This window comes from Hippopotamus amphibius, chromosome 2 (genome assembly GCF_030028045.1).
Source record: "Hippopotamus amphibius kiboko isolate mHipAmp2 chromosome 2, mHipAmp2.hap2, whole genome shotgun sequence".
In the NCBI taxonomy this organism is placed as follows: domain Eukaryota; kingdom Metazoa; phylum Chordata; class Mammalia; order Artiodactyla; family Hippopotamidae; genus Hippopotamus; species Hippopotamus amphibius.
This window is the reverse complement of record NC_080187.1, coordinates 73474001-73762358: the sequence shown is the minus strand read 5'-3', so window position 1 is coordinate 73762358 and position 288358 is coordinate 73474001. Positions and strand designations below refer to the sequence as shown.

General features: G+C 35.3%; 1 protein-coding gene across 1 annotated transcript; it reads right to left on the bottom strand.

Moving 5' to 3' along the window:
• Window positions 1-54510: 54510 nt before the first annotated feature.
• Window positions 54511-56092, bottom strand: LOC130845320 (RNA-binding protein FUS-like). Its single transcript, XM_057722353.1, is given in 2 exon segments — window positions 54511-55492; window positions 55495-56092. Coding segments are annotated over 2 exon segments (1512 nt in total). The 5' UTR covers window positions 56036-56092; the 3' UTR covers window positions 54511-54521.
• Between the last annotated feature and the right edge of the window lie 232266 nt (window positions 56093-288358).

Genomic DNA, 288358 nt, shown 5'->3' with positions numbered 1-288358 from the left:
GATGGAAAGTCCAGAATCTCTAGAACAGAGAGAATTATATGAAACCAAATGTCTATTGCATTTAGTTCCTGAAAAATGTTAGCATTACCACTCTACAGTGGACACAAAGATATGTGATCCATAAAAGTGGTCCAGATTAAGTGAAGCTTATTCACATGTAAGTGTGGGAACTGATACACCCATAGAAATATTACCTGAATATGTATATGCCTTTCATTTGTTTTCATCGTATTCCCTTCTTATAAAGGTCATATTTTATTATTTTTTGAAATGAAAAGTAGGCCAAAAAATCGACCCAAATATACTGTAAATATGATACTGTGTGATAGTGTGACTATTAGAATCTTACTTTTAACCTAATGCTCATAAAAATGATTCAAAAAATATCCTTAATAATGATACAATCACCACAAGGAATTGGGTCATAGTTACTTTTGTTATCTCACAGAAAAAAAAAAAAAAAGCCTTTAGAAGGCAGTGTTCTACACTCCATTAAGAACACTGTCTATGAAATTAGATATACCCTATCAACAAATGGGCAGAAGACCTAAATAGGCATTTCCCCAAAGAAGACATACAGATGACCAACAAACACATGAAAAGATGCTCAACATCACTAATTACTGGAGAAATGAAAATCAAAACCACAATGAGGTATCACCTCACACCAGTTAGATTCAGCATCATCAGAAAATATACAAACAATAAATGCTGGATAGGGTGTGGAGAAAAGGGAACCCTCTTGCACTGTTGGTGGGAATGTAAATTGGTACAGCTACTATGGAGAACAGTATGGAGGTTCCTTAAAAAACTAAAAATAGAATTATCATATGATCCAGCAATCCCACTGGGAAAATACCCAGAGAAAACCATAATTCAGAAAGACACATGCACCCCAATGTTCACTGCAGCACTGTTTACAATAGTGAGGACATGGAAGCAACCTAAATGTCCATCAACAGAAAAATGGATAAAGAAGATATGGTACATATATATAATGGAATATTACTTGGCCATAAAAAGGAACAAAATTGGGTCACGTGTAGAGATGTGGATGGACCTAGAGGTTGTCATATAGAGTGAAGTAACTCAGAAAGAGAAAAACAAATATCTTATGTTAACACATATATGTGGAATCTAGAAAAATGGTACAGATGAACCAGTTTGCAAGGCAGAAATAGAGACACAGATGTAGAGAACAAACGTATGGATACCAAGGTGGGAAAGCAAAGGGGTGGTGGTGGGATGAATTGGGAGATTGGGATTGACATACATACATTGATATGTAAAAAATAGATAATTAAAAAAATTATTTTTGAAAAAAAAGAAATTAGATATATCCTAGTTTAAACAACAGATTCGCCATTTGTTGTATGACTTTGGGGAAGGAAGCCCAAAAGGGAGGGGATATATGTATATGTATGGCTGATTCATTTTTCTGTACAGTAGAAATTAACACACCATTGTAAACCAATTATACTCCAATAAAAATTAATTTAAAAAATATATATATTTTGATCTTCAGTTTCTTATCTAATAAATGAAGACATAAATACCATAATGTACGTAAAAAACTTTGAAAATTCCCTATAACACAGTAAATAAGAATTTCTGTTATTATTATGATCAGCAGCATTATCATAATAATTACCATTATAATTTTAATAGCTTGACAGTATTTAGGCTTTTCTTTCAAAGCACTATGAAAAGTATAACGATGTAAATCAAATGCTCTGCTAGTTTATCATTATGACAAATGCATGAGAAGATTAATTTATACTGAAAATAGCTACAAATCAATATATTAAAAACATCACTACTCATTAGACAAACAATGCCCTAAAATGAAGGTGCTTATTTTTTTCCATACAGGTTAATGTTCTATGAGATACCTGTTCTGAATTTTCAAAAATAAAACATATTCTGTAGCTTAAACAGAAATAGTTTCTTTCAATAACAATAAATAGATTTTATGTTACAAAAAAAAAGATATAACTTGGATTATCAAGTACACTAGCTCACAACAAAGAGGTTATCAGACTAGAAAATGCTGAGAACTATGAATATTATTATAACTCATCACTTTTAAGCCATTTTTCATGCATTGATAGCAACCAGATAATCATACAAGTATATAATTTCATATCAAGGGACATTATTGCACATTAGGCAAAGCAAAAAAAAATAATAGAGAAATACCTTCCTTATTTTGAATGCATCCAGAAAGCATTTAAAACTGATTTTTAACAGTGAAATTATAAATTACTAAGTCTATACACTAAAATGTATGTAATTTAATTATATGAACATTCATTGGCCTCCATTCAGAGACTACTTATTCCTATCATAAATAAAATTACATTTGGTTAGGGTATTATAACTTGTATGAATTGTCATAATTTACTCCAATATTATATGCTGCATTCAAAATGACTTCAAATGGCTAAATATCTACAAAAATAAGCAACTCAACTCAAAATGCACAGGCTTAGTTATGAAAAAGGTATTATAGCACATCACAGGAACTGGTATTTATAATAATGACCTTAACTTATTTAAACGGTCAAGTTACATTTAGTATGCTAGGTTGAAAAATGCCAAGAAATGTATGGCATATTATCAAAGAACTTCCATCTAAAATAGTCAAAACCCAGAAGGTTATTACTTAAATATATCATACACTCCATGATTTGGAAATACTATCAAGAATGATTTGTTAACTAAGAATTTTGGAAGACTAAAATGTAGCCCTATCTGAATACTTAAATACTTAAACTTAAGTAGTACATACAGTAATAAATAATCTAAAGACAAGATGAAATAGAAGGTAAATATGTGTGGTAGATGGAATTATTTATATCAATACTTGCTTCCCTTTAGTTGTATAATATATGCACAACCGTGCCACAGACTTACAAAGCATAGAAAGTTCTTTCCCACCACTTGCCTATGGGCCTTGCTTTGGTCAATGGGATATTGACAGACATGAGGCAAACAGAGACCTGAAATATACTTGTGTAGTTGGGCTTCCTAGCTTTCGGCTCTGCTACCAGCATAAAAATATGCTGTGTGAAAAGGCTGCTCCATCAGCCTGGGTCTCAGATTTGTAACACATAGTAAAGTGGCTGCCAACCCACAGCTCTGGAGCCTAAGCAGAGCTGTTCCAGCTGACCCACGGACATGCAACATTAAACAAAGCCCTCTCGGCTGACTTACAGATCAGTGAGTACAAGAAAAAATGCTTGGGGCTTCCCTGGTGGTGCAGTGGTTAAGAATTTGCCTGCCAATGCAGGGGACACGGGTTTGATCCCTGGGCTGGGAAGATCCCACATGCCGCAGAGCAACGGAGCCCGTGTGCCACAACTACTGAGCCTGTGCTCTAGAGTCCGCGAGCCACAACTATTGAGCCTATGCGACGCAACCACTAAAGCCCACGCGCCTAGAGACGGTGCTCTGCAACAAGAGAAGCCACCACACTGAGAAACCGGCACAATGCAACAAAGAGTAGCCCCTGCTCTCTACAACTAGAGAGAAAGTCTGTGCATAGCAACAAAGACTCAAAGCAGCCAAAAATAAAACAAAGAATAAAATAAATCTTTAAAAACAAGAAAGAATAAATGCTTGATACAAACTACCTTGGTATTGTTATGCAAAAGATAACAGAAAAGAATGGCAAAAATCAATGATTCACCTTGAATGAATTATTTCCCTTTCTCATGGGAGTTTTTCTGCTTCTTGGGAATCAGGAAAAGCAGCAATAGTTCATGTCTCTCTGTTTTCTAGTTGACTATCATGGATTCTTTAAACATCAACAAAATGAGGAAGACATTATACCTGGAGTAAACTAGGTATACAAAACTATTAAGACTACTGGTTTATCTTCAAGGATTCCAACAATTGCTTGCAAATGAATTAATTCTTTTTTTATGGCCTCAGTGAAGACTCCCCCCCAAAAAAGATCATTCTTTTCAAGTAAGACACATTTATATAATCTGTTTCACTACCTGCAGCTGGACATGATACCCAGTTAACCCAGTTAATTTTTTAAATGAAGACAAGGAAGTACTTATAATACTAGGAACTCACTAGAATTCAGAGCCTTGTGCTTTGTAACTTTAAATAACTTTTCTTCACAGATCACTGTGGAACAGGAATAGACTTAATGGAAAGAAGTGTCAGAGAGAAGAATGATGAGGTAACTTGTTTTAGGTCACAGAGAGCACACAGTTTTAGCAAGTTGTTCAGATATATACAGTCATACTAACTTTGAATTTTAAGCCTATACAGTGACATGAAAATTGTCAATATCCCTAAATTCCTAATAGATTAAGAGTGATACAAATGCTGAGAAAAACAGTATACATATAATAATTTTACAAATGAGGAAACAGAAGCTTAGAGAAGTTAAAAATTTGGACCTGGTGATGAGCCCAGAATTCCAGCTCAGATCATTTGATTCTAATGCCCAATCTTTTAACCAAAGCACTGAATAGTTTCTAATTTTTCCTCCAATGAGATATTGTTGAATAGGAAACACAGACAAAAAAATACACAACAGATGACCAACTACATACTCTGATTCAGTCTCAAGGATACCTGATAGGATTAATAAGGAAAACTGTATTATCCTCATTTTGTAAATATAATAACTAAAATAGAAAAAAAAAGTTAAGAAATGAGTAGAACTACACATCTTCGAAACAGCATATTTTTCAAAAATAGTCATATACTTTTCTTTTTCAGTATTGGAATTCAGTCATTAGGTTTCACCTAACCTAGTAATTTAAAATAGAGGTGGATCTAGACACAGTTAGAGAAAAGACCTATAAGATGTACTTGACCTACCACGAGAGCATGAGACCTAGTAAACCAATCCTCCCTGACAAGGAAAAGGTGGAAAGTGAAACAACTGATGTGTCTCTAGAACTACCTTGCCCTCTAATCCTCTCTTCTCCAGTTGTCCTTTAATATATGATGGCATCATGAGTAAAACCAATTTTGATAAAATATTTCTTCTGCTTAGAAAATAAGTTGGGTTTTTGTAATCAATGTATACCCTTTAATCTTATAATTGATAAAGTTAAAATAAAATGAACATGTGCTCTTTTCAGGACTCATGGTCTAGCAAAAGTTAATAGGTGCTTAGAATTAATTTGGACCTTTCTGGAACAAAATCACTATTACAGGTCACCTCATCATTTCACCTGTATATAAATTCAAGTGTGATTCTAATTATGTTTATAGAGTTTAAGTTTACTCTTATAAAATACAGAGATCCCTTGTCAGTGTCAGGATCTTTATTTTGAGGAATAATAGTCAATAACATATATACTATATATCCCTGCTTAATTCTTAATTTTTTCTGCTAAAAGCATACATATATGTGACAATAACACAAATGTTTTCTCTAGAATTTCGTATTCTGAAAACAGAAATGTTAACTGATATTAGAAATAAACCTTCAAGAGCAAACAAAAAGGGGGGGGGGATGACCAAAATATTAGATTTTAACAAATTAGTTTTCCTCTCCAAAATCCTCCTCCTCCTTCTTCCCCCATCTCCATTTCTGTCCATCAATACAACATATATGCTCTATCAATATAAGGTTTAATTCTGTCATGCTGTCAATATTATATTTACTAAGATATTACCAAATGCCAGTAAATTGCTTAAAGTGTTCTAAGGACTTTAAAACAAAACAAACAAAAAAAACCTTAAAATATTTGTCTTCAAGATGCATGCAATAAACAGTTAGCTAGAAGCTGTACACATTGAGCCAGTCATATCATTATGAAATATTCAAACATGAATATTCAAACATAAATATGAAAGAGAATTTTAGCCAGGGCTTCTGAAATATTTTTGTGTTAAACTCTTCCATAATAGTTACAGTGAAACAATGTAAAGTATTAATATGTAAGTCAGTTGATAAATCCAAAATAATTTGGAAGATTTCAAAAAAGAAATGACATCAACAATCAAATGCTTCAGGTGAACTAATAGTGAGAGAAATTGCATTGTAATTGTTTCAAGAATTTGGTGTTATGAATAAAGACAGAGTCCTCTGGGACAATTTTTGCAGCAGGTGCATAATTCTGAATAAAATATTTCCAAGTACTGTCAGAGGCCACCTATAGCTTTAAAAAGGAGTTGCTAACACCTTAGCCCTAAATAAATCTACAACTAACAATAAAGTGAGAAAAGAAATCAGGTAACCTAAGCACTCTGAATTTCAAATAACTATTTACTTGAAATCATTTTTCTGGAGGAGAATAAAATGATTATATGAGAGCATATTAGGGTTGCTTATTTTTACAAAGCACTTTCCACTCACACAGCCAAAGGTGTGAAGAGTAATCAAAGAATGGAATAGTCTTCGGGTCATGTTGTTTTTTAGAGAGTGAGGTGGTATTATTTTACTTACTCAAGGGAAATATTCAAAGTCTTAAGGTCGTCTTCACACATATATTTTAAGTGATATTTGGAATTAAGTAGAAAAAAATCTCAGTCCTATAGAATGGGCACTATATTGGAGAAATGTGGATTCTCATTTCAAATCTGTCTTCAACTAGTTGTGTGTGTTTATGCAAACATCTTAACTAGCCTTAAAGTATCTCTTTTCTCATATTAAAAAAAAAAGCTTTTTATTGGCAGAGTACTCTCTAAGGTGAATTTTTACACTTAAGATTCTTTTGTTCTCTTGCCTCTATGGGATTTGCCTTTCCTGGTTATCATCTGAAGATATCAATTTTACTTTAAGACAATCATGTTCATTTTAACAGACACAGAGAAGTGGGGCATGGATCTAATGTAGCCCTAAAACATTAAAATAAAAAAGCCAGTTTCCAGAGAATTGAGCACCCTCTAGAGAAAGATGCCAGAGAGGCAATATTGCACATTTTCATTATGAGCCAAACACATGAATAAACATTTCATTATACCTTAGCTGCTTCATTTACTCCACAATAGTTTAATAGATGCTATTGAGAAAAAAATATTGCTTGAGTAAGCATGACATTTTCTGTTCCAGAATATATAGTTGGACAATCTGGAAGACATATGAATAAAAGTAACATTTGCCATAAATCAAATGTGTCTTCTATAACTGCCAGAGGAAAAAAAAAACTCCAGAAAAAAATGCTACCGTTCACCCATTGCTAAATCAAAAAAAAAAAAAAAAAAAATCCAAACTAATCAGAAGAATCACACTTTAATTATGAAAACATAGTATTTAAGGCAATTAAGTTTCAAGTTTTTATTCTAAATTGTATACAAAGGATGAAATACAAATATAGATTTAAGATAGTAATTGTAATCATCCCCATGTGAATCCTCGAGTGTTTAAAAGTATTATAAAAATAAGCATGCAAATAGGCTAAGCAGAGACATAGCTAGAAATTTAACATATCTACATTAGGTCTGTAAAAATACTACCTAATATTCATTAATGCACCAAGGAGTTTCTATGTACTTTTCTTGTATCATCTCATTTAAAAATTGTTAAAATAAGAATTGTCTGTAACTTGCAGTCCTGTAATATATGTCCACTCTTAAGAAATTATGTTACAGTATGTAATGATACAAGTTTAAGAATGTTTAATAAAGCTGAGTTTACAACAGCAAACATAAAACAAAAGAAAACAAAATGTGTATATTGACTGTAGAGAAAGTATTTGGTAAGCTATGTAATAGAATAAAACACTTTAGATGGTGAAAGATCTCAAAAGTACTGAAAAAGCAAATACTACGTGTGTATATACATATATGTATGTATATACATATAACTATGAAATATACATACACTTTAAAATATGACAAAGATGTACATTACATCTTTAATAGTAGTTATATCAAGGAGGTAATACTGTAGGAACTAGAGAAAACTATTTTTTCTTTAGAAACTCTCAATTAGACTATGATAGAACTTGGAAATTATTTACCTTTATTTATGAAATGTCATTTTCTAATACAATTAAATATCAATACCACTTTGTGAGCACCTGCTACATAGAATTATTGTAATTTCTATGTGAATTGGATATGTTAAAGTAAAAGAAAACACAGCTACTTTCATTCAGATTCTAGAAAAAAATACTATTCTCTTCAAAGATTACACAAATTCTTTAAAAGTCCAGGACATCCACATATACTAACAATGAAAAATGAGATGCATTTGAAGTGGTAATAAAATCAGGGCTATGTCTACCTTGGAGACTTCTTCAATATGAATAACCTTCTCAAGGATACTTGGAAGGTGTACATTGCCTCGGGAAATATTTTCTGTGGTGTCCTTCTGTGAATGAATTATTATTTGATTAAAAAATACTACAAAATTTATATGTTCATGTGAGGCATAGTGAGGTATCAATGAAGACTTAGAATAATATGTTGAAGGGATAATTATTCGTTTTATTTTCCAGTCAGTGCATGTGAAGGTTCTTAGTCCTATGTTCACATAAATGACAGTCACTTAAAATCAGCGTGTCAGCACCGGTCCAGAGGGCCACTGTCATATAATATTGTACAACCTTGTAAAAGAAATAAAATTCTGCCGAAAAGGCCATGAATTCACCATGCTGCACTCCTAAATCCAGGGCCCGGCCATTGAAATACAAAGAGAAAAAATATAAATGATTGAGAGCATAAGAAGCATGGAGAATAAATTGTGAAGTTATACTATAGCTGTGTTTAGCTTTGCAAATGGAGAGAACAGAAAAGGGAGAGAAAATATTAAAAAGAAAATGCCTGAGCATATTATGGAATTGACCGAAAACATGAAACCTCAGATTCAGAAGAAACAATCACCAAATAAAATAAATTAGAAAAGAGGAAATATCAACAGAGATTTATCACAGTGAAATTGTTAAAAAAAAAACCTACTAACCAAAATCTAAACTAATATTGATTTAGTCTAAAGCATCAATGATAATGGGTAACTTGGGTGGTAAGTAAAAATACAGAATGGAAATACTAAGAAAATATTATAAAACAATAGAGAGGCATACTAAAATTCAAATATCCTAAGTTCTAATATATTTTGAATAAATTATAAATTTTGAAGCTTGTTAAAATATTAAAAGAAACCATTAAAAATGTTCAAATACACTGAATACCTATCAATGCCACAGAGGAAAAAAACAATATATATATTTTTTTAATCCCAAAGAATTAGAAGAGGAAGAAAAGGAACTTTGCTGGTGGAAAACTATTTAAAATGTTTTAAACTGTCTCTTCGATAAAAAACAAAAATTATCATAAAACTGTTATTCAAAGGGTAGCATCCCTCCTTAGGGCATTGTTCTTTTCTTAATGTTGCTATATATTTAAGAAACAGATTGTAAAACAGGTTGATGTTTGTTTGCCTAACATCCCACCTACTTTATTCACATTGTGCCCAGCTAAAAGCCTGTATTTTCCTAGCAATTTTAATTCGAAAAAAAAAAAAAAAGGCAGCCAAGGAAAAAGCCATTGAGCAGTGGATATTCCAGGAAAGCTTTATCAAGCATGTTTACGAAGTTCAGCCTTTTGAAATACACACTTTCCTTCTTTGGAACCTAGACATTATGGCAGCTAAACCATCTTGTGAATGGAATCCTCATGCTTAGGATGACAGAACTGAATGACAGGAGGAATCAGGTACAAGGGTGTTTCCATGGAGTCCCATGACAACCAGCCTTACATTGGCTTCCTGCAGACTCAATATTTTGTAAAAGGAAAACAAACCTCTGCCTTGTTTAAGGCATGTTCATTGTGTGTCCCCACTGATACTGGCAAATGTAGTCTTAACAAATACACATATATACCAGGATTTTTTTTTAATTTTAAGTTTTTATAAACTTTTACACTTAAGTTTTTGTTTTAAATCATATAATTCTTTGTGTCAGATGGATTTTAATAGCATGTTCTGTAATTATTCTAATACATTTTAATATCAACTTTATGTCAACCAAATATGAACATTTAATTTAAAAAATAGTCCAAGGTTTTTATGCAGAGAACTTTTAACAGTATACATATGGGCCCACTTCTGACATGTAATCTTCGTATAGTAACAACATCAGTAAATCTATGGTCATTGCTGTGGTGTTTTTTCTGAGTATGCTTTTATTTCATTTTCACTAGGTGCTATATTTTACTTCCTTCCATGAACAGTTAATGCTTCCTATATTCTTGTAATATGAGCAATGATTATCACAATCTTAATTACCACAGTAAGCCTGCTTGTTTGCTATAAATCACAAATACCAGTGCATTATTTGAAGTATTTTCTCCTTGCTATCTTCCTTCTTTTCCTTCCTTCCGTCCCTTTTAAATATGTAAAGAGTGTTTAAGTTTACTGATATGTGTAAGGGACTTATAATCACTACTTCTTATACTGAACTAGTAAAACTATTCATATAAATGATGCATTTTATACTATCTTTAAGTGCAATACAGCCCTGTTTGTGTGTTACTAGCAACATTTTTTTGTGTGATATACTGATGCAGTATTTTCCTTTGAAATTTTTAAACGACACGTATTAAAACCAGTACTGCCGCTTTAAAAAAGAAATGTCTACTTCTAGTTTAAACTGAGCCAGAATATCAATCACTCATAAACATTTTGTCAGTACAACCACAGAAATCTAAAAAGACAGCTAAAAGAAGAATCCTGTAACAGTCTTGTATACTAAAAATTACAAACATCCTGACAGTGTACCAAAATAATTTCCATTATTATTCCATTAACCATATATTTGATGAGAAAAAAATAATTCTTAACCTATCTACGCTGAGCCTCATGAAATAGCCCAATATCCCAAGAGAGTAATATTCCCAGGACTGCGCCTTTAAAAAGACTCCTTCAAATCCCTCCTACACCATCCGCCACCCACCATCAATTGGTCACTTCTTCCTTTGGAAAATACAATCAACAACATATAATGCACTTGAATATGTAAAAACATATCATCATCTTTAATTACTAGGTCCTATTCATTGTCTTGTCTGAACTTTGTGATCTACCATTGCTTCTACCTACACTACCTCTTTCTCATTTCTTTTCTGCCATTATTGTGGGGTAAAAAGGTATCTTCCTAAGGCTTTTCTTAGCATATAAAAATAACCTACCACATGGTCATTCTTAGATCTTAGAATATACTGTGAATCCATAAATTTTAGGGTTTATTTGGAAATTTAATACATATGCACATACACAGAGGCATATAACAAGTGGTTACTAGGTATTCAGTTTTCTTTCTCTTTACAAACAAAATGTGCACATATAATAAAACCATGCTTTAATGAAAAAATTATATAATCTGTTAGAGTGGCTTAATGCACAGCAGACGTTAAATAAATATTTATTAAATGAAATGAATGAGTCACTATTTGGGCAGAGAGCCATTCTAAACTAATAAAGATACAGAATCATGAAATTTTTACAAATTCATGTTTTTTCAGTTTTACTTAGTATTTATCGAACACAAAATAAACTGGTGCTTAGTAGCTGTCCATAGGGCAATGCTACAATTGCTAGATGAGAAGTTTAATTTAACACATCAATTATTTGCAAATAAATTGTTTTATTTTATTTGGTTGTTTGAAAACACTTTATCCTCTGAAGAAGTTTTAAATATTCTCCTTATAATCTTATTTGCATTATTAATCTCCAGAAGTAAATCTAAGTAAACATCAGTTTGCCCATATTCCAATTAAGGCAAGTTTAATTCGTTTTTACTGTATTCCACCATTTTTCCTTTTGTCAAATTAGGAAACAGGGAATATGACTTTGTTGCTTGTATAACAACCTGTAATACCCCAGGGCCTTGTCACTGTTAAGAGGAGCAGACAACTGCTGTTTTGTGAATAGTCTGTATAGAATGTATTTATTGCTTGAGAAACTACTTACAAAGTATGGGTTTGTGTGCTGAAGATTGCCAACAACCAATCTCTTTTTCTTTTTCATTTGTCACATCCCTGCCTCTAATGTTTTAGTAGCATATGTTCCAAGTCATGATATAGGAAAGTTTAGGAAAGAATTCTTCTCGCCTTGGCATAAGTCTAAAAAGTTGCCTTAAAAATCTACCCAGTTTTAAGGGGTTATTGACTTAACAGAAGGGGTGCAATATGCAAAGACGGCTAGTCAATCTAAGAAAGGCAATGAGGAGAGATAAGTACTCTAAAAGTACTTAAAAATCAAGACTCAATCATTAAGTTTCTAAAGAATATTTTTTTAAACAGTGGAGCAGTAACTCATCAACTTCAAGGTGCTCAAATCATTTCTCCCACTGATATAAGTAAGGAAGCCAACGTGATTCCTTTAAAAAGGTAAAGGAAGATCTTTACATACAGTCTGTATAAAAGGTAGTGGCCAATCCCAGACTCCCAAAGGAGAATGAAAAAGGTCACGACCAACTGATTAAAGCATCATTCCTCTCATTTTTAAAAAAGCACTGAAAAAATAAAAAATCCTTAAATCATGAAATCAACTATGCTCTTGTTTACTGACTTCCTGAATATGCCTTCCTTGATTTTTCCACATTTAATATAAAACAACATCAATGATGGTGCAGTCTACAAAGTTCAGGGGAAAGTAAATGTGACTCAAAAAGAAAATACTCAATTAAGGACTAGTTAAACTTTTATTAAAGGCAATAGACATTCCTAAGCAGGAAATAACATCCCTGAGTCCTTTGGAAACAAAAGAGAGAGAGAGAGAGAAACAAACCCCCCCTCCCCCCAAAAAATCCTTTATATCGAAATCCAGACAATCCAGTGATCAATTAGAACACATATAATCTATGTAAAGAAGAGAGAAGCTATGGCTACGAGATATGACGAGTCCACATCTAGAATGAATGTTAACAACTCAGAGGAAAAATGTTAACAACCCAAATCATGGAAATATGTAAACAGTACTGAAATTAAAAAGTTATCGACATTCAAACATGAGGAGAGGGTAGGTGGAAATCAATGTGAGAGGAGTAATTATCTTTCACAGCAGGGGATAAAACAGTACTTTCTAAATTTGAAACATAATGTTTAAAAATAACTACAACACATAAATATGTCATATAATCTTTTCAATTTGCCTTGTAGAAATATTCAAGTAAATACCATCTATTAAGATGAAGAAATATTTATTTGAGGCTTAGCAATTAATTTGGTTTCACTTGTAATGCTTTTTTCTTATAAATTTAAGCAAAACTAAATTCAATGTTTTTGTATTAAACATGGTCTTTATAGTGTAAAATTTTCATTTGAATGTCTGCATATCTGTTTAGTTTTCTCAAGTATCTGAAAGCATATTCACCTGAGTTAATGATGGTTATTTCTCAATGGAGGAATTTCAAGTAATAGTTTACTATTACTTTACATATTCTGCATTGTTTGAATTCCTGAAATTGAACAAAAGTAATATTTACAGAATCATGGAATCATTATTCTTCAAATAAAATGTATACTCTAATAGAAGGTCTATGTATAAGAAAAGTCAATATAAATAATATAAAAAAGATTTTACTGCATCTTTGAAATATATCTTGGCCTGAAATATTCTACTTTTCTCATCTTTTTTTTTTAATGTGTTTTTGGGAAATTTTTCATACCTTTACAAACATGAGCTGTTTCTGTCAGTGTGGAATAAACAGCTTACACTGAAAGTTATGTGATTTCACATGTCACTAATTTTCCATTTGTCAACTAATCTTCTAAAATATACAGTGATACATTTTTCCTCTCACTTTCCCTTTACCACAAAAATGAGGGAAGCGTGGTTGGGGGGGGAGGGGAGGAAAGGAAAGAGAGTAGAAGAGAGGAGAGGAGAGGAGAAAGGGGAAGGAGGAAGGGAGGGAAGAAGAGAAGAAAAAGGAAAAGGAAAGAAACCTCTATTAGTACAAAAACTAGCTTGATAGTAATTTTAAATAGTAATTCATTTTTCTATACCTTACTTAATATTTTACAAAAGATTTTCCTTTGAATGGGCTTTTATGCTTCCTACACACACACTCTGAATGCAATAAGATGAATTAACTCATTATAATTAAATGTGAATTTGTATGTAATTGGTTTTATTTAACTTAAGCAGAAAAACAGCAATAAACTAAAAATGATACAGTACTCTGATATGAACTTCTAATACTTCTCTCTAAGGAATAAGTGAACATACTTTATCAGCTGTAACACAAGCACATTCTGCAACTGTTTCCTTTGCACTTTTTACCTACTTTCCTTTTATTTTTAAAATAACATTTTTTGCTGGATAATCCCTTGAAGACAATCTAAGAAACATAAAAACATTTTAGCCAGTAATGTTTTGTCATATTCATCTATTCCATCCATTTTTTTCATGTGTTACAATCTCTGAATTTGAGATGCAATTTACAGTTGATGGTTTCATAGCATTTTGCCATAACAGAGTACGACTGGCAATTTATTTTCTTTAGTGTTTACATAATATAACATAATGGTACATCTTAGAAATAATGGCCTCCTTGTTTTGATGAAATACAGTATTTGATAGCTCAAATATGTATTACATTTTAATTGGCAATTAGTTGTTGGGATATATTTATAATACACATTTTGGCTTTAGGGTTAGTTTCTTTGCTCAGTTTTTAAAAACTGGAGTTGCCATTTCATTATTAATTTGCAAGATGCATTTATATAATAAAGTAAAATCCATTATGCTGCAGGTTTTCTTAATTTATTTTTTCCACATACCTTTTGAATGGTTGTTGTATTTTGACATAAAGTATGCTTTGTTCAATTGCTATGCGTCATGCTCCAACTCTATATTACAGAATGTATGCTCTGTTTGGTGTTTTTTCCCCTCAGATTTCTACTGTTCTTTTGGATATGTTTTTATTTATCTTGACTGCTAGTGAGGACTCAGATCTAGGGTACAGGTCAAAGCATTTCCTCCCACTTTGATCTGTTGTTGAGGAAGCAGGCTTACTGAGGGTCCTAAAGTGAGGGGCTAGACTGGTTCCTTAATCTATTCTGCGGTTTGGGGCCTCAGGGGAAAAAAGTATTGGTTTCCTAACTCAATCATTCAGATGTTTCATGGCTACTGAGAACAGAGACAACTCAAAGGAGCTGCTGTTAGTCATCTTTCAGAGAGGTCACAGAGATCTGGATCAAGCATTGCCTGAAACCAACATTCAATCTTAATTCTGAACATATCAATGTCGATTTCCAGATGCTAGCCCAGCCCACAAGACGAACATTGGGCCCCCTGCTGGAACTTCAGTAGCAGCTAAGATTTCACTTGCATTCCAATCCTGGTTGCCCAGCAACTATTTACCCTGGAGAAACAGATAATCCAGACTTGACAGTGCAAGCAGTAAGAGTAGAATGGTTACGTTTTCTGAGAATTTCCTGCATCGTGTGTCTGCAATTGTTTTAATGATTCATTTATCTTTGAACAAAGAGAGCTTACTGAACTCAAGGATATCATAAACATTCGCCTCATATTCATCTGTGTTTCTTCCAATATTTAAATGTTTTCATTTTGCTTATTTGTCTCTTCAGTCCATCTGCTATTTTTTAAAGATGTTGGATGCAGAACTTTTTCATATAAATATATTTTATGTTATTCCTATTTTCCTAAACAATTTGTTAATTGTTCAATACCATATTTTTAAAAACAATCATTACCCCCACTGATTCATAATTCTTTAATGTGTTAAGCTGCTTTTGGAAAATATTATATTAAGAGATCTGCAATGAAGCTCCTTCCTCATTTTATTTTCAGTATGTTCTTGACTGTCTTTGTTCCATTATTTCTGTGATTGTCTGTGGAATTACTTTCTAAACCAAAAATTTCTCAAATTAATTTAGTAAGTGCATGAACGTTATAAAATAATTTGGGAGAAATTTCAAAATCTTTCATTTTCCATCCAGTAACTAATATATTATGTTTTCTTTCAATGCGTTTTCATGATTTCCTTTATGAAGCTATTGCTAATATTATTTTTCTTTTTTTCATTTTATTTGTGATGACTAGGACTAAATTGTGAATGTACATATATATATATCTATGAATACATATAAAACTTAGCTCAACTTAGCTAACAGAATGCTTCCCATCCCTCCTCAAAAAATTCTCCTTATACATCTAATGAAGGGAATATGTAGAAAGACTAATGATATGTTCATTTTTATTTTTTAATTCAGTTTATAGAATAATTTACTAATTCAGATCATTTAGGGATGGTTTTCTTGTCTCTTAGGTTAAAATATATTCTTACATGCAAATAAAGTTAACATGAGTCATCCTTTCTTAAACTCAAATTTTTATAGCTTTTCTACAATTCAGAAAAATCAAGAAGGTGAAGAAAAAGGTGTTGATTTATAGTATGTGTGATTATGCATTGAATGTGCATGTTTACTGTACATTATACTGTGCAATTTTTAATAGGCATATATATTTTATATTCATGGGTAATCATAAATCAAGAGGTGGTCATAATATGGGTATTCCATAAGGAAATAAATATAGACCTCTAATATCATTTTAATGGTGTTTATAAATAAAATTCATATTAACATAAAGTTAGTACAATTTAATATCACTTTAATGTATCACACAAATGCATGATTATTTCTTTAACCAAATCTAGATTCTTTTTATCTTTCTGCAAGACAAAAAACTTTGAGTAAAACAAAATTTTCTATTATGGCATAATTAAAGTTGAATAAAACTGACACAGTGCCAATAATGAGAACTTGGCTAATCTAAATTATATGTGGATGATGTCTTCTACTGCACCCGGAAAATTGCATGAAGATCATGGCATGCTGAGACCATGCTGGGTCCTCTCTTTCACCCACTATCTCCTCTCCTGATTATTAGGCTCCTTTGATTACCCTTTGCTTTTGACCTGTCTTGCTGTACAGATTTGTTTGTTTTCATGATTCATTGACCTCAATCTCATCTCCCCTTCCCCCCCCCCTTTTGTTGCTTTGGGTTAGAGTACATCTCTGAGTTCACAGCAAAATTAACTTTTTATCCTGAAAGGGCAGAGCTATAGGTTGTGTCTACGTGCCTGTTTGTGTTATCGGGATATTTAAAGAAGCATAAAAAGGATGCATAATAAAAATGATAGAAGAACAAAAAGATTTTAAATATTTACCCAAAGAGGAACAGCATCATCTTAACAAATGCTATCCTGCACCCTCCATCTATTGTATAACTTCTGTTCCCAGAATATCACTCCTGGGGTGGGGGGGGCGGGGAGGGGAGTCCAAAATGGTGGCTTAGGAAGTCACCTTCTCCCACGGGCACACCAAAAACACAGCTACACATGGATCATTTCCCTCTGAAAAAGATCTGAAAACTAGATGGGCTGCTCTCCACAATGAAGAATAAGAGGACCACATCAAGATGGGTAGGAGAGGCAGACACAAGGTCTAGCCAAAAAACCCACCCCTGGTGCAGCGACACACAATGGGGAGAGAATCTCATCAGATAGGTACTTCTCCCAGAGGAGCGAGGGGTTGATTCTCCATATCAAGCACTCCAGTTCCTGGGATGTGCACCAAACAGAAGAGTCCACAAAATATCTGGTTTAGAAAACCAGCAGGGCTGACATCCAGGGGTCCAAAAGTGCTATGGGAAACTGAGATTCCTCTCTTAAAGGGCTCACATATGGTCTCACTCACCCAAGACTGAGCAAAAAAAAAAAAAAAAAAACACACACCAGTTTGAAAAGTGCCTAGACTATGTTCAAGGGTGATTCATTTGCTAATGTAAAGGCTTCAGTTGGATGGGCAGGGACAGTTGAAATGCTCCCTGGAGATGGAGACAAGGAGACAATGGCCTGGCAGCAGCAGACCATATTTTTGCACTCTGCACCTAGCCTGCTACCACAAGGGGGACAAGTTCTGAGGCTGCACCCTCCTGCCTCCTAGCTAAGGCAGCTGTGGGCAAGGGGTTGCAGCACTAGCCTGCTGTCTTGCTGAAGCTGGAGAGCATGGTGGTTGCAACACTCTGCCACCTCATCTGAGGCTGGAGAGCACAAGCAGCAGGGCCTTCTGCTCCTGGCCGAAAGCTGGAGCACAGGCATGGACAGGGCACTCTCCTAATGCAATGCTGAAGCCAGAGCATGCCGCTACCCACACTCTTCAGCTGCCCTGCTAAAGTCAACAGGCATGAAAAATCCACACAGGGAACAACTCCTGACCAGCCCCGGTGGCCAGGGGCGCTGGCATTTCTGACTGTCACGGGACTCTAATAATCAGACAGACAGCTCTGCTGGCCCACAACCTGAGCACCACCACTGCACATGGCTTTCTTATTTTTATGGTTTGTTAATTTTCATTTATTTATTTATTTTTAAACTGAAGTGCAGTTGATTTACAATGTTGTGCTAATTTAATCTAGCAATCCCACTCCTGGGCATGTATCAGGAAAAACCTATAATTCAAAAAGATACATGCACCCCTATGTTCATAGCAACACTATTCACAATAGCCATGACATGGAAACAACCTAAATATCCATCAACAGAAAAATGGATAAAGAAAACATGGTATGTATATACAATGAAATACTACTTAGCCATAAAAAAGAATGAAATACCACCATTTGAAGAACATGGATGCAACTGGAGATTAGCATCCAAAGTGAAGTAAGTCAGAAAGAGAATGGCAAACATCATATGACATTACTTATATGCACAATCTGAAATACAGCACATATCACTTTCTTTCTGTGAAAAAGGCCTATGTACTCAGTCTGGGGCTTCAACCAGAAGGACAGGCTTCAGGTTTCCCACACATCTATAGGCTGAGGAGGCATTCCCAGTGAACATAAACAGGGAGACAACATCCTTGTGCACATCACTGGCCTTACTACTGTTCAGTGAGACTTCCAAGAAAGGAACTTATACATTCATCTAGAGCTCCAGTTTTCACAACCGTCACCCACTGGACACCTTCAGCTCCCCTTGACTCAAGGCCAGCAGGGATTACAAATCTGGGCCCACACTACTGTATATATTTGTATACTTTAAAAACTGCTGCCTGAAGATTTGCCATCCAATCAGCCTGAAAATAGATGCTAAATGAGACTCCTCCCTTTGGAACACTGACAGGTCTGGCACACCCTCAACAATAGGGGTATATCAAGAACAAATCAGGCAATTTAGACAATGACAAAAGTTTCAGAGACAACCAAGAGTTAGGGCAAGAAGGAACAAGAGTTGAACAAGAAGGAACATCATCTACACAAGGCCACAAACTGAGGGAGGTGGCTGCTTTGCCTAATACACAGAAACAAATGAAGAGTCAAACAAAATGAGGAAACAGAGAAATACATTCCAAATAAAAGAACAAGATAAAACCTCAAAGACCTTACTGATATGAAAATAAGTAATCTCCCTGATAAAGAATTCAAAGTAACAGTAATAAAGTTTCTCATCAAAGTCAGAAGAAGAATGGATGAACACTGAGAAGCTCAACATAGAGACAGAAAATCACAAAGCTAAAGAATACCATAACTGAAAAATACACTAAAGGGGTTCAGCATCAGGCTGGACCCAGTAGAAGGACAGATCAGCAAGCTAGAAGACAAAACAATGCAATTCACCCAGACAGAGCAGCAATAAATAAATAAATACATTTTTTAAGTGAAGATAATTTAAGGAATCTCTGTGACATCAATTGGATTAACATTCACATTATAGGGTTCCCAGAAGGAGAAGAAAGAAAAGAGCAAAAATCTTATTTGAAGAAATAATGGCAGAAAATTTCCCTAACCTAGAGAATGAAACAGACATCCAGGTCCTGGAAGCCCAGAATTCTAAATAAGATTAACCCAAAGAGATCCACACCAAGATACATTATAATTAAAATGTTAAAGAGAGAATCTTAAAAGCAGCAAGAGAACAACATTATTATATACACAGCAATATGTCAACAAATTGAACAACCTACAAGAAATGCATAAATTCCTAGAAATTTACAATCTTTAAGACTGAATCATGAAGAAATAGAAAATCTGAATAGATCAATCACCAGCAAGGAGATCAAATCAGTAATCAAAAAACTCACAACAAATAAAAATCCAAGACCACATGGCTTCACTGGTAAATTCTACCAAACTTTCAAAGAAGATTTAATATCTACCCTTATCAAACTTTTCCCAAAAAAAGTGAATGGAAGAAAAAACTCTAAACTCACTTTATGAGGTCAGCATTACTCAGATAGCAAAACCAGACAAGGATACCACCAAAAAAAAAAAAAAAAAAAGTTAAGAAAATTACAGGCCAATATCCCTGATGAACATGGATGTAAAAGCCCTCAACAAAATATTAGCAAACCAAATTCAACAATACATTAAAGGATTATATACCATGATCCAGTAGAATTTATTCCAGGGATGCAAAAATGGTTCAATATCCACAAATCAATCAATATTGATATACCATGTTAATAAAATTTAAGATAAAAATCATTTCAATAGATGTAGAAAAAGTTTTTGACAATATTCAGCACCCATTTATGATAAAAATTCTCAGTAAAGTGAATATGGAAGGAATGGAATGTACCTCAACACAATAAAGGCCATATACGACAAACCCACAGCTAGCCAGCATCAAACTGAATAGTGAAAGTGGAAAGCTTTTCTTCTAAGATCAGGAACAAGACAAGGATGCACACTCTCCCCACTTTTACTCAACTGTCCTGGACACAGCAATTAAACAATAAAAAATAAGGACATCTATATTGGAAAAGGAGAAGTAAAACTGTCACTATTTGCAGATGTCATGAGACTATATATACAAAACCCTAAAGATTTCCCCCCAAAACGCTTAGAATGAATAAATGATTTCAGTAAAATCACAGGACACAAAACTAATATACAAAAATCTGCTACATTTCTATATACTGATAATGAATTATCAGAGAAACAAGAAAAAAACCCCACTTACAAGCCACACCAAAATAATAAAATACCTAGGAATAAATTTAACCAAGGAAGTGAAAGACCAATACACTGCAATCTCAAAAACACTGATAAAAAATTGAAGAAGACACAAACAGATGGTAAGATACTCCATAACCATGGATTGGAAGAATTAATATGTTTAAAATTTCTGTACTTCTCAAAACAGTGTACAGATTCAATGCAATCTCTATCAAATTACCAATGGCATTTTTCAGAGAACCAGAATAATTCTAAATTTGTATGGAACCACAAAAAAATAAAACACAATATCCAAAAAAAAAAAAACCTTGAGAAAAAACAAAGCTGAAGATATCATGCTCCCTGATTTCAAACTATACTATAAAGCAATAGTAATCAAAATAGTATAGCATTGGCATAAAAACACACACAGAGATCAATGGAACAGGACAGCCCAGAAATTACCCCACACATATGTGGACAATTTATGACAAAGGAGGTAAGAATAGACAACGGGGAAAGGACAGTCACTTTAATAAACTGTGTTGGGAAAACTGGACAGCAACATGCACATGAATGAAACTGCACCATTATCTTATACCATATAAAATAATTAACTCAAAATGGAGTAAAGACTAAAATGTAAGGCCTGAAACATAAGTGGTAAGCTCCTTCACATCACGCTTAGTGAAGTTTTTTTGGATCTAATTTCAAAGGAAACCAAAGCAAAAATAAACAAATGGGACTATATCAAACTAAAAAGTTTCTGCATAGTGAAGGAGACAATCGCCAAAATGAAAAGACAACCTATGAAATGGGAGGAGATATTTGCAAATTATATATGTGATAAGTAGGTAATATGCAAAGTACATAAAGAACTCATACAACTCACTAACAGCAACAACAACAACAAAAATCAACCCGGTGAAAAATGGGCAGAGGATCTAAATACACATTTCTCAAAGAAGACATACAGATGGCCAACAAGCACATGAAAAGATATTCAACATCATTAATTATCAGAGAAATGTGAACTCAAAAACATGAGATATCATCTTGAACCTGTCAGAATGGCTATTATCAAAAAGACAAGAAATAACCAGTGTTGGCAAATGTGGAGAAAAGGAAACCTACGTGCACTGTTGCTAGTAATGTAAACTGATGCAGCCACCCTGGAAAACAGTATGGAGGGTCCTCAAAAAATTAAAGATGGAGCTAGCATGTGATTTAGAAATTGTACTACTGGGTACTTAGCCAAAGAAAATGAAAAGACTAATTTGAAAAGAGAGTCACCTCTACATTTATTACAGTATTACTTACAATAGGCAAGATGTGAAAACAACCCAAGCGGCCATCAATAGATGAAGTGATAAAGAAGATATGGAACACACACACACACACACACACAGAGAGAGAGAGAGAGAGAGAGAGAGAGAGAGAGAGAGAGGAATATTACACAGCCATAAAGAAGAATGAAACCTTGCCATTTGTAACAACATTGATGGATCTTGAGGGGATTAAGCTGAGTGAACTAACATCAGATAAAGACAAATACTTCATGTCAATTATATATGGAATCTAAAAAACAAAATAAACAAAACAAAGCAAAGCCAGCTCCTAGATACAGAGAGTAGACTGGTGGTTACAAGAGGAAAGGGGAGTTGGTGGGGAGTACATGGGTTAGAGGGATTAAGAAGTACAAACTTCCAGTTATAAAATAAATAAGTCATGGGGAGGTAATACACAGTATGGAAAATACAGTCAATAATACTATAATAACGTTTTAAGGTGAGAGATGGTAACTAGATTTATTGTGGTGACCATTTTGTGATGTACACAAATGGTGAATCACTGCTATACACATAAAACTAATATTACACTAATATAACTAAGCGTATCTCAATTATACCTCAGTCAAAAAGAAAAAAGAATATCACTCCTCTCCTAATTTTCCCTACTTTCCTTATGGTCTATAAACCCTTCCAATATCCCATTTCAAACAAATCTGAATGAAAGGAGGTTCCCTGTCACCACCGCTTCTGCACATCTAGCCTCTAAAGAGGAATGTTCAACTGCTCAATCTGTTGGGAAGGCAACCATACACCCTTTATCCTAAACACAAAGTATGAAGCCCTCAGCAAATCAAAAGCTCATGAAGACAAGAGTACAGGAAGTGCTAGAAATCCCACAGGACATTTTAGACTCAAGACTCCCTAACTGTTCTTGTACTTGCCCATACCACTGAAAAGTAAAGGCCAGGAAATCTTTGGTGCTACTCACCAGTCTGTTTTTTTTTCCCTTTTTCTTTCAGGCATCACTTGGCTTTTATATTGTCTTAATTTGTTCACATGTCCCCCTTACCATTTCTCTGTTTCACTTTTCCATTACACTGATCTCTCGTTCCTATCTCTTTTACACACTTATTTTTCATAAGCCAGCTTTCACTCTGCTAATAGAGAATATTTTTTCATCTAGGAAAGAGCTACCCTCAGTCAAAACAGCAGCCCCCTTCCTGGCAGCGCTCACAGCCCTTGGTAGAGCAGAGTGGTTCAGAGTATGCAGGGTGGTGAGCCAGACATTATGGGATGAATCCTCCAGCCTGCTACAAACTGTGTTTTATTCGGCAAATTATATAAATTCTATGTGTCTCATCTTCTTCATATTTAAAAAGGAGGTGATGATAGTATCCACTTCACAGTAGTGTTGTGAGCATTAAATAAATTATATATGCACACATTTGGAACAGTCCCTGGCATATGACAGTGTCAACTGTTATCATTATTACCACTGAGAAGGAACACACACCTGGAAACAAACCATCTCTCTCTAGGATCTCCTGTGCCTATAAAACAAAACAAAACAACAAACCACAGAGAAATTCTCAGTTTTACCACAACCCTCAACACAGCTCAATGTCCAGAACCAAACAGAAAAGCAAACTGGTCACAATTTGAAAGCACCTACTGAAGGATGTCATAGGAATCAACTGAAAACTTAAAATTCCAGGGCATGCCACCCATTACACACAAGTAACTGTCCTCAAACACCAGTTTTGCTATTCAAAGACTTTTTCCTAAATGTCCAGGTGTTTGATTCATAGGTTTTGAACTGTGATATAATTTGTACTGTCCCCAAATCACTTCTGCAAATACTATTTTCCTAATTCCTTAGTGAAAGAAATGTTTTGAAAACTACTTGCTTCACCTATGGTGTAATTATACCTTTTATCTACATAAAAAGTTAATTTCATTCTGCTATTTTGTTAGTAGCCATTTTTTATTCTCAGAAGTTTAGATTCCATCATGGTAATGTGATGTGGGTAAATTTTTAAAAAATGAAGGTTTTGTGCAATCTAAAACTGAAAAATAACATTTTTTTTTTCCTGAATCTGGCTGTGTTTATTGGCGAAGGAGAATTACAACAAAACGCTTTGGCAAGATTTTTATCAATCCATGCTGTTAGAATATGTCACACTGGAGAACAAAAGCAGCATGCAGGAAAAACCCCATGAATTAAACACTTTCTTTTCTTTTTTTTTTTTCTAAATAGGCTTGAATGTAAGACATTTTGCCAAATATTTTAATTGTGCCTTGAAATGAAAACACAAATCCAAATTCGAATTCCCATAAGCATCTCTCCACATCAGTATGACCTATGCCGCACTGCTACTGGAATTTCTTATTATTGGGGGTATTTAACCTCATACTCTCTGCCACGACTGGGCAGCTGGGCCCGAAGCAGAGCAGCATCAAACTGCTGACATTTTGCAACACAGCAAATGTTTTTTAATTAATTGGAGCTACAGTGGATGGGGCAGATGCTGAGACCCTTTTGCTCTACAGACATATTTCCGTAGCTATGCATCATTAGTCATGCATGCGTGTTTGGACACTCATCCACAACACACGAGCACATTTTGTGCACCTGCATCCTCCAATCTGTCTCACATGTGCTAACTGACTGGTTCAATGAAAAAATTATTCCGAAATTCAAGGTTAATGAAAGAAGCTTAAGGATTGACATTCATCTTATCAAAGCAAAAATTCCAGTGATACACACAGTTTGTAGTATACAGTATAGATACAGTTTGTATGTAATTATAGATTTCATATGTGAAAATATTATGTAGAAATAATTTTTATGAATCTTCTAAATCAAGGATATAGGTATATAGGGATATGCAATATATGAATATGTAGATAGGAAGATCTGACATAGAAGACCTTTATTGAAATACTGGATAAAAATCACAGTAAAGTTTGATATTATACTCATTAGTGCATATGTTTCAACAGAGGTAATACACTACCCAGTCAGTTTTTAAGCGATCAATAATTTTAGAAAACTAAGGTGACTTAAGAACTAGCTAGGCCCGGGGGGAGTCAAGGAATGGAGGGAATACAGGGATATGTGTATAAAAACAGATGATTGAACTTGGTGTACCCCCCCAAAAAATAATAAATAAATAAATAAAATTAAAAAAATAATAATAATCACTAGGAAATACTCAACAACTGCTTCATTACTCATTTTAATCTACATTAGCACAATAGCAGAGTGAAGATTCAAACTGCCAAATCTCTTCTGAGAAGAAACAATCACAAGAAAATTAAAGTGTTCCAATATATGTGTACAATGAAAAAGAGAAAACAAGGTTCAAAAAAAAAAAAAAAGAACTAGCTAGGCCCATGTAACTATCCTTGTTAAACTATTCAATATATTCTATTTAGAGACATTTTTGTGCGGAAAAAAGCTCACTTATAAAATTCCTTTAAGTGAATAATTGATATTAATTGGAAATCATTTCCAGGAAGTTTCCTTTAAATATGAATCAATAATATTCAAAAGCACAGGGCTCCCAGTTAAATTAGAGTAGCTAGAAAAACATGTATTTTTGACTGTAAAAAGTATCAAGTTTTGCCTTGCACAGTCACTCAGGAAACAATTACATTCAATAACGATGATGATAAAATAACATTCATTTAGTGCTTAGCGATCATTAGTCGCTACGCTTAGCGCTTTTAACTGTATTAACACTTGTAATTCTCCCAACAATCCTGTAAAATAATTACATCTTCCATTTTACAGTTGAAGAAACTGAGGAACAGACAGTTTAGGTAATCTGGCCAAGACCCAATAGCTACTAGTTAGTAGAATGGGGTTTACACTCAATCAGTTTGGCTACCAGTTCTCCATCACTTTGCCTTGCTGTTCCTTGTGTTGTAGAAGAACAATCAAGGGATTTTATCCAATGACTGCTGACTTTCAGCAGACAGTGTATTTTAGAAATACTTATCTAAATTGTAGTTTCCATAATTTATAGAATGCGTATATTATTATTAACATCAGAAAAATAAGAGTTTGAAAAGCTATCTGTAAAACCTTGTTTCTTTTGTTATAAGTAGTGTTAGTAATAAGAAAAGACAGAAAGGGCATGTCAGAGTCTCTTTTAAGACAGAGCACAGGCATGCTCGCATGCGCACACACACTATAGGAAACAAGCTAAAAAATTTATCCATTTTCTTACCTGAATTTTCTTTTAGCCTTCCCCCACGACACTCAGTAATATTTTTCCAAAAAAAATCATTGGCAACATAATCTCTACATAACCACTATTTATTTAACCATCATCATCTTGTAGAAAATATAAGCCTTTTAAAAATATGTGGTTACTAATCATTAGAGAAATGCAAGTCAAAGCCACAATGAGGTATCACCTCACACCAGTCAGAATGGCCATCATCACAAAATCTGGAAACAACAAATGTTGGAGAGGGTGTGCAGAAAAGGGAACTCTCTTGCACTGTTGGTGGGAATGTAAGTTGGTACAGCCACTATGGAAAACAATTTGGAGGTTCCTTAAAAAACTAAAAATGGAACTACCATATGACCCAGTACTCCCACTACTGGGCACATACCCAGAGAAAACCATAATCCAAAAAGAAACTTGTACCATAATGCTCATTGCAGCACTATTTACAGTAGTCAGGACATGAAAGCAACCTAAATGCCCATCAACAGATAAATGGATAAAGAAGATGTGGCCTATATATATAATGGAATATTACTCAGCCATAGAAAGGAATGAAATGGAGCTATATGTAATGAGGTGGATAGACCTAGAGTCTGTCATACAGACTGAAGTAAGCCAGAAAGAGAAAAACAAATACCGTATGCTAACTCATATATATGGAATCTGAAAAAAAAAAAAAAAAAAAAACAGTACTGATGAAGCCAGTGACAGGGCAAGAATAAAGATGCAGATGCAGAGAATGGACTGGAGGACATGGGGTTGAGGGGGCGGGGGCAAAGGGGAAACTGGGACAAAGTGAGAGAGTAGCATAGACATATATATATACTACCAACTGTAAAATAGATAGCTAGTGGGAAGTTGCTGTATAACAAAGTGAGATCAACTTGATGATGGGTGATGCCTCAGAGGGCCAGGACAGGGAGGGTGGGAGGAAATCGCGGGAGGGCAGGGATATGGAGATAAATGTATAAATAGAGCTGATTCACTTTAGTGTACCTCAAAAGCTGGTACAAAAGTGTAAAGCAATTATGTTCTAATAAAGAGTTAATAAAAAAATATGTGATTAACAACACTGTAAATAAATCTTAGTTTGCATTTTTATGGAGTCTTCAAAATACATCTCTAGATGAGTAATTACTACAGCAAATGACTTAAAATTGCTTGTGACTCTGGATATCGCCTCCAAAAAAAGAATGTGTAAATTTATAACAGTGTGTGAAAGTTTTTTCACCACTAACAATATATTTAAAATATTTTTTTGCTAATTTAGAAGACAAAAGAATATCTGATCAGCATTTTAATTCACATTTCTTTCATTCGTACTGAGGGTATATTTATTTTCCCAGGTTCTCAGCTATTCACATTTCAATTTCCATGAGCATCTATTTATGCCCTTTTTATTTGTGATGCCAAATTGATTTGAAAGTGTATTTTTATGCTAAAGATAGCAACCATTTGTTGCATGTGTTATATTTTTTTCTTCGTGGTTGTCTTTTCATTTGTTTATGATTTAAAACACTTTATGTTTAATCATAAAAGTAATACATCTACCTTGTAGAATTGTCAAACATCACTACATCATATAAAGGGAAAAATGAAAGGACCTCTTTCAAATCCACTGATAGTATTTCCGTCCATCCATATACAGATTCTCTTTGTTGGTTTCTCTATTCCTTTCAATTGCACCCACCTCACCTTACTCTACTCTCTGTCCTCCTCACTTCACATCTCTCCTCCTGTCTCTTCCCTTCTAACTGAGCGCTCTCCTTCCTCACTCTGTCTCCCTCCTCTGCCTGCCCTCCTTCCAGCCCTCCCCACCTTTCCTCTCTGAAAACATCTACATGTTTACAAGCATATTTTTATAACAAAATGGGATCAGTGGTGATCACACTAGTTAACTCTTCCACAGTTCACTTTTTCCTTCCCTCACTTAGCCATGGGCATTGTTTTGTGTCCATATATACAGTATCACCTCATTAATTCTAGATGTTGAGTAGAATATCATTGAATAGACATATCATAAATTTCTTATCCAGTCTCGTAATTATGGACATTTTGATTATTTTTAATGTTTAAACTTTTATAATCAATGCTAGTAATGAACATTATCAAACATACATCCTTGTGTTTCTGTTATTATTTTGTTGTGATTCTTATGTGTAGAAAATTAAAGGTTTATGTCACAAAGTTTGATAATCTGAAAATATATATATGAAAGATTTTGTTGTACACCTGAAACTAACACAACATTGTAAATCAACTATACTTCAATTAAAAAAGAAAGAAACTGGACTTCCTAGGTGGCGCAGTGGTTAAGAATCCGCCTGCCAATGCAGGCGACATGGGTTCGAGCCCTGCTCTGGGAAGATTCCACATGCCGTGGAACAACTAAGCCCATGAGCCACAACTATTGAGCCTGTGCTCTAGAGCCCGTGAGCCACAACTATTGAGCCCATGTGCCACAACTACTGAAGCCCACACACCTAGAGCCTGTGCTCCGCAACAAGAGAAGCCACCCACTACAATGAGGAACCCACACGCCACAATGAGGAGTAGCCCCTGCTCGCACCAACTAGAGAAAGCCCATGTGCAGCAATGAAGACCCAACACAGCCAATAAATTAAATAAATTTATAAAAAGAAAAAAAGAAACTATCTCAGATGAAAAAGAAGTTTGACTTCACAAATTTTCCTATTAACAAACAATACTTAATGGCAAACCTTATATGTACTTTTTTGTACATTTGCTAAATGAACATTTTATAAATTTTGAGATGCAAGTCTTAAAATTTATATAGTCAAATTCATTTTTCATTTGTGTAAAAACAAAACCTGCTTTACTCTATAACTTGATTTTAGAGCATTTAACAAAAATGGAACCACAAAACTTAGATAAAAATAAAGCCTGAATAAGAGGAAAAGGTCAATGCCTATTTTCCTCCATGATATTCTGGGAAAACATAAAATTGATCCAAAATCACAATTCAAATTCAGCATTTAAAATAGAAAAACAGCTACCTACATGTTTTTATTCTTTTATTTTTAAAAGCTGATTACTTTTAAATCATTTTTTTTTCATGTGGAACTATTACATGTTCCTTTTTGGAAATTTAGAAAAATACTGAAACATTAAAAAAATTAATTTCACCCATAATCATGACAGTCGAAAGTAATCCTGCTCACATCTGAGCATCTCCTTCCAGTTTTTTTATTTGTGCATACATATATATGCAAAAAAACTACTCACACACACCAGGTACACACACACAGACACACATACACACACACATTATACTACACAGTTGACCCTTGAACGACATGGAGGGGTTAGGAGTGTCTAGCCCATTGCTGTCAAAAAGCCACACTGTCCCTCTCAATACTCTAGTTCCTCCCTATCCTTGACTCCATATCCTTGGACTCAACCAACCATGGATTGTGCATTACCGTAGTATTTACTATTGGAAAAAATCCATGTATAAGTGGACCCAGGCAGTTCAAACCCACGTTATTCAAGGTCAGCTGTACCATATTTATTATATTGTATCTTGAGGGTTTTATCCTTATTAATGCCCAATTTTATTCTTTAAAATATACTTATAGGTTATTAAAATATTTAGGGGAAAAGTCATGATTTTCTTTTGGGTCACCAACTGAAAAAAGGTGTCTAATTAATTAGTCCAAACAGCATGTTCAAGACATCCCTGTGGCTATGTGTGTGTTCACTAACTGCATTCACATCCTTGAAAATGAGAACACTCGTGTAAGTTCTCAAGCCTAAACATCAGGCCTATCGCAGTGACAGGACCTAAGCTACTTGAAGCCTTCAGAATATTGAAAAATGATGTTAAGTTTTATTAGACAACTTATCATTACATTGCAAATACTATCAAGCAAACAAAAAAACTATTTTAAGTCTGAAGGAGAAAATACTTTAAAGCAGTAAAGGGATGTGTTTAAGAAAAATAAAAATAACCAAGAGAACTAATCCGTAGATTGTTAGGATATATTTTATTTATATGAACAAAGAAATACTTGTGAATTTACGTGAATAAAGAATCTCTTCTGTTTCTTTGAAGACTACAGCTAGCAAAGGATTGACAAGTATTAATACTTGTCATAATATAAAAATTCCAGTGTATAAAAACAGATGATTGAACTTGGTATACCCCCCAAAAAATAATAAAAAATAAAAACAAAACAAAACAAAATAAAAACTTCCGATACAACATAATATAAAAATTCCAAATAATTCTGAAAAATGGAAAACTGAAAGGCCTCATCCCAAAATAAAACTGACCATTGGAGTTAGAGTCACAGGGGACATGAAAACTGGAGGAGAACCAAGAATAATTGAAGCAGCAAGAACTTTAGGACCAATAAAGGAAGAGGGAAATTCAGGAAAGCCATGAGGATCATGCTGTAGTTGAAGTAACATTAACTGCAAACATTGGACTAAATCTATTAACTAGGCACTCTCTAGAAAAGCAACATTTCTCAGTATTCAAACAAAGAAACAGAGTCAAATATTCAGGAAAATAACCATATATTGCTTACAGATTGTTCAATTTAAGCAAATAGTTGAGAGAGTATGTCATTCAATCCTGAGTGATATACTGTAGTGTCTTACAGCAGGGTGAAAGCAACCTGATGCTAAATATTTATCCTTTATAATCTTAGAGGCAGAATCCAAAATATCTAGGAAAATCGGGGGCTAGCAATTAATCGAAAAGATGAATATGCCATAAAAGAGAGTACTGAAGTAAACATTACAGCATCAGTTGATACTGACATTAATGAATCTAATTCAATTTGATCCTAAATCCCAGGGAAATTTAACTACCAGTCTTTAGTATGAAACCTATGGTGAAGGTCCAAACAGCAACTAAGGAGGGTAATAGACAAACACTGCTATATTTTGAACTCTGGATCAAAATGAGACCTGGGGGTACCATTCAGGCTTACTTTATCCACATGATTTTTAAGAAAGAAGAGACAGAAGTGCATGGGATTCTATACAGGGAGCTGCACAAAATCCTTTCACACTAATCTATTTTGCTCTGTGTATGGTCTGGAAAAAGAATGGAAGTAATGCTGCCTTTAACTGAAAATATCCTGAAGCCTCAGAAACAATATGCGATGTGGCAACCCAGTACCAAGGAGGGCAATTACGTGAGGCACCTACTTACAAATTAAAGCTAAAGTAAGTTGTGATGATACATTACTCTGGTATCACATATCTTACCATGATAGTTTATTTAGTTCTACCATTTTAGAGTGTTTTTGAGGGCGGTTTACTTTGATTTCAACCAAATGAACAATGAGGCACTATTTTCTAACCTCCTTATGAGATATTAAACTGTATTAAAAATCACATGATTTACAAACCTTACTGTTTAAATTAAATGAACATTTCAGTAAACCTTCATTTACGTTTAAATTTATTGAATGTTCCATTTTATATATTTGCTGAAAATGGAGTCAATAGTCAAGAAAAAGCAAGGAATCACCCTTTAATTTCTGTTTCTTTTTGCAGGTTGTAAATATAAGAGGAAAACCATTCTAGCATAAAAAATACAATATATGAAGACTCTGAGTCATTATAGAGGTAGGCTTTAGAAACCATGGCTGATGTACCATACTTCCCTTTCCATTTTATTCTAAATGTATTGGGTTCTATAGGCAATCCATCCTTCCTGGATTATTTTCACTTCCATTCATGTGAGTATTTACAGCATTTCACCATCCCTTCTCTCTGCTAAATAAACTAATGCTGCTGTGAGTACTGTTTCTGATTCAGAACGTTTTTCTTTTCACCTTAGTCATCAAGGTTTGCTTGGAAGCATTTTCTGAATTTGGACTCACGATTCTCCCAATATGGCTTTCCCTTCTTTTAGGTTAATGAGCTATTTAATTGATGAGTAAATTCAGAGAACTACTGAACTACAGACTGGTTCTATATACCCTTCCTTTAAGATACAGTATAGGGATGTCATGGTCATAGGGGTTTTCTTTTTAAAATTGCCACCATGTGAATGTAAATCCTATGGAAAATGAAATAGTAATGCGTGTGTGTGTGTGTGTGTGTGTGTGTGAAATCATAAATCTTGATAAATTTTGACCCCGCAATCATAATTCTTAGAATTTATGCTAAGAAAAGCTTTCAAAACATATGTATTAAGTATTTATTATAGCATTATTTATAACAGTGGAAATGGAAAGTAGCACACACTGTAATATAAATACACCAGGAATTTAGCCCAATACTGGAACTTGATTAAATATTTAGTGGTTATTTACTTAAGATAGTATTATGAAGTTTCCTGTTTCAGTCAAGATGATGACTTGACAAGGACACCTGGATCCCTACAGCAACTAAACATGGAAAATTTATAGAGGCAAACATAGGATAACAGAAGTAATAACAAGAATAAGCTCATTCTAATACACCACACCAGCTCAAGTGTTTTGTTAACCATTCTACTGGTTTCTTCTTAACCCAGCAGAGTCCCTTTACTTTTGACAGGCTTGATACTGTACCCACCTGTGTCCTAAGACTGAGTATATGCCCAAAAGAATTGAGAACCATTGCTGTCTGGTTTTCTGGAAAATTCTGGAAGCTCTCTGAAATTTAATCTTTGTGTTTTTAATCCCCAGCTTTCTGTTGGCTTTAAAAAAATATGACTTTAACTGTTCGAGTTGTTTTCTAATTATTACAGCGGAAACAATTCTATATTGGGAATTCAGTATTCTAAATGGAAGCAAAATATCTGGAGACTGAAGGGAAGCCAGACTTGCTGCCCTCAAATGCACCTTGGCAGGCAAATTATATTCAGCTGAAAACAATGAAGGCCCAAAAGACTCAGGAAGAAACTTGGGACTTCCCTCTAATTGCCTCAAAAAAATTTAGCGAGAGGGCCTGAAACTTGGGACTTCCCTCTAATTGCCTCAAAAAAATTTAGCGAGAGGGCCTGTTCCCAGATAGCTCCTAGATGGAGCTATCATCAGAGACATCCGCAAAGAATATGGGTGAGGTGTTGGGGGGAAATTCTAGGGAGGGCCTAGAGATCAGAGTCCACTCTGTGCCTCACTGTCGCTCATGGTCCAGCAAATATTTATTTACCAAACCTTTGCTTTTCCATCTTCGTGTAAATTGCCTTCCTTCTGTTTGAAGTCCCAAACCTCTACCCCCAAATCCTCTTTTGTCTTTAGCTGGTATTCAGGGGGAGTGTTTTGGCCATTTTAGCAAGTCACTCAATTTTCCTGGGTCTCTCCCAGGTATACATGTCACTAAACTTTGTTTGGCTTTCTCCTGTTAATCTGTCTCATGTCAATTTAATTCTTAGACCAGCCAGAAGAACCTAGAAGGGTAGGGGAAAATGTCTTCCTCCCCAACAAAGAGATTTAATTCATTATAATAGTAATAACTGCTAGTCAATTTTGACTACTGCTGTCTGGCACGTTCTAGTCTAATCACTTTAAATACATCTCAATTAATGTTTAAAAACAGGTAGTTATCCCATTTTAAACCAAGGAAGAAGAGAATAATAGGTGTTAATAACTTTATAAATATCACATATCTAGAAAGGTATGTCACAACTTGAGCTTCAAACCCAGACAGAATTTGCTCCAAAGAAAAATATGGTACTGGCTTTACTTTATGTAGACAACATGTAATATAGTGTTATCAGCCTGGAACCCATCAAAAACTTTTATGCGTAGATTCAACAGGGGCTTGAGCAGGTAGAGCTGCTGCTTAGTGTTTATGTAGACACACATGGACTGCTTCCTGGCACATCTGAGATGGACGAACCTTTTGTCTTAAGCTATTGGTGATGCTGAAAGTATCCTCAGTATACTGACCTACGTCACGTTCATTGAACCAGAAAATGGGAGGAATCAACCTTACACGTTACGTGCTTTTATCTCCTGTAGCTAGACAGGACAGGGGTAGGCAGGAATGGACAAAAGCTGCTGAAAATTAACAACTGATTCTGGCATTCTATAGATGATTACTAATTTGGGAGCATTAGTGAGGTATAGTGATTTACATTTTAGACATAGGTATCAGAACAGTAGAAAAAAATTGCACTGGACCTGAAGAGAATTGTAGCAACTGAGGAACAGTATGAATTTTGATAAAATTATAGGTGACTTAAGCATCTCTTTGTGTAAAATGGATCCAACCCAAACAACTGTGTTTTTAGTACTAGCATGAAATAATGTAATAATCTGAAAGAGAGGGCTCTGTTTTTTTTTAAAGTATCCCAAGAGGAATAAAACTCTAAGAAGGAGAAGAGAAATTAAAATATTTTTCTCTGAATCAATATTTTACAGTGGGAGAATGATACTTCCTCAAAACGATATTCAGATCTTCAAACCGAAATGTAGATCTTTATCTTTCTGGCATTCATTTTTTCTTCTCTGAGCTAACACTCATAAAGATAAATGCAACGTATGTTAGAAATGGAAATGTCATTTTGGCAATGTCTACAATATCCTGAAGCTTTAGCAAACTTATATCAGTTTTAGTTGTTTCTCTCACATTGGTGTAAATTCTCCATGGAGAGAGCACATTCCTTCAAATTTTAAAGAAATTTGCTTTCAATCTAAGAAAATGTCCACCCACTTGTCTTTCTGCGTGTTTGATTTAAATGCCATTACATTTTAACATTCTCATTTTTTATTATAAAACAACTCCAAATAAAGCCTTCCTTAATTTTCTGTTAATATTTAATTACTTGGTGTGAAAGACCAACATATAAACATTATACACTAAAAATCATACACGGTGACTTGACAACTATCTCATTAAATTCTCCGCTATCCAGCCTTCTACTCCACTCTCTCTGGTTCAATAATCCCAAAGATCTCTCCAGATATGTTCCTTCATTCCTACCAGAACATATGAGTTATATATATTTAATCAATTCTTTTGGTGAGTAAACTATTTCCTAAAATAACGAGGACTGTATACCCCACTTTCAAAATATGTTGTAAAGTGATTCAACTGTTGGTCAGCAGGCAGAGATTAGAGATGATGCTGTATCTCATGCAAGGCAAGCACTGATTTGTGAGCTAGTATCTCAGCGAGGTTCTTGTAATCTCTAGGCCAGGGATGCTCATCCCATCTAAATAGAGAAGGAAACTGCAACTTATGACTGTGAAGTCCAGGAGAAACTGGGGTTTGAAGTTCTTTAAGCATTTCTACCAAAATATCTACATTCCAAGTTACAAAGCCACATTCTTTCTTTATCTAGGACACTAAATTTGGCCCAGAAGACCTATAGAGACCAAGCCTTCAGTCTCATCTGTGTGCTCTAGTTGTATGCTACGCTTACATCTGCTAACTGGGCCAGATTTTCATCAAAGACTTCCTTGCAGCTGCAGAAATAAGGTGTTATTTATACACTACCTTGGAGGTTTTCTGATTTTCACCAGGTTAACAGCCTTGAGTTAACAGCTGACCAGTACGATACACTGGCTATTTTCTTTTTTTTCAAGGGTACTAAGACTACTGACAAAAGCCACCCAATTCCTCAGTCCTTAAAAATATCACTGCCCAATAATGTTTAAGTGGCCACCACCATTACAGGAGCCAAAGTTTCAAAGTTTGCATACACAGGATTCCAGTCTACTACAAATGATTCTTAGTAATATGTTTTACAACTTTACCGAGACTTCTGATACTGCTGTAAATCAGGGATTGTCCCCTTCCCACTTTTCAGCCATAGAGTCCTTATCACTGACATTGGAAGATCCAGATCTAGAATCACATTCTGAGAGACTGCTTTCTGTAACCATTCTCCTCGTTCTCTTAGCCTGGGCTCTGCCTGAAAGATAAGGCTTAGACAAATGCTCGCATGCAGATTATTTATTCTGTGACTGATCTCCATGAGCAAAAATCAGTGGGGACTAAATAGTGAACTGAAGGAAGGAAAGCAAAATCAACGTGTGTTACGCAGTGGGTTCTCATTGTGGGAAAATGGGACATGGCCCCCCTTAGGACACTCTTAAAAGCATGTAGACCACACCCTGGAATTTTAATCCTGACTCAAGAAAAAGGAAGCTATTTTATCCACTAGTTTTCATATCTCACTGATCAAGTCATACTCTGGAAAATTCCAAGCTTGTGAATATGTCCAAATTATTTGCTGAATTTCCACAACAGTTATCATGGCGGGAAAACCCAGAAAATCTCCAGTGCAGAAGAGAGACAAAGTCCAACTGAAGTGAGATGGATGGCAGGTCACATCTATGTTAAGCTGTTTGCTGTATCAATCATTGAAGCAAAAATAAACAACAACAAAAATGGTCTAAGGAGACTTGCGGCAGTGTATAAGAGGTATATGGTTTCCACCCCACATGAAGAGATTCAGGGCCTAAGTTACAGTGATCTCACCTGCTTTGTCATCTATAACCTTAGTACCTTGTAATTTTCAATCATCTGTTATGAAACATCATCTTCCCCTCTCTGGGTCAGTAACCAGATTCCTCAAATTTGCTAATACCAGTAAACTGTCCTATCATCCTATGGGACCAAGAAAACTGCAACTTTATCAGATAATCCAGAGTCAATGTAGGAAGAAAATAATATCTCTTTCAGATTTCAGTGCTGTAGAACTTTTCTTTATGAAGCAATTCCTTTACTTATAAAGTGTCAACATTGAACGTGGCCTTGAATTCATCTTCTGCCCTCTTTGAATGCTACTTTCATCTTGTCTGGGATTGCTTCATCTATTCACACACCAGCACCACAGAGGATTTTCTCAAGACTTCAGGTATGCATAAGCTAACTGTGATATCAACCTGGTTACTGAACACATAATTAATTGCTCTCAAAAGCAAAAGTATTAAACTTCACTTCTAATTTTCATTTAACTGTCAATTCTCCTCATTGACAGTATTTCCTAGAGTTTCTTAGCTTTCTCTTAGTTATTTCCTGGGAATTTAGTCTTTATGTCATTTCCTAGGAATTCATGTTTGTGGATGTGTCCACTTTAAAACAGTAGCTTTTAAAAAATTAAACAGTAGCTTCAAGCTGCATTGCCTACTCATCTCCACTTTTCTATTAATAATGGTTAGCCTGTTATTCCTGCTTCTTAAACTCAGCTAAAAAAATAAACACCTTCTATTTTCCAGGCACTATGTCAAATGCTAGGAATAATAAATAATACTACACCCAGCCTGTTCCTTGGAGGATACTATCATTGAATTAGGAGAAGTATATGTACTTGAAAATGAAACTGTAATGTGAAAAAGGATACGGAATATGATGTAATTGTGCTTAAAAACATCAAATTCTGTATTTATATTGGTACATAGTGATTTAAAAAAATCTATATGAGCATTTTCTAATGAAGAATACTTTTTCATGAAAATGAAATCACTCGTACAATATTTTAAGGAAACGGAAGAAAAACTGTTTCCTTACACCAAAGGTCCGGTATTGTTTTGGATGCTTGTCACACACTATAATATTTAATTCTTAAGTGAGAATACCAAACTATCAAGTATAAAATTATCCATCTTGTCCTATAGATAAGGAAACAAAGATATATATCAGATTATTCAAGGCCACACAACTATTATGTGGCATCTCAGATTTTTTTTTTTTAACAGTATCATATTTCCAACTAAACAACCGCTAAGCAAACTACTACTTTTCTAGTTTTGACTTGCTACTGTCAACTACTAGAAACCTTCATTGTATTTACATTCTGCCATGATTACTCCTACAATCACTTCTTTGTTGGCTTCTATTGTTTTTCTACCACTGCCATTAATTCTATTATTACTGCTATTACTACCTCTATGAACACTACCACTATCACAAAACAAGCAACCACAGCTACTCATTGAGCACTTAATGAATTTCAGGCAGATCCTAAGTGTTTATACTCATCTTTTCCTATCCATAGGATACTATTGTGCAAAGTACATATTAATAAATATGAGTCAGAGAGACCTAGGTTTGAATCCCAGTTGTGCTGTTTTTTGCCTTTGTAAGTTATTATTTGAAAATGACTTACAAAGTTATATAAGAAAATTTGCTTATAAAAATGTATACCATTTCATCATTCAGAAATATTAATGTTAACATTCTCATGCATTTATTCACTTCTTCCTAGGGAGTTTGTTTTTAAAAATGGAACCATGCTATAAATATGTAAGAAAATTCTTGTGTTTATATATATTTCTGATTGTTTTCTTAGGATAAATTCTTAGAAGTGTAAATATTGGATCAATGTTTATAGAAATGTAAGAGATTCCTTTTAATATTTCCAAATTGCCTTCTAGAAAGATTTTACCTAAATTTATTTCTTAGTAATGCTTTTTCTTTATATCCTTGCCTACACTATCATTTGTTTCATGTTTTTAATTAATAAAACTGTATTTTGTGTTTGTTTGATTTAGCATTTCTTCACGTTGAATGTTTTAGTAACTGTTGTAAGCTTGAATTTCTTTGAAAAATTTGTTTTCATATTTTTTTCACTGCTATTGGTGTATTATTTTCTAATTTTCAAATCTTATTCTTGATTTGTGAAATTATTAGTACTTTTATGACATTATCCCTTATGTATCTTATACCTTGAAGACATTTATCCTAATTTGTCATTTGAAAATTCACTACTTTCTGTTATGAAATTATTTTTCATGTCAGTTTTGTTTTATGATTCATACATAATTTTTATGTGCTTATAACCCCTTGCCTTTTTAGCTTTATGTTCATTTCTACATTCTTTCATTTCTCATCAGACTTCATTATTTTAAAAAAATTATTGGAGCCCTTGGGTTTAACTTTAACCTGGCACATATTGTGAGAATGGAATATATCATTGTTCTTTTTTAATTATTATAAAATCATAAGGATATCCTTTCTTTACTATATGAAAAAAATCATCTTTATATATAGTAAATACCCATATGGATCTGTGTCTACTTCTAACATTTCTATTTTTCTGTTTACTTTTGCGTTACAACTAATGTATTAATAAATATTTATTATATTTTAATTAGTTTAAATATATGGTTGTTATCACCACTCATTGCTCCTTTTAATTTTTTTTTCAAAATGTTCCTAGATATCAATATTTAAAATTACATGAAAACTACTCATGGATGTGGCCATCACCAATTTTTAACCTTCCTCCTCCAATTTAATGAGATCTGAGTTCCTCTGAGGACAGATCACTAATTAACCCTGTAACCATGGGCAATTTATAAAATCTTTCTTATTCTTTTTCAACTGCAAAGTGAAGTATGCTGGGTATGTCTTTCATGGAGTTGATGAGAATACTAAATGAGATAAAACATGGAAGTACTTCAATTATTGCTTAGGATAAACTTGGAGTTCAGTAACTATCACCTCTTTTACAAGCACAGTGATGATGCGTCTGCAGCCTGCACATGTTAGCAAAGCAACTTTCTATTTCATCTCCTTTGTTAACAAACGTGCAATGACCATTTCAAGGTTTCTTGCTTTTCAAAGCCTTAAAACTGGCACCACCCAATAAACTGATTTTACACTTATTCATTATTTTCTCTTAGCTAATCAAAAGTTCTGTCCCTATGCCAAGATTGTGTCCACTTCTTTTCCTTCCTAGTGGGAAAAGACAAGCCTTTTCTTCAGCCTTCATCAAACCCTACCCAGATTCTAACTGATTCCCACAACCAGAACTCCCATGCATACATTAGCCCTTTATTCTGATTTTCTGCATTTCCTTTTTTATAGTTTTTCTAGGCAGATTTAATGCTTATGTACCTATTGTTTCCTATTAGTCACTGAATTATGTCCATTATTTCTATAAACTTACTACATCTTTGAGAGGAAATAAAAAAATCTCATGATTGCTTATCATAGAAAATACACATTACTCAATGATAATAATAAGTTGACAAAAACAAATTTCAATCCATGAAAGATGGAGGGACTGTGCTAGCTCTGAGAGATGATTGGTACAAAACCAAGATGAGATAATTTGCCCTTTTTTAAATCATGCTTCCTTGCTATCTCATAATTTCCAAAGATTGTTATAGGCCACTAAATGTTTTAATTTAAAAAATAAACTTTAACTCATGGATTGCAATTTCCATGGGGAAGCAAAACACAAGAATCAAGTAGTAAAAGGATTTAATTATAGCTGACTTACTTAAATTTAAATAACTCTCAAAATTGATTTGTATTGGATATCTCACACTCTACACGATGTACCTAAACATTATCTGTTATTTAAAAAAGGTTTCTGGCACATAAAAGTAGTCCACTGAGGCAGTGAAGAAATTAAAGTAATTCAAAGAAAAATCCAAGAGAATATATGTTATAATAAGAGTATCTCATTAATATCTCTTTTCACATTATTGGTTTTATACTAGTAATTGAAATAAAATAAAAATAACTATTCAACCCACAGCAAGAACATTTACATTCCTTATTTATGCTCTGCATTAGTAGTGTCAAGTTTCATCATTATTGCCCTTGACCATGGATGTGAAATTAGATGAATCTTATTGTGTTTACAAGTGATAAAGAGAGTTATATCTGCAAATATTATTTTATTAGGAAAAGAATAAAGAAAGAAAATGAAGTGTCCTGTGAAGGTCACTATTTACACAGATGTATTCCTTTGCAAGAACACATAAATCTGTTCCTTTATGTATTAACAAAGTAATTTCATGGTTTAATAAATTTATGCAATTAGCTATCATGTTTTAGCATAATAGTGCCTTTACCCATAGTTGGTGAGTGATATTTAAACTGGGAACCCTTCTATGTAGTCTGTGAATAACATAGTAGCAAATGTTTCTTAAAAATGGTAAAATGTGTGTTTATCATACTGTGCTTTACAAGGCACCTGCATGTGCATTATTGAATTTGATCTTCAGAATAATCAAGATGGCTGGTTACTTTGGGTGGGAGTATAATTTCTAGTGAACAGGTATAGAAAATGAAGCACAGGAACATTAAGACATCTTTTCCCAAGGTCACTTGTTACAAAGCTAAAACTAAAACATACCTCTCTTGGTTCCTAATTGCACCATATTTCCCTTACAATTACAATCCTTAATTTTCCTTTGCATTTTGTGCCCTAGGCCTTATTAACTAAAATATGCCTATGATCAGGAAATAGGGCTCTGATTTATTTTCTGCTTCAGAATTGGAATGATTACCCCTCCTCCAGCTTTCTAGACCCTTATTCTGACTTACAAACTGTCCACTGTTTTAAATTCTATCTAACATTATTGGCTCACATTGACCCAATTCACTAACAGTTCCTGATTAAGACAAATGTTGATATCCCTGAATATTTACAGTATATTGGAATTTAAATCTAACACACCTTTTGATTTAATGCTCTGCCTTTAAATAATTACTTGACTAGGAGGAATATCTCGTGCCATATTTTTTGTCAATGTATTATCTATTCCTGTATATCGTGTTTATAAAAACCTTCCCTCATATATTGATAGAGATACACTTTACAGTAAGATTTTTTTTCTAATTATAACATGAACCTGTAATTATTGGATAAAATTCTGTCTTGAACTGAAAGTATTAATTCATGAAAAAGATTTTATTTTAAAAACAGCAAAATCACTGCTATTTTTGACATCTCGTTTCTTGTAAACAAAAATAATGTTTAGGCATAAAAGTTAAATTATTTCCACTACTACCATAATAATATTACAATTCTCATCGTGATAAAAACTTTAGCATTTTTTATCTGTTATCAGGAAATGGTAAGTAGATAAGACTAATACTTTTTAATGAAATATAAATAATTATAAGTGGCTAAAATTATAAGACATAAGGCATGTCAAAGAACAAACAAATTCTCCAAAAGAGAGTGATGTTCAGAGAGACTGGCTATTTTTGTTGTTTTCATTTTACTTTATTCGGTTATTGATTTTTATGCCCAGTAATCTGTTGATTAATTTTAAGCAATTAATCATAAAATACATAGTAACAGCCCTGAATATAAACAGTATGGCCATTTTCAAAGTTTAAGAATATTATTTATTTATGTTTGCTCACATTAAGAACATGCCAACCACTTTTACATAGTGTATGGAATGACAGTATACTTATCCTTCAAAACAAATTAGAATCCATCTTGGAAAACATTAGACCAGCCTTGAATATATCATGGCCTTGAATGACATGAGGTATGAATAACTCTTTTGCTGCTAAATGCAGTAGATTCACAATTAGTCGGTGTTTTAATAAATGGTCTTTGAAAATGGTTCAGATAAGCAAAAATTAGCTTTATTTGCTTTACATTTTCATATACTGCCCTCTAAAAGCACCATTAATGAATGAAAGGGCATAGGTAAATAGAGGCTAAAACACCCCCACACCATGCAATGGAAGTAACTGGAAAACCACATGCAAAAGAAAGAAACGGGACCCCTATCTTACACCACATACAAAAATTAACTTAAAATGAGTTAATGACTTGACATTGGCCCTCAAACCATAACATTCCTGGAAAAAAATATAGGGGGTAAGCTCCTTGACTTTGGTCTTGGCAATGATTTTTTGAATTTGACACCAAAAGTAAAAAAATAAATAAATAAACATGTGGGACTACATCAAAAAGCTTCTGCCCAGCAAAGGAACAATCAACAAAATGAAAATACAATGGGAGAAAATACTTGCAAACCACATATCCAATAAGTGGTTAATAACCAAAATATACATGGAACTCATATAACTCAATATCAAAATAATAATGATAATAATAAAGAACTTAAAATGGCCAAAGAACCCAAGTAGACACTTTTTCAAAGAAAACATACAAGTAAACAACGGGTACATAAAAAGGTGCTCATCATAATTAATCATCAGGGAAATGCAAATCAAAACCATAATGAAATATCACCGCACACATGTTAGGATGGCTATTATCAAAAAGGCAAGCAATAATAAATGTTGGCAAGGATGTGAAGAAAAGGAAACTTTTGTACATAGTTGGTGGGAATGTAAAGTGGTACACTTACAATGGAAAACAATAGGGAGGTTCCTCAAGAAATTAAAAATAGAATTACAGTGTAATGTGGTATTCTCACTTCTGGATATATAGTTGACCCTTGAACAATGTGGAGGTTAGGGGTAAAAACCTCCATGCAGTTGAAAATCTGCAACTTTACAGTCAGCCCTCTGTACTTGTGGTTCCCCATCTGAGACTCAGCCAAACACAGATCATGTGGTACTACAGTATATATCTATTGAAAAAAAAAATCCACATATAAGTGGACCTACACAGTTCCAACCTGTGTTGTTCAACGGTCAACTGTGCATTCAAAGGAAATGAAACCATTATTTCAAAGATATACCTGTACTCCCATGTCAGCATTATTCACAACAGCCAAGGTGTGGAAACTACATAGATGTCCATCAAGAAAATGTATTGTATATATACAACAGAATATTATTCAGCCTTAAAAAAGGAAGGACATCCTATCATTTGCGGCAGCATGGATACAATTGGAATGCTTTATGCTAAGTGAAATAAGCTGGCTGGAAAAAAAAAAAGACAAATACTGCATAGCATCACTTACATGTGAAATCTAAAAAAAAAAGGAAAAGAAAAAAAATAGTCACAGAAACAGAGAGTAGGAAAGTGGTTGGCAGGGTGGGGGAAATAAAGAGAGTTTGGCAAAAGACTACAAACTTTCAGTTATAAGATATGTAAGAGCTGAGGATTTAATGTACAACTCAGTGACTCCAGTTGATAACACTGTATTGTGTAGTTGAAATTTGCTATGAGAGTGGAACTTAAATATTCTCATCAAAAGAAAAGTAAATACATGAGGCAATGAACACATTATGTATTTAAAAATAGCAAAAAAAGAAAAAAGAAAAGACAAATTATTTTAAACCTTCCCCAGTAAACTTCTGATTCTCTACTTATTCCTTGGATTGGGAGCTCAAAGCCTGAACTTAACTATTTCTCTTTGTGCATCTCTGGTAAGTCACAAATTGTCATCTCAGACGACATTATAATCACTATTGTTGAGAGAGCTACTGATTATCACAGCCACGTTATCCTCCAATGCCTTAACCTTCACAGTCAGTACATCTCATGATGTATCTCATGATACAACTGAGAACTGGGGGAGTGGGGAGAGTATTGTCACTGCATCTGCAAATTACAGAGGTTCCCTTTGTATCCAACAAGGCTACTGATACACTCTTCAAATAATTAAGCAGCCCACTGTGAAGGTCTACCTCCTCAGCTAGTCCTGACACCAATGACTATTTAGGATCCAGAAGAAAGCAGATGGTATGCTAAAATGCTTAACTAAGGAGAGTTTGAAAAAGAGATTATTTACAGGTGTGTGCTTGTTAAGCACAGGGACGTTAAAGGCTCACGACTAAAAGCAAGATGTCATAACCAACCTGGCCTGATAGAGCAAGGGCAAAGGACAGTGCTGTCAGAGCAGGAAAACCCCTTGAAGCCTAGAGTAGAAGCCATTTAACAGCTGCTATAACCACAGAACACTAACGCCAATAGGGAAAAGAGCCATCCTAATTTCTTGTTCCACAATCACTTCTAATTTCTACTTAAGTCTATTATTAGCAAAATCCAACCAGATACTTAAATACAAGAAATATAGAGTTGCAGTCCACAGAAGTCAAACTCCTAGTAGTCTAGACAGAACAGAAAAATACAGAGAATGGATTAAATGAGACAATACAAAGAGATAATACTAGATACCAATTAGAAGTTTGACTGTGAAAAGAGAGAGACCAGGAGTCATTGCACTCAAGTATACACATATATTTTCTTATCATGCAGAGAAATTTAAATTTATTTCTTCTTTTATCTAGTGCTAGATCTTTTCCATCATCAATAATTGTAAAAAGTAAATAAATGAAACCTGTTCATATTTACATCTTTATATATCAAATGTGAATATGTAATTTAATGAAGCTTAAGATTTTCTGAATTTCGTCCTATGTTTTAATTTTATTTAACAACAGTGATTTGTTAGACAATTAGAGTGAGCAAAGCCATTGAAGAACTACAGTAATTAAAGCTTGGCTTTTAATTAACCACAATAAATTGATAGAAAGATAGTTAGATAATGCTTTTTACTGTGTTAATCACTGTTTTCCTTAGTACAAACTGATATATCATTTTTAATCTATTTGCATTGTTATTTCTTTTAAAAAATCTCACAGAACATTTTAACTATATCATTTCTTACCAAGTATAATGATAACTCTAATCATTGTATATTTACATAGTAAATTTTGTAGTGGAAACAGATATGATATATAGTGGAAAGCATTTCTGAAAACAGAAGGAGAGCTGGCTGGCCTCAAAAACACTTCATCTTGGAAAGCTTCATTACCTTGCTCATCTAGAAGCTCTATTTTGTCACAACAAACACCAACGGACAATAACAACTTTCTGGCTAAATTCAACATAATTAAATTAACTAATAGCAATCAATTGTTTTTCATCAATAAGAAGAGTCATGGGAGAATTCCCTGGTGGCGCAGTGGTTAAGAATTTGCCTGCCAGTGCAGGGGACCTGGGTTCCAACCCTGGTCAGGGAAGATCCCACATGCTGCAGAGCAACTAAGCTGATGGACCACAACTACTGAACACATGTGCCACAACTACTGAAGTCTGTGTGCACTCCTAGAGCCTGTGCACCACAAGAGAAGCCACCACACTGCAAAGCCCGCACACCACAACGAAGAGTAGCCCCTGATTGCCACAACTAGAGAAAGCCCGTGTGCAGCAACGAAGACCCAAACAGTCAATAAATAAATAAATAAATTTATAGAAAGAAAGAAAGAGAGGAAGGAAGGAAGGAAGGAAGGAAGGAAGGAAGGAAGGAAGGAAGGAAGGAAGGAAGGAAGGAAGGAAGGAAAGCATCATGGGCTTTTTCAGACATGGGAATGCTTATGCTCCCACGAAGTTCCCTTTTTTCTTGGTCTGGGAAAATCATTAAGGATGAAGGCATTGCTTAATGTGTTAATAGTAGATAGTTACCTAGTGATACTTCATTTAGAACACAAGGAAGTTGACACCTAGGGTTCATTATAAAGGACTTGTCAAGATCATTGTTTTCTTTCATCCAACAGTTTGCTACCTTAATTAATTATGCATTTATTTTTCAGTCAATTACTACTTATTATAACAACAAGGTATCCCTAGACAATTAATAATTGCTGATAGGTTTATATTTGATCAATTTCACTTACAGAAGGCAAGCTTTATTCATCTACTTCTAACTTACCAGGGAATATCTTAGCATTATTTCTAACCTGTGCATATACTCCAAGTGGGTTTGAATGTTGGTCCAATACTGGATGTACCATCATAGACTTTGTTTTCTCATCACCACAATGGCTTTGATAGTGCATACTGTCATTCTTGTGTTAAAATTAAGTTAAATGAAGCAGCAGATATTAAAGTAAACTCAATACATTTCAGTTTTATTTCTAATTTAGAATATGCATTTTAAAAAATTCTACACAGGAGAAATGATGACTCATGGTTAATATTTCCTAAAGCAAAGCTTGGGTCTGAAGTTAGAACCATGCTATTATCTACTTTGTTTATATCACAATTTTACTCTCCAAACCAATTTTGCTGTTTTCCATATGGAAAAAAAAAGAATTGGACTTGTTTTTGTACCTGATATATATGCCATTCTTTACTATTTTTCTAAAAATAACAATTTGCATTTTCAGAAAAAGCCATAGATTATGACTTGCCATAATGCAGGACTGCAGAAAAATCTGCTTCTTTTGTGGAAGACTGATTAAAAGTCATTTTCACTTTGATAGTTGATTTCCTTCCTACACAACTTTCAGTTGTAAGATCTTAGGAACTGGTAGAATTCTAGTAATATAATTTAATAACCACAACCTTGGGCCAGTTATTACTATGTTTCTCCATTTCCATCTTTGCACAATAATACAGTAAAAATTTTTTACATCATTGCCTGGTAAGTAACAATAGTTGTGCCCAGTGGAGGTAGCTATGATGACCATCACTATACAAAATAAATTCCCTTCCACACACACACACACACACACACATGTCAGCATGAACACTCACACATCTCATACCAAGTACTGCTCCCTGAGATCTTAATATACTGTGTCTCCTTTAAAGGTACATTATGAATTCATGAAGGAATTTTATACATCCTTTTATTATAATATGCCTCCATTCAGAAAGACAGCACAAGACCAAAATGCAATTATTATGTGAGGAAGAGAATAAAGTGGGTCTAATTATTTAGTCTTATTTTAACTAGAAGTATTTATGACCCATCAAATCCACCTTGAGTACTTTTACAAGACAAAAATGAAAGGTACACAAAGATATGTGCTCATAATCGATTTCATAGGAGCTTGTTAAATAGGTTATGGCACATCCAACCATTTACTGTTGTAGTCATTAAAAATGCTTCAGAAAATAGTCGTTATTGATTTAAAATAACCACATATACAACCAAGTACCCACATGTGATCTATTCTCTCTCTCTCTGTCTTCCCTCTCATTCCCTTCTCCTCCCCTTCTCTTTTTCATACACACACACACACACACATTCACACAAATGTATTGAGGCATATATCAAAATAAGCATGCTTGGAAGAATCTTCAAATAACAATATGAGTAGTTACCTTCAGAGATGCACTTTCAAGTGATTTTCAACCTTTTTTCTGTTCAATTGGAATATTATTTCCTAAATGAGCCCACTCCATTTTGATGATCACAATAAAAAGCTTACTTTTGCTTATTTAGAGATAGAGTAGAAAATTCTACCATTAAAGAGCAATTAGATAGTATCTAGACAGAAAAAAAAGGCAAAAAATGATAGATAATTTGACACTGTCTTAAAACACAGGAACTAAACTGAAGGAACCCGTACAGCTCAGAGCGAACTACATTTTAAAGTAGAAACGCAGACAGAGATCCTCCCAAAAGAAAAATATCAGCAATTAACAACTAAAAAAATACAGGAGGAGGAGGAGATGTAGGTGCCAGAAACCAGAATGCTATTTCACCTTACACAAAATAGATGAATTAGACAAGAATCACACTACATAAATGTAATTTCTAATATATATGGTTTAGCTCAGAATTCCAAAAAGGATTAGAGATACCTATATGGAATGGGAAGCAAGGAATGTTCTGTGAGAGGAAAATGAGTTATATTTTAACACAGTAGAAAATAGCCAATGCAGGTTCTTTTCTGGATTTCCATAGAGAGGAAAATTCAGAGATAAAATAAAACATTCTGACAGAGGTCATAAAATAGCCAAAGTCAAATCAGCATAGATAAACATGGAGTTTGTTCATAGAAGGTGACTAGTTCAACAACAGTTGAGAGTACATGTTGGGCAATAGTAGAAATGAGATTGGAAATTTAAAATGGGTTAATTTGAAGAGAAACTTGAAAAACATATCTCAAGCTTAATTTGGTCAACAATAATATCATAGTATCATAATGTGTTGATGAATGGGATTTTGGTCACTCACTCCAATTTTCTGCAATTTTTAATGAGAAAACTGGTGCTATTAAAGGTTTAAATGGCTTGCTCATAATGATGGTGTAAACATCTAACTCAAGTCATATTCCCAGAACAGAAACAATGAGATCTTGCAATGATTATTTTGGGAACTGTAATCTCTAAACTGTACAGAGGAAATATTAGTAGGATTGAATGGAAGTAAAAATGAACTAGAAATATCAAAAAGCACGTCCAAAGGAATGTGTAAACATAAAAATTGAATATATTATTTGGAAATGAGAGGAAAGTGTGAGTCTCAAGAATTTTCAACTGAAATTGTGAAAAAATTTTGTGAGTATAAGAATTATAAAGTGAAGAAAAAGCCATCAAAGCTAGATTTCCAAGCTGGAGGACTTTGAAGCAACTAAGCATTATTCAAAGCTAAACTGAAGAAAGCAATGACATATTTATCAGAAACTAATCTACAGGTTAGTTCTTTTAAGGAAGTAATAATGTCAATTTAAGTTAACTCTTCAAAGATATAGGTGGAATCAAAATAGTTTGATTTCACACTGTTTCTGAAAGGAGATTCCCTTTTAAAAAAACTTTAATTTCCAGAAAATCCTGACCCATGCACATCATCAGAAAGAAACTTGGGCTTCAAGGAATGCATTTCCCAATGTTTAATTTGTTTGTTTCTTGGAATTAGCAGCCTTCCTAGGGAAAAAAAAAAAAAGATTAAATGAAATGGCAATTATCATGCCATTGGGACTTTCATTCCAAAATGGAAACCAAAGACCAAATTGGGGTTTTCAAAGGACATAAATCTCTCTCTCTCTCTCTCTCTCATTTATTCCCATCCTTTCCTCCCCCACTCCCTCCCATCTCTCTCATCCCTCTCCCTCTCTCTCTCTCTCCCCTTCTCCCCTCCCCTCCTCTCCTTTCCTCTCCCTCATTCCCTTCCTCCCCACTCTTTTATGCATACACACTACTGCCAGGAGTTTGGTAGAAAGAAAATACATTACACTCTAAGTAACATATTGGGTTGACATTCCATATAGTTAAATAACTTCACACAATATGACTTACTAAATTTAAATTGCCAGTATGCTCAAGCTTTTGCCCTTTATTTTCTCCTTCATCAACTCTCAATTCATCCTTGCTCTTCTAAACACCCAAGACATAAAATTATCTATTTTCTTTTATCTACCTTCATCCCTTGGGAAATCAAATGCTCTTATTCTGGCTTCTTGAAGTCTTGCCCTTTGTTCAGGCGAACCTAATGACATTGCATGATGCTGTTTCTTACCAACATTTCTTGTGACATTTCTCTCCTTTTTCTGGCTTTATTATATTTTTCATGGTTTATCTTACAACTTTTATAACTGATCTGCTTCTTTTGCTTCATTCTCAGACAGAGATCTATCCATGCCTTCTTTGATAGCAGAGTAATGGTAGAGGTATAAGTATATCTATGGAAGGCATGGGCATTCAAATTATGATGTATAATTTGAGACTTACACAATAAAAATCAGATGACAAGAAGCAGCAAGAAGACAATTAATACTCTATCAACAAAATGTACTCAGACATATTCAAATATTTTAAAAATGAGTGGAACATGTGAATACATCATTATGACCCAGGACATATACTCATATTTGTTAAATTTTCCATTTACTTCTTTCTTATTCATTTTAAAATATTGGCTATATATTTTTTCTCTGAAAAAAGCCATTAATAATTGAAAATTATCACATATATGGAAATATAAAATAGAATGTTACAGTGACTTTTATAGGCCCAATAAAAATATGTATGTATAAATATAAAAGTTGCATTATAATAAGGAATCAGAAAGGTTAAAAATAAAGATTCACTTTTCTTATTAGCAGAAAGCCAGAACAAGAAAGTAATGTTTTGACATGTAAAATTGTTACTTTCTATTTGGGAGGTAAAATATACTTGTGATCAACTATAACTTGATGCATAAAACACTACTTTTTCTTCCAGGAGTCACTGAAATAATATCCATAAATTCTCAATCCCTTAAACAGAAATTTTTATCAGTAGACAATATACAGCAGTTCATATCTTTTCTAAATCATTGATTAAAATTGGAGAGGATGAATGCAAGGAAAAATTCCTCCTTCCACATGACAAGAATTGATCATCTATGCATTTTTTTCTGGATAATACAGTCCAAGCAAAACTTATTAGAACTGTGTGTATCTACATGATATATTTCATTCTTTTCAGCCTCTTACCCAAAGATAACAGACTTCATATTTTGTTAAAACATAGAAATGTATCTTTTGTATATTAATCCTGCTGGCAATTATATCACTATGGCATTACTTATAGCTTGTGGTTGAAGTGGTACGGATACACTAAGCTTTTTAATGCTCTGTTCAATTCCGAGGTATGGCTGATGACTCATTCTGCCAAAAGGGCTGTGGGCAGAGATGCCATGTGTCAACTCTATGTCAAAGCATTGAAGAGTCAGCATCATACCTCTAGAGTGTCTTCCCTTGATACAACAATTAGCAGAGTGCATATCCCAGATGGTAAAGTTATCAGATGTTGGAGTTTTTATCAGACTACATCCCTGAGTGACAGTGTGGAGGGAAGAACCCCTGGAATACAGAGACAAACTTTTATTGCATTAAGCCATTGAGATCGTGGGATTGCCTGCCATCACCACATATCCTAGCCTAACAAATATGTACAGTAGCTTAACATTACTACTTTCTACATACCATGTGCCAGATACTTTTTCATTAACCTGTGTTAAGATATTTCTGGAGTCAATCTTACTGACTTAGAGTCTGTCATCTATTTATTTGCCTTTATTTTCTTTGTAATTATTTAAATTTGTAGAGTCAAAATTACACTCTTGCTTTTATTTCTCTATCCTGTCATAACCTAGAAAATAAACTTTTATTATAAGAACATCTATATCAATAAACTTCTGAATCCAAAACAGACATAAAGCCATATGAAAGCAGTTGTCATTTCGGTAAAATTATTGGTATTACACTGGACCAACTTCCAAATGAGAGATGCAGCAGAGCCAATGAGATATTTACAGTGCTAGAGAATAAGAAAAACAGTTCCATGTGATTTCTTGGAAATTTTTCTAATGTAGAATGGTGTAAAGATCATTTATATTTAGACCACTTGAATTTTTGTTATGGGGATGTAATATTTTTTAAATATATACTCTTAATTTCCAGTATTTTGAATAAAATCATGAATAAATTTTCTAGAATAACTGTCACAGAGACAAAAACATTTGACAGAAGAGAGGTGAATAACCTCAAACCTGTGAACAACGTTCAGTTCACCAGATACAAAATAAATATAAATTAAAACAGCATATTTTACTATCTTATTGGCAAACACTGAAAAGAATTACAGGAAACAGAGTTGGCATGGTGAGAAGAAATTCACCATTTAAAGACAGCTTTTGGGAATGAAGAGTGGTACAAATTTTCCCTCAATTTATGTCACAATAGAACAAATATTTTCCAGAAAATTCTAATTATAATAGAAATAAACGGAAGCAGCTATAAAGTCCAGATTAAGAGATTCAAAAAAAAAAAATTAAGAGGAATTCACATGGCATACAAGGCACTTAACTTATAGATGAAGTAGAAATACATTTAAAAACAAATTTATTCATTTTAACAAATATTTATTCATCCTTTAGTATTTACTCTTTAACTGTGTCACAGATGTTCTAGTCCAGCAAGAACAGAGTGGTGAACAAACACACCCTTGTTCAAAGGTATAGCATAAATTCAAACAGTAGTAAAAGTAATGAAAATGGAGATTGGAAAATGTGATAGGGAATCACGGGGTGAGGGTGGGACCGGGGGCAGGGGGGCATTCAGAGTGGACAGTGAGGTGGGCCTTACCGACAAGGTGCCATTTAAGCTGAGATTTAGAGACAAGAAAGAGCCGGACAGAGCTGAAGGACAGTCATCTACACAAACAAAATGCAGATGTGCCACAATGGAAATGAGCTCGGTGTTCAAAGACCAGAAAGAAAGCAAGGGTCTGAGCCTTCCTTCATGGGAAGAATGCTGGGGAACAAATTCAGAGTTAGATGGCCAAATCATTAGGTACTTGTAGGCCACAGTAAGGAGAACAGTCTTTATTTCAGGTGATGTGATGAAGAGGCGGAACATTTTCACCAAGGGAAGTAATCGAGACATTTTAGAGATCACTCTGGAAGCTGTGCCGAAAATGGACTGTAGAAAGGAAACGAGTAAACGTGGTTTGGGCCAGGACAGTGGCTGTAAAAATGAAGAAAAGTGAAGTAACTCGATATATATATGTGGTTGCTGAAGTCTTACATATGGGATTCCGTGGAAGGGAGGATTCTGCAGGTTTTGGACAGAGCTACTGGACGGTTTATTTGTTGCAAGGGGGAAGACTAAGAGGAGAATACATTAGGGGAGAAATGATGAGTTCTGTCTTGGTCACTCTGAATATAAAATGAACTTTTAAAGTAGCTACTGCATATATAAATTTGGGGCTCAGGGGATGTCAGAGAATACATTTGGGAGCTGTCTGCAAAGAAGTGGTTTCATAACCAATAACACATGAGAACACTAAAGGAGACAGTGTAGATAGAGAAGAGCAGAGAAATTGTTTAGAAGTGTCTTAAGTTCCCCCTCTAAATCTAAGCTCCTTAATATCCACCATAAAGTCAATCATGTTTTTTCTCTTTGCAGAAAACTATGAAATTGACACTATTATTTTATTTAATAAGTTGTACAGAGTCCCACAATGTCACATTTCATATGAGGACCATTCATCAATATTTCTATTTTTCTTTTCTTTTTCTTTTTTTTTTTACATTTCGAACAGTGTTTTCTAATATTGCAGAATATTGATCAAAATATATAAATGCCTGCTTATACACCATTAGGGGAATTTCACACTTTTCGGCCATGTTTCATAACTGGAGCAACATCAGCTTCTTATTGGTTGAAGAAGAAACACCCATGGTCTAAATGAAGGCCCGGGAACAAATGATTTCCTGTGATGATGTAATATTAATACCATACATAGAAAGTGGAAAATCCACTACAAAATTGGGAATATTTTTTAGAAAAGTTATCATTTACATCTTGATGGTGGTTTTCCATATATTTCACATATTCTCATAACCAGAACTCTTAAAATTTTTATCTACATAGTCACTGTTTTCAAAATCTACCAGACATTTTTCCAATTTTTGCATAGCATCTTTATCCCAGTAGTCAAGAGCTTCAGTAACAATAACCATAACCCTGGGGCCATAACTTGAAAAATGTTCTTCTACATTAAAATATGGTGTGATGTAGGAGTCGTCACTTGCCAAATTTCGAAGGTCTAAACCTTCCTGCACTTGGAAACACGCATAGATACTACTTATGATGTACAAAAAAATTTTATTTTAACTAAAATGATGGTTTTTAATGGGAACCAGAGGTATGGTTACAATTACATAGTCTAACACAAAAAACCCGTGGGTGATCAGGAGTTGCAAGGTTACAAAATAATGAGGGTAACACTGGGTACAGGAAGAAAGCTGCTGCAGAACCTCAGGAGCCAGGCTAACACGGCCTCTCTCTGCGATCCTGTCTGTGCTCGCCCCTGGAGTCCATCTTGCCAGGGCCAAAGCCACCTCTGTCCCCACCACCCCGGCCCCCTCGGAAGCCCCCACGGTCCCCTCCTCGGCCTCGGTAGCCACCCCGATCGTAGCCTCCTCTGCCACCACGACGATCATCTCCGTAGCTACCCCCCATATGAGAGCCTCCTGGTCCCCCTCCTGGGCCATCAGGTTTAGGAGCCTTACACTGGTTGCATTCATTCCTCCAAGAGAAGTTCATGTTCTCGCAGGTAGGATTAGGACACTTCCAGTCCCCTGCTCGCTGCTGTCCTCCACCGCCACCACTGCCACTGGGGAATCCTCCTCGGCCACCGCCACCACCGCCACCACCTCCATAGCCTCCACGGCCCATGGGTCCTCCTCGCCCTCGGCCTCCACAACCATTGCCACCACCCCGATTGAAGTCTGCTCGCCCAGTAGCAAATGAAACCTTGATAGGATTCCCAGAGAATTCTTTACCATCAAACCAGTCAATAGCTGCTTTAGCAGAAGGTGGGTCATCAAATGATACTGTTGCCTCTCCCTTCAGCTTGCCCGTTTCCCTGTCTGTGTACAGATTAATCATGGGCTGTCCCGTTTTCTTATTTGTCTTAACGATACCAATCTGCTTGAAGTAATCAGCTACAGACTCAACTGTCACATTCTCGCCGAGGCCTTGCACGAAGATGGTGTTGTGGTCTGAATTATCCTGTTCAGAGTCATAACGTGATCCTTGGTCCCCAGGGCCCCCAAATTTATTGAAGCCACCACGGTCACTTCCGCCCATGCCGCCTCTGCCTCCACGGCCACCTCCACGACCTCTGGGTTCATAGCCACCACTGCTGCGGTTGTAACCACCACCACCGCCGCCCCGGCCACGGCCCCCACGGTCCTGCTGGCCTCCCCCGGAGCCGCCGCCACTCTGGTCCTGATTCCATAACCGCCGCCACTCATGGAGGACTGATCTTGGCCATGGCTACCTCCACCACCCCCTCCACCCCCTCCACCGCCACTGTTGTACTGGTTCTGCTGCCCGCCGCCCTGAGGGGGATTATAGCTCTGCCGCTGTCCACCACAGCCAGACAGCTGGCCATGGCCCCCACTCTGGGGCTGCCCACAGCCGCTGCTCTGAGAACCGCTACCATAGCTTCCCGAGGTGCTGCTAGGAGCTGGCCGCTGGCCATAGCCAGGGTACGAGGACTGCTGCGCATAAGACGACTGGGAACTCTGGCCACAGCCACCAGCTGAGCCAGACCGCTGGGGAGTTGCCTGCGTGCCGTAGCCTGTGTTCTGGGTCTGTCCATAAGAACTACCGTAGCTGCTCTGGCCATAGCCTAAAGTGTCCGTTGACTGGCCGTAGCCACTGTAACTCTGCTGTCCGTAGGGCTGACTGCTCTGCTGGGAATAGCCCTGCCCAGGCTGGGTTGGGTAGGCCCCATCGCTTTGGGTCGCTTGTTGGCTATAGTCGTTTGAGGCCATGTCCGCGCACGCGCGCACAGGTCGACACGCAACAAAGTCCCAACACCACGGAGCACCGACGCCTCGAGGACTGTGTACGAAATTTTTAAAGCACTACAAAAAACTTGGACTCGGTGCTTGTGAGTAAAGGACCAAAATAGTCTCTAAAGAACAAATTCATCATATGGATATCAGCTTTATGTTCATCTCGCAGAGAATCACATGGGAGGCAGCAGGACTTCTTTAATGAGGAACATTTTTGGTCAGGAGTTTCTGGCATCTTCAACCAGCGTAGACAGACTACTTCTCTTTTACCGTCCAGGGCCATAAATGCAGTCCCAGCTCGGGCTCCTGTCCCAGATCCGACACCGGGAGGGGCTCCGAGTCGGGCCCTGCTGGCGGCGGCAGCGGGCTCTTGGAGTCTGGCCACGGCCCCGCCTCCGGCCCCTCCGTCCATTTTTCTTTTCTTAATTAGTAATTCAGAAGTGAACGCTTACTCTGCTTTCTATTAGGGTGGAAAAAATCTAACAGAAATCTTCTCAGGTTTTATTTTTCAAGCCCTATGCAGCAAAAGGCTTTTTTTTTCCCCTAAGACTAAACTGATTATACCATGCTTGACTGTACTCCCACTGTGAGCAAAAATCACCCTATTAGTGACTTCCTTTGAAAAATTAGATGGTAGCGTTCGTTTGGATGCAAAGATTATGTGAATTTTTATTGTTAGAACTAATACGATCAGTGGTTACTCTTTACAAATTTCATGTGTTCCTTCTTATGTTGCAAGGGCTTGAACTTCTGTGTTTAATTCTATTTAAGCAGCACATGGAACTCTAAGCTTTATCAGTTGCCATTAGAATAAACATAAAAATAAACAAGCTAGAAATATAATTATCTCATCCAGACAGTAAATTCTAAAATCATTCGCTGTACTCACACATATTGTATACTGACATTATAATCACACATCTTTAAGAGTAATTCCAGTCAGCCAGCTCCTTCTTACTTAGAATACAAACATAATTTTTTAAAATTATTTGATAATAGACACCAAGATGTTTTCTCCTCACTCTAAAGCTTAGTCTTTCTTTAAGGAAGATACCACTGAAGAAGCCGGCCATCACAACCTCTTTCCAAGTTTACGTAAAATGAAAGATGAACACAAGTAGCCGTGTGAACCTCAAGAGTGCTGAGTCTCTGTTATGAAAAATGCAGTGTCTGGATATGATTTAGTGCTTCCCTTCCACTCCATTGCCTGGTGGGACTATTGAGGGCAGTCTGAATTGCTCCCTAAATGTCATGCTATAAATTCCACAATCAATGCACTCATCGGGATGGACACCTGATGCAGTGGTGGAAAGGAGCAATAATAACATTGTAGTGGCTGCTCCTTGAAAGAAAGTTCTGAATACAAGCGCTTAAAATGTACTTGAGGCACTCCCCTGTGACCTCTGGAAGAAAACTGCTTGCTGCTGTCTCATCATGTCTTTCCCACACACTGAGAAATAGATGGAGATTAAGACTTATTCTAATGATTATGAGATTGTTTAGTAAATTTCAATGTTATCCACATTGCAGTGCCTTCTGGAATCTCCATAATTGTAAGTGTCTAGGCCAACTCCAAAAGACCCCTTAGCGTGTTTCAATCACTGTAACTCATACCCAGGAAGGTGACTACTAAAGTGCGGTTCTGTTACTCTCGTGGTCTGTCAAAATCTGAAACGTTAAAAGTTTCTCTTAGAAGATCAACCTGGGACCCCTGTAAAAGTCTATTGGCAAGTCAGAATGTGGAGGTGATTATGTTCTTCTGTTAAAAATGTCTAAACGATGTTACCAGTGCAAGTGAACTCTTGATGGCTTATACAGTGCCCTTTGTGCAAGGCACAGGGCAGATTATAATCCTTCTGGTATCTTCTGTTATTACCTGGGTTTTAATAGACCTTCTGCTTATTGATTTCTCTACCTAAGTAATCATTCTTGAATTGATGTATAATGCTGCTTATGCTAAATAATGGATAGTGTGGAGATTTACTGGGAAAGCTATGACAAGCCAGACGATGTGGCAGAAAGAGGCTTGGCAGTACAGCAATAAATGTAGTCAGAGATGAGGCCGGTGCTGTCAGGATAGTAATATCATATGATTAGTTGCTCTATTACTTCTCCTTGGTCTACAGAAAGGCAAGAGGAGATTAAAAAGAGAGTAGAAAATAAAGTAGTTGTTGAATGTGGCTTCCTCTTATTTATTCATTGGAGTGGAGTGAGGGAAAATGCCTTCGTTTCTGTTATAGCTTTACTTCCCAAAGGCAGATGCAAGAACTGATTCTGTCAAAGTTTTACAGAGAAGCATTGTTGTTCCATAATTATAGATGCATTATATTAATGCTACAAGGCTATTAAGAAAGAACGTCATTTTTCAAGGAATAGCCATCATTGTGAATGGGTTACTGACAGGACATTGTAATGCCAGAGCTGTTATTACAGTGACCGTGAACTGCATCAGAAAACAGTCATAGTGCCATATAAGATGAGGTTTTGTAGTTAAAATATGTGTTGATTTTGTTTTCCATTACTGATAAGTTGTATTGACATTTACTTTTATTACACACACACACACACACACACACACACATCTTGATGGTTTTGACACAGGGAAAGAGAAAAATCAGTTTTACTTTATATTAAAGCATATAATTTAAATATCATCATGAATTTTTCAAACTTGACCTTTATGTAATGATACAATTAATGAAAATTATACCGAAAAAGCAAATAATACAACTTATATTTTTTTCTATTGTAATTTCATTTCTCAGAAAGTCAATTCGACATTGTAATTCAATTTGTATTGACATTATCAAGTGTCCAGAAGTCTTCACCAGAGGGATAGGCCTGGTTATATGTGTACCATGGAGATCAGACAAAAGGATACACATTAAAACCACGTATAAGTGAGGATGTCTTAGAATCTTTCCTTGCCGAACTAAGAAACTGGTACCTTGGGTTCTGACAGGATAGGCAGGGAGGGAATAGAGCTTCATGTACACCTTCTATAGTTACTTTATTTATGTTATTACTTTGTTTTTTGGTTTCCCTTCTAGCCACCATCTTCTAATATGTGCAAATGTTACCATCTAAACTACCTCCCATCACTTTCTCGTTCACAGAATGATCTTTGAAGCAGATTATATCACAAGAGAAAACAATACAGATCATCTATTCAGTACAGTGAAGACTATAAACATGGATCATTCTCTTCCATTCATCAAAATCATACACATTTCTGATAAGATATTATTTCTTTCATCCATCTCCTGCCAATTCTATGAATTTTTACTTATATATTTAGGAAATAAGCCTTGTGAAATTGTTAATGTCTATCCATAAATTTAAACAATGGCATTGGTTTTGAACATTCCCATATAGTATGACTGATTTTCTTTTTATTTAGTTTTAAAAATATGATGGAGTACCGCAGACACTATAAACTGGGATTTGTTAAAAACACATGTGAATATTTTGTTCTTATTCTTACTTGAACCTGTGAAGTGAATGCCAAATATCAAAATTACCTCTACTGAAGGAAGAATACTCAAGTAAAATAAATAATTGTTTATCCAAATATATTTATCCATGCCAAATCTCTTGCTGGTCCTTTGGATCCTTTTCCAAACTTAATATTAATTACTGAAGGAGTGTTTTGTTAAATAATACTGGAAGTTTATTAGTTTACTAATTTAGGATATAATAGCCAAGGCCTGTAATAGGTTCTGTGGAGAATTGATAATTATACTTTATTATTCACAAAGCAGCCAGATGTTATTTTTAAATATAAATCAGATTATGTCTTTTCTCTTCTTTAAAACCCTCTGTTGGTTTTCCTTCACAATTGGTTAAATGAGTAAAACAGAGTAAATCAGACTCTATACAAGCCAGTAAACCCAGACCCTAATTCATGGAATACCACTTTCCTTTTAGCTCCTTAGCCTCCAGCACTTTTACCATCTTTCTGTTCCCCCACTTTGGGCACTGACATTAGCTTTGCCTTTACCAGACATGATCTGCCTACAGAACTTTGCAAGTTGATCTCCACTCGTTAGAAAACTTCAATTTAAATATCACTTCCTTAGTGAGATCTTCTCTGAAACACAAGTTGCAAGTAACTGCCCACTGTATCCCTACTTTATGGATTTTTATAATACTATGAGTGTCTGAAAGTGTCTATTCTGCTTATTTATTTCTTATGCTTTTTTTTCCCCCACCATCTAGTCATTATTGTAGGCAGAATAATGGCCCTCCAAAGATGTCCACATCCTAAACCTTGGAATCTGGGAATAGGTTCCCTAACATGACAGAAGAAACTTTCCAGATATAATTAGTTGAAGACCTTGAAATGGGGAAACTGTCTTGGATGGTGCAGCTAGGCTCAGTTTCATCATGTGAATCCTTAAAAATGGAGAAACTTTCCTGGGTGTAGCCAGTCACAGGGTGCTGTGACTACAAAAGAAAGGCAGAAGAATGCAACGTTGCTGACTTTGAAGATGAAGAAAAAGAGTCACAAGCCAAAAAAGGTAGGGGGGCATCTAGAAGATGTAAAATGCAAGGAAACGCATTATCCTGTATGGCTGTCAGAAAAACCTGCATTCCTGCCAACACCTTGATTTAAACCCAGTGAGAGTCATGTTGCATGTCTGATCTACAGAATATTAAGATCTTCTACTTGTGTTGTTTAAAACACCAAAATTGGAATGTGTTATAGCTGCAGCAGAAAACTAATACCCTTAAAATCAGAAACCTCATCCATGTGTTTCACCCGATGGCCAGAGCCTGGAAGTGTGCCTGGTATGCAGATGGTGCTCAATGAATAGTTGTTAAATACATAAATGTATGTAGAAATTAACCAGTAATAAACTCATCCTTAAATGTATACAATTCATAAAACATTTGTTCTCTTTTAATACAGTTAACTAATATTTTATAGGTAATTTCTATTCTCTATTTTTCTCTAGCTATCATATTTAATATGAAAATAATATAATTACTGTACTAAAGAGAGTAAATTTATGCTAAAAGTAGCTCCTTTTAGTGAAATGAAAGGCTAATATAGGGCATTCCCTCTTCCAAACATTTGCAAAAGTAAAGAGAACAATGTTATAAACACTGTATACTCATCTCCCAGCCTCAACAATGATCAACTCCTGACCAATCTTGCTTTATTTCATTCTTCCCATTACTCTCTTTTCATATTATTTTGAAGCAAATTAAAACCTCATATAATTTCAGCTGCAAATACCTCAGTTTGCATCTTGAAAAGGTAAGGATTCTGAATTCCTGAATGAACATTTTTCAAGGTTACAAGTTGTTTTTTGCACCCCTTGATTCTGAGTTAAGCCATCCCTGTGATTTGATTTAGTCAATGAGGTGTTAGTGTATGAGATACACAAGCTTTTATGTGTTTCCTCTCACTATGCTTTTCCTCTGTGAGAACTGCTGTGGGAACACGCCCAGAGTAGCCCACTAGAGGATGAGAGATGCAGAACACAGACAAGTCACCCCAGCCACCCAAGCTAAAACCATCATTGCTCAGCTTCTAGCCAGCTGACCCCAGATTTGTGAGCCCAGCTAAACCTAGCTGACATCACTCTCCTACAGACTCATGAGCCAAATAAGTGCTTGTTTTAAATCACTAAGATTTGAGGTTGGGTAACATTGTGATGGCAGTAAGTAAGGGATACAGGTCTCTATTTTCTAAGTGAGTGATGGGCATAGCAGTTATCCCCAAACTCATTTTCCCTGGAAAGAAAATCCAGGTTTGGAAAGACCAAAATCTTATGAAAAAGGGACAGCCTCATTTAAGAAAAAAAAATTATTATTTTTTACAATAAATTACAAATATAAAACTAGGTATGAAAGTGAATATACTTTTAGAAAGAGAAAATAATTAGCAAAACCCTTAGAAATATAACTCTCTTCTAAGGATTGTTTGGCAATCCTATCAGAAATGGTTGAATAGAAATGCTTCTTAATTGCAATCGGGTTTTCCCTCCCCACCTAGAGTACTTCACAAACTCCAGCTCTCACTGAGGCCCATGTGCATAATCGAAAGCTTAAATTCATTAGTTTCGCAGTAAATCTGCCTCCCTCTTCCTTTTATGATATAATTTATCTAACGAGGGTTAAAGGAAATACTATTAACATAAGGTAGTGTTGTAGCAATTGCTTTTCTGATGTTCTCCATGGGCAATTTTGGGGTAAGGAGCAAAATTCAGATTCATAATGGAAGCTATTGTTGTTCATGTTTCAGAAGGGCTGCAGAATACCAGGTAAAATAAAGAGGGCTGTTTCGCTGTTTCATAAGTCCTCCTTTTCATCTTCTTCCAGACATCTGATACTTTTGTAAATTTCACTTATTTAAGGATGAACTCCACTGCAGTGTGGAGTTGAGCTATGATACTACTCAAGACCTGCCAGGGCCACTGAGAGAAACAGCTTATTGGACCTTAACAGTATACAAATTATATATACTATTTATGAAAGAAGGCAACTGTGCCCATTAAAAAACTCCCAATGTATCCTTTTTACTAATTGCCTCCCTAATCTCAACTGTGTATATCACTAGAGGTAAGAAGAGTATTCCAAATATAGAAAACGTTTCCTGAAAATGCCAAAATCATTAGCTTGATTTGCAACAGTAAAGGAGAATACAAAGCTGAGCCCTTATTGATAAGAGTATCAGTGATTTGAAGGTTGTTTTTTTTTTAATCTCCACATCTTTGATTTAGCAGTATCTGATCTTTTTCTTTCAACATTTTGCTATGGGTATCAAAATGCAGCACCTAAAATTTGATTATGTAAAAAGAAATTGGACATTCTTTCTTAGGGAATCCTTTGTTTTCATCTTTACTTTCCCTTGCACATAATAAAATAGATACTTCTTAATAAAATATATGCATTTCAGAAATATGAAACAAATCACATAAAAGTGCCCAATACTTCAACTCTCACTCCATTCTGTTAACAACTAGAATTGTGCTGAATTTCTTAGTGTGTTGAAAATTTCAGTGTTCCTTGTCATCCCTACCTTTTCTCAGCATGTATGTGTTTACTAAGATGGGCACTAAAAGTACTCATAAAATTCTCTTGTAAGTTTCTCAAAGTGAATTATTTATTATTATTTTTAATAAATGATTGTTTCCTTAAAAAATTTATTTCAAAAATAAATTATCTAATTTGAATCTCAGAAGATTTTTGGGATTTATTAGAAAGGTTATTTACATAGTTATTACTTTCCTGCTAAAACAGATTGACAATTAATTATATTCAACATTAAACCAGTCATTTATGTTGCCCTGGTTCTACTTATTTTATACGTGTTTACAATTCTGAGCATGTCTTCTTACCTTTGAACCTCACAGATTTATAATGATCAGGAGTGTAACAGTGAATATAGGTTAATTAATGCTGTGGTTAACAACTGCAACTCTCAGTGGATTTAACTAAGAATGGACAGTTCCTCTTTCATACAACATATTCAGCACCAGTTTCAAGGTATTGTTTCTTGTGGCCACTCAGAGACCTAGGCTGATGGAGGCACTACCATTTCACAATACACCAGACTAGCCTAGCTTCACAGTCTGCCATGGGGAAGGGAACAAAGAGAATCCTCTAATGCTGACGTGGCACATCTAAGAGAGCGGGTAGTTCAGATCTCTCTTGCACCAGAAAGGAATGGTGAACCAGCAAAATTGGTGAACAATAGCGATTCACCCCAGGATTTTATTCCCAAGGTTGTGACTGATTATCTTTTATCCCTTTCCTGTGAATTAGTCCCAGTTAAACTACTTAATTTGAACCTCATGTATATGATTATCTCTATTACATGGAGATGAAAATCAAATATAAAATTTTAATTACAGATGTGATATCACAGAGCCAGCTAAGTACGCTCTTGGCCATTTTTTTCCAAACTTGGAAAGCAGGACCCTCATTCACACCATTGTTCCAAAGCAAAGAAACATATTCTACCAAACTACATCAATTTTTGCTTTTTGGTTCAATAAATCACATGAATAATTGTACTGCTGTATAAACCATATTTCAAAAATTCTTTGCACAATTAGATTATGTGGGAAATGATCTGTTGGTAATAAAAAGGGGGACAGTGATATCCAGTTGAAGACTTCATAATTGAACAATATTAACAATTATTCCATATGTGTTACGATAAAGGTATCTTTCATATAAAAGTTAATCAAACCTGCTTAATAATAGTTTTTCTAATAGAATGTATCTCATTTCCTTCTCATAACTGAATTATACTTAGCTGCTTTAAGGTTTATGAAATGAACGTTAGAGTAGCTGAATGAAGACAGAAAATTTCAGCCTAAAGTCACATAAACAGAGTCTTTAAAAAGATAATGGCAACTATTCTCTTACATAATGTTTTTGCTGTTGATGTGTTAAGTTCATCATATTCTACCTACTATTTTTTTAAGGATATAGGTTTCAATAATCTGATCAATCTGGGTCCAGAGAGCATAAATGTTTTAGGTTCTACCTATAGGAAAATAGAAAGCAAAACAAAACTGTGGGTTCCAAGGATAAAGCAGAGGATTTGGTCACTGGTAAACTTAAGTATTATTAATCTGTCTTCCACTTTGGTAACATGTAAATCAGCTCATTTTGTGGTATCAAATTAAAACCAAGACCCCAAAAGAGATGAGGTTATTAACCCTTGTTCCCTGGCCAAGTCCCATTTAGATAATTGCACTGTGCTGCAGAGCTAAATTCTTCCAGTAATTTCATTTTGAAAAATAAAATTAGACAGCAGATCCTGGCACCCCTTTGCAAATTGTACTGTAGTTCTATAAGTGTATGGTTCAACAGCTGCTATGTTCCACGCTTTAAGTGGTTTTGTTCCCAATTTTCCAAAATAATTCATTTTTGTAAAAATAATACATCTTATTTATATAGAGCACTCCATCTCACGATGTCAATGTTATTTTCATTCAACCCACATAAACAGAGTCAGTATGAGACTGAGAATAATTTCACAGATAATGACACACATGCCTAGAAAAGAGAAAGTAAAGGGCACATGGAGAGCTATGCATGGCTCTACTTCTTTTAAAAATCATCTCTTAAAACTTATCTATCTAGAATGCTTGTATTTGCCCACAGTGTTTGTGTTTATTAGATGTCTACAGAGAATAAGGGAGTCACCTATATCTCAAGGCAGATGAAATTAGGAATACAGGATACATGAAAAATGAAAACAATTATGTGCATAGGTCCAAGAATATTAACCAGTCTTCTAACAGGCCTAATATCCAGGATTACTTTGGTAATCCTAAAAGATGTAAATGACAAGCTTTTCAACTTGATAAAAAGTAAGGAAAATCCACGTGATGATGCCAAGGAAACCATGTGGTTGTGCACTTAGGTCCAATAATGGGTAGAGGGATAAGGTTGCTAGAATAATGAAGTCTGGCCCTAAATATGATTTCTCTTATCCTCCTTCCCCTACAACTCCCTCAAGGCACCTCATCTAAATGTTATCCAGACTAATATCCACTTTAACAAAGAGAAAAATAACTACAGTAGTCTGTGTCATCTTTCTCCCTAATTAAGTGCACTTTTCCTCACTTTCTTTACAACTTTTATGCCTTTAATAGCTTCCCTTTGCTTATTTAACTGGCTAATACTTCCAAAAGTACATTCAATAGTAGCAAAACATAGGTCAGCCTTTTCTTGGAATTTTGGACAAGTGTCTAATAATTTCTATAAAGTAAGAATGAGCTTTTGAGCTAACATTTGTATTTTATCATGTAAAAATTCATCTGTTTCTATTTTATTGAGTATTTTTTAAGGAAATAAATTAGCTTCTAGTAAGATGATCAGCTTCTATTAAGATGATCAGATGTTTTTTTTTCTATCAGATCAATGAACAAAAGATAAATTAAAAGGTTTCTTAGTACTGAATTACCCTAGCATTTCTTAATTAAACCCCACTTGGCCATAAGATGTTATAATGTTAATATACACTTAGATTCTTCTTGATTAAATGACAGTTTAGATTTTTGCTTTGTTCATATAGTTTAAGTAGAATTTGAATTAAAATTTTTTTCTTAAGTATTTGAGAATCCCCATGTGAAACTTTTTGGACCCAGCACTTTTGTGCAGGAGAGTTATATTCCCCCATTTTTCTACTATGAAATTTTTCTGTTTGAACTTTGTCTCTACGAGTATATCTCAGTTTGAGTATATTTTATTTTACTAAAAAGTTAAGCATTTAATCTAGATTTTCAAATTTATTGGCATACAATTGTACATGGAAGTCTCTTGTGATTTTTTTTCTCTCGATGCTCATTTCTTCTTTTTCATGACTTACCCTGTATATACCTGTTTCTCCCCCTTGTTCTGTATAATTGGCTCATTACTTTATTATTTTTTAATTGTTCAGCTCATCTGATTGTTCTACTTTTTTGTCAATAATAACATTAAATTCTGCTTTTGTAATTATTGTTTCCTCCATCTACCTTTTTGTTTCAAATTTTCTGAGTCTCTTGAGCTCTCTGTGTTTGACAGAATTAGTCTATTTTTAAATACTTATTATATAAGTATGTCCTTTGATGTTGATAGTATTTATTTTTATTGCATTATATTCAGACAATGTTTATATCATTTTTACATTTTGAAATTTATGGAGATTTTCCTTATGGCTTAATATATTGCCAGTGTTCACAAATGTCCAATGTTCAGGTGCATTCTTTATTGCTGGGGCTTGGAGTTCACTATGTATCTCTAAGACCTACCTTGCTGATTGTTTTCACTGTCTTTAATTTCTAACATTCTTTTTCTACTAATTCTACCTTAGACTGAAAGATATGTGCTAAATTCTCCTATAATTGTTGAGATTTCTTCTGATTCTTTTTTCATCTTATTGCTTTCATCTTTATGCAATTACTTCTGTATTACTGGGTACTTGGATATTAACAGATTTCTTCATTGCAAATTTTTGCCTTTAGCATTATAAGGTCTTCTTTATATTAAATACAGTAACTCCCCTACATAGGAACAAGTCCCATTCCGAGAGGACCGGTCATAAGTCCAATTTGTTTGTAAGTCGAACAAAGTTAGCCTAGGTACTAAGTACCCAACTAACACAATCAACTATATAGTACTGTACTGTAATAGGCTTATAATACTTTTCACACAAATAAAAATAAAAAACAAACACAAAAAATAAACATTTTTAATCTTAAAGTACAGTACCTTGAAAAGTACAGTGGTACAGAACAACAGCTGGCATACAGGGACAAGTTCGCATCTTTGAAAGTTCTCTTCATGAAGGTTCGTATGTAGGGGACTTACTGTAATACATTTTTGCCTCCATTTATATCACGCCTGATTAGATTTATGGCCACTATTTATTTTATATGTGCCTTTTATTTTTAACCTTTCTGAATGGCTCTACCTTATGTATATTCTTTTTTATGGGGGATAGAGAAGATTTCTGCTATAAAGCCTTTCATCATGTGTTCTTTTTCTTTTTCATTTTTCATTTAGGAAATTTCACATATTCTTTTCTTAAATTTGCTTCCATACATATGACTTCACTTTTCTGTGTGGGGGCTGTACTCAAACATAAATACTGAGTTCAATACATATTAATTAACTTATGTATTGGTTTAATGAACTAGGAGAGAGAATCTCCACCTTAGAAAGTTCACTTTTTAAAATAGGACCTAAAGTCTATATTTCTCTGATTTAATGCATATCAACTTGTCCTCGGTAAAAGGGAGTAATATACTAAAATCCTGAGGGGCCTGTGCCACTTTTTCTACTTTGCAAACTAAAATTCCAAGTATGCTTTCATTTTAAGATAGTTATTTATATTTATAACACATTTGAAAACTACTGCTCTAGAGAATCATCTAAACACCGTAAAATGTAAATAATATATGTGCAGTTACATATATTATATATATATATACTTATTTATTTATAAATTTGCATGTTTTTAAAGAGTCGAAAATAAAATAGTAACATGCAATGAGTAGCTAAGTGTGATGCGTTACAAACTCACCATGAATAATGGAAAACAGAACAGCAAACATATGACTTAAAACATATTATAAGAAAGCCAAACTCTCTTATCACTTTTCATTTGCTCCACATATGTGATATTATATGTTTTCTCCTCAAAAAGTGACAGAGGTTAATACCATATTTAAAGTAGAAATACCTGTGAGTGACCAGGTGTATTCACGCACTTATATGTTTACCTATGTGCTTGACGTGCTATTTTCCTCCACCTAAATTCTATAGAGTAGTTTAAATCACTTTTCTGGGCTATATTTTACTGCTTCTGTCCACTAAAACAATAAAAGGAGTCAAAGCCTCTCTTGAAGTTGTATTTATATAATCATGCTGCTAATATGCCCTTGCTCCCTCCCAGGAACATAGATACTGCTTCAGCTAGTCTAGATCCCCCACAGGTGCAATGATGAAAAGCTACACAGAAAAACTGCAAGCATTCCTGCTATATGAAGTACAAAAATCATCTAATTATTGATTCGATTTAAATTTCAACTGTTCTAAACTCAAAAAAGAAAAATATCTTCTTCTTCAACCTAATTATTATCTGTAGCAAGGAACTAATTTTAATAACTAATATATATCATTAAAATCTATGGAAATATTCATTTTTACCTGGTTAATCATTTGGCCAATTTATTATTTCAATCAATTTGTTTTAAAGTGATTTACATATAGTCATACTTTCCTACCTTGCAAGATGGTGAATGGGGAGGAAAATAGATGTTTGCAGAGTGACTAGATCAAAACAGACACAGCATAATTCTCCATATTGAGGCTCACAAAAAGTTGATAGCATGCCATAAAGTATAACAAAAAAGTGTAACAAATTGAAATAAACTTCAGGATTTAAAAAAAAAGAATTAAAAAAAAGAATTAAGGTAATACAGTTATAAATTATTCTAAATTCAATTTGTAAATTATGCTTAAAATATGAATATAATTTAGCTCTAAAGACATATTTTGATCAATGTGATATTATGTGCTTAGGCACAGAAAATAATTAAGCACTATCTATGTTTCAAAATTTATTCCATTTCCATTACCTGACTCTCGTCTGCCAGACCTTCTTCCAGTCATCTTCATCTTTTGTTTCGCATGCCTTTAAACACTACTTCTTGAAACCAAAATAGGATTTTAAATATACACTACAGAAATGCTTCACCTTGACCATTTTGAACTAGGTCAATTTGAAGTGCTGACTTAGAGGTAAAAGATTTTAAAACCTATTCATCTCCAAAGTCCCCCGGTGCTTGCTTGCCATTATTCTTTGTTTTATCATTTTATATGTAAGTCACACATCTGACAGGCAGATTCTGAAAGGCGGGCTTGAATCAGATATCCATGGTCCTCTCTCCTTTCAGGAGAAAAGTAAATTTATTGGAGAAAGTTTTCTGTGTTACAGAAACAGTTATCTTCCTAAAGGGCAGAAGAAATGAGTACAGATCAAATGACCTGAACTGAAAGGGGAAAGAGCTCTCTCCACTTCCGCTGTGTCCACTGAATCACTCTGTCATGTCTGTGGGTTCTTTTTTGTGTTTAACAAAAAGAATCTTTTTGGTAATAAATTGTTCCAATTAGCCAACATCTCTGGATAACAGAGCACTAAACTCTTAGAAACAGACTTTTTAATTAACAATTTTAATAGGAATATCTTCCTTTCAATTGCATGCCTTTTTAAAAAGAGAAAGCTGAACAGAATATTATTTAACTTACCAAATTTTTTCAATAACTATTTATGCTCATCAGCATGTGTCAGCACTGTTGTGGGCACTGGGTCTAAAATCGGGGTAAGTAATAATCCTTGCCCTTACTGAACTCACATTCTAGCAGGGCATGACCTAGTATGAGAACTGAGATCTCTCACCAAAAGCCACCTTTCAGAGAAAGTTGATCAACTTACACAATTAAAATGTGGTACGTATATACAATGGAATATTACTCAGCCATAGAAAGGATGAAATTGGGTCATTTGTAGAGATCCTCTCTAAGTCCATCCACTCTGTCATACAGATTGAAGTAATTCAGAAAGAGGAAAACAAATGTCATATATTAATGCATATTTGTGGAATCTGAAAAATTTGGTATAGATGATCTTATTTACAAAGCAGAAATACACAGACATAGAGAACAAACATATGGACACCAAGGGGGGAAAGGAGGGGGCTGGGATGAATTGGGAGACTGGGATTGACATATATACACTACTATGTATAAAATAGATAACTGATGAGAACCTACTGTATAGCACAGGAAATTCTACTCAGTGCTCTGTGGTGACATAAATGCGAAGAAAATCCAAAAAAGAAGGGATATACGTATAGGTATAGCTGATTCACTTTGCTGTACAGCAGAAACTAACACAACATTGTAAAGCAAGTATACTCCAATAATTTTTTTTTAAAAAACATATAAATTACCATCACCCCCTAGCATATTATCTTCCTTTAATTTTCTTCATGACAATTATCACTTTCTGACATCTATAATGTTTATTTATTTATTTATTTAAAGGTTGGATTTCTCAGAAAACAGGCATTTACAGATATTGCATGTGAGCTATTCAGTTAAAAATAAGGTGAAAAGAGGGTAGAACTTAGAGCCTGGAACCCTGCCTTGTTCTGACTTTATGACAAGTTGAGGAAACAACATACAAAAATACTTGCCAGCCCTCCTAGATTGCATATTCCCAGAAGAGGGAGATGTACTATCAAACTAGTGTGTTGGACCTACAGAGCAAAAAGCGCTCAAAAGACTGAACTAAAAAAAAAAAAAAACAAACAAACAAACAAAAAAAAAAAAACCAGAAAACTATTAATACTTCCAGTGCACAGTTGTCCCAGCAGGTGCTTTACCTGTGACAGCAAACAGAAGTGGGACAGGCAGAGTTGCTAGTGGTGAGAGCCCTGGGGCTCTGAATCAGATAATGGGAAATACAGAGTTGAAGACCACAGAGACAGGTCTCTAGAGTTGGATGACTGGTAAACCCTTAGAGTGTTGAGACTCATGACCTTCCACACAGAATGAAGTCATTTACATCAAAATTCGGGACCTCCTTCCTGCCACCTGTATACTTGATAAATCTAGCTTCCTGTGTTTTTCTGTAAAAGGTCCACGGCCTTCTGTCAACTACCTATCGCTCAGAGACAGCTCTTTGGCTGCTTGCCACTTCTTACTCTTAATGCATCCATCCTCCTAAACAATTTTACTTTTGTGTTTCAAAGGCCCTGCTGAGAACAGAGAGAGATGAGTTCATCAAGAATCTGGGAAATGCATGTGAGAGAACGTGAAACATCCTGAGCTGGAGGCAGAAAGTAGAGAGGGAAAGGGATAAAAATACAGTAAAAGAAGAGTTCTAACAACAACAGAAAAGAGATGATGTCCGGTCCACTCCCTCATTTCATTCTCTGTTGGTCCAAGCACACTCACAACGTCTCTGAAACAGTATCATAAATAAAGGAGGAAAAAACAAGAGTTTGGATATTTAGGGGAAGTGCAGCTGCTTTCTGACATCAAGGATGGGCTTTTTTGTTCTAGTGGTTTCTCCCTGTTTGTGTGGTTCCAGTTCTCATTTATTGCTGAGAATTTAATGTTTAATGCAAATCAAATATCTCCATTTATTCTCTCCTGCTGTTTTTTTTTATAGTTACCATTTTATTGTTTAATAACAGAATGTAAAAGCCAAGTATTCAAAATGATTGGTAATTTATGGTTATTAATATAAAATTTTCCACCTTTGCATGAGCTTTTATTATATTGAAAATAATGTTAAGGCCAATATATTTCAATTTAGCAGCTGTTCATAAAATGCTTACATAATATACCACCTGCCTAACCTAATCTTTTAATATTAATATTCAAAAAGGCAAAAACAAAAACAGTCTCTTTTCTGAAATGGAACTACCAAAATGGAATGATTATACTGACTATATAGATAAAAAAGAGTGTATGTATTACACTTAATAATAGATATAGATTAGACACTGTGTAGGAGAAAACTATCATAGGCACTGGAAACACGGCAGTGAACAAAACAAATAAAAACATCTGTATTCCTAAGACTTACCCTCTAGTTGGGGTGGGGGTGCTGACAAAAGAAAAACACAAGAAATAAGAAGGATGTAGAATGTGCTGGATGCTGACTAGAAATAGTTAGAAAACTAAAGGGGGGGAAGGAATCTGGAACTTGGGGAGAAAGGTGATTTGAGAGTTCTCCCCAAAGGAGTAGATATTTGAGTTCAGACCTAAAGAAAAGAGAGAAAATCATGATGGTATTTTGAAAGAAGAGCTCCTCAGAAGAGCTGTGAGCAGGTGCAAACAGCAAGCAGGCCTGTGGCTCGAGCAGAGTAAAGTGAGGGAACGTAGCAGGAGAGAAGGTGGAGAAGAAGAGGGGGCCAGACTGGACAGGTTTTTATAGGTCGTTTTAGATAGTTTGTGTTAGAAATATTTTTTCATATCAGCTAGCATTTTCTTTTCTAAGATAAATGTCCTAATTTCCAGAGTGAGCTAGGATATCAGGGGAGGTATTAATACCTTTGTGTATTAGAAGAGGGTTTTCTCCCACGTCATCTAGAATTTTCTTTTCTGAGAAATCAGTTTTCAAATAACTTGAGACCCCAAATTTTCAGTAACTCCAGTTTTATAAGGGTCTTCTTAATTTATGGTTTCTAAATGGAGTTCTGGACCCTGGTCAAATGGATCAGCACAGCTGTCTGGGAGGGGGCAAGCCTCACATAAAAGCCAACACTGCCTCCTTTCCATAAGGACTCATTTCCTTCGGAAAACCCACTAGTATGTTCCCACTGCATCACATCCACTCTATTTCCTGTGAATGGAAGTCTTGACTTACGATATACTAAGAATGCCCTTTCATCATCTGAATTGTTCAGAAATCATCTTCCATTCTCGTGACATAAGGAGAACAGGCCCAATATACTACTCCTGAAAGGCGGAAGGAGCAAGGGATGACAGGGAGCAATCCTAACATCCTGCAATATTTTATTTCATAACACAGTGACACTCTAAACAGGAAGTGAAGACATGTAGAAAAACATGCTTAACTATTGTTGGTTACTTTATTAAAATCATCATAATTATTATGCTTTATTATGTTAAGGCAGCCTGTGAATGTGGCTGCCACATTTCCCTTGGCCTGATTATAAATTTGTAGTCAACTACATTTCTAATTATCCAATTCTTCACCTCTGCAGACTTTTTAAAATGTAAATGCAAGTCTTTATATTCTTCCTAATAAGTTGGATCTAGTTAAATTGATTCCACTCTTCCGTCCCTCTGAGGCTATTTTAGATCCTGAATATCTCAATCTGTGAGATATTCACAATCGAAACCATCACTCTAGCTGCCTGCCATTGATAACTTTTTGTGTCATCTAAGACCTCATTCACAGTGACAATAAATATGTTTTAACACAATGCAACTAGCAATAAAACCCTGCCATTTAAACCTAAATTATTCCCTGTCCATTAAGGTTGACTTACATCCTTACTATAGTACACAAGATTAACCAGTTTAAAATTCTCTGCAAATCACCTTATGAGTCTCAAATTCATTTTTATCACTTATACAAGTGATATAAATAGCTTTTTTGTCACATATCTTTCCAAAATCCCAATCTTGTATTTTTTATATTATGCCATTACATTAAATCAGGATGGCACAGGATATTGCAATAGCCCTAGCTCTTTGTGATTTTATGCTGTCTGTTGGGAATTGCTCTTTCCTTTATATACAAACAATGAGCTTTTTCTGATATTTATTGATAATTGACAGATATTTTTAGTTTGTCCTTCACATCACTTCCTGATTATGACTGGTTCTTCTTGAGATATAATTTTATTGTTCACAAACGGATAAATTATCCTTGCTACCTACTCACCTCAGAGCTCCAATAATATTAACTAGGCTCTTTGTGAGGCCTATGGGGAAAGGGCATTACTGTAAAGACCTGCTATTATTGTTACAGCCTCTTAATAACTCATTTCCTTGAAGAGTGCTATGATTTGGATGTTCCCCAGCTCCTTAAGACCTATAACAGCTGCATAACCACATCTAATAAATGTGCTAAGAACTTAAAAGCCATCACATGTTGCAAAATCCCTAGTCTACAGGTTTCTGCTGACACAGTACAACATTATGTCAAGTCGCCAATTTCAAGGGATTCTCAGGAGACTTCCAAGTGGCTTAATTTAGAAACCCTTGATGTTACCAAGTACACTGACTTGGACTTTTGTCAAATTTTTACAGAAGCATTGCTCTGTCCCAGTTTCAGAGCATATGTGTTAGATTTAACACACTGTGAACTCTGCTAATAGACTCTGCATTGGTTTAAAAAAAGTGCCATCTTATGAGTTGCAGAAGACCCTAACAATTACGACACTATGACAAATATGCATATTTGGAAAAAAGCTTGGTTAGAGTCACTTTATTATTCTGATATCTGTTGGGGTCAATACCCATTTTTATACCCATAACAATTTTTAGGTTACAGAATTTGAATATAAATATGTTTGGCTTTACCTCTTTCAGAAACAAATTCAAGATGAAAGAAAAATTCAGTTAGTTTCCTAACACCAAAAGAAAAGCAATTTTTGTTACATACACATTTGAGCTATTAAAATATTCTTTCTAAAGTTTGTATCATAATCTATATGTAATTTTAGATTGTATCTTTTTACATTACCTGATAATCTCTAAACAATAGAATACATTCTACAATAGCATGATTTTAATGGGGATGTTACACTTTAACATTTTCCCGTCTCAAAATTAACTCGACTAGCGATTAGACACTTGAATCATTACCCGTTTTTCAATATTGTAACTACTTTAATAGAGAAAATTTGAAAACATAAAACATTCTATATTTGTCTAACATTTTTACAAGATAAATTCACAGAAAAGTTATTTAAATAATTGAAGCTACATTTTTTAAAGGTCTCAATATAAAACTATGAGATTTTCTTACCTAAAGTGTTTACAGTTATGCTTTTATTGATAGCAATAAGTAATCATATGTTTCACCTCCAAGACTAACCACAGTAATTTTAATTATGTTTATGTTTGCCTTCATTTGCATATTATTGATTACTGGAAAGATTAAAAATATTTGCAGTTTAGTTAGCAATTTATACTTCAATTTTTCTACACTACTTTTATACTATATGGAAGTTCTTTGTCCATTTTAATGTTTCCTAGCTTAAGCTTTTTGTTATTAATAATAAAAACGGCAAAAACCTTAAACACATGGAACCTAAACAATACGCTAGTGAACAACCAAGGCATCACTGAAGAAAAAAAAGAAAAAATCAAAATATACTTGGAGACAAATGGAAATGAAAACACAACAATCCAAAACCCATGGGACACAACAAAAACAGTTCTAAGAGGGAAGTTTATAGCGATACAATCTTACCTTAAGAAACAAGAAAAATCTCCAATAAACAACCTAACCTTACACCTACAGGAACTAGAAAAAGAATAAACAAAACCCAAAGATAGTAGAAGCAAAGAAGTCATAAATATCAAAGCAGAAATAAATGGAGACTAAAAAAACAACAGAAAAGATCAATGAAATTAAAAGCTGGTTCTTTGAAAAGATAAACAAAAGTGAAAAACCTTTAGCCAGACTAATCAAGAAAAAAAGAGAGATGGTCTAAATTAACAAAATCAAAAATGAAAAAAGAAGTTACAATCAACAGCACAGAAATACAAAGAATCATGAGATCATTATGAACAATTATACCCCAATAAAGTGGAAAACCTATCAAAAATGGACAAATTCCCAGAAATGTGCAATCTCCCAAGACTGATCGAGGAAAAAATAGAAAATTATGAACAGACCAATGACCAGTAATGAAACTGAATCAGGAATTTAAAAAAAAAAAAAAACTTCCAATAAAACAGAAGTCCAGGACCAGATAGTTTCACAGGTGAATTCCATTAAACATTAAGAAAAGAGTTTATCCCTCTCCTCAAACTGCTGCAAAAGATTTCAGAGGAAGGAACACTTCCAAACTTCTATTAGACTAGCATCACCCCAATACCAAAACCAAAGATATCACAAAAAAAGAAAATTACAGGCCAATATCACTGATGAACATAGATGCAAAATTCCTCAACAAAATTTTAGCAAACTGAACTCAACAATACATTAGAAGGATCATATACCATGATCAAGTGGGATTTATCCCAGGGATGCAAGGACAGTTCAATATATGCAAAATCAATATGAAACACCACATTAACAATCTGAGGAATAAAAACCACATGATCATCTCAATAAATACAGAAAAAGCTTTTGACAGTCAACATTCATTTATGGTAACTCTCTAGAAAGTAGGCATAGAGGAAACACACCTCACATAATAAAGGCCGTATATGACAAACCCATAGCTGACATTACACTCAACTGTCAATAGCTGAAAGCATTTTCTATAAGATCGGAAACAAGACAAGAATGCACACTCTTGCCAATTTTATTCAACATAGTATTGGAAGTTCTCACCACAGCAATCAGACTTCACAAAAAATCTATTGAAACTCAATGAATTTGATAACGTTGCAAGATACAAAATATATATGCAGAAATCTGTTGCACATCTACACACTAACAACAAACTATGAGAAAGAGAAATTAAGAAACAATCCCATTTATACTCACATCAAAAATAATAAAGTACCTAGGAATAAATCTAAGGATGTAAAAGACTTGTACTCAGAAAACTATAAGACACTGATGAACGAAACTGAAGGTGACACAAAAGACAGAAAGATACACTGTGTTCATGGATTGCAAGAATATTGTTAAAATAACCATACTATCTAAGGCAATCTATAGATTCAATGCAATTTCTATCAAAATACCGATGGCATTTTTTCACCGAACTAGAATAAATAATTCTACAATTTTCTTGGAAACACAAAGATCTTGAATAGTCAAAATAATCTTGAGAAAGAATAACAAAGCTTCAGGTACCATGCATCCTGATTTCAAACTATACTACAAAGCTACAGTAATCAAAACAGTATAGTACTGGCACAAAAACAGACACATAGATCAATGAAACTGAATAGAGAGCCCAGAAATGAATCCACAATTATATAGGCAATTAATCTCAGCAAAGGAGGAAAGGATATCCAATGGGAAAAGATAGTCTCTTCAATAAGTAGTGCTGGTAAAACTGGACAGCTACATGCAAAAGAATCAAACTGGACTACTTGTCACACCATATACAAAAGTAAATTCAAAATGCATTAAAGACTTAAATGTAAGACCTGACACCAAAACACCTCTAGAAGAAAATGTAGTATGCTCTTTGACATGCGTCTTAGTAATACTTCTGAGGCTTGTCTTCTCAGACAAGGGAAACAAACCAAACCCAAAAAAAAAAAAAAAAAAAGAATCAGATTACTTCAAAATAAAAAGCTTTTGCACAGCAAAGGAAACTATCAACAAAACGGAAAGGCCAACTGCTGAATAGGAGAAGATATTTCCAAACTATATATCCAGTAACGGGTTAATATCCAAAATATACAAAGAATTCATACAACTCAACATCAAAAAAACAAACAACCTAATTAATAACTGGACAGGCACATGAAAAAATGCTCAACATCACTCATCATCAGGCAAATGAAAATCAAAACCACGATGAGATATCACTTCATTCCTGTTGCAATGGCTAATAAAAAAGTGACAACAAATAACTCTTGGTGAGGATATGGAGAAAAGGGAACACTTGTATACTCTTGGTGGGAATGTAAACTGGTGCAGCCACTCTAGAAAACAGAATGGAGATTCCTGAAATAACTAAAAAGAGAACTGCCCCATGATCTAGCAATTCCACATCTGGGTACTTATCTGAAGAAAAACAATAGTTCAAAAAGATACATGCACTCCAATGTTCACTGCAGCATTATTTACAATAGCCAAGATATGGAAGCAACCTAAGTGCCCACCAATATATGAATGGATAAAGATGTGATACACACTTAAACACACACACACATACTGAAATATTACTCAGCCATAAAAAGTATGAAATCTTACCATTTGTGACAACATGGATGGACCTAGAGGGTAATATGCTAAGTGAAATGTTGGACAGAGAAAGACAAATACTGTATAATTTCACTTATAGGTGGAGTCTAATAAGCAAAACAAATGAACATAATAAAACAAACAGAGTTAAAGATACAGAGAACAAACAGGTGGTTGCCAGAAAGGAGAGAGTCGAGGGAAGGAAAGAAATAGTGAGGGAGATTAAGAGGTACAAACTAGTAGTTGCAAAATAAATGTCATAGGTATGCAATGTACAGTTGGGGAATATAGTCAGTAACTATATAATACTTTTGTATGGTGACAGTAACTAGACTTATCTTGGTGATCATTTTGCAATGTGTAGCAAAATCAAATCACTATTGTGTAATGGGAACATAATGTAGGTGAATTATATTTCAAAAACCAACAAATTCATGGAAAATGAGATCAGATTTGTTGATTACAGAGGTGGGGTGGAGGGAGGGAGAATTAGATGAAGGTAGTCAGAAGGTACTAACCCCCAGTTATGAGATAAATAAGTACTCTGGATGTAATTTATAACATGATAAATATAACTAACACTGCTGGATGTTATATATGAAAGTTGTTTTTTGAGAGTAAATCCTAAGAGTTCTCATCACAAGGAAAGATATTGTTTCCATTTCTTTAATTTTGTATCTGCAGGAGATGACAGATATTCACTAAACTTAGTGGGTAATCATTTCATGATGTATGTGAGTCAAATCATGACACTGTACACCTTAAACTTACACAGTGCTGTATGTCAATTTTATCTCAATAAAACTGAAAGAAAAAAATAAAATGAATCAAGTCTTTAACATGAGAATTTTAGTATCTTATGATTATATGCTTTGTCTCATCTCACCTCCTAGTGTTTCCCAGCATTAGGCAGTCTTTTATATTCATGTTTCTATTAATTTTAGTTCAAGTAGTCTTTCATCAATTATTACTGATATTCACTTTGAATTCCATGTTCATACTACACCAAAAAGTCAAAGTTTTCTGTTTTCATGGTATTGACTTTTATTTTATGTCATCTCTTTCTCTTTCTTACTTCCTACATTGTATTTATTTCTAAGTTGCCTGGTATATATTCTCATCAATGTTCATAAATGGCACTGGAGAGGTATATTCTCAGTGTCCTTCCATGTCTTAACTATATTTCTACTGACTTTACATATCACTACTAAACATAATTAATTCTCAAACTGAAATGTTCCCCAACCTCACCCTTCTAGAAATCATTGTGACTGTATCCCCTCTGTTTCGACATTTCATGAAGTGAGGTCTAATGTACTGTTTTCCTTTGTGAATGCTGTTTTTTGTGGGTTTTTCTGCCTTCACGCTTTTTTTTCAGTTTAATATTTTTAAGCTCTTTATTGGAATATATGCCTTCATGCTTTTTAAGTTAAAAAAAAGGCTATAAACAGGAAACTGTTTAGAGCCTAGCCTCCAGAATAAGATACACACGAGTCTGAAGCTTGCCTTTGCCTCTTGCTAGTTCTGTCACTATAGGAAATTGACTCAAATTCCTTAAGCTTCAACTTCCTCTCAGGTAAAGGAAGATGACTGTTGAGCTCTGACATAAGACTGCTGAATGAAACAAAGAAAGGAAGGAAATGGAGGGAGGGAGAGAAGAAGAGGGGGAGAGAAGGGGGGAGAAGGAAGGGAGAGACACAGGGAGGGAGGGAGAGGGAGCAATGATACAAGGAAGACAGAACTTAACACTCTTCTCAGCAAACAGTACACAATACACATACACAGTGAGTATGATCTATCACTATATCTTAAGGTGAGGTTTTCTTCCTTAATTACATTTATAGTTAGTGAGCTCACTTCATCTGTATACTCAAGGTTATCTTCAACTTCGTGATGTTTTTCTCCATTACGTTTTCTCCTTGAATTCAGCTTATGCGGATCCGCTCTCTCTCACGCACGCGCACACACACACACACTCACACATCACACATTAATTATCTCAGACTTTTTTTAATTCATTAGTTTTGGTTTTGTGTGTTTACTATCTTATCTGCAGTTCACGCCCTCCTTTCTATTGTGAATTTAGCAATTGAGTTTTTCATCAAAAATCAAGCTACAAAGTATAAAATAAATACACTACAAGGATATATTGTACAGCACAGGGAATCCAGCAAATATTTTATAATAACTAAAAATGGAATATAATGTATAAAAATGTTTAATCACTGTGCTCTACAGCAGAAACTATATCACACTATAAATCAACTGTATCTCCATAAAAAATAAAATAAATCAAGCTTCCCTTAATTATGTCTTCCCATATATAGTCCACACTTTTACTCCTTACTCCTTACTATTTCAATCCTTGTAGCACTTAACCTACATATTATAAACTTATCTATTGTCTACTGACACTCTTTAGAGTAGGAACTCTGCTGCTCTGTTCATTGCTATACCCTCGGTGTCTAGAATGGTTTTTGGCATCAACTGGTCATTCAATAAATATTTGCTAACTAGTAAGAATCAATACATGAATACTCAACATTCGATTCACAACTATTAATTAGTACCCTATTGATTGTTGTCTGTTCCACTGAAATAATCTGCTTTAACTCCTGAGCTTTATTCATTTCTTGAGCTTTCCCATAACTTTCATTTGACAATTATTCATATACAAGCCTCTGTTATAAGGAAACTAACTTCACTGACGTGCACAGATTTTCTTTGCTTATTTCCAGGGCACCGTGAAGCTAGCTGGAGAACTTCCCTACTTCTCTAATTGACATGGTTGTCCTCAGGAGGAACACACTGTGAAAACGCTCTTGCTTTATGTAGAACCCAGTTGCCAAGAGTCCACGTTTCATATTTTCTCTGTCCTAGTTGCAAGTATACTTTCCACAGTCACAAAATACATAGTCCTCAGGTAGCCAAAGCATAAATCACATAACACCCCACAGACTGACCTAAAATGTATCTCTTAGCACACAAAACCTGATGAGCATGGAGTGCTTTGTTTCTTCACAAGCCATTCCCTTTTTTTACGATGATAAATTGCAGTTCAATATTTCCTTCCCAAATATAAACTCATTTGAACAAGTCTTGCAAGGGGAAAAAAAATTTTTTTTAATTTTTAAATGAAACACTACTGTATGGATTCTAAGATGATTTTTTTCACATATTAATGTCTTTAAAATCAAAGGCAGTATAGATTTAATAAAATATGGTACGTGGACTCACATGCAGAATTTCATATTCCAAACAGAAATGTCTATTTTCCTGTTTTTGTGGGGCTTCCATGACCATTTTACTGTAGATTTTTAAAAATATGTTGATATTTATGGGTGTGTGTGTGGGCACGCGCGTGCAGTGTTTAAAATTAAAGGAGAACATCCCTCCATGGAAAAGGAGAGGAGTTTACAGGAAAGAATTACCTAGGCATTCTAAAATACCTTAGATTTTTATTGAGATAATCTTGATAAATATCTTTGTCTATAAAATAGATAAGCTGCCTACTCTATTAATAGTTTTATTGCCAGGGCTGTGATTCCATACTCTTCATTAGTACCACTTCTCCAAATACATGTTCTAGATAGAGTTGTAATATCTAAATATATGTATATAGAGCAACTTCCGAGGTAGCTGATGATGATGCGTCTACTCATCTCAATTTACCACTGCAAAAGCAACATTCTCATTTCATGAGGTGAAAACCATTTATTTCTTGGTGACAATTAACTGGAAATCAGCACAAGCTGCAGTACAGCCCCATGTGGAAGTGAGCACAAGGGACCCTAGCTGGCTTTGAGGTTACTGTGCTGAACTCTGCCCAACATAGATGTTCCTTGTTGAGTTGTACCAATATAACCCATTCGGGTACTCCAGCCAATAAAAACACAGAGAATATAAACTGAAAATGAATAATTCCTCCCAAGGTTACCGTCCTGACACTAGGAGATATTCGCAGTGTTTCATCCCTCTGCACACATAGTAACAGGAAGTTTGGGAACCAGATGATTACACTGATGCAAAACAAAGTTATTCCATGGTCTCATGATTTTATTTTTCTTTATATGTTGTGGTTTCATATAAAATAGTTAATCTGATTATTCACTAAGAATGACCTCCCTTTTTGAAACAGAGAAACTGATCATCACTAGTAGTCGACACTCTACATGCTTCATGAGGAACCAGATATGACCACCAGGTCTAAGTACACAAACACACTCAATACTATCCACTTCAACTTCACTGGTTCAATAAAATGTTTTCAGTCATGGTGTCAGCCAAGTCATACTACCAAACAGGTCTGTTGTTTTTGGTTTTGGTTTTTTTTTAATTTTCAGATCTAATTTTATACTAAGTCTTGACTTCCACCCTCTATCTCTTTGCCTATCATTGGCTATGATTTTATAAACTGTATAGGCTGAAACAGATTTTAAAATGTTCTTGCTCTGGCATGATCACAGCCTCTCCAACTTCCATTCTTATATAAATCATAGCCAAAAAAAAAGGAATTCCCCTATGATCCTAGATCCAGGGCAGTAATTATAGCTACCAAGGAACAAAAACTTAATTCCTAGGAATCTGGATGTCTGCTTCTGGCTTCCCCTAGAATTTCAGGTTTACAAAGTGTTGCCATTAAAATGTATATGAGTGTTTTGCTTCTGACAATCCTGAAAGATAATCTGAAAAAAAAAGGCTAGTTATGAAAAACCTGCACATACAAGAAAATGTAGCAAGCATGCCTTAATCTGGATAGTAGATCTTATATCAGCAACAAAATTCATTTTTTTGTAATATCAAAGTGGCTTATATAGGAACAACCTTCCAAAAGAATTACAGAGATTGGACAAAATCTCTAATAATCTCTAAACAATTATTTGAGGCACTGTGGAGTTATGAAAACTAAGTAGAAAATTGGGGTAAAATAATCTTAGAAATAAGGGATCCTGTGTTAGTTTTCTATGACTGTCGTAACAAATAACCACAAGCTTAACAACTTAAACAACATTCACTTATTGTTTCACAGTTCTGTAGGTCAGAGTCTGAGCAAAGTATGGCTGAGCTCTCTGTTCTGGTTCTCACAAAACTGATAACACGGTGCCAAATGGCTGTGTTCTTTCCCCATAACCCCCTCTGTCTTCAAAGCTAACAGCAGAGGAAGCATTGTATGTACATGTGATCCTTTCCTATGCTTTAAGTATCTTTCTTTAAGAAAAAGATTCTCCAATTCTTGAGTTTGGGATTAACATATACACACTACTATATATAAAATAGGTAACCAACAAAGATCTACTGTATAGCACAAGGAACTATACTCAGTATAATAACCTATAATGGAAAAGAATCTAAAAAAGAATATATATTTAACAATCACTTTGCTGTATACCTGAAATTAACATATTATAAATCAAATATATTTCAATAAATTTTTTTTAAATGAAAGCTCATCTAATTAAGTCAGGCCCTCCATGGATAACCTCACTTTCTTAAAATTATGCTACATAATATAACCTAAGTAGGGAAGTGATACCCCATCATACTTACACTCCCAGAGATTTATACAGGCCTGTATACCAAGGAAAGCAATCTTGGGGACCATCTCAAGGTTCTGTCTACCAAAGTAACACCCTGGATAAATGTTTGTCTCTATGGCTTTTTCCATGAGAGTATTCTACAGAACACAAGAATGCTGGATGGCTAGAACTCAAATAGAAAGCCAGCAGTTTTACTGGCTTGAAATATGAGAGGACAAAGGTCAGAAATTGCAGAACAGCTAGAAATTGCAGGGATAAAGTTCAGAAAGGAAGGAATCACAGAAAGGAACATCTACATACAAACTGTTAAATTTTTGGTTGACCTTTTATTTATTATGTTAATATGTAAACAATATTTATTTTCCAAGGTTGAATCAGTCTTTTGTTCCTGAGATAGACATCACTTGGTCATGGTGTATTATTTTCATACATTCCTGAGTCTAAAAATATTTCATTGAGGATTTTCACATATATGTTTATGAGGGACACTGGTCTATAGTTTTCTTGTAATATCTTTATCTGATTTGGCATTAGGGTAGTACTGACCTTAAAATGAGTTGGGGATCATCCTCTCTTCTTCTGTTGTCTAGAAGAGATTATTTTAAAAAATGGTACCTTTTTTCTTAATATGTTAGGTAAATTTTGCCAGTCAGGTCATCTTCACCTGAAGTTTTCTTTTTTGGAAGGCTGCCTTTGCTTCTGATATCAAATACAAAAAAATCATTGCCAGGACTGGTATTAAGGAGCTTACCAGCTATGTTTTCTTCTACAAGTTTTACAGTCTCAGATCTTAAATTTGTCTTTAACCCATTTGAGAGTTTTTTATGTATGGTGTAATATAGGGATCCAGTTTCATTCTTTGCATATGGCTATCTAGTTTTCCCAACAACATGTACTGAAGAGACTTTCCTTTCCACATTGTGTATTCTTGGCTCCTTTACTGCAAATTAATCAACCATATATGCATAGGTTTATTTCTAGGCTCTCTATTCTGTGCCATTGATGTGTGTGTTTTTATGTCTGTATCATACTGTCTTGATTAGCATAGTTTTCTAATGTAGTTTGAAATACAGAAGTATGATTCCAATGGGGGGGTTGTTTTTGTTCTTTCTCAAGATTGCTTTGGCTATTCAGGGTCTACTGTGGTTCCATACAAATTTTAAGATTTTTTTTTCCCATGAAAAATTCCATTGGAATTTTGATAGAGATCGTATTGAATCTGCAGATGGTTTTGAGCAGTACAGATATTTTAAAACTATTAATTCTTCCAATCCATAAGCACAGATTATCTTTCCATTTATTTCTGTCTTCTTCAAGTTCTCACAGCCATGTCTTAACATTTATAGTGTACAGATCTTTCAACTAGTTGGTTAAATTTAGTTTGGGTTATTTTATTCTTTTTGAAGCAATTGTAAATGGTATTGTCGTCTTTTTTTTTTTTTCAAATGAGATTATCTTTTCTGACTCATCCCCCACCCTTCCATAACTACAAAAAACTTTCTTTCATGTCCTTTGGAACTTACGTTCCATCATTGACGTAATCTTCTATATTCTTAACTTATTCTCTCAACAATTCTTTTCGCTTATTATTTTACCTAAAGGTTGTTTTGTTTTGTTTTTCTATGAAGATACTGCCTCCCCTATGTTCAATATTAAGTATTTTTATTACCACACCACATTTTATCACTAGTTTTTGAGGTAGGTAGGTGTCTTCTTTCTCTTTAATATTACTTTTAGATCATTTTCTCTTCCTCTCTAAAAGTACCTACGTTTGAAATTCATGCCATGCAAATAATACAATCAAGCATTCCTAATTTTGGTCATCAACAAACTTAATATATATGAGAAATGAGGAGGAGAGTGACTTTTTACTCATGAATTACTGTCACTCTCTGCTATATAATACCAGTCTTATTTCTTGTGATATATTTAGATGATCTGTCCCATCTGGTCTCTCTGATCTTTGAACTTTTTTCCTCCAGTGACCTTATTTTCTAGCTGACTTCATCCCTTACTTTCATAATCATACATCGGAACTTGTCATTTCCAACGTCTTCAATGACACTATAATTTCAAATTTCAACATTCCATTCTGTGATCATCACCTCCTCTTTCTATCTCAGTTCTTCTAGTTCCACATATCCAGGAAATACTCAACTCCACTGCAATTTAAAATCTGTATCACCACCCTTTTCTCCCCCCTCACTTACTCATTTTCTCTTCCTTACACTACTGAAGTCAATAGTTAAACATTACAAACTTTCTGCGTATATCCTTAACGCTTTTGCTCCTCCATTTCTTCATCTATTTGCACTGACAAAACTGCATCTCTGTTTATATCCAAGTCTCCATTTCTTCCATATCTGCATCACTGTAGCCAAATATGGCTGGATAAAAGCAATTATCATATTGGCTGGCCTTGCTTTCAGTTCAAGACCTCAGCCCTTAATGATGTTGTTATAGAAAATATGACTACATATTTTATTGTCAAAACTGGAACACTTCTAAAAGTGAAAAACAGTGTCATTGTTAAATACCATAGGCATAAATCAGGACTGTCTGAAGTAAATTGGGACCGTCCTGGGCAAACTGTGATGTATGATCACTCAGATTTTGGTGAACTGCCCACGCTATTGTCTAGGTCAACTGGGTTTCTTTTGTGTAAATGACCTCATTCAAAGGCTGAACTGCAATAATTCCCTCCTCCATCCTATATAATTTTCTTCGTTCAAAGGATTGTTATTGTCACTGACCTTTACATTAGTAAATCTAATGGCCAATTACCAGTGCTCATATGACTATACCTCCCCAGCAGCACTTGACAAATGTGGTCACTCTCCTCCTCGAAACACTTTCTTAACATCTAGAACACTATACACTTTTAGATGTCTCCTTACATTACTAGCTACTTTTTTTCAGAATCACTTGCTAGTTTCTCTTCATTTCCCAGACTTCTTAAGGCTGGGTGCCCTTAATCCTTAATCCTTTCACTGGCACAAACCTTAATCCTTTTACTTTCCCTGCCAATACTCATTCCCTTGGTGACTTAACTTTGGTTCTTGGAGTTAAGTTCTCTCTAGATAGAGACAATTTCACATCTGTGTCTCCAAACAACCCCTACTCTCCTTTACAAGATGGGCATATTCAATTGCTTTTTCTCTCTACTTGGAGGTCTAAAAGTCACCTAAATTTAACAAAGTTAAGATTTCTAAATCTAAATTCTTAACTTTCCCTCCAAAAATGCTATTCTCTCAGTCTTAAAGTCTTCCAGTTGTTCAAACCAAAAACTTAGAGTTAGTTTTAACCCTTCTTTTGCTATTACACTTCATTTAAAATCCACCAACCAAGTTGCATTCACTCCACTTTCAAATTATTTCCAGAGTCTGACCACATATTGCCACTTCTACTGCTACCACTCTGGCTTAACTCAAAATCATTTCTCACCTGGATTATAGGAACGTATCGTCTTGCTTCCTTCCATTTTCCTCTATATTTTATTCAACATAAAATCTAGAGTGACTTCATAAAATCTAGAATGTTGCTATCACTCTGCTCAAAATGTCTGTAGGCTACCTATTTCACTTAGACTAAAAGTTGAAGTTCTTAGATACGCCAACAGGTTCCTTCCATTATCTCACTACCACTCCCCATTCCTCTCTGACATTATTAGTGTCCTCAGATTATTTTACTTCGGTCACAACTGCTGTTTCTCAAAGACCCAGAATGCTTCCCTCTCAGAGTGCTAGCATGTGCTGTTTCCTTTACCAGGAATACTTTTCTTTCAGATATCCACATACCTTATGTTCTCATCTCTTTGCTTACATTTTACAATCTCAGAAGATTCATTTATTGTATTTCCAACCACTAAAGATGCAATTTCCATAAGATCATCAATTTTTATCATTTTTTTCCACTGTTCTAATTCTAGCACCTAGTAGGTTCTCAATAAATATTCATTGAATAAATGACTGAATGAGTTCAATATTTTTCTGCCTCTTAGTAGACTCTGAGTCATGATTTTATAGTAATATAAAACGGCAGCTGATCTTCATAATAGTTGATGACATAGTTGAAACTTAACCCCAATGACTTGGGACAAACATATGGTTCAAGATAGAGGGAAAAATTTTCTAGAGTATGAATATTCTATAGGGATTGAAACACCAGGGTCTTTGTTGGAGTTCAGGCTCTTTTCACACAGCTCTTTCCTGGTCTTTCCTACTTTCAGATAGATATGCAATCAAGAGCCTAATTCCAAGTATAAGGCCTAGACCCAAAGCAAATAGGATCTTAGAGGGTATTTATTCTAAGTTCTGAGCCAAAGTTTAATGAACATAAATATTTTTGTATTTATAAATACATAAATATAAACATAATGAACATAAATATACTGTATTTCATAAATGCCTGATTAGGCAACCACATTGACAGCTGTTCTTATTCTTAATGTGCACAAGAATCCCTTTGTTGCTTATTTAAAATGCAGATTCTCTGGCCCCAGAGATTTTACTTAGTCAGTTGTGGGTGGAGCCCAGGAATCTGCATTTCTAACAAGCAACCAACCCTTGCCTCTGAGGTCAACCAAACAATACAACACATGGAGAAAGACTGACATGAGGCTTTGAAACTGAATCCATTGCTAATAAATAATGATTTTTTAGAGAGTATGCCTCTTATTTTCCTGAAGAACCTATAGTTATAGCACCCAGCTAGTTAAAGATGCAGAAATTCATATCTTAGCCTTATATTTTCCATCTGAGACATGTCTAATAATCACATGATACCTAATTACTAAGCAGAATGTTAACCATCTTCTTTATCACCCACTTATTTAAAAATTGGTCATAAATTTTAAATTAAAATTAACCCACCCTCTCAAAGTTGATATTTCTAGATACCAACTGCACTCCAAAAGAAATGACTTTTAAGCACAACAAACCATATTACACCCAAACATCCATGGGGATTACACTGTACTCAAACAGAAAGTAGGATATTATTGATAATCAAAGAAATTCTTCTGTGGTAAGCATAGGTTAAACTACTGGGAATCAACATGAAATATCAAAAAGAATAAGGAATCTCATTAATAGTGTTCTTTCCACCACTGACAGGCTTTATTTTCTTTAGCTGTAAAATCAATGAACTTGAAAAAATATTTGCTGAAGTTTCTGCCTTGTTCAAAGTTTTATCTTCAATATAACATGTTTACAAAACAAGAAAATAAATTCATGAAAATTTTTATCAAAATTTTAAAATAAATACTGGTACTTAGATGAAATAGTTTTAGTGACCTGGAGAATTAATTACTCACATGATTCCTTATAATGATGAGCACAGGACATCTCACTGTGAGTTTATGCACGCTGACTGACAGTACTGGTTCAACATCTTCATAATTACGACCATTTATCAGAGGAATAAAATATATTTGAGAATACAAATCTCTTTTATACTGTCAGCAACCTAGCACTGATTCTCAGAGACCACAGACCCTTTTACCTAAAACATGTAAACTGTTTTACTTCAGAACCAAACCAACCTCAGTTTCTCTTAGAAGGCCTAAATTTGTATATTTGACCTTAAGTCAAGAAGTTATAAAAATCTGTTTAACCAGTTGCATTAAAAAAGCTAAACAAAAGCAAAAAAACTCTTAGAGAAAAATCACTAAACCTTACTGCATCAAACCTGGATTTTGGTGGTAGTTTCTGCTAATATGAGTCCTAAGTGAATACTGAAAATTGCATTTAAGAAAAAGAAATCTATACAAATATCCTGATAATCACACCACATCTTTATTGTTCAATTATAAATTTCTAGTGACCAATAATCATCTAATGTAGATGATTATTAGTGGTGATTAGAAACTGTACCCAATAACTAGCTAGGATCATTATTTTACCTTTTATGAGACATAGGACTTTGTGTGAATTTATACATGTATTGGATTTCTTCCTTCTCTCAGAAAGCTCTGGCACACTAGTTGGCAGGGTAATCTAGAAAGATTTAAAATTTGGAATCTAAGAGCTGTAAGTCACCACATACAGTCTCTAATCACCTCCAAAATATACAATTTGTAGCAATTTGTAAAAGTAGCACTGAGTTAACCCAGGTGGCCCTGTTGTTTCATAATTTCCTCCAGGATCCCCTGAAGCAAGTTGGAAACTATGCTGAGTTTATACAACAACCTACCTTCCCATGAGTTCTTTGGACTTTTGCTACCAGTCCAGATGCCAAGAGTGACTCCTGGAGTCATTACAGCAATGTGCTTCATTGTTCATGAGGCATCATCATTTTTGGTGCCAAGAGATAAGTAATAAATAAATACATATTGATCACATTGTAACTGAGATGCCAACTGTAAGATATATAAGGATTAATTTGCTCTGATACTTAAAATCAAGGAAGAGGTGATTAAATTTTATGTCATGTAATATAGCATTAAGTGCCAAAAGATTGCTTCAGATAAATTTATTGTTAGTTCAAAGACAATCATGTATTTCTCTGGAGAGAACTGCCTAAGAGGTAGCATGAATTTGACTTAGGCCTCAATGGATGTGTAGATTTTGGACATATCAGAATTGAGTGGAACATATATCAAAGAGATAAAGAAGAACGAAGCAAAAGAATGTAAGTCATTTATGTGTAGGAGAATAACAAGTTGACAGATAAAGAAAAGAAAAGAAAATTAATGGAAATGCAATACTTTTTAAGTTGAATAATTTGAAAAAGATGAAAAGTCATATTAGGACATATCGTAGACCTTCGTTGAATGACAGAATAAGAAGAAATTTAAGAGTTGTGCAATTTAGGACCTGACAGTTAACAATTTGTGGTTAACTTCTGGTGGCCTGTTTATCTTGTATGTTCCCAATGTTTGTTTGTCATTATGAAGAGTCAAACCATGATACATCAGTTTGGCATGATTATAACTGCTCCAACAATTTGGCCTATTTTCTTTGACCCTCATGTCAAAACTTAAGAAACACTGATCTGCTTTATAAATATGTGCTGAAAAATGGAAGTAAAAAATATGAAATTTATAGTTTTCACTTTCTCGTACTTCTTGTAGCTCAAGAGCAGCTTGTTTTTCCAAACACTTGTGTCATGCTGTGAACTGGCAGCCAGTCTTCAAAGTGAAATTCTTCTTAAATAATGACAGTTCAACATCTTTCTCCTTTTGGCAAGGAATCAATAGTGCACTCAACTCTAGAATGTGCATTCAATTAGAAAAACATTGTATTTTAGTGTATTAATTTGTTTTTATGGTAATACCTGAAATTTATAATGATGAGGAGATGGCTTCTGCCTTGAATTAGGCAAAGCTAAGAGATCTCATCTAGCTTTATAAATGTGTGATCCTGTTCCTAGTTTTCACTATTCTTGAAATGTCTAGAAAAGCCAGAAGTAGTGAAGATGCCGTATCAGGATTTGTGTGTCTCTCTCTTAATCTAGGAAGAAAAGTTCACTAAAATAATAAGACAGAAAAAATGAGATATTAATTTCTGCTCTGTTTTTGCTGAATTTAGGAGTTATTGAAAAAGGACAGAGAGGAACAGTCAGATCTTTGTTATCTAGTCTCTTGCTACGGGTAACAGAGAGAGAGGGTTAACAGACTCTGTGTTTTAGGAGCTGTGTTGAAGAAAAACCCCACTCAGCTCACTATTAGGTAATAAAAATCACTGAGAAAAGAAGAACCTAGAGCATGGCCTTTTGAGGTCAAAGCTAACATAGACCAAAGCTAGGTAAAAACAAAAACATACCAAGATGTTATATGGACCTTTAGAGAACTGGGAATAGGAAAAATAAGAGGACAATAATTACATGCTTAGCTTACTACAGAAGTGGTAAAAGCAAGTATGAAGTGCTACTGCTGTATTCAACGTAGATACTTGTGAGATGGTGTGGACCAGGATTTGTAGAGGGATTATGAGCCAGTGTTGGATTGATGAGGTTATTAAATAACTGAGACTATTACACTTGCCGCACTGCTTTCACTCTCCCTCCTGTGAGCACGATGAGGAGGGGATGGTATGATCTATATACAGAACAATATGGTACAATATTAGAGATAGAAGAAATTAAACAGAGTTTCTTTTGAAATGGATCTAAAAATGTACTAAAACTCTATATGGGCTATATATCATGTCCACATACAAAACCTTCATTTTTTACTCCTTTTCAATTTTCATGTTAGTTAAGAAACTGCCCTCTAAAGTTTTATTTTATTGATTTCAATTCTTTTGCTTTCTCCTGTGAAAATGCAAATACATGGGTCAATAATTTGTTAGTTTCTGGGCAACACACTGATTCTTCTATTTGATTTTTCTGTTGTCTTTGCTTCTCTTCTTATATACACTCATCTCCTTGAATAACATATTTCTGGAGTAAACTAATAAGCTCTAAAAAGGAATTTAATTATATCTGAGCTGAATAATAGTTTGGACAGTTTATCTGCTTGAACTCAGAGTGAACCTACACTGTTAAAGCTGTTGTTGAGACCAAACTGCTGATGGGAACAAAAACTTGCACCTCTGGTTACTCATTAAAAGCAAGAGCAAAGTTTTTTTAAAACATAACTAGGAATTCATAATCATAAAGCTCTTAAAATTCCTATATACACAGTGACTATGACTATTAATGGTGTGATTTCCTAAAAATTCTAGTTTAACATTATTAAATTGGCCAGAGTGCTTCATAGATTGAGCAATTTTTTAAAAATCCTACATTGGAAATTAACTGAAAAAAAATTTTACAAGAAAATTATCTCTGTAATTGAATCCCATGTTTCCAAATTTTTTAATGAAATCAATTTATATTCAAAGAGAAGAAATCAAATTAAAAAGGTTTTGTTCTGGTAATGATAGTGTATCTTTTATCAGAATAACTCCTTCATTTGGCATTTAAATACTTGGAGGGGGATCTTCTTTCAAGTCAGTGGAGAAGAAACAAAAGCAGGCAAAAAGTAGAAGGTATCTCACCCTAGGAAGAAAGCAACCACACTGCAAGAAACAAACTTTTATGGCTCTTCCACTGAGGGAACCAGAGTGTCTAAGCAGTGCTCTGCCTTGGGGTTCAAGTCAAGAATTGCAATCTGATTGGCCTCTAAAGTCGGAGGACTGCCTAAGTGGTTGGAAATTGGAGCTGGATAAGTCAGGAAAAGAACAAAGCCATAGTGCGCAGTGCGGGGGGGAAGCCCCTAATCTGTGTAAAAACTTCCACTAAATACTTCACTAACCCCTCAACTGTTCATATACAGGCAAGATTCTGAGAAGCTCAGGTAAAAACAATATATGGAAAAGTGAAAGAGCAGAACAGGAAGTTCAACTGCTTCCCAGTGTATTGGGAAGGCAAAATATTTGATTCTCTTGCACATTTGATTCCGTTCAAGTAAACATAGTTTAGGAAAATAACTCTTGTCTTCTGTTGACACCTCAAAGAGCACTGCCTTAGGAGCAAAAAATATAACCCTGGACTATGGATACAATGTAAGATTATAGGCAAACTGAAATAGAACTACCCTAACAAAAGAAAACAAAATACAAGCCTGCAGGAGTCCAGGGTGACCCCCTGTAAGGTTACTGCCAGAAGAATAAAATGGAAGTGGGAGTTTCTAGACTATAACAGATAAAATGTCCAGTATATGATACAAAACTAATACCCATTAAGAGAAACAGACAAATATGAACCATGGGCAAGGGAAATAAAATTCAATAAGGAACAAAAAAATCCAGAAACTACAAAGTTATAATTAGCACAGAAGGATATGAAAGTGATTATGCTAAATATGTTTGTAAGAGAATATGGATAAAATAGGCAAGTAAATAGAATATTTAAGGAGAGATTTGGAATCTGTAAAATGGAACAAAATGGAAAACCTAGCACTGAATACCAAAACAACAGATTTTTTTTAAAGTCACTGGATGATATTAACATCAAAGGGGACAAAATAGAAGACAGAAATTATAGGATATAGTACAGAAAACTAATAAATATGTAGTTAAACCAAAGATGGCAAAGAAGAACAGAAAAAAAAGTAAAAAGATGGAAAAAAGGTATGTGCAAAAGTAATGACAAGGAACATTGGTGATTATATAAATCAAAAATAGGATTTGAGTTGAGAAATAATACAGCTAAATAAAATGATTTCATTATGTTAAAGAGTCAATTAGTTAAGAAGACATAAACTAAATGTGTATTACAAGGGTAAATACAAGTCAAAAAAAAGAAAAATAAATTTTCTCTGGTGAAAGAAGGCAAGAGATGTCCCTTTTCCCCATTCCATTTCTTAGAACATTTACTTTGGAAAATTTGTAATTATGAATTTTTTTCTTTGCCCTTTCAAGATATATATAAATCTTTTTAAAAGATAAATAAATCCTTTGCCAGTTTTACAATCCAGGAATCTTTTCCTTGAGGACCTGGAAACCATCTGGAAATATAGTCACCAAGAAAGATAGTGCCCCTCCCTCCCATTCTTCTTGGGAGGATAGGAAACTTATTGCAGCTGACTCCAAGCTATAAACCTATGGCCCGTCATAAAGATGGGAGAAATTCATTTTCCTTTAGATAAAGGCAATTAGCAAACACAAGTGGCTATCTAATTACCTGATGAACAGGATGAACTATATGTGACAAAAGGTGCTATCAAGTCCTCTTTGAGTTATCATTTATCTTGAAAACATGTTTGAAATGGGTTACATCTGCTTGACTACATAAAAGGATGAGATTACGTTCTGTCTGTGCCATCTCTTTGGTGAACTGCCTGTGATACACAGCACATGCTGGATTAAAGCTTATTCAATAATAGTAGTTTTTGGGACTTCCCTGGTGGCACAGTGGTTAAGAGTCTGCCTGCCAATGCAGGGGACATGGGTTCAATCCCTGGGCCAGGAAGATCCTACATGCCTCAGAGCAACTAAGCCCATGCGCCACGACTACTGAGCCTGTGCTCTAGAGCCCATGCTCCACAACAAGAGAAGCCACCGCACTGAGAAGTCCATGCACTGCAATGAAGAGCAGCCCCCACTCACCTCACCGCAACTAGAGAAAGCCCGCGCACAGCAATGAAGACCCAATGCAGCCAAAAATAAATATATAAATAAAATAATACTAGTTTTCTTTTTCCTCTACTTTTGTGGGGAAGTTTGCTAGATTGTCAAGAGATTTTGTTGTAAATTATGTTTCCCCAACTGTATGCACCTAACAACAGAACTTCAAAATATATGAAGCAAAACTGGTAGGACTAAATGAGGTCACAGAGAAACCCATACTCATATTTTGATATGTTTAACTTCCCTCTCTCCCCTCAATGACTGAAACTTGACAAATCGTCAATAAATGTTATACATGACTTGACAAACACAATGAGACAAACTGATAAAACATAAAATACATATAATATAAATAATAAAACAGAAGTTGAGATCTATAAAACATTACATCAAGTATTTGCAAAGCACATTCTTTTCAAGTATAACTAAGATATAAGATGATCTATAAAATACTCTCAGTAAATTATTTCAAACATTGAAATATAAAATATGTTCTCTGACAAAAAAAAATATGAAATTTAAAACAACAAGATTTCCAAGAAACCCCAACATTTGGAAAGTAAGCAACACACATCTAAACAAATCAAGGTCGAAAGGGAAATCATAATTTGTGGCTCTAAGAGGGAAAAGCATAGTTTCCTATGCTCATATTAGAAAAAAAAGTATTAAATCCACTATCTAAATATTAACTTTAAAAAAAAAGAACAAATTAAAAGCAAACCAATTAGAAAAAGGAAATAATAATGAACACAGAAATTAATGAATTAGGAAATGGAAAAACAGTAGAGGAAATGAACAAAGCCATAATTTCATTAAAAATTAAACTACTGAAATTAAGAACAGAGGCAGACACATGATATTCTGTGAACAAAGCTATCGACAAAGCCAAACAAATAAAAGCACATTACCATGAAATTCTGAATCAATAGCCTCTCTTGACATAAACTCATGTGAGAAAATGGAATACTATAACATCTCTTAATTTGCTCAGCAGTTTCTACTGGCATTAAAATATACTGGCCCACCATGGGGAAAAGCCAGCTTATTTACACATTCACTCACTTAAATAGAAATTCAGAAATGGCAAAACAGATTACTTTCAACTGTTGTATGCTGCTTTGTAGGAGATATTGACTTCCAAAACTCCTCTGAACAACTATATTAGGATATAGTCTTTCACTTGCTATTTCTGTAACACACGGTAAGAGAAAACAAAGCTTCCAAACTCTGCAAATAAGTAAAATCTTTAGTACATTAAATACACAATTTTCCTAACTGGATAACAAGAATTTTTAAAATTTAGAATTACCTATTCAGTAAACAAAACAAGTTTATACTTAACTAGTCAGTAATTTAAAAAAAAAAATCACATTATGAAGCCAAAATGTGATTCCCATTCTATTTATTATTTCAGAAGCCCAGTGACTACATCTTAGGTAACTTGGCCACAGCAGGAAACTCTACAATTGAACTGTTCACTCCCAAATTACAAATGATTTCTCATTTATTTTCTACAGAAACACAGTTGAACACATATGGGATGGTCTTCAAATCTCCTAAGTAAACAGATTATTTTCCAATAGCCCACATAAAGCAATAGGAGGTTTCATAGTCAGGTCACAGTTACATTCTTATACATACGGTTGCTGAAATGCAATTTCAGTTTGGGTTAAACCATGGAAAGAATAGGCATAAGAAAGTCAGCTTTAGACGGAATGAAGGGATCTGCATTAACTTTCATATGTAAATATTTATAGTATATCTACTCTCAAAAAAGGTGATGAGGAGAAAATAATCTATTTATTAAACAAACATGACACCGATATGATTATCACATTTCTAGACACTGCTCCTTAAGCACACCATATTTTTCCAGACTCACATCTTATCCTTTTTTGTATGTATACGATATACTTAATATATCAAGTATTGACAAGAGTCTGACACATTTAGTCAAGAAAGTGAAGTGGACAAACAAAGCCAAAATTGAAAGAACAGGTAAAAGTAGAGTGTTATATACTGGAGGTGTAAGTGAAAATCCATGATATACTGTCCAGGAGCAGTTACTTTCTTTTACTTTACTTTACTTTTATATTAATTTATTTTATTTTAAAATTCGACTTCTCCTAAAATGTAAGTTCCATGAGCTGTCTTGCTCACTACTGTATCCAGAGTGCCTAGAATAGTGCCCAGAACACAGTAAGTGGTTGATAAATATTTACTGAATGAATGAATGAGTGCTTATGAAGAGCAAAGAGGACAATGGAGAAACACTATATAAAAGGCACAGTATTTTATTATTTATATCCAAATGAAATTTGCGTTCACAAGGCCTACACCTGAAGGATTTGTGATACTGGGAGAACAAAAATTAAAATAGGATCATTTAAAGATCTTCAACAACAAGGGATTTTCTTTTGAGAGCAGAGTGACTATGTAGTTTATATTTAACTAGTGGGTCCCACATCTCTTAGAGATTCTTTTTTTGTTTTTAATGAATTTTGGAGATTCTTGATCTTAGAAGACTGTGTGTAAAAAGATATGGCAGAAGTAACTTTAACAAGGAACACTCAATATGGAGTGTTTCAAGTTAAAACAGTGGTGAAAAGAAAGGAAATGATCGCCACAGTGAACAGAAAGTATGTTTCAGCTCTCGAGTGATGACTGTGTTTGCCCTCCAATGTAGTCAGCTGATAAATGAGCAGCTGCCAGGTAACCCCTGGCCTAAGGATAGTAAGAGGAGAGTGGCAGGGTATTCCCCAGACTGCTATAAGCTCTATAAGCTAGTGGGCAGATACAAAAGAAGGGCTATAACATTTATACGTACTGGGAAACCAAAAAATTCGTGTGGCTCTCTTTATACTGATATTTGCTTCTTTGCAGTGATCTGCAACCAAACCCACAGTACCTCTGAGGTATGCCTGTAGTTAGTCCTAATTCTTGTCTAGAAATGCTAAGAGTTTGTATTGGTTTATGCTGTGACAGTTTGTTTAATCCAGGAACTATGTTTCACAGAATTCCTTCCTCATAAGGATCTGTTAGCAACAGAGGAATGTGCATGACATTTTCTGTCAGCAGGTAAACATCGCCCCATACTCCGAAGCCCATCTTCTCTCCTTCTCCCAGAGTCAGACACAGTGGCAGACAGAAGTAACCAGCGGCTGCCAACCTTTCTTTGGTCTCTTCCACTCTGTATCCAAATTCTTTCTATATACTGTCACTGCTCCGACCTTCAGTATTTGCCCTGCCCACTGCCACTTACTTACCTATACACCTACAGAAGTGGAAGCTACAGAGAGAAAATGACTTCTCACAAACGACCCAGGAACTCTCCATTCGTGATTCCACTTCATCAGCCAGACTTGTTTGATATCTCAGATTGATCAGTTGATGACTTCCTCCAGTAACTCCTTCTGGACCTTCACGTCCCAAAATATTCCTACAATTGTGTGAGTTCTAATTCATGTAATAAATCTTTTATTCTTAAAATGTATAATGCTTCAGGAGAATGAGAAGACAAGTCACAGACTGGGAAAAAATATTTGCAAAGACAAATCTTATAAAGGACTGTTATCCAAAATTTACAAAGAACTCTTAAAACTCAACAATAAAATTGTCTATTCAACTCTTCTGCCCATTTTTTTAATCAGGTTGTCTGTGTTTTTGATCTTGAGTTGTATGAGCTGTTTTATATAAGGATATGCAGATGGCCAGAGGCACATGAAAAGATGCTCAACATTTCTAACCATCAGGGAAATGCTCATCAAAACCACAGTGAGATATCGCCTCACACCAGTCAGGATGGCTATTATCAAGAAGACTGCAAATAACAAATGTTCTCGAGGATGTGGAGAAAAGGGAACCCTCCCTCATACACTGTTGGTAGGAATGTCAATTGGTGCAGCCCCTGTGGAAAACAATAGCCAAGATAGAGAAGTAACTGTACGTGTCCAACAACAAATGAATGGATAAAGAAGATATGATACACACACACACACACACACACACACACACACACACACACACACACAGAGACAGTGGAACACTACTCAGCCATAAAAAAGAACTAAATTTGGCCATTTGCAACAACATGGTTGGGCTTGGAGGTATTATGCTAAGTAAAATAAGTAAGATAGAAAATGAAAAATACTGTATATTATCACTTATATGTGGAATCTGAAAAGTATAACAACCTAGTGAATATAACAAAAAAGCAATAGACTTAGACATAGAGAACAAACTAGTGGTTACCAATGGGGAGAGGGAAGAGGGGAGGGGAAACGCAGGGGACTAAGAGGGACAAACTATTACATATAAAATTAGCTACAAGGAGATACCGCACAGCACAGGGAATATAGCTAATATTTGCCAATAACTATAAATGGAACATAGCCTTTAAAAGTTGTGAAACACTATACTGTACACCTGTAACATATAATATTGTACATCAACTATACTTCAGTGAAAAACTCAAACATAAGAAATCAAACAATCTGATTTTAAAAATGAAGCTTAACACCTCACCAGAGAAATCTACAGATGGAAAACAGGCATACAAAAAGATGCTCCACATCATGTGGTCAGATAAATGCAAATTAAAGCATTAATGAGATACCGCTACACACCTATCAGAATGGCCAAAATCCAGAACACCGACAACACCAACACTGACACAGATGTGGAGTAATGAGAGCTCTCATTCATTGCTGGTAGGAATCAAAATGGTACAGACTCTCTGAAAGACAGTCCACCAGTTTCTTACAAAAACAAACATACTCTTATCATAAGATCCAGCAATCACACTGGTTGGTGTTTACCCAAAAAAGTTGAAAATTTGTCAACACAAAAACCTGTACATGGATATTTATTGCACCTTTATTCATAACAGCTAAACTTAGAAGAAACTAAGATGCCCTTCATTAGGTAGAAGGGATAAATAAATTGTGGTACATCCAAACAATGGAATATTACTTAGTATTAAAAAGAAATTATCTATGAAGCCATGAAAAGACATACAGAAGCTTTAAGTGTATATTACTAAGTGAAAAAAGCCAATCTGAAAAGATTACATACTATATGATTCCAACTACAAGACATTCTGGAAAAAGCAAAATTATGAAGATGATGAAAAGATCAGTGGTTGCCAGAGGTTGTGGGCAGAGGTATGAATTCATGGAGCAAAGAGGATATTTAGGGCTGAGAAAATACTCTTTGTGGTACTATAATGATGGATATACATCATTATACATTTGTCCAAAGCCATAAAATATACAACACCAAGAGGGAACCATATGGTAAACTACAGATCTTGAGTGATTGTGATGTGTAAGTTCATCCTTGGCAAAACACGTACCATTCTAGCAAGTGATGTGGGTAACAGGGGAGGCTGTGCATATGTGGGAGCAAGAGGCATACGGAAAATCTCTGTACCTGCCTTTCAATTTTGTTTTCAACCAAAAACTGCCCTAAAAATTAACAAAATCTTTAAAAAAAAAAAAAGTACAATGAATGAGCTAAGAGAGGAGAGAAAATGGAATCATATAGCATGCTCAGTTAAACTAAGGAAGGCATAAAAAGAGGAGAAAAATGAAAAAGAAGCAAAGAACAAGTACAGTGAATAGGAAACCACTGGGGACATGTAGCTGTTCTACATCCACAACCATATTAAATGTGAATGGTCTAAATATAGTAACTAAAAATAAATTTTCAGAGTGGATGAAAAAAACAAGATCCAACCATATGTTACGTACAAGAAACCCAGTTTAAATACAGAGACAGGATAAAATTAAAGTAGTGGAGAATGATATACCACACTAACATTAATAAATATTGTGAACTAAATTAAATTAAAATATAACTTAAAATCTGAAATGCAATTAAAGCAGTGAACAGAACAAAATTTATAGCATTAAACACATAAATTAGAAAAGAAGATTGGAAGCTAATAATCCAAGTTTGCACTTTATGAAATTAGAGAAAGAAGAGTAAATTAAGCATAAAGAAGCACAAAAAGTAATAATAATAAAAAACAACACACCAATGAGATTGAAAACAAAAAAAAGAATCAACAAAACCAAAAGTTAGTAAAGTTAATTCTTTGAAGGTGTAAATTAATAAATCTATCGATAGGATAACCAAGACAAAAAGAGAAAAACCACAAATTACCAGTTTCAGAAATGAAAGAGGGATCATTGCTACTGATACTGTGAACTTCTAAAACAACATTCTAAAACAACTCTATGCCCACAAATTTGATAACTTAGAAGTAATAAACCAACTCCTTGAAAGCAAAGTAGCAAAATTCACACAAAGAACTATCACTTATGTAGAATGAACACCAAAGAACATAAACAAATGCTAAGACAACTTCAGATAATAAGGTTTTAAAATATTTTTAATGGAAGTGTAAGATACAACAATGTTAAAAACCCACCTGAATTGACTTTGTTGCTCCGATGTTTACCACCTGATTTACTAGTGGCTACTATTGACTAAATAAATTAAAATCAGAGTTTTTTCCAATAGAAAGTAGTGGTTATAAATGTCCTTATTTATATCTATTATAAGGCACCTGCTATTGCTATAAATTATATTTTAATTAAAAAGCATTTTACAAAGAAATTTATACATTTAAGTTGCTACAAGCAATGTTGCTTAATCATAATAAATCACTATTTGACATGTTTCAGACTGTTCTTGAGACCACAACATGTCAAAGGGAGGCAGAGCAACTGAATGAGATATTTTCAGAAAAGAGCAACACTAGTATGTATTGGAACCTATTGTCTGACACTTAAATATAATGTGATCAACAAACACTGTTTCATAGAAATTGGAATGGTGTCTTTGATTACATTTGTTTGTTACAGTTCTGAAAGGAAGGTATAATCATTTTAGAGATGAGAAAACTCATGTTCAGAGAGATTCCATAACCTTCTCCAGGCCACTCAGCAAGTAAGTGGGGAAGCAAATATTAAAATCTATTTCTATATAACTTACTAGTACAAGCTCTTTCTACAGAATAATTTTACCACCATGCAAATGATTCTATTGACTGATATTTTTTGGAGTTTATTCTTTCTACATGTATAGTTGCTAATATATAATCTTTGAGGGAAAATATTCTTGTTTACAGCTTAAAGCCATCAAACTTCTGGCATAATTTTCTATTTTTTTTTTAGTTCAATACTCCATTATTTTTCTCATGCATGTCACTGAAATATTTTAGATATATCAATGTATATTAATGGAATATTATTGTAGTCAGCATAGTTTTAAGTTTAATATCTTTAAATAACATTTTAAAGTAATTTTGTAAATGGACATTTAGGAAGAGATTACATATCTACAAAAGTTTTGTTTATTATAAATTCAAAGTTTCTGTTTCCAACTAAGTACAAGTAGGATGGTTAAATATTTACCCAGAGGGACAACGTCTGTTCTTCCCACTTCTACAGTTAATGTTGACAAACACCATTTCCTTCTTTGTATAGAACTGTATTAGCCAATAAGAGCCACTAGCCATACATGACTATTGAACACTTTAAATGTGCCATGTCTAAAAAGTCAGAGACATACAAATACCATATGTTTTCATTCATATGTGGAATGTAAAAAATACAAGTGAATGAAGATAACAAAACAGATTCACAGATACAGAGAATGAGTGGTCATCAGTCGGAAGGGGGTGGCGGCAGGAGCAAGATTGAGGGAGGGGATTAAAAGGTACAAACTACTATGTATAAGATAAATAAGATACAAGGATGTATTGTACAACACAGGGAATATAGCCAATACTTTATAACAACTTTAAGTGGACTATAATCTATAAAAGAATTTTTAATCACTATGTTGTACACCTGAAACTAGGATAATATCGTAAATCAACTGCATTTTAATAATTAATTAATTAAGTTGAAATGTATGGTAACTACAAAATAAACTCCAAATTCTGAAGGCTTATTAGCATGGGAAAAAATCTCATTAAGACTTTTTACAGCACTTGCAATTAAAATATTTTGAGCACACTGCGTAAATTAAGTGCATTATTGAAATGTTCTTTTTTTTCCTACTTTTTAATATGTCCACTAGAATTTTCAAATTAGGCATGTGGCTCACATATATAGTATGCTGAGGTACACAGTATGTTCTATAATATATTCTCATGCATTCTTACACACCTCTCCTTCCCATATTATAACATTTATGCATGAATATGATGTCTTAAATATAATGCTCCCCTCTTTGACACATATCTACATTTACTAAAATCCAATTTTAACTTGGAGAGTTTTAAGACTGCTTCCAAAGAAACAAATAAAAAACTTGTAAGTCTATCTCTTGGCCAATGATACATCTCATTTTCTTTGCTTATACTGTCCTTGAAGAACTGTTTAAGCTAAAAGTTATATTTACATATCTTCATGAGCTGAAAATCAGGTATGATAACAACCAGCTGATATATTAAGAAGGAAAATCCACTTTAGTTTCCAGTTTCAAATATAAAGTAAAGGAAATCCAAAATACCAGTAAACTATTAGGAAGGAGTAGCCAATTATATTTTACATACTTTCTATCAATTTTCTTTTAAATTTTATAGCATAAAATGTAAAATTTAATGATGCATATTTTCTAAAGCACTGATCTTGAAAGTAACCAAGCAAAATTCTGAATTTGTTTTTACGTGACTGTATTTTTACTTGAAATAAACCAAGTGCCTATTGTAATGTTTATTAGCTGAAAACTTTCCTTTCTTTAAATTACTGCATTTAAAATAACACTATCGCTAGATATTTTTTAATTGAAGCATGTTTTTACAGAGTTACAAAGGATGTTATGGACTTAAATTTGACTAGAAAACGTTAATTTTAAAGAAATATCTTTATAATCTTATGCTTTGAAAAATTTTTTACTTCGGAAGCTATTTCTGAAATCCTGCTTAGGACCACTGGTTTGGTCCGCATCCAATTTTTGTTGACACAAAACCCAGTTATGCTGCTAAAAACCCATATTCAGCCTTGCAACTTTTAATCCTGTATGATAGGTATAGTTGAAATAGAATTATTCATTTACATAGATGGCATGTGTCCATCAACCCATGTATCTGCTTTTAAAGAAACTTCCTCTCCTGTGTGAAGAGTCCAACAGCTCTATTCAATCATGTGAAAACTATTGATATTGGTGATTACTTTAACTATGTGATTGCTAGCTCACGTTAACCACCACACCTGTTTTCACATGATTTTCTGTTTACCATAGACTAGAATAGAGGGAAAAAATAAGAGAGATCACTGAATATTCTCCTAGCCAAATGTTATTCTGTACTTTAAAAATAAATGTCATGATATCCTGGACTAATCCATCTTTCATCAAGGAAAGTCAAGTCTATTTTTCTAATCATGGAATGTATTAAATTAGTAAAGTTCATGGAACTGACAGGCAACTTAATCATGCTCCTTCCTAGAAACCACTAAGATTAGTAATGTATTCTTTATTTCCAAAGAAGCAGTGACAGATAAGAAATTTCACCAGACAGATTTATTTACAAATGCATGTTCCAATCATGAACAACTGGAAGAGACTTAAAAAGCATCACCATATTTCATAACACTTGTTTCAAGCAAAACAAACTGAAAATGACCTGAAAGAATAAGAAGACAGTGGCATAAAATGAACAAACTAGTATGAATCACCAACTTTGACTTTATTAAAGCTAATATGATGACTTTTTAAAGTGCTTTTATTTCATAAAAAAAGAATCTGTTTTATTTAGTGTAATGAATGCTTCTTGAATGTTTTTTGAAAATTCAATTTGCCATCAATATTGATCCCATTTACCGGCTGCCCCTAAAATCACATGAATAAATGCCAGAGAATTTGGAATTAAATTGCATCATTTTGCAAAGTGCACACAGTTCAAAGCAACTTCTTTTCAAAGCCCTTCTCTGCCTCTTTAAGGTTCTTTCCAATTCTGATTCTTTGGAGCTTCAATGCTTTCTGATAGCTGACCCCTTTTACATCAATTTTATATCACAAAAATTATCTATTACCTCACATCAGTCACAAATCTTTTACATGATGCTCCTATTTGTATCACTCTTATGTCCCATATGCCACAATAATATTTCATTCCTACTCTCACAAATCAAATTCAACCCTTATAAGTCAGCTTGCCCTTTCCTTCATCTTTCAATTCTACTCTCTTCTACAGCTGTTAGGTGCCCAAAAGTTTCCACCAATTTTTCCTACTCCACAGCTTCTATAGCTGTATCAACAAGGAATCCTATAGATTTAAAGCAGAAATCATATTTGCATGTAAATGAGTTTGTAGTATCTGACCTCAAGCATTTGGTTTATTTGATATTATTGGTCAGTTAGTAGCAAGCGCTAGTATTGTGCCTGAACAGATCTCCAGTTATTTGGGTCACAAGAAGGTTTGGTGAATATGAAGCTTGACTCAAGTGAAATTCATGACTATCACTATTATAAAAAAAAAAGAATAAATTTACACATAAAGCAGGAAGAGACCTTAGAACACACTCTAATTCTCATCTGTTTCAGTTTCTTTTACTATATCTCTATCAGCTGTATGTCAAATATATGCTTGAATACTGCCACGGAAAGTGTACTCAGTACCTCCTCAGTCTGTTTTAGAATCTGTCACATGCTCAAATGCTCAAGTCTGTCACAAAATCCCTGATCATCCAAAAGCCTAAGACAACTAAAATTTTAAAAGAACCTCTTTTTTTCACTAGCCAGTCTCTTCACTCAGGAATGTTAAAATAAATAACAAAATCCCCAGTTTTTGAGTATTTTAAAGTACAAAACCTCCGGACATACATTACATAAAAATTTTTTTCAAAGTCAATTTGTATAAATAGAGAAAGGGATCACCATGTATTTGAATAAGGGGCATTTGATCTCAGGTAAGAAGGATAGAAGAGAGACAGAAAAAAAAATGTTGGAAGAACTGCCATCCACTGTCAGAACAGGAGAAGGAAGCTCAGGCTGGGCTACATGCGTGTCCGGATGAGAAAACTGGCATGTGTAGACATAAGAACCATGATGCTTTCTAATGTGCCCCTTCCCATATGAAAACAAGCTCACGAGGAAGTCCCTAAAAATTAATTATGATGTTTCCAGGTCCACAAGGACCTTTGGAAGGACCTAAGGAGCTTTGGAAGTCTCCATTCCATCCTAACAATAAGTAAAAAGCTGAACAACTTTTATAGTATCAGTAAGAGAGAGGAGGATTCAGGGCAAACCGCTGCCCCCAAAATAGAAGACAGAGGAGGAAACAAGGAGTGATAGCTACCCGGAGCCCAGAGTCATGAGTAGAAACTGCCACAGGAGCCAGCGCCAGGTAGGAAAACCTGAACTGCAGTTGATGAATAGCTGGAGGCTAAGTGCAGACAGCTCTGATGAGAGTTAAATAGTCCAGGGGAGCCCAGTCATTGAGGGCCCCCACAATTTCTTGAGAGCTGCCTCCAGGAGCTCAACCAGGTCTTCTCAGCGAAAATCAGAGGAAAATCCTGGAATGCATCTGGCAGGAGGAGGGGAAATGTAACAATCTTGAAATACACCAGAGCACTCCATTATTAACAAGCCTTCTACTTCAGAGAAGGGAAATTCTTAACTCCAGCCCACACTAGCCATCCCACCCTAACTAAAGAGGGAGAAATAAAAAACTAAGAACACTTGTGAAATTCACCATCCAGAGGCACAGGCTTAGTAAAAGGCTGAAACCGAATCACAGAATGTGTCCCACCCTGCCAACATCAACACCACATTACTAAAGTCCTATTTACAGCAGTTCTTTCTACCCATAGATCATGTCTGGCTATCAAGAAAAAGTTACTAAGCATAATAAAAGGCAAAAAAACACAATTTGAAGACACAGATCAAGCATCAGTACCAGAGTCAGAGACAAGAGAGATTCTGGGATTATCAAACCATAATTTAAAACAACTGTGATTAATATGCTAAGGGCTCTAATAGATAAAGTAGACAGCATGCAATAACAGATGAGTGATGTAAGCCAGAGAGAGGGAAATTCTAAAAAAGAAAAAGAAATGCCAGAGAGCAAAAGCACTGTCACAGAAATGAGGAATTTGGAAGAAACACGCTGATGGGCTTATGAGTAGACTAAACACAGCTGAAGAAAGAATCTCTGAGCTTGAGGATATAGCAATAGAAATCTCTGAAACTAAAAAGCAAAGAGAATAAAGACTGAAAAAAAAAAGAGAAAAATAAGACTATCCAAAGTTCTGAAGGACAACTACAAAAGGCAAAAGATATAACATACCCATTATGGGAATACCAGAAAGAGAACAATGAGAACAAGGAAACAAAAACAAACCATATACCTAGGTATATCATTTTTAAACCATAGAAAATGACAATAGAGAACAAACCCTGAAAAAAAGACAGAGGAACAAAGAATTACATCCAACTTCTCCTCAGAAATGATGCAGGAGAGATGAGATTGCAGTAAAATATTTAAAATATTAAGAGGAAAAAAACACCAATTCTATACCATGTGAAATTATCTTTCAAAAGTGAAGGAGAAATAACGACTTTCTCAGAAAAATAAAAATTGAAGGAGTTTGCTGCTAGTAAGCCTGCCTTGCAAAAAGACAATCTTTAGAGAGAGGGAAAATAGCTCCAACCTGGAGCTACATGTAGTATGGAAAAGCATCAAAGAAGGAATAGGTGAAGGTAAAATAAAAACTTTGATTTTCCTATTCATAATTAGTCTAACAGATAAAATTTTGTTCAAAATAATAACAGTAACAATATATTTAAGTTGTGTATGTTTAATATATATCATATATCACTGTGCCTTCATTATAGTAGCTTTATAGTAAATTTTGAGGTTGGGTAGTTTCAGTCCTCCAAGTCTGTCCTGTACCTTCAATTCTGTGTGGGCTATCCTGGGTCATTCGCCTCTCTATGTAGACTTCAGAATGAGATCGTCAAGAGTGAACAGTAATGTAAACTATGGACTTTGGGTGATTCAGTATGTCAGTGCAGGTTCATCAGTTGTGACAAATGCACCATGGTAGTGAGAGATGCTGGTAATGAGGGAGGCTATACATGTGTGGTGGTTGGGGGTATATGGGAAATCTCTGCACCACCTCTCTTCCATGAACCTAAAACTCATTTCAAGAAATGAAGTCTCTGGGAAAAAAAGTGATTTCAGTTAAAATGATGCTGTAAGGGTGGGTCCTAATACAGTGTGACCAGGGACCTTATAAGAAGAAGAAATCTGAATGCACAGGAGACACCAAGGATGAAGACTCACAGAGGAAAGATCACATGAAGGCAAAGGGAGAAAAGCATCTGCAAACCATCTGCTGACACCTTGATCTTAGATCCAGCCTCCAAAACTGTGGGAAAATAAATTTCTTTGTTTAAACCATCCAGTCTGTGGTATTTTGTCATGGCAGCCATAGCAAACCAATACAAAACCCAAGATACGGTATGATGAAAATGGCACTTTTTGTGGTCCTCTTCCAAAAACTGATAACTACAGTACAATTATGAGGAAAAAAAATCAGGCAATTCCAAATCAAGGGAAATTCTACAAAATATCTGACCTGTAATCCAAAAAATAACTTTCACAGTGAAGAGAAGCCTAAGAAAACATAACTAAATTTATTCTGGATGGGATTCTGGATCATAAAAAGAAACTTAGACTGAAAGCAATCTATGGAAATCTGAATAAACATGAGCTTTAGTTAATAATATATCAATATTAGTTGATTTATTATCAAGACATTATCAATAATGCATCAATATTAGTTCACCATCTGTAACAAACGTACCACACTTATACAGATGTCTATAATAGGGAAAAGAGGGTGCAGAGTATATGAGAACTCTCTATCTTCACAACTTTTTTGTAAATCTAAAACCATTTTAAAATAAAAATTATATTTAAAAGAGAAGGCATAGGGACTGGTCTAAATTAAAGAGTCTGAACAGATGAAGCATCCAAATACAATGAATGAAACATGACTGGTTCATGAATTAAAAAGAAGGCTCTAAAACTCAGTTTTTCATTTTAAAAGGTGAAATGTAAATATGGTTTGGATAGCAAATGATATTTTGCTATCATTATTTATCCTAAGGCGAGATGATGGCTATGTGGAAGATTTATAGTTATGTGATAATAAAGAGGAGTATCCTTACAGAAGATGCACATTGCAGTATTTAGGGCAAAAAGTAACATGAGGCCTCCAACTTACTTTCAAATGGTTTGAAAATATTTTCAAAAACATACATTGAATTACACATATATAGTAAAATGTAAAGAACTGCTAAATCTGGGTGAAGGATACATGGGTATTTACTGTACCATTCTTGCAGATTTTCTATGGACTACAAATTTTTTTTTTTTTTTAATCAAACAGCTTGGTACCGAAAAGTTTAGGATCCTTCAGCATTGTTTTTAACTAAATCATGATGTGTTAATGTCTAAATAAAGACTAAGACTCCGTAGTTACATTAATTTAGTAACATGGTTATATTATTATACCTCCACTTCAATTGCTATGCTTCCCCTCTCTGAGTCAGGCCAGGTGTCTGTTGTCCTGAGTGTCCTAGTTGAAGCCTGAATGATTTAATTTGATGTTCCTTGTAGATTTTAAAGATTTCTCTGAACAAGGTATCTGAGCAACTGGGACCTACTCTGGTGACCTGGGTAGTAGGAATTTGCCTGGTTACCTAGTCACTCTGGGCCATGGGCTGGAAGAAGATGGTGTTATCTTCCCTGCTCTCTTTGTGTGTGGTAAAAATATTCTGCAAAAAGCAAGTTCTAAATAAGCATATTTATCACTTTTGGAACAGCTTCCCCTTTGACTTTTCTTCATTTCTTTTATAAGCCCTCTCTATATATTATTTTCATTCTCAAAAAAAATGTTAATTTTACAAACATTAAGATATCCAGACAGGTAAAATGAAATGGAAACTTCAAAATATCTTTAAACTTACTGCTCTGTAGAGATAATTTCTACACCTTTTCGAAACTTTCCTATGAAAATGCATAGCTATTTGAAAAAACAGTATAATAGCAGAGAGATTCTTTTTTGTTTATCAAGTGCCCAGTACTCAGTATTTGCAATGAATACTACACTTTTTGTAAACTCCACTCTGCTTAAGAATGTATCATTAACATCTTTCCAGACTAGAAAAGATATATTTAAAAAATCACTTTTAGTGGTTGCACTGCATAGAAATGTCTTCTGGACCTTTCTATTATTACCTTAGGCTAAATTATCTTGAGTCTTATGTATTTCAGATCTACCCAAGAATATCCCAAATAGGACCAGTATTAGTTGAGTAGACAATAAATAATCAGAACATGACTTATTCAGGCTGAATTCTCAAAGTTAAATCTCCCTGTATAAATCTTATTGAAGACAAATCCTATTTGCTGTAACCATTTGTACCTTCCTGTCTAACTTCCAAGAGACCCGAAAACATTACAACTAAAGCTAACATGGCAACTATATTTGCCACTTTCCCTAGTTGTTTTTCCCATTCCACACCAAAAGGCTATTCAGCCCTCACTCCACTGCCAGGTCTTGACAAAGCAGGTAATTTGTTACATGGTATTTTCCTTTTCAGTTTCCTTATTTCAGTACACTTCAGAATTTCTCAGTATCTCATGAAATATGACAACTTTCCAAGTGTTTTCAAATTTCTGAAGAATACCATTCTAGGGTAACCTTACATGTGGGAGACTCTTCAACCTTTGTTCTAGGTACTATATCCCGTTGAAAGTTTTCTATGTTGGCATATTCTGTGACGGCATATTTGATTGCTTTTAAAGTTTTCTATGGCGTTTTCTTATTTTTGCATTAATAATGTAGCGCTAATGCTCTTTCAAGCAACTAAAGTCACTCAAGTTTTCTTGACATGAGTTCTGTTTTTATTTTTGAACTCATCTGACAGCTTGCTGTCTGGCTCATTGGTATATTTAGACATTTCTCCCTATTTCTTTCTCAACATCTTTGTATGTATTTTCATAATTTCCTTTTTATACCTTCCTATCCCAGAACGACTTTTTTTTCCTCATAAGAATGTAAATAGGCTATAGCTGTCTGTGGCAGACTGGTGAGATGCTCACAGCTCCATTTCCTTTTCTTGGTCCCACTTGAACATTACATTTCTCAGCTTCACACACAGTAGGTTTGGACCATGAGTCAAGTTTTGTTTTCTGTTTTGTTTTGTTTTTTTTTTTTTGCATTACAAAGGAAAAGCATAAAAAAGTACATGAGTTCAAGAGAGAAGATTTGAGTGGAAGTTCCATTCTGACACTTGTGAATTTTGTTAGATGTTCACTCTTTCCTGTTTTTTTAATATATCTTGTATCATCTGACCTAAAGATGAGACAGATTACCTTCTTATCCTTCATTCACACTTCAAGAATATTTGTCTTTTTCTTTCCTAAAATTCTTGAGCTTTGATTTACACTTCATCAGATTATACCAGATGCTACTTCTTTCTGCTCTGGCCTTGTACATAGCCCAAGAGCACTGGATTTTATTTCTTGAAGATTTTAGCACCTCAGACACTGTCAGTCTCTCTAGCACTACTGTTATCTCCATTCTTGGCAATATTAATATCCACTTTGATGATTCTTCCAGTACACTAAAATCTAATTTTTTGAACTCTTTTCTTCCAATGACTCTGTCTTCCACCATTTCTTTATTAGCCACGCTCATCTATGGTCATAGTCCACCTTTTCATCACTAGCAAAATCAATAATTTGCCATTATACTCACTCATGCATCATATTCTTTTGCTAATATCGCCTGTCTTCCTAGCCTACATCCTCCAGTACCCTAGCAGAAATAGTTTATCTACATTTAGACTTACAGTCTATATCAACTATTTTCATTCTTTGCCTTTACTTCCCTCCTCAAACTGTTTAAAAAAATCCAATGTTCAGAACTAAAATTACTCTCACGCATAAATGCTAAACCTTCATGCCCTTGTATTCTTTTTTCACATTCACCTTTGTTAAGAACAGCTGCCAACATCTTCTGCAAGTACCTTAGCAGCTGAAGATAAGGAGAAACAAGACAAAATCATGTTGACTGGCCGTGTTTTCAACTGATGACCAAAAAACCCAAGTGGGCCTTAATTCTGCAAGGTATTCATAATGCATTTCCCACTAGTGGGAGGATATGATAATTTCAGTCATGGATGACTATTTAATAGTATTTCATAGAGGCACAGTATTTCTTAGAGGCTATATAACGTAGTTGCTAATATCCCAGGTGTCTATTTGACATCTTCTCTAATATTCAGTTTGAACTCATCATTCTATAAAAATGAACTCATCATCCTTCCTCAAAATTGGTCCCTTTCTTCACATCTCATTTAAGGCCCACATGGTCTGCCCACCCTGCCGATATTGGGCACATTTCCTCCACATATTCACTCTCCCCCAGCCACACTAGCCTCCTTGCTTTTCACAATTACCTTACTGATTTCCTGCCTGCTTGATTAACTGTCAATTTATCAAAAAGGCATGTTAAAGCCTCCAACTATAAAAGTGGAACATCTATATTGTATTTCAGTTCTATCAGATTTTACCTGAATCAAGTTGATATAATTAACATTTATAGAACACTTCATCCAACAAGAGTAAAATATGCATTGTTTTCAGATCACAAAGAACATTCACCAATACAGACCACATTCTAGGCCATAAGTACACCTTAACAAAGTTAAAAGCAAAGAAATCATATGAAGTCTATTCTGAGACAACAATGAAATTAAATTAGAAAATATAGAAAAATGGTACAAATCAACCAGTTTGCAAGGCAGAAACAGAGACACAGATGTAGAGAACAAACATATGGTCACCAAGTGGGGAAAGCAGGGAGGGTTGGGGCGGAATGAATTGGGAGATTGGGACTTCCATATATACATTACTAATAAGAAAAGAAATACCAAATTGTACACTGTAAATATATGAAGTTTATTGTATGTTAACCGTATCTCAATAAAGGTTCTTAAAACAAATAAATAAATAAATTAGAAATCAATAACAGAAATGTAGCCAGAAAAATCCCTAAATATTTTGAGATTAAACAAAGTCTAACTAATATTTGGGTCAATAAATAAATTTCAAGATAAATCTACATTACTTTAAAACAAATTAAAATGAAAATACAACTTATAATTTGTGAGGCGCTGCAGAAGCAGTGCATTGATAGAAGTTTATATCATTTAATGACTATATAAGAAAAGAAGGGTGATCTAAAAGCAATAATCTAAGATTTCATCTTATGCAACTAGAAAAAGAAAAAGAAAGAGTAATTTAAGCCTAAAAGAGACAGAAGAAAGGAAAAGAAAAATTATAAAAGAAAGCAATGAAATTGAAAACAGGAAAACGATATAGAAACATAGGAGAAAACAGAGATGACCTTGGGTATGGTGATGACTATTTAAATACAACACCAAAGACACAATACATGAAAGAATGAATAAGCTGAACTCCATTAAAATTAGAAACATCTGCTCTGTGAAAGACAATGTCAGGAGAATGAGAAGACAAGCCACAGACTGAGAAAAAATATTTGTGAAGACACATCCCACAAAGGACTGTTATCCAAAAGGTACAAAGAACTCTTAAATTCAAGAATAAGATAATGGTGTAGGCTATGCATGTGTGGGGACAGGAAGTATATGGGAAATCTTTGTACTTTACTCTCAATTTTGCTTTGAATCTAAAACTGCTCTTTTTAAAAAAGCCTTTATTAGAAAAAAAGGGATATTATGAACACCATATGCCTGCAAATTTCTTAATTTGATTAAATAGACCAGTATCTTGACACAAACTACCAAAACTCACACAAAGTGAAATGGATAATCTGAATAGGCCTGTTTCTATTTAAAAACTTGAATCAATAATTAATAACATACAAAAAAAAGAAAAGAAAAGAAAGTACCAGGCTAAGATGGTTTTCAGTGGTGAATTCCATCAGGCATTTGAGGACATAATGATTCCAAATATCTATAATCTCATCCAGAATATATCAGCAAAGGGGATATTTCCTAACTCATTCTGTAAGGTCAGAAAGAAAAAGATCTGCAGACCTACATCTCTTATGAACACAGATGGGAAATTCCTTAAAACATATTAGGCACTGAATTCAACAAATATTAAAAATATAATACACACATCCAGGGGAGGTGTGCAATACTGGAGTAACATTCAAAAAATCAGTAAATGTGATCCACCATATCAACAGGCTAAAGAAGAAAAAATAATGATTATAACAAGTGACACTGAAAAGCGACAAAATTCAACATCTATTGATAAAATTTCTCATGGACTAGGAATAGAGGGGAAGTCTCTTAATCTGATAAGGAACATCTAAAAAATTATAGCTAACATTATACATACATACATTTCTCAGGTCTGTCAGCTGAGAGGGCCTAAAAGAAATGATACCCAGTAGCAATAAGCACAGCTAGTGCCCAAATCATTTTCCAATAAAAGGAACTAGGGCTCCATGGAGAAACAGCTGATTCTAGGAGTGTAGCAGTAAATATACAAAGTGACCCCACTACATCTTATAGTGCCAAAAAGTAATGAAGTGTTTAAAAAATGTAAATAGCTAGATGATAGATAGATAGATAATAGATAGTAGATGATAGATATGTGATAGATACATGATAGGTATGTCAAAAGAGAACAAGATCCAAACGAAAGAACTCTAATAACCAAACTGGAACAATTGAGGAACAAGGTGAATAACGCCAAGTGTAAAATAAATACCTGAGTCCATACTAATAAATAAATGGGGCTGAAGAGAAAAATCTCCTATGCAGAAGAATTCCAAATAATTTATGTAGACACTCTGCTGTTCACCGTGACTTCTTTCCAAAGAGTACAGCCTGGAAAGGAAGGTGGAGTATCTTTCCAGTGGAGAAACCTGGCAAACACTACCTCAACCAGATGATCAAGATGAACATCAACAGTTATAAATCATATTGATAATATGTACCTTGATATTATGTGATGAAAATCATACTTTTCCTCTGTAAACTTCCTTCCTCAAACCCCAAAACCCCATCTAACCATGATAAAAATATGACATTTATCAGTAGAAGGGGCATTCTACAATACATCTGATCAGGATTCCTCAAAATTATCAAGGTTATCAAAGAGGAGCCTAAAGAGACATACCACTAAATATAATAGGAGATATTGTAGACAGGATTCTGGAAAAGAAAAAAGGACTCTAGGTAAAAACTAAGGAACTACAAATAAACCATGTATTTGATTAATAACATCAATATTGGTTAGTTACTTGTGACAATGCACCATACTAATGTAAGATGCTAATAACAGAAGATACCGAGTGTGGGGTATGTGGGAATTTTCTATACTGTCTTTACTGTTGTGTAAATCTAATCGTTGTGTAAATCTTATTTTAAAAATCACACACCTACAGGATCCAATAAATGGTGCATAACGTCACTAGACTTGTATCTGTCAATACCCAACACTCACAATTAACAGTTTCTCTATCTTCTTAATAGATTTTGGTAATGAATATAAATTGCCTCCAAACTTAAAACAATAATGACCTGGAGTAAAATCTAAACAGTTTTAGCCAGTATCTAATTGGAATACATCACCCTGTTATTACAATCACAGGAAACTATAGAACATTGACATTGATATAGACATGACAATTTTCAAACCCCAAATCATATTTTCCCTATATATACAAGACAGGGCTTCTGAATAATTTCTGAAAGAATAGTTCCCAGGACTATGACTTATCCTGGGTGATATTACTGCAAAAACGTGTTAGGGAAAGCTAACTCAAAATTGGAGTCAAGAAGTCATGAAGGGAGGACTTGCAAGCACGTGCCACTCCCGGCAGCTTACACAGTCCTTCAGGAAGATCTCCCTTCACAGATGGCAACAGCAAGCTGCCCTCATCTCCGGCCAAGGAGAAGCCACCACCAATTTGAACGCTCATTTTTCTCCAATGAAGTTTTGTTCAGAACAACCCCTCCCCACTTCCTCCTTTCTTTTATAAAAGAATGGTTTTGTTCTTTTATAAAACAAAGGCATTCTATTATAAACGAATGCCTTTGTTCTCTGGACTTGCTTATGGTTTGCCACAGTTTACTTGCACCAAATTGCAATCCTCTGCCTCTGCTAATTCAAAACAAAAATTATTTTTCCTTAAATAAAATTACTCTTCCCTTACCATTAACAATATATTTACGACATGCTGGTGCTCATACTAGGTAGTAAAATATGTGATAGGCAAGACATCTGCCAGAAAATATCAAGTAAGAAATGTGAAAACCATTGTCAAGAGAGGATTCAAGGCCAGTGGTATAAAAAAAAAGAGGGTTCATGAAAAAGAATCAATGTAAGACAAGACAAACAACAAAAGAGACAGAGAGAATTTAAATACAAGACTTCATGAGGTGCTTGAGATTTCATTATTCAATATAGGATCTAAATTCATAAAAATACGGCATCCAATGGGTGTTACTTTTGTATAGGACTAAGCATATCTGGCCATTATTGACAGAGAATCTAAAGAAGCAAACTAGACTACTTATATTGTATAGAAATAAAACAAATGAAGTTTCCAGGATTTGATCTAGACAAAGTGCAAATCATAAAATAGGGATGGCTATCTATTTAAGATCATTTTAGGTATCATGGAGGTGGAAGTGGTCATTGATTTTATAGTTTCAAAAAAAATTGCTGAAAAGTAACAGTCTGACAAAGATAATCATATACGGAGCTAGAAAGGGGCCGATGGATTTAGATATGAGAAATAATCTTCCTGAATGCTTTCAAATTCTGAATTTCTATATAGAATCACACAAAGATCAAAACGTATGATCAAAAACATACATGGCAGCTATGCAGACAACAGTAGCACTAAAATCAGTGACGCAATATCATAATCTAAAGTTTGAAAAAATATTTGCAACAATTTAAATTATGCCAACAATAAATCATCTTCATAACTTCTTATTAAATTCCAGGAAAAAATCCAACATAAATGGTTTGAGGAGCCAATGTACTTACTGAAGGCTTATTTTTGTGCATTTCCTCACATTTAATTAATGTTCTAAGAATATTACTTCAATGTGATGTGTAGAGAAGTAGCTGTAAATACAGACATAAATTAATATCCAGTTAATTTTCAGACCTCAAGGAAGGTTTATAATGTGGTGGTGCATAGGCTTGTATCACTGTTGCTCATATCCAGATGCAGAGGTTAAAACATCCAAACATAGCTCTTAATGCTCTAATTTGATCACTTTTCACACACCTCTTTCCCTCAGTTCTTTTTTGCACTGTATCCTGCACCACGTCTTTCTTTTTCTTGGTGTGACTTCAATATTTTATTATTCTTTTTTAAAAATCATTATCGGAGTATGGTTGATTTACAATGTTGTGTTAGTTTCAGGTGTACAGCAAGGTGAGAACAGTATGGAAGTTGCTTAAAAAACTAAATATAAAACTACCATATGATCCAGCAATCCCACTCCTGGGCATATATCTGAGAAAACCATAATTCAAAAAAATACATGTACCCCAATGTTCACTGCAGCACTATTTACAGTAGCCAAGGCATGGGAGCAACCTAAATGTCCATCGACAGAGGAGTAGATAATGAAGATATGGTACATATAAACAAAGGAATATTACTAAGCCATAAAAAGAACAAAACAATGCCATTTGCAGCAACATGGATTCAACTAAAGATCATCATACCACTTATTTTATTTACAATCTAGCATCTACTGTGGCTCTTCAGGTCCTTATCTTACTCATAAATGGATGCAAAAGCCTTTTTTGGTCTTCTCTTGACATGCCTAGTATTTTGTAACTATTTTGCATATCTGAAAAATTTCTGAGTGTGATGAAACTAACAAACCTAGAACATACACTCTGAGCACCCTACCTTCCCTCCCTGCTATTTAAATACTCAGTATGCTCGTTTAACAAATTAAAATCTACTTCTAACCAACTTTTCCAAAGTAGTATCTAATGTCCCTTCCAGAAACATATTGTCTATGAACACTAATCTTCTACATATCATTGAGCAAATTATGTATCATCTATATGCCTTAGACTCACTTATAATGAAACCTGTGTCACAGAGTTGTTAGTAAATAAAGATAATACAGGTGAAACACTTAAAATAGTGTTTGACTCATAGAAATCTCAATAATTATTAGCTACTATTGTCATTTTTATTTATCTATTAATATAAACTGGTCTTTGAATATTTTAGCCTTCACATCTTGATCCACATAACACTACAAAAGGGAATAATCTCACCATTCCTTTCTGCCAATCCGAATTTTACATCTCTTTAAAAACTGGTTTAGTTCCCATCAGCATTCCTGCCAAGAGTTATCTCACTGCCATCAATTGAAACTTGGACTTTTTTATGTCAATTCTGTGTCTTCTTATTGTATTCCTGTTATTATTGCCTTTGTTCAAGACTGTAATTTTAATGGACTGTGTATTATTTTTCTTATCACACTTTAAGCTTATTAATTTTAGTCTCATCTCATTTTCCTTGTCTCTAGTCTCCTCAATTTTCCCCAAGTTGAACTAACTTCCCTCCTCATTCAAGGCCTCACTGCCATTAACTGGCCCAGAATAACAGTAAAAATCAGGCAATATTAAATAACCCCCCTGCCCATCACTGCATATACTTATATATACATATACTGTCTGTATTTGTGGATGAGTTGTCTTAGTGTGGGTTCCTCAGAGGCAAACCAGGGTTTATGTGTCAAGGATTTATTAAACGTGCTCTTAGGAGAAAACTGTGAAAGAGTGGGGGAAGCAGGAGAGAGAAGGAGAAGACCAAATCAACCAAAGATAAGATTTTGGCAAGTCTCTTAGAGAGTAAAGTCAGTCTGATCTCCAAGGGGAGCTCTGGAATGCACAGTATATGTCAGTGTTTTCCCAGTTGGACGTAGTGTTTTCCCAGTTGGATGTAAAGGAGTTGGGCTTTTATGCTTCTTCCTCCATCAGTCATTGTTTAAGTTTCACAACAGGCTCACAGGCATTTTCCAGAGGGGGCAAGTGGCTTTAGCACTTGGAGGTCAGTTCTCTGAGTTGCGGGTGAATACTATTAGACCTAAACATACACACAAAAGCCTGGAAAAAAACCTGTGAAAATAGCAAATGAGATAGTAACTTCTGTTTGGAATGAGCACCAACCGTGTCCATTCCAAAAGGGAAGTGGAAATTCCCTCAGACTTTGGATCTTCTTCAACAAATGACTTCTTAGCAGCACACAAAACTCAGATCAAACACATCTTTTCTCATTCTCACACTAAACAACCTTTCACCCCCAAATAATAACTAACAGCACATTGTACATTTTCATTTTCTTCATATCCCTTATTGCTCACTTAAATGATCATTTCTAGGAAAAACTGGTAAACTTGAACTAATCATAATATATATGCTTCCCAATACCATTTAAATTCACCCTAAAATGCATTAGGCATAAATGTCTTTCAAATGTTTTAACAAACCTTCAAAATGAAAATGTGTTTCCTTTTCAGAAAATAGGAAAAGTGGATGGATATATTAAGCTAGTTTTATACCCTGCTGGTTTTCTATGTAACAGCTATTCCCTCATGTAATCCCTTGTTGACAGAGCCAAGATTTTATCTGTGCTACACTCTTCTCCCATCCAGGAGTATTTCTATATTTTTCTAAGTCAATAATTATTATGCCCATGTTTACATACCAGAATATAATATATCCAAAGATGTGCAATTGTTTCCCAGGGGTAAAGCAAAACCACAAAATAAATTTAATATATTTTCTTAGAGAATAGCTTTCACTCAAAGGTATGATTTATAAACTCTCATTATGTATTGAAATAAATACAATTTTGTTATAGGGAATATATGTTAGTAAATCGAATATAAAAGAATTATAAAGAATGACCATGTTGAATTTATTGCAAAAATACAAGGCTGTTTTAATACCTCAAAATCAATTAATGTAATAGATGATATTAATACAATAAAGGACAAAACTTCAGTAGATGCAGAAAAAGACATTTAACCAAACTCAATATCCATCCAGGATAAAAACTCAAAAACATAAAAATGGAAGGAACTTCTTCAACCTGATAAAAGGCACATACCAAAAATTGATAGTTAATATCATACACCACAGTAAAGACTGTATACTCTCTGACTGAGATCAGAAACAAAACAAAGGTATCTACTCTTAAAATCAGGCAAAGAAAGCAAAATAAATAGAATGCACCCAGGTTAGAAAAGAAGAAGTAAAACTATTTTTATTCACATATAATATGACCCAGGATACATGAAATCCTAAGAAATATGCAAAAACAACTATTAAAATTAAAAAATAAATTCCTTAAGTTCACAGGACAAAAATCAACATAAAAGTCAAATGTATTTAAACTAACAATGAACAGTCTAAAATGAAATTAAAAAATAATTTGCATCAAATAAAATAAAATAGGGAAAATATATCAAAAGAATTATGAGACCTGTACAATGAAAACTGAAAAATAATGCTGAGAGAAATCAAATAAGACCTAAATAAACAGAAGGACCTTTCCAATTCATGGATTAAGAGACTTGAAATCCCTAAAATTAAATTCTTTCCAAATCGATTGATTATGCATTCAATGCAATCCTTATCAAAAGTCTAGAAGACCTTTCTCATTCAGAAACTAAGAAGTTAATCTTAAATTTACATGGAAAGGCAAAGGCCACAAAACAGCAAAAACAGTCTTAAGAAAGAACAACACAATTGGAGGACTTACACTTCCCAATTTCAGAGTAATCAAGAGAGTGTGGTACTGAGAAAAGGATAAACATATACAAGGGTGAGTCAAAAATTATCCGCACTCTGGCTGTAATATTTATTTTAATTAACTTTTAGAAAATACAAATACATCATTTTTTGACATAATCTCCTTGCTTTTCAATACACCTTGTCCATTTGTCAACAAGCTTTCACATTCCCTCATTAAAAAGTGTTTTAGGTTGAGCTGTGAGCCATGAATTCACAGCTGTCTTCACTTCTTCATGAGAAGTGAAACTTTATCCTCATAGGGCTGCTTTCAGGCGACCAAACAGGTGAAAGTCCAATGGAGCAAGATCAGGAATAGAGGGAGGATGCTTTAACACCTCAAAATGAAGTTTTACAATGTGGGCAAAGTGTATGGACGTGCATTGTCATGTAAGATCACAATGCCCTTGGATAGCAGTCCTATGCATTTAATCCGAAGTTTAGGCTTCAGCACAAACTTTTTGAAACCTAAGTCTGTCACGGATTATTTCAAAAACAGAGCCATGGCTGATTTGCAAATGATTTGCCACATAATCCACTGTCACTCATCTATTCGACAGAATCATTTCACATGTACACTTAATGTTGTCATCAGCCGTGGATGTGGACAGGTGTCCAGCTCCTTCTTGATGGCTAACACTTGTGCGACCTTGAACTTCTTGAACTTCTCTATCCATTCTTACACACTTCTTTGCGACAAAACACTTTTTCCATACTGCACACAAAGTCCTCCATAAATAATGACACCAGGTACACTCTCAGACCACAAAAAACGAATCACTGCATGCTACTATTCTTTCGTGCAAATCACAAATGGAGCATCCATTTTTGCTCATACCACAGTTACAAATGAACTGATGTAACACGTTCACATCTGCACAGCAGTGACTGGGGAGACAGTAGCCTTGAACAGAAAGCACTGATAAGTCAGTGTGTGGCCAACAGAAGTTTTAATATAAATATAACTAGAGTGTGGATAATTTTTGAGTCACCCTCGTACATAGATCACTGGAGCAGAATTGAGAGTCCAGAAATAAACACATTTATGGTCAATGAATTTTCAACAAAGGCTTAAAGGCAATTAATTTAATGGAGAAACAACAGCCTTTTCAACAAATGGTGATAGGATGATTCAATATCCAAATATAAAAAGATAAGTCTAAACTATTCTCACAGACTATACTAAAAAATGAGCTCAAAATGAATCTGAGCCATAAGTGAAAGACCTAAAATTATAAAGCATCTGAAGAAAATAAAGAGAAAAACATTGTGATTCGGAATTAGAAAAATATATCTTAGATACTATAAGAAAATCAATAAAAGAAAAAAATGATAAAATGGATTTAGTCAAAATTAAAACCTTTTGTATTTCATCTTTAAAAAATGAAAAGACAAGATGCAGTCTGAGAAAATATTTGCAAATCCTATATCTAATAAAGGGTTTGTATCTAAAATTTATAAAGTAATCTTACAAATGAATAACCGGAAGACAAATGACCTACTTTAAAAACGAACAAAAGTTTTAAATAGACACTTCATCAAAGAAATATGAAATTAGCCAATTGACACATGATAAGATGTTCAGCATCATATTAAAGAGAATTCAGTTTAAAGCATAACAACATACCACTTTACTAGATCGGCTACATTTAAAAAGACAGAAAGCAATATCCATTGGTGGGAATGTGGAAGAACTGATATCTTCATACACTGCAGGAGAGAATGTAAAATGGAATAGTGCCTTTATAAAACAGTTCAGCATTTTCTTAAAAATAATGTAATGTGGTAATGTAAACTTACCACATGACCCAGCAATATCACTCCTTGGAATCTAACCAGAAGAAATGAAAACGCATGCCCACACAAAGACGTACACGTGATGTTTATAGCAACACAATCCATAATACTCCAAAACTAAAAACCACCAAATGTCTATCAACAAGTGGGTGAACAGCACAGTGTGGTATATCCATACAGTGGAATACTATTCAGCAATAAAAAAGAGGGAAGTACTGATACCTCCCATTGGGATGACTCTCAACAACATTTTACAATGAAAAATAATCCAGGCACCAACAAAACCCTCCCACATATTTTATGATTCAATTTATAGGAATTTTCCATAAGAAGGACATAAAGTAGGTTAGTGATTGTCTGGGACTAGGGTTAGAATGCGGGATGACTAGGAAAAATGCAGTGGATCTTTTTGGAGTACTGAAAATATTTCAAAATTGGATTTAGTAGTGATGGTTGTATAACTCAATAAACTTACCAAAAATTAAACTGTGCACTGAAAGCAGGTAAATTTTTATGGATGTAAATTATACTCAAATAAAGCTGTTAAAAAATTCTGAGGTTGATGGAGGCCTCTCCCTGTTTCACTGTTATTACCACAGTTACTTACTGATAAGGGGTCCACTCAACTCACAAGTGAATAGCCATTGACAACTCTGTGCTCCTTGTTGAAACTTCTCTTTTTCTTCACTCCACCACCTCTGTGCTGCTAGGAAACTTGGGCTGTTCTGTTCCTTTGTGAGGTCAAGCTTTACATGGTTTTACCTCGTCCATTCATTTTTTGGTTCATGGAGGTTCCTAGTCACATAGCTGTATTAATGACATCATCCACGTAATATTTATTTATTTTGCTATCCCTGCTTGGTTTTCCTAAGCAATTTGGAGAACAGACTAATATAAAACTGCATTGCTATCACTGTCTTTCCCTATAAGGAAATCGGAATTATTGTTTCAGTTGTAAAGCAAAAAAACTATCAAAAGAGGCAATAGACATGATAATGCTAGCCAAATATGTAGCAGAATGATAAAAAGGCACAATATTGTTACAAATGTCAAGCGAAGGAATCAGAAAATAGCTACACAAATATCCAGGACACAGTTCCAACAGTGCCTTTATAGATAAGCTGATATGCTTGCAGAGAAGTACATTTACATAGCCCTCACTTCAACTGGACGATTCCTACTCATTTACATAGCCCAATATAGAATCTACTTTTTTTTGTTTCCAGAAAACCTTCCTGGATTCACAATATATGAGTTAGTTGCACCTATATTTATGGTATTCCTTTTTAAATTTACCAAATTTATTATAAGTGGTTGTTTACTTATTTGTTTCTCCCTCTAAAGGATGACTGATTAGAAGCTAGTGGCTTTGTTAATTTTATTTATCTTAAACCCAACATCTCACCATATGCTTATTGAATTAATTAGCCATCTTCTCATTCCTTCATTTCTGAATGTCAATAATATGTAAACAAGCATATTTCTTCATTTTAGCTAGACTTTCTATGGTTGACTCAACCTTTTTGCAGCTCACATTTTGCCTTATACTTTTATTTAAACTTCTGGTTTTTATTTTACCACTTATGAATTTCTGTATTTCCTTCTTTCTTTGAATGTCCATGCCATGGTGTCTATATCTGTCTTGTGATATTTATTTCATTCCATCTTGCATAATACTTGTCTTTTTCTCTCATTCCAGCTACTAAAATTTAAACTGTCTGTAGAAATAACTGGGGCTTTCTAACTTTTGGTTCCTTACTAGAGTTTGCACAGATTTAGAATAATTTAGCTTTATTGAGGATATAATGTGTGCTAAGCATGTGTTAAACTTGGAGACATAGTCTAGGTATTCTATCAATTGTTTGATCTGATCTAACATAGTTCTATATTACTTATAAAATAGATTCAACAATCCTAAACTGAAGGCAACAGATACAGTCCAGCAATGTCGTAATTAAATATCAAATCAAAATACTCAAGAGGGACTCATTCCAGGAAAACAAAGATGGCTAAAATTAAGAAAAAACACATATATAACATAGAGGTATGATGTATATACACACACACATATATATGATGCATTGCTTATTACTTTTTATATAACTGCTTATAAAGTTGATCTGAAAGAAAGAATATAATACCGTAAGTCCATAGAATTAATATAAATATCGGGTAATAAGATATATCCTTGAAAATAATGTTAAAGGCAAATACCTGATTGAAAAAAAATAACTGATTTATTCTATACATTGGAAAGATAGAAATTTATACAGAGAATTGTTATAAATTATTATGAAAAACACTGATAGCCCAGTGTAAAAGTCAACAATGGCAGTGAATTGAACTGTAACAAAAATATAAAGATAAAAAATAAGCTAATCAATAAACACACTAAAATGTTCACTGCATAGGATAACAAACATTCCAAAATAATGTCACCGTTCTTAGGACAGCCTGGGAAAGTGAGTATCCAGGTGAATCTTTTAACCTGACTCATTTTGAATCATCGCCTTACAGAGGTTCCTTCCACACTGCATATGAAATTTCCACTAAAGTCTCCATTTTAATGAGTCCCCTGAACCAAAGAAAATAGTTGCATCAATAAAATGCAAGTTCTAGCTTTTAATATGGGATTTTTAGCAAAAGAAAATAAACCAATTGGAAATTAACACACCCTTGCAAATTGAAAACAAGAAAGATGGAAAGCAAGTAGTAAGCCCCTGACTCCTAGAGCAAAGCAAAAAGGAAGCTAAGCACTCTCCAAACTGTGGTCTCATTCCCCCTCCTGGTGGAAAAAAAAAAAAAAAAAGATGGTCACATAGGCCAGGCAGCTAGCTCTTCATGACCCAAGGGCAGCATCTGCAATGGACTGAATGTTTACGTTCCCCCACATTCATATGCTGAAATCTTAACCCCTATGTGATGGTATAAGAAAGTGAGGCCTTTGGAGGTTATTAGGTGATAAAGGTGAAGCCTTCATGAATGAGATTAGTGCCTTTATAAAAAAGGCCCCAGAGAGCTCCCAGGCCCTTTCCGCCATGTGAGGACACACCAAGAAGCAGACTATGTATGAAGGAGAAAGCCAGTCCTCAACACACACCAAATCTGCTGATGCCTTGATTTTGAACTTCTAGGCTCCTGAACCATGAGAAATAAATTTCTATCGTTTCAAAGCCACCAACCTATGGTATTCTGTTCTAGCAGTCTGATGGACTAAGATAGCATCCATTCTCTCTACTGTCAGCCAAAGCTACCTGATAGGATGCACTATACATAAATGCCACTGACCTGTAAACAAGATTTTGAAAAAAGTGACTTGCACTTATTTTCTTTTTATCTACTGTTATTCAAAGAAGACTGAATCTCCATTGTACCTAAGATAATGTAGTTTGTGGCTCATGATTGAACTGTGAAATTGGAGCAAATAAACTGCTTCTAATCTGAAACAAAGGTGTTCTTATGAGGTTATTGCCCAGTCTAAAACTTTCAGATTCGGAGGAAGGCCTCAGGAAGACCAAGGTCATGCTCTTTGGCCAGCTCTAAACCAAATGACTTCCAAAGAATCCTGTGACACGAAATGCTGATGTGAGTCTATAAAACAAACTGAACTAACAATGGATGTTAGAAAGTTTGCAAAACTTCCTCTCTCTCTCTCTCTCTGTCTCAGAGCAACCAGTAAAGAAAGCAGAAAATGAGGGTAAGGAGAGAGCTAAATATATTATTCTTTGAAAGCTTGCTCTGAAAGCATGCTCATCCAGCAAAAGAGAGAATATCTGAAATTAAACCAAGTTCAGAGTTTGTATTTTACTTTTTTACCTGGGCATTCTATTTACAGAATTGACATTGTTTGTGACTTTAAAGTGATTCCAAACACACCAGTTATCCTAAAGTAAGCAGAAATCACAGTGAACTGAAGTAGTGATCCAAGGAAAAAGGAACATTTTCTCCACTCAGTAAAATTATATGGCAGAGTGAGAGACTAGAATATGTTTTGTGCTTCGAACACAATAAACACTGAAACTTGTTAAAATACCAATTACATTTTATTGGTATGGGGAAGGAGCCTATAAGGAAGAGCTCCAATCCTCCAGCATTATCTATGCCTGAATGAGCTAACTCTATCCTGGGGTCTAATATCAAAAAGAAAACAAAAAAAAACCATGCCTGATATTTCAGAGCCATGCCCTACATCCTAGTTTAGTAGTAATAAAGCTATTTTTCCCATTCTGCTTACCTCTTACCTTAAACAGAAAAATAAGAGTATCTTTTATTATTCTCCTTCAATTGCAACAAATATTCATTTATGTAACTGTTTAATCTGATATCTAGTTTATATATGCTCAGCCTGGGGGAATTTGGTGTTGAGCATATTCTTAGCCAGGAGGAATTTGCCTTACCAATTAACCTTATTAAATAATGACCACAATATAAAAGAATGACCATCATATATGTCTCGATAACCTTCATTTTTGTTTTCTTCACAGCATTCATCAATACTTTCTGATATGTATACACACATACATATGTCTGTGTGTGTATTACATGTGTATCTATGACGACTTATCACCTACTTCTTCCAGAAATGAAGCTTCATGAAAGTTTCAGCTGTCTAGTTTTTTCAGCACTATAACACCCAGTGCTAAATCATAGTGAGACTCATGGTGGAGATTCTGTACATATACAAGTAGGACATATGCAAAATATATGTATTCAAACCAGTAATGTTGATCCAAAAATGAAATGAAATATGTAGTTAACCTGTGAAAAACAAACCTGTTTAAGCTTTCAGTCTTAGTTGTTGCAATCTTATCCACTCCTATACATTGTGAATCTCTAATTTTAATAAGTAACCCAAGTTTATCCATCCTCTGTAATTTTTTATGTGGCAATATGGCAGAATAAAGTTTTGTCCACTTTATATGGTTTCTCAGAGAATACCGTTACCAAATTATCAATGGTTCTAATTCTAATCATTGATCTACTGGTGATAAATTTTTAAAGAATAAAAGAGATAGAAGTGTGAATTATTGCTAAGGCACTGGGGTTCAGAATAGCCACTGAAATTAGAAGTCCAAAAAGCCATTAAAAGTTCATTCTAGTTACTTATTGTTGTCACTTTTAAGGTGAAAATACCTTATTTCACCTAATTTTAAGGGTGAAATTGCGATTTTTCAGCACAATTCTACTAAGGTCATTTCTATTAGGGTAATCGCCTAAGTCACTAATGTCTTGCACAGAGAGCAGGCAAAAAGCAGTTCTCTTTACGGTAAAAGTTCACTTCCACAAATGCTACAGGTAATAAATTTAATCAATATTTTTAATTTAAATAAATTTGCTCTGACAAAAGTTTGGCATTAGCCATTTCACAAACATTTAACCAATTCTCAAACAAATCTAAAAAGAAATAGGTGTTGACAAATAGCTCTTTCTTGTCACCTCTACTTGTTTTCCTTTAATTGGCTTCAGTCTCAAAATCGATATGAGTCCAAATCAGGTTTTAAATAACTTTCTGCATTGCTTTTGTCCTACCTATTGCCATAGTGCATATCATTTAAATCTTTTTGCAATATTTAGCTGCCATCCTCAGACAAAAATAGCCTTTAAATTAATTACAAAGTTAAATTCATTGCATACAGTGATCAACAGATCAAAATAACAGAATAGTGATAGGTCACTATAACATAAAAAAAGTGATGAGTCACTATAACATAAAAAATAACAAATAACTTTATAACGGACAGTGGGACAACATCTTATTATGAGTATTCTGATTTCTACACAAATATATTAAAGGCTGTCTCTCTTCAGGAATCACAAAACAATGATGTCGCTCACTTTGATCATGACGAAAGATGTCACATGCAAGAGGAATTTAACTTTGAATGGAATATTATTATTTCCAAATCATGACACCTATTGATAAGAAAATTATAACCTCCAGATTGAATTCGCAAATGAATCTAAATAAGCACTTCAAAGATTTTTAATTCTTTCATGATGTATTTCATCACTGTGTTTTGTCTATTTTTTTTAAGAGAATAAAATAGCAGGACATGCATATACAAGGAAAAAAGATAGTCATATGAGTTTTGCTGAAATATGCAAGAAGAGTGAAAAATGTGAATGGCTTCATTGTATAAGAAAGTAACCCTCCCCCTAAAAAGTAAACCAAACAAAGGGATAGTCTGTTATTTTGATCTGTTGATCACTGTCCTTTTAATCTTAAACTACTTTAATTCTTTAGAGATCAGAAGATGATGAGAGGGCAAACATATCAAATAGAATATCACTTTAAAGATTTTAACAATGATTTACAATATTTTACAGGTCAAAAATAATTCATGTTAATTATAGAAAATCATTAAAAGAAAACTAATACTAGAGCACATGTCCAATATTCAGAATTGTTAGAAACAACCTATGAAGAATTCTGATAAAATCTTCTAAGGAAATCCAAAAAATATTTTAAGAATATAAACCAATCTGGCAGTACCAGGCAGAAGGCAAAGAAGTCACTCTTGTGATGAGCATTTAGTCTTAAGATTTGAAAAAGAGCCCCTCTAATAAAGACCATTGTAGTGAGAGGTTTTCCATCCTCGTTCTGGCCTTTGTGTTAACAAATCAACCAAGCAATTTTTTGTTCTTTAGTTTCCTCATTTCTAAAATAAGATATTCAGATTATCTCTAGCTGTGCTTTAAAGCATATGGTATTAAGAGTGTGGTAAAACTAGGAAACCTAATAAATATTTTACTTAAAAAACTACCCTTAAAAAAAATGCATGGTGTTTACCAAAGACAATGGGACCCTCCTTTTTACTAGTATCTATATTAAATGCACAGATTTCTAGATATTCCTATGAACCCTGTTGGTGTGAGAAGTTTATTTATTATTTCTCCTGTGAACTAGTAAATAATTTAATAATGAGATTTCATTCTATTTTCTCTTTCAAACTTCACTGAATGAAAAAAGCTAAAGGAAAACTTGCTATGGAGATTACAGGATTTTCAAAGTTTTTTTTCTTTGTCCTATTTTTGAATATGTATCTGTTTGGTTGTCTTTATACTAATCTACCAGCTCTTGCCTTTTATTAAATCATTTACCATGTTCAGGGACAATTACAGTAGAATACATCAAAGAGAACCATTCCTTTTTAACAGTGTCTTTCAGTAGCTCCTTCTGTATGATCAGATATCAGACTGCTCTAGCCAGGAAAGTTACATCATCACATCAGGGACTTCAAGCTCTAGCCTCACTCCACATTCTGTTTTTGCATGTTGTATATCAGTTTTGCCCTGGGAAAATGTGTGTATTTACCATATGTTCAGTTGTATTTCTGGGAAACTTGCAAACAAAGTGATGCTTTTAAATGCTACCGGCCTATGGGTTATACATAATGCAGTGTTACCAAGTAGAAAAGAATAAACAAAATGCTATTTTTGCAAAAAAAATTAAACATGTTTACCAAAAGTCTGTTGATATGGTTGAATTCTATCAGTTTGGGACAATTTTCTTTTAGAAAGTATAATCATTTCCCAAGACTTATTAAGTCACTTACTCCTAATAATGTGTGCTACTGTGCCAGAAAGTTATCATGAAAACATAATAGAATATGTGCTCTAGGAAATACCATAAGCAACCTTCACGTTACATGTGAGGAGGCAGCAGTTTCAGAATTGTGGGAAGGGTTAAGACATTCAGTTAAATGGTGGAAAATACGGTTTAACCAAGAAGTGTTAGTTCCCAAAATGGCTTAATTTGTTTAAGAAAGGTAATCTAACAAATCATTTTAGGTAAAATTCCTATAATTTGCAATCAGTTTGTGTATGTATTTCAGCATGTGTTTTCTTTGTTTACTTTCTTTTCAGGTAGATACAAACTTTATATGTGTTTTCTTTATTTATTTATTTATTTTGTGATCTTTGCTTGTTTTGCTTGTTGAATTTTTTTTGGCTATTTTATCCACTTCTTTCATTTTTTTTCCCCCAGGAGATATTTCGCCAGAGGGCTGAGTTTCTTACCTATTTAAAGTTTGATAATAGGTTGAGATCATTCTGACACCAAGGCCTCTAATCATTCACTTTACTGGATAAAACTGCATAGATTAGTATGCCAGAGCTCCAGCTATCCTGAGGGAAGCTTTAGAGGGAACCAGCTATTACATGACATGATTCGATTTGTCTCTTGCCCCAATACCCAAATCAGATGACCAATTTGCACATCAGAACCACTAAGGACATCCACCACTTTCTTCTGGCTTCCCACAGCTTAGACCAGTTCTCAACAAGAATGCCAAGAATATACAATAGGGGAAAGACAGGCTCTTCAACAAATAGTGTTGGCAAAACTGAATATCCACATGCAAAGAAAAGAAACTGGAACCCAATCTTATGCCATATACAAAAATCAACTCAAAATGCATAAAGACCTTAAATGTAAGACGTGAAACTGTAAAGCTCACAGGAAAAAACATAAGGAAAAAGCTTCCTGACACTGGTCTTGGCAACTTCTTGGATATGACACCAAAAGCACAGGCAAAAAATAAAATTAGACAAGTGGGGCTACACCAAACTAAAAAACTTTTGCATAGCAAAGGAAACAATCAAGAGTGAAAAGTCAACCCACAGAAAGGGAGAAAATATTTACAAACCAGTTATCTGATAAAGGGTTAACATTCAAAATATAAGAAACTGCTGCAACTCAATAGCAATAATCGAATAATAATAATTACAACAACAACCTGATTTAAAAATGGGCAAAAGTCTTGAATAGACATTTCTCCTAACAACAGGTGCAAAAGACCACCAGCTATATGAAAAGGTGCTCAACATCACTAATCATCAGAAAATTACAAATCAAAACCACCAAAATGAGAGATACCTCACACCTACAGTAACTATTACAAAAAAAAAAGAAAAAGAAAAAAGAAAGAAAGGAAAGAAAAAAGATAAGTATTAGCAAGGATGTGCAGAAATTGGAAACCTTGTACACTGTCTGTGGGACAGTGTATTTGCTATATGGAGCTTTCTCAAAAAGTGAAAAGCAGAATTACCATATAATTTAGCAATCCTACTTCTGGGAATATATCCAAAAGAACTGCAATCAGGATCTTGAAGAGATAGCTGCCCTTATGTTCACTGCAGCATTATTCACAATACTTAGGATATAGAAACAACCCAAATGTCCAGTGACAGATGAATGGGTAAAGCAAATGTGGTATATACATACAATGGAATATCATTCAGTCTTAAAAAAAGAAATACCTCCATTTATAAAAACATGAACGAACCTGAAGGATATTATGCTAAATGAAATAAGCCAGCTGAAGAAGGACAAATATTGTATGATTCCACTTAAATGAGGTATCTAAAGTAGTCAAAATCTTAGAAGTAGAAAGCGGATGATGGTGATTGCCAGGGTTTAGGGAAAGGGAGAAATGAGGAGTTGTCCATTTTACCCAGCAGGGTTTGTGAGAGCAGTCTAGTTGCAGTAAAAACGGACTATGGAATCAGACTGCCAGACTTAACTCCTAATATCATCAAAAGAAAAACTCTTATTAGCAAAGTGCCCCCAAGCTTCCCCTAACAATCAATCAACGTTTAATCTGAGAGAGAAAGCCTATCGCATCCTCACCCCTGTGTCATTTTGCCTCCCCTACTGGAAGGATCACATTCAGCATCTATGAGGCAACTGAGATTTTCATTTTTTCTTAAACCACTCTACCTGAAAGCAGGGAGTCACTTTAAATACATAACAATTTCTGTTGCGAATAAGTATTTTAAAATCCCAAAGACTACAGCAAATCAAAATTGGAAAAAAATACAGTGATAAAAAATATGTCATTCTGCGTTTCTTAACCCATATATTTTTAAACTAAATTAATTGGTAGATATTTGAGTGTTTTAGATCTAAACTTACAAATATATATTAAAAAGTATTATTTTGAGTTTTTAAATTATTTTAATATTATTCAACAAGTTGTTAAAATATTTGTTTCTATGTTTTTCACAGAAAAGCAAATTTCAAATACGCCTCTCTAAAGGCAAACACCTTTATCTTTTTAAAGATTAATTTAAATTCCATCCATGTAGTTGATTTCTCTAAAACATTGCCAGATACTCTGTTTGAGATAGTTTGGATTTGTGTAGTGAAAAGTGCCTATATACACATAAAAGGAAATATGTATGACATGAAGTTTTCAGAACCATTTATCCTGCCTCATGAAACACACAGGAGCATCTTGAAAGTCTGCAACAGATTTTCCTTTCACCTATTACGACTGATAAATATCAATGCCTTCACTGTCATGTTTCATTCATCAAGGCATAGTTTATAAAATTCCATATCTGTACCTGATCCTCCTGTATTAGAAAAAATGATTTCTGTAATAGTCCTAAGAAAACAACCTAAAACGTACTTTAGAATCTATATTAGTTTTTCTACAGAAGGACTCTTACAATACATTTATCCTATTTTATCTTATTCATAATCTCAGGGAAGTTTGGATTTTATAAGGAATTAGGGGAGTAAACCCCAACCACCATTTATAATATTATATTATAGGAATGAAGTAAAACTCCCTTGTTAAAAAATGATTTTTATAGTTTGCATTCTTGATAAAACCATAAATTTCTGGATAGACATATTTAATGACATATATACAGAATTAACTTAATATATGTTGATATTAACTTACTAGTAAAATATCCTGTAAAATGTGATTTTTTTTTGAACTTCACAAAGCAGCTTTTTTCTTTTGGCCTTCTTTTTGGGATACAGAGCTTATTATGCATTTGAAACTGGGCTAGATCAAATTTTTAAAGAGACATTTCTGGTCTCAACTCTTTTTTTTGCTTTAAATATATGCAGTTTATTGTATGTCAATTGTATCTCAGTAAAAGTTCTTAAAGGAAATAAAAGGAATAAATGATATAATTATTTTAAAGCTTATTAAAATGCCACAAATGAAAGTATGAATATCTCATTTGAAAAAATATCTGTGTGAAGGTTAGCAATTCCTTTGGTTTTACTTTTTCTTCTGTCAAATTCAGTAAAAATCACAATAAACGCTTTTAATTTAAAAAAGTAATAATGGCTATTGTTATGTAGCAGAATTGAGGGTGATTTTCAGCTTCTTCATAATACTTTACTGTATTTTCCAAATTTTCAATTATAACTAGTACTTGAAAGTGAGTAAAACATCTAATTTAAGAAATATGGAAATAAATTAAAACATGAAATAAAAAAATGAATTTTGCAAACTGTGAAACAAATACAAGGCAGTGGTGTTTTTGCTACAGACCTACATCCTGGGGTAGAACACCACATGTCCAGGGAGTGGTGGGCTCCCTCCAGTCAGCTGCTCCCCCCCCCCCCCCCCGGGTGCTTTGGGATCTGCACTCCCCCCTTGCATGACACTCACATCTTATGAGTTGAGTGAAGGGACTCCTTTCTTACCTTCCAAGGTACCATCCCCGACTTCTTCATACGTCTGCATGGTGCTCTGGGTATAGCTGTACTGGCGATACCTGCAGCTGCAGCTGCCTGTGTTCTGGTCACAGCCCCACTGGGCACAGTTGTTCTGGTACTGTTGGTAATACCGGTTGTAGCTGTAACTGTACATTTGACTACATTCCACGGGTTTCACACGACTCACTTTAGGGACCGCCACGCTCAGCCGCACTGGTTTAGACCCCAGTCCTACCGCTCCCTGGCACTCTGTCAGGGCTCGCTTCTGTTCCAGTTCATCTGTGAATTTTAGAAAACCATAGCCCTTAGACACGCCCGTCTGGTCCAAAACCAGCTTGCCTCCCCGACAGGAGGGGTAGACTTTGAGGAAAAATTCACACAGCATGCCATCATCCACATCTGGGGTCAGGTCCCCACAAAGAGGGAGTACTGGGGGCTGTTATCTGGCTGTTTCCCGTAAGTGGCAAAGTTCAGATGAAAACGTTTTGCAGGTGTGCCTCCTGGAAGGGGTTTCCCGTTGATGGTATGCAAACACTTCTTAGCTGTGGCCAAATCTGCGAATGCTGCAAAGCAGTAGCCAGCTGGGATCCCAGTGAGGCGGTTTCGAATAGTTTTGACGCTCATCACCGTCTCCCCCATGGTGGCAAAGGCCCTGGAGGTGAAGTGCTCATCCATGTGGGGCTCCAGGTCGCCCATCCACAGGCTGGTCGCCACGCGCGAGTCCCCGCCAGGACTTCGCAGGCCACGGAGGCGGGCGCGGACGCAGGGGGCCCCAGGCCAGGACCTCCACGGAGCATGCGCCTCCCACGCCTTCTGCGCACGCTCCGCCGCAACTCTTTTTTTTTTTTTTTTTTAATTTATTTTTTTATTGAAGTATAGCTGAATTACAATGTTGTGTTAATTCCTGTTCCACAGCAATATATATAACTGAGTCAAAGAATATATATACATTTTTCATCTTCTTTTCCATTATGGTTTATGATAGGATATTGAATATTGTTCTTTGTGCTACCCAGTAGGACCTTGTTGTTTATCCACTGCATATATACCAGTTTGCATCTGCTAATCCCAAACTCTCGTTTTTTAATGTAATTTTTATATTAAACTCAATAGCTGTAGAAGTACATAAAATATGTCAGGAACTGGAGAACTTTTTCATGAGAATGTAGCACAATTTTTAACAAAGTAGCAAAATCACTAGACTATTTATTTTCTCCAATTCAAAATAGCATCTTGAGGCATATTCATCTTGCCTATCATTTTGCCAATCAATGAGAACAAAAATTAAAATTGTGAAAAATGAAAGAGATAGTTATGGAGTCAGGTTCTCCTGAATTAATATTTTGGTTTGTGATTTGGAGCAGAGAATAAAAACTGAAACAGTGCCTTTACAAAATACTCCAGTACCATTGACAATGCTTTTAAATGTGTTTTATGATATGTCAAGTGATGCCATTTCCCTTCAGCAAACAATTAGATAAATATCTGTCATCTCAGTGCAAACAGTTCTTGTTTTTTTATACCATGTGTTTGCTGATGCCATAAAAGAATAGCTTTTACATGAATCTCTTTGGGACATTACCTAAGGTTTGACCAGAGCCACCAGAGTGAATGGTGCTTTATGGAGTCATCTAACACACAACTATATTTGACATCTTCAGAATGTGAAATGCTTCCTTAGTTACAAAAACTTCATTTAGTTGAATAACCCAGGAGATATGTGGAATTATTCAGTATCTGTAATATTTGGCAATACATGAATTTGATGTGTCTTAGGATACAACTCCTTGCTTTCCAAGTTTGCATGAATATGCCAAAGACTTTTCCTACTATCATGGAATTTTATACTGTAGTGAGTGAACAAGGGATTTTCATATACTGAATAAAGAAAGAAAATCAGTAAATGAAAGCCCTTCTCTATAATATTCAAATGAGTTTAAAATGGACAAACTTTGATGGAGTTAATTGTAGTTTGAGAATAAGTTAAAAATTTTTTAACATCAATTGAAGCACAGAAACTAAAAAAAAAACACCACCAATAAATCAGTTGTGACTTGCTTAATTTAGCAAAAAAGTTTGAGGCATTTTGAACAAGGCAAATCTCTCAGTTCTAGGCCCTGCAGTCACCCTTCCAGGCACTTCTGAAACATCTTGAATTCTTTTAGTCATATGGAAGGAAAGGATGAAAGAGAACCACTATGTGATGTTTTTCAACAGAAGAGGAAATAATTTAGAATCTTGGTGTCAAAAGTACAAACATTCGGGGAGGTTGGGGGGGACTCGAGGGAGGGTGGGGGGGGAGTTGAGGGAGGGAGGGAATACGGGAATATGTGTATAAAAACAGATGATTGAACTTGGTGTACCCCCAAAAAATAATAAATAAAAAAAAAAGTACAAACATTTACAGGTAACTTGATCCAACAGACATCTGTGGAATATACAATCCAATAAAAGCAAAGTAAACATTATTCTTAGGCTTAAATAGAATATTACCCAATATAGACAACATAGTCAAAAAACACATATTCGCACATTTAAAATAATTGAAATAATACAAATTATGATCTCAAAGCGCTAGTAATCAATACAAAAAAAGGTATCTGGGAAATCTCAAAATATTTGGAAATTAAACAGCACACATTTAATTAAAATGAAAACTTTGGGTGTCAATTCCAATATATAAAGAGCTTAAAAGTCATCACTCCCATCCTTACAAGAAGAAAAATTGGGCAAAATGAAAATCAATGAGTTTTCTTGTACCTATTAGAGAAATTGCATGTGCAGGACAAACCATCATCCCCAAACTGGGTGAGATGGGTGAATCCAAAGTGTCACAGCTGAGCTCTTATCTGGACCAGTAGCCACTGGAATCATAAACTGGTAAGACTTGTTGAGAGGGAGAAACTCCTGGTGACCCGCCTCCAGGGATTGAGGTTGAGGGTGGCACATTTTCATGGGATTTATATCCAGAGAATCCACTAGGTTCTCAAAATGAAGATCCAAAAAAGTATCCCATGCAGTCTGGCAAAGGATGGAGAGAGTAAGTCTTTTCTAACACACCCAGAGCCTTCTCCATAGAAAGGTCTTCTCTGCAGGAGGAAAAACTTTACTAGAGCCTTATCCCAGAGCCACGGGGGAGAGGCATTCTTCTCACCCAGTGCCACTGAGCCTTCCTATCTCACTTAAAGTGTGGAGATACTAGATAAGGAAAAACATCCATGAAAGGCATATGCCAAAAATACAAATGCAATGACATATGGAGATTTAATTGAAAGATTACTCAATGTGCACTTTCCCTCATACATTACCAGACAACCATCAGGAGCCTAGAACAATAATAGAGGACTACAGGTGAAAATGCCACAAGACACAGGCTCTCTCTGAGGAGGAGTACACAGGGAAGTCCAAAGTCAAGAGGGGAGAAAAAAAGGACCCTGGAAGAATTTGAGTCTGAAACCTACAGCTATAGTGAACATTAAACAAAGACCAACTCCTAGTTCAGATTTATGCCAACTCCAGATTGGCATAAATCTGAACACTATTAGAGCACTATTTACCTCAGTTCATATTACATAATATAATGCCTGACTTTTGACAAAAAAAAAAAATAAGGCACACAAAAAGCCAAGAAAAATCATAGTCATGCCTAACTCAGATATGACACATGTTGGAATTATCAGAGAAAATTTTAAATAACTATGATTACTATGTTAAGAGTTCTAGTGGAAAAAATAAAAAAACAGATAACATGCAAGAACACGTGAGTAGCGTAAGGAATGATGGAAATTCTAAGAAAGGATAAAAGTTAAATGCTAGAAATCCCAAACCCTATAATAAAAAAGAAAAAATGCCTTTATGGGCTCATCAATAGATTCATCATGGCTGAAGAAATAATCAGCGAGCTTAAAGATTTGTTAATAAAAGCATCGCAAAGTGAAAGGCAAAGAGAAAAAGAATGAAAAAAGATCTAAGATCCAGGAACTATAGGAAATTTTCAAAAAATATAATATCCATATTATTGGAATAAAAGAAAAAGAGGAAAGAAAAATCACACACATATTTGATAATATTTGAATAATTATCAAAAATTTTCCAAACTTAATGATGACAGGCACCAAATCCAAAAAATTATACCTAGGTATTGAGTTGGCCAAAAGCTTCATTCGGTTTTTTCCATCAGATGGCTCTAGTAGCATTTAGTTGTCTTTAACTTCATTCGAAACAAGTTTGTTAGATTGTACATGACAGCTATCATATCAGCATGCATTTAAAAAAAAAATCAAAATTGATGAATTTTTGTGTAGCCATTTTAATATTGAAGATGGAAGAACAAAAGCAATATTTTCAGCATATTATGCTTTATTATTTCAAGAAAGGTAAAAATGCAACCAAAACGCAAAAAAAGATTTATGCTGTGTATGGAGAAGGTGTTATGACTGATCAAACGTGTCAAAAATGGTTTGTGAAGTTTCATGCTGGAGATTTCTCGCTGGATGATGCTCCACAGTCAGGTAGACCGATTGAAGATGATAGCGATCAAATCAAAACAATAACTGAGAACAATCAACATTATACCATACATGAAATAGCCAATACTCAAAACATCCAAATCAAGCACTGAAAATCATTTGCATCAGCTTGGTTATATTAATTGCTTTGATGTTTGGGTTCCACATAAGTTAAGCAAAAAAAAAACCTTCTTGACTATATTTCCGCTCATAATCAATCAGCAGAAAACCAAAAAAAAAAAAAGAAAGAAAGAAAAATGTTGAAAGGAGCCAGAAAAAAAGATTATCTATAGAGAAATAAAGATAACAATTATAGTGGACTTCTCCTCAGAAACTATGTAACATTCTACAGAGCTCCTCAGCAATTCTCCTGGAAATGTGGGCTGCATTCCTACTGGGCATCATAGTTACAGGGCAATTTAAAATGCCACAGTGCTTTCTCACTGTAAAGCAACTTGTTTCTTCAATAAGCTTTCTGTTGGTCATTGACTAGATTCCAGAGTTCTGCAAAAGTTGATTTGGACAGTTTTGCCAGCTCATTAACATCTTTTATGGAGAGAGAGAGCCCTGGAATTCCTTACTCCTCCATTATCGTTGACATCCCTACCTACAAAAATTTGCCTGTGCATGAATGTCTTTGCAGACGTGAATGAATTCATAATTTCTCAAGGTGCAAGTGTAAGCGAAGTGCCACACTGACCAAGGGTTACACAAAGTGTACAGGGAATCATAAAAACCTCAAAACAGGAAATAAAAAAGCCCTAGAGGCAAAAGTAGTTCATTTTTTGTTTCAATCAGTCATTTAAAAAAAAAAAAAAGTCCTGGTTCAGTTCTGCACTAATGAAACTGTTCTATCTTCCATAACGTAGTAATAAGAAAAGTCAAAAAATAAAATTCCAACTTCCGATAGGAAAGATGACTGCCAGCAGAAACCTAACTTTGATTCACAGTTCGTTAAGCACACTCTCCCAGACCATCTCTTCAATTGGATCTTTATCATTAATATGGTCAATCCTCATCATCTTCAGATTCTGTATTTGTGAAGTCCCCTAATTGATAAAATGTATTAGTAGCCCCCAGATCGATACTTGGGGTGCTGTCATAATCATTTATGGATCTACTCAGAGTGGTAAAAACTTTGTTGCCCTAAATAAATGGTCCCAGCTGAGGTTGACAAGGTGACACTGTCCTCTTGTTTCAGTTCTTCTATTGGAAACAAGTGTCCTTGAGGGGGTATCTATTTAAAGCCATGTTTTTGCATTTGGGCGGCTATTTTGTTGGTGATTCTGCTCTTTACAATGGCCTCCAAGCACAGTGCTGAAGTGCTGTCTAGTGTTCCTGTGCGCTACAAGGCTGTGATGTGTCTTATGGAGAAAATGTGTTCAGGTGTGAGTTGCAATGCTGTCAGCTGTGAGTTCAATGCTAATGGATCAATAATAAGGTACATCCAGAAGAAGGAAGAGGAAATTACCAATCTGTATGTGAAGCCACCCTGTAAAGGGCTATCGTAATATTTATAGTGTTTGATGAAGTTATGGAGAATATGGAAAAGTGGCTGAATCTGTGGATTCATGAGACAAAACTGATTTTTTTTAAAGCTTATTTGGATGGCACTGTAGGGGCTGAAAGCCAAAGGAATTTATGGTCGCATTACCTAGGGTCAGGAAAATGTTAAACCCTTCCTTCCCTAACAGGGCTGACTGGCTCACATGTTTCAAAAGGTGATTTGGTGGGGAAATGTTAAACTTCCAGGTGAGGCAGGTGCTATACAAATCAAAAGGCTGCAGAAATTTTTTTAAAATACCTGCTGTTATAAAGGAAGAGAGTTATGTGGAAGAGGAGACCAACTTGTTTCACAAGGATTTGGCAACCAAACCTATATAACACAAATGAGGTTTCAATTGAAAACATGCAGTGATCAGTAGTTTGTAGGAACTTATAACCCTGTATTTCTCCTTGGAGCAATAGCTCAGGATTCACAGAGTCAGTGTGTGTGGTGACTTGACAAAACTTAACTCCTGCAAATAACTATATAGATTCTGAGTAGTGGTTAAACCTTTGCAATACTCTGTAATAAACTGACCTCTGTCCTTTAATTAGAGGCTTAATTTTTAAGATTAAATCTATTGGATTATCCTAATTAAAGCATGCTTTACACCTAAAGGATTATACTTACTACTGGATTCTCTCATCAAAAAGAAAAAAAATGGTTGCATGATTCTCCAGGGCTAAACCATCTGTATGGTAACAAGATATTTCCCATATCAGTCTTGACAATAAGAGAGCATTTGTCTGAATTTACATGGACTGTAATATCACAGATATCACAGATATTTACCATTACTGAAATGTTTTCAATTAGATTGGGGTAGCACTGTGATGAGGTCTGCCAATAAAATTCAGAACAAAGCAAAGATGTAAGCCTTTGTTGTTGTGAATAGCAAGACAAACTCTGCCATAGTTCAGCTCTTCTAAAAGCTGACACTTCAGATATTTTAGGTTCCTATAGAAATGGGTGATTAACCATGATTTTTATATGCATGTTTTTTTATTCTGATTTTTTAAAATAAATAGTTTTGTGTCTTCCAGTAGAGGGCTGGCTGTTACTCCTTCCCTCACTTGACCATTTATTTTGCATTATATAGTTAAGATTTTCTAATTCTTACTATTTATGGGCCGGTGTCTAAATTAAAACTATCTTAAAAATATGCTCTTTCAGGAAAATTAATCACGTCTCCAGAAAGAAATATCATATATACAAAGTTCCCCTTTTATTCTTCCTTGCACTTCTAGAGAGTCAAAGAATTGTCCAAACTGAGAGAAGAATGAAGATAAATGTGTAGCAAGAAAAACAATTTTAATCTATTGCCCACCTGCCATTCAGATTTTTCAGGAAACTCCTGAACATAAGAAGCAAACAGGCACATCTGAGAATATTTCCCTCCAGAACAGCATTTGCCTGAATAAAATCCAAAGCCATGGGAGTAGAGACTGCCTACTCCTCAAGAAGTGGTAAAGCTAGAAGTTAAATGAATATATCTAGGTCAGTTTTCAAATAGAACATCAATGATTCCCAGGAATAGTTTCCCAAGCAAAAAGGGGAAAAGAATAGCAGAATTGTTGTCAGAAACCCCTTTTTCAGCCCACTATGATAACTGTTTCTAACCCTTAGAGTATGTCAGAAAAGACAGAAAACTCTCCCTAAGAACATAGATGTTTGTGGGAAGGTGACAGAAAAATCTGGTAGGGAGGAAGCAATGGTAAAAGTTATTTTCTTATCCTTTCACCATTACTTTTCAGAAATGTGATTTTTATACTCTTTATATAATAGCAGCCTTTCTACACCAAGTCCTCCTCAGTGGCTTAATACACAGTGAAATTATAATTTACTTTTGCTAAATGAACATATATACATTATGTCATCATGATAATTGATCAGTATATTTAACATGATAAGTATTAATATTGATAAATGGAAAGATCAATCATGGCTAACTCATTTAGCTGTATTGTTAGGATTCAGCCAGAGATGCAGAACTTCCAAGAGTGATCCAGTCAATCGGAGGGATGGATTAGACCTTTCATGATTGTGGGAGTTCTTTTAAGCAGTTGGTGTCAGTCTGTTGCATCTGAGTTTGGTACAAGGCCACAGGTCAGCAGGGCTGGCAGTTGGGAAGAAAAGATGGACATGGTGTGAAAGAGACAAAATAGAACCCATGAGGATAAGTGAATCCATGAGTATAAACTTAAACCTGCATCTGTCTTTCTCTGGAACACACATTGGTCTCTAGTTGCCTCCAGGTCTTCAATTCAGATGATGCAAGTGGCCAGCAGAACAGCTGATGTGCTACATAATGGAACTGTACAGGAAACTAGCTCAGGGTTTTAGAAAAGTGAAGGAAGAGAGCTTCAGGAGCTGTAGGAGCTGCAGGTCCAGCTGAGGATTATCTAACCCTACACTGACCTGTGTGAGAGCACATGATTGCTATATCAATTCCACATTGTAAATCATAGGCAAACTTCCCAACCTTCATCCTGATTCAAGTTAAGGAAAGGAATTCCAGTAAATGCATTTGCAGTTGACCTAAACTGATGTTTAAAAAGCTACCATAATAGCTATTTAGCCTCAAATTTTATAACAGGCCATGTTTAGCCTAATTTTCCCTGTCTTCATCCAATATTCTCAAGAGATTTTGAGTTTTTGTATTTCTGACTCAATAAAGTGTTTGCAGCTATTAATCAGATAAAAAGTACCCTGGTTAATCTTGCTTGGCCTATAGAAGTAAATATTTTCTAGACATAAAATTTTTCACCACATACCATATATTTATATACATTTGCAAAATTAGAAGTATTTGAATATATAGTTTAGGGATCTCTTTTTTCTTTTTAACATTATATTATAGCAAATATTTTTCCATGGAAATAAAATTATTTGAAAACATAGCTTAATAGTCCCAATATTATTTCATAATTATGTAGCATTGTTTTCTTTACTAATTCTAGAAATTCGGAGTATTTCCACAGTTTAATATTATAATCAATGATGTCGTACACATACTTGTGCACAAATTTTCATAATAACTTTTATTATTTCTTTAAAGTGTATTTCTAAATGTTGAATTACTGGGTTGTTTAGTCTTGAAAATATTGTTTTGGCCACACTTAAGAGTTTTAGAGGGTTTTAAGTACTTCTCTTGATAAATATTACTATGTTGACAAATGTTGATCAAGTTTGAAGTGTTAGATTACCTTTGACACAAAAATGTATATCATACCTTTTTAAAAATTAGATTTATGACCCTTAAACTTCCCCCATATAGCACCCATATTTTTTTTTAACATGAATTGGTTTTTTGATATGTCACATTTGTCTGTTCTCTGGACCTTCATACAATTTATAGGTGTCCTAATATTTTGACATTAGTTTATTTCTTCTTTCAATTATATTGAGCGTGTCCAAGAGTTTTCAAGTTTTTCCTCTAACGTTAATTTTCAATTGCTTGACCTTTCTCTTTAAGAATTCTCCGTGATGTTCCCATTCATTTGTTCTTCAAGCTTATTTCATATATTTACATAATCTAATTAAACATGACTTCATGACCTATTTTTGATATGAAGATATGTTTTGTTTACTTGAATTTAGTATATATAATTTTCATGTTCTGGTTCTTTTTCTCATTTTCATCTATACTTAGAAAAACTTTGTCCAGTGCAGAAATGACAAATAAAAAAGAAAAAAGGAAGGAGGGGAGAAAAGACATCCATCTTTATACTTTCAAAGAAGAAAGTATAAAGATCCACAGCAGAAAACTCTTCTGCCTCCATAACATTATCAGTTCCTGAATCCTGCTTGTCATACCATTTTATCATACAGTGTATCATGTCTCACAATCATTATACATCAATATATCCAGGATTTATTTTTCAATCCATTGATGTTTAACAGAAGCATATTAAAGATTAACGTCTGTAATTTAAAGATTAAAGTGCCTGTACTTTCCATTGGATGACTTGAGATTTTTTTTTAATTTAAGTATTGTTGATTTAAAATGTTGTGTTAGTTTCAGGTGTACAGCAAAGTGACATATATATATACATATTCTTTTCCATTATAGAATCTGAAATTATATTTTAAGATATTGAATATTGTTCCCTGGGCTGTATAGTACGTCCTTGTTGGTTTTCTATTTTATATGTAATGTGTATCTGTTAATCCTAAACTCCTAACTTACCCCTCCCTTCCCCTCTTCCCCCTTGGTAACCAGAAGTTTGTTTTCTATGTCTGTGAGTCTATTTCTGTTTTGTAAATAAGTTCATTTGTATCAGTTTTTAGATTCCACATATAAGTGATATCGTATATCTGTCTTTCTCTCTCTGACCTACTTCACTTAGTATGATAATCTCTAGGTCCATCCATGTTGCTGCAAATGGCATTATTTCATTCTTTTTATGGCTGAATAATATGCATATATATGAATATACATATATATATATACCTTATATATATATGTGGCATATATAAAACACATCTTTATATATACCACACATATATATATGTCTATTTTCCACATCATTATCCATTCATCTGTCAATAAACACTTAGGTCTTGGTTACTGTAAACAGTGCTTTACAAACATTCAGGTGGATGTATCTTTTCAAATTAGAATTTTCTCTGGGCATATGCCCAGGAGTGGGATTGCTGGATCATATGGTAGTTCTGTTTTTAGTTTTTTGAGGAAACTCCATACTGTTCTTCATAGTATTTGCTGAACCAATTTACATTCCCATCAACAGTGTAGGAGGGTTTCCTTTTCTCTACGCCCTCTCCAGTATTTATTATTTATGGACTTTTTGATGATGGCCATGCTGACTGGTGTGAGGTAGTACCTCACTGTAGTTTTGATTTGCATTTCTTTAAGAATTAGCAATGTTGAGCATCTTTTCATGTGCCTGTTGTTGGTATGTCTTCTTTGAAGAAACATCTATTTAAATCTTCTGCCCGTTTTTTGATTGGGTTGTTTGTTTTTTGATATTGAGCTGTAATGTGCTATTTGTATATTTTGGAAATTAATCCCTTGTCAGTCAAATTGTTTGCAAATATTTTCTTCCATCCTGTATATTGTCTTTTTTGTTTTTTTTTATGGTTTCCTTTACTGTGCAAAAGCTTTTAAGTTTATTTACATCCCATTTGTTTATTTTTACTTCTGTTTCCATGACTCTAGGAGACAGATCCAAAAAAAATATTGTTGTGATTTATGTCATAGAGTGTTCTTGCCTATGTTTTCCTCTAGGAGTTTTATAGTATCTAGTGTTAAATTTAGGTCTTTAATCCATTTTAAGTTTTTTTTTTATATGATGTTAGACAATGTTCTAATTTCATTCTTTTACATGTAGCTGTCCAGTTTTCCCAGCACCACTTATTGAAGAGGCTGTCTTTTCTCCATTGTATATTCTTGCCCAGTTTGTTATAGATTAGTTGGTCATAGATGTGTGTGCTTATTTCTGGGCTTTCTATCCTGTTCCATTTATCTATGTGATTGTTTTTGTGCCAATACCATACTGTTTTGATTACTGTAGCTTTGTAGTATAGTCTGAAGTTAGGGCGTCTGATTCCTCCAGCTCTTTTCTTCTTTCTCAAGATAGCTTTGGTTATTTGGGGTCTTTTGTGTTTTCATACAAATTTTTACATTATTTGATTTAGTTCTGTGAAAAATACCATTGGTAATTTGACAGGGATTGCACTGAATCTGTAGATTGCCTTGTGTAGTATAGTCATTTTAACAACATTGAGTCTTTCAATCCAAAAACACTTTTTTCTTTGAATTCAATTCTCTGAGGTCTGTGAATTCTAGTGTGATGTAGAATAAGGAAACTGGCTGTCTGATTCAAGGGCTAAGGTGGCTAAGCACAAACTTTCTTACCTTCATTATTTAAGTCCTCAGGTGTTCACTTGTTTCATGAGGTGAAAAATGGGCAGAGCTGCACCTATTTTACTTATTCCAAAATCATCAGGATTGAGTCAGTGAAACTTACTATCAATTTCTGAAAATATTTTAAATCTTATCTCTTTTTTTCCTATATTTTGCAGATATTTTGTAGTTAAGAGGATTTCAGCCAGGAGCTACTAATCAAATGCCATACAACTGGGGCTTCCCTGGTGGTGCAGTGGTTAAGAATCCTCCTGCTAATGCGGGGGACACAGGTTCCAGCCCTGGTCTGGGACTATACCATGGAGCAACTAAGCCCATGAGCCACAACTATTGAGCCTGCACTCTAGAGCCCACGAGGCACAACTACTGAGTCCATATGTTGCAACTACTGAAGCCCGCGAGCCTAGAGCCCGTGCTTCGCAACAAGAGAAGCCACTGCAATGAGAAGCCTGCGCACTGCAATGAAGAATAGCCCCCACTCGCCACAACTAGAGAAAGCCTGTGCACAGCAATGAAGACTGAGTGCAGCCAAACATAAAAAATTAAATAAAATAAGTAAATAAATTTATATATTTTAAAAATGCCATATAACTACTTTTAGCTTTTTACATTATGAGACCTCATAAATCTATCCACAATTTTCTTATACTGATGGACCACAGGAAATCTCTAAAAAATGGTTTCACCAACCACATAATGTTAAAGAAAAGAATAAAGTAATAAAACACAATTTTAGATGCTACAATACCTGCATTTAAAAGTAATGTAATTTTTTTACTACAAAAGCAATATATATTTATTGTAACAATTATGTAAACAAACTAAAAAAAAGTCAGTAGTTCCACTTTCCAACTAAACTATATTTGACATATTTCTTTCAAGTTTCTTTATTTATAAATTATATATAGTTGTGCTTATACAAATATATATAAACACAAATCCTTATATTATATGTTATTGAATTATAAAAGCAGAAATGCACAAAGAAAAATAATTTTAAATATCAGTAAAAACAAGTATTGTTAATTTAATATATATTTTTCATATATATACACATATACCAGCATTCATTTTATTTATATTATACATATGTGTGATTTATAGCACTATTCTTTCTTATATATTTTCTCCTTAACCAAAGTAAATCTCATAATTACATGACATATTTTTATAATAGTCCAAAACTCTTGTCCCTTTGTTTTTTGTTGCTGCTATTATACATATTAAATATTTGAAACTCCCTTGTATCTTTAAAAAATATCCTCATTTTAATCACCTGTCCCCTTTAGTTCCTAGCTTATCTTGCTTCTCCCCTATAGCCAAATTTCTGGAAGTCTTATACTTATACCATTGCCTCTCCCCCATTCTTCTTCAACCCATTATGGCTTATTTTTACCTTCCCCAACAGATCACCAGAACTTCATTCACAAAAGCCACCAGATTTTCATGTTGACAAAGGTAATGGATATTTCTCTGCATAATCTTACATTAACTTTCAGTGGCCTTTACCACTGCTGACCATGCCCTGTTTGTTAATCATCAGTGGCTTTTGATAGGCCAACCAGGTCCTTCCTGAAATATGCTTCTACCTCAGCTTCTGAAGGACCATGAATTCCTATTATTTTCTTTCTGACCACATCTTTTCAGGCTGCTTTTCTGACACACCTGCGTGACTTTCCACATTTAATTGTTGGTCTTTCTCAAGGCTCAGCCGAGTTCTTTTCTCTTTTCACTCTTTCATCTCTTCCTACTCAATCTTAGCCACACATTTATTTGGAACTTCTAATTATACACCAATGATTTCCATATATGTATTGCTCACTCAAACCCTTCATCTCTGTTTAATTATATTATATCCACCTAACTGCATTTTTTACTAGGAGCAGAGTGAGGAGTTAGGTTGTAAAAGATTTACTTTACAATTCAAAACCTTACTGATATTCTATTCCTGAGTAAACAGCAACTCTGCACATTCTTGATTCCTTAGTTTTCAATCACCTGTCTTTCTTCTGAAGAATGTGTCTTTAAGTTTTTTGGATTGGGTTCTTTATTTTTTTCTCCCTAGAAGCACATAAATCAAGTGTATTTCTAAGCACTTACAAATATGATCATGTATATGTATTTCACATGCCTTCAAAAGTGAAAGACAATTTTAATCAGCTTTTTTTTCTGAGATGCTCAAATAAGTTTTCTTAATTTTAAAATTCAATATTTTTGAAGCATGTGTGCTATATGTTGTGCAAAGAACAAACGACTGAAAGAAATTCATTAATTCATCATCTTTTTCCAGTGGTACCAGTATGATGTTGCTGAAAATAAGTGGCACTAGTAGAGTCCTAGTAAAACGTGCTTCTGCCTACATGTACACATTACTCAACACACATATCTGTGAGTAATGGAAGGGTCACAGAAAACTTCACTGACAACTAAATTCACAAGATACCCAAGGGCAGGCCTCATTACAGCAATTTGAAAGTCTTCATTGGTGGGACATAGAAAATTCACAGCATATAGCTGTTTTCTAACATCAAATCATTTTTGAGTGATTTACTAGAAATAAATACTAGGAAAGATCTTAGCTACAAAGAAGCAGTGTTTCTAAGGCCTAGAAAACTCACAAAACTCTGATAATTACAGTTGGTCCTTGGAATAGGGATTATCAACAAGCAAAAAGAACGTAAATGAAGAGGCAATTAGCTGCTGACCCCGGCCTTAGCTTCCTCCCACCTACCTTATGGCACAAAAACTGAACTAATGTAAAATTTCACCACTCATCTCCGCAGATTAATATCTTAGAGGCAAACTCTAATAGCATTCTGTTTAAGAGCAAGTTTTCCTGAGAAAATCTTGAAAAATATTTTGGAGAATACACCAGGAAAAGATCAATTTCTCCTCTCAAACAAGAATGTGTTAATAGAAAACTTCAGTATAGGAATATATGAAAAGGAGTCACATACAGAATTAAACTATAAAAGTGACAAATTAAGCTTAGGCAAGAGGAAAAGTAAGAATATATTATTGAAAACTATTTATTATAGGAAAGAGATGTCAGTCTTTATGTTCTCTTTCCCAAAATCATAAATTTTAAGTAAACCCCTCTACTTGAGATCAAGAGAGAGTGATAGATCTATGTCATATCCATCTCCTTCTATACCTATACCTGTACCTATACGCATACCTATACCTATACCTATACTTGCCTCCCCCTTTCTCTTTATGTTCCTGAAAAATTAAGGAAGGAATGTAAGAAAACAAAAATAAGAACTTAAAGTAGTTAATATCAAAAACCTTATAGAAAAGGAATACTATAGAAAATGTATAAAATAATAATGAATTAAATCTTGAAAAATTTTAAACAAAGGACAAAGAGGTAAATTCATTTTAAGAGAGCAGTTACAAAATTTTGCCAATATACACTCCATAGTTGGATAAAAAGTGTGGAGGAAGAGCGTAAATAGGAAGCAGATTGCAAATTTAGTAATAAAACCCTTTCTTAAGTGAAGAAAGGCTTCTTTGTGAAATCTAGATAACACAGAGACTTGCTATTTTTATGGAACATAAGTTGACATGTGGAAGAACTTTTTTTTTCTCTCTCCTTTTGGTTTGTTTTTGTTTTTAATTTCGTTTGTTCTCTTTATATTTTGACAGTAAAGAATTGTATAATCCCTAAAGTAAAAAATTAATAATAATTAAGGTTATCTACTAAAAGGAATTGAATTAGGCCATTTATGGAATTATTCTCTAAAATATTGAATCCCAGCAGATAAATGAACAATAATTATAAAGTTTCATAGTAAACTAAATGGACCTGCAATTTCTTTAATTATCCAAATTGTCTTTTACTTCTCAAGACAACTGGAAGCCATTCTGAGACATATAAGAGCTGAAAGGAATGTCAACTATAATTTGTTCCTAAAACACTTATTCAAAATATATTCTAGATAATAAATTGAGTTCCACAGAGACAGTGCCAGGAGAAGTGAGAGTCAGGCAGTCACTGGAAAACAGATAGATAGATAGATAGGTAGATAGATAGATGATAGATAGATAGATAGATAGATAGATGATAGATGGATGGATAGATAGATAGATGATAGAGAGATAGATAGATAGATAGATAGATAGATAGATAGATGATAGATAAAAGTGGCCAAAGAAATACTAAGTAACCAAGAGGCAAAGGTCATAATATGTATTCTGAAAGACCAGGTTTGCTAAAAAAAAAAAAGTGAACTGAATACATAAAAATGGCTAAGGACTGGCACAAAAACAGTAGTGAAAGTCTGTATTTCTTCTAAAATGAAACAAAAGGGAATTACAAGGATGCTAATGCACCCCGTAAGCATTCTCCAGTTTGTTGTTTTGTTCCTAGCATCACCTGCAAGTCAAAGGAAAGCACCTGAGTCTAGCCAATGGCTCTGTTTCAAAGAAACTAGGAATCATAAAAATACTGCTATAGATGACATGTAGCCTTATTGTAAAAAGAAGCTAATAAAACAAAGGGAAAATATTATAAAGATTTTACTGCATACCAGACTAGAAGAAAATGTGATGTGGAAGTAAAAGAAATTGTCAAGGCTGAAAAATATAAGGAAAAAAAGTAGGTGGAAGATGTGATAAGTAAGGAAAATAGTAAGAAGGAAATCAAAATTATGACACAAACTAAGTTGATTTCAGTGCATTCTTTTCCCTATTTATAACCTCCTCCTCTTAAAATAAAACGAAACATGGAAATGCAAGGCTGTCTAAGACATACATATTTAACACATTACTGAATGTGTCTTTTCTTTTTTTTTTTTATAAATTTATTTATTTATTGGCTGTATTGGGTCTTTGTTCCTGCACATGGGCTTTCTCTAGTTGTGGCAAGTGGGGGCTACTCTTCATTGTGGTGTGCAGGCTCCTCATTGCAGTGGCTTCTCTTGTTGCAGAGCATGGGCCCTAGGCACTCGCGCTTCAGTAGTTGTAGCACGGGGGCTCAACAGCTGTGGCTCACAGACTGTAGAGCACAGGATCAGCAGTTGTGGTGCACGGGCTTAGTTGCTCCCCAGCATGTGGCATCTTCCTGGAGCAGGGATCAAACCCGTGTCCCCTGCATTGGCAGGTGGATTCTTAACCACTGCACCACCAGGGAAGCCCTGAATGTGTCTTTAAATAGTTCTGGTAGTATATTAAATGGCCACTTACCTTGCTTTATAGAGGATGGGGGTGTGGAATTGTATGGACATTTGAAACATTTCCTGTTGATGAACAGTAAACAGCACAAATTATATATGGAGTTTTTGTTTTTGTTTTTCATTTTATTTGCGTTTGAACCAATTTATACAATTATTACTGCTTTGTTACCTGAACCCCATTCTATGATTGTGGTGGAGCTATTATGTTGACATTCTGAATTATTTAAGTTAACGTGATTTTACATAAAAGAACACAATCTGACTAAAAACTGTACCACAATTAAGATGTTTGTAATGAAAATGATAGGAGTAAGCACGAAGTCTATGGATAAGGTTCTAATTCAAATTCTCTTTCTCTTTTGCTTTAGGTAATCACTTAAAATCTCTAAGTCACAGAGTATTACTTGTAAGATAGGCCTAATAACTTTAAAATCTAAAAAAATGCTTAAATGGGATAATGCACACAAAGATTTTAAACAAAGCAGATTACAAGCAATCAATAAATATACTTATTATTATAATATGGCAGTTAATTATCTCTAATATAATTGTGTCTATAATAGCTTGTTTAAAAAATTAAATATTATCCTTAAACATTAGAAGAACTAGAAGAGAACATGTGCACATTTTAATTATTAGTTCAGAGATGACTTTCAAAGAATAAAATTGAAAGAAATAATAATAAAAATATTAGTATTATCATCATTAATGATATAAATTATTAACATACTGAGCATTATATCTCAAAAAATTCTTAGCCAACAATAGTTACAAAATGTAACCATTAAGTAGAACAGCAACACACACACACACACACATAAATTCAAATGCCCCAATAGCTACTACAACAAAAATCTCTCGTGACTGTGTGAGAGCAGCATCTGAAATATCAATGCATAAAACAGAAGTTTATCCAACATCTTGGGGGAAAATGTGTTACTTCTCTCCAAGTGCAATGTAAGTACCTATCATCAATTCTGGAAAGTACACTACTTGCCTCAAAGATCTAAGGAACTCATATTTCCTGAAAGATTTAGTGTGATTTACTTAAAGTATTCATTTAGATTCTAGCCACTGTAGAGCCTGTGATATTTGGATGGAGAAATAAAAATAAATATTGCTTTTTTTCTTCTGAAAGATTAAATATGCTTTTTCATTAAATTAATTCTTCAAAAATTCATGCAAATTGAAATGTGGAAAAGGTGTCAAACTATAATATAAAAATACACAGCTTGCATAACTAGAAATTATTCAGCCTCCCACTGATTTTTCACCCTGCTCCCCAGCCAACTTTATTTCCACTCAGTTCTAACTTTTCTTCATCATGTCAAACTTCCATTTTAATTTAATCAGGAGGCAGTTTTGCTTTGGTAGGAAAAAACAGATAATATGAAATCAGGTAGATGTTACCCTTAATAGCACTTCTTTCTCATAAAAGTTTTGTGCACCTGAGAATGTTATTTACTCCGGGCTTGAGTTCCCTTACTATTTTTCTCATACTCAGCTGTTAGATTGCACAGTGTAGATACTAAGGGTATAGCCTGTGGGATCAGTCCATCTTTAAAAGCTGTGTAAATTTAGAGAGTAAGTTAAACTCTCTGAGCCTCAGGACAATATTCTAGAAATGAAGGATAAGGATAGTCTTTATTTCATGTGATTTTCTGTGGCTTACATGAAATTAATTCACTTAATGCTTTTAACTCAGCTCCTGGCACCCACTGAACAAGATAAAAACATTAGTTAGTATTATTGTAAGGTTTTTACACTCAATAAATGAAATTATATTAGTTTCATTCTCTTACTTTTCTCTCATTTATCCCAGAATATGTAGAAGAGATAGTCACATTACAGTTTTCCACGTTAACTTCATTTCGTTTCAGTTCTTCCACTTACGCCAGAACCTGGAACCTCATTCACCTATATATTCCCAACCCCTGGTAGAAAACTTCATACAGAGTGGGCACCAAACACTTGTAATTGTTCCATTATCCTATTTGGCACTTTTGAGTAGCTCTGCTTACATATGTCAGCTGTTATTATGCTAGTATTTCTATTTGCAACTTTTGTGAGGGTTGGTATATATTCAGAGTTTGTTAATTCTCCACCATCTCTAGAGAAATCTAACAAATGATAATAAATAAATTTTGATGATTAACTGGTTAGCAAATAAGTGTTTATTTTGAATAATGCTCAGGAGTACTTGAAAAAAATCCTATTTGCTTTTTAAAAAATATTTTGTAATTTTACTTTTTGAATGATTAATTCCTGGGAGCCACTTCACATCAAAATGCTGAAAGAACTGGATTGTTCATCTCAAACAAAAATATAGTTATTTATTATGTTAATAAGTTTTCTGAGATATTACATTTTTAGTAACGGGATAATTATTTAAAGCGATGGGTAAGCTTAGAAATTCTATTTAGAATTAAGTTTGATGATTCATTCCAGATTTGAACTTTGTAACTCAGATCAAGGCTAAGAAATCAGTAATGTGCTGTCCAACAGGATATGCCGGTGATCATTTACAGCCTTTATTTCTCATTATTCCCCATGAAAATGCTTTGTTGTTTTCATTCTCCCTTCTTATATCCTTCATTTTCCTACTTCACTATCCTTGCTCATGCATACTTACTTCCTCACACCAAGTCAGATGTGAAGTACCAACAATCTGTGCTGTGCAGAAAAGACCTCTAGAGAAAAGGGATCAAAATGAAATCACATAATACATTGCCTTAAATTCTAAAAGTAAAATCTATTTATTTTCTCATTATGGAATGGCCTACTCCCATGATATCTGGATTCAGTTTTGTTGAGTAGGGGAGGAGAAAACTAGCAGAACAATTTGTGGGCACACACATTTTCACTGAAATGAGGCATTTTAGGAGAATGTTTCCATGTTTTGCAAAAATGATTAGGCTTCCTAGGATTTTGATTAAGAAATTCTGACTCCTATATAACAACTTTAAGAAGTTATGCTTTCTGCCATAACTGGATAAAAACAGTTATCATACCAATTATAATTTAGAAATACACTATTTGAATAATCAAATACTTTCTCAAAAGTGTAAACATATTTCCTGAAAACTGACATACCTCTGAAAGCCTGTAGTAGGGACACGATCCAATTTATTTCCAATTCATAACTATTTCTCTTTAAAACTCAACTAGTAAATTATTGTTCCCATAAAATGAATCTGGCATATGACATATACTGCTACAAAACAAAGGTCTATAAGAAAACTCTGAGAGAGACAGAGCCCCTCGGGGGTTGCTGGGAGAAAGAAAGCCTAACCCTGGAGCTTGGGAAGAAGAAAAAGAACTGGCCAGAGACCAGCTGGACCACTGCAGAATCCAGGGGAAGAATGACCAGATCTTAATATAATTCAGTACCAACAGAAGGGAGATGTTGATAGTTATAAAATGGAGATGTTTAAAAATAGAGCCTGTAATATTGAGTCACTTTCTGGTTCTGATGGAGTAGAAGAGGAGGCTCAGCTCCACCAAGTTATTCACCAAACGCCCTGTGATGATGCCAGTCCAAGGCAGAAATTGCCATCACCAGATCTTCCCAAGGTGCCAGAGGCAAGGGTCAACAGGGGGCAACTAAGCAGAATTTGGGGACCTCAAGGTCAGGGGAGCAGGTAGCTAAGAACCTGCTAGAAGAGGCAGAAAGGTAGCAGAAGACAGGCCCTTAGAGCTCATGCTCCAAGACCCAGGCACGTACTCTATCATCTAATTGGACTTCACTTATGATACAAATTCAAAGAGAAAATCTTTGAGATTTACATTCAGGAATTACACTTCAAGGTGGCAATCTGAGAGCATTAAACCCTAAGTGTGGGGGCCCTTCTGAGTTTGGGGCCCTGTGCAACTGAACAAAGCACACTGACGTGAAGTGCTATTGCCAAAGAGTGTTCCAGGTATAGGGGCTATAATACTGATTAAAAAAAGATAATAATAAAACACAAAAATAACCCAACACATGGTTTATATTCTAGTCATGGGGCAAATCTCAAACAAAATCAATACATTTTATAATAAGTTAGAAGGCACAAAATTCCATGAAGAAAAATAAATCAAGGAAAGGAGGATATGGAATGATGAGGGTAGCAATTTAAAATAGGCTGGTAAAGGAAAAGGTCCCACTGAGTAGAAAACTCAAAGGCTGTGAGGGAAGTGAGACTTTGGATATCTTGAGGAAGAATGATCCAGGTAGAGGGAAGAATAAACCCACGTCTGGAGCATGCATGAATTGTTTGAATAAAGAAAGGGAGTAGTGTATTGGAGGAAGATAAATCAGATGGAAAGTAGGAGGACAGTAACTGAAGATGAGACCCAAATCTGAAAGGAGTCCAAACTATGGTGAGGTGTTGACCATCGAAAGGACTGTAGCTTTTATGTACTTTGAATGAGTCAGGAAGTTACTGGAGAGTTTTTAAAAGAATGAAATGATTTCTTTACCTTTTAAAGGAATCTCTCTGGTTGCTTAATTGAGAGTAGACTGTAGTGGTACAAGAACACAAGCAGAAAGCCAGTAGCAAGTGACTGCAATGATACAAGTAGGAAGGTGACTGCTGTTGCTCCAGTTATTGTACTCATATCCCAGGCAGCAGTAACTAAGAATTGGGAGAAGGTCATGCCCTTTTAATTTCTGAGTGAATTATATTACAAGAAGAGAGGGTAGTAAATCATGATGAAGTGATTAGAAGTAGTGAAACCTTCCCCCAGACTTTACAAGGATGGTCTGCTTATTTTCTATGGGATATGGGATCACGCCATTTTATTTGACTCTCGTGAAGTACAGAGACCAACCAGGGCACAGACTTGGAGATATCTGGGTAGCCTATATCTGTCCATACTTCCACATCCCTCAAGAAGGGCCTTCTAGTTTCTTTTTTCAGAGCAAGAAAGGGGCATAAAATTTCCGAGCATAAATTGAAAACTTCATATTTAGCCACATATGTGTGATTCAAATGGGAGATTAAAGACAGCTAGGCTTCTTAATGAAAGAGTTCTCAGAACATGGCCTGCAAACTTCCTCTGTAAACAAATGTCCTTTTCTATAGTGACAGCTGCCAAGTTGTCAAAGGCAGAAAGCCATTCATTAATGTTCCTGTCCCAAAATGTTGTCAGTATATGATAATCCTGTTCCCTTATTTAAAAAAAATGTTTTCTTGTCCATCTCTTATATTCACGTCCAAGCTGTTAAAAATCACTTAAAAGGTATGGGACCTATTTTACAATAAATAAATTTAGACTTAATAGCTGCACCAACATCTAATGAGCAGGTTGCCACATGGGATTGTCAAGCTCATGTCCATACCTACCTAAGTTTATAGGTAAAGTATATGTTGAACTTTACTAAAATCGTTTGGTCTTTTGGGGAACCTCACAGCAGAGAGGAGGGGAATATCCCAATTTTACTTGGATATCTTCTCTATTATCTTCATTAACAGCCTCTATCCATAAAGTCCCATTATCTCCTAAAGTAAGACCATAGGTAAGTTTAATTTGACATAGTCTCCCATATAGTAGCTATTTCCCAGACTGCCCTTTATTCCTAGAGACACACTTTACCCCAAAACCCAAGACTAAAAATCCAAAACCCCAGACTAAAAATCCCAAACCCCCAAATTAACAAAGGGGACTTCCTAATGTACAGAAGGAATTTTTACAATTTTTACTGCCACCTCACTTCCCAGCTTTGCAATCTTGAAGAAGAAACTTAAATGTTTTCTCATTAAAGGAAGCATGTAAAATTATGTTTGGGTTTTTTTTTTTCTTTCTGGATATAATAGTAATGTGTGATCTTTATTGAAAAAATTAAAGAATGCTGTAAAAAAGAAACAATTTTTTAATTGTTCCTTAACTCACAGATAAATAGGGTCTTTCTAGTCTTTTTTTTTTTTTTTTTTTTTTAAATCTATCCTTGTTGATAGAATTAAGTTTTCCTGGAGTTCCCTGGCAATTAAATTCAGGCTTCTGTGTCTGAAGCTTCATTGGCTCCCCCATGACATATGTGACTTAATATCTTGCTTCAGAGAAACCCCTGAACTATATGTTCCCTCAGACATTCATTTGTGGTTCTGAAAAGTGAATTGTAGTTTGAAAAAATAACCCGAAAGCCTAAAGAATGAATTCCTATTTCTGAAAAAAGGCAAGAGCTCCTAGCTCAGTGACAAATTAAAGCAATCATTTTTTTCCCAGTGGTTCCTGTGGTTTCTTGTGCTTTAAATTTGTATCTCTAGGGAAGATCTACCTTCAGCTACTGTGGCTGTGGCTTAGGCAATAATGACCTTAAAACTGTGACAGAAACTAATTAGCCCCAATTATTATTCAGTGTTTAATATAATTTAATGTAAACAAAGCCTTTGTTAAACACAAAAATAATCTCAGTTTAAGCATGTAGTTTGAAACATTTCAACTGTTACTTACTGGTTACCAAAACACTCTTGGAAAACTTACGGGATAAGTTCTAAATCTATTTTAAATAAGAACCTAAGGGAGTTTCTGATACAGCTAGTATACAGGACCACTTTGGGGAGCTACTGGTTTAATCTAACTAGATTTCCTTTATAGTTCTTTCTACACTTTCATACTTGTTCACAGTGCAGTGAATTGTTTGAGTCCAAATTTTAGATGCTGGCTATTACGTTCATGGTAATAGGATCCTTTTTCAGACTGAGAAATGTATAGCAAATGTAAGGGAAGACCAGGACTGGGGCAGTGATTCTCAAACATTTTTATAGAGAAGCAAGCATTTTTAAAGTGCACATTCTGGGCTCTATTTACAGAGATGACAATTTTGTAGATATTGACTCAGAATTTGCACCTTTAATAAATACCCAGGGTATCCATGAGCAGTATTTCTCGGAGAAACACTGGATTAAAGAGTGTTGTTTGCTTTGGGTGATTAAAGACTGCTACGAAGCATGCTCCTTATATCATTAATATTTAGCTCAGAATTATGTGAAAAATAACAGCAAAGTAATAACATTACACTCTGGTTTTTACAATATCTATTGCCATGTCAACTCAACATGTCTTTGTACATGTAATTGTACACAGACAGGGTGATGAGAGAGAGGCATTTACTTATACTGACATGTGTGTTCATGTGTATGTGTGTAGAGAGAGAGAGGTGGGGACAGAGAGAGAGAGAGAGGGAAAAGGCCTGTATTAATTAAAGAACAAAGATTAATTAAAGATTAGGGGTTTCTGCTTTATAAAATGAGACTATAACAGAGTTTTATCTTAAAAAATTTTTGCAAGTTTGTTTGACTTCATTAATCTCTCCACTCAATCACACCAGGTAGGAGAGTCCATGGGAAGACTTTTAACTTTCTAAACAGGTCCTCGGAGGCAACCCTTGCAAAAAATAACTCTTGGACTGATCATCCTATCATGCTTTGAAGTAGAATTAAAATCGATTGCCAGAGGAAGGTGGCATAAAAATGCTAGCATAAGAACAGGCATGTTTTTTTTTTAAAAGCCCTGATGATAATAACTAAATTATTGTGCTGTAGTGCAGAATAATTTGAAGTAACTGGAAAAGCTAGAATCCTACTTTGGGTCGCTTTGTATAGTGTGCGATGGTCAAATAAAAGAAAACCGGGGGTAAGGGGGGAAGGGATAACTTGGGAGATTTGGATTGACATAAACACGCTACTATATATAAAATAGATAACTAATAAAGACCTGCTGTATAGCACAGGGAACTCTACTCAATACTCTGTAATGGCCTATGTGGGAAAAGAATCTTAAAAAAAAAAAAAAAAAGAGTGGATATATGTATATATATAACTGATTCACTTTGCTGTATACCTGAAACTAACACAGCATTGTAAATCGACTATACTCCAATAAAAATTATAAAAAATAAAGTAAAACCATATTGCTTAATAATACAATTATTGTACATATTTAAGATTTTAGAGGGATTTCAATGTTTTCTGGCATTTTGCAGTGTTTCTTAATTTTAAAAAGTGGCTTGCTATTTTTAATTTAGTGAACTAGATTTGGTCTTTTACCATTAAATAATAAATAGGAGTCCTAAACAGGACAAGGGTAAATTACTGCAGAAAGTATGAAACATGTACTGCTCTGTCTTCATCTTCTACTCTCCTCCAGAGACACTGCTCCTGTTTCCTTGCTCCCACTTTTCTGAACAAAGCAGTGTTAGGAAGTAGCTGATAGTACTGAGCACTCCAAATGACAAAGGCATGTCAGCCTTAAAATGTAATCACAAAAGGAGTGGTTACGCCTTTTCATTTAATATTTGTGTTTGTATTTAGAATTACAAATGAAAATATTGTAGGTTAAGATGTTAAGTAAAACTATGAGACATTTATATGAAAACCATTTACTCTTTATCACTATTTATTTCTCTTCCTTTCTACTCCTTTAGCTGGTAATTTGTTATTTAACTACATGTTTCTAAACAACATATTTATACTGTTGTTTCTTGATTTTTGGTTTTTAAAAATATCCAGTGTGGATATAACTGGTCTCTTACCTGGTAAACTCCACAACATACTTCCCATTCCTCCAACTCCCAACAGAGTAGTAACACAATACTGTTTGTTAAAGTTAATGTGTGGTGTCAACGTCATCATTACATTGTAAATAAAATGCATTGCTGAACTATACCATAATTTCATTATCTTTATATACAGATATTTATTTTCCTTGAAGTAATAGTTACTTTTATTTTGTCTGTTTTGTTCTCTGTATCTTAATATATCAGTAACTGATTCCCAAACTACCTTTCATAATTATAAACTTCCCCTTAAAAACACTAAAAATCATCATTGATCCTTTTTGCCTTGTTTTCTTTTTGAAAATACTTCTTCTGGAGTCCTTTATCCTTCTGCTCAAATCTGAGAGTTTGGTTCTCAGTGCAAAGTTGTCATCTTGGGCTCTCTAGATTCCATTCTGGGAGGAGATTCCTAGTTACAGTACTAATCCTGTTTCTTAAAATATATTTCACCCTTTTAATTCCTTATCTCATCTTGGTGGAGTGCCTCTTTGAGTAGAGTCCTTGGAAAAAGCACAAGGGAGTTAAGTTTTATGTATCTAGCATGTCTGAAAAATATCTTCAACCTACTCTTAGAATTATTTGGTTTCTTGGTCAAGTAGGGAATTCTAGGTTCAAAACTATTTCTCTTCTGTGTTTTAAAGTAATTTATCCGCTCTCTTTGTGATTCCAGTATGGCTTTTGGAGACAATGGATACCATTTTGATTTCAAATATTTGTTCATTCTCCTCTCTCCCCTTCTCTCTCTCACTCTCATTGGACCCATTTAATCTGGAGATGCATGTTACTCAGTTCTTAAAAAAAAACAACAAAAAAACAAAACTTTTAATTATTTGTTTCATAATTACCTCCCTAACATTTTCTCAGCCTTCTCTTTCTGGCCCTTCTATCATTCAGTTGCTAGACTACCTATATTTATTTCCTCATGTCATTATTTTTGCTTCTACTTTCCATCACATAGCCAATTTTCCTACTCTTTGAGAAAGCATCCCAATTTCATTTCCAATTATTTTATTTTTAATTTCTGCTATAATATTTTAAATATCCAAAAAGTCTTTGTGTTATCTTCTAAACTTTTGTCTTTGTCATCTTCTTTCTTATGTCATGGAATATTTCCTCATTTCCTCTGAGAAAATTATATAGATGGATAGATAGATATAAATGCTTATTCCTGTTTCTTGCTCTCTCTATATATATACTTTTTTTCTATCATTTCCTTTGTACCTCTTCATTTTGATGTTTGTCTTTCATGTTCAACTCTTTACCTAAATTTCTTGTCATTCTTTGCTATGAATTCCTATTTAGTAGAAAGCACTGGGAAGCATATGGGAAGCTCTGAATATATGTACAGGGCTTACAAACTGGTGGGTGATGCAGATCTCTGGGCTAGGTATTTTGATGGGGGACCTCTTCCTGTCAGTATCTTTAAGAATACTATCTTATACAGGCTTTTATCCAGAAATGAATTCTTCAGTCTACTAATTAGGGATTTTAAGCCTGACAGTTTCAGGTAATTGTAGAAATGGGCTGGTGAATCTCATAGTTCTGTGTCTTGAATTTCATTTAATAACCCTTTTATCATCTGTGACTGATATCCCAGAGTCCAGATTCCCTCTAGTTTGACTGTAGACAGAGTGAACTTCCTTCTGCTGGCACTGAGCAAGCGTAGTTGCCAGGTCAAAAAGATGTGAAAAGGGATTAGATAACTAAAAGCATCTTATACAAATTTTTTAAAAATCCTCTCCACCTGGACCTCCACTTGTGAAGATTCCTGTTGCCTCCTATATCTGAGCCTTTCTATGGTTGGTAGTGTGAATCTCCTTACCTCTGCACTTTCCTGACCACTTGTTTGGATTTCAAATATTCTGGTCATTTAAATCACTGAACACTCATCTACCTGTTTCTCCACTTCCACAGATATGTTGTAGTCATACCCTCTCTCATTCTTTTGGTCTTGGCACATCTATTTTTTTGCAGAAATAATTTTTGTAAGTATTGGGAGAAACCAAAGGTAAAAACATGAATTCAATCATTTGTGCTCAGTGGAATGCTCTGGTATTTAAGTCTCTCTATATTTGGATTTCAGAAATAATTTAGCTGATAAAAAAACTATTTTATATTTGTTTAAATTACAGTAAACATATAGATGCCTGTTTTCTTGTGTTAATTATGAATAAAACTACCATATGCATTTGATTTCCATTTGAATGACAGTTATATTTCTAGCGTGGCTCTTTTACGAGTTTATAGAATTTTGTACTTGGCTATCTCTTGTTATTTTACTATATTCCTAATTTGTTGAAAATGTATTTCCAATTACATTGTCTAGTAAATGCTTTTAGTGTTAGGGCTACAGAGACAAAATGTTTGTTCATTACTATCTTTAATTACATCTTCTGGCAATCATATTAGCAGACTTGGGAAAATTAGTAGATACATCAGAAGAAAAATATCATTATATAACTATGAATTAGTTATGTTTAAGTCTACACAAAATTATACAAAACAAAACAAACACTGCAATTATGGAAAGAATGAACAGCTGGCTCTGTAGCCTTTCCTTCGTGTCTGGAAGAAATCTAACAATTAACTTTCAGTCAATTCCTCATATGCCAAATATGGGTCATCTCTATTGTCAGTATCAATAAAGAATTCACACAGCTCACTTAGAAATGCTCATGTTATAACAGCTATTAATACTGAGGGCCTTACTTCAGTGCTTTGGGATCTTTCCCCTCTGCTTTTTTCTGAAACAGCACTTTCAGAACATAAGAGATAGTGGTCAGACTGGTAAGGGTAAATTATAAAGCAGCTGCTTGCAAAGTGTAATGAAGAAAAGCAGGACCTGTACCAGTGGGATTTTGTCTGGGACCCTCAGGCAACTGTGTACTGGATATGAGTCAGCAATGGTTTGTTGGAGGAATTAAAGCTATTGACCAAGAACTTTATTAATGATATTAAAAGACTAAATTAGAGAACAGAAACTTGAAAGTGCCACTCTTCTTCAAGTCTCTTCATAGACTCTTCAAAGTAGGATAGCTTTCCCTGGATATGAGCTTGTATGGTGTCTTTCCTCTACTGCTAGAATTGCTAAACAACTGAGTTTAAAGCCAAAGTTAGGGCTAGGATTTTGGCTGCAGTAAGGTCAGTTGTAGTACCCTTATGAAAAGATGGGGAAAATTAAGTAAAAATTGTGATTTATTCTCTTTGGTGTCTACCTTTTGTTCAGTTCAAATTGTTTCACCTTCAAATAACTAACTAACAAACCACAAAAGCCACAGAGGTCAAATAAAGATAGAGTTCCTTTTTCATATAAAAATCCCTGATGTGGGCAGTACAGAGTTGGTGTGAGCATTATCAAGGAGATGGAGTTCTTCCTGTCATTCTGCTACCACATCCCCACTTGGGGTCTGTGCTCAAGTTTGCTTCATGGTACAAAAGAGCTTCTGGACCTCTGTCCACCACATCCAAATTCAGGCAACAGGACAGAGGAAGAATGGAAGAATAAAGAGTGCTTCTCCCAACTATGGAAACTCCATTAGCCAACATCTGTGGTTACCTTATATCATATCCAGATATAAGAGAGAATGGGAAGTGTTGTCACTTAGCTGAGAATATTGAGGACTCAAGTAATACTCAGGATCTGCTACTAAAGAAGATGGAGGAAATGGATCTTGTGCAGCAATTATCAGTCTCTGAAGCTTGCCTTTTCTCCCCCTTGCTAACACATACACCTCCCTATCTTTGCACTCTCATTTTCTGCCCCTATGGCTTCCCTTTCCTGCTTGTTACCTCCATGTCTTTTTTATTTCCTTACCTAACCATAATATGAAATCAATACACCCTTTGTATTCATTTTATTCACTATAAGTAATTTTATGTTTACACTAGTTTTGAAAGTGGCAAAACCAATTATTTGTTTTCTTCTAAGGACATTGACAAACTGAGTCACAATGTCTTCAGTTTATTTACTTGTATTACCTTCCCCGCCCCCCTTCACCTTTCTGTTGGGCTAACTATGAAACAAGAAAAATTCTTTTTCTGATGACATGGTAAGAAATTCCTAGTGTCATCTCCTTCATCCTTTCAGCATAAAACTTTTATCCCCTGTGTTTATGGATAGGAGTCTTCTTTGTTCTTTAAAAGTGTTAGTTAATGAATTCTAACACTGAATCATACGTTACATAAAATGCATCTTTTCACACTTGAGTTTTATATGTATGATTATACTAATGTACTAATTATGTGCTACTAAAAATATCTTGTAATAATTGTAAGGAGTATGGAGTGATAATGTATTATTTGCAATTTCAGATGGAATAAAAACAAATGTATTATTTTCATTATATAGCTAAAGATTAGCAGCTGGTTAAATATCTAGAAAATTATGTCCAATCATCTCTCCTTAGAGCTGTGGTCATCAAACTATAGTGTACATAAAACTTACTCAGGGACTTCCCTGGTGGTGCAGTGGTTAAGAATCCACCTGGGACATGGGTTTGATCACTTGTCTGGGAAGATCTCACATGCCTCAGAACAACTAAGCCCCGTGCACCACAACTACTGAGCCCACATGCTGTAACTACTGAAGCCCGCACACCTAGAGACCATGCTCCGCAACAAGAGAAGCCACCATACTGAGAAGCCCATGCACCGCAATGAAGACCCAAAACAGCAAAAAAAAAAAAAAAAACTTACTCAGAATCCTGATAAAATTCCAGATTCACTGACTTCATCCCTAGAAACTCTGATTCAGTAAATATAATGTGGAGTCCAGAAAACTGAGTTTTAAAAACAAGGTTCACAGACAAGATGCCAAATGTAACCTAAGGAGAAGCAGGGTGTGGGGTTATAGATGAAAGAGAACTTTTCTCATGCTATAAGGATTCAAGCCAAATAAGCAGTAGAAAATGAAAAGGTTAATACACTCATGTCAAAGCTTTCTGTTGTTCAAGAGCGCATACCTGAAAGGGAGAGTAATTATAATGTATACTAAAAGGATTTTCCAATTTTAAGATGTGATAAATGAGAGAGGATGATTATGATACTGCATTCAATGAGAAACTGAAACCATAATACTATGTAAAATGTCAGTGATTAATTTATACTCTATATAAAATTTGGCAGACAATGATTACATTTTGAAACCAATCAAAACCTAGAAGCAAATTATAATAAATACTACTATCAAATAAGAACAATATAATGATTAAGTTGGTGACATTTCTTTTTCCTTATCAGAAGACTATGCACTAATTTTTGTACTATATAAGTGAAGATGTAGTACTTAAGAGTTCTACCACTAGAGACAGTTCCAATACCTACTATGCTATATCAGAATGAACAATTTCTCTAAACCTCAGTTGTGTCAACCCCAAAATCAGGATGAAATTGTTAACTAACTCATGAGATTGGGATAACAATTAAATGTGACAATGTATGTAAAGTATATAGTATAGTATCTACTGCATGAATGTCCAATATTATTATACCTATAACACACTCTCATATTGTCCAAAGCTGTGAGTGAAAAAATGAGTCAACTCAAACAATAAATGTTCAGAGTTTACAGCTACTGGGGACAAAAATACAAACAACAACAAAACCCAGCTATAGAAAGACTTTGCCAATCATGGACTAAGAATGTTTTAATCTGGAAGAAATCATGTGCCCTTCAAGATACTGGCTGTCTTAAAAAGATTCTCTGGAGTGGAAAGAATGTGGAAATGAATAATTACTAAAAATTCTCTGACTACGAATTACCAACATTCTCCTCTCTATAGCTACACTTTGGGAATTATCAACTATTACTCATTCACACATATTGTCTCCCCTGGAAAAGGAAGAAGGATTAAGCTCCTTTCACGGAGAAGTCCCCCACTTACACATCTATTCATCTGATCCCCACCATTGCCATGGGCTTGGTTGGATCTGAGAAATTAGCTGAGCAATTCTACACCTCAGATCATTCCTGCCTGACAACCTGGATTCATGAACAGGAGAGAGTGTCTATTATCTTACCTCACAGCTGAGCTGTATTTATGAATTGCCCGAATCTAGTTTACTTGCCTTCTTAAGGCAGGTACAAATTACCCTATTCAATTTCACTCGGTGTTTTACAATTGAATGCATCAATTAGTTAGTTGCTAGAAGGAGACAGCAAAAACTAAAATAGCAGAGACTTCTGGGTTCATTCAGCGTATAACTAAATGTCACATAAAAATTAAATGGCTCTAATTGTCATCTCTCTGCTCTTAGCAACCAAATCTGTTTTCCAACCCAAATATCTCTCCTGAGTTTCAGATCAATGGACTGAGTTGCCTCCTGGACTACCAAACTCTAGTCTCACAAGTAACTCCTACTCAACTAACCATCCAACCCTCCCCAAAGCTCTTCCTTACATATTGTTTTTTTAATAAATGGCATCACTAGGACCAGTTACCATGCCTTGTGCTTTTCCTGTCTACTTTATATACAAACTGGCAGCTTTAATTGTGGCCTCCATTACCTATTGTCCGGATGTTAAAACTCTCTCCCAAATTATTCCTTTTAATCTTGCCCCTACACCAATTTGTCTTTCAAACTACCACCAGAATGATGGTTTGAATAATTCCGTAATGTTCCTTCCTGTGTGTTACCCCTTCCAATGAGCATCCATGGCAGAAAAGACAAAGGGCCATTTCCTTGGCATTATACATTCTAGCATGCCTTTATGATCTTATTCTAGCCGACCGGTACAGGGCCATCTTCCTGCCGCTGCTGTCAAAGCCGGCCAACCCATGGCCATCACACACCTGTAACCAAACAAATTTAGCTTTATTTAGTTTCTTGCAACAAGGAAGAACACACATCAGAGGAACACTGAAGTGTCTCTGTAAAAGAGAGTTAGGAGCAGCTTATTATAATATTTGGATTCATGCCAAGAGATTTTTAAGCAGGATTTAGAGACCTGTGGATAATTGGGGGTGGGATGCTATCAGATGGCAGGGACAAGTCACTGGGCATCTTCCTATTTTTTATCTAGGAGGCAGAGGGTCCAAAGTGGAGCTAGAATTGTCACCAGTGAAGAACCAGTAGTCGCTCTTACTTTCCTGCAGAAGGGGATGTTTGGTTACTTCTATGGTTCCGAAGTGTCATTTTCTCTGTCTTACTCTGTTGTAGTCACAGAGTGGCTTTGTCTGAGTATTGATTGTATTCTGAGAAAGTTGTTTATGTTTAGTAGGGAACACTACGGCCAAGCTGTCAGTTTCTAGCAAGGAGCTGCTAGCGTCATTTTTCACTTTCTCACTCTGCATGTCAAGTTCAGCATCCTGGTTTACCAAACAGTGTGCAGCCTCCTGAAAGACGTATTCTCTTCCTAATTTATGAATCTTGACAGAGCGGTTCTCAGAGCTTGAAAAACCTCAATTACATTTTTCCCAAGACTTCCTCCTATTCATTCTTTAGGATTCTTTCCCTCCTCTTATGTGCATGCACTGAAGAAATAAATGAATGTATTATTGATTTTTGAAAGACAAGAAACCATATAAAAAATAAGTAGAATAAAGTGTCTTTTCACTAATCCATTCACAAGCCATCTTATTCTTCTTCCTAGTTTCAAAATAAGATTGTTCTATTCAAGGCTAACACCTTGAAAAAACTATAATACATTAGCTGCGTAGAGATTCTTTCTCATTTTACTAGGCACGGATAGTCAACCAATGGATCTAGAAGTTATCTATTTGGATTTCAGAGAGTTTTACAATATATTTAACAATATTATGTTTATACCCGTGTCTTTTCTGGAGACATTTTAAAGGAAAACAATTTTCCCAATTTAACTATCTTATAGATAAGATTTTAAAAGAACTAATCTTGACTTTGAAATCAAATTCTCTAAAAACATGTCAAAACAAAATGTTTTGTAACTATATGTTGAAAGCATCCCCATAAATGGTAATAGTTGGGATAAATGCATTAGGACACATAGTGTTACACATAAAAAAAATAAAATCACCAAAGTACTACTAGTAGTAGCTCAAAATTGAAAATGTTTTACAATGCATTGAACTCCTCTACAGAATCCTGTTCTATAATCAGTGAATCTTCATTACCACTTGCTGATTTAACCAGTATAATGCCATTTCAGCAAACACTAAGAAGGGTTTTGAAATAACAACAATTATCAGAAGAATGTTACACAAGGGTATAGAGAATGGGCTACATTCTCTGAGTCCATAAATAGAACCTTTAGGAAATTAAGAAGCTAAAAGCAAATTAATAATAAAAAGCCAACTGAATCAGGCCTTGAAGTGTGCACACAGCTTGCCTTCCTCATATAAAAATCCAAACATAATATGGATAATAAAAAATAAGTAATATTAATCTAAAAATCTAACACAGATGGCCAAGAGGCACATGAAAAGATGCTCAACATCACAAATTATTAGAGAAATGTAAATCAAAAGTATAATCAGTTATCACCTCACACCGGTCAGAATGGCCATCATCAAAACGTCTACAAACAATAAATGCTGGGAAGGGTGTGGAGAAACGGGAACACTCTTGCACAATTGGTGGGAATGTAAATTGATACAGCAGAACAGCATAGACGTTCATTAAAAAACTAAAAATAGAAATATCATATGACCCAGCAATCCCCTACTGGGCATATACTCTGAGAAAACCATAATTCAAAAAGACACATGCACCCCAACATTCATTGCACCCCCAGGACGCAACCTAAATGTCCATCAACAGATGAATGGATAAAGAATATGTGGTACATATGTACAATGGAATATTAGCCATAAAAAGGAATGAAATTGGGTCATTTGTAGAGATGTGGTTGGATCTAGAGTCTGTCATACAGAGTGAAGTGAAGTAAGTCAGAGAAAAACATATCATATATTAACACATACATGTGGAATCTAGAAAAATGGCACAGATGAACTTATTTGCAGGGCAGGAATAGAGACACAGACATAGAGAACAGATACGTGGACTCGGTGGGGGCGGAGAGGGGAGGGTGAGACAAACTGGGAGATTAGGATTGACATATATACACTACCATGTGTAAAATAGCTAGTGGAAACCTGCTGTATCACACAGGGAGCTCAGCAGCTCACTGCTCTGTGATGACCTACATGGGTGGGATTGGGCGGGGGGAGTGGGACGGAGGTCCAAGAGGGAGGAGATATATGTATACATATAGCTAATTCACTTTGTTGTACAGCAGAAACTAACACAACACTGTAAAGCAACTATACTCCAATAAAAAAAAAAATCTAACATGGTAAGTACACTTGAAAGTCACTTGGGCAAACTAAAGTTCAATTTAAACTTAAAAGCACCAAGCATGCAGTTTCAAGTTTTAAACAAAAGTTGAAATCACTTTGAACCAATCCTAGCTCCAACTAAAAAAATACAATTACTACTAATAAAGCAAATACAACTATTACTAATAATTATACCAAATATCTAAAAGTATAGTATAGATGAAAAAAATCTAATTTAAATGTTAGAGTGTCACAAAGTAAAAAAATAATAATAATAATAAATAAACAATGTTAAAAAGAGGAAAGAGTTCCAGCAAGTCCCCCACTTCTGCTCCTACCAGCCATCCAACAGGATGTAGCAAGCAGAGCATCCTGGAAGTGACGCTGCCAGGAGTGTCGACCTACTTCCTGTTCAGCCTGGCCAGATGGCTTGATGGCCAAGGTAAGCTGCTCACTCGTAACCCTCTGAGCTCACAGGGGAGAGGAAAGGCAAGGGCAGTGCCCACGGCTTCCTCCTGAGTCTCCAGGCCACCGAGGTCTGCATCAACCCAGTGAAGTTCAACCCAAACTTCTTGGTGAGTGATACCCAAGGTGGAGTAAGCAGCACTTCCAGAGGTGGCAGATACCCTGCATTTGGGCGAGGTACCCAAAGGGCCAATTAAGGGGTACGAGTGTGATTAGAAATTTCTGAGGAAGATTCACCACATGCTGCTGCAGATGTGTTGGAGGGCAACCTGCAATACCCAGAGTCTGGAAGTCTATTCACATTGGCTACAGGATCCCCAACATGAGTGATAAGAAAACAGACATAACCATGCTAGGCACCAGCTAGGCGTGTAGTGTGTATCTTTGTTAATGTACAACTATTTTCTAGTTCTAGCTGAATCCCCAACCCTTGATCCAGTGACGCACACAGTATTCTTGAGCTCAATACTATATTTTTTCTCATTAAAGATTCAAAACCAAAAAAAGAAGGAAAGAGTAACTGATACTTGGTCATAATGAATTAACTAGAATGTAATAAACAGAGAACTTTAACTTGAAACACAGAAAGAAAACATAGAAGCTACCTGTGAACAATTAACATGGAAAAATTTTTCTCTGTGATAAAATAATGAGGAGAACTTACAGGTAGAGGTTAAAAAAAAGAAACAGCAACAACAAAAAAAAAAAACTGAGCCAGTTTTTTTTCCTGGTTCTCCAAAGCAGAACTTAATTTCAACTTTGAATTTACCTAAAGAAGAATACATCCTAATGTAAATTTAAACATTAATCAGAAGATGTACACATCATTTGAAACAGAATAAAACTTTCTTGGGAGAGTAATTGCTCATAAAATTGTAATTGGCTTAAGAGCAGCACCAATCACAAATGCATGCCAGCACAACCATACTAAGTACCTAAAAACAAAACCATCTCCTAACACCATATTGGATTAACTATATATGCAGAAAAAAAATTAATATAAGTAATAAGAAATAATTTTTTGCATAATCCCTTGCCAAAATAAATAAGCTATTGCTAGCGAATAGATAGAAAAAGTTTTTGAATGTATTTGTTCAATATACTGTTAACCTAAAACATAAATGCAGTAAAGATTAAAAGAACTTAATAAACATTCAACCTTCCCTCTCTACTTACTAAAATAACTCATAAAACTTAAACATTAATTGAATATGAAAATTAGTTGTCTAAGTAACTAATCATAAATTGAATTAATTATTTGGGTTGAGGTGAGCTCAGAGTATAGAAAAGCCACCAAATGATCAAACCTAGACTAATTATTCTAAATATATAACTCTTAATTTACTCAAAACTTTCACCAAAGGAACAGAGTTCTCAAATGGAAACAATAAAATCCTATTTTAGAGGTAAAATTGATGTTAAAGTTTATGGTTTTATTATTGTATCCAGCCATTCTAAAGATTTTTAACTTCTATTTAAAAGGTTCTTTTGTTCCATCATTAAAAATTCTGTGTGACCTGAATTCGGATCAGAGTACTTCCATTTGGTTCCTCTCTATATAAAGATGTCTCACGATACGAAAGGACTTAAGAAAAAAGTCTATTCCACAAAAGAGCCAGATATTAGATATTAAATAAGTCAAGAATTGGTGTCATTGAGGTGATAGAATCCAGTAATAATGTAAATTTAAAACTGTTTTCAGGCGTTCAACTTTTTTATTTTAATAAACACTTTCCTAGTTAATTTATAAATACTAATTTTCCCTACTGTATTTGCCTTGGCCTTCTTAATGCTTCAATGACAATTTAGGTCACATTGAATCTCAGAACAAATCAAATATTGTAGGTCGTGATGGACTTCAACCAATTGCAGATGTCATAAAATGATACATCAAAGAACAACTCTGACCTCTAACTTTATCAATACTTGTATAAACTATTAACCTATTATTGTCCTGAGCTTGCGTAAACAATCTGAATGCCCACACTTAAGACCATATCTACTAACAGAATTAAACCTCAAAATACCATTTGTCCATATCAAGCTTAGTCATGTAATCAGTTTAGCTCAGAATGTACCCTTATCGGAGCCCTATGTGTGTAACATAATTTCCACGAGGTCACATTAGTAATCATTCTGGTACATGTAATAACAATTACAAATATGTGCATATGTGTCATTTACATTTATAACTACCTTCCTTAAATACTGGCTTTGATCAGCTTCTAACTTTTGGAGAGAGAGGCAGAAGAAGCCAAGACAGGGTTTTATTTAACTGCTGTGTTGGAATTTGCAATTCAGTGCATGTTAAACCTCCCAGCTTGGTAAAATGAAGAATTAGCCTCTGCCCTTATATCTGCTATATAAGGTTTATTATTAGCCATTTTAGATAAACTCATCTACTTGACTGTTCTCAACAAATCACTCCTGTATATTGACTACTTGGTTTTTAAACAAATAGAATAGTAGAGATGACTCATCGAGGCAGTTAATTTAGGCTGATTTTAATCAATGAGGGTTTTATTAGGAATTATTTAAATTTATAATTGATTAGTGTTGTTCAGGTCTTAGTAATAATTTTCTTTATAGCAATGCCAACATGATTGGAGGATTTTGAAACTCATTAACACCACTAATGATAGGTGCATCAGATATAGCATTCTAATAAATAAATAAGCTCTGGATTATTACTCCCATGATTCCTTTTACTACTTGCGTCACCAACAGCAGAAGTCAAAGCAAGAACAGAGTGAACAATGTGCCCTTTTACTAGCTGGCAATCTAACACCTGTAGGCACAATAGATTTAACTATCTACTCCCCTCACCTAATAGGGGTCTCATCAATTTTAGGCACCATTCATTTATTACTGCAACTAATTAACATAATGCCACCTTTTGCATCACAATAGCAGACAGCACTTCTTTGATTTATATTAATTATAGCATTTTTATTAGTAGTAACTCTTTCTATAATTGCAGCCAGAGATTATACTAACCAAATGGAATCTTTCGATCACACAGGAGGTGGAGACCTTAACTTAATATCAACATTTATTCTGATTAATTACACATCCTGAAGTACACATTTGGAATAATTTCACATATTGTAACATATTGTTCAGTGAAACGTTCTTTAGTTGCATAAAAATAGTCTGAGCCACACTATTGACTGGAATTTTAGGATTTATTACATATCACATTGTAATTATACCCCAAGTATTGAAGTAGATATGCAAGCATATCTCACTTCTGCTACTATAATTATTACCATAATTATTATTATCCTAATAGAGGTAAAAGTCTTTGACTGACTAGCTATGTTATAAGAATGAACTAATAAATGATCACCAGCTATACTCTGAGCTATAGGCTTTATTTTCCTACTTATTGTGAACAGGTTAACAGGAATTATCTAATTCATTATTATATATTGTTCTATAAGAGACACATCATGTTGTTGCTAATTTCTATCACATCTGTCTATAGAAGCAGTATTTATTATCATAGGTGGCTTTGTTTACTTATTCCCATTATTTTCAAGATATATGCCACATCCTATATGAGGCAAAGCTGAACAATTGTTTTAGAATTAACAATTAATTTAATTTTCCCCTCAACATTTTCTTGGGCTTTCTGATACGCAAAGGTGATAATCATCCTATGCAGATGCTAAAACAACGTGAACATTCTTTCATCTATGGAATCAGTCCACTAATAGAAATGATAATAAAATATTAATAATCTGACAGGGTTTTACCTTAAAACAAAAACAGCACTGGAGCTTACTGCAACAGACACTGAGTGACTTCACAGATGCTTTCCAACACATCATGCTTTCAAATAACCCAGCAGATAAAACCATAAATATCAAGAAAGGAAGGAATGAAATCCCTCTAAATGGTTTCAAGCCAATATCATAACTTTTATGAGACTTTCTTAGCAAGTAAAATACTATAAACATTACCCATTACCAATTACCAAAGGTAAATATTACCTAACTCTATCAAAGTTAATTTATAGATGAAAATTATTTGGGTTTTTTGCAGAAAAAAAATTATGTCTCTTACTACATCCATTCCAGATTTACAAGGTGTATATGTTCCATTGTAGAATAATGTTATCATTTCCATGTCTTATAATAGCATTTATAATATGCTCTTTAGTATTACATATATTAAAATAATTAAATAAGGAGGTTACTAGACTGATGTGGCTCTAATGCTATGGCAGCCTACGTAAGCAAACTAAAATATAAGCCTATAAATACCTCAAGGTTACAAAATCAAAATGCTAAAGATAACCAATCACAAACAGCCAAGTAGGCTTTAAGTTACAGCCAATCAATAATTTTCTTATTTTGCTTCCCCCTTATCTCTACAAAAGCCTCTCACCGAGATCCTGTCAGGGGAGCATACCTAACCACTTTTAGTTTGGCACTGCCCAATTCAAATAGATTTTTGCTCAAATAAACTCTTAAAATTTTTAATATGCCTCAGTTTATCTTTTAGCAGTTCTGATGTGAGAAGAGGGAACTGAAGGAGACTCCTGACAGTCCCTAGAGCAAAGACCAAGCAGGAGAAGGCATCTCTTGGGCCCCTTTGAGCTTGCTGCTTTCTTGTTGCTTCTGGAGGTGATGGTAAGTCCCTCTCAGATCCTAGCTCGACAGTTTTCTCATCATGAGCGTTTTGATTTTTTGTTTTTGGGGGATTTTTTTTGTTTATGTTTTTGCTTTTTTCCTGAACTGGCTCTGGAAACTTTCCAGAGCCAGACTGGATCTGACTTAGAAAGGGGACTGAGTACAATAAGGTTAGACTTTGTCTGACTTAAACTGGACTGGGTCCAGTTTGAGACCTCAGGGAAATAAACAATTAGGTTAATCTTACCAAAATAATCTTGAATCACAATGGCCACAGCAGAGAATTTTTAACCTGGATAAGCTTAACCATTTATGAGGTACCGCCGAGAGAAGGGGTCACAGGCAAGCTCTTACCATAAAGTGTACAGAGAAAATTATTTTTCCTCCTCTACAGTTTCTGGTGACCATGATGGGACCTGCCAGAGCACCCCACTCACTCCAGAGCCTGCAGACGAGGTCTCCCACCCTTCTGATTTGAAATCACTAAGAAAAAAGACTTCCCTTGAACTCCTTGGAAGGGACCATATCAGGTTTTCCTCACCATCCAAATGGCAGCCAAACTTCAGAGACTTGAACCTTGTGTTCACCTCCTCCATTTTAAAAGGTCTCCTTCAGACTCTGGGAACCACACACCAGTTGGAGATCTAAAATTAAATTGACTTCTAGGGGAGTTTTTCTTCAGAAGCAGATGGCATCTTGGGGTGGATAGCTTTTCCAAAATCAGAAATCAAGATCTTCATCTCTAATACGAAATCTTTATTCCTTTCACTTTTTGCTATTTGCTTTTTCTCTCTGTTAATGCACAAGAAGACAATGTTCCTTAACGCACATCAAAAGTCTCTAGACTTTCTTTCTAAGGTGCTTTCAGGTAACAGAATTGCTTTAGAATTACTTACTGGCTGAAGGAGAGGTCTGTGCCATAGCAACTACCTCCTCTGTACCTGGATCAACACCTCTGCTACTGGAGCAAATATGAGAAATGAATAAGCAAGCTACTTGGTCAAAACAGGTTGATGTTCTTCAGGTAAATAGATTATTTGATTTATTTGATACCAGCAGGTTTGGTTCATGAGGTCCCTGGCTAAGCAATATACATCCATGATCTTGGTATTATCCTCCTGATGGTTTTATTGTAATCTCCCTCCTGAGGGTGTGATCTCAAAGGTCTTAAATGCATGTTTGCAGCCATCAGCAGGACCTCAGATGGTCTCAATGAGTTTAGAGAAACAGAAACAAGATAACAATGCAATGAACAGCAAAAACCATTCTTCTCTGAATCTGACATCATAACCTATGAGTTTTACAGCCAGACGAGCAACTTGACTGGGCTGATGAATAAAGTGATACTAATACCAATTTTGGGGGGTCAATATCTCATGTATTAGAGGATGTCTCAAAGAGGGGGATTGTTAACTTAAATAAAGAAGGAGATCATTAGATTGATGTGGCTGCAATGCTGTGGCAGCCCACGTAAACAAACAAAAATCAATTAATGCCTCAGGGTTACAAAATCAAAACCTAAGGACAACCAGTCAGAAACAGCCTGCTAGACTCTAGGCGATAGCCAATCAATAATTTCCTTACTTTGTTCCCACCTTTTCTCTATAAAAGCTTCTCCCCAAGCTTCTGCTGTGAAGCACTACTAACCACTTCCGGTTTGGTGCTGCCCAATTCAAATCAATTTTTCCTTGAATTCTTAAATTTTTTAATATGCCTCATTTTACTTTTAACATGTATTATACATCTAATATTAATTTTAAAATTAACTCACAAAGGCACAACAGGTGCTTAACAATTAGAAACAGTATAAGTCATCTTACCTGTAATTTTCTTAATTCTTATTGTTCTTCTATTATTATGTATTATTTAATTATTGGTAAAAAGCAGTAGCCCTTTCCTAACCATAGAAACAAAAGGATGCCAATGAATGGAATGCATGATTATATAGACTATGAGGTCTCAACTTTGATTCAGACATGGAACTCAGAGAACTTTACCTCCTAGAAATTGATAGTCAAATAGTAATCCTCACAGAACTGCCAATCTAAACATTAGCCTCATCAGAAAATATGGCCCATCCGTGAGTTATTCCTTCTTTAGGTTTAAAAAGTTACTATCCCAGAACAAGTAAAGTGAGAAGCATTAACACCTACTAGACACGGTCTTTATTAAAAACAAAAAATTTTATGGGTTTGAAATTTTATGGTTAAAACCATAACTTCATAGACATTGTGCTTGAGACAGCGCCTTTAGAATACTTTGAAAATTGATCCATATCAATGCTGTAAATGCCTATCGGTAGCCTCAATTATGTTTATTATTCTAATATTTCCTACAATATTAGAGTTTACTGTTGCACTAATTCAATCACATCTTCAACCCTCTAGGAAGCTTACAATTGCAGCAAATACCTAATGACTTGCCACACATATGCTTACTATGTAATAAAGTTAAGCTCCTGTCCGCTAAAGGGGACCTTATCTGCACCACTAAAGCTTCCATTTCAAATCATTAACTCTATTAATACTCAGACTATTAAGCAATACACTAACAGTATGCCATTAATGAAGGAATAGTGTGTAATAAGATACTTTCCAAGATCCCCATACATCAGTTGTACAAAAAGAGCTTTAATATGAAATAATTCTCTTTAATGTATTAGAACTATTTTATTGCAGGATATTTTTGAGCTTTCAATCACTCAAGTGCAGCCCTTCTACCAGAATTTGATGGAGGCTAATCATTAGCGTGCATTAAACTACTAAACTGCTGTTTCATTAGAAGTATCATTTCCCAACATTTTTATCTTTCTAGCTGCTGTAGTATCTATCACCAGAGTCCCCACAGTCTAAAGGAAATAAATAAAAAACAAATCTTACAAACACTATTTATCATGCTAGGTGTTTACATTTGACCTATTATGAAACATAGTACACTAATTATGATGGATCTACGACACAGCATTACTTCTGAAAAATGGATTCCATAGAAATGGTAAAACATTCCCCAATTATATGCTTTATATGGCAAATAAATTTTTATTCATATCTGATCACTTCAATTTTCAAACTGACCAGAATGATGATCCTTTTAATTATCATCTATTTCTTTACATAACAATGTATTGATACTGATCCTGTTTTTCTTGTACTAATTGATACAACCAACTCTGAGTCTGTTAGTTTTGCTTTAACCCCAATGAAGGAAAATTAATGTTAGTGTCAGGACTATCTAACAATATTATCTATATATATTAGTAATTTCACATTCTGATTACCACAACTACTACCTATATACAGAAAGACCAAATCCATATGAATTTGTATTTGAAAATATAGAACTGTCCCTCACAATTCACAACAAAATCTTTCCCAATCTCAATCAAATTGTTACTGTTTGACCCCATATTTTATTCTTACTAACACTACCTTGGACTTTTTAGGATATCAATCTACACATGAAGCAAATAAATAAAATGATAAGTAAATAGATAAATATATAAATGCTATTCTTATACTGAGTCACAGAAACAGCCTACAAATTAATTCAAAAAAGATTTATAAGAGTAAAATTATGTGGTTTAACAATAAAACAAATAATTTTGACACCTTAGACTATGGGTTATAACAATTACTTAATAACTCTATAAATATAAACTCACTAGCATCTATAATATTACTTCTAAGTCTTTTAATTTATCACATGTAATAACTTCACTATAATGTTTAATGGGCTTAATATTATGTTTATTTATTATAATGCTTTTTGAAAAGTAAATGTTAACCTAAAATCAATCACTTTATTTTATATTTGCACCCCAGAAAGCTGCTATAGGCTTAACACTTCTTGTAAGAGTAGTTGGTATATGTACAGTTTTTTACATCAAAATTCTCAATCCATTTCAACTTTAAAAATTGCTTTCCTACCTTAAGTATGATGCCACAAGACAAAATCTGAATTAACTATCTCCTAAAGCCTCATTATTTAATAAATTTATTGCATAAATAAATAAGCTTAATATCTTATTGAACTATTTTTCAACTCACTATCCACACTCTTACCAGTAGGTATAAGCTGGTCACCACCATTAATATTAATTGCTAGCCAGTTTCATTTACCAAGAGTAACTGAAATCCCAAAATAATGATATATTTCAATATTTATTTTAGTTCAAATAACTTTAATCAAAATTTTACTAACACAAATATTATCCTGCTCTACATATAATTTGAAGTAATAGTAATTCCAATACTTATTATTGTTATTTAACTGAGAAATAAGACCAAACAAATAAATATAGAATTTCACTTTTCATTCTCTATATTAATAGGATTCTTTTCACTTTTAGTAGCATTGATTTACATCCAACACCATAGACTCACTAAATTTACTTGTAGTGTAATATTGTACTCCCAACTAATCCCCAATGGGTGATCTAATAAATTACTATGACTAGCATGCATAATGACATTTATATTAAAAAACACTCTTATAAAGATTATATTTTTGACTTCCAAAAGTACATATTAAAGCATAAATTGCAACAATTACAGAATGAGATTATAGAGACAGGGCCCATATAATTTTTTAATAACACTCTGTTTTACTATGCCTGAGAAAATGTCTTCCACTAATAGAGATGTAATGAATTATTTAAATACTGATTAATTAAATTAAGAGGCCTTAATTAGCTTATTTTATCCAACTGCTTTTGGAAAATATTTCTTTTGAATTCCTATCTTTCTAGGCTTTAATTAATCACTAGAATTAGTAGATCTACATACTAGCCACTCTTCATCTCAACAATATTCCAATTGATTATGTTCCCTGTACCTACTTACAAGGAAAATTCTCAATGATATTCTATAGAAGGATCAAATTTCCCATACCATTCTTCATTCTGTGGATAAGAAAATCTAAACAGGTGGTCATGACTAAAATCATCAATTTAAATTATTAAATAAAACTATTATCGGGCTTCCCTGGTGGTGCAGTGGTTAAGAATCCGCCTGCCAATGCAGGGGACATGAGTTTGAGCCCTGGTCCAGGAAGATCCCACATGCCACAGAGCAATTAAGCCCGGGCACCACAACTACTGAGCCTGCGCTCTAGAGCCCCCAAGCCACAATTACTGAGCCCACATGCCACAACTACTGAAGCCTGCACACCTAGAGCCTGTGCTCTAGGAGAGAAGCCACTGCAATGAGAAGCCCGCGCACCGCAACGAAGAGTAGTCCGCACTTGGCACAGCTAGAGAAAGCCCATGCACAGCAACAAAGACCCAATGCAGCCAAAGATAAAATAAATAAATAAATAAATAAATAAAACTATTTCTTATTATTTTAGCCCCAGCTTCTGCTCAGTTTAAATGCAGCAGGATTCTGATCTCTGCTGTGGGAACACGAGTGTCAATGAGTGTCATGGATTCATGTTTTACATAAACAGCTTGATTTCTGTAGCCTGAGTGTCCCTAGTATCCTCAGACATCCCTGCACATGTCTGAACAGCAAAAATAGAAAGAATCCCTCTCATTCGGGTTCTTTTCTTTAAGGATTTTCCAGGTGTACCTAATCAAGTAATCATCATGCGGGCAAAAATCTCTAGTGAATTCATTGACTCTACATAGGAAAGAACATTTTCCTAATAATAATGATCCTAATCCTGTTCTAAGCAAAAGGCTCATAATTATGAATTAGGGATAAAAGTGAAGAACAAGTGAGTACATTATAATGCAAATACTTAATGTGAATGTCACAGAGGATTTGCATTGCTAAAGATAATGGATATTCCACATGCAAAATGGTAAGGTGTTTTTCATAAGAACTGTTATTATGGTTTCTCATCTAATAATATAATACTGGTACTTACTCATCTTTGAAATAACAATGAAACCTAACTGAGGGCTGTGAAGTAAATAACTAGCTGACAGTCACTTATCATTCTTGCTAAGGCAGGTCTTTATCCGTCTACTATAAAACTCTTGTATTTTTATTTGATCAAGTGTTTTACATTTATATTCACATTCCCTACATAGAATATTCTCATCTTTCTTTCTAACCTTTCTGAACTCTTTACTACTGGCATTGTCTAACATATTAAAAGAATGAACATTAATAAGTAAATATATTCTAAACATTTAAGTGTATATGCTATTTATTGACAATCAGAATTTCTGGGAAACCTCAAACTTAAATTTCCACATATCTTACCTATAACCAAAACCATTGGTATGCAAAACTTTGGTAGTGAGCTTGTTTTTCTGTCCCAACCCACAGATGTCCAGTAAGTCCACCTAAAATGCTAGACCCTACTTCATCATGGCATACTGTTCATTTCTTTCTGCATTGGTTTTCTACACCCATAGCACATCTCCAGTGTTGGAGGCAGAGGGGAAAACATTTACAGACTAGTGGCTGCTGAAATGGCTGTTCTTCTCTTTAGAGGTAATGGAATCCTTTCTGAGTTCTCCTATTATTTTCTTCTAACAGAGAAAAACAAAATAATGTAAACAAATCCACAAGATCCTATGACTCTGAGTAAGACTTTGTGTAAGCAACATGAGCAATCACATATATGGCAGAAAGAAGGCTGTTTTGGAGTGTGAATGTGGCAACTCACTCAGTCCTACTTCCCAGCATGGGAGTCAGGATGTCCTCCTGAGTAACAATCAGGGCTTGCTCTCAGCACATCTGTATTATTTGAGCATTATAATTGTGTTATCCGTATGTTCTGGATTCCTTCTTTTTTCCTTTGAGTGTCATGAAATGAGCGCATGTTAAATTCTCCAATTAAAGTGATTCTAATTTTCAAGACTTTTTTTCTGTATAGACTTCAATTCTCTAAACTCGAGACTCTGTAATTGGTTCTGTTACATATTATTGTGAAGAGATCAGACAGGTGAGCAAGGAAGAACACAAACTAAAGACAAGCAGCCACTGTGACAGGTAGAAAATGCAAGCATGTACTGTGTGCCTGGGAGCCAAACGGAGAAGATATTTTAAGGAGGAGGATGTGATCGGTTGTGTCAAATGTTACCGATAAGTCGTACAAAAAGAGGACTTAGAACTGACCTTTAAACATAGCAGTATGATGGTTATTACTGGCCTTTAACAAGAGCTGTTTCAGTGGAATCATGAAAATAAAAAGCTTAAAAGAAGTTGGTTCAAGAGAGAATGGGAGGAGAGGAACTGGAGTTTGCAAGTATACATAACTCTTTTGAGGAGCTGTCTTAAAACGGAAAAGAAAAATGGGCAACATTTGGAGATGAATGTGAGGTCAAGTAAAAAATAATAAAATGGGAAAATTAATGGCATGTTCTTAAGCTGATAGGAATGACCCCAAAAAAGAAAAACCTGAGAATGGAGGAAAGAAAGAAACCAGTTGCTGGAGAAGTTTCCTTGAGTAAGAGATGATGCATTCTAGTATATGAGGGGAAGGGCTGCCAGTAGCTAAAAGCACAATATTTTTCCCAGTGATGGAAGTGAGGGAGAGTACGTACAACAGATATAGGAAAGTTAATTTAAAAATGTGTCTAACTGATAAGGAACTAAGAGGTAAGGTCATCATCTGCCAGTGAGAGGACAGGAGAAGGCTTAGAGATCTGAGGGGAGTTAAGACAGAAAATGATAGTTTAAGAGAGAAGAAGAAAAAATGGGCTAAGGAAATGTACAATTATTGCCATGTTATTTTTTTCCCCTATCTAATATTAAATGAGAACAGGTTAATTTTACCAAACTTGACATTTGAAAAAGAAATTTAAAAAAAAGGGGGGGGGGGGGGAGAAAGAAAGAAAAAAAAGTACTTTCAGTGTGTTCTGTTTAGGTCTCCTTCATGCCTACTTGAATATCATTTGAATTCTCCCCAGGGTATTATAGGGCTGGATGTTGTAGAGGTTGATTAGTAGTTCAGAGAGCAGAAAATTACTATTAAGAGCGACTAATCAAGTGGACATTCACAACTGGAGAAATAACTTTCTACTTTCTCTCTCTCTAATTCTGCCTGGAGATAGTTTTTAAGTATGAAAGTTGTAGAAGTCAGCCTACAAGATGGATTCCAATACTTACTGTCTCCTTGTATTCATATTTTTGTCTAGTTTCTTTCCACATTGAATCAGAACTGGCCAAGAAACATGGTAAAAGTGTGATTTCCAAGGCTAGGCCATAATAGGCATTGCAATTTCTGCTTTGGTTTTTTTTGGATCACTGAACTCTGCGGAAAAATCATCACGATGTCAGGATATTCAAACAGCCCCATAGAGAGGCCCATGTGAAAAGGACCTAGAGTCTCTTCATAATACCCTGTACCAATGTGTCAGCTTTGTAACAGAATCACCTAATAGTGGGTGCTTCAGCTTTAATGAAACTTTCAGGTGGCTGCAACTCAGCCCATATCTCCTGCATGCAACCTCAGGAGAGACCCTGAGCCAAAAATTCCCAGCCAAGTCACTTTTAAATTCCTGACCCAGAGAAACTGTGAAAGATATCAAATTATTGTAGTTGGATTAAGACACTCATACTTGGAAGATTTGTTACTGAGCACTAGATAACTAAAAAGGATAATTTATTCCATTGGAGAGAAGTCCTATAGCTCGATGATCTCTTTTCTTCAGACTGTACGCATTACTGGTAAGAATCTGTTGGAATTTGACTCCAGATCGGTTGCACTCTCCTTCTCTTAAACTCCCACGGTTTTCCCCCCAGTTCACATTTATTTTTTGACTCTAGATAAACAAAGAAAGCTGTCTTAATTCCTTTAGCATGAATTCTACACCTCAATACCTTAAAAATACAATGATGATATTAATGTAAATATACCACATAGACTCTAGAAGTAAAAAATATTAAATGTCTACCATATAAAAATAATCAATTATTACTTTGGAAAATCAGACATAGGGGATTACAAAATATATATATTAAGATATATCTAAAAATAGCAAGGTATATTAACAATAAGCAAAGAGGGACATAAAATCACTTCAGACTGACTGGAAGTCTAAGATTGTCAAAGAAATAGAGTGAGCTGATAAAATCATACACCTCTCTGGGCTTCCTAGGTGGCGCAGTGGTTAAGAATCCGCCTGCCAATGCAGGGGACACGGGTTCAATCCCTGCCCCAGGAAGATCCCACATGCCGCAGAGCAACTAAGTCCATGTGCCACAACTATTGAGCCTGCGCTTTAGAGCCCGTGAGCCACAACTATTGAGCCTATGTGCTGCAACTACTGAAGCCCAAGCGCCTAGAGCCTGTGCTCCACAACAAGAGAAGCCACAGCAATGAGGAGCCCGCACAACACAATGAAGAGTAGCCCCCACTCGCCGCAACTAAAAAAAGCCCGTGCACAGCAAAAAAGACCCAACACGGCCAATAAAATAAACAAATTTATAAAAAAAAAAAAAAAATCATACACCTCCCCAACTGCTGATACACTCCAGGGGGATCATCTTCTGAACAAAGATAAGCCAAAAAAGGAAAGCAAAGGTATTAAATAAATTGAAGAGAGTCCTAAAGCAAAATACAAAATGATGACATAGCACTATTTTTAAGAAATCCAGGAAATATTTTTTTATTTCATAGAGAGCTGCATCTTGTTAATATTTTAAGATTAAATATTTTGACATCATCACTATCTCCTCCTACTTTTTACCATGAGAATTTCTGAATACTATTCATTCAATCATTAAATATTTATTGAGTGCCTACTATAGGTCAGGCACTATTTTAAGTATGGGGTATAGAGCAGTGAATAAGAGAGACAAAGTTTCTTCTTTCATGGAGCTTAAAACTAGTAGAGAGAAAAGCAGTAAACAAACATACTATTACATCAGATAGTATTAAGCACCGTGAAGAAAAATAAAAAAGATAGTGTTATACAAATTTGAGATGGATGGTCTACTTAAGAGAGTATGGTCAAAATGTAATAGAGTCAGTACTGGTAAACGTTAAATAAGTATAAATTTGATTTTCAACACTTGAGTGCATGAACTTCCTCTCCCCATGTTCCAAATCGAGTTCAGTTTGGCTTTGGACTTCCTTATCTCTGCCCTCTCCATGAATGTTTAATGAGAAATTCAGTCAGTCATTTTGCAGGAGACCCTTTCCCTTCCTTAGAGTCATGCAGGATGCCATACTAAATGACTTTGGGAAGCTTAAAGAAAGACCACAGGTCTTGCCATGGTCGCCACAAAGATGTTCATTGTCTGAGGCTGTAGGGACCATTCAGAGGCTTACAGTGCTGATGCTCCGGACCAACTCCCAGCTTTTTCACTGTTGTGATTCCCAAGGTTCTACAGCTTATATTTCAGTCTCCGATAATCCAAATATTCCTTAAATGCTCCTATCACCTCTGGGTCAGAGTGGAAGTGGGGAGTGCAGCTTTGTTTCAAACCTCAAAGAATCAATTTACAAGATTTAGGGAATAGATATGTTTTGACTCACCTCTTTTTTTTTTTTTTTTTTAAACCTGGAATTCAACCAGTCTCAGACAGTCCAGCATTTATTTCCCTAAACCTCTTATCTATTCAATGAGAGTAAGGGAAAAAGAGTCCCTAGGGAAAAAGAGGCAAAGAATACCTGTCAATTCTTTCTTGATAAGCCCATGGGAAGGTACCAGAGCAAATTTCTCAACCAGGTTATCTGCCACAGATAAGATAAAGAGGGATTGAATCAGCCTCTTCCATTTTTTATAGAATTACTCTTGTCAGAATTGAGGAATTGACTACTAGACATTGCAATGTATTTGTAGCAAGACAGAGTAGGCTAGAAGAAGATGGGGACATGCACTAGACTTACATATCTGAGGTCAAGGAAAGTCAATTTGTGTTGGCATGGCTTGTTGTAAGAGGCATAGAAATCTCTGTTCTTTCTTGAGGTAAATATTTGAAAATGGTGACAGGAAGTATCAAAGAATCTCAATATTCTGAGTCAGTAGAGCAAAGCGGGCAAGGCTTGGAGGCCCAGACAGCAAAATAGAAGGTCTCTTTAGGGATGCTCTAAAAGAACTATGACTAGAAGCACTGGACTTGGGATCAGGGATCAGACTACTAGTTTCAGGGAAAGAATTGACAAGAACAAGACTGGATTTCTCAACAGGTTCTTAGCAAAGAAGATTTTTAAAAATAAAACAAGCAAATTAATAGGATTGTTTTACGTGGAATACAAGATAGAATATGACTTAGACATTTTGACAAGCTGCGTAAAGGCAAATAACACTATGTCTCATGGCATGGGTAAAGACCACCAACTTTATAAGGCAAACCTATAAGCTCCTGGGTTATCAAATGTAGACACATACTTCATGGAAGTTCTCTCATCATGACACAGAGAAACCAGGTGAGAATTAGATGAGGCTGGAGGTAATTTCATGTAATGGTGCTCCAAGTTCCCTGTCCTCTGTGATATACCTTCTCATAGTGCAAGTTTGTGAATAGCCTTGGAAGTGAGGTATAGAAGGAAAGAGCCTAGGCACTAGAGAATCTAAATATAAACACTAGTACAAGGTGTTGTCTGAGAAATTGTATTTAAGCTACTAAAGCACTATTCTTGAACCATTTGTTTTTCATTATTGCCCCCTGTATGGGGCCTTTTATAGATACCTATAAATAATACATAAAAATACCACAGATACATTGTATTTCTGTTTCTGTTCTGTATGTATATCTGTGCTCTATACTTTAAAGGGATAAGTTTTTTTTCCCCACCCACCCTCTCAATTTTCACACCCCTGGGGGTGATGTCACTACAATTGAGAATGCACTACTAGAAAGAGGGGGTTGCACCCACCTGAATGTAAGCATGGGTGCAATTCCTCCCTTGAATAAAAGCCTCCTTGCTGGGGTCCACCTGCAATGAGGCAACCTGAGTTTCTAGGGTCATGCATATGACAATCCTGTTCTTCTTTCTCTATTAAAAGTTTATCAAATAAATAAACGTATAAAACACTCCGTCTCAAAAGTCTAGAAATAAAAGTCAGCTTGTTGATTCTGTATTATTACAGCGATTTGAACTCTTGTTGCCTGTCCAGAGTAGCCATAAAATATTTTAAAAACTGCCCTTAAGATACTTCAGTTTCTAATTAAGTTAAACAAATACCTACTCTGTAACACAGCAATTCCATTTTTAGGTATATTCCTGTGCAAGAATTTTCAAACCAATTTTATTCGTAATAGCCACAGACTGAAAACAGTCCCAAATATCTATCAATAGCAGAATTGATAGATGATACATTGTAGTATATTCATGGAACAGACCATTCATCCATTAACAGAAATCAAGTATTGATGAGTATAAACATATGGATAAATGTCAAAAACATGACGTTGAGCAAAATAAGCCGGGCACCAAAGATTTATGATACATGTATGAGGTATTAATAATGTGTGATGTACGATTCCATTCATATGAAGTTTCAAACTCAGGCAACACTAATCAATGTGATAAAATTAGAATAGTGATTGTCTGGGGAAGAGGATGCGTTGATATGGAAGAGCATAAGGGACCTCTTTAAGGTGATGAAAATTTTCTATATCTTGATGTCAACACTTGTCGAACTGTGAACTTAAGATATATGCATTTTACTGTATATAAATTGACCTCATAGATAAAAAGATATTGCTGCCAAAGTGATGTTGTCAGCAAGTGTCAAGGCAGTTTTCATGGTAGAATCCATTTTTCATTAAAAAGTAACTTTTCCTGCCAAGAGGAAAATACTCTATAATTGTTACTGCCACAGCAGAGAAGAGGATACTGATGGAGCAGGCCAAGTTTCTCCAGATAGAGAGAAAGCTGCCAAGCCAAGCCGATTGACAAAAGACATTCCTGACTCACCCAGCAGAGAAGGCACCTGCTTTGTGTACAGCATAAGGAGGTCAGCCAAACCACTCCAAAGGCTGAACACAAAGTGAATCTTGAACTTGTAGAGAATCTACATAAAAAGGAGTAAGTGAAATCATAATTCAAGTCATGAAATGAGGAAATAATATCCCAACAGCAAATAAGTGATCAGATTTCATAGGACTCAGGAAAAAAGGGTCAGTTCAGTGGATGCAGCCCAAGAAAAATGGAGGTCCAGCATCATCTAGAGCAAGGATTACAACTTAACCTAGTAGGTTAAGAAGAATCATTGTGTCTTTAAAAACAATGAGCCATGGGGGACTTCCCTGCTGGCACAGTGGTTAAAAACCCACCTGCCATTGCAGGGGTTGTGGGTTTGAGCCCTGGTCCAGGAAGGTCCCACATGCCACGGAGCAACTAAGCCCAGGCACAACTACTGAGCCTGCACTCTAGAGCCCACGAGCCACAACTACTGAGCCTGCATGCCACAACTACTGAAGTCCGTGTGCCTAGAGCCTGTGCTCCACAACAAGAGAAGCCACTGCAATGAGATGCCCACACACCACAATGAAGACAAACCCCCCCCCAATGCAACCAGAGAGAGCCCATGTGCAGCAACAAAGACCCAATGCAGTAAAAAGTAAATAAATAAATAAATTTATTAAAAATAAAAAAATAAAAACAATGAAAAACAGATTAATTTATGTTCATGTGAATAAAACAATACAAAGCATAGATTTTACATAATAAAATGATCATTTTCTTTACATTCTTTTGAATGGGTTCATTCTATTCCAATGAATATTTTGGATAATGTCTAGAATGGAAGAACCTCTCTGGTCATTGTTGCAGTTCCCTATACTGGGTGTATCCTACCTATTGGTTCTATCTGATTGTGCTAAAGATTACTCTTTAGATCACAAAAGATAGTACTACCTTCCTGCAAGCCATTCTGACCTGAGAACCAGAGCAAGACTGAATCCAAAGGCAGGAAGGTAGACCAGTGAACAAGGAGAATGCACTTTGAGGACCAATTTATAATTTACCAGCAATTTTAGTCACCTCTACACCCAATTTTTTTTTTAAGGTCTTTATTGAAGTATAATTGCTTTACACTGTAGTGCCAATTTCTGCTGTACAACAGAGTGAATCAGCTGTATTTATACATATAATCCCCACACCCCTCCCTCTCGCAACTCCTTCCCACCCTTCCTATCCCGCCCCTCTAAGTCATAACCAATCACCAATCTTCAAGTTGATTACAGCTAATTTTATAAGATATGAATAACAAAATCAGATTTAGGCTAGAATGTGTTTTGTTAGCATGTTACAAGTGAAATAAAAGAGTATGAGGAAGAGAAACAGTGTTTTTTGTCAACTTTAAACAGGAAACCATTTGAGTCATAAATGCATTCATGTAGTCAATTTATAATGAGAACATTTAATGTGTGCATGTTTTTTAACATGTTCACCCTGATTTTATTAGTTTCTCAGGTAACATAAATGAAAATCTATCATCTTCTTGAGTAACAGTCTTTCTCAGACTCAATTTTGTGAGCAAAGCTAAGATTTTCATGAAGAGAAACTCCAGCCATCAGGACTCTGGGGATCAAAACCAGTTTTAAAGTCTACATGACAGGTGTATCTTCAGCTGGCCAGGTTTGTGTGAAAATAACTATTATGGTGAAAAAAGAGTAGAAAAATATTAGAGATTTATGGTCACTATTCGTTCCATAGCAGGTACCAATGAAAGCTTTATCTAAGACAACGGTTGCCTCTTCTTTCCATTACTACCTAAAGAACCTTTAAACGAAGCCACCAGTGTTTGGGGTGGTATTTAAAGGAATAATATATTAGTGAGCAAACATGAGTAGGTAAATTTACCATAAATTTTGGGGCCACTTAGACAAATTCTTGTATGTTGACCCTGCTGCACTGCAGTTGTGGGACATTGGGTAACTTCACTCTTTTTCCTCCTCTGTACAATTAAGATAAATATAATCTTCCTCAAACTGAAATTGAGCAGGACCCTGTGGAGGTCCTGGGCACAGAAGACTTTCTGTCCCCTGTTTTCCTGTAGGAAACAGACTCCAGTTTCCATGAACTTCCCTGAGTTCCAAAGGGCAGATGCGAACAGTTTCTAATTTAGGAAGAGAAGGGATGCAAAGACAAGGGAGGAACAGCCAAGAAGCAATATTGCAGCCTTGGGGCAGGGTCCTGGTTCCACCTCAAGGGATACACCTAGCAATATCTTTAAGGTCTTTAAGATGTCAGCATTCTTCCTACCAGGGAAAGATCACCTGAGGCTACATTAAAGAAACCAGAGAAGCTCATCAAGAAGATTACCTAAAACCAGATTAGAGGAATACAGGCTCTGCACACACTCTTATCTTACCAGCAACCTCACCCTTGAACTACTCCTCTAAAATGCCTCATCAAATCCTTCCTGTTTGGGACACATAGTTTTTCGGGGCAGGAGCCTGCTATGTCTCCCTTTGCCTGGCAAAGCAATAAAGCTATTCTTTTCTACTTCACCCTGTCTCCGAGATTCAATTCAGCACTGGTGCACAGGGGCTGAGCTTTTGGCATCAAAACTACAGATAATTCTAAAGAATAACTAGTTAGGCCTTGAACATAGTAGGTTGCTGCATTAGTTTCTTGTGGCTGCATTAATATATTACCACAAACTTGGTGGCTTAAAACAAGAGAAGTTTATTTTTTCACATTTCCGGAGGCCAAAAGTTCAACATTTTCAATGGGCCAAAATCAAGAATATGTTGCTTGCCTCTTCCAGCATCTGGTGGTTTCCAACTTTTTGCTGGCATCCACATCACTCCAGTCTCTGCCATTATCTTCACGAAGCCTTCTCTTGCGTGTGTGTCTTCTCCTTTCTCTCTCTTATGACACTTTCGATAGCTTTTAAGGCCCACTGAGAGAATCCAGGATGATCTCTTTATCTCAAGACTTTTAATCATATCAGAAAAGACCCTTCTTCCAAACAAGGTAACATTTCAGGCTCCAGGGACTAGGACACGGGCATATCTTTGGTGGACTGGGGGCATTTTTCAGCCTACTACTGTGCTCAGTAAACGTTAGGAAGCTTTCTTTGTTGTATATATCCATTTAGTAAGGATTATTCTATTCATCTCTATCATGTGGACATGAAGAACTGGAACTTTATCTGCTTCTGCCTGAAGCCATATCTGGGACCGGTCTACTAGCAATGGGTGCAGAAAAAACTCATTTTTTCACGGTCTGAGAATAACCAAATGTCAAGGAAAATCTTAAAGGCTTTTTCTTTTCCAGCCATCAGAAGTATTCTTTTAACCAAAAGAGAAATGTTCAGATTACTTTATTGAGAAGTAAGCACTTAACTAAATACAGCTTAAAGAGAATTTCTCAAGTAATAATAGTATGTATATTTTCTGTGATGCTTATATTTGTATAAAAATGTGGAACATTCACACATTCAGTTATTTGAATTTGGTGTCTGTTGAAAACAAAGCCAGAAAAATGTTGAAACTTTCAAAGTAGGCCACATATGTAAGACAAAATGTGGTTAAATTACCTAGCTTGGCAGATGGCTGAGAGTAAAATTACAAAGTGGTGTGGTGAGACATTTGATTAAAAAAAAAGCAATGATATCTTGTCAGTTAATGCATTATTAATTGCTCTAAAAACTTCTTCTCACCAAAATATACTGAGGCAAAATCATCTTCTAACAAATATAAGCTAAAACACTTCTCTTAACACACCAAATGAGATGATTTTTTTTCAAAGCAGTAGATATCTGACTTTTAGAAATCTTCTAAGTCACCGTATCAACATAACAAAAGATACTTTTATTGCTCTCATCAGTTAGGAAACTCCAAAATGGGGACAAAGACCAACTCTATATTTCTGATTAGAATGTTAATTTGTTGATTGGAAAAAAATGCATTCGATTCTACTTTTCATCATCAACACCTTCCACCTGGGTAAAGGAAAATTTAGGTTGAGAATCCCTGTTGCTTTATTTTTTATTCTAATCATGAAAACATTACTTCAAATACCTTAGGAAGAATTGTTTTCGTGTAAAACTTTTACAAATTATGATGTGGATATGTCTAATATGTGGTTGAAAGTCTAATATTTAAGATTTCGAATCTACTGGAAGATGGTTCCGTAGAGGTCTCCACTTGAAAAAAGGTGTGCCTAAGAAAGCATTTCTCCTTACTCCATTGGACATAACCCAGAGAGAGTTTCATTGCTTTTGATTCTGAGACATATCTACTTTCTTAATGCGACCACAGTTTTCCTTCTACCGAAATGTTCTTATACTTAATTTTGTATTTTTCTGTTATAAATGTAATTCATGTTCAATACAGGAAAACTGAAAATTCAGAAATGGATGAAGTCCGCCACCTCTGGTGCTCCTGCTCAGTGATGATAATAATACTATTCATAGTTTATAGTTATTTCATTCATGATCTCAGTTAATTGTCACAGCAAAAAAGTGTTAAGATAGGTTCTATTATACTGTCTACTTTCATTGAGGAATAGAATTAGAATCCCCTGTTAAAGAGCATGAAGCTGATAAATAGCAAAGAAAGGGTCTAAATCAAGAATTCTATGACTCTAGTCTACTCACTGTGCGCCTTCTATGCTGTTAACGTGTTGGTATATTTCATCTCAGGCTTCTTTTCAAGGGATACTTTGCATATTACTAGTCATGATGAATGTACGTTTTTCCAAAACCGAAGACTTCTTAAAAACATTTCTTTAAGGAGGTATTTGTAAATGACACAGTAAAATGCCCTAGCCTCTGTCATGAAACTTTATTCTCTTGGCCACCTTGACCCCTCCTACTCAGTATGGTTCAGGTACACATTGTCTTTTCCACAAGTAATTCATAATCTCCCAGAAGACATCATACCATGAATGTTATTTCCCATACATACACAGAGCTGAGTACAAGCAATAGTTCTACTAATTAGGTGTCTGTATTGCAGGAGGCTCTCCACACACATTCTCTGTAATTGTCACAACAACCCAGCAAGGTATATAGTAATAAATAACATATGAGTTTTAAAGTCAAGTTGTCTGACACCAAAACACATGTGCATCCACTATGCTGTGTGATCTCTGGATCTCTGGTTCTTCCCATTTCAGTTTGAAAGTTGGCATATGAGTTTTTTTATATCTTTGAAGCCACTTTATTAACTTTCCTCCTACAAATATCTCCAGTTTCCCAGCTCCTGCTCCAGACTTGATGGCAACACTCATGGCCACTTCTGGCCTTGAATCACATTATGCTCAATGTTTCAAGGATAAAAACATTCTAATATCAGGTGTCCTCACATTAAATACTAATCACACCCATCAGTCCCTGATTGAAGGTGTGGGGCTAACTTGTTTCGTGTGTTTAGGAATCCCTAAAAAGCTGGGCAGTTTTAATTTTTCACATATACCTTGATATTTTAATTGTTCTTGATCTTTTGTTTGTTTCTGTTTTTATTTTTTAATTTAAGGGGCACTTACATGGGTACATATATAAATGAAAGGGACCTGTGTAGCGGAAGAGTCACCACCTACAGGGTAGGCTATAGTCAGACCTGCCTGAGGAGCCACCAGTGTGTTGAACTGTGCACCAACAAAACAACTGACTGTCTGGCCATGGTTATGGTAATGAGGAAAGCCCTTTAGCAAAGACACTCTTCCCTCCTCAGTCTCTAGCTTAAAGTGTATAAAAACAAGTTCTCCCAGGATCATGGGGTCACCTAACATGGTAAATAGATTCTGTATTCTCAATGAATTCTCAAACTTAACCATGGGGAACTAATCAAAAACTTAGAAGTCACAACCACTTGTGCCATTACTAACTGTGATCTTGAATTTACACAGAAATTCTTTGTATGACTTGTTTATTTGTGAATTGTAAAATTAATTAATAGACTCAGAAAAGATCCAACTGTTATTTTTATCAGTACTCAAATCTGATCCAGTGTTTTGGTCTTGTCCATCATACAATATTTTACCTTATTTGTACATCAAGCTTATTCTATTTGAGCTTGCTTATTCTTATTAAGTTTGCTAAAAATCATGCACAAATATATTTATGGAATAGATAATAAAATGGTCATACAAATCATGGCTTTTACAGTTAAAAGGAACTTTTTACAGAATATAGGACAATTCCTAAAATAGATGAGCACTGCCATGGCTAGGGTTTGTGGAGCCCTGAGCAAATATTTTGTAGGGTTCCCATCTATATAAACAATTCAGTTAAACATTTATTAGAAGATTGAAGGAACCCTAAGAGTAGTAATTTATTGATGAAAATGTAGAACAATGAGTGGAGATGAGTTCCTCACATTTTTATTACTGTCCACTCAGTGGACATGACGATTCTACCTAGTGCCGAAGCACCATCTCTTTCTCTTCAATCCTATAAATTCTCTTTCATGTTCTATATTGTGACATATGCTGTTCCTGGCTAATTGCATATCTCCCAACTTGAGAAAAATGTAGCAAATCATTACTCACAATGCCATGGCTTTACAAAACCAGTTTGTATTGAAATAGCATGGACTTCTTGTCCCAATACCATGTATTTAGTGCTAATTATCTCATTTCTTATAATTCTGGGTTATCCATTGTGCTACCTATGAATACTGACTTCCATTAACTCTCTCAAATGTTATTACTATGCATTATTGATTATGATCATGAATGCAAGTGTTGTCCAGATTAAACAAAAAAATTTAAACTATAGTTCATTGTATGGTCATGTTAAATTTACCATTCAGAATTTTATACAGTGTAAACATAGAAAAACACATTTCCCAATAATGTATTCTCTTGAACTTTTTAGGTCTTGACCACTGCTTTCTTAGAAGGTAATTTATTTCAGTATTGGCTATACTCCTGCTTTTCACACTCAACCAACAGCGGCAGGACAGACAAAGAGTCCATGGGCAGAGTAACAGGTGGTTCCATTCACACAAGGAATGTCTGTTCTTTACCCAGAGTGGCTTGCAACTGACGTAGGGAAGCCCAATGTCACTGCATTGACTGGATGCAGAGAAGACATCAAATGCAAGGTCTCATTGTCTTTGAGGAGCAAAAGTCATGAAAGTCCTTGGAAGAAACAGGTTCTGCCACTATCAGAGAATATGTCACAGAGAATGTATAGGTGACCACCATGAGTGCCAGTGACAGGAAGTGCACAAGGTGAAGGTTCCCTGCTGCTTGCCCTGCTGCTCTCAGTTCCTGTACACCAGAGGCTTCATCAAGGTTGGTACACAGATGTTTGAGAACTTACACATGAAGCCACACACATGACTTAAGCCCAGTGTTTGACAGTGGAATACTGATAATCCTGAACTCATGTGTCTAACAAGAGCAAAGATCACTCACAATCAGCACGGTAGCATGGTTTGGAAAGCCCAACTTCATGCCATCTGTGGAAAGAAATGCCATGCTGCTCAGTGGGACCAATCAACTTGCCAGGCTTGGATGCAAAGATGGGACCCTTAGACACTATATATGTGTCAATTCTGAAGCTTATTGGGGCATCTGATCAACCTCTTGCATGGAGGCAGAGTTCAGAGAGTATCCAGAAGTGGACTGCAAGGTGGGACTCATGCAAGTCCTGGCACTGGTTTGGGGCAGCCTGCTGCATACTGTCAGCCCTGGCTAGTCCTGGATAATTGAGGAAAACTTAAAACTTTCAAGAAAGGTGCTCCAAAGTACAGTCCCATCTGAGTGCTTGGCTGGATGTTAAAGAGTTACTAAACATAATGAAACTGTGCTTAAGTCATGTGGCCAATAACCCCCAAAGGTCTGTGAGAGAAGTAGTTATACATCTCAGGTCTTCTGACATCTAGGGCTCCAGTCATGTGAATAATTATTCATTCCTCAAACACAAGGGACTTGAAAAAATTCTCAAGTTTATTGTGTCGATCTGAGAAATCAGTTTTTACCTGTAATATCTCCAGTAAGCAGTCTTCTGTCTCACACTTAAATGTTTCCAATTATGGAAAACTTACCACCTACTAACACAACACTTGCTCTGCAGAGTGTTTCAAAGAAGGTGTTATCAGCAATATGTGTTCCCATGGCGCTTCAGTATATGTTTCTTCCAATATTTGATAGCAATAAGTCTTTTTGTAATCTCCTCTGTCCTAGGTTAAACATCCTGCTTCCTTAATGCTATATGATGCACTTTTGTGTCCTCTCAGCAGTCTGATTTTTCTATTTTGCCAGTACTCCTCTTAAAAAATGAGCAAGGTTGTTACATAAGACTTGAATCTTTCATTTTCAAAGATATTTATCAGGATTTTCTTATAATGCAGTTCTTATCATTTCATTAGTTATCATATTTGATGAAAAGTAAACAGTAGAATTTTTTTAGTTTAACTCCCTAATAGATCATCATTATTTTCTAGATGGAATATTAGTAATTCAGAGCTATATCTCCCTGGCAAACTGTATAAAGCAACTGATGAAGAAACCAAAATATAAGTTTGCTCTAAGTCTAAAAGAAATACTTATTTAACATTATATAAGAATTACAGACAACCAAATGAGCATAAAATGGTATTGACAGAAGAAAAGGAAAAAGTCATACTCACTTAATGTCCTGCTTGTATCATGAAAAAGATTCTAGCACGGGCACCCATATAAGCTAGTTATATAAAAAAATATTTTAAGGTTAAAAAAACCTGAATTTTGTCAAGCAGTGCCTGAAACAATTATAAAATAAGCACATATGGCTTCGCTTAAGTCATTTTCTTCCTAACAGCTGTGAATTAAATTCCAAGAGAGTTCACGCCAGGCAAATATGTTTTAATACTGAAATCAGACTTGATATAGCCACATTCCTCTCTGGAGGTCAGGGAAAAGTGGGTTGAAAGTTATAGGCTTCATGCAGCTAATTCCCTGCTACTCTTTTCACCAATGAGTCCTTACTTGACGTGTCCTTAGTCATGGCAATGGAAGGTAAAAAGGGAAGAATTGTTCACTGTGATAATCCCAACCAGCTTTTTGCAATCCAAGAGAGCTTAGATTTTAACAAAAAATCAAATATTCCATACCAAGTTCTTAAAATGAGTTACAAAATTTCCCAATCCATGTTGGACCCTAACGAAGTCCTGATAGGCTGAAATGTCTTTGAGCAAATGAAGAAAGAGTTATTTTGTTTAAGGTGGTTGGCCATCAACATCTTGCCTAGTTTCTGTAGCTGCACATGAACTGCAGCTAAATGATTACGATTATAGGCCTTTGAGTTAGACTGTCTGGGTTCAGATTCTAGTTTTACATAATAGCTCTTATAACTTGGGGCAAGTCACATAAAACTGTTAAGATCTACCTAATAATAGTAGTTTGTAGTGTACTTTACAGTTCAAGAGATGAGTTTGCATCTGTTGTCTTATTTGTCCTCGTAGTAACTGTCTCAGAATAATTAGGGTAGTGATTTTTTTTTCCATTCAATCTATATTTATTGAGAATCTACTTTGCGTCAGGATATAATGCATTGAAAAAGGTGGACAAGGCCTGTGCTTTCACAGAGACATCACTCTATCAGGGATAAACAGACAACAACATGTAAACAAACAGAAGCATAAGATAATTTCAGATAATAATGATTGTTAAGAAGCCAATAAGGTTAGGGGACTCAGGTTTATACAGGTAACCAGTGATTACTTCCCATGAAAAGATGCTATTTAAAATGAGAACTCGAATGCAGAGAAGTCAAACAGAAGATCTGGGTGGGTAGGTTTAAGGGGATTTCCCCAGGTAAATGCTCTAAAGAATAAAGAACTAATTAGGTTTCAGAACAGATAAGTCACACAATAAATATGTATATTTTTTCTTGTATTAATTATAGCTTAATAAAGCTAATTTTTTTAAAAGTCTGCTGAAGGGTAGTAGGGCAGGGAGAATGGAGAGAGAGGGCTTCAGGGGAACTAGCCAGGACCAGAATCCTTCCTCAGTGTGCAGGTTCATAATCTGTGAAAGACTTTTCCAAGGTCACTCCAAAGCCAGGACCAGAGTCTAGATTTTCTCACTCCAAATATATTGCTCTTTTCTTTTGTAAGATGTCTTGTTTGATAAACCATACTGCTGGATACACTCCAGCAAAAAATACCTTGTTCGTTTTAGAATATCTTTCTCGAAAAATATTTCTATCTTATCCTAAAATAGTAACCTTATTATCATCGATGCTTATTGAACACTTGTAGTGTACCACATACCAGCTAAATATTATACATTTCAAAGTTACTTGTTCTACCAATAACACTGTGAAGATGATAATTAAGTTACTTTTTAAAATGATGGAATTTAGATATAAACTGTTTAGAATCTAAGCTAAAGTAACATATTTAATAAATGGTGAGATTAATATAGGAATGCAGTTTCTGTAATGGACATTTTGATGGAAGTTACCTTAAATGGGAGGATGGGAAAATATAAATACACATTCATTTCATTAGACATCACTTAAGCTCCTCATTCAAACGTGCCTCAATATTTAAGAGCTTCTAGGAGTAGAATTTTATAAAAGTATAAAGTTTGCTGTAGAAAAACTCAGAGAGCAGCCAGTGTATGATAAACACAAAAGTTAACGAGGCAACGCTATTACAAACAGAAGGCTTATGTTTATTTCTGTTGACAATAAAAATTTCTGTTGACAAAATTTCTGTTGAGCAGGGACCTTAAGCATAAACGGTTATGTTAAAAAATGTTTCTGAATGCTAAATTTATGAGGGTCAGATTGTTCAAAGTGTGTGTAAGTGTTGGGCAGAAGGTTAGGGGTGAGGTTTATCTTGCGGTGAGTAGCTGAAATTAATTTGGATCAATCACTAATAAGGATATTTGTTAATTTCCTTATTGTTTTTTGTAGAATTAGATTAGAACTGCAAACTGTAAGACAAACATAAGAACATTCTACTGCTTTCACATTTTTGCAACATAATGATTAGTTATGGACCTTGGAATCAGAATGCCTTGGTTCTGATTCTAGTTCTCCTGTGTGAGAGCAGCATAACTTTGGGCCAATTACCAAATCTTCATGTGCTTTGGTTTCCTCACCTTTAATTGAAAAGAACAATACATGCACTTTACTGAAGTATTCATGAGGATAAATATGTAAATATATTGAATAATACCTAATACATAACCATGGATTAACTCCAGAAATCTTATAATTATCAATATTATAATTATTGTCATTGTTATTGTATCATATGTATTTTACCAACACTATATTGTATTTTCTAGTATCTGTAATGTTAGCTCAAAATAATTACCTATCACTACAGTGATTATGGGAAATGTGTCAACTTTCAGATGAGTCCTGTGCTTTTGTTATTCCACTTAAACGTTATTTCTCTGAATCCTGTTTTCCTTCCTGTGCTATTTAAAAGTAGCAAAACAAATAGAAGTTATTTAGAGCAGTTGGACACTTGATTATCAACTATGATTTCTGAAGTTTTCCCATTGTCCACAAAATAAAGAAAGCATTTTTTAAACCACTATACGTATTAAAGTAGCGGCATCAGGAATTTTTGTATGTTTTCAGTTTAACAAAATTTTATTGTGAACTGACTATGTGCCAAGCACTGTTTTGGCTTTGAATCATAGAAATAAATTGTGTAGCATTCCTTTGCTTTACAAAACTCCAATATTTTTTCCCTCCTTTCCTAGTAATTACATTTTTCTGTTGTTCTCTTTTAGTCTATTTGAAAATGAACAAAGAAAAAAAAGGAACTCATAAATCAACATTGTCAGGAATTAGCTCAGCAGCCACTAGAACAATAGGAAAGGGGGTAAAAACAGCTTAAAAGTTACCTAGACTGAGAGGCAAGTTCTTATTTTCTCTTTAGAACCAAGTTCTTGGTTTCTCTTCTCTTTAGAATTACATGACAATGATGTATTCAATTCTGATTTCCACTAATTTTATTAAAGGCAAAATATATGCCAAATGCTGCTTTGACCCTCTATATCCCTTTTGTTAAAATTTATTTTTTCTTTTTTGAAACACGGTTACTTTTACTTAAAAATCACTTACATTTTCAATTATAAAGAAAAAGAAATATTTTACATTCTCTGGAAATTATTAGATAAAAACGTTAGTTCAACCCTGTTGTCTTAATTCTCTTGTCTTTATAGGGAGGGAGCTTGGAAGGAGCACTGGACAGGAAGATTTATAACCTTGGGCAATTTGCTTATTCTCTCTTAGTATCTTCATTTGTGCAATGGCTGTTATAAGAATTGAATGTAAAACACCTAAAAGAGTGCTTGACACATAATTGGGTTTAGGTAATGCTAGTTCCTTTTGTTCCCACTCTTAAATGATAATGACAGCTTATTTCAAGAGATGGATTTTTTTTTAACACATCTTTTTTGGAGTATAATTGCTTTACAGTGTTGTGTTAGTTTCTGCTGTACAACAAAGTGAATCAGCTATATACATACATATATCCCCATATCTTCTCCCTCTTAAGCCTCCCTCCCAACCTCCCTATCCCACCCCTCTAGGTCCTCACAAAGGACAGAGCCTATCTCCCTGTGAATGCAGCAGCTTCCCACTAGCTTCTATTTTATATTTGGTAGTGTATATATGTCAATGTTACTCTCTCACTACATCCCAGTCTCACCATTCCCCCTGTGTTCTCTAGTTGGTTCTCTACATCTATGTTTTTATTCCTGCTCTGCCACTATGTTCATCAGTACCATTTTTCTATCTTCCATATATATGCATTAGCATATGGTATTTTTTTTCTCTTTCTGACTTACTTTACTTTTTATGACAGTCTCTAGAGCTAATCAAAGAATTTGGCAAAGTAGGAGGATACAAAATTAATGCACAGAAATCTCTTTCATTTCTATACACTAAAAACAAAAACTCAGAAAGAAAAATTAAGGAAACACTCCCATTTACCACTGCAACAAAAAGAAAAAAAATACCTAGGAATAAACCTACCTAAAGAGGCAAAAGACCTGTATGCAGAAAACTTTAAGACACTGATGAAAGAAATCAAAGACAATACAAACAGATGGAGAGATATACCATGTTCTTGGATTGAAAGAATCAACATTGTGAAAATGCCTGTACTACCCAAAACAATCTACAGATTAAATGCAATCCCTATCAAATTACCAATGGCATTTTTCACAGAACTAGAACAAAAAATTATACAGTTTATATGGCAACACAAAAGACCCTGAATAGCCAAAGCAATCTTGAGAAGGAAAAATGGAGCTGGAGGAATCAGGCTCCTTGACTTCAGACTATACTACAAAGCTACAGTAATCAAGACAATTTGGTACTGACTGGCATAAAAACAGAACTATAAATCAATGGAACAGGATACAAAGCGAGAGATAAAAGCACACACAGGGCTTCCCTGGTGGTGCAGTGGTTGAGAATCCACCTGCCAATGCAGGGAACATGGGCTCAAGCCCTGGTCCAGGAAGATCCTACATGCCATGGAGCAATTAAGCCTGTTCACCATAACTATTGAGCCTGCGCTCTAGAGCCTGCAAGCCACAACTCTTGAGCCCATGTGCCACAACTACTGAAGTCTACACACCTAGAGCCCATGCTCTGCAACAAAAGAAGCCACCTCAATGAGAAGCCCATGCACTGCAACAAAGGGTAGCCCCCACTCCCCACAACTAGAGAAAGCCTGTGCACAGCAATGAAGACCCAACACAGCCAATAAATAAATAAATAAAATTTATTAAAAAAAGCACACATATATGTCCACCTTATCTTTGACAAAGGAGGCAAAATTATATAATGGAGAAAAGACAGCCTCTTCAATAAGTGGTGCTAGGAAAACTGGACAGCTACATGCAAAAGAATGAAATTAGAACACTCCCTAACACCATACACAAAAATAAACTCAAAATGGATTAAAGACCTAAAAGTAAGGCCAGGCACTATAAAACTCTTAGAGGAAAACATAGCCAGAACACTCTATGATATAAATGACAGCAAGATCCTTTTTGACTCACTTCCTAGAGTAATGGAAATAAAAACAAAAATAAACAAATGGGACCGAATGAAACTTAAAAGTTTTTGCACAGCAAAGGAAACCATAAACAAGATGAAAAGACAACCCTCAGAATGGGAGAAAATATTTGCAACCAAAGCAACAGACAAAGGCCAAAATATACAAGCAGCTCATGCAGCTCAATATCAAAAATACAAACAACCCCACCCAAAAATGGGCAGAAGACCTAAATAGACATTTCTCCAAAGAAGACATACAGATGACCAATAAACACATGAAAAGGTGCTCAACATCACTAATCATTGGAGAAATGCAAATCAAAACCACAATGAGGTATTATTACCTCACACCAGCCAGAATGGCCATCATCAAAAAATCTAGGAACAATAAATGCTGGAGATGCTGTGGAGAAAAGGGAACCCTCCTGCATTGTTAGTTGCAATGTAAATTGATACAATCACTATGGAAAACAGTATGGAGATTCCTTAAAAAACTAAATATAGAATTACTATATGACCCAGCAATCCTGCTACTGGGCATATACCCTGAGCAAACCATAATTCAAAGAGATACGTGTACCGCAATGTTCACTGTAGCACTATTTACAATAGCTATGACATGGAAGCAACCTCAATGTCCATCAACACACGAATGGATAAAGAAAATGTGGTACATTTATACAATGGAATATTACTCAGCCGTAAAAAGGAATGAAACCTAGAGACTCTATATCACTTTAAATCATTCCAAAAATCAAATGATCTCTTCCCATTGTGCAAAATTGAGGACACATAATCTAGAGATTCGAGTGACTCACTTAAAGTCATTGGTTGCAGGGGCAGAGCCAGTCAGAAAGCCTGTATTTCTTTCTTTCCTTTATAGAAGTATCATTGATTTACAATGTTGTATTAGTTTCCGGTGTACCACAAAGTGACTCAGTAATACATGCACACATATTCTTTTTCACATTCTTTTCCATTACGGTTTATTACAGGATAGTGAATATAGTTCCCTGTGCTCTACAGTAGGACCTTCTTGTTTATATATGCTGTATATATATAGTAGTTTGTGTCTGTTAATCCCAAATGCCTGATTTATCCCTCCTCCCATCCCCTTCCCTCTTTGGTAACTGTAAGTTTGTTTTCTATGCCTGTGAGTCTGTTTTGTTTTGTAAGTAACTTCATTTTATCATATTTTAGATTCTACATATAAGTGATATCATGGCACTTGTCTTTCTCTGTCTGACTTATTTCACCTAGTATGATAATCTCTAGGGTCATCCATGTTGCTTCACACTGTTCTTGATAGTGGATGCACCAATTTACATTCCCACCAACAGTGTAGGTGGGTTCCCTTTACTCCACACCCTCTCCAGCATTTGTTATTTGTAGACTTTACTTTTTAATGATGGCCATCCTGACCGGTGTGAGGTGATAACTCATTGTAGTTTCAATTTGTGAGAAATCCTGTCTTTTTGAGTCCAATACCATTATTTTTCCCACAAGTTTATGTCTCCTTTATGAGACATCAATTCAGACATTTCCCAGTATCTTCTCCCTTGATGCAGCAGTTAATTCAAGAAGTTTATGGAGGGACTTCCCTGGCGGTGCAGTGGTTAAGAATCTGCCTGCCAATGCAGGGGACACGGGTTCGATCCTTGGTTTGGGAAGATCCCACATGCCTTGAAGCAACTAAGAGTGTGCGCCACAACTACTGAGCCTGCGCTCTAGAGCCTCTGAGCCACAAATACTGAGCCCACATGCTGCAACTACTGAAGCCTGTGTGCCTAGAGCCCACACTCTACAACATGAGAAGCCACCTCAATGAGAAGCCCACTGCAATGAAGGGTAGCCCTCGCTTGCCGCAGCTAGAGAAAGCCCACGCACAGCAATGAAGACACAACACAGCCAATAAATAAATAAATAAATTTGTAAAATAAGTAAACAAATTTTAACAAAGGTTTATGGAGATTGAGATTAAATTCACGAAATTTTTAGATTACATAACACAATAAACTCCTAAACTGTGGTGAACATGTCTTATCCATGTCACTTAGCACACTCCTGCTGAATGACACAAGTAGTGAACCAATAAATGGAAAAGAGCGGCTGAGTTTATGAGGAATCTACTCCTTGATGGTGAAGGATCTATCATTTTAATATGTTTTTAAGGACTTTATCAGATTTTATAAGGTCTAGAGAACATATAGCCTTTGTTCTGTGTATTTATGGAAATTTTATAGGTACAAATTTTATCAAAAACTGACTCTTGATATCATAACACACAGAAAACAAAATAGAATTGTATGATTATCTCAAATACTTATGATAACTTGAACTTGGCTGCAACTTTCTCATGGTTGATTAGCAAAATGTGTAACAAATAGTAAATCAGGAGTCATTAGCAAAACTAGCAAACACAGATTGAATCTCAGTTTTATGAAATCTCCTCTCCTTAAGCCAAAAAGCAGTAAGTACTGAATTTGTCCAAGACAAATAAATGCATGCAGATTAAATGTGAAAATACAGTGACAATTGTCTTTACATGAAAATTCACCTAATAATGACAAATAAATGTCTTTATTCTTTTTATATTCTACTGTTTTTCAGCTAGTGAAAAAAACACAACCTAAAAAAAAACCCATCAGCATGACTTGACCCTTACAAAGGAGGTGAACCGCTCTGTTTTGCTTGGTTTCTAGGTTGGGCAGTGCCATTTCTCAGCTGTTTGAATTCAAAAGGCAAGAGGCACAGATGACTGACAGCTCTCCATGGCCTTCCCAGTACTGCAAAGAGCCCGTAATATGTAAAAGCTACCCCTGATAAATATAAGTATAGCCTTCTATGAGAACACTGACAAATTCAATCCCTCATTTAATGAAATGATGCCAAGTGAATGCTATTTCTAGGAATGGTGCAAATGATCCACTGTGGGGATGAAATAAACCAAAGTCCAGGACAAACATTTTCTATCTAAAAATGGAAAGCTTCACATTTGTAGGAGCTATTGGACTGATGAGCTCCTCTCAGATATATATGCACCCCTGTTTTTAGCAAGGCACTGAAAGTATCAATTCAAGAACATCAGTCAAGTACACTGCTTAAAAATCAGGTACTTAAAAAACATGCAGTTCTCCCTTTGATAAAGTGGAAAAAGCTCTATTCATCTTGAGCTCCTGTGAAGATCATGTAGGTGTAACAAGGCACCACTATTTTTCATTCAAATCCTTTGAGAACTTGGCTGGGAAAAGAAATATGTATGCTCATAATCACATGGGGAGGAAGGCAAGGAATTTTAGGAGCAGAATTTAAATGCACCGTTTCTTGTGGCAAATAACAAATGAAGGTTCAAGAGTCTAGATGCAATGGCCCATGTCGTAAACAGATAGGATTCCCAGTGCTGTCTCAACTAAAACTCATCAAAATATTTATTTCTATTGTTGTTGTTGTTTTCTACTTCAATATTTTGCAATGTGGATCATTTAACAGAGGTTGAAAACTGGTTATGAGCTTAGTCCCCAGTTTGGTCATAAGACTTGCTTTTGTCCTGAAAGATTCATATGTGAGCCTCTTCTCTCAGGCTGTCAGAAAGGGCAAGAGCTGCTGTCTGGTGTTCCAGACTATTCCACAGCAGTTGTCTGTAGCCTGAAACTCCAGCTGTTTTGCAAATAAGCATGGTTTTAAGAAGGTTAGTGGCCCAGAGATATATGGATCCTCACAAACTTTCCACTGTTGCTAGAAAACATTGTAAAGTGATTCTGTATGAAGAACAAGAGTATTTTTATTTACCCAATGTGAAGCTCTTTGAAATAAAAGCCTCTATGAAGTATACCTAAAACCATTATGAGTTTCATAGACTGACTTAGGAACTTCTGTCTTCCAGAGAATAAACACAACATGAACAAATATAGCAACAAAAATCACAACTCTATCCTACATCAAACAAATATATCTTGCCAGTTCTCTGACTTACCAAAAACAAGAGGACCTCACAGGAGTCTGGATTTAGAAAGATTTTCTTTGCAGTTTGACAAGAAGTGTTTTCCTACAGATAATCATGTTTCAGGGAGAAGTGCTGCTGGGCAGCTGAGCTCAAGATTAAGTGGATCAGGATCCGATAAAAATTTCAAAATGATTTCTTTCTGTTCCATTTGATCTTTTCTCTGAAAAGACCTGACTTAACAACAAGAATATTGCAAGTGTTCTATTTTTAAGAAACAGATAGACAAGTGATAATCACAGGGCTGGTAACATCTGTTCATTTCCACACACACACACTCTCATGCGTGTACACACACACACACACACTCTCACACACGTACACACACACACACACACACACACACACACACGGTGAAATAATGCTCTGATGCCAATTCTTACTATTTTTTTCTTCATCAAACAAATTATCAGGGTTGTGATTTTCTTCTCCATGATAAAATTAGACTCCTGAAGATGTTTTTCATATTTATATATTGCTCAAACATTTCTGAAATTAGCATTGTTCCTACCTTTTGAGGAAATAAGCAAGAGTGTAGATTTTAGAGGATAATTTAAAAACCTTGATGATGCTGTTCTCATTAAGTAAAAATTATAACACCTGAAAAGGTAATGATAGCATTTGTGCTTATACTTTAAAAACAAATTAAATCAATAAAAACGATTTTAAACAATTTTGGAGGAAATATGAGAAACGAACATTTATAAAGGTAGTTTATCCTACTTTTGTCTACAACGTACAAGCATTTTGTAAGAGATGCATTTCTCCATGGAACAAAAGACAACACAATATCCTGTGACATAGACTCCGGGCACAAAAGACAATTGGCAAGTTTCCCAAGTGAATGTACTGATGAATTTAAGACTATAGTTCATACATCAACTTAAGGCTTATGGGATCACATAAAAATCAGTCCATATATAAAGCGTAGCAGACCAAAGAACTTAAGGAAACATTTAAAAAATACTCCTTGAAATTGGGCAGAAGATATTTTAAAACTCATTTGACATATATATTACATTTGGTAGAACTTTAAAATATGTTTAAAAGGAAAGGTTTTTGTTTGTTGAGCTTCTCTGTGGAAATGGGTTTAAATTCCCTTCTGTAAAATTGGATTTGCATTATATAAATATCAGTATCCCATCATGTGTTCTAATATCACACAGTACTCGCTATATAATCTGTCCTGATGAACTATCTTGCTCTAGGTAGCTCTGCATAATCAGAGGGGGAGAATCAAATAAATAAAAAACCAAACTAATGCTCTCTTTCTCTCTTTTCTTTAGGCTGCTAGAACAACAATCAGTCTAAGGCCAGCTCTCAGATGTGGAGGAAGCCAGGTCAGCCTTCTTGGCACCTCTCCTCTCAAGGCTCACAGTGCAAACCATGGTGTGGCACAACCATGATGCCGTGTAGCTAAGAAAGGTGGAAGGGAAACCCTCTGTGTTTACATACGCCAGTTCAGAGGAAACTGCTATGGTATTTGAGGAAAAAGGCCTATATCTATACCTATATCTATATCTATCCATAACTATATCCACATATATTTTTTATCTATTACTTGGATTTCCGTGGCATTATCTCCTATTCAAGTCCCTCCCACAGAGACTTCATGGGGACACTTAATGGGATCAAATAGTGACAAATAAAGGTGAAATGAAATACAGGCATCTCCTGCTTAATATTAGTAAAGTGCTTATAACAAACATTCTTCCAGAAAACACAAACTTAGAGCTTATATACATTATATTGAAGAAAAAAAAATTTGTATTGTATTTCTACCCCAAATCTCCATCTAATTTCCTAAAATGTAACCAAAGTAAACTGCCTATAAATGATCATTAAGAGGTAAAAATGATTAAAACATCACTTCCTGATCACCAAACAATACAATTAAAAAACAGAGTTTTGTTTTCTTTTGGTTTGATTTTTGTAGTAACAAGCAGAGTTTGCATGTCCTACATTTACAATTCAACATGGCAGAAAAATACTCGGTGACAAATATATCTGATAGAAAAATATCAGAAAAGTTTGCAATAAAATACAAGGTAATCTGTTTATCTAATTCTTCTGCCTCATGAAAGTTGGAAATCTAATCAAGAAGGAGGGTAAAAACAGATTTTGCTTTGTTTTGCAATTGATCCTTGCTGTTGCACATATAGGTTCCTTTTCATTTGTTCCCGTCAATTGCTGAATATAATGACATTTTTTGATTATATCACAGTCTGTTTACTCAGTCTTTGGTTGATAGACATAGGGAAGTTCCCAGTTTTTTGCCATAATAGAGAAATTATGACCAATATTTTATACATGTCATTTTGTGTTTCATATCTTTTAAGTAAATACCAGGAATGGAATTGTTAGGTTATAAGATAGGGGTATGTTTAATTGTGTAAGAGACTACAAATGTTTTTCCACAGAGGTTGTACCTTTATACATTCATCCCAGCAATACATGAGATACTGTTGTTCCCCCATCCTCCCCAACACTTGGTTGGTTAGTCTTTTTAATATTAACCATTTCAGTGAGTGAGTAGTGGCATCTTATTGTGATTTAATGTGCATTTCCCTAATGAGTGATACTGTTGAGACTCTTTCCATGTGTTTATTACATATTTATACATTCTTTTATGAAGTACTGAGAAAGCCTTTTGCCCATTTTTTTTTACTGAGTTATTGTCCTTTTTGTTATTGATTTGTAAGAGCTCTTTACATAATGTAAGTATTATTCATTTGGTGAATATATGTCCTGAGAATCTTATTACCCAGTCTGTGGTTTGCTTGTCACTTACTGGGTATTTTGATGAGTAAAAGTCTTTAACTTTGCTGAAGTGAAGTGAAAGCATTTTCTCTAAGAAATCTGAATCCTCATTCACATTGCAATTGCTGTTTTCCTCTATGAACTTCTAAATTAAGCTTTTATATCAAGATCTGTAATCTACCTTGAGTTAATCTTTGTATTGTAATTTTGTTTATAATGTGAGGTATAAGTCATAATTCAGTTTATCCCACACAAATATTCAATTGGTCCAATGCCAGTTGTTTAAAAGGTTTATCTTTCCCCAGTGAATTATTTTGGTGACTTTGTCAAAAATCATTTGTATATGTGTAACTCTATATTTGGGGTGTCCACTCCATCCTTTGTTCATCTATCCTCAATCTTGTTATTGTATCTGTACCTCTTTGCTTCTGACCCAATCCGCCACTTGTTCCTATGCCTTACCTCCTGCACAACCTCACTTATAATCCTTAAGCAGAACTTGAAAGGTTTCCTTCACCTTGGCTTAATTTATTTCTCAAAGACATAGCTAGCTCTCTCATAATGGATATCACTTTATTGCTTTAGAGAGATCTGAGACACCGGAACGGTAGGGGAATAATTGGTTTGGTGAGCATCCTGGATGACTTCAGTTTGTCCCCTGGAACCACTTTGTATCTTTTTACTCTCCACTCTTCCCATTGAGGTTGACTTATATAACCCATACTGATGGGCTCCCTTGTCCTATGGCTTCTGATTCAATTTCACCAAAAGGCAGCAATGGTAGAAGATTGGGGGTGGGGGGGATGGAAAATATATTGGAGTATTATTCAGTTTCCATCACTAGGAGGAAAGAAGGTAATGGTGAGCAGGATGCATCCTTTCATCAGACTCTCCGTTGTAGGCCCTAGCTACTATTCAGTGTCCTTCTCTACATAAAACTCTATCCTGAATTCAGCAACATTGCTCCTCTGCTTAGTCTGGTCTATGGAAGGTGATGATATCCTGCAGTTACTATGCTTTGTAGCTGGTAGCTTTTCTACACTCTGCTCCTATGTTTGTAAATAGTCCTCTAAATTCATCCTAAATTACCCAATTTAAGTCTGCATCCATTTACTGCCTAGATCTGGATAAAAATAGAGGGAAATAAATCGATAAATACTACTGCATACTATCACAGTTGACAATAGGATGAACTAAGGAATGTGTGCAGGGCAGATACTACCTTAGGTCTGTTCAAGTCGTATACAAATTTACCTTTGTATGAGGAAACATCTACCACTTCTTCACGGTAGGTGAAACTCTATACCAAGATGCACTGCCTGGTGAGCTAAACACAGGCTGATTTTTTTTAATCTCCAAACTTTAAAATTTCTGATGTTTATGAATTTGTATGGTAACACTATTCAATAAGGAAGAAAACACAAGAGGAGGGAAATTTTGTGTGGGATCAAATCTGTTGAGCTCAGTTCCAATGTACTAAATTTAATACACTTCTGTGACCACTGAAGGAAGGGAAAAATCAGGAAAGAATGATAGCAGAAAGTCAAAGGAAGTAACAGTTTCAGAAATTAAAGAGCCTCCCCTGTCTAAAGCTACAGAAATCAGATAAGGTAAAGGCTACTGGGCACCCACTTCTTTTAGCAACTCTCAGGTCATTGGAAACCTTATCAAAATTGTTTTCTACTGATTAGAAGGAAATTTTGTCTTCACTGCTTTAAAGAGTGAAATGAGGAATTCTTATAAAAAGCATAAATAATTTTTCTTTCAAAAACTTAAGGAGATGGAAAGAAATTTTGTCAGAACTATTACAGGAAAATCTTGAGGGCAGGTCATGCTTTCACACAATCATAAACATGTAGAAATTAGAAGATCAGTCAGAGATGATAAGGACCAATGCCTACATTTTACAGGGGGAAGCTGAGCCCCTCTCCCAACCCCCACAAAAAAAATGGGGGTTAGTTTGCTTGAGATCACACACCTCTGTCAGGAATTCTGATTCCCATAGCAATGACCCATCAACATTATATTTTCAAACCACTGAAATTTCACTTACCTAACAGTGCTACCTTAACTGTGTTTGTTATTTAAAGTATATATTTGTATTTATCTTAGTTTAAATGTCAGTTTGAACTGAACAAAACGATAAATTGTAGATATACTTTAATACTCTATATATGCTAAAACAAACAAATAATCAAGCACTTGACATAACTGCAAAATAAAGAGTGTCTACTGGTAATTATATGAATTTCTCTTGCTTTCAGGGCTAAAGTTTTGTTTACATTTAGAAACACATTGAATCAATGATGTTACTAAAGAAAGTCTTAGGAAATCATGTTATATTTCAACATTTTTATTTTTCTTAAATTTTTTATAGTTGGCAACGTCTATTTTTTAAATACATTTGACAAAAAACATGGTATAAATTTAAGGTGTACCATATGTTGATTTGATACATCTATATATTGTAATATGACTGCCATTGTAGCATCAGTCAGTACCTCCATCACATAACTATCATTTCTTTTTTTGTGGTGGGAGTAATTCAGATCTAGTTTCTTAGCAATTGATGATTATAATACAATATTATAACCACTGTGCATTAGATCTCCAGGATTTATTTGTCTACTAGTAATAAGTCACATAAAAGTAAAAAGTTCTTCAATTTACTTATATTTCTGAGATGTAAACAAGCCAACTAATGGCATGTGCATTGGTCAAATGTGAAATATGACAGAAGATACTCAGCTGGTTATTTCATGAGATCCTAAATAATAGGAGTCTACAGACAATCTTCATATTTCAGAAATGCTGCCTTCTTTTTTTCTTTGAAATTAAGTCACAGCAACTGCTATTTTATTATTCTTTCTCTTTTAAGGAATAAAGTGATGACACTCATGACATATTTAGGTGCTGGGATACTCAGTCTTGCAAACTATGTGACCTTCTGAGGTTGCCTCATAGTAATCCAACAAAACAAAATATATCCATAAGTTAAATACGGGATTTTAAACATTCTCTTGAATGGGGATATAGCAAATTAATCTGTTTAGATCTGTTCTCACCCCATGAATAGGAACTATTTCTTGGAAAGAATTTGGTAAAACTTAGTGTAAAACCCCATTATGTTTTCACTGCAAGGGAGTTACTTATCCATACAGGGTGTTACAAAATTCTGAAGCTTTATCTTTCAACAGAATTGGGTGTGAAAACCTAAATGCATGCTACCCTCATTTAATTTCAGTATTTCAGACTCTAAATGGACAATTATAATTTTGACCAAGTGATTAAATTTCAGTTCAGTTTCTCTTTAATGGAAATTCTATTAAGCTGTCATCATAGATCCATATCCTATTCCATAAAATAACTCAATATCTTTTCTCGACTACTTATTTAAAATTCCAGCTAGATAGAAATGCATTAGGATACAACTGAGTACTGCAAAATTGGTGCTTTTATTCCAGTTTTTTTGACCTAAAATCAGACGTTTGAACCAAATGATTAATATTTAAAGTGTGAGACAGAACTAAGGCTTTGGAGTTAAACTATACTTTAGGTATATAATTTGCATAATGTGCTTTGCCTAGCTCATCATGAATCATTTTTTAATATTTTTGAAAATTGGCTGAGTGCATAGCACAATTATGAACACCTGAAACTGTCTCACTGCAAGAAAAAATACATTTCTTCATACTTCACTGACACATTAAATGCTATCCCCACAGAGCGACGGAAATTCTTAAGATGTGTTAATCTGCGACAGGGTGGGATGCTTTGGCAGCAGTGTTGTGCTGTGCCACACAAACCTATGTCACAGGACCTGAGAGAGTTAATTTATTTTCTCGTTCAACAATTGTTATTATTATCACTTCCTTCCGGGTACCCAGCATTGTGTTAGGCACAGGAGTGGAGGAGAGATCACAATTTGTACCAAGGTCTCTAAGGGAGAATGCTAGGAAGTGAACGTGAGAAACAGAAAGTGAGGCCACTTCCGGGGAATTAACTAAGAGAGTGGGCCAGTAGTAAGGAGAAAAATGTCTTGCCTTCTACTCCCTCCTCACTTCCACTCCCAGTGAGAGGAGCATCCAAAGTCATCAAAAACATTAACAGAACACTGTATATAGTATGTTATTTTTTACATAAGAAGGGTGTACTTAAGAATATATATAACTATTTGCATTTGCCTCCCAAACACTGGAAGCATGATAAAATCTTAGAATTATAAACAATGGTTCTCTCTAGTGGTAAATGGGGACAAGACAGGAGCCAATCTCCTCTGTATAAGCATTTTTTTTTATATGATTTTGACTCTTGGGCTATGTAAACTAGCAGCTTGTAAGGACCCATCTATAAAGGAAGCAAGTTGGGATCTTGATGAAATGGCAAGTGTGCTAGTAGTTACTTAGAAATAAAATCTATTATTTATATTATTTTTTATTTATTTATTTATTATTTTTTGGGGGTACACCAAGTTCAATCAACTGTTTTTATACACATATCCCCGTATTCCCTCCCTTCCTTGACTCCCCCCCCTCGAGTCCCTCCCACCCTCCCCGCCCTATATTATTTATATTATAATATGCTTTTATATATACCCCATCTCTGTTCAACCTCTGGGTGATTGTGTCTGGGATGCGATAATTGCTACCATTGTATCCAGGGCAATCTCTATGCCAAGCCATACAATAATGTTTTACTTAAAGACATTCAGCAAATTTAAGATGTGGTTCTACTTAACTCCTTTTTTTTTTTTTTTTTTTTTTTTTTCAGGTGAGGAAACCAAGTGGAAGAGAATGTCTAAGTTCCCAAAAGCTTACTCTGGGTTGCCTGAGTTGCTTGGGCAGCCATTCTCCAAATAGAATGAACTGATTCAAGAAAAATACTCCAACAGAAACAATGATTTTCTCCCAGTGAAGAACATCCCCCAGGACTCTGAGTGCTTTTCTCAGACAACACCTGTAAATAGCTGGCTCCCAATTCCTGACTTCTAGGAATGAAAATCATCTGAATATCCCCCTATGGACAAGGCTGATATTTCTACACTCTGATTTCCATCCCACCTCTTCAAAAAAAAAAAAAAAAAAGTAATGAAATAAAGAAAATGAAACTCATGGGGATAAAGAATTTCTCTTCTGTGTATAAATACAGCTGATTCACTTTGGCGTACCTCAAAAGCTGGTACAAGAGTGTAAAGCAATTATATTCCAATAAAGAGCTTAAAAAAAAAAAAAAGAACTCCTCTTCTGGAACATAGATCCAATTTGGGATCAAGCAAACTGCCTTAGCCTCCATCATGCCTTAAAGTCGGATAATAGATGTGGTACCTATGCCTTATTTTGTTTTCTTACTAACTCAGACTTAATACATTTCCCCTCCTACCTAACCCTTCCTTAATCCATACCATGTGATGTTGTAGACTTTGATTCTAATTCGAAAGTGCAGCAGGTAGGGAACAAGATAGGACCTACCTTGCATAATACTCACAACTAGGTTTGTACCAATCTTGTTCGATACCCAGTCTGATTATCAGGTCTCTGCTGGGTTTACCAGCACTGTCAGGGGTGGGTCCATAACCAAACAAAATCTCTGTGCCTGAACTAGCCATGAAGTGTTGAAGGGTTCTGTGGAGTAGAGACCTATAGTTCATGTGCTCTTTTAGACCTCTCTACCTTTCAAAACAGCATAATATAAATACTTACCTGACTAAAACTTCAGTTATTAGTATAAAACTGTCATAGCACAGTTCATTGATAGAAGAGGTGTAGGCACTTTAAATCCATATATGTTATAAAGATGGATGGACACTTTCCAAACACCAGGTTCTATGCTAAATCCTTTACAAATGCTATTTATAATCTTCACTATTACTGCAAGATAATACTACTGCATTGACCCCCTTTAAGACGAGGGAAACAAATCTCTCCCAAGTAGCACTGCTTTTCCTAAGTCACCCTTCCATTACCACTTGATAAAACCAGAAATCAATTCATGGTGTTTCAGATTTCAAAGCCTATTTTTCCCCCTATACTCTCAGGCTGTTATTAATTTAGAAGAGGAATAAATTTTTTTAAAAAAGGGTTATTAAACAGTAAATTTGGAATCAGTCATAAGGCAGAGTAGCCAATGGCAACTACTCTGAGAATCACTTGCAAACAAGCTAAACAAAAGCTGATTCCATAAAAACAGAGCTTTTATCTCATAAATTCTGAATCTCAGTTGGGAGGCTAATACACTCCAAAAGGCTTGCAGAGGCTCCATGCTGAGAATGCCATGTTTAATGAAGGTTCTGATCAGTTAATATGAGCCCCAGAGGAAGTCAAACTGCATGGTGCAGGTTCTAGAGAAACAGTAATAATGACCTGAGTTATAAATACAAGGTTTCATTTGGGAAAGAGACAAGGAGATATGAAAAATTTCTTCAAAATGTTAGAGTGGTGTTATGGGGAAAGGGAGGAGGCTTTCTATGCTATTCCAGAGCAGCTTTTGCTCACCCTGGCTTAGTTATCTGAGGAGCTCTTTAAAAACTCTCTTACCTGGGCCCAATCCTAGAGAGACTGACTTAAATGGTTTAGAGTAGGGTTCAGGTTTTTGAAAGATATTCTAACTTGAAGCCAATACACTAGAAAGAAAAGAGACGACTAACAGGTAAGAGTAATGGTGAGGCAGATTTCACTGATCCCAAGGTAGACATCAAATTCAACAGTGATTCTGAGTATCTAAGAAAGGCACAAGGATAATCATATAAACATGGTATAGTCCTTCAGAGTTCTTATCCACCAAGAACTTATACATTAGGAAGAAAATGTATTTACATGGAAGTTTAATACACTGCATACTATAATGAGTTGTGCTAATTTGTCCAATGGACATCATAAAATCTAATGAACAAAAAAGAAACCCTAAGCATATTTAAATAAAATTTAAAGAGCACAAGAAAATTAAGCTAGAGTAATTATTTTAGTATAAAGTTTTAGTATAAAGCTTAAAATATAGAACATTGAAATAATTCAGTCAATACAACAATGCAGGGACTTCCCTGGTGGTACAGTGGTTGGGAGTCTGCCTGCCAATGCAGGGGACACGGGATTGAACCCTGGTCCAGGAGGATCCCACATGCCACAGAGCAGCTAGGCCCCTGCACTACAATTGCTGAGCCTGTGCTCTGGAGCCCGTAAGCCACAACTACTGAAACCCATGTGCCTAGAGACCATGCTCCACAGCAGGAGAGGCCACCGCAATGAGAAGCCCGCACACCACAACGAAGAGTAGACCCTGCTTGCCACAGCTAGAGGAAGCCCGTGTGCAGCAGCGAAGACTCTCGCAGCCAAAAATAAATACATAAATAAATTTATATTAAAAAAAAAACCCAAAACCAAAAAACAACCATGCAAAAGGTACCTCAAGAAGCAGGTGTTTCCATAAATGAAAATACTCAATCAATGGAGGACTTCTGTCATATATGTAAAATAAATTTCTGCGTTGGGTAAGAAATCAGACTAGATGGTAGTAACAGTCAGGGTTCTCCAGAGGAAATCATCTCAGCAAGAGAAGAATCTATTGATAGGTGATAGATGATAGACAGATAGATAGATAAATGATAGGCAAGTAGAAAAATAGGTATAGACAGGTAGATCCATAGACAGATTATCTATATGGATGGATGGATGGATGGATGGTTGGGTGGGTGGATGGATGGATGGACACATGAACAGACAGACAAAAAGATTTATTTTAAGGAATTTGCTTATACAATTGTGGGGGCTAGCAATTCTGAAATTTATAGGACAGGCCAGCAGTTTGTAAAGTTTAAGGCAAAGGCAGAAGCTGATGCCTCTTGAGAGTCTTGAGAGAGGATGTCTTCTTCTTGAAGGAAACTCCAGTTTTGCTCTTAAGGCCTTTCTGCTGAGTGGAGGAGGCCCACCCATAATATCAAGGATAATCTATACTTAAAGCAGATTGAACGTCAGTGTTAACCACATCTAGAAAATACCTTTACAGGAACACCAAGATTAGTGTTTGATTGAATAGTGAGCATTATAGCCTAACAAGTTGACACATAAAACTAACCATCAGAGCAACCGGTAGTTATTCTTCCAACTCTAGGATTTTATGACTTCAATTAGAAAAACAAACATAAACAAAACAAAACCTATTCTTCTCCCTTGTAAGCCAGCTGTCCTGAGGTGGTATATGCAGCTGGCATACCCCACCCCCATTACTATGTTCTAAATGACTGTCTCCATCATTGTCATACTTCTCATTTAGTCAGTCTCATTAGACTGAGATAGAAAATCGTCAGAAACGTCTAGGTCTGTCCAAACACTGCCATATCCATAATTTTGTATCTCTCCACCTCCAATGTTGACAGTGTTGATATGCACAAGGAAAAATAGTCGCTCCTGAAAATAAAATACCAAGTTATTTTTAAAATCAAATTATCATTAACCCAATATAGGGCTTTGGTAAGAAATGCGTTTTATTTATTTATTTATTATTTTTTGGGGGGTACACCACGTTCAATCATCTGTTTTTATACACATATCCCCGTATTCCCTCCCTCCCTCGACTCCCCTCCCACCCTCCCTGTCCCAGTCCTCTAAGGAATCTTCCATCCTCGAGTTGAACTCCCTTTGTTATACAACAACTTCCCACTGGCTACCTATTTTACAGTTGGTAGTATATATATATCTGTGCTACTCTCTCACTTTGTCTCAGCTTCCCCTTCACCCCCCGCCCCCACCAAACCTCGAGTTCTCCAGTCCATTCTCTGCATATGTGTCCTTGTTCTTCTCACTGAGTTCATCAGTACCATTTTTAGATTCCATATATTAAAAAAAAAAAAAGACTCCATATATATGAATTAGCATACAATATTTGTCTTTCTCTTTCTGACTTACTTCACTCTGTATGACAGACTCTAGGTCTATCCACCTCATGACATATAGCTCCATCTCATCCCTTTTTATAGCTGAGTAATATTCCATTGTATATATATGCCACATCTTCTTTATCCATTCATTTCTTGATGGGCATTTAGGTTGCTTCCATGTCCTGGCTATTGTAAATAGTGCTGCAATAAACATTATGGTACATGTTTCTTTTGGGATTATGGTTTTCTTTGGGTATATGCCCAGGAGTGGGATTACTGGATCATATGGTAGTTCTATTTGTAGTTTTTTAAGGAACCTCCAAATTGTTTTCCATAGTGGCTGTACCAACTTACATTCCCACCAACAGTGCAGGAGAGTTCCCTTTTCTCCACACCCTCTCCAACATTTGTTGTTTCCAGATTTTGTGATGATGGCCATTCTGATCAGTGTGAGGTGATACCTCATTGTGGCTTTGACTTGCATTTCTCTGATGATTAGTGATGTTGAGCATCGTTTCATGTGTTTGTTGGCCATCTGTATGTCTTCTTTGGAGAAATGACTATTTAGGTCTTCTGCCCATTTGTGGATTGGGTTATTTGCTTTTTTGGTATTAAGCTGCATGAGCTGCTTGTATATTTTGGAGGTTAATTCTTTGTCCATTGTTTCACAGGCAACTATTTTTTCCCATTCTGAGGGTTGCCTTCTAGTCTTGTTTATGGTTTCTTTCGCTGTGCAAAAGCTTTTAAGTTTCATGAGGTCCCATTTGTTGATTCTTGATTTTATTTCCATGATTCTAGGAGGTGGGTCCAAAAGGATCTTGCTTTGATGGATGTCATAGAGTGTTCTGCCTATGTTTTCCTCTAGGAGTTTGATAGTGTCTGGCCTTACATGTAGGTCTTTCATCCATTTGGAGTTTCTTTTTGTGTATGGTGTTAGGAAGTGTCCTAATTTCACTCTTTTACATGTTGCTGTCCAATTTTCCCAGCACCACTTATTGAAGGGGCTGTCTTTTTTCCATTGTATATTCTTGCCTTCTTTGTCAAAGATAAGGTGCCCATATGTGTTTGGGCTTACCTCTGAGTTCTCTATTCTATTCCATTGATCTTCCTTTCTGTTTTTGTGCCAGTACCATACTGTCTTGATCACTATGGCCTTGTAGTATAGTTTGAAGTCAGGAAGCCTGATTCCACCAACTCCATTTTTCCTTCTCAAGATTGCTTTGGCTACTCGGGGTTTTTTGCGTTTCCATACAAGTGGTAAGATTTCTTGCTCTGGTTCTGTGAAAAATGCCATTGGTAATTTGATCGGGATTGCATTGAATCTGTAAATTGCTTTGGGTAGTACAGTCATTTTCACCATGTTGATTCTTCCAATCCAGGAACATGGTATGTCCCTCCAGATGTCTCTGTCATCTTTGATTTCTTTCATCAGTGTCTTAAAGTTTTCTGCATACAGATCTTTTGCCTCCTTAGGCAGGTTTATTCCTAGGTATTTTATTCTTTTGGTTGGAATGGTGAATGGGAGAGTTTCCTTAATTTCTCTTTCTGCTCTTCCGTTGTTAGTGTATAGGAATGCAAGAGATTTCTGTGCATTAATTTTGTATCCTGCTACTTTACTAAACTCATCAATTAGTGCTAGCAGTTTTCTGGTAGAGTCTTTAGGGTTTTCTATATATAATATCATGTCATCTGCAAAGAGTGACAATTTGACTTCTTCTTTTCCAATCTGGATTCCTTTGATTTCTTTTTCTTCTCTGATTGCTGTGGCTAAAACTTCCAAAACTATGTTGAATAATAATGGTGAGAGTGGACACCCTTGTCTTGTTCCTGTTCTTAGAGGGAATTCTTTCAGTTTTTCCCCAGTGAGAACGATGTTGGCTTTGGTTTCTCATATATGGCTTTTATTATGTTGAGGTAATTTCCTTCTATGCCCATTTTCTGGAGAGCTATTATCATAAATGGATGTTGAACTTTGTCAAAAGCTTTTTCTGCATCTATTGAGAAGATCATATGGTTTTTATCCTTCAATTTGTTGATATGATGTATCACGTTGATTGATTTGCATACATTGAAGAATCCTTGCATCCCAGCGATAAACCCCACTTGATCATGGTGTATAATTTTTTTAATGTGCTGTTGGAGTCTGTTAGCTAGTATTTTGTTGAGGATTTTTGCATCTATATTCATCAGTGATATTGGTCTGTAATTTTCTTTTTTTGTGACATCTTTGCCTGGTTTTGATATCAGGGTGATGTTGGCCTCGTAGAATAAGTTTGGGAGTGTTCCCCTTCTGCGATATTTTGGAAGAGTTTGAGAAGGATAGGTGTTAACTCTTCTCGAAATGTTTGATAGAATTCGCCCGTGAATCCATCTGGTCCTAGGCTTTTGTGTGTTGGGAGATTTTTAATCACTGCCTCAATTTCTGTACTTGTGATTGGTCTGTTCATAGTTTCTATTTCTACCTGGTTCAATCTTGGAAGATTGTATTCTTCTAAGAATGTATCCATTTCTTCCAGGTTATCCAATTGATTGGCATATAGTTCCTTGTAGTAGTCTCTCATGATCTTTTGTATTTCTGAGGTGTCCGTTGTTACTTCTCCTTTTTCATTTCTAAGTCTGTTGATTTGCATCTTCTCCCTTTTTTTCTTGATGAGTCTGGCTAATGGTTTATCAATTTTGTTAATCTTCTCAAAGAACCAGCTTTTAGTTTTATTAATTTTTGCTGTTGCTTCCTTCCTTTCTTTTTCATTTATTTCTGCTCTGATCTTTATGATTTCTTTCCTTCTGCTCACTTTGGGGTTTCTTTGTTCTTCTTTTTCTAATTGTTTGAGGTGTAAGGTTAGGTTGTTTATTCGATAATTTTCTTGTTTCTTAAGGTAGGACTGTATTGCTATAAACTTCCCTCTCAGAACTCCTTTTGCTGTATCCCATAGGTTTTGGGTTGTTGTGTTTTCATTGTCATTTGTTTCTAGATATTTTTTGATTTCCTCTTTGATTTCTTTAGTGATTTCTTGGTTGTTTAAGAGTGAATTGTTTAGCCTCCATATGTTTGTATTTTTTGCAGTTTTTTTTCCTGTAATTGATATCTAGTCTCATGGCGTTGTGATCAGAGAAGATGCCTGATATGATTTCAATTTTCTTGAATTTGCTGAGGTTTGATTTGTGACCCAAGATGTGATCTATCCTGGAAAATGTTCCGCGTGCACATGAGAAGAAAGTGTATTCTGTCATTTTTGGATGGAATGTCCTATAAATATCAATTAAGTCGAGATGGTCTAATGTGTCATTTAAAGCTTGTGTGTCTTTATTTATTTTCTGTTTGGATGATCTGTCCATTGATGTAAGTGGAGTGTTCAAGTCTCCCACTATTATTGTGTTACTGTCGATGTCCCCTTTTATAGCTGTTAGCATTTGCCTTATGTATTGAGGTGCTCCTATGTTGGAGGCATAGATATTTACCATTGTGATATGTTCTTCTTGAGTGGATCCCTTGATCATTATGTTGTGTCCTTCCTTGTCTCTTTTAATAGTCTTTACTTTCAAGTCTAATTTTTCTGATGTGAGTATTGCTACTCCAGCTTTCTTTTGGCTTCCATTTGCATGGAATATCTTTTTCCATCCCTTTACTTTCAGTCTATATGTATCCCTTGGTCTGAAGTGGGTTTCTTGTAGGCAGCATATAGAAGCGTCTTGTTTTTGTATCCATTCAGCCAGTCTGTGTCTTTTGGTTGGAGCATTTAATCCATTTACATTTAAGGTGATTATTGACATGTGTGTTCCAGTTACCATTTTCTTAATTGTTTTGGGTTTGTATTTGTAGGTGTTCTCCTTTTCTTGTGTTTCCTACTTAGAAAAGTTCCTTTAGCACTTGTTGTAAGGCTGGTTTGGTGGTGCTGAATTCTCTTAACTTTTGCTTGTCTGGAAAGCTTTTGATTTCTCCCTCAAATCTGAATGAGATTCTTGCTGGGTACAGTATTCTTGGCTGTAGGTTTCTCTCTTTCAGGACTTTCAGTATATCCTGCCATTCCTTTCTGGCCTACAGAGTTTCTGTAGAAAGGTCAGCTGTTATCCTTATGGGTTTTCCCTTATATGTGATTTGTTGCTTTTCTCTTGCTGCTTTTAATATTTTTTCTTTGTGTTTAATTGTCATTAGTATGATTAATATGTGTCTTGGTGTATTTCTCCTTGGGTTTATTCTGCATGGGACTCTCTGTGCTTCTTGGACTTGGTTAATTATATCCTTTCTCATGTTTGGGAAGTTTTCCACTATGACCTCTTCAAATATTTTCTCAGACCCTTTCTTGTTTTCTTCTTCTTCTGGGATGCCTATAATTCGAATGTTGGTACGTTTAAGGTTATCACTGAGGTCTCTGAGACTGTTTTCTATTCTTTTTATTCTTTTTTCTTTTTTCTGCTCTGTGGCAGTTATTTCCCCCATTCTATCTTCCAACTCACTTATTCGTTCTTCTGCCTCAGTCATTCTGCTGGTTATACCATCTAGAGTATTTTTAATTTCAATTATTTTGTTATCCATTGCTGTTTGTTTTTCTGAGTTCTCAGGAACTGTTTCTTGTACTTTATTTTGTTATCAAGATTTTGTATCATCTTTACTATCATTACTCTGAATACTTTTTCAGGCATTTTTCCTATTTCCTCCTCATTTATTTGGTTGTGTGGGTTTTTTTCCTGCTCCTTTGCCTGCATGGTGTTTCTTTGTTTCCTCATGGTTGTCCAAGCTTTTGGGCTTGCTTGTCCTGGTGATAGAGGTGTTTATAGAAGACTGTCCAAGCCTCAGACTAATGTCCAAGTGTTGGATTAAAGAAATAGTAAGTCTGGGAAACACATACATGTATAAGACACACAATTACTGAATCCATTAGGACATAAGGCTCTGGAAAGACCTGACAGAACCCCAGTATGCTATCAGATATTCAAAGAGAAACCCAACAGAAATTGACAACTGAAACAGAACAAATCAGAGTCAAAAGCAAAAGCAAACAAACAAAGAAATAACACCTTACACATACAAACACTAATCCAGGGAGATTTTGTAAGCTAGAATCAAATACAGAAATAGCTAGAGTACCACCAGACAGAATGGAGATTCTCAGAATGAAATTAGACAATTGTACTAAGAACTAAGATAAAGACAAAAACCTAATATTAAATACCAAGGCAGTGCGTCATCAGGAGAATAGAGCAAGGAGTCTGAGCAGATCGATAGTGTTGCTTATAAGTATGTTAAGATAAAATAAACTAAAAATGGATGGAAGAAAGGGGAGCAGAATAGTGTAGTGTGATTGGAAATATGCAAATAAAAAGAAAGGAATAGAAATGTATAAAAGATAGGGATGAAAGGAAAGTATGAGAGATATATTGTCCTCACTACCAAAAACTCAGTGAGAAATAGAAGTATATAAAGAGGCAAAAAAATAAAAATAGAATAAAAAATAGCATTAAAAAATTATGTTATAAAACTTGTAGATCCCTTAGGACTAAGATCGTAATTAACAAAGGAAAAAAAAAAAAATCCAGAAGTGATCCCAGAATGGACCAGTTCAATAGGATTGATACTAATATTTCTGTTTCCTTAGAGTCTCAGCTGTAAGTGTCCTTCTACTCGCCTTAGGTTTTTTGCATTATTCTGTGGCCAGCACAGCTTCCTTTATTGTTGGTCTGTAAGCGTTGGTGTGTGTGGAGGGAGAGGGTACAATAGTGGCTCCTTCTCCTGGGAGTGAGTGAGCAGTGGCGTACTGTTGTTTCAGTCGGGTTTGGAGGTGCCTGTTGCAGAGGGACTCGGGTGGCTCAGGTGTAAACAGAAAGTCTCAGAGTTGGGCCTCTCTTTTTTTTTTTTTTTCTCAGCAGCCTCCCAGCTGCCGGTGTTCCAAGGGGTTTTAATCCAGTCCCGTCCGAGTGCCTGAGGGTACTTGTTATCCCTGAGCGCCTTAGGTGGCCCACAGGGCATCTCTCCACTGCCTGTTGCAGAGGCGCTGAAAGAGAGAGAGAGGCTATGGCCGTGGCTCCTCCCCCCGGCCCGTGAGCCTGCAGCCTCCAGCCGCCATCATGGCCGGGCAGCTCTCAGGGGCAGGCACTCCTCGCCGCGGACCTCTTCCCTCCTGTCCTCTCGGTCAGTCACCTTACTGGCAACAATGTTTCTCACCCTGAACCAGCTCTCCGGTTCCCACGCTCCCGCTCCCGGACCCTCTGTTCAGCTGTGGATCGACCTCTCCGTCTGGGAACGCTGAGCTGTGGTGCGGACCCTCCGTGTGTTTCTCACTCCCTCCCGTCTGCCACAGCTCCGCCGCTTCACCCTCTTTGAGCCCTCGTAGATGCCTCCCTACCGGTTATGTCAGGCTCCTTGCGGTCCTTTCTGGTGTCCGAGGCCGTCTGCTGGTGTTCAGCTGGTTCTCTGTGGGAATTATTGCGTCCTTCGGTGCATTCCCAATGCATCTGTGGAGAGGGATGCATTCCATGTCCCTCTACCTCGCCACCATCTTTTTCTCCAAGAAATGGGTTTTAAAAAAGTTAACCAGAAATCTAAACAGAGCTTCCTACCTCTTTCTAAACCCTACTGAATCTTGGATTCTTATGACACTTCGGTTGTCTGTGCAGAATAAGAACTTGAGGCACACACACACCACTGAGACTCGAGTGCATAGTGCTAACTAGTAGAGCCTCCAGCAAGTATGGGGAGCGTGAAAGAGAGTGAGCCAGGTATGAGTTTATGATACTTTTTTTCTCAAAACAATACAACCTGGGAGCATAGCCCAGGAAGGAACTGGATTTATGCTCATTCAAATCAGCAGTGTCTCCTTCATAGCACAGAGAACACACTAAAGGAGACGTGAGAAAAAGGCTACACTCTCACTAAAGAAGACATGAGAAAAAAAGAATTAAATTAAATTAAATTTTTAAAAAATGAGATGCTAGGATGTCTTCACCTCTCGCTGCAATAGAAAAAAAAATAAAAGCTATTACTTACGTTCTGAATAAGAGGAAAAACCTGCCAGGTGTATACTTGGGTTTGGCTTTGGGCATAGTCATGAGGCAAGGCTTTATATAATTTTCTAATTCAGGACATTTTAAAGGTGGCTGGGTTTGGACATGCTAAGTGTATTACGTATCAAACAAACTTATCAGGTTACAATGAATAAGTAAATAATAGACTACATTTTCATATATGAGAAGTCTCTTCTACAGTCAGCCCTTTTTTTCATATTTGTACTGCTACTTTTTAAAAATTTGACTGGAATTATGAAAAATCCAAAATATGACACCATTTACATAAACATATCTGGTTTTGAAAGGAAATGGTGCAAATGTAAAACTCAGAGGAGGACTTCCCTGGTGGCGCAGTGGTTGAAAATCCGCATGTCAATGCAGGACACACAGGTTTGACCTCTAGTCTGGGAAGATCCCACATGCTGAGGAGCAACTAAGCCCATGTGCCACAACTACTGAGCCTGCACGCTGCAACTACTGAAGCCCGTGAGCCTCGAGCCCATGCTCTGCAATAAGAGAAGCCGCTGCAATGAGAAGCATGCCCACTGCAATGAAGAGTAGCCCCCTTTCACCACAACTACAGAAAGTCCTTGCCCAGCAAGGAAGACCCAACACAGCCAAAAAGTAAATAAATAAAAATTAAAACAAAACAAAAAACTCAGAGGAGAGAAGTAAGAAGAAATAGAGGCAATCTGTGATAGAATGAGCTCAGGTGTGAGACAAGTCTCCGAGCACCTGGAGCCTTTAATTTCTCTCTATATAAGTGGAGGAAATGAACGACATTTCTAAAACCCTCCTATTTCTAAAATATCACAAATCTTTGATATTTAAATAGGTGAGAAAACAGATGAAAAGCAAACTTTCCATAGCTTCTGAGTCCCAACTCCCCACTAAAAGTTGTTCAAAGAGTCCCCATTGGCTTTACAACAAAGCCTTAATTAACAGGAGATATCAGTATCCTCTTTGCTATATAGATTTCCACTCTCTTTCTAGTTCATTCGCCATTGCAATAAGTTCCAGGCATGTTGAATTGCTCACATATCCTCACGTGCCCAAGTTCCTTTGTCTAGATTTACCCTCAACAAACTTTAAAAGCTCAAGCTAAATTTTTATACTGAACGGGACAACTTACTGTGGTAAAAAGAATGGATCTGATTTGCAGTCCTAATTCTGGAGGGGAACTGTCTTGTTCTCATATGGAAATCCTTGAGGTTGTCCTTGAGGGAAGAAAAGCATTGCCTAGTACAGACTTCCCGAATCTAGTCTACAGGCTGTGAACCATGAAGGGCTTTAGGAAAAGCAATTACCCTTAAGATAACTGCATCTATTTCAAAAGTCTTAAAGATGTTGTCTGTGTACATATACACACTGGTATATTTAAAATAGCTAACCAACAAGGGCTTGCTGTATAGCACAGGGAACTCTGCTCAATATTATGTAACAACCTAATTGGGAAAATAATTTGAAAAAGAATAGATACATGTATATGCATAACTGAATCACTTTGCTGTAGACCTGAAACTAACACAACTCTGTTAATCAGCTACACTCCCCTATAAAATAAAAAGTTAAAAAAGCAAAATGAAACAAAAAAACCTGTTGTCTGTAAAATAACAGGTGAAAAGTCCTGTTAAAGGAATTCCTTTCTCTGCGTCCAGGGACTAAATATGATCATCTCAGTAGCACTGGGCGGGACACAGGGTTTACTTGCTGCACTGAGAGTAACTCCAGGGAGGGGAAGGCTGAGGGTGCCCTGAATGACTAGGAGAAACACCAGGCAAACCTAGAAATCCCCTGAGGCCTGAGAGATTGGAGAACGAGCCCCAGGTAAGGAGAGTAACAGGAATTTAGGAGTGGGGGAGAAAATCCAAAGTTCCACTGTAGTAATCAGAAATAAAGTGGAGAACTAGTCTCTGAAAACTTTTAAGAGTCTGAGACATGATAAAGTTCAGTTATCGAGTGGGGATTTCAGTTCCACTATTTCCTAATAATGATGTCCCTTACTTAAGTCTCAATTTTGCCTTTTCTAGGATGGAACATGACCTACATGAACAGCAATTCCTACAGAAAAAGGTTTCTAAAAAGCTTAAATTTATCAGATACTACTACTTATTAGACACTAAACACTGTGTATGTATCCGTATAGTATTATTCAACACTTAACCCTATTAGGTAGCTATGATTATCCTCGTTCTACAGATGAAAGGACTGAGACACAGAAAGGTTAACCAATTAACCACACAATTAACAAAAGGAAAGCCAGAGTATGGACTCAGATATATCTCACACAAAATCTGTGCTCTTAACCACTAAGGATGCTTACATTTCACCTGGAATAACTCTGTTATTCAGGGCAGACTTACTGCTCTAACACCCAAAATCTAAATGGCTTAACGTAGAAATATTACTGCTCATACACATCACAGTCTAATGTCCAATGGGTGTGTGTGCACATGTGTATTGGGAGGAGAGGCAAGAAGGCCATTGGCCCATTATAACTTATGACCCACCCTCTGTCACCCTTGGCTTCCAGGGTATCTACAGAAGGGAAAAGAAAGGAAGAATTGTGTAAAGATGATTTTAATGCAGAGGTGGTAACAGCACTTATACCCATTTTTCATTGGCCTAAGGTCGGCCCTATGGCCCCACCTAACATCAAGTGTCTTTGGAAACATGTAGCTGTGAGCACAGGAAGAGCAAGAGACACACACTTCCGTCGCGAAAAACAGGGGTTACATAGTAAAGAAGTTAAAACAAATCTAGAGGAGTGACACCATCACACAACATTATTATTCACCAAGAATATCTCTTTCCTATGAAAAATCCATTTCATGCTTGTCTACTTTGGTAAATCATAAAATTGAGTTTAAAATTGGTTAAAAATGAGAGTGATCACAAGAAAACGAAAAGGCATTTGATGCTGATAATCAGAGGCTGGCATGTGCCTAGATGTGAACATAATCTAATTCTAGTTCATGATCATATCTGTGCTGTTTCTCTTCTTGGAGAATGCGTGCTCACTGTTCTTATCCTGATAAATGATGATTTTCTTTCCAGATATAGGAAAAGTTTCACAATAAATACTACTATAAACTATATCCTTTAATATTTAGTCCAAACTAGGCAGCATTTAGAATGTCATAAAGTATCAGAGAAAAAAAAAAAAAAACCCGAAAACCAAAAACAGGCCTTTGACACTTGCCATAACCACCGAATCCTAACACTTAAGCAACCGTTCAACAAATGAAAGATGTACCCAGACAATTGCTTTTATACCCACCACAGCACAAATCAAATGATTTGAAAGGGAGATAAATGTAAAGTTATTGTTTCATAATTGCTATATTGTAATAATTTTCTCATTCATAGAATTTATATTCATCTTCAACAATACGATAAAGTATCTTGCTGTTGATGATTGGTGCATTATAATAAATGAACCAGCAAATATTTTCTTTTTCATAAAATTCCATATTCACATTTAATGACATCACTTAAAGATCACTGCAATGTACTGGTGGTAAACAACTTTTTAAATTTAAACCTGGGGAAGTATGATTTTGTAAAACTGCCAGTATAGAGACAAAAAGCCACAAAAAAAGAGTGGATTAGGAGACACACAAAACCTACAAAAGGAACAAATACTGGGACCAATAGGTGAAACTGTTGCTTTTTTTTTTTTTTTTTTTCTTCTAGTAAGCAGGGTCCAAAGACGCTGAAAACTATATAGAGGTCATTGTTTCTTTTTATTGTTTCTTTTTCCCACTGGGGGTGGGGGTAGGTAGTGATTCTGAGTTTTATGTGTATTTTAATTTTTTATAAACATACAATAACAACAACTCAACGAAAGAATAATTGTATGTTGGTTAAAAAAAATTAAATTCTCTGATCTCCCACTTACTGGCTGTGTGATCTTTGAGAAGTCACTGAACCTTTCTTTCAGAAGCTCAATTTACCTGTCTGCAAAAATTGGGATGAGAAGAATAGCTACCTTAAGAAAGTATTGTGAATCTTAATTGAAATGATACATATAAAGCACTTGTAACATAGCAGAGTGCGTGTTATGACCTCAATGAGTGCATGTTATTAATATCATCTTTATTAGCTAGTTATCACCCCAAAACATTAACTACATCTACTTTTCCATCTTCCTCTTTTCATTCAACATTTGCTTACATAGCATTAAAGCTGAAACTTGTGTTATCCAAAACACTTAAGGAAAACAAAAGATGATGGTGAGTGAAAGGTAATATACCAAGGAGACCTCTGGATAAAGCCTACAAGTCGCATGCCCTTTGGTCTTAGGTCATAGCTCTAACATGATCTACAGGAGGGAATACACGATATGCGTGGGTGTTTTCAACAATATTAAGTCTGGAACTGTTGAAAAATCTGTAATTGAGAGAAATACAATTGAAATATATGCAAAAGTCTCAGAACTCTGAGCCCAAAATAACAAAATATAATTCTGTTGGGTAGGATGCAAACAAATATCTCCAGGGATGTATAAATAGTAATAGATATTCAAGGAGCAGAGAAGATAGAAAACATTGTTACTGAATGATTCCTGGGAGTGTTAATGGGAAACAAATTAAATGTGAAATTATACTGAAATATAAGAGCTACAAAGAAGGAAGTGAAACATTAAAGCCTTAATAGAAGCAAAGTACTTATTTTGGTTGAAACAACTGATGGGATCCGTGATGCTACGATTATGCATGGGCAGCTCTGTTTTCTGAGGGGACTATCCACCAAGAAAAAAATCTCATAAGTAGGGTTCTTTTCATAGAGGGTGCTGGAAAGAATTGGCAAAAGGCACAGTCCGATTTACCAATAGATTCACTGCGAGAACATCAGGAACCACTCTTGTTGGAAGATAAGAGAGCATAGTGGAGAATCAAACAAGATGATGACGGGAAAGTAAACTTAGAATGAGTTAGATAAAAGAAGCCTTCTTAACAAGACCCACTCTATCCCAAGGAATGAAATATACATTAATCCACTGAATTGATTATAAATTTGGGTGATATATTACCTGGGAAATATAAGTACATGAAAAAATTGTTTTACTAGGGAAATAAAGTGTCTCTTTTTCCTGAGAGTAAAATATGTTATAAAATATATGAATGACCAAAATAAGAAAATCTTGTGTATCATTATAATCTACTTCACAATGACAGTTTTCATTATAAAAAAATTATCAAACTTTTGGGTGAAGGTAGTTGTGAGTGAGAAGCACTGGGCTTCCCTCAAAGTCTCCATAAAGTATTTCGATTTCATTATTTCATATCTTATTTCCATCCATCTCTAACACTGCCATAGCCACCACCTGACCCAGGCAGCTTTCATTGTGTCTGCGGTACTCTACTCTCCTTTCACGTCTCTTGACTCCAAAGTAGGTCACAGCCTAATTTTTTTTTTTAATTACTTCTGTACCACTAATTTGCCCAGACCTGTTAATGGCTTTAATTGACAGATAAAGGTCATATACCTCAGAGTGACAGAAAAAAAGGCATTCCATTTCAGGTAATTCTAATTTTAAATTCCATATTTCTATCACTACCATACCTTGATATTTGTATTTATTTATTATCTTCATAGTTCTGGAACAATCACATTGGATTGGCCAAAAAGTTTGTTTGAGTTTTTCCATAGGATCTTACAGAAAAACCCAAATGAAAGTTTTGGCCAATCCTATAAGAATCAGCACTTACAGGGCTCTTAGAATTTGATATGGAGTGCTTTGCATACACTTCCCTTCCATTTTTTTCAATCAAATCTTTATCTTAGCTTAAGATCCACTTCAAATCCCAGGCTATACTTAGTACATACAAAAGTAATTAGGAAATTGGATATATGATATAATATAGATAATACAATATAATATAATCTGTTTTGTATCTTCTCTGGATTAAGACAGGAAATATGTTGTGTTCCATGAGTCTTCCTCATACTACTTAACTACTTCTCTTTTTTTAAATAAATAACTTTATTTATTTATTTATTTATTTATTTATTGGCTGAATTGGGTCCTTGTTGTTGCACATGGGCTCTCTTTTGTTGCAGCGAGCGGGGGCTACTCTTCATTGTGGTCCACGGGCTCCTCATTTTCGTGGCTTCTCTTGTTGCAGAGCACAGGCTCTAGGCACGCGGGCTTCAGCTGTTGCAGCACACAGGCTCAATAGTGGTGGCCCACGGGCTTAGTTGCTCCACAGCACGTGGGATCTTCCTGGAGCAGAGATCAAATCCGTGTCCCCTGCATTGGCAGGCAGATTCTTAACTGCTGCACCACCCAGGAAGTCCCTACTTAACTACTTCTTAATGTACAGTGGACTTCAGATACTTACTTAATTATAATAAGGAGGAGGATACATAGAGCAAAGTTGGGCTTCCAGATAAGATACTCATTAAATTTTCAGTGCTTTATTAATTTTACTTGAACTTTCCATTTAAATATTCCTTAAAAAAATAAGGGATTGAAATTTTCATCAGTGTAGAAATATCTATAAATCCTCAAGAGTCTTTTCTACTAACTGGAGTATCAATGGTTAACTTCAGAACAAAGGCCAGAGACACAGGAAGTGGGAAACACTCACATACCTGCTCACCTCAATACCTCAAAATCAAGGACCTCATCACTAAAAGGCAGAGGGAAACTATGTTCCTACATAGTGGAAAGAATAGAGTATTTTGGCTCCCCTAAACTGCTGTTGGGGCTGCCTTTTCTGAATTCATTTATTTATTCATTTGAGGGATTATAATTTCCAACAACGAAGTACAAGAAGACACAAAAGTGAATAGATAGTAGAAAACCACATCATTGGACTGAAGGACTTTACATGAAGAGAAAAAAGAAAGGGAATATCTGCAAGTAGGTGTATTTAAAAGGCATGTCTTTGTTTTGGTCTTTGCTTAGTTTTTTTTGTTACCCCAAGCATTGTTTCTTGCAAAGAAAGAGTTACAGACGTCTTAAAATTATGGTGGAATAAATTCCTCTCTATATTCCTCAGATTATCCAGATGAAAGCTGGGGGAAAAAAACTTTTTTTTTCTGTCCTGAAGAATCACAATATAAATATAAAAGTATTTGCTTAGCATTTATACACATATACAGATTTTCTGAGTTTTAATCTGAGAAGAATGAAGAATTTTTACCAAAAATGGATAGAAAGTAAGAAAAATAAAAGGTGACAAATTCACCCTGGTTATTAGAAGAACTGGAATGGGAGATGAGGAATGTTATATCACCCACCACCTAGGCAGATAGAATTTTAGAGCTGGATCATGGTTTCCTAATATATATATATATATATATTTAAGATTGACTTGTATATTTTCAGTCATTTGTTTTGAGCATATCTACAGCTTTGTAACTTTATTTCATTAATGGTAAATGATCCTCCCAAAACTGGCCTCACGTTACTATCTATTTAAGAAGCATAAGGGAATGGCCTGGGTTCTGTAAAAAAGTACAAAACAGTAATCTCAGTTAAATAGAGTTGGGAAACCAGATGTGGGTGGGGAGCTCTCATGCCCTGTGACCATAGCAGAGCCCAACAGGAAGAAGACAGACTCTTCTTTCCTGGCAAGGACTCAGCCAAGAAACAGCCATGGACTTGGTTTATTTGAGCCCTCCCAACTTCCTTTTACCCTTCATTAAGGGTAAAATATGTGGGGGACCTGCATGTAACTTGACATGGCCGCAGACTCCAAATTGTGATTCTCTGCTGATCTGGAATAAACTCATCTTTGCTGGAGAAATATCTGATAGTCTGTTCAGGTCAACAGTATCAAATGAAGTTTCCATCTCTATCTTTTTTAAATTTCCACAAGTAGTCTCCTAGATTTCATTTCCCAAACTCCCTTATGCCTCATTCCACATGAAGGCACCATCTAGTGCCTTTTCCCTGGAAAATCATAATTCAGTGCAAGAAGTATTCAGCCTCCTTCCCTTTCCCCTCCCTAACAGCTAAGATGTAGAAACAACCTAAGTGCTTATCAACAGAGGAATGGGTAAAGAAGATGTCGTGTGTGTATATATATATATATATATATATACACACACACACACACACACACACACACACACACACACACATATGTATATATATGAATATTATTCCATGATGAGAAAGAACATCCTGCCATTTGCAACAGCATGGATGGAACTTGAGCACATTATGCTGAGATAAATCAGACAGAGAAAGACAAGTACTGTATGCTATCACTTGCACGTGGAATCTAAAAAAGTGAGATTTGTAAAACAGTAAAATGGTGATTATCAGGGGTGGGGTTTGGGGGGACAGGACACATGTTGTTTAAGGACACAAATTTTCAATGAATAGTAAATGAGTCCTAGAGATCTGATGTACAGTACAGTGAATAGAGACAACAACATCTTATAATGTTGTTTGTATACATTGTATAATCATCAAACTTGCCAAGAAATTAGAATTTAATTATTCTGACCACTAAAAGAAAGGATAATTATGTAACATGATAGAAGTGCTAATTATGGCTACAGATTGCTATATACATGTGTCAAATTAACATGTTGTACAACTTAAGTATAAACAATGTTATATGTCAAATATATGCCAATTTTTTTAAAAAGTAGTCAGACATCATCACTACACACATCCAATTCACTGGGTTTTTAGAATTCTTGTTCATCAAAATTCAGTAGTTAACTAATACAGACCTCCAAGCTCCCACTCTGCCCATTTATAGGGAACACAACGGCCCAATATAACCAACAAAACTACATTTTTTCTGCTGGGAAATCTGGTCCCCATTGTAATAGTACCATAATACTGACACGCTATTGCCTGATTTTCTGAGCCTGTGATCTTGTGCTCAATTATTTTAATTAGGATTCTGTTTAGATCTCTGTTCCTGAATTACTCTTCTAATCAAATGTCCAAAGATTCAGGTCTTCAATTAGTACTTGAATTCTGTCTTATTCTTGTCAGTCTCCCTTCTTGATCTCTGCAGCCAAAAGCTCTGTTACATCTTCTATCTTGTGACATGTGAGTAGCACACATAGATCCTAATAGTCTTTTATTAAACGTTAGGGTAGGGATCATTTTTCTTAAACAGGATTAAAAAGCTCTATAAATAAGTAGAACATATTAACAGTACAATCTATTGATCAAATGACACAAATAAGCTGAGTATTAAGAGAGAAGCCTTTATTGACCTCCAGGGGAAAAAATTGGAAGTCCCAATTCTCCATGGAATGATTCTTTTGACATTTACTTATATCATTAAGGAAAGACATTCTCATGTTTCCTCCAAATGTTAGGAAATTTCTACTTTTCATAGAAGTCAGCTCTGAAAAGCCTTGATAAATATTCACATAGCTATAGACATGGAGGTAGTTAGACAAAATTTAAAGTTGTACATTACCAGGCATCCTGCTACCCATAATATTAATCCAAAAATGCATCTCCACTGCTCTCTTTCATTGATAGTTTTCATCAGTATAGCATAGCAGAAGGTTTTTGGGGGTTTTATTTTTGCTTTCTATTTATTTTTTCTAAATTGGTATTGACATATAACTCCAACAGCTCAAACCTACAAAAAAAATATCTGAAATACCAAATAAAGAATCCAGGGAATGAACACAGAAGGAGGAAGGATGTGCCTTTGATAATTTCTACACAGAATTCTGGTCTTGGCTGCCATTTCAGATTTTCTTTTTTAGCTTTATCCCTTTGGTGAAGAAGAGCGACAACTCTTTCCAACTATCCTTATTTAGAAAGTTAAGGCTTTGGTTTAATAACCAACAGACTTTTCATTATCTACAGGAGAGAAGAAGTCTCGAAATTTCTGGTTACTCATTCCAAATGGCTAGAAGAGATAAAATCACAAGGGGTCATGGAATTTTGTGAACTTACTGGATTACTGAATTGTAAGGATCTGGGCTGAAACAATTGATGTAATATGGGAAGACATAGTTAAAATGGATGTTAGATCATACTTAATCTTAAATATTTGGTCAAAAAAGCATTTAGTAGTTACATCTTCTACATGCTTGACATTTAACTATGCATGCAAGTATGTTTACTAGATTATGTGTAGGTTATTTTGCAATGAAAAAACATTCATTTCAATCTCTAAAATGTCATAGGACATATGTAAAGAGGATATTATCTACATTTTAGTGATGCTTCAGTAACTTGAGATCACCTGATTCCATGTTCATTATTCATCTCTCATTGTTATTAATCAATCCAAAATATGCACAAGTGATGTCCTCATCATTAATAGACCATTTAAATAGATTAAAAATCAATGCATTAAGAATAATAAATTATCAAAGGGCAATGGATTGATTTTCACATATTGATGGGTTGGGGATGTCCCCACCTCACCCTGTGCCAAAAAAAAATTTAGTGTTACTATGTGGTTTTAAAGCCTTGGGTTATTTTCTTCAATCGGTTCTTACATTTTTCTTGACTTCACACTATTTCTCAGAGATTTTATCCTTATTGCAATATTAGAGCATCATGCGCATATATCACAACTGTCATAGCCTGTATTTCATGAGCGTAAAGTACGAAATAAAGTCTTGTGTACAGGTAAATTAATTAGAAATTGGTCCCAGGGAGCAAGAAGGGGGTATGTAAGGAAGGTAAGGAAGCAAGATAGCCAGTACAAAAAGGTATTATCTAGTTGGCTATGTTTGTGAGCAACTAAAGTGTTCAATCCACCTGGGACTGTTAAATAAAGAAAGGATAGGCCCAAAGTGGAGTCACTTGTGCTAAAAGCAAGACAATACTCAACCTAATTACAGTTACAAACTTACCCAGGAATGGTGAGCACCAATGAGGTAATCTGTCACATGGGCTCTCTCCATCACCCAAAAGAAGAAGAGTTAACCCTTCTGTCCTCAAAGGGAGATGACCTCATCTGAAATAATTTTTGTTTGTTTATGACTTCCTTATCTTGCCTTTAAAAACCTCTCCTTTTTGGTAGCCCTTTGGAGCTCTTCTCTACTTGCTAGATGGGGTGCTGCCTGCTCCATGAATCATTCGATAAAGCCAATTAGATCTTGAAAATGTACTTGGTTACATTTTTGTTATTTAACAGGACCTCTTAAGAGCCTATGGAATGTGTTATAGATTTATGTATCACTTCTTGTCACCTGTTGTTTAAGATCTGATCCATGAGGTAGTAGTTCCCTGAATTTTGGAGTCGCACATACGTGAGTGCATCAGCTCTTTGTTAGAATCACAGAAGCTTCTGGAAGGGCAACATGAGGTTCTCTACATATTTGAGGCAAGGTGCTTAGTGTAAAGATGTGGAAGCCTATGGAGAACATTATAGCTTGGACTGGGCTTGGTGACCAGGCCAGTAAGTTGTATCTAAGAAGTATCCAGTACAAAAACAGAGCCATGGACGTGTGATAAATGTTTGATGTTTACACCATCACAGACCAAAGATTACTTATATTACAAAATGGAGGAAGAAAACGTGCAGGTCACCTGTCCCCTCACTCCATTCTCACATTTGCTGCTATATCATTGTTGCACTGACACTGAAGAGCAAAACAAGACAAAAATGTTGATGCATCTCTCTAAACTTTCCCTCAGAAATATGTCCTCTTTTTGTCTGAATTATTCACTCCTTGATGAACACATTTCCTATAAATATACAGTCCAGGTTGAGAAAGGAGTTGGTAGAATTTGATAAAATCAGACAAAGCAAACTAAACATCAGTTTGATGCCTGAATTAACCCAATAATTACTAACCCTCTGCTTCCTCCTGCATTATGTGAACTTGGCTAGGAGTTATCCTGGGGATTTAAGCATGTGGATGCCAACCACTGTAAGAAGCTCCATGATAAATTACGTATATATAAAACACATGTAAATTAATTCTGTTGAATCACATTTAATTCAAAACATTCATAGTGTATATGTAAGTGGCATAGCAGTTTTGTAAATTACTAAATGCCAGAGAAATTCCTAACAACCCAAGTCATTACTGTATTCTGTGCCTAATGCTTGCAAAGATTTGTATTCATCCAGGGAACATTTACATGCAGACTATAACAAGCAAGCAAAGCTTTGTCACTCCTCTGATTAAAGGAATTGATTTGACTTTAGGAAGAGTGACTTTAATTAGCTGTGCAAATGCCATTAATTCCAATTAATCTTCTCACACTGTCAAGACAAAAATCCTGGGAGAAGATAAATTGCAGCAAATCAATATAGCCCTTGTTTTTACCAGGAACAGGTGCTCAAGAAAAGAGGAATGTCATTAATGAGTGTCTATATCAAGAAGTATTTAAACAAGACAGTAATTCAATGTGAAAAGCTTCTAGATGATTTCTTATATCCTATTTATATATCCCTTAATTGCTTTCAATTGGATAGGAAGTATGTACTATAGACATTTTGAGAATTATTATTATAATCCTATGGAAAAGTATATTACAAATTCAAATCATCTTTGCTACAGTAGAAAATATAAAGATTAAGACATATGCCCCAAAGCATTATATTCTACTTGTACTTTTAGTTCAAATACAAATACAATTGGTTAACATGGTAGAAATGATTAATAATAACTTTATCAAATCAAAACATCGAGTAAAATATATATGAGGATAAAGACAAAGTTAAAGCAAAAAAAATTTCCATATGTCAAAGTCAGAGAGCTTATCCATGTGAACACAGAATATTGAGAAAAAAGTATTTTTAGACTATATACCATATTCCCTAAGCTCTGATTTCAGTTCTTACCGATTTTGCTCTCATTCATTTATTCTTCAGTCAGCCTGGTTTTTCTTTGTTCAAAAGAATATGCTAAACTCATTCCCACCATGAAGGCATTACATTTGCTTTTCTTCTGTCTAGATCCTTTTATGATCCTTCCAGAAAGCATCTCTTCCTATGGAGACCTCACCACCTATATACATTGCTCCCCCACTCTCCTGGCCAGCCTGTCTCTTGATGAATTTGTTTGTATTTACTATTTAGCACTTGTCGTACCTGAGATTGTTAGTTTGCTCTATAGTTCTTCCAAGCTCTGTAAGGCTTCTCTGTGACAGAGGCTCACCACTATACGTTCTGTGCCTAGTACAGTGCCTGGGCCACAGTGGGCACCCCGTGCATAACTAAAGAGTAAATAAACACAGGACTAAACTATAAGGACAGACACTTTCTAAAAAGTAGTAAATAACAGTGACTTGTGGGTCAGGATCCCCAAAGCCTCCTTTAGGATTGATTTGCTAGAAGAACTCACAGGACTCAGGATAGATATTGTACCCATGGTCACATTTTTATTACAGTGAAAGGACAGAGATTAAAATCAGCAAAGCAAAAAGGCCAGTGGCATGAAGTCCAGGAGAAGCCAGGAGCAAATTTCCAGGTGGCCTCTCCCAGTGGAATCATAGGAAGACACATTTACTTTTCCTGGAAGGGATATGTGACAACATTGTTGAAGAGTCACTAGACAAGGGAAACTCACTTAGACCTCTGTGTCTAGGATTTTTATTGGGGATGAAGGCAGTGCTCACATGACTGGCCTCAGATACTCAAGCCTCAGTCCCTGAGAGCAAAAATGGGTGCACACCATAAGTCACATCGTTAGGATAAACTCATCTGGTCCATGAAAACACTCTTCTCAGGCAGCATATTCCAAGGGCTCAGAGCTTATCTCCCAGGAGACAGCCAGGGGCCAGTCCTAGAGACAGGCCTTTCTTTGCAACGGACAGGTTTTCAGCAACCCAGAACTACTGGTTAACTCCTTCCAGCACAACCTGCCTGCCATGTGTGCACCTAACTGACTTGGAATCTTCCCTGATTATCTGAAATATCCTGTTGCAGAGCCCCTAACATCCTCATCTGCTGAAGTTCTGATCAGGTTCATCACACTCTATGCCTTGGGAACATGGGTTCCCAGGGGAGTGGGCCTTCTGTTTTGTCCCTAAGAGAAGTCAGCTTTGCAATTTACCCTCAACCTACCTTTTTAATATTTATGTTGATCTTCGCCTGACATTATATGCTTTGCTTGTTACTCCTGACTGAAACTGACCACTGCATCTGGGCTTTGGTACCTTCCCACAAACTTAGCATCCTTCTCCATCATCACACCTATTTATTGGGTCTTCAGGTCTCTCCCTCTTCTGGTTCCTACTTGTGACCATCTCATAAGTTTCCTAGCCAATATCACTTCCTAAACTAACCAAAAAAGAAAAAAAAAAAGCAAAATAACAGTGACAACCACAACAAAAACCCTCTTGAGATACTGCCTTCCTTTTCCTTTTTTTTTAAGATTTATTTTATTATTTATTTATTTATTTTTGGCTGCACTGGTCTTTGTTGCTGCACATGGGCTTTTCTCTAGTTGTGGAGAGTGGGGGCTACTCTTCGTTGCAGTGCGTGGGTTTCTCATTGTAGTGGCTTCTCTTGTTTGGGAGCACAGGCTTTAGGGGTGTGGCCTTTAGTAGTTACAGCACATGGCCTCAGTAGATGTGACATGCAGGCTCTAGAGTGCAGGCTCAGTAGTTGTGGTGCACGGGCTTAGTTGCTCCGAGGGGATGTTGCCTTCCTTGAGCAATTGTTCTGTTTCACGTCTTCCCTTTGCATCAAGTTTCCCCAGATGATGTACATTTCCTGGTCAGTTCCTCACCTCTCACTCTTTCCTCCACCTCAAGCACTCTGGTCCCCTTCTCTGCCTTTGCACTAAAGTGGATTTTACCAAATTCACCAGAACTCTCTAGCTTCCAAATCTAATTACCATTTCTCCATCTTACCTTACATAATTTCTCTCTGATACTTGGCTTTACGGACCCATTCTTCTCTCAAGAAGCTCTTTAATCCTCCAATGTCCCAGAAACCACTTTATTGTGGTTCTCCTCTCTTTCCCTATTAGCTTCACTACCTACACACTCTCCCTTGGTTCTATCCACTCTCTCTCAGACTCCTTACGTGATTTCCTCATTTCCAAAACAGCGATGATAATATCTACTTCATGGACTTATTGTCAGGAATTAGTGAAGAAAAAAAACTGAGAAATCACTTAGCATATCATTGTCACCAAATTAATGTAATTATCACTGGAATCCCTTGAGTTCATAATTTACTAGAGCCAAACCATCTTAAATACTATTTTATTTAATTATCAATATAATTTCTCTTTTCCCTAGAAACTTAGATCTTATATAGTCTTTGAAATATCAGTTAAGGCTTTATCTTAAAATAGCAAGAACAAGGAACAACAAACATGAAATCACTTCTAGATCACAGATCAGTAACGGAAAGAGAGAATGCTGGGGAAAGTTGACTTTACATTGTCGGCTCAACTTCACTAACTGATCTTTTGAGTGAGTGATTGATTATACCTGTAAGTTCTTGTAGAAAAAGTAATTCACACAAACCACAGAATAGCAGGATAATGAACTGCAGTTCTGAGAACTTGCTGGGAACACATGGTGTGTTCTTCAGGGCTACACAGAGCTCTCTTGCTGAATGTTATAAAAAAGGATGGAAGTTTTTCAATTTATGAGGAGATGTTTTTCCCTAAAATTTATACTTAGCATTAATACATTTATACTTAGTAATTCAAACAGGCAAATAGACCAGCTGCTTTTGCATTTTATAAGAATTTAGGACATTCATTCATTTACTATGTATCAAGTACCTTCTAAGTCCTTAACATCAGAAGTATATAGTAAGTGTTGTGCTGGTAAACACACAAAGACAAATTAGAAACAATATTTTCACATATATACAATGGAATATTACTCAGCCATAAAAAGGAATGAAATTGAACTATATGTAATGAGGTGGATAGACCTAGAGACTGTCATACAGAGTGAAGTAAGCCAGAAAGAGAAAAACAAATACTGTATGCTAACACATATGTATGGAATCTGAAGAAATGGTACTGATGAACCCAGTTACAGGGCAAGAGTGGAGATACAGAAGTAGAAAATGGACTTGAGGACACGGGGCTGGGGTGGAAGGTGAAGGGGAAGCTGGGACGAAGTGAGAGAGTAGCATAGACATATTTACGCTACCAACTATAAAATAGATAGCTAGTGGGAAGTTGCTGTATAACAAAAGGAGATCAACTTGATGACGGGAGATGCCTTAGAGGGCCAGGACAGGGAGGAGGAGAGGGAGTCACGGGAGGGAGGGGATATGGGGATATATGTATAAATACAGCTGATTCACTTTGGTGTACCTCAAAAACTGGTACAAGAGTGTAAAGCAAATGTATTCCAATAAAGAGATTTAAAAAAAAATTTAAGGACTTCTCAATATATGTAAAGCTTAACTTGTATTTCCCAGACAAGCTCACATTAGTCTCTGTTCCATCAGAGAAATTGAGACTGAAAACATCTATTTCAAAGTTATCAGCATATAAATAGCATTTAAATTAGGAAGGTAGATAAAATCACTGAAGTTACACTAAGGGATAATAAAAATGGGAGTAAAGAGAATACTTTGTTAGGCAGATGAAGATGAAATCTCAGGTAAGATAAGATAAAATGGGTGGACAGAGAACCCTACCAAGGAGAATGCCCAGCTATGTTTAATGCCACCAAAAGCATGAATGAGGACAGAAATGGTTCATTGTTTTAACTGTGTGATGGCTCTCTCTTCATTACAACTAAAATCAGTTACTCAAAAGATCAGTCAATGCAGTTTAGATGTTAATGTTGTCAGCGTTGTTTGTTTTGTTTCATGTTTTAATGAAAGAGAGCACTAAAGAAAGAAGCCAAATTGTAGGGGATTGGGTGGTGAACAAAAAAGGAGGAAGTGGGCACAGTGGCTTGTATGTGAAGAAAGGAAAGTTTGCAGGGATTCATGATTGGATGTGTGTTTTATCATTATCTTTATTATTAAACAATACATGAAAATGAGATTCCATCTGTGTTTCCCTGGAAATTCATCAGTTCCTTTAACCCATGCCTCACAGAGACAGTCACGTAATAGGCAGACATTAAAACAGCCCTATCGTGTCAAGCGTTTCACTGGTTCCCTCGTAGCAGAACCACACTGCAGTCATTCCTGAGTCCTATTTGTGTTTACTAGATATTACTTTAACTTAGGGTGACTTGGAAAAACTCTATTTTGTTCATACTCTTGTGTCATAAGTGTCATACTCAACCCTACCACTTGTTCCCTTGAAAAAAGTCTATGAAAGGGTGTAGAGAAAAGAGAACCCTCTTACACTGTTGGTGGGAATGTAACCAGCAGTGTAACCATGGTGCGGCCACTATGAAGAACAGTATGGAAATTCCTCAAAAAACTAAAAATAGAGTTGCCATATGATCCAGCAATCCCACTCCTGAGCATACATACCAAGACAAAACTATAATTGAAAAAGAAACATGCACCCCTATGTTCATAGCAGCACTATTTCCAATAACCAAGACGTGGAAACAACCTAAATGTGCACTGACAGATGAATGGATAAAGAAGATGTTTTACACACACACACACACACACACACACACACACACACAATGGCATATTACTCAGCCATAAAGAATGAAATAATGCCACTTGCAGTAACATGGATGGATCTAGAGATTATCATACTAAGTGAAATAAGCCAGACAGAGAAAGACAAACACCATATGATATCACTTACATGTGGAATCTAAAATATGACACAAATGAACATATCTACAAAACAGAAAGAGACTCACGGACCTAGAGAACAGACTTGTGGTTGCCGGGGGTAGGGGGAGGGATGGATTGGAGTTTGGGATTAGCAGATGCAAATAGTATACATAGAGTGGATAAACAACAAGATCCTAGTGTAGAGCACAGGGAACTATGTTCAATGTCCTGTGATAAACCATAAGGGAAAAGAATATGAAAAAGAATAAATACATATTTGTATAACTGAATCACTTTGCTGTATAGCAGAAATTAACATATTATAAATCAATTATACTTCAATAAAAATTTTTTTTTAAAAGTCCATGAAGAAGAAGCTTTTGGGAAAGCCTTGACAGCCCTTTTGTAAACATGAACCTGGTGCACTGACTGGAGAGTTCAGACAAGCATCACCCCCTGGGGAACCTATGTCTGAATATGTGCCACCTGATGACCATATTCCCAAACTGGAATCACAGTGATATTAAACAAGCACATAACACCTCCTGAATGACAAGCACGCTTCCCTGGCACTCTGTGATTCATTTAATCCTCACAACAACTCTGTTAAGCTGGTGCTATTACAATCCCTATTTTATAGATGAGGAAATTAAAATTAATTTGCATATGATCACATTAATAATAATGGCAGAGCTCAGAACTGAATCTGGGGTCTGGATCCCAACTGTATGGTCTCCAGATAGGCTGTAATGTGGCTGTTTTTAAATCCTGTCTCAGCAACATGACTTTCCCTACATAGAACAGAAAACAAGAAAGATGACAAAAGTCAAAGAGTTCCAGTTGAATGCCATACCAGGGTCAAGGTTGCTGATGTAATATGCAGCTGGAGGGAAAACTGAAGATCCTATTCATACTTTGAATGGATATCAACAACATTTGTTGTAACTTAATTTCCCCACATTAAATGCCATCAGACTGTATTAAGCTGTAAGTATCAGGTGTGAACTCACTGAACCTGGAACCAAGCTCTCTGGTCTTAAATAAATGATCTAATTTCTATAAGCCTCAGCCTTCTCATCTGCAAAATGGGAGAAATAACTAACTACTAAGCCTCTAGAGGTGGGAGTTATCACCAAATCATAATTGTCCATTATCTTAAGGATGATGCCTCAGGATCATTAGTAATAAATTGTTTTAAAATAAATATTATGTTTTCAGAGAATTCATAAACTTTTTTTGTGAGTGAGGTTTTTAAAAAATATACTTATAAAAAATAAACATAGAAAGGTGGAAATATAATATAGTACAACCTAGCAAAGCCACATATGCTATGGGAAAACTTTGTTCAGGTATATAACAGGTATAAAATTCAAATGGCACTGTTTTGATTAACAAAACAGGAATACAACATAACTGTATCTTACCCAAGAAATATTATGAAACACTCAGCATACTATATACTGCCCAAATGAATAAACTAGATGTAAAAGTAACAAAAGAATAAATCTAAAAAGAAAATATTGAGTGAAACAAGTTAGCAGCAAATGCATGCATGTTGTGTGATAATACTCGTGTGTATCTCTCTACATACAACATAGCAAAATTACACACAACAAAGCTAAGGAATAGTACATGACTTCTTCGGAGATTGATTCCTTCTGAAAAGGAAGTAATTATGGGGAGGGTTGGTGAAAATGGAGTCTGACACTTTAGGTGAATTTATAATATTTTCTTTTTTGATACAGAAAACACAGCTCAACCAATTTCAGTCAAATACTATTGTCTATCTAATAATGAGAGCAAGCGTATCTATTATATTATTTCCTGTTCTTTCTATACGTTCAAAATATTTTGCAAGTTAAATAACTACTACAAAAATAATATAAAAGATACCAACAAAGACATCTGCTATAATTGTCCTATTCGTGATTTATTTAACATCCTGAAGTTAACATTTTAACTTATCTAGATATTGTCTAGATATTTGCAGGAAAAGATATCTCAAGCTGTTGGAAGGCTGTCCATAGTCACTAATGTTCCTTCAGTTTCAAAAATAGATGATTTTATGAAAGAAATCTTAGAGAATCCTTTAAGTCAAGTTTAATTTGCCAAAAAATGAAAAAAAATGTCTTTTTTAAGCTCAAATGCATGTAAAATTCTAACAGCTTTTTTGGCTCTGTTAGTTACAGGATTGTTTTGTTCTCATATTAGGAAACCAAGACAGCCACCTACAAAATGGTGAGCACAGAATCATGTTTATAAAAGGGCTGTCAAGGCTTTCCCAAAAGCTTTTTCTTCATGGACTTTTTAAAAAAAAATTTATTAAAGTATAGTTGATTTATAACGTTGCGTTAATTTCTGCTAAACAGCAAAGTAATTCAGTTATACATATATTTATTCTTTTTCACATTCTTTTCCATTATGGTTTATCACAGGACATTGAATATAGTTCCCTGTGCTCTACAGTAGGACCTTGTTGTTTATCCATCCTATATTCTGCCGCTGTGATGCTCAGGGATATCGTTAACCCTTTCTGTGCACACCTGCCCTGAGCTTTATGTACCTTGGGATTTTTTCCTTCTAACAACCAGCGTCTATGACTGCCCTCAAATGGCTGCCCTGGCCTGCTGGAGCCACTTTACGCACTCAGGCAGCTAAAAGTGCCTGAGAGTTGACTCTCTTATGCCCATGCTGGGGCTAGCCTCAGTCAATGACTGATGGAAAGTATGAAAGCCCAGCACCTCTGAGAAGAAATGCTGATGAAGCCTAATTTGCAGATCACAGCTCCCCAAGGGATCAGACTAGTGCTGAGCTTTCACCTAGATCAGGCCTTTGTTTGGCCTCCCCCCACCTCCCCTTTCTGCTTTCTGCATTCCCTTATTGTTTTCTCCCAGGGACAGTTAATATAGTATTTGCCCACAAATCCTTGTTTCAGGGTCTATGAGGAAACCTGACCCAAAGCAAGCACTAAGAATTTATTCATTCTTTTTTCATCACACTTCATGCAGCAAGTCATCTTGTCAGCTTTGTCATTCAAATCTGAGCATCTCCAAATTCCCAAGGACTCCTCTTTAGGTCATAGGCAAAAACAGGGCTTTGGGTAAGAAACAACAAACACACTTCAGTAAATCTCAGTAAGAAACAGGATGGTCCTTTAAGACCCCTTTTACAGAGTATAATATGAAGAGATGAAGTGGGGTTCACTCTCCCCTCATGTTATCACAGACCACTTTATAGGTTTAACTTCTGAGCCTTCTTTTCTAGCAGCTCTTGGAAAGAGATGGCAGAAGCCACGGGGCCAGGTGGTCCACTGTTGTGCCTGGCGGATGATGTCAGCAAGGCTTGGCAGACGTGGTGGTATTGAATGAAAGCAGCAGAAGTGTCCAGCAATCGTCCTGACACATTGCCAAAGCAACAATGCACAAGTGGATGTGGTACTGGTGCCCAAGAGAGGCAGAGATGCCTGGTGGGCAGACATTTCCCAGCATAGGTAACAAAAGCAATGTGTGACAGATGCCATGAGGTACCTGACTGGACTGTGCTGGTAGCACCTGTGAGTGATTCCTTGGATGAGGATTTTGCATGGGGCTGCAGGATGGCCTGATGAGTAGCAGACAAGGGCCAGTGGAGTGGGAAACTGTTACTCAAGACCATGCTGAGGGCAGCATAGAGAAATAGTCTATGCTTAGAAGGCCTGTCATAGGAAAAACGGGGTTTGAAGCCCATAGTCACAATTTTTTTTAAGCATAAGACAAGAGATGACATTGCTTTTTAGAAGTACTTATGCTTCTGAGAATGAATGATGGAGAGCTGTCTTGTACCTAGTCATCAAAGTGTAGAAAATATCTACCCTGGGAAAAGGAAAATGGGATAATTAAAGGATAGATATAGAGATTATACATATTAAAGGCCAGATTGGGATCAAAAGTCATAAATGTGAGCAAAATAATATGATTTCTTTGTTAATGTTAAATGTAATGTAAAAGATGAGTTTGAATTTCTTGAAGTTTAGGAATGAGTAGGCAGGTGATTTGTAAGGATTCTGGGTCACACAAAGCTTCTTTCGGGCTAAAGTAGACACGGCTGTATCTCAACACACTCTTCTACTTCCTCTTCTTCCTGAATAAATGGTATTTTGGGGTTATTTCAAATGACAGAACAGGGACTTCCCTGGCGGTCCAGGGGTCAGGACTTCGTGCTTCCACTGCAGAGGGCCTGGGGTTTGATCCCTGGTCAGGGAACTAAGATCCCACATGCTGCAATGTGGCCAATAAAATACAATAAAAAAATAAACAGCTTGTCAAATGACAGAACAAAGTGCATTAGCCCTACTGCAGCCTGAATAGATGAATGTGACTTTCTATTGCCCTAACGTAACGTCACCCCACGGCTTTGAATTAATGGCTAGGTTATAAAAAGTCATGTTTTGAAATATAATAGTTGTTTTTTTAAAAATCAGATTGTATTCCACTTGCTAATACTTCTATACAGTAAATAAATATAATTCACAAAAGCACCTGTTACTCTTAATATAAATTTTATTGAAATGGGCATATAAATAGATGGTGAGTAAAACCACTGCCTGGCCTAATTTCCATCCTATATCCCTCTTTTATCAGTAATTATTAAAGATTCTCTACTCTATGTTTTAACACATAACTCTCTTATTCTCATTTTGGAATTGTTTCTATAACACACAGCAATTTCAGAAGTTGCATGTGGTCTTATGCAAAACTGTTTAAAATATAGTGCTTCCTTATGGTCTCTCATAACATGGAACTTTTGCTATCCAATTAGAATATGCCTTCTGGAGATGCGTTCTGTTTGGAAATTATGAAAATAGAAATTGTTCAGTTATCACCTAAAATCTTATACCTAGGTTTTGAGTGTCTATACATTCTGAGAAAATATTCACTAGATTTTCAATAGTACCCTGACAACAAAACTTTTATAATACTGTTTTATATGGATATTAAGTACTGTCCTTTCAGACATAACAATAGAGTGGAAATTCCATTACAAGATATGTATTGTAGCACAATTATGATCAGATCTCCACAATGACAAATAGAGTAAATACCTTCCAGAATTCTGTCAAATATCTATTCTGCTAATATAAGTACATTAAGCACAGATTTCTTTGTGAGTTTTTGGCTTTAAAAATGAAAGCAGGAATATGTTGACTACACAACATGGGCTCATTAAAAAGTACATTTGCATATTAAAAATATGTACTTTTTCACGTACCTAAAATGGTAATCTAAGAAATCAATTGAATTAAGAAAATACTACAATCCTTCATCATTTTAAACAATAAAATTATGGCAATTTTTCCTTTCTTTCATCAACTTCTTCTCACCTAACATTTTCCATGATTCCATATGCCTTAAAAATTATCCATCTTTTCCACTTGTCATGGGTGGGAGGGTTCCATCCTAGTCATTGTTTCAAGAACTTCTGCACATTTTCTGAGGAACCAGTTTAGTTTCTGGCTCTCAGGATCTCCCAACCTAAGCCAAAACCTTTTTCAGTTGGGAGGGAGGGAGAGACGCTAGACAAACTTAAATTATTAGATGCCTGTGTTACTTGGGAGACAGAATTGTGCAGTATTTTTATACTATACATTTCCCATTTCACAGGCACCCAGCTAAATCCAGACCCGGGCTTGATCAGAGAGGCCTCACCAAGCTTTCTGAGTTTTCTAGTGGCTCTACTTCTCTCTGCATTTGTCCCCAGAATTCTACCTCATTGAAACAGAAGGATCAGAAGAGATACTACACGGTCTAGTAGCCTGTATCTTCCTTTGATATTTACAAAGATGGGCAAGTTTCACTTTATTAAGTGCAGTAGCAAATTGCCTGAAGTGATATGATGTGAGAGACAAGGCATCCTGTGGTTAGAGAATGAGCCTGGCTGTCACACAGATGAGGTGTGAATTCTTATTCTTCCACTTGGTAACTTTGAACTTGAAAATCAACAAATCAATGACTCCCTCACCAGATACACACCCTACACAAACCTACATCAATCATTTCATTTTGCAGTTCCCAGATCACCAGTTACCATATTATGCAATCATAAGAATCTGAAGAGTCAGTTCTGATGATTAATGGAACATAGACGTACTGTGAGGGCTGGTTTTATGTGTCAACTTAGCTGGGCTCCAGAGCCCAGATACATGGTCAAACATTATTCTGCATGTTTCAGTCCATTGCAGATGTATAAAATAAACTTGTATTGAATTATATTCATGAAGCAATATTACAATCATTTATTAACTTTTTAAGTTCTGTGAATTCAAGTGATTATGTTATACTACAATATGTCAGGATTGCCTAATCTAGTATGCTGCTTTGTTTATCACTTTTAAATTGCTTATACTTAAAAGCAGTGTTTGCTACATAAGATCCTATTTAAGTGAGAGTATCACCAAAATAACAATAATGAGAACAGCATTAAGACAACACAAATTTAAAATTCTTAAATAAATGCTTATGTTTCCAAATAATTTCCATTTGATTGGGAGTATTAGCATTCAAGTTAATATCAGAGTTTCTACTATAAAATAAATATTTTTTAATTAGATTGTATACTTGGAATAACCAAAAGATTTTTGTAATGGGCATTTGTTTAATATTAAAATAAAGATTTGGAAGAAAAAATTTTATCTAGTTAAAAGGGTCGCATTAAATATGACTTCCAAGAAAGTGAATGCAAAATAGACAAAACAATCAAAACTGTTTCACTGTCTTAAATATTGACTTATAATACTTTGAGTTACTATAGCTTAATTAATACAAAGTGCATTTGTAGGACATGTACACATGTCCTACATGTACACATGACCTACATGTACACATCTCATTTTTAAAATTATTAATGGCAAAATAATAATGTATCTATGCATTTCAATGCTTTATTTAAAGCTAGAATTTGAAAATTATGTAAAACTAAACATGTTAAGGTATTGGGCATGAAGAGTCTGTAAGGATTCCCATAATAAATTACCATGGAGTGGCTTAAGCAATGGGAATTTGTTTTCTCACAGCTCTGGAGACTGGAAGTCTGAGGTCAGGGTGCCAGCATGCTCAGGTTCTAGTGAGGGTTTTCTTCCTGACTTACAGATGCCCCTTTCTCACAGTGTTCACATAACTTTCCTCAGTGTGTGCATGTGGAGAGAGAGAGAGAGAGACAGAGAGCAAGGTCTCTGGTGTCTCTCCTTAGAAGGGCACTCATCTCATCATGAAGGCCCCACCCTCATGACCTAATCTAAAGCCTAATTATCTTCCAAGGGCCCATCTCCAAATACTATAATGTTGGGTGTTAAGACTTCAACATATAAATTTGGGCAAGCGAGTCACATCACTCAGTCCATTGAACACGTTTTATCATAATTAAGTTCAGGGTAAAAAGATGCAGGCACTGGCCCCACGAATAGAGGGAATATTGGGCCATGCCTTTTATAATAACTCCATAAGGACAGACACTTTTCCTAAACTAAATGAAATTCCAGACTGGTTACAAACATGTAGTTCCTCCCCATACCAAGGAGGATGTAGAAAAGAATGAGAGGATTAACTGGAGGAGAGGAGCTAGAAGACAAATTCAGGAACTAAGAAGGATGATCATTGAGAGACTAAAGAAACAGGTCTGAGGCCTTTAGAAATCGCTTCCTAAAAAGGCAAATCTTCAGTTCATTTTTTTTCAAAATGGGAAAAAGAGAATATTCTAGTATTCCAGTGAGAAACATAAGAAACAAGGAATTATTTCTGCAGAGCAGCACATAGTACAAATTTATCAATCTCTCCACTGAACCTTTTGCAGAGGGAATGTGTGGCAACATATGGATGAGATTTTCTCCTTTTCCCTTCTGTGTATTTGGCTTCCATCTAGTAAATATATTTGAGCGTGGTGTTATAATGGTTAGAGCTGGAGAAAGGATAGTAGGTATAGAATTATCATAGAATGAATGCGAAAAGAAAAAGAAGTAACACAAAACTTCTAACATACATGATTTTGTAGCAACCTTATAGACTTGAATCCCTAGGCTGAATACTGTTATGTTTCAAAATAAGGCTAATTCTATCAATATAAGAATACATAATTATAACTAGCAACCCGATATACTCAATGGTGTTGTGGTTTTCTATCTGGGAAAACCCATCTCAACTGCACACCATAAAATTACAAAAGGGATATCCATAAACACGTGAGCAGGAAGAGTGACCAGCCAGATCAACCAGGCAAATCACACCCACCAGAAGTGGACAATGGTAGTTAATGAGCATCATTTTCTTTTGTACATCTTAATCTCTGTTGGAATTCTAATGTCCATCTTTGTTTCATTTAGTCATTGTCTCCCATCATTAAATGAAAAAGCTACTTTATTCCCAGTTAGAGTTTCTTCTTGGTAGAATTTTGAATTTGAAGAAGGCCTCTGGAACTGAACATGAATGATTAAAAAATGAAGCTATCAGAAAGACTTCATCTTATTCCCAGAACAACTTCACTCCAAACCCAGAGGCATGTGTGCATGAGATGCTCCCCTTTCAAACCCCAGGATCTCAACAGCAGGTATAGACAAGGATAAAAAGAGGAAGGTTCATTTCATTGTGATTATTCTTGGCCCTTGGTATCTAATTCATAGTTCTTCCTATTCACAAAGATATTATATTTGCCCGTCTAGCATCCAATGAATCTTGACTATAATACCTAGAAAACTCAGCCCTTTTTACTGATCTGAATTCTTAAACATCAGAAAAAAAAGTTTGATCTAATTATTTGTCATTAAATAATAATAGTTTTAACCCTCTGGAGAATTTAATGTTTTTAAAATGTATCAAATTTATAACATTCATTATTTCACACTTACAAACCATTACAAAGAAAGAGAGGGAAGGCAAATATCCCTCTTTAATAGGTACAGACACTGAGTTTCAGAATGATTAAACCACTTTCCCAAGATCATGCGGTTAGGAACTGTTGTACAAAGTCTCGAAATGTAATCCACTTTTTCTAAATCCCACACTGTCTCTTATGCGGCATTACCAAAAGTCCAAAAAACAGAGACGTTTCAGGGAACAGAGCACTAGACTGGGGCATGGGTGAACCAAGCTTTTTGTCCTGAGTCAATACATTATTTCATTTTACACACATTTACTGAGTACTTACAATGCAAGAGGCAGATAGTGAAACCCAGCAGGACCCTGTGGGGCTTCTGGGCATGGAAGCCTTGCTGGCCCCCGTTTCTTGTTTGTAGGGAACAGACTCCAGCCTCCATGTCCTTCCCTGAGTTCCAAAGGGCAGATTCAAACAGTTGCTAATCAGGAAAGGGAGGAGTTGCAGAGACAAGGGAGGAACAGCCAAGAAACCACCTGAGGCTAGAAAGGATCCAGAGAAGCTCATCAAGATTAGGAGTCCACCTGAGGCCAGATTAAAGGAGTACAGGCCCTGCACACACCCTAATCTTATCAGCAACCCCATCCTTGAACCACTGCTATACATCTCCTCACCAAATCCTCCTGGGTTGGGACACACAGTTTTCAAGGTCAGGCCCACTGTGTCTCCCTTTGCCTGGCAAGGCAATAAAGCTATTCTTTTCTACTTCACCCAAAACTCTGTCTGAGATTCAATTTGGCACTGGTGCACAGAGGCCAAGTTTTTGGCATCAAGAGCTGTCTGAGAGATGTCAAGGTGAAAAGAGATATGAGTTCTGCCCTCATTAAACCTATAATCTGGTGGATCAAGATAAACATGCATGCATTTAATAATGTAGGATGCAACATTGCTGATTTTGTAGTAAATAGGCAGAGGTTCTAAGAAAAATCACAGGGTGATGGATTCCATCTTTAGAGAATTAGAGTGGCTTTTTTAAAGAAGCTGTCTTGGAGCTAGGCTGTTAACAATTATTTGAGTATTGACTGGCAGAGAAAATCAGAATGTTTTAGCTATAATTTTCCATCTGGAAAATGTAGATAGCAGTATTTGTCTTCTTTACCAAATGTGAACAAGCTAGTGGCACACAGGATTACACAGGGTCTGCTTCTAATTAAGTTATTAAGCCAATTCAGTAATCAAAAGGAAAAAAAAGAACCCATTGATGAGAACTGAGATATAAGCATTGTTATGCTGTATTACACAAGAATTGTCTAATAATGACCTTATGTCAACCTACCAACTCAAACAGCGTGTCTATTTTGCTAAAAAATAAATTAAAGGGAGGTAAAAATAAGATTAAAAAAGGATGAAAGGTAGGCAATGCATGGTAAAAGTTAAGTGTAAGAAATATAGAAAATTATAAAATAATTTTTAAAAATATAAGAAATATAGAAAATTGGTAATTAGATTAAATTCACAAAAGGAAAAATTAAAATTAATTAAAATTAATAACCTAATGAAAAGTTTATATAGAGAAACAACATTGGAAAGATAAACTTATTTTTTTATTTATTTTTATAAATTTATTTATTTATTATTTATTTATTTATGTATTTATTTATTTGCTGCATTGGGTCTTCATTGCTGCACATGGGCTTTCTCTGGTTGTGGTCAGCGGGGAATACCCTTCATTGTGGTGTGTGGGCTCCTCATTGCAGTGGCTTCTCTTGTTGCGGAGCACAGGCTCTAGGCATGTGGAGTTCAGTAGTTGCGGCACATGGACTCAATAACTGTGGCTCATGGGCTCTAGAGTGCAGGCTCAATAGTTGTGGCACGCGGGCTTAGCTGCTCCGTGGCATGTGGGATCTTCCTGGAGCAGGGATCGAACCCATGTCCCCTGCGTTGGCAGGTGGATTCTTAACCTCTGCACCGCTTAGGAAGTCCCAGGAAAGATAAACATTTAAATGATGGGTTTTGTTTTCTATTTTTAACAAAAAAAGAACATACAGGAATGATCAAATCTTGCAAAAAACATAAAAAGCAAAGCTTAAGCCCATTACTGTATTTATTTCCACATGTAAATTTCAATATTTTTTTAAAATCAACGAACATGATTTCTTTGCAAGGATCTCTGAACTGAAGGTGATCTCAATGAAAGATAGAGGGGAACAATTAAAACAAAACAAAACCTTCCTTAAAAAAAAGGTTGACAAGACCCAGAAGGACTGTCCTATATAAGTGATTTAAATCACTTCTTTACTGCACTCCTTCTCAGGACGCCCACACTCCTCTCCAGGTGTGTATTTCTGCCTAGTTTCTTATTTACTGAGCTCCTCCTCATTAGAAAGGGTGTCCATACACTTTCTCTCTGGGTGTGTATTTCTGCCTTGCTTCTCTGTGTGCTCTCCCATACATTGTGCTGTGTCTCTAATAATAAAACTTTGTACCTGTTTTACAAAAAAAAAAAAAAATGTTGAAACATATTTTTCTCTACCTTGACATACCCAATTTCCAAAGTATATCAGAGAAACAAAAAGACTAATGCTTGCAAATCTTTCTTAAGGAAACAGGTAGAATAACAAAATAACCTTCATTAACCTTATATCTTTAGCATTAAATGTGCATTCATTTTTGTTTTGCTTTTATTTTTTCAAACCCATGTTTTTTAACTCTGTAATCGTGCAGATGGGTTCAGCGAAAGATGGCTGGTGAAACTTTGGCTTTCTGATTTTCCATTTTTATCTCTGTTTTGAAAAGAAAACCAGAATATCCAATTATTCTTTTAATGTTTTGTCTTACAATGCTGCTATTTAATCATTTGCTTACTTTAATTCTTTATTAAATTATTTCTTAAAAGAACAAAAAACAGTGAAAATATCTCCTTAATCCCTCCCCTTGCCACACCCCAGTCCCCCCCCACTCAGGTCCAGAGATAACTTTACTTGCAATAATTTTCTCCCAGTAATAAACAAAACATTGCCCCAGACATTTTACTTTTATTTCAACAGGGACTCAGAGCCCTTTCTCAATTCCTTGTGACATTACTCAAATTAGGCAATTCTTTTATCACAAGAACCTCATAATTTTTAAATAAGATTATTGGAGGAATAGGTGTGTGATTTAAGAGACTCAGAGAATTGCATGTTCTTTATATGTAATCTACATAAACTAATAGGAACGCCTTTTCCATCATTTAAAAGATACAATACAGTCCTAGTTCACGTTAACATTTCCTTCCCACCAGCCTTCATTTTCTCACAGAATTCACTGTTGTCCATTTAATACCTCTTTCAAATCTTGACCTCCACATTTCTATGTTCAAACCTTTGCCATCCAAATCTCATTCACTCTTTTATTCTCTCTCTCTCAATCTCTCCCTCTCTCCATACATACACACAAAGTTCATTTCCCACTAAATTCTAACAACCACTCTCCAACTTTTGGAACATAATTCCTGATGACTTTATAACAATATTCTTCTACTTGCTTTACTTTTTACTGCTATTTATTTAAATCAAAAACCATACCCTTACTTTTATGGGTCAGTAAATTAGTATCTACAATAGTAAGGCAAGGAAATACATGCAATTTAATGTAGTTAGAAAGAATTTTGATTTGCATATTTGAATTTCATAGGACTATTATTAGGAGAATTTCATAAATAAAAATTATGCCTGTAAAAGACCACAATATATGGGACATACGAAGCTCTTCACAGTAATTTCTACTACTGCTACTGCTGCTGCTGCTACTACTACCACGTATTACAGCACTAAGGGCTCTCCATCACTGACAATAGAATTATAACACACACACAAAATTGTTAGGTGTATGAAAATGATGACTGATCACATTGTTTTCTCTAAAAATAAACACAGACGTTTTGAGACAAAAAATATAAGCTTAATCACTGGTAAATCAGAACTGGATAAAAACATCTTGGTCTTGAGTCAATTGCATCAATTATTTTTCTACTTGTTTTTTTCCCCTCAGTTGTTTTATGCATTAGTCCCTGGCCATCCACAGGGCAACAGCTAGCTTATTTTGCAGAGGCAGAGCTGGCCTGACCTTATCTCCTCATGCCACAGAAGTGACTGGAGCTGAGGAAAACAACACACAGGAACTATGGCAGGCAGTGAATATGAAAGAATATGAAGGGAGGCAGGGAGGGAGCGGGTGGACACACTAACGTCTCTGCATTCAATAGTGTTTTTTCCATTCTTTCCCAGCCATTTATCGCTGATCACATTTGCTTCACTAAAAAGAAATGAACATGGATTGAAGAAAAAAAAAAATCAGAAGCTCTCTCCCTCTAATTACCTAGAGGCCTGAAGTTCCTATTACATGGGTAGAGGAAGGAAAAGAGGGGAAAAAATGGCTCCCCGACAAAGCACTTTACAAACACAACAACAAAAATTTTTCAATCACTTATCTGCCTTATTCATTCTGAGCAAAATTTCCACGATAGTCTGAGGTGAGAGCTATGAGGAAATCACTTGGCAATCTCCTCCCCTTATTCCCACAGGTAAGATCTGTGCGATAGGTCTAACTCTATCACGATCTACCTGATGTATAAGAAAAGTAAGAGATATAAGGAGAAGCAGGTCTATAGGGTAAAATGTACAGTAGGAAAGTTCTCTAGTCTCTAAAGCATGTACTATATATACTCTATACATTGTAGGAAATTATTCAGTAATTACCACTGTGCATAGTGCTTACGCTCTGCCTCTGTAAGTAACCACGTGCTTACGGGACTTGGGTCGATGGGCCCCACGCCAATCTTGAGTACAGATTGTGTGTAACAGCTCATTTATACCAGTTGATTCCCATTTTGCTGCCATGTTATGGAGAATCTTCTTGGGTTCACTATTTACTATATGCTAAGTAGAATCTGAAAAACTTAATTTTATTCCAGTAAATTTCTTTTTATGAAAAACACAGTTTGAAAACTATTTCTGACTAGAAGTTGTATCATACGTCATATTTCCCTCCACATTCCTACATTTTGAGGAAAAATAAGAAGTCTAAAGGAAGTTTTAGTGGACAATTATTGGCTTTGGCTTCCCAGAATCTGTTACCTATTTTTGGAAACTACCCTGATTTCCCACTGGGACACCACACACTCTCTTACTATCAATTCCTGCACTTCACATAGTCCTCTCTGCCCGGGTCTTGAGGGATGGAGCATGTGATCTAGTCTATGCGTCACATTCTCCAGGCCAAGTTGATAAGTTCATGGATACTCACATCCCTGGACTTACTGCAGTCATCCTGCCAATAAAAGGAGCCTGAGAAGAGTTCCAAGAAAAAAAGAGTCAAGATAGATGAGTTGCCTTGTAGATCAGAGGAAAACCAAGAAACAAATCCAGGGAATTCATATGTCTTATATAACAGCTAAGGACCTGTGGGCTTTTCTACATGCTGTTCCCTCTACCTGGAAGATTCTTTCCCAGAAAACCATATCATACCTCACTTACTTCAGCAGCTTCTGCAAATGTAACTTCAAGAGAGTTATCTTCTCTAACCACCATACCCTGTTTTGTCCTTCAGAACCTTTGTAAGGAAATGCTATATGGCATATTTGTGTGTTTCATGTTTATTTTCCTGCTCCTCAGAGGAGATTTTGCTTATTTTGATCACAGCTGTATGTCTGGTACCTAGCACAGATAGGTACCAGAAACATAGTAAGACTTTATTTATTGGATGAAAACAAAAAACAAAAGACAAAAAACAGCACCTGATTTGAGAAAGGTACAAACAAAGCAGAGACTTTTTAATTAATTAAAAAAAATAAATGCACAAAAGCTGCAAAAATATACTAACGTACTAATATTTTAAGCAGATCTCTTGGTTAGAGTCACAAGCTGGTGACATCTTCCACACCTGTCCCCCCCACCCCCACCTCTCTATATGCATCTGCTTCCCTTTTTCCAAACTATCCAAGAGTATACATTTTCTTCTCCAAACACTTGAGATACCTACACAGTTAGCTAATGAATAATTTCATATCAAATAAAAAGCAAAAATAAAAGAAAAATATTCCTACAAAGTATCAGGATCACATTGAGCAACCTTAAAAGATAAAAGAGAACATTACAGTTAAGCGCTTTCCTTTTTATCTATATGCATTTTACGAACAAACTGTAGCAGAGATTAAATCTGAATGAATACTAGGCTGAAATTTTTAGATAATTAAGTCAGATGATGAAAGAATGGTTTTGCATAGTGAATCACATTGCTGGGTTTTTATGTTCATCTTTGTTAATTTTATTGTACATGTGCATACAAGAGGCTTTGGGTCAGAGAAAGATATCTTATTGAATGACTCAAGGTAAATGATAAGTGTGTCAGTTGCCGCCCTTGCCCTAGTCCTTACCCCTACGGTGATGGGATGAGAGCCAGGGCAAGGAGCCTACTCAAGTAGCTGACCCACAGGTGAGTCAGTAGAAACAATTATCTTTTTCTGCTTATAAAGGAGAAGGAGGCAGTTGTTCCGCTCCCCTCCAAAAAGAGCCACTTTCTTCTTCCAGCCCTTCAGGGTGTAAATAAAATCTTAGTGGGATTCAGACAGCCTCATGTGTCTCCAGCTTTCATGACCCAGAGATGTCTCCAAATTCTAGGCTGCATCCTTTTTGACATGTAAATACCTAGAAAGACAGCTCCTCCAGTCTTCCTGGCATGTTAGATGTAATTTTGTGATTTAAAATAAGAAATATAGATTTGGTGATCTCCTCTGGTACAGATCTCCTAAACTACTGGAATTTTCTAAGTAGTGAGAGCCACAAAGGAGTCTTTGGTCATGTTAATGAGGTGAGTTTTGGAAAGCATCTAGGTAACCCAAGAAAGAGGGCTGGTTACCAGGGAGGCAACCATGTGATTAGAGGGTTGGAACTTTCAGTCCCACCTCCTGCCCACCTCCTGGGAGAGAAGTAGGGCTAGATATTGAATCAATTGCCAACAGGCAATCCGTTTATCAGGTATGCGTATGTAATGAAGCCTCCATTAAAACCTAAAAGAATAAGATTCAGAGAGCTTCCAGCTTGGTGAACCAGATTGCTTCCACATGTCACCATACCAGGCCCCAAACTCCAGGACAGATGCTTCTTTGTTCAGGACCTCGACCTATGCATTACTTTATCTGGCTGTTGATTAAGAGCCTCTGTAACAAACTGGTAATCTAGTGAGTAAACTGGTTTCCTGAGATCTGTGAGCCACTCCAGCAAGTAATTGAACCCAAGGAGGGGGTCATGGGAACTTCTGATTCACAGTCATTTGGTCAGAAGCACAGGTAACAACCTGAACTTGGAATTAGCATCTGAAGCAGATGGCAGTGTTGCAGAATGAAGCCTTCACCTATAGAAGCAGATTCTCTCTGGGTATATATTGTCATAATATTGCAGGACACCCAGCTAGTCAGAGAATTGCTTGGAAATGTGGGGAACCCCCTCCCACACACACACACACATACACACACACTGGAATTGGGGGCAAAACCCTTTATTGGGGTTTCACCTAGGGACCTTGCCTACTCTGTAACCATTTTGCTCTTTCTAGTGAATAAGAGAGGTTGTATCATCCTTTCAGATCAGGGCATTTAACAAAGTCTGCAGATCTGATTCTCATGAAGAGTCTCTTGAGGCTAGAGTCTACCATGACCACTGAGAAATCCAAGGATATTTCATTTCCCCACACATGTTTAAATAAAGGATTTTTTCTTTAAAAGAATACTTATAAACATGATTGTTTATGTTTAATTTTATAATCAGTACACTATGGAAGCATATAAATGAAAGATTTGACTTACATAAAACAGATTCATAAGAGTAAAGTTTTAAATCTTTTGAAGGATAGTATTGGATTATTAACTCTACAAATAAATCCTATAAAAATCCCAAGGGATAACAGAACTATATAATTTTAGTAGGTTTATTGAGTGTTGGTAATGTCAATATTAAAGAAAAATGGTTGGTATCATAAAAACAATTGTCTTTCAATCTCAAACCCATCATTTAATATTCTACCTTGTAATCCGGGGACTCTGCAAATCACATTTCTCCTTTGCTGGCTTGTCTCCTTTTAGGTTCTGCCCCGAGAGGGCACTAGAAGGTGACCATAAGGCGAGAGGGGGAAGAACGGACTTGTATCCTTTGTCTGTTGCTACTGTCAGCAGTACCCCAGCAGTGGTCCTTCACCCCAGCAGCTATACTTAGCTCCTACAGTAGCAGATGACTCCAATTTCCAGAACTTTTAGACTCTCCCAAAGAACCTCATGATAACCTTCAAATATATAAATACTATCTAGTTAACACCCAGCCTTGGTCTGAGAACAAGGCTCTGACCTTCTGAGCCAAGGTTTAAGCTCCCCCTCAGGGATCTGGAGCCCAGATTTGTTGGTTGATTTTTCCTTCTGTTAGCTCTATAATCCATTTTTCCCAGTCGAGTATCCAGCATATGTTTAAACAGCTTCCTGTCTAAAATTCTTTCTTTAAAATAACGGTATGGTTTCCTTTTCCTGATGTGACAATGACCGGTAGAGAGTTAAAAATCAGCCTCATATAGAGGAAATAAGGTGAGCTTCAAGGTCAGTAAGATGAAGGTTCAAGGCCTCCACCAAGACATCCATAATAAAGTTAAGATTTTATTTATGAACTCTGAGCCTCAAAATATATGGATTTTAGTGTCAAATAAGCCAGTATCTGATGATGATTAGGATCAAATGGCTTAAATAATTTAGGAATCCTCTTTTGTGATGTGCAATATTTAGACAAGATTTATTCATCTCGAGCTCCAAAATTCCATTACACTTGTTGCAAATTTTTCAGGGATATGCTAAAGTGTAAGAAGTCACATGTAAAAACATTTCTAATCAAAAGAGGTTTAACCTCAGGGGCAGCAACATCAAATCTAGCACGCGCGCACACACACACACACACACACACACACACACACACACGGACTCAAACTTTATGAGATTAAAAAGCAACCAGTAGTTAAAAGATCTGGAATCACTAGGGTTAATGAAATTTTTCACTCATTGTAAGACAGATTAAATGAAGCTCTTTTCTCTTTGCAATTGGAATTTCTAGTGAAAAAAAGAAAGTACATCATAGATACTTCACACATATGTGATGCAGTTATAAATAAATCTTTGTTATTTGAAATTTTCACTTGTAAAAGACTTTTCTCATATATTTTCTTTAAAATGTATTAAAACTAAGATAAAAGAGGTTCCTTCCCAACCTTATTCAACCTGTTCAGGGAATTTATGTTTCTATATGATACAGTGTGTCTGGTGAATTTTCTTGCTGAATTATTGTATTCCCTAAATGCTGATTCAGGTCAATTTTATATACAATCTATCTTTGATAAAGGTAATAGCAGGTAAAATAAAACATACAGAAGTGCCAAGACCACCCTTCAATGATAAGTTGTACACAGTGTGATGCACTGCATTCTGACAGCAGATTATTTTTTCCCTTTTCACATTCTTTATTTCCAAGATATCCCTTCTTAATAAACATTTCCAAGCTAATAAATAGGCTGATAATCTAAAGCGAACAACTACTTAGGGCTTTCATTTTGACCATGTCTCAACAGGCCCTGCATCAGTTTTCTATAAAAAATGAAGACTCTAAATCACTCTCAAATCTTGTCTAACATAAAAGGAGTCTCTCTACTCTCCCTAAAGTTTCTGACCTTCATCTTTCCATTGGCAAATAGCTTAGCTTTTTGTTTTTTTTGTTTGCTGTGTGTTTTTTTTTTTTAAGAAGAGTCCATACACTTGCCTGGGTTTTTTTAATTTCTTATGATTTTTCTTTGTTGAAAATTGGACATTTAAATAATATGGCTACCCTGTAAATCGGACCCTCCAATCCTGGGTTTTTGTGTTGTTGATACTTCTTGTTGTTATTAATACTGCTGTTTGTTTGTTTAGTGATTTTCCTGAACTAATTCTGTTAAGTCTGTATTTTTGGTAACGTGTGGCCAATGAAATCCTTGCTTGGTTAGCTTAGTGGTCAGCTAATGACTGGACAGAGATTTCATTAAATGCCTTGTCACTGCTGGTCTCCCAGCCCTTGCTAAAGGGCTGTGTGTGTATCTTAGGACACACCTTTAATGCTCTGGCAGGCAGTTCATTCCTCTGCCTTAGCCTTCATCTCCACTTCTACCAATGGAGAGTCCATTCATTCTTTCCAGAATCTTTCCTAATAATTGCCTTTAATTACACCTTTTCTCATTTTACTTGAAACAAAATATTCATGCAGTTGAGATTACTTATTTTAACAGATCTCATTGCTACTATGAGTAAACATGTGCTCACTTTGGAAAGTTTTTAAGTGAAATTGATCTTTGGGAAAAAAAGGAATAACTTACCAGGAAAAAATCCATGTAGCAGAAGTATGTATTTTTTAGAATTTTTTTGATACTGTTATGGAATTGGGTAAATGGCATTATTGATCTCTTCTATTTCTTACATTTGTAAGAGAACTTGGGGAACTAAATAAACACTTGTTGACTGATGACTTGAAAGTTCTTATTCTATCTCAGGGGAGACAAACAATCGTTGTGCATCATCTTTATTCACAGAACTATGCAGTGTCTTTTTTTGTGTGTTCTGTTTACAAATCAATTTTGAAGGCAAATATATTAGTACATACACACATGTTTAGCTATAATTTCTTATATTTATGTGTATGTGGATCAACTCTAATATGTGTGTTTCTGTTTGTGTATATGTAATATTGGGAGTGAGATGAAAAAGAGAGAAAGGGAATGTCATGATTTGTTCTTAATGATGTCATATGTGAATCTGCTTTTAAAAAAAAACTTTGCCTGTGTAGTTTTTATCAGTATTGCATATCTGAGGAAGTAGGATCCTCATTTACACGCAGTAGGAATTGTTCATTCATTCTAGATTATTAGTTCCTTTATTATAAAAGTATTTGGGGTAAATTGCCTATAATAATTGTCACTATTAATGACAAATCTAATACCAAGACAGCATCACTGACAATAAGTCAACATAAATATTGTTACTGCATAGCTAAATTTAAACCCATAGCCAAACCTACAAATTCACTGTTAGATATCTTTGCATTATTTGTCCAGTGTTGTGTTTAATACCTATATATACCATACATATGTATGTGGAATTACATATGTGTGCATATATGAAAATTTATTTCAAATCAAGTTATCAGAAAAACAAAAATATTGCCCTCAGATTTAGAGATGTTTCTCTGAATCTCAACTCAGACTTTCCTTCTTTCTGAAATGACAATTATCAAAAAATAAAAAGTGGCTTTGGAATTCAGGCTTACAAATCTTTCTTCTTAACTTTTAGATTTTCTGGGAAGAAATAATTTTTTTTGCTCTTACCTTTGAAAGCTCAATCCATATTCCACTTCTTAAATATTTTCTGGAAAATTTTGGTAGAAGAATGTGAAAGTTTTTAGGCATTTTCACTATCTTTAAGGTCTTATTTCATTCCCTTTTTAATTTTACCACCTTCTAGCTATGTGACTTAGCCAAGTTACTTAATTATCATAAGCCTCAGTTTCTCTTCCAAAAATGGAAAAGATAAAAGATCCCTCAAATTATTGTTGAAAATATTTAAAAGGTCCTGTTTCAATTGTGCTTAGTACCTGTTAAGGATGTAATAAATGTCAGCTCTCATCAGCATTATCATCATCACCAAATGTATTCCATAAACTGATTTAAGTTTTCCACTATAATTAGATGACAGTGTGATTTTCCCCAGCTTTATTGAGGTATGATTTTAAAAATTGTAAATATTTACATTTTACAATTTGATTTTTTTAAGTTGTGCTATGTGACTTAGTACATATACATTGTAAAATGATTACCACAATAAGCTAATTAACACATCCATCACCTCACACAGTTACCTTTTAATGTGTGGTAAGAACACTTAAGATGTTAGCAAAATTTGAGTATGCAATACAGCGTTACTAACTGTATTCTATGTTATTCTATTATAACTCTATTATCCCTATTCTATGCATTAGATCCACAGAACTTTATTTGACTTTTAACTGAAAGTTTGTATCATTTGACCAACATTACCCCATTTCGCTCGTCCCTCAGCCGCTGGCAACCACAGAGTTTTTGCTGAGGGAGAAAGGTCTCTTTAGACTTACTTTGGTTTAAAATTAACGGTGATTTTTTTTTTAAGTCACAAACTTACCAAACTTTATTTTTCTTAAGATTTCAATCTACAAATTTTGTCTACTTTTTAAATTTAGCTATTTCTGTACAAAAAGAACATTTAACTTATTCTTTAAACAATGTTAATTGTCTCAAGGTGAAAAGACTACAGTTCCTTAAATGTTTAATTCCATTCATAAAATTGGGCAAATTTTCTTAAACATTTTAAACTTCAATTTTATTTTTTTATAAATTTATTGATTGATTGATATTATTTATTGGCTTAGTTGGGTCTTCGTCGCTGCACACAGGCTTTCTCTAGTTGTGGCGAGTGGGGGCTACTCTTCATTGTGGTGTGCAGGGCTTCTCATTGCCGTGGCTTCTCTTGTCGCGGAGCACAGGCTTCAGTAATTGGGGCACATGGGCTCAATAGTTGTGGCTCATGGGCTCTAGAGCACAGGCTCAGTAGTTGTGGCACAAGGGCTTAGTTGCTCTGTGGCATGTGGGATCTTCCTGGAGCAGGGATTGAGCCCGTGTCCCCTGCATTGGCAGGCAGATTCTTAACCACTGCACCACCTAGGAAGTCCCTTATACTTCAATTTTAGATTTAAAATATTTGATTTTCTCTTTCAGTGCCTGAGAAAATATAAGCCAAAGAAGCAAAACATTTGTGACCCTTTAATAAAATTTTATAAATCTAATAAGTTAAACATATAGCAAATTGATTTATTTTAAACATTCAAATAATTTAAATATTTAATCAGGCTTTCTTTATCTTTTCTAACTTGGCATCACAAATTTCATATCAATGATGTACTGAAAACTGAAATTCCAAGGTTAAAATGCTGAATTTATAAACAGCAGAATTTTAACAATAAAAACACAGATTATCCTGAATTTACATAAGATTAATATTTACTTTATTTAGCTTAACAGCCCATTACTCAAATCTTTACCCCTTACACACTTAAGAAAATGGAATTACTCTCTCATACGGTCTAAAATTATTTTAACCTCTGAGCAACTGTTTTCAGTCCCTGTCCAGCCCTCAAGTAGATATACTGAGTCCTTTTCATATCTACTACATCTCAGGAGATCCCAAGTATCCAGCTCCTCATGATCCAAGTTTAGACACATGATTTTATTGGACTTTATTCTGTAACTCCATCCACACTGAGTTCAACTCATTTCTTTACTGATGGATTGAATTCTGTACTCCTTCTACATTCTTCTTGCCTTCTCAGCCACAGTGTGTGACATTTTAATGCCTTTTTTTAATCAAGTTTTTGCCCATATCCCTGGCTCTCACTTTAACACTCTACACTCATTTGTAATGGCTTTAGGTATTTCTAATATTTCATTTTTCACTACTATGAAAGCATATCTGTATCTGTACATTGCCTCATCTTTTATTATTTCTTTTGGTTGGATGTTTAGTAATATTTGAATATTCTTAAAACCTTACTTTTTATAAATATGTATTACAGCAAATTGTGTTACAGGAACAATTTCACACCATCACTGAAGACACTATGTTTCAAGTTAACACTTGAGAGCAGGCCCGATTTATCCCTGAGGAATTGTAGAGTTTTGCAAATTTTGTGTAACCCGAAATTGCACCACGTACTATTTATGAACTGAATAAATAATATTTCCTAGATAATGTTCTGCCTTTTTTAGTATCTTTAGATATTGCAACTAATTAAATACAATTTGTTTTAATCATTTCAAAATTCAGAGCTTTTTGTTATTATGTACTCAATATGGTCTTTATATTTCAAAGTTTTGAAACAAATGTGAATAATACATAATCCTTGATTTCAAGGAGTTTACATATTAGTGAAGGAAATATACATGTATGAAACAAACACCAATAGCAAACATACTGTGGAATAGGATGCATGATATGACTGGAAGAAACGAGAGGAGATTAATTCAATCTGGAAAGTTTTAAAAAAGGCTTCATAAAGTTATAGTAAGAGTTGAAATAAATGTAATTTATATAATTGCTTACATTTAAAAACGGTCAATTTCTACCTAAAACAGCATCTATCAGCATGTTAAATCTATTCTTTTATACAGACCTGCTAAAATTATTATGTTTATTTATACTTTATTAACCAGGAGGTGGCAAAATGCAGACCAAAGGCCAAATCTGGCCACCCAATGTATTTATTATTGATGGTTATTTTGCAGTAGTGACATATTTGAATAACGTAACTGAAACCATATGGCCAGCAAATCTGAAAATATATACTCTCTTGTCCTTTCCAGCAACATTTGCTAACTCCTGTTCCACTTATGTTAATATTAGGCATTCCTGGAATACTCACCCAAGACTTCTAGTTGTGCTAACATCTCAGTGCTTCTGGTTAATTATCACAACATCTGGCTATGGAATTGCTATCATTCTCCTGGACCCTATTCCTCTGAAACATCTAATCAAGAAAGGGCAGTTGTCTATATTATTCATTTTTTAAAGTGGCAGAACTGCTCCCTTTTTCCCTTTCAAACTTCAGCTGCCTGAACTAATTCACACCCAAATGTTAATTATTTCCCTAACTGGCTCTCCTATATGTTGTCTTTGCAACACTTGGAAAATGGCCACATTTAATTGCCTTTAAAAAAGGCTTCCTCAGAAAGGAATAAAACATTTCATATGGAAATATGGAGGATTCTTGAATGGAGCCAAAATAGTCCTGACCTCTGGGAACTTACCATCTGAATAAATTGAAGAGTTTGGAAATAAACTATTCTTCTCTAATGAACCACAGACTCTTCATCATAAAAAATACTGGGTTGGCCAAAAATTCGTTCGGGTTTTTACATAAGATGGTGAGGAAAAACCTGAGCGAACTTTTTGGCCAACCCATTACTTGCCTACATATACAGAGTGAAGAGTAATTTTTATACTCTCAAAGTTTATTCATAGAATAGTAAATGTGAGCTTGATTCAAGATTTCTGTCTTTATGTTTTTTTTTTAAGTAAAAAGTTCAATTTATGAACATTCATTAAAGGCTTATTCTTTACCCTGCATTAAGAACAATGAATCAAAGGGAGCAAGATATTGTCCATAACTCTAAAATGTTTATATATTTATAGAGAAGATGCATATTTACCAACGTAACTGTGACAAAACAGGCTACCCTAAGTTCTGCAAGAAATCTTTCATGATAGGAGCCTAAGAGATTCACTCAGACTGGAAGAGCAAAGTGGGTTCATTGAAAAAGTGACATTAACAGGACCTTGAAAGATGGGCAGATAATTTTTCGAAGTGGAAAAGAAAAAGAGTTTTCCACATCAAGGAAACAAGTAAGCCAAATATCCAGACTAAATATTAACATTTTTGGTGTTACTAACTTCTGGATATAATGTGGTTGCAAATGCTATTAATATTATCTTTGTCAGTAATAAAATTATTTGGTCAGTCATGTATTCAAACTTTGGCATTACATTTAAACGTTAGCTATTCGTTTTCAAGATAAAATTCTAATTTGAAGAGCTCACTAAAATTAAAAAGAAAAGAAAGAAATGGAAAATTGGTCTTTCCATGGTTTTATTTCAGAGAAAGATTAACCCGCTTTGGCAGTATTTAAACATAACATCAACAGGCAACACAATGCCTTTTCTCCTTTGTCCTATTAGACTCCTTCTTTCTTATATTCTCAATAGTATTTTATTGACAAAATACAAATGATAGTCTTTGAGAATATGAATGTGAGTGTCACAAACACATTTTTTAAATGTTTAAAACTAGAAAAGAGGCTGGTCCTATATTTACTTAAACCATGTTTTGTAAACAAAGAGCTATTATTTTTTCTAGGAGGTGTTGATCTCACATTAAACACATATGCAGCACACCAATTATACAAGGACAGAAAATGCCTCTCACTCAGGAAGCCAGTTGAATTGAAGGAGCCACAATACCATCTAGTGTCAGCTATGCACAGTCTCTACTAACATGGAGAAGAATCTAAACTAAATTAAAATGGAGAAAATAATGGAAAACAAAACCTATGCCCTCTTTTTAAATTAATCCAAGAAATAAATGTGTTGTCTAGCACAAGTGCTTTCTGCCTCTCCCCTTTTATTAATTTTTGAGTCAAACTTGTCCAAAAAAAAAAAAAATTACCAGCCTCCTCTGTATGTAATAGTCTGTCATTTTGCTGTTAAGACTAAGCACATGCACTCAAATAATAATCCATCAGGTTACTAAAATGATATTTCTTAATGGGGTGACTGTTGGATTGAGACCATGTTGGACCGCAGTAATATCAATCAGCAAAATTATCAATGGTACATTTCAGCAGTTATTCCTCCCTCTTTGCATCATCTATGCTAAGGCTTTCTTCACTGATTCTTGCTTTCTGTCCTTCACTGCAGTCTAAAATTGACATTTCTCCAAATTGGACTGAGCATTAGGAAGCCATGGAAGTATTTTATCTAAACTTAAATGAGGTCTCCTGAATGGAATTTGTAAAAGGGAGTCATGTTTACACCTTAGTCTCCCTGAGTGCCAGAGCCTTTTCCTATTAATTTATCTCTCCTAAAATTGAAGCTCTAGTAATTGCTTTTGTTGATTGGGCATCCAGTAAATATTCTGACTTGATTTATGATAAAACTGCTTATTTCCTTTTTTTATGCATCATACAATGTCTTCACAATCAGATCGTGAGATCTCTGATTTTAGAAAGGGATGTGTAAATCTTCAACTAACAAAGGTTTGCCCACAAAAGTTGCTCAAAAAATAGCTGATATCTGGCTTCTGGCTTGGAATATATCCTGCTATATTAAAAGAGTACTGATAGAATTTTATTCTTGTGCTGTAGCACATTTTATACAGCTTAATCCACATCTCTTTAACATATTTTAACACATTTATTGAGACATAATTGACACATAATAAACTGCATATATTTAAAAAGCACAATTTAATCATTTTTAACATGTATATGCTACCATGAATCCACCACCACAACCAAAACAATGAACATATCTGTCATCCCCCCAAATTCCCTTCTGTCCCTGTGAAGTCCCGCTCTCTACCCTCCACCCCAGATGTTCCGGGCTGAGTTGTGGCTCCCTCCCTCAAATTCATATGTTGAAGCCCTAACCCGCAGTACCACAGAATGTAACTCTACATGGAGATAGGGCCTTCAAAGAGGTGATTAAGTTACAATGAGGCCATTAAGGGGGGGCCCTAGTCCAACGCAACTGGTGTCCTTACAAGAGGAAATTCGGACACAAGGAGACAGCAAGCCACGTGTACACAGAGGAAAGACTCTGTGAGGACACAAGGTGAAGCAGCCTTCTGCAAGCCAAAGAGAGAGGCTTCAGAATGAAATGAACCCTGCAGACAACTTGACTTCAGACTTATAGCCTCCAGAATGGTGAGAAAATAAATTTATGTTTTTTAAAACACCCAGTCTGTGGTATTTTCTTAGGGCAGCCCTAGCAACTAAGGCACTAGGCAACAACTAACTACCTTCATGTCTTTATAGATTAGGTTGAATTCTCTAGAATTCTACAGAAATGTACTCTTCTTGCGCTGGCTTTTTTCACTCAAAAAAACATTATTTCTTTGAGATTCATCCATGTATATATCAATACATTCTTTTTCACTCCTGAGCAATATTCCATTGAGTGGATACACCAAAGTTTATCCATTCCTTCACCTGGACATTTGTGTTGTTTTCTGATTGGGACTTTTACAAATAAAACTTCTGTGGACATTTATATACAAGTCTTTCCATGGATTTGCAATTTTGGGGTTTTTTTAAGCTTGTGTAATTATCTAGGACTAGAAAGACTGGGTCATATGATAGGTATGTGTTCAGCTTTTTAAGAAACTGCTAAACTGTTTTCCAAAACTATTGTATCATTTTACATTCCCACCAGCAGGCTTTGAGAGTTCCAGTTGCTCCATAGTTTTGCCAAAAATCGGTACAATCTTTAAAAATTTTAGACTTCCTAAAAGATATGTAATAGCATGTCACAGTGTTTTTCAATCTGTATTATATTAAGACAGCAGCATTGAACATCTTTTCATGTGCTATTTGTCAAAAGCATAAATTCTTGGGTGAAATGTCTACTCAATTTTTTTGCATTTTGTATTGGGCTGTTTGTGTTCTTTTTACTGAGTTTTGAGTGCTCTTTTTATATTCTGAATACAAGTCTTTTATCAAATAGGTGATTTGTAAATGTATCCTCCTGGTCTGTGGCTTATCGTTTCATTCTTTTCTTAGTATCTTTCATAGAGCAGAAAATTATAATTTCAGTTATGTCAGTTTATCAATTTATTCTTTCATGAATCATGCTTTTGGATTTGCATCTGTGAAATCTTGGCCTAACCTCAGGTCAAAAAGATTTTCTGATATTCTTCTAGAACTTTTATAATTTGGGGGTTTAAGTTTAGGTCTGAATACATTGTGAATTAATACTAGTCTATGACCTTTTTTTTGCTTTTATAGGTAGAATCACTGAAGGTAATAACACTTTCTGTTTTAAATGTTCTGCCAGCACCATTTTCTGTTTCCATATCCATTCTACATCTTTCCTCTGTCTTCACATCCTTTTTTCCAAGTTTTAGATCCATTCCCTTCCAAGTCATCATGTTTCTTGCTGTATCAATGATACTAACATCATTCAAACCCTTTTCTGGTTCCTTTCCTTCACATATATGCAAGCTCAAGTTCCTTCTATCAAAAATAAAAAGTAAACTAACACTTCATTGAACCTACATAGCTTTCTAATACCTTAACATTAACTTGCCTTAATTCTTTCCCTACTTGTATAACCCTCCTTAATCTTCTATATCATCTCTTTTTCTGTTACTTGAAACATGTTTTCCCTGTATTTTCTCTTCTCATTGTACTGGTGATACAAAATCAGGGATTCTCCTGCCATCTTTAAGACAATAAATCTCCGATGTATGGTCCAGACTATTATAATCAGACCTATATAGTTAACTTCCTACTATATATTTTCAGTAGGAATGTCAATTGCAATATATGTCAAATTTAACTCATTCTTCTTTTACCCAAACATGTAACTCATTCTGTGTTTCCTGTGCTAGTAGATGGCTTAGCACTCACCATCTCACCTAAATCAGAAACCTATGATTCATCTTTAACCTCTCCTCCACTCCATGAAAAAAACAATAAAGATCTTTCAATTATATCTCTTACTTGTGTCTCTAATTCACATTTCCTCTCTATATTCTCTGTTCTACCCTCATTATATCTCATCTGAAGTTTTGGAACAGACTTCAAATGGTCCTACAGACTCTGGTCCTTACTTTCTACAAGTCCAACTTTCATACTGATGCTCAAGTAAACTTTCTGGAAAACAAATCTGTTCATAGGAACAAAGCATAAACATGCATACTCACCACCCACAGGCAAAATTGCACCCATTCTCGTTCAACAAAATATGCCTTTCATGATCTGAGTACCTTATATTTGTCAGTCATTCTCCTAAATTTTTTCACTTACAATAAATCTTCTACATGAAGTCTAAGATCCATCTGTAACTAACTTCTTAGAATTTCCTGAATGTGGCATTTTACTATACAGCCAGACCTTAATCCATGGTATGTACATGTTCCTGGAAAGGATAGCACATGCTTTCTTTTGCACAGAGCTTTCTATGACTCAGTAAAGCCTAGATGAGTATTCCTGTTTTCCTAAGCATGTACTTCCATAGTAGCCCTTAACACATGCTATCATAACTATGTTGTGACCTATTTTTCCCCACTGCTACACTTGAGGGCACAAGCCAGTTCATATTTTTGTTTACATGCTCAGTACCTAGGACAATCTTTGGCACACAGAAGGCTCTCAACATGTTTGTCAAACGAATGATCAGTTTTTCTTTTTTTCCTGGAGAGTCTTGTTCAAGTAGCTATCACTTGCAATCAAAGGTATAAAAATTTCCCTTTTTCTTTAAGGAAACAGGCATTGGGTATGTTCTAAGAACTTTGATTGAAACTAGAAAATACCTCCTGAATCAGTTATGACAAAAGATACTTTGATTGAGAATACAATAAACATTTGACCCCTTAAGGTTAGGTGTTCACTCATAAACTCAAAAGGCAGTAATATTATTCAAACCCAGAAAATGTTCCTACTCTTCTGAAAAGGTAAAATATATTGTTTGCATAGAAAATAAATGCTGCTTTTGCTATTTTGCTTCCTGTCCTTTATGATTATAGAAGTAAAACTTCATGATTTAAGATGTAATTTTTTTTAGTTAATTTTTTTAACTTTATGGTTAATGTTTGGACATAACTTAAAAATTAGAACAGGTGTAAACTTAAGAAAATATTTTATATGATATAAATCATTAATATGATATTCTCAAAGTCCTTTGTGAAAGCCTATTGAGAACTATGGCCCCTAATTTTTAGGTAAGAAAATATAAAGTTCAAAGAAAATTAAAATAATCATAAATCCTAAGCTGCCTTATTTGTCATTATTTTTATCTTACTGTTCAATATTAAAGGTCCTTGTCATCATAAAATTGTCAGTGACAAAATGAAACATTGAGTCCATGACTGATAAAAATCTTGATAAAAGGCTACAAAGTGAGAATACATATACTGAAGCCATCTTCCATTTCAATAACTGTCCTAAAGCCAGCTTGCAGTATTCACCAGGATGACCTGTGAAAACATGAAAACCAGGGTGCAAATCTGGATTCCACTGCTTGCAAGTTGTGTGATTCCTAGCAGATCATTAACCTCTGACTCTCTATAAACTCACTTGTAAAAGGCAAAAATAGCAAAGCCTATTTAGCAAAAGAATGTAATGAAATGTGTGTCAATCAGGACCGGGCTATGCTATGGCCAATTAACAACTCCAAAATCTTAGTGCTTAAAACCACAAACTTGATTCCCTGCTCAAGATTCAGGTATGGTTGGGGAGCTACCTGTTCCACTCCACATCACCCTCTCTCCAGGACCCAGGTTCCCATATCCACCTGGAATGCTGCCATTTTGCCAAGGAAGGAAATGGAAGCCTGGCAAGTTGCATATTAACTTTTAAATCTTCAATCCAGAAGTAACACAAGTCACTTCTGCTCATATTTCATTGATCATATTTCAAGAGGACAGGGAAGTATAACCCTATCATGTGCTGTAGGGGATATTCAGAAACTTGTATTTTATATCAATATTTTATATTAACACAGTATTAAAACATATAGCATTTTAATAAGTTCAATGATCGTGGACAGATCATAATAGTTAATAGCTTGCTGTACTGATGGGTTACTCTATTCAGGGTGCTCTGGTAAGGGCTTTGCCCCTGTCATCTCACTGAATTCTCATATACATCTACACAGCAAGTACCTTGCTCTATCAGACATTGCTACTTGCCTTACCAATATCCGCTCCCCAGATTTTTTAATGACCCAGAAAGCTGAGATTTTATTTGGGATAACAGTGTATAAAGCTTACATTATCCTTATAACTATCTGGAGACAAGTGAAAAAGTTTAGGCTAAACTATGGTACATGGAATTCCCTAAACATACCATCCTTTGAAAAAATATAAATAAATAAGGCAAAGCCATTCATTGTCCTGTCATCTTTTTATGGAAGGCAAAAACAATGCCGAGTGATACAGCGGTCATTTGGGGACAGTGAGGTAAACTTAGCACAGGGGTGGGAAGATGATCCTGGAAACGTTGGCCATGACATCACTGCTGCTGCTGCTGATCTGACGTCAGCAGCCACTGACCGCAGGCTTCCTGCTGTGCAAGCTAAATAAACAAGCATCCTCTTCTTTTTTTTTTTTTAAATTTTATTTATTTATTATTTTTTGGGTGGTACACCAAGTTCAATCATCTGTTTTTATACACATATCCCCATATTCCCTTCCTCCCTTGACCCCCCCCCCATCCTCCCCGTCCCAGTCCTCTAAGGCGTCTTCATTCCTCGAGTTGAACTCCCTTTGTTATACAACAACTTCCCACTGGCTATCTACTTTACAGTTGGTAGTATATATATGTCTGTGCTACTCTCTTGCTTCGTCTCAGCTTCCCCTTCACCCCCCGCCCCCTCCCAAACCTCGAGTTCTCCAGTCCATTCTCTGCACCTGCGTCCTTGTTCTTGTCACTGAGTTCATCATTACCAATTTTAGATTCCGTATATGTGAGTTAGCATACAATATTTGTCTTTCTCTTTCTGACTTACTTCACTCTGTATGACAGACTCTAGGTCTATCCACCTCATTACATATAGCTCCATCTCATCCCTTTTTATAGCTGAGTAATATTCCATTGTATATATAGGCCACATCTTCTTTATCCATTCATTTGTTGATGGGCATTTAGGTTGCTTCCATGTCCTGGCTATTGTAAATAGTGCTGCAATAAAGATGATAGTACATGTTTCGTTTGGGATTATGGTTTTCTTTGGGTATATGCCCAGGAGTGGGATTACTGGATCATATGGTAGTTCTATGTGTAGTTTTTTAAGGAACCTCCAAATTGTTTTCCATAGTGGCTGTACCAACTTACATTCCCACCAACAGTGCAGGAGAGTTCCCTTTTCTCCACATCCTCTCCAACATTTGTGGTTTCCAGATTTTGTGATGATGGCCATTCTGATCAGTGTGAGGTGATACCTCATTGTGGCTTTGACTTGCATTTCTCTGATGATGAGTGATGTTGAGCATCGTTTCATGTGTATGTTGGCCATCTGTATGTCTTCTTTGGAGAAATGTCTATTTAGGTCTTCTGCCCATTTGTGGATTGGGTTATTTGCTTTTTTGGTATTAAGCTGCATGAGCTGCTTGTATATTTTGGAGGTTAATCCTTTGTCCGTTGTTTCGTAGGCAACTATTTTTTCCCATTCTGAGGGTTGCCTTCTAGTCTTGTTTATGGTTTCTTTCGCTGTGCAAAAGCTTTTAAGTTTCATGAGGTCCCATTTGTTTATTCTTGATTTTATGTTCATGATTGTAGGAGGTGGGTCCAAAAGGATCTTGCTTTGATGGATGTCATAGAGTGTTCTGCCTATGTTTTCCTCACGGAGTTTGATAGTGTCTGGCCTTACATGTAGGTCTTTAATCCATTTGGAGTTTCTTTTTGTGTATGGTGTTAGGAAGTGTGCTAATTTCATTCTTTTCCATGTTGCTGTCCAATTTTCCCAGCACCACTTATGGAAGAGGCTGTCTTTTTTCCATTGTATGTTCATGCCTCCTTTGTCAAAGATAAGGTGCCCATATGTGTTTGGGCTTACTTCTGAGTTCTCTATTCTATTCCATTGATCTTCCTTTCTATTTTTGTGCCAGTACCACACTGTCTTGATCACTATGGCCTTGTAGTATAGTTTGAAGTCAGAAAGCCTGATTCCACCAACTCCATCTTTCCTTCTCAAGATTGCTTTGGCTATTCGGGGTCTTTTGCATTTCCATACAAATCATAAGATTTCTTGCTCTAGTTCTGTGAAAAATGCCATTGGTAATTTGATCGGGATTGCATTGAATCTGTAAATTGCTTTGGGTAGTACAGTCATTTTCACGATGTTGATTCTTCCAATCCAGGAACATGGTATGTCCCTCCATCTGTTTGTGTCGTCTTTGATTTCTTTCATCAATGTCTTAAAGTTTTCTGCATACAGATCTTTTGCCTCCTTAGGCAGGTTTATTCCTAGGTATTTTATTCTTTTGGTTGCAATGGTGAATGGGAGAGTTTCCTTAATTTCTCTTTCTGCTTTTCTGTTGTTAGTGTATAGGGATGCAGGAGATTTCTGTGCATTAATTTTGTATCCTGCTACTTTACTAAACTCATCAATTAGGGCTAGCAGTTTTTTGGTAGAGTCTTTAGGGTTTTCTATATATAATATCATGTCATCTGCAAAGAGTGACAATTTGACTTCCTTTCCAATTTGGATTCCTTTTATTTCTTTTTCTTCTCTGATTGCTGTGGCTAACACTTCCAAATCTATGTTGAATAATAATGGTGAGAGTGGACACCCTTGTCTTGTTCCTGTTCTCAGAGGGAATTCTTTCAGTTTTTCCCCATTGAGAACAATGTTGGCTTTGGTTTCTCATATATGGCTTTTACTATGTTGTAATTTTCTTCTATGCCCATTTTCTGGAGAGCTTTTATCATAAATGGATGTTGAACTTTGTCAAAAGCTTTTTCTGCATCTATTGAGATGATCATATGGTTTTTATCCTTCAATTTGTTGATATGATGTATCACGTTGATTGATTTGCGTATATTGAAGAATCCTTGCCTCCTAGGGATAAACCCCACTTGATCATGGTGTATGATTTTTTTAATGTGCTGTTGGAGTCTGTTAGCTAGTAGTTTGTTGAGGATTTTTGCATCTATATTCATCAGTGATATTGGTCTGTAATTTTCTTTTTTTGTGACATCTTTGCCTGGTTTTGGTATCAAGCCTCCTCTTCTTTGAGCTGACTTCTAAAGTTTTCTATTTTCATCTGAATCATTTCTAATGGATGTAATTTATATCCCCAAGGATTATTAACAGAACAAAACTAGGCAAAGATAAGTTATATATACTGGCCAAAATAACAAGACCAATTAGTGCCAGATCTGCAATGGCCTGACTCTAAAATTGGATTAACAATGGACTATCCAATCGATTATAACAACTATAAGTCAAACCCCACGTATCTGACATTTTAACAGATATGTTATAACCAAGTTATTAATAAAATTTAAATATCATTAAGGAACTGAGAAATGCACAATATTAATAAAATAGTGTTCACATAAAATATGTGCTTCAGTTAAATGTATCCAAGTTTGCTTATTGACATAACTTTGGCAGTGTGATTTCATTGTATAAATACAGTTTTCGATGAAAGATTAACAAGATAAGTGAATATAGGGTAACCAGTACTTTTATTAGACCTCAGTTCCCTCAAATATGAATTGCAGTAGTTGATTAGATCATATGTATTACTTCCTAGTCTGTGTAATCTATGATTTTATTGTGGTGATGAAAACTGATAAGTTTTAAAAAACCTAACCATTGTTTGTGTACAATCACTGTAGAACAAAGAGTAATTATTTGTTTTAATATCTTTCTTCTACAGGGGTGTAAACCTCATTACAGCATGGTTATGCTTGCTTTTGTCACCCTGTGCTTCTAGCGGTTAATAGAGGATCTGCTCAAAATATATTAATTGATGGGTAAAATCTTAAATATTGTTCTGCCTGAAAACAGGGCTAGATAGGTAAGAAAATAATCACTTTGAATTAATGACAGCAATTTGTATTGATTCTTTTATTTGGAACCGGTGTGAATGTTACAAATCGGCAGATCTGGGCTTAACTAAATAAAACTTTCCTTATCCCATAGAGCTGTTTTTTGATCACTGATCTTGTGATCTCATGATCTTGTGAGTTCTCAGTCTCAGAATATAATAAAAATAATAAATACTAACCATGAAAAAGAGACATTTTTTCTCTGGATTGAGTGAGGGTAGTCTCAATGGTAATATTCCATTGATAATAAATAGATTCTAAAATTTGAGTGGTTTAACAAAATTTAAATTATTTGCTCATGTAACAGTTGTTTGTGTATTCTCTTTCATCCGGTGGCCTTCCTCCCTGAAATAATTCAGGGATCCAGCTTCCTTCCATCTCTGGCTATACCTTCTCCTTGGCCTCATCTCCAACTGGATCCAGTTGGCAGAGGACAAAAAGTATGAGGGAGAGTCCATCGCAGTGTTTTATGGTCCAGGCAGGAAAGAGATTCAGATCACCAGCACTCAGACTCACTGATGAGAACTTAGGTACATGGCTACACCTAACAGCAAAGGAGACTGGGAAATATACACTAACTGTCTTTCCAAATAAGGGAATAAAGAAAGCAAAGACAATTGGTCTTTGCTAACCTTGCATTATAATTCTGTAATCTGCAGTTCTATTATACATAGATTCAATGGAAGGATATGTATTTACTCTGGTCTTTCAAATGCTCCCAATTCATCTCCAAGCATGAGCTATTTTCCCTTCTTGACATTAGGTTTGAGAAAATATAGTGAATATATCCTCAGAATTTCAGTGTTGGAACTGCCAATAATATTCTTAAAACTGCTTGTGTCACATATTCTGTTTTTCCTTAGAGAGCTCATCAGTGGAAGATTCTGTGATGCTAACTCAATCTCAGCCTCTGTACTAATTCAGATTATTTTCATTAGAAGTTCTATTCATCATAGAGACTAGATAAGCATAGAAAATACAGAATTGGAAAGACATTTAGATTGACTATAATGAGCTAGTGGCTTTTATATTCTCATTATTATCTTCAAATACCAAAAGAAACTTTCAGTAATGGGCACTGGCCACTGTTGGGTTCATGATCATTTCACATTTGTTCAAAAGTCAATTGAAATAATTGCCTTGATTAAAATAATTGAAGATCATCTGTAAACTGATTTATCTCGTGTGTGTGTATATCCTCTCTTTAAATAAGCACCTGCAAAGAATTTTAGAATCTTTTCTTACATTTAAGGGAAAGAAAAAGGCAAACAAATAATAAAAGTGAAGAGGAAGAACATTGTGAAGTTATGTTACATTATTTTTGATTTGCTTCTAAAACTTAGACGGTTAACTTCTAATGCTCATTTTATAAGCTTTCACATACAGGTCTTTACCCAGGCTTTTTGATTTTTAAACCATTTTTTACCCAATTAAACTTTACTTCTCAAAAGTCAGGATCGTGTCTCTCTGTTTCAAAATTATTTCCTCTTACATATGCACTGAGTGCATTTTAGACACTTGGTAACTTATTTTACATGTTGAATATGCATGAAATTTGATTTCAAATATTAGGTTCACCCTGACACACACACACACCCACCCCCTACATCTCACAGGTCATTTTCTGTGTAATTAAGAAAAAGAATAGCCCAAATTTCAATTATTTATGTTATTTCTGCAAACCAGTATTTTTGAAGGGTTCTTTCACAACATCAATGTCATTATTGGAAATCTTAAATAAAAGTAACAAGTTTTGTGGACACATAAAAACTACTGTTACCGTAGACTATTATTAATATGTTTTAAAGGGAGGAAAAATATTCACAGGGCTAAGAATATACTCTAAAGGAAACTGCATTTAGCAAGCATATGTTTGCCTTGACACAAGAGCTAGTATTACTGTATAACCTACAAAATACATAAAATTATTTTCTGTGAAAACTAACCTATAAAAATATTTAAAAAACCACTGGCTTATTTGAACTGCTATAAATAATTACATGACACTAATTAAGAACTTTTGCATTATAATTATGTTGTTTATCCAAAATGTTTTCCATTTCTAATATTCTAATATCCCATTACACACATATTCTAATACATACACACACGAACAGCATAGATATTCTCCTTCCCTTTTCATTCTCATTACCTTATCACCATCACCCGTGCTGCCACCTCTACGTACCCTCAAAAATAATTTTACAGAAAAGATAAATCAGAATTTGACTTATCAAGGGTATAATCTTGACCGCTCATATGACAAGACATACTGTATTTTGAACAGCTTGAGATCATTTTCAGCAGGTTTGGGACAATGATCTTTCTAACTTCTGACTCCCTGAGGAAGTTTTCACATGAAAATATTAAAGGTAAGGAATATCTGTGAGATTATGCCAAACATCTTCTCTAATGATTCAGAATGCATTTCTTTTATTCTCCAAATATTCTTCAGTCCAATTCAAATAATCCTCTTGGAAGCCTTTGGGAACAATAAGACCCAGTCTGAGTCAGACATCACTTTATAGCAAATTGCATTCCCATTACTCACTCATTATCTTTTACTTTTTTGAAAGCCGCCTCACTGTTATTCACTCTTTACTATTATTATTGAGAACTAGATAAAATAAAAGATGAGTTTGTTTTGACAATTCCATTATTGGTATACTTGTTATAAGGAAACACATGTGTGCCTCTAAGATACTTGCTGATGATTGAAAGATGGCAATGAAAAAATAATGCAAATCACTTCTCATTACCTGCACTTTGGTAGTCTATGGGTCAAACTACTGTCTGGAAACAAAACTTCAAAATGCCATAGAGAACAGGCAGTGTGGTAGGCAGAAGTCTGATTTCCCCCCAGATTCGGATCCCCTGGCTATTCAATCAAACAGTAAGCTGGGAAGGGGCTTTGTAGATGAGATTAAGCTAACTAATCAGTTGAGCTTTAAGTAAGATTATCCTGGACTTTCTGGTGTGTTAATATAATCACATGAAGCCTCAAATGTAGAAGAAGAAGGCTAAAGAGGCAGTTAGAGACAGAAGAAGAACAAAGTAGGAGGTAACTTTAGAGATTTGATTCCCTGCATTTATTGGCTTTAAGGAGGACCATGAGCCATGCCAGCAGTCCTGGGAAGGTGAGATCAGCAAGGAAACTGAGACTTCAGTCCTACAACCACTCGGAACTGAATTCTGTCAACAACCTGAATGAGCATGGAAAGAAGATTCTCTGACAGAGCCTCCCGACAGGGATATACTTTTGCTGACATCTTGAGTTTGGCCTTGAAGAACTCTAAGAAAAGAACCAAGTGAGCCACTCTGTGTCCTGGCCCCAAGAAAATGTGAGACAATGAATTTATTTTAAGCCACTAATTTTGTGGTAATTTGTTAGTGCAGCAGTAAAAACCTAATACAGGCAGCTCCTCAATAGTGAGTGAGTGAGTGAGTGAGTGTGTGTGTGCATGCTGTTTATGTACATAGTCTCCCTAAAACTTAGAGCAGAGTCTGGCACATAGATTGCAGTGCATAAATATTTGACAAATGAAATTTCTTAATTGCAGCAGTTACATTAGAGCCTAAAAGTTAGGCCAAGTTATTCTAAGGATAGCCAGATTATTAATATATATATTTTGTGTGTGTGATCAAACCATCTTTACAACATTTCTAAGTGAACATATCGATAACTTTATGTTAGAATCAAGTAATACGTAGCTGAGAAAAAAGACAAAAGTTAGCAAGATCATATCAGGGAAGGATATTTCTAAGAGACCCAAGCTATCTTATTCTTCAAGTCTTTGAAGGAGCAGGTGACATTATTTAGGCATGATAATGAAAAACAGAGTTTTTGAAAGATATTCAATTTTTCTGGAAAAAAGGTAAATGCATTAATAGATCAAATTCTTTTAAAAATTGATTATAGTTATTCACAAAATTAGATATGCTATGAAAGAACTCAATATCTCTGTTTTCATAATTAACGTAAACTAAAGCCAGAGTCATAATCATTATTCCCTCCAATTAAATATTTCAAGTGTAATGGAAACTGCTAAGCCTCTAAAAACCAAGATACTCAACACAAAGTGAGATGCGTTAGGTAAAGGATGTATGAAACGCACACACATAGACAGCTTAACCTTGAACAACATGGGTTTGAACTGCACGGGTCCACTTATATGTGAGTTTTTTTTCAGTAGTAAATGCTACAGTACTACAGTATCTCTAGTTGGTTGAATCTACACATGGGCAACTGGGGATACTGAGGAAATGCAGAAGACCAACTGTTAAACTGAATGCAGATTTTTGACTGTGTGGAGGGTCAACACCCTTAACCCCCTTCTGTTGTTCAAGGGTCAATTGTACACTCAGGCACATGCATTCCCTGCCTTCAGAGCCAACTTATTTCATCAAGCTCCTAGATGAAGAGCTAAAACTAATCATTCTAATAGGGGCTAGGAGCTAACCCTCCTAGAGCCAGTGAATGATAACTTATTTACCTATGTACCTCCAGTTAGGTTAAACAGCTATACATATGCAAGGCTATCCAGTGCCCAAATAGTCTTTGGAAAGAAAATACTAGTTTGAAGAAAAGACAATTCCCTCCTCTCTTCACATATGTTATCTGAGGTCTAGAATGTGACCTGCTCTGTCCAGCCTATGAACAGTCATCCTATGAACTTGGAAAAGTCACATCTGAGAAAGGAAAGCTGAGCTGGTTCTCAAGCACACCAGGGTAAGGAGATGGCAAATGGGGTGTTGTGGCTCTGAGGGGCACCAGTTATGTGAGCACCTCTGGAAGGTGCTTGGAAATGTAGCTCAGTCTCAGTCCGTTTCTATCAGCTGATGTCCCAGGACACTTAAAGCTGCATGAGGCTAACCACAGCACAAAGAGGGTCCCGCTGACATCAAGCTGTAGCGAGTGACACCTATCTTAGGCCCAGTCTGGGCCTGGAGACAAATAAAATGAAATCCCCTATAAGTATTCACTCGGGGACTTCTTCTTTTGTCTGAATCTTTCTCTAGGATAAGCTCCATTCAGGTATACTGGGCCAATACTTTGGGATAGGACAGCATAGGAAATAAATTAGGGGAACAGGGGAAGATTAAAGAGTTTACATGTGCTGAAAATATTGACAGAAGAGCAAAATAATTTTAACCTGTCAGATTATGCCTTGGTGCTGCTGACATTTTACCTATTAATTTCCATGAAAGTTCTAGAATTATGGTGCAAGTGATTACTCTGATATAAAATAACGGATTGAGAATTTTTGCATTTTTATGGTACTGTTCCCCAACCAAAGCTAGCTGTTACCTGACTTCTTTTCTTTCTTCTTCCATACTACAATTAGACTTAAACATGAACACTTAAAACCCAGTGATCATACTTCATCTTATTTCACGTAGCAGCTCATTCAATGTTTGACAAAGAAAAGAAGCTTAAATGCTGAATTGCAATCTAAATATACACTCATGGAATTAGAAAATCTAACAATAGGAGAAGGGAGCCCTTATCGCTTCTCTCTCAGATTCCATTATGTACTAGCCTAGGGAAAGCCAATATGGAGTATCCATGATGGCTCTAGAGAACTCAGTATTCATTGCAGACTTCACTAATCTATCACAATAGTGTCCTATTGAATGGCAACAGCATCCTCAATACAGAGATCCCATAGCCATTTTTAATTGACTGCATATGTCATGTGAATTAATATATATATATATATATATATATATATATATATATATATATATACACTTATCATGGAATGTTTTATTTCTTCTCTGAGAGATAAGGAAACCAAGGTATAAAGAGTAAATACTTTAGACACAGACATAAAACTATTCAGTGACGGGAATTGAATTTGAATCCAATGCTGTATAGATCCTTAGCCTTTGCTCTGTCTACCATACCGTGGCAGACCAACCAACATAATGTGTTTCTAGGCAAAAAAAATTTAACACCTGTTAGAATATTTCATAATGTGTTTCAACAGAAAACAATCTCTGGTTTCAGAAATAATTGGTTCAGCCATTATCTCTGCAACCTATTATTTCTGTGAGCTGGACAGGGTTACCTAGGCTCTGTGCATTCAGTTTCTTCATATGTAAAATAGGATAATCACAACACCTACATAACTGTGCTTTTATTAGGAGTAAATGAGGTAATATATGTAAAGTGCTTAGTCCAGTGCCTGACACCTAGGAAATGCCTTTAGAAGTTAGCATACACCATTATTATCACCTGCTACATTGGGTGGATGAAACAGGAATATAATGCAATACCAAGATAGAAATTATAATTGTCCAGTGGAATAATCAAATGCCATCATCTCAAAGAACAGAGCCAGTTAAGTATCATGAACATTTTTCTCTGCGTTAGTTCCAAACATAATCTCCTACCATAGATAAGTACTCAAGGTCCATTGAAACAGTATGCAAAGGCCCTATACTCCTAAAACAACTTAGGGAAATGTACCACTGGATAATGTAAAACAGTGGATGCTGCACAGCCATTTTTGTTTGAAAAGCTGAAGAGGTTTGTTGTTGTTGTTGTTGTTGTTGTTGTTTAACAAGAATCACTACAAGCTGATAAAGAAAAAAGATGGAAGTGAATTCCTTCTTCTTTTCCTTTGGGCAGTCAGGATGACTGGCAGTGCTGTGTAAATTCAAGAAAGGCTGTTGACAATGCGTTGGTGAGCACCGCAGGGGAGTGGCAGCTCTGAAGAGAAAAGCAGAGGTGGTGCTGATAAATTAGAATGGGAAAATAAGCACCATGAACCCTCAAGAGTTAGGTTGTAGTCATACAATATAAAAAACAAGAGATCAGACATTCACAGCACAGGACTCTGTACTACCATGCTGTGTTCTGCTCTTTTGAAGGAGCCTATTAAATGACAAGGGCAACACTAAAAACTACTGAAATCTCTCGAAATGCCTGTCATCTAGTATTGAAATATAGCCTCATGGATATGAGCTACTACCATCTAAAGAAGCTATGGGGCAAATTACAAGTCATGAAGCAATCTAAAGTGCCCTGGGAATTCTCTCCATCATGATGTTTTTTAGAAGAGGAGAATTAAGCTATACTTTTTTTCCATCTTTGTGCCATCATCCTATCTTAAACTTTAAGAAAATTGCCACTGCTGTCAGTGCATAGCAATACACACCAGTAGGACAAAATGCAAAAGAAAGGAAAACTGGCAAGCAGCAAAAAAAGGTGATTCTTGCTTCCTAAAAAGCAACATATCAGATCAGAGCATTAAAACAACAGGGGTCGTTTGTCTCGTTTTCCAGACAAGAAAACTAAAGCCCAGAGAGGTAATGTGATTTGCCCAGTCAGTTAGTAGCAGGGCTGACATTGACTGTCCAGTCTACTTCCAGTTTTAAAACATCACACCAGTGCCACATGACAATATGCATCATATCCTTTGACTCAGTGAGGTTGGCCAATTCAAAGATGGACCCCAAGATTCTTACCCCTATAACACACATTCTCCATTCACCTTATAAACTTACAGTTATTCTGTTTAAAACTAGTCTAAGCTGCTGCTCTGAGCAGGTTTTCCAAAATTAAGGTCCCAAATCAGTTGACTTTGAGAGATTCTTAGTGCATCTGACCTAACCATACAACCTAACCTTAATAGACACTAGACTTTCCCTGGTGAGAGAGTTTCAAAGCATGAGAAGAATTTGACATGAGGAAGTATTGCAGGCTGAATTGTGTCTTCCCCAAACTCATATGCTGAGACCCTAACCCCCAATATGACTGTATTTGGAGACAGTCATAAGAAGGTAATGAAGGTTAAATGAGGTTATAGAATGAGGACTTAATGTGTTATAACTAGGGTCTTTTAAGACAAAGGGACACCAGAGACCACCCCCCTTTCTGCACACACACAGAGGCCACAGCAAGAAGGTAGACATCTACAAGTCAGGAAGAGAGGCTTTCACTGGAAACCAACTCAGAAAGTACTTTGATATTGGATTTGTAGCCTCCAGAACTGTGAGAAAATAAACTTCTGTTGTTTAAGCCACCCAGTCTGTGGTGTTTTGTTGTGGCAGCCCCAGCAGACTATTACAGAAAGGTTCTACATCACATGTTTTGAAGATTGAAAGGGTCATGTGACAAGGGATATGCAAAGTGGCTTCCAGCTGACAGCCATCAAGGAGACAGGAACCTCAGTTCTATAACCGCAAGGAGCTGAATTCTGACTCAATCATGTGAGACTAGAAGAGAGCCTCAGAAGCCAGATGAGGACATTGAGATTTCAACCATTTAAGCACCTGAGCAGGGAACCCCGCCACACCATGCCTGCCCTGTAGAACTGTGAGTTACTAAAGGAGTTTTAAGTTTCTATATTTGTGGTAATGTTTTCCAAGAAAATGAACACCCCCTTCAAGATGAATTCTAGTTTTTAAACAGCTTTACCAAGTTATAGTTGATATTTAAAAACTGCACATATTTAGTGTATACATTAGATAAGTTTGAACATATGCATACACCTGTGAAACCATCACCACAATCAAGGTAATAGACATATTTTATATCTCTATAACCCTCTAGGAGGGAGATTCAGAGATATTTTTAGTGGATTGCCCCAAATTTTTCTAGAGAGAAAGTACTTTTTGTATTTCTCAAAGTCATATACCTCAACGTGAGTTGGAGGTGTGGGCTGCAGGTACAGGTGCTACCTGGAGTATAAAATGGATGTTGACATATTTTGCAGCAGGACATATTTTTCTCATCAGGGCCTAATCTTCAGGGATTAGACAGATCAATCTTGACATGAATTTTTTTGCAGTTCCTGCAGTATTTTTAAATACGTTTTTGAGAGCTTACAAGCTTGAGAAATTAACTCAGATGGGACATTCTGATTACATTAACAAATTAGACATAACTGCAAGCAGTGATAAAATGGGGTGGGAGGTAGTGAGAGTAGGAGAGCATTGAGTCCTCTAATGTATTCAATGCCTTCAGTACCTGAGTTACAATTGATAGATAGCACAGAAGAAGTTCAGTGATGATTTCATTTAAAAGTTCCCTGTGCTTTATCATTCATATTTAATTATAGTTAGTCCATTAATTACCTTCTTGAGAAGTGAGACTGGAAAGAAAATTAAATGGTACTTTTAAAAGCTAATTTTGCAAACAATTAAATGAAGCCAAATATAATTGATAATTGCTGTAACAACTGGCCCTGAGATATTCCTCTTTAGAAAAATTGTTGTTTGGACTTTGATAATATGAGAGACTAGAAACTCTCTTCATAAATTTAAATAAGCATGAAAAAGTCAAAATAAAGACAATTAAGCTTTTCATAAAATTTGACTCAAGCCAAAGGTGGCAATTTTAGCAGCACAAATTTTAACATTGTTTCTGAAAAAAATACAGTTAATGATGACCAGGTCTGAAAGTTGGGAAAAATTGAAATATATTTCAGTTATCACAAAACAGGGACTTGAAAAAGGCAATGAATCTTATGCTACTCTTGTATCTCTTTGAGGGAAGCTAACTCTCTTGAAGTTTTCTTTCCTAGTGCTCACATGTATCTTTTAGAGTTTTCAAATAGGAACTACACAGCAAACTGAGTATATAATTTTAAAATACAACTACCAATGGTGAAAAAAAGCTTTTCCACTAAAAGCAGGAATAAGACAAGGATTTCCACTCTCATCATTTATATTTAACATAGTATTGGAAGTCCTAACCACAGCAATCCAACAAGATAAAGAAATAAAAGGTATCCAAGTTATAAAAGAAGAAGTAAAACTATTTGCAGATGACATGATGCTATACATAGAAAACCCTAAGTCTCCACCAAAATACTGTTAGAACTAGTAAATGAATTCAATAAAGTTGCAGGATACAAGATTAAAATACAGAAGTTTTTTTTTTTTTTTTTTGCTTTCTATACACTAATAATGAACTAGCAGAAAGAGAAAGCAAGAAATCAATCCCATTTACAATCACATCAAAAAGAATAAAATACCTAGGAATAAACTTAATCAAAGAGGCAAAAGACCTATACTTGCAAACTCTAATATAATACATTGATAAGGGAAATTGAAGACAATACAAATAAATGGAAAAATATCCTGTGTTCATGAATTAGAATTAGTGCTGTTAAAATGTCCATACTACCCAAAGCAATCTACGGACTCAATGAAATTCCTATCAAAATACCCATGATATTTTTCACAGAACTAGAACAAACAGTCCTAAAATCTGTATGGAACCACAAAAGAGCCCAAATAACCAAAGCAATCCTGAGAAAAAGAATGAAGTTGGAAGTATCATTCTTCCTGACTTCAGACTATACTACAAAGCTACAGTAATCAAAACAGTATGGTACTGGCACACACACAAAAAACAGACACATAGATCAATGGAACAAAATAGAGAGCCCAAAAATAAACCCACATACATATGGTCAATTAATTTATGAAAAAGGAGGCAAAAATATACAACGGGGAAAAGCCAGTGTCTTCAATAAGTGGTTGGGAAAACTGGACAGCTATATGTAAAAGAATGAGATTAAAACATTTATAAAAGTAAACTCAAAATGGATTACAGACCTAAATGTAAGACCAGAAACCAGAACACTCCTAGAATAAAACACAGGCAGTACACTCTTTGACATCAGTCTTATCAATACCTTTTTGGATCTGTCTCCTGAGGCAAGGGAAACAAAAATAAATAAATAAACAAATGGGATATAATCAAACTTCAAAGCTTTTTCACAGTGAAGGAAACCATCAATAAAATAAAAAGACAACCTACTGAATTAATTAGAGGAAATATTTGCAAATGACATGTCTGATAAGGGGTTAACATACAAAATATATAAAGAACTCATAAACAATATCAAACAGCAACAACAAAACAACAACAACCCAATTAAAAACTGGGTGGAAGACCTGAATAGACATTTCTCCAAAGACATACAGATGGCCAACAAGCACATGAAAATATGGTCAACATCACTAATCTTCAGGGAAATGAAAATCAAAACCACAATGAAATGTCACCTCACACATGTCAGAATAACTATCACCAAAAAGACAAAATAATAACTGTTGGCAAAAATGTGGAACCCTTGTACACTGCTGGTAGGAATGTAAATTGGTGCAGACACTATGGAAAATATACGGAGGTTCCTCAAAAAATTAAAAATAGAACTATCATATAATCCAGCAATTCCACTCCTGGGTATATTTCTGAAGAAACAAAAACACTAATTCAAAAAGATATATGTACCCCAATATTCATTGTAGCATTATTCATAATAGCCAAGATATGGAAACTACCTAAGTGTTCACCAACAGGCAAATGGATAAAGGAGATGTGAGATATAGACATATATATATTTTTTACATATATATTTTTAATCCCAAACTAAATTTATTTTGCTAGAGGAAAACTGTTGAAGTATAAGAAAAATAAGTGCAGTCTAGATTTTGCGCATACATGGGGAAAAATTCTGAGATTACCAATTATGTGTCACAATCCTCTTCTATAGATATATGTGTATATATATGTATATATATGTATGTATATGTATGTATATAGGTATATATGTGTACACATACAGGTATACACACACATACAATAAAATATTACTTAGCCATAAAAAAGAACGAAACTTTGCCATTTGCAACAACATGGATGGACTTGGAGGGTATTATACTTAGTGAATTAAATTGGACAGAGAAAAACAAATGAAAATATATGTTTTCATTTATATATAGGATCTGAAAAATTAAAACAAATGAATGAATATAACAAAACAGAAAGACTCACAGATACAGAGAACAAATTAGTGGTTATCAGTGGGGAGAAGGGTGGGGGGAGGTGCAAGATAAGGGAAAGAGATTAAGACGTACGAACTGGTAAGTATAAAATAAATGAGATACAAGGATGTAATGTACAGCACAGGAAATATAGCCAATATTTTATAACAACTTTAAATGGAGTATAATCTATAAACATAATGAATCACTACACTCTACACCTGAAACTAATATTATAAATCAACGATTCGTCAATAGAAAATTAAATATGTAAATGAAAAATAAAATATCATTATCAAACACTGCGACAGGCACTATGCTAAATGTTAGTGATACATCTAACATTTCACTCAAGAAGCTTAGAGTTCAGCAGAGGATAAACATGCTGACACAGCAAAGCGCAGGAAGAGCAAGGAACAGAGAAACCCAGAAGGAAAAGGCATGTATTCTGTCTGGGTCAGCCAGAGCAAGCTCAACAAAGAGTGGGTATGGAACGTATAAATCACACCTTACTGAAGAGACTCTGTGGTATTGAGACCCTGACAAGGAAAAGCATACCAGACACAGGGAATGGCATGGGGTAAAACTGACAGCTGGGTGTAGATTATGTGGGAAAGCTCGCTGCTCAGACAGCTTGCAAATTTTTCTTAGAGGTGATTCAGAGGTTTTGAAAAGGACCCTGACATCAACTTTCATCAATTTATTAATTTTGTTTAACAATCAACTACAGATTATACCTCGGTGCTATTGTGGGTTCCATTCCAGACCAGTGTGATAAAGAAAACATCGTAATAAAGTGAGTTCCACAAAATTTTTTTGGTTTCTTAGTGCAAATAAAACTGATACTGTAGTCAAGTAAGTGTGCAATAGCATTATGTCTAAAAGAAGTACATACATTAAAAAATGGTCAGTCAGTGGGAAGTTGTTGTATAACAAAGGGAGTCCAACTCGAGGATGGAAGATGCCTTAGAGGACTGGGGCAGGGTGGGTGGGGGGGACTCGAGGTGGGGGAGTCAAGGAAGGGAGGGAATACAGGGATATGTGTATAAAAACAGATGATTGAATGTGGTGTACCTCCCAAAAAATAATAAATAAATAAAATTTAAAAAATTAAAAAAAAATGGTCACCATCATCTGAGCCTTCAGCTCACCATAACAAACACAATAATGAAAGTTTTAAATATTGTAAGAATTACTAAAACATGACACAGAAACACAAAATGAGCAAAGGCTGTTGGAAAAATGGCACTGATAGATTTGCTTGATGCAGACTTGCCTCAAAACTTCAGTTGGTAAAAGTCGCATCTTCTAA